At 49.1% G+C, this 265,853-nt stretch overlaps 1 protein-coding gene and 1 long non-coding RNA gene across 4 annotated transcripts; one reads left to right on the plus strand and one right to left on the minus strand.

Annotated features, from left to right (window-relative positions):
- Positions 1-72,026: 72,026 nt before the first annotated feature.
- LOC118150316 (uncharacterized) lies at positions 72,027-210,833 on the minus strand. Its single transcript, XR_013530882.1, has 4 exons — positions 210,742-210,833; positions 82,462-82,931; positions 73,610-73,715; positions 72,027-73,460 (listed from the first exon to the last, which is right to left on the minus strand). It is a non-coding gene; the product is annotated as an uncharacterized LOC118150316 (long non-coding RNA).
- Positions 207,593-242,340, plus strand: VSTM2B (V-set and transmembrane domain containing 2B). 3 transcript variants are annotated; one of them, XM_002761969.7, is made up of 6 exons: positions 207,593-207,737; positions 208,145-208,747; positions 209,285-209,469; positions 210,462-210,491; positions 211,823-212,294; positions 241,637-242,340. In XM_002761969.7, exons 2-6 carry the CDS (start codon positions 208,666-208,668, stop codon positions 241,723-241,725), a joined length of 858 nt encoding a protein of 285 aa, XP_002762015.4. In that variant the 5' UTR covers positions 207,593-207,737; positions 208,145-208,665; the 3' UTR covers positions 241,726-242,340. The 3 variants fall into 3 exon arrangements, with proteins under 3 accessions (XP_002762015.4, XP_054106639.1, XP_017823662.4); XM_054250664.2 differs by lacking the exon at positions 241,637-242,340 and adding an exon at positions 213,555-213,768; XM_017968173.5 differs by lacking the exon at positions 210,462-210,491.
- Positions 242,341-265,853: the final 23,513 nt, after the last annotated feature.

Genomic DNA, 265,853 nt, shown 5'->3' on the forward strand with positions numbered 1-265,853 from the left:
TGGGGAGTCAAACTGCTTAATTATTTGACTAAGTCATACGTTCACTTAGTTAAAATTTATTAGACCAAATTATTATGAAATTATAAAAAGGTATTCACATAACTTTCTTTCCCCTATTCTTTCTACCATTCATCTAAGTCCTCCTCCCCCACAGCAAATAAATGCATAGGTACTAGATTCTGGTGTATTTTTCCAGAGTTTTTTTTTTTTTAATGATTTTCTAATTTTTAATTTTTTTTATTTCAATAGCTTTAGGGGTACAAGTGGTTTCGATCACATGGATGAACTGTATAGCGGTGAAGCCTGAGATTTTAGTGCACCCATCACCTGAGTAGTGTACATTGTACCCAATAGGTAGTTTTTCTCCCTCACCCCCTCCCACCCGACCCCATCTCCATTACGCCATTCCGTATCCCTTTGCGTACCTATGACTTAGCTCCTACTTAGAAGTGAGAACACACAGTATTTGGTTGTCCATTTTTGAGTTACTTCACTCAGACTAATGGCCTCCAGCTCCACGTGAGTTGCTGCAAAAGACATTACTTTGTTATTTTTTATGGCTCAGTAGTATTCCATGGTGTATATGTACCATGGTTTTTTTTTTTTTTGTAATAAAATTTAAAAAAAAAAAAAAAAGCCTACAGCACCCAGTATTCCCAGATGGGAATACTCCCATCCAAGTACTAACCAGGCCAGACCCTGCTTAGTTCCAATGTCGGGCGTGTTCAGGGTGGCATGGCTGTACACACGCTTTGTTTTGTTTTTTATCCATTCATTAGTCTACGGGCACTTAAGTTGCTTTCATACCTTTTTGATGATGAATTGGGTGGCAATAAACATATGTGCATGTGTCATTTTGATTTAATGACTTATTTTGAGGGGGAATAGATACCTGGTAGTGGGATTGCTGGATCAAATGGTAGATCTACTTTCAGTTATTTAAGAAATCTCCATACTGTTTTTCATAGAGGTTGAACTAATTTACATTCCCCCCAGCAGTGTATAAGCATGTCCTTTTACCATATCCACTCCAACACTTACTGCTTTTCAACTTTTTAATAATGACCATTCTTGCAGGAGTAAGGCAGTGTCTCATTGTGGTTTTCATTTGCATTTCCCTGATGATTAGTGATGTTGAGCATTTTTTCGTGTTTGTACAACTTCGTTTGAGAAATGTCTGCTCATGTCATTTGCCCACTTTTTGATGGAATTCTTTGTTTTTTTCTTGCTGATTCATTTGAAATCCTTGTAGATTCTAGGTATTAGCCTCTCGGGGAATTTTTAATACAGATATGTACAAAAGCAAGGTACAGTCTTTGCCGCACCTTTAATTCAAATGGCAGCATGTTCTATTATTTTCATGTTTACTTAAAAGCGATATATTGAAGAACTTCTCATATGCCTACATGGAGGGCTCTCTCGTCGGTTTTCATACAGCCCTAGAAGATTCCATTGCATGGTTGTTCAAGTTTATTCAACCCAATCCCACTGGCAAACTCTTTGGTTGTTTCCAGGTGTTTGCTATTACAAACATTGCTACAGTAAATAACCTTGAACGTGCTGACCAGTCTAGACATCTCGTCAACCAGCAGACCCTCCTGCGTAATCTAAACAAGCACAAACTCCCTGTCCCTGTACAACAAATAGACTCCATCTTCTCTATGGAGCATCTGCTTCTCCCCATTCACAGAAACAACACCACAAAAATCCCTAAATGCTGGAAGTCTAAGCAACATGGAGACCTATTGATTTTTATGCTCTCCAGTGACTGCTGCAGATTCAAGAAAGAAAGATGATTTTCTCTCTATCTCTCCCGATGCAGTGTTATAAAATGTGGGGCTGGGAGAGCATGGCAAATTAGATGATGGGTTTTTTCAATGTTGGTTGTCCTTTGAATTATTAGCAGCATGAATATAGGACAATATGCACATAATTAGCAAGCTTTCCGAATTTATTATATATGCTCATTCTTGTTCCTTTTAATTAGCCAGCAGTCTAGTTGAAGGTAGTGTGGTGATTCCAATGATGGTTAAATGTGTCAGATGGTGACAAAATGCACTAACCTGCCAGAGTGAAGAGAAGCGAAGTCTAGAAATGCCATGAGATGGTTTTCATCCTATTAAGTGCATAAAAGTTTCTTAATGTATTATTCATGTTATAACCATGGCGCAAACAAAACATGATTTATTGAGTATTTTAATACAGCCTGCTAATGTTATGCAATAAAGTATATTTTAATATTTAATATAATCTGTGAATTTCAAACTTGTTTCAGGAAAGATCTTGTGGTTTTAAACTAAACTAAATACAGTAGGTGACAAATTAGGTCCCAAGAGCATCCCTAAAGGCCGATTGGGTCTGTTCAGAGTGACTAGAATTCAGAAGCTGGTTTTGGGCCAGGGGCGGTGGCTCACGCCTGTAATCCCAGCACTGTGGGGCAGGGGGGGCGAGGCAGGTGGATTACCTGAGGTCAGGAGTTTGAGACCAGCCTGACCAACATAACAAAACCCTGTCTCTACTAAAATTACAAAATTAGCCAGGCGTAGTTGACTCATGCCTATAATCCCAACTACTCAGGAGACTGAGGCAGGAAAATTGCTTGAATTTGGGAGGTGGAAGTTGCAGTGAGCCAAGATCATGCTGTTGCACTCCAGCCTGGGTGTCTCAAAAAAGAAAAAAAAAAGCTAGGTCAGAAGCTGGTTTTGGTTTGGTGTTGAGATTGCTATGGAGTAGGGGGTAATGTGGCTGACCATTGCCATGTGAGCAGATGAGCTTTCTTAATCAGCTCACTTCTCAAGCAATGGCCACATCACCCCCATCCACAGCAATCTCAACACCAAAACCCAAACCAGCTTGTGACCTAGCTTTTTTTTTTTTTTTTTTTTAAATAATTGAGACACCTAGGCTGGAGTGCAACGACATGATCTCAGCTCACTGCAACTTCCACCTCCCAAGTCCTGAGTAGCTGGGATTATAGGCATGAGCCACCACGCCTGCCAGGGAAATGAAAGAATACTTGAGCCAAAGGGACCTCAGAGAGGAACTTGCCTAATCCTGGCCTGGAGGATGAAGAAAGGAAGACACTTCCCCAGGGTCACATGATCGTTTACTTGCAGAACCCCTAACTCACACCTAGGTGGACATATCTAAGAGTAAAGTACAAAACAAAGAAGGTACACATCTGAGCACACCTGGGGTGCTAAGACCCAGGCTGGGGGCCACCATGGTCCCCTTCGCTCCACTCTGGCTTGAGCTCATCCTACTTTACCTGCTACTTTCCCCAGGAAAGAACCCACAGGCAGCCAAGAAGCTCAGTCTGAATCTCTCAGGGACGAGCTGCATTTTGTGGAAGCCAATAGGTATAGTTTAGAAAATTGCCAACCATTATCCATCGGCTCTAGGAATGGGAGGTCAAGTTAACTCTCAAGTTAAACCTCCATTTAAGCCAAAGTTTACAACTTAGCCCAAGGCACAAGAAGAATCTTCTCCCCCAGGGACTACAGCTTGTATATCAACCAAAAACATATTTTAGGTTACAGGCTGGAAAACTACTTCACATATATACCTGTGCACACATTTCTACACATCAATCAACAGAAGCAATGCATTCGTCCTGAATAATCACAAATAATTAAAAATATAGATTTTTCTCTGCATCTTCTGAGGCTGGAGCAGTGAGGATCTTCCACAAAGTTAATCACTCATATTAACCCTTATGACTGCTTTTGAATGCATCAATCCCATTTCAGACCCCTCCACAGGAGGGCAAGCTTCACATGGACCCCAACATCTTTTCAGTTTGCCTACAGACTGACACAATTTTGCAAATATTATTTTTATTGTTTGAATTAAGAAAACACTGGGTTTTCTTTAATAAGAAACATAGAGTTGTGTTATAATATGAAATATGCATTTATAAACTTATTCTTCGAGGATTTCTGTGTCACTTAATTTCAGAAAAAAGAGACATTCCCAGATGTGTTTGGCGGTAAACCAGCCTCCAAATGGTGAAGTGAAATACCCTGAAATTAGGAAAGTTAAAAATGTAAAGTTTTAAGTTAAAAACAGTCATAAAGACCCCATTGAGAAAATGAAAAGACAACCCACAGAATGGGAGAAAATATTTGTAAATCATGTATCTGATAGGGGACTCATATACAGAATATGTAAAAAATTCCTACAACTCAATAACATTAATAAAAACACAAGCAATCCAATTTAAAAATGGACAAAATATTTGTATACATATTTCTTCAAAGAAATTTTTAATGATAAACACATAGAAAGGTGCTCTATATAATTCTTCATCAGGGAAATAAAAAACAAAACCACAATAAGAGTCCATTTTGCATCCACTAGGATGGCTAAAATTAAAAAGACACATCATAGCAAGTGTTGGTGAGGATGTGAGGAAGAGAGAACCCTCATACGCTGCCAGTAGAAATGAAAAATGGTATAGCCACTTTGGATAACAGTTAGAAGACCCTCAAAAAGTTAAAAGTTGATTTATCTTTAAATAAATATAGAGTTCCTCAAAAAGGGGATTGATGTGACTTAATTCCACTCCGAGGTACACACTCAAGAGAATTAATAACCTGCATCCACACAAAGACACGTACGCGAATATGCACAGCCCCATCATTTGTAGCCACCAGAAAGTAGAAAGAACTCAAATGCCCTTGAACTGATGAAAGGATGAACACGCTATGGTACATCCATGCAACAGATTCAGCCATAGAAAGGAACACAGCACGAATACGTATTACAACATAAATGAACTTCAAAAGCATTAAGCTAAGTGAAAGAAGGAAGACGCAATAGGCCACACAGTTCACGATGCAATTTGTAGGAAATGTCCAGAATAGGCAAATCCATAGAGACAGAAAGCAGATGAGTCGCGGAGGAGAGAATGATTGCTAATGGAGATGGTGTTTCTTTTGGGGGTGATTACATGTTCTGGAATTAAATAGTGGTCAGAGTGGTGCAATCTTGGGATTATACTAAAAACCACTGAACTGTACACTTTGCAAGAGTGGCTTCTGTGGTATATGAATTATAACTCAACAACAACAAAAAATTACCTCCAAAAAAAGGGGAAGAAGAAAAAAGGAGAATAAGAAAAAAAAAAAAAGAAGAGCGAGGGAGAGGGGAAGGAGGAAAAAGAAGAGAAAAGGAAGCAGAAACAGTGCTCCTGTTAGTTTGAATTTCAGAGGGAGGTGCCGATAACAGCATGTTCCAGCAGGTCTTGCAGAGCTGTAGCCTGAGGCTTCATGCCCACACCCCACAAAAGCCAGCTTCCGCTGTAGAAGGAGGGCCAGGAGCTGCCCACTGGGTCTCTGCATGGTCCTACAATGCTGGGTGACAAGCACTTCTCTGACCACCCGCTCCGGGCAGGACCACTCCACTAGGGGACACCAGATGCCACCAGGACAGTGCTGCAACTCTCCAGCCCCTCTCTACACCCTGCCTGGATCAACGGGTTTTCTGCCAGGGGACTTTGCCCACCTCCTGTCCTTTTGTTTGCCCAAATTGCGCTTCCTCCAGGAAGCCCTATTACCCCCCATCTAACTTATATTCACTTTAAAATTCCATGTTTTCCAAAGTGCACGCCTGTAAGTATTCCTCAGAAAGAGGACCCCATGTCAGACTGCAAGATAAAATGCCCAGGAAAATCTGATTTATTGGAGAGACAACTGTGAGTACAAGTATGTTTATTTTCTGGAGAACTTAGAGACTCTAGATAACCTTGCAGTGTGCACTGAGAATTCCTGGGAAATGCTGTGGCCGGCAGCATTCTCTCGATTTACTAGACCACAAAACTAGAGTTCTTGGATTAGGCAAATAAGAACACGAATACCATTTTGAGTTTCAGATAAACAATATTTTATGTAAGTACACCCCAACTATTGCATGGATATACTTGTACTTCAAGACTGTGGTTTATCTGAAATGGCAATTTCACTGGGTGTCTTGAATTTTAACTGGCAACCCTACTGAGGGGGCTTATCAATCACATCAACCCTGGGCATCATTTTGATAAGTCTGCAGTAGATCAGGAAACTGAATTGGTAAGAAAGGCCTCAAATAGGTGGGTATGATTGGTCTAAGGGTCATGAAATGGAAGAGCAGTGTGGTGTGTGTGTGTGTGTGTGCGTGTGTGTGAGAACTGGGGGTGGGGGCGGCTGTTGTTTGGGGTGAAAGGCTTCCCAGAAATCCGCAGCTTTGATCCGTATCTTCAAGCTACTTTAAAATTATCGAAACCTCAGGTTCCTTTTTCAGTGCTGTATTCCACACAGATTCGTCTGTTAGGAGGCCGTTTGACAGTGCTTAGCTGTGACCCGCATTGTACATGCTCATAACAAAAAGACAAGTCCCTGCCTACCATGCTGTAACTTAGAAATGCGCAAGTTATACAACATCTGGAATCTACCCAAGGGGGGAAAAATGCCATCTACAAATCTAGCATGCTGGAGGCAGAAAGCATGTGCTCAGAATCATTAAAATCACATTTCACTTTACCATAATGCAGTTCCGTCCCTGGCCGATGGCCAGATAAGCTTGCTGGCAGAGATCTGCTTTTGTGGTGCTGAGCACAGGGGCCACACACCTCTCGGTTAATACGTGCCCCAGGTTTAATAGCTAATCACCATCCTCAGATTGCCTCTCAGCACTCATTACCAGCACTCGGCAGTTGATGCCAAGGTGATGGGACTTCAGATCAGGACAAAAGAGCAGTCACTTTTGTTTTCAAGTGTGGGTCTCCTCAGGACATCATCGTTCAGTGAGATTTGGGAGACAGCATTTCCACTTTCTACTGAAGCATCCTGTAGGAACCAGAAAAGCATGACACATTTAAAGATAAACCAAACTGGCCCTATCTGAGCAAGAGGGGCTCAGTCTGCTTGGTCTTTGTTTCACACCCACGATGACTTTAGCTTGTTGTTCATCTCTAGCGCTCAGGCCTGAAACTCGCCCCTTGACATGCACCCTGGAAGCCACAGTGATGCTGAATCTCAGAAGCAATGGGCTCCCTTGGAGAATCCCAGGGGCCATCCTGTGCTCCAGGGTTGTCCCAGGACTCCTTGGATGAATGTCATCCCTTCTGGTCCCCTCTAAAGACCTCTTCATCATGATGATGGTGATGGTGGGGAAACCAGGTGGGAAGGTTTCCCCTGTCTGCCTACCAGATAAGCTGCTTCCCAGAAGGCAGGTAGAAAGGGAAGGAGGGAGGAGAAAGGAAGGAACTACAGAGAAAGGAAAGAAAGGGAGGGCAGGAAGAAGGCAGGAGAGAGAGCTGTCAGGGAAAGCAGGGCAACAGTGAAGACAGGAAGACCGGCTGTACCATATTACGTAAGTGATCATCTAAAGTCATTATCAACTTACTGTGAATTCCAGATGGAGTTTCTGGAAGCTACAGTCTTATTTCCTGTTAGGAATTCATTCATGTAACAAATGTTCTATGGGCCAGGGCACTGTGCTCCGGGATGCAGATACACCCCTGAATGTAGCCATTTGCATTCTAATAAGGCAAAGCAAACAATAGGCAACTCAGAGATAAGACAATTTCAGACAACTGTCATGCTGGAAGGAAATAGTGCGGTCCTGGGGTAGGGAGCCAGGAGCAGGAAGAGATGTTAGACAGCAAGCAACGGACAGACAGGGGATTTGAGGAGGGGCCTCGAGGGGAGAACAGGGTGAGAGGAGGAGCCCCCTGTGTGTGGACTGGGAACTGACTGGCTTGGGGGGGGAGCAACACCACAGAGGATTAATGTGGCTGGAGAGTGCTGAGCAAGGGCAGGAGCTGCAGGGCAGGAGCCTGAGGGTGTGCGGCCTTGCAGGTGCTGATAAGGAGTTTGGATTGCATTAATTCAGGGCCATATGAAACATGCCTCTGCGATCAGACAAATGGTCAACCTCTCTTGACAGAAAAACATTGGCTGTGACTTGGGTTGTACAATGAGGCTTCCAACCCAGGATCTGTTTCTGAATGGCTGTTGTGGAGCGGAGAGCAGAGGCTCTGCATGGCCCCAACACATGTCCCGCCTCCAAGCTTCGACATTAAGAAACGTGCCCTCGTGGACGAGGGAAGGGTGGTCTAAGGTGTGTGCTACAGGAGAGGAAATTCACACCTTCAGTTGCATAGGTGACAGCTTCCAAAGGACATTGGGGGTCTGACTGGCTGCCCGGCAAGGCCTCTGAGATGGGAAAAAGGGAGCCCCTCTCCACTGGAGTCACCATGATTGAACCAAATTCTGGTCCTCAGCTCAAGGGCCCTTGTTCCTGGTGAAATCCTTCAGCTACATGGCACCAGACCCCAAATAAGTGTCTCTCCCAGGGCCAACTCTGGAGGCTGATAAAAACCAGAATACTCACCCAGCACCCCAGCACTTTTGCAGCTTGAGGGAGGAGGATGACTTGAACCCAAAAGTTGGAGACCAGCCTGGACAACATAGTGAGACCCCGTCTCTATGAAAAGTTTTAAAAATTGGCTGGGCATGGTGACATGCAGCTGTAGTCCCAGTTACTTGAGAGGATGAGGCAGAAGGGTCGCTTGCCTCTCCACCCAGGAGGGTGAGGCTGTAGTGAGCTGTTATTACATCACTACACTCCAGCCTGAGTGACAGGGTGAGACCCTATGTCTAAAACAATAACAACAATGACAAAACAAAAAAATAAACCAAAATACCATTGTCTAATGTCCAGGACAGCACCAGTTGCTGCGGGGATAGCTGGGAAGCCATGTGGAACGGTGGGGCTGATGGGCAGGGCCAAAGCGCTGCAGTCTCACACATTCTAGTCAGTCCCAAATGAGCAAGAGCCTGCTCCCAAGGGCAGTTCACGTCTCAGGGGATGTATGCTGTCTCTACCCAGGAGCAGTACTTAACAAATGCCTGCACGTCCGTGTCACCCCCTTCCTCTTCTGTCACTACTGCAAGCACTGTCTCCTCCAAGAAAATATGTTCTGATGGATGAAACACTGAGGTGGAGTCAGTGGCCTGGGACTGCCTGGGAGCGTCACTGAGTACTGGCTGTGTAACCTCAGACAAACCACTCACCTCTTCCTGTGGGATTACACTCCCACAGCTCATTTTCCCCAGCTATACAGTGGGTCTGGCAATGCGCTCCTCTCAGGACTGGATAGAAGGATTAGAGTTGCTGCAGGCCTGATATTTGCTAAGGAACTGTGACGTTCTGATTCAATGTGGTGGTCAGATCTGGAGATCCTGGGACCACCTAGCTGTGGTTGCTCTAGGGTGTGAGAGATGAAACCCAGAGAAAGTAGAGGAAGGTTCCCAGATGTGACGGCTTCAGCAGGGAATCAGATTGCCGTGGGAATCTCCAGAGACTGGACAAAAGGAGTTTCACTGCTTTAAGGCATCAGATGGGAAGATGCACAGCCATTTTTCTGGTAGGATTTATGACTCCAGCAGGCCCCCCGGCTCCAACAGACAGCTCATTCTGGGGGAAATTAGGTGTCAAATGCAGTGTTCTGGAATTCTTAGGGCACCCATTGGCAGAGTTTTACAGCCATTCTGGCTCTAGGCCTTCATCAACTTGTCAAAACACTGCCTGTCCTCTGCAGCTCCTGACTAGGCAAGCACCAGGCAATAGCAATGAGTAATGCAGCTCTTAACACCTCGGCCTGAAAAGATGAGACACCTCAGACCCTGGTTCTTCTGGAGTTTGGGGCCGTAATATGACACTGAAGTCATTTGCTCCTTGTCACACTGGGAGGACTTTATGGCTTTTCAGGCTGGCAAAAGACTTTTCCCGAGTGAGTCGAGCTTTCTGGAGTTGAGATATCTAACATCACATCCCAGATGAGAGAGAAAATATATGAGCAGACCCATCCCACTGGCCACTTGCCCCACAAAAATGGGGGTAAAGAAGGCACGGGATTGTCAGCAAAGCTCTACAGAGAGCCTCTGTACCGACAGGCAGCCGGCAGACCCCAGCCCTGTCCCACGAGTTACCACTGAAAGTATGAAACACACAGCCGCTGGAGCCCTGTCCTAGTTAGGGTGTCTCTCAAAGCAGATCATGAACAAAGACTTTGGTGCAAGTAGTTGATTTGGGAGGTGACCCCAGGGAACAGGAGCAAGGGAGCAGGAGGAAGCCAGTGACAGGGTGCAGCCCTGTGGGAAATGGGGGCCAATCCAGTGTTGTGGAATTCTCCGAGCACTCTCTGGAGAGCTGGGGAGCGTGGAACTCAGAACTGCCCCTCTGAAGGACTGGAGGTTGGGCATTTATCTCCACAGCATCCCCTGTTGGTACAGCGTTTGTCCCTGAGTGTGTTAACCCTTCTGCTGTTCTGAGCTATGCCTGTGCATGGCTGATTACACTCCCACAGCTCAAAGAAAGCAGGGGTGGCAGCTGCCTGCCAGAGACGAGAGGCTACCTACCCCACAGGCGGTGTGCCCAGAGTAGCAGCTCAGAGGGAGTGCTGCACTCACATTCATACCCACTTTTAATGACATGCAAACTAAGGGGTGGGTTATGCAGAAATTTCTAAGAAAAGGGTGGTAATTCCCAAGTGTTGCCATGGCAATGGGAACTGACATGCACACTGGTAGGTGTGTCTTGTGGGAAGCTGCTTCTGCCCTGTGCCTGTTTTACCTAGCCCTCAATTTGGTCTGGTGTCTGAGCCCTGCCTGCAGAGTCAACTCCCGCCTGGCGATGGGCCTGGCATTGCTCACCACAGTGCTGATGTCACGAGGGCCCAGGATGTAGCACAGAGCGCAAGAGCCGCTGCAGCAGCCTGTGCCCAGCAGTGTGCTAAACGACAAATGAGAACAGAGGTCATAGAGAAAACACCGCCCAGCCTCAGTGACTCCTAGGAAACTTTGGAACAGACGGTGACCCTCAGAGCCCCAGCTCAGCAGCCTAAGTTATAATTGAGTTACAAGAAGAAAAGATGCCGTTGTTTAAAACAGAAATTGACTGCAACGGCTGCAGCACTGTCAGGCAGAGGCCAAGTTCTTCTTAGGGGTAGGTGGCCTTTTTGTTTAGAAAAATACTTCAGAGGATCTCTTTGTGTGTGTGAAAATATAGGCCCCAGGGCGCAGTGGGAAGGAGAAAGAGAGAGCACTCTGCTCCGTAGTGATGGGAGTTTTTGTCTTCTTTGTTTGAAGGGGCCTTGTGATGGGAAGAAGAGAATTGATGGAGCTTGGGACACAAAGGTCAACTGGCGGGAGTGGGTTAGACCGTGGAAGGAAGGCAGCCAGGAGATACTCCCTGCAGAGGGATGGTCAGAGGGCCACAGGGCAGGGATCACTCACAAAACAGCCACATCAGGTTGGTGCATTCTGTGATGTGCTGATATTAACTATCTGGTGTCCCTGACCCTTCGGTGTGAAACAGCTCAGCCTCTCATTAGTTATGCTTTGGGGAACAAAGAAAGAGGAACATTGTGGGTGGTTTAAGATAGAGAGAAGACAGCAACCATGGGAAAGAGAGTGGGGGACAAGAACTCAGCAGGGCTGACGCAGGTAGGTAAGCCCCAAAACTGGGGCCTAGCCTGGGAGGGTTCTTGGCTTCACCCAGGAAAGAATTCAAGGATGAGCTGGTGGTATTAGATAAGTTTTATGGAAGCTACAGTGCACAGCAGCAGCAGAGGGGCTGCTCCTCGCAGAGCAGGGCTACCCCACAGGCAGTGTGCCCAGAGTAGCAGCTCAGAGGCAGTGCACATTCAGATTTATACCCACTTATGCAAATTAAGGGGTGGGTTATGCAGAAATTTCTAAGAAAAGGGCAGTAACTCCCAGGTGTTGCCATGGCAATGGTAACTGACATGGCACACTGGTGGATATGTCTAATCGGAAGCTGCTTCTGCCCTGTGCCTGTTTTAGCTAGTCTTCAGTTTGGTCTGGTGTCTGAGCCAAGTCTCCAAAGTCCAGTCCTGCCATCTGTCTCAGGGCTGAGTATCCAGAGATATATGTTCCCTTAGGAATCCTCAGAGAAGGTGGGAAGACACCAGACATCTCACAGCATGAAGAACAGGGGTTAGAGTCTGCATATTTGAAGTTGGAGAAAACTGTGATCCCCATAAGCCTGAAGAACACAGGACTCTGGGCTGTGATTCAGATCCACTTGGCACTCAGTTACCACTACCAAAAATGCAGCTGAGCCAGGCCCCGTACCAGACATGGAAGCTCAGGGATGGTGAATGTGGCCCCTGCCCTTGGATTATGCTGATGTCCTAAGTCCTTCCAGTATTTCAGCAACCAACCTGGCCAAGCAGTGCCTGAGGGGCCAGGAGGGAGGCTCCATAAACTGAGCAGACACATCCTAGAAGATCCCCAAGAGAAGGGGCATCAGAACACCAGTTCAAATGATGAGAAAAATATCAATATGTGGAAAGCAAAAGAAAAGAAACTGTGTGGGCAGAGGAAAGAGAAGATCTTCTGGAGGGAGAGGTCCTTGTGGGGTCTTCCCTAGGCCACCAGTGACACACAGGTGTCACCTTCTGTATCCGTCAGGGCTCTTGGGAAAACTGAAGCACACTCAGAGTCATTGAGGAGAGCTTAGTGAAGGGACTGCTCACAAGGGATGGAGAGGATTAGAGGGATGAGGGAAAGTACTCAAGGCCACAGCTGTGCACATCACTACTGCCTGAGCCCACGTAGGATGGCACTGCTGTGGAAGAGGCCACCAGAAGAAGCTGGGGATTTCAGAGAAGAGCCCAACCCCTGCCACTTTTAGCCTGGCAGGGAGGAAGCAGGGCAGATGAATATCTCAATCTCTTTCTTCCATCCCACCAGTCCCACCCCTATTGACAAACCAAGCTGGAAGCAGAGGTCACGGGAGCCTGGTCAGTGCAGCCCTGCAGACCTAGACCCACCTAGCATGGGTGTAGAGAGGCTTCCGGAGAGCATCCTGTACACTTGCTGACAAATCAGCCACCTGTCCCCTTCAAGCTGTCCAGCGTGAGCTGGCCGCATGTGCTGAAGCTCAGCCCTGCTTTTAGAGAGCTGATCAGCAGAGTCATAGATTCAGGAAAGAATGTGTGGTCTGCAGTATGCCATTGTACCTTCCCTTTGCCTGATACCTGCAGGAGTCTGTGTTACTCACGAGGACTCAGGAATTTGGAGATTGTGCTCTTAGATGGAAAACTGGAACTACGAAGAAAAAGTCAGTTCGATGTACACAGATCTCAGGTGGCCTTGCATTTTATAAGTTAATAGTAATATTTTCAAATCAATTAGATGTGATATTGGAATCCAACACAGCAGCCTCTATAGCTAGGAGGCTGTGCTTGAGGACCTGGCATCGTCAGCAACCTGGGGGGCCACATTACACCCAGAACAAGTGCAAGGCTCACCTTTGGTCAGGGTCTCCCAGAAACTGCCTCTGAGGTGGTGATTCATGGGCAGGTGATTTATCAAGGCAGGAGGACCCAGTAGGGAAAAGATGGCAGGGGAGGGGAAGATGCCCTACACGGTGCTATTTCAGGTAGGTCTCCAGCCTCAGCCAGACCCCGTGGGGAGGTCTGGAACATCAGCTGCATCTCCCAGTCTGCCCAGCCTTGAGTCAGAAGGGGTGGGCATTCACACCCCTGCAGGAAGAAGGGCAAGTCACCAGGCACCCAAGGCTCCTTTGTGCTTGTAGCTCAAGCCTCCAGTGGCTGAAGGGAAGTCCTCAGGAGGCCGTTGGTGCAGGCCACTTAGAGCAAAGCATGTGGCCGCTGGAGGATGGGGGCACAGAACCAGCAAGGGTGACCCACAGGGGCCTGGGCAGGGCCCTAACAGTGTCTGCTGAGACCCTCGCCCTGGGTGGCACTGCAGTCAAAGTCTCGTTTGCTCTATTGTTTGTCTGTGCAATGGTGAGGAAGGTGTCACCCCGCCTCTAGTCCTCCACGTCACTCACAAAGTATGGGATCTTGACAAGGACTGAGCAATGCTGGGCCTCAGCTTTCTCCTCCATCCCATGAAAGCCTGCAATCTCTGCCTTATCTACCTTGTGGGATGATACTGTGGATATCAAGTGTCAGAGGACCTTGAAGGATGGAAAATATGCGTATGTGACTCATCAGGCTGTGCCACTGCAAGGTGATGCTGATATGAGGACATCTTTGTCTGCAGGACACTCCACTGCCATACGAAGCTTGTCCTGGAAAGTCATTGCACCCTATCCCATCACTCCCACCATCACTCAGAAGAGGTCAGCAAGAGCATTTTGTTATGACATAAACTTACTCAAGAAATCACTCAAAGATGCACATAGGAACCACTGAAGCATTTGCTGAATTAAAAAGAATGACTCAGCAGAGCATTCGTCATAGAGTTGCTTCTTGAATTTCTAAAAACTGATAATGTCCACAAAGGCCAAAATATGTGAGGGTTCTACCAAAGCCAGGCCAAAGTTTGCTTCTGTGCTTTGTATTTAAAAAGAATAAGAAAATTTATAGTTTGAAAAATAAAATGCTAAGGCCCCCCAACTGACTGAACAGACCCCCTCTTGGCCTAGGGGACCCCAGAGTTACCTGGATCATTGAGTTCTCGGCCGTGATGGGATGGGGGTCACCAGATGCATCTCATTATTCCCTTTTCTGCTAACCGCCACTAGGCTTTCTTTCCTAAGAGCTAAACACAAATCTGCCCTTCCAACACAGCCCACCACTGTGATTAACCCACTGCCTGACGCTGCTCCTCATTTTTGCCTGACAAGAGACCCACTGACCATGGAGTGGCCCTGCCCAGTCCATGGAAGATGCACAGTGAGGGTTTGGGTGTCCTCTGCTTCACCTTTTGACATCAGAGGGCCAAAGTTCCACTCTTGGGTCATGCTAACACCACCATTTTTGCTGCAGGAGACCCATGAAGAGGGATGCAGCTCACTTGTGCAGGTGCATGAGTCACACTCATGGCTCCTCCTCCAGCTGATTGAATATGTATATTTGGCCATCCAATTCAGCACAAATTCCTGCTCCCTTTGCCCTGCCCTGGAAGTGTCTGTTTCTGGCTTCTGACCAGAGGCTACGCTTCCCAGCCTGTCAGAACGGCCACTGTGCAGGATGCAACTTTTTATGAAAAACAAAGCTCTTTCTGAAGAGAAAAGAAAGAAAGGAAGAAAGAAGAGAAGATGGGGAGGGAAGGGGAGGGGAGAGAAGGGAAAAGAAGGGAAGAAGGAAAAAGGAAAAAGGAAAGGAAAGGAAATTTATAGTTTAACAAAGACAATTAGATGAAGTCAACCCTCTGGAGATCCCCATCCTGCAGGCTTTGGTGCTGATTGATCTCTTGCCGAGGACATGGCCACACGGGGGCTAGTGGGTCAGTGACCTGAGGAGCACTCCTGAGTGACCGCAGAGTTCAAGGCTGCCTCCGAGAACAGCTGGTGCATAAAGACTACTCCCACCAAAGCTGAGCACTCAAAAGTGTGACTAATGAAGGGGATTTGCTGGTTCCGTGGTGAGAACCAGGGGTGTTTGGGCTCCGGCTGCCAACAGCCCACTAATGGCTGAGATCAGAAGGGCAGAAGGCCACCATTTTACTGATGGACCAAGTCAATCCCAGGATCTGGTGCAATCTGGAGTGGACAGTGCAGAGATGGGCAGGAGGTCCCCCTGATGCAACCCTTCTGCGTGTTGAGAATGATATAAAAAGGGACTACCTGTATTTCTATTTTGCTCTTCAGATTAGAGACCTGGTTGTATTAAACTGCAGATTTACTGTGGCCAGTCCTCAGATATTGCCTGTTACTTAAAATGAATTGTTACCAAAATGTTCAGAGAAAACCATAGATTAAGTGTATCGACTATGTTTCTTCTTTAAGTAATAGTTAAGGGCAATAACAACAATGGAGCAGCCGAGTAGATATTTTCCACTCATTATTAATAACAGCCCCTCAGCCGAGGGATGGACGGCCCTCCCGGTGATGGAGAGCCGGCAGCACTCACTCTGTGGCGGAATCTGTTCCTGGGAGGGTCTGCAAGATATTTGATTTGAAAGATGGCTGGCTGCTGATGGATGAGGAGGGCCCAGAAACACAGCGGCGTGAACACTGGGACCATAAAAAGAGAAGAGTGCAATCATCCTGTGTGTTCCCTTCCTTCTGTCACTCCTGGTAGGACCAGAGAAGGGCAAGCCGACAAGTATGGAGGTCATTCCACCTGCAGTCGCTAAAGCCATGGAGGATACAGCAGAGAATCATAGATGCGGGGGGGAAAGAGGGGACTCCCTGTATCTGTCAGCTGCAGGGAAGAAGGCTCTGCTCCACACAGTCACTTGGGATCGAAGCTGATGGAGGCTTCACTGTCTCATAGCTACTTTATCTGGAACCAGCAGCCTCCCCAGCAGAAGGGGGAGGAGGAAGGGCATCCAGGGTGTTTTCACCAGGTCAGCCTGGACCCATATGACTCTGTTCACATTTCACTGGCCAGAATTAGGAATGCAGCCTCCTCTAACTGCAAGGGAACTGGGAAGCAATGTGACCAGAGCCAGTGGTCTGCACACGTTACCCTGCTTCTGTATACCCCATCCAATCTTCAACTGCCCAGTCTAGGCTGCTCCCCAGCACTCACGCCACCTCAGCCTCCCATTCCCAAATCCAGTGGTCACTTTCATGTTTCCCAATCTCTGAGCAACATTAGCTCCAGCTACTGCCCCCAGCCTCGATCTAGCCTGGCCTCAGCCTCTACGATGCCTCATTCTGTGGGGTTTCCTTCCCTCTCTCTCTGCTCTGTGAATTTCTCCTCACCCAACCTCCTGTAAGCATTGGTGTCTTCTCAGGACAGGTCTTGGCCCTATTGCTTTTTCTCTGTATACTCTCTTGCTAAATAATTATATCAGTTTCATAGCTCTAAATGCCATCTATTTGCTACTACATCTTAAACACAGATCACACGGAGAGGTCTTTTCCTAGGAGACTCACACTTTCCTTCTCCACTGCTTGCTTGAGAGTCCACAGGGCATGATGTAAGAGACCTGAGTCTCCCACACTTGAGTCAATCACGGTTCCTTGTCCAAATCCGAAGTCGAGGAGTGGAAAATCCTTGACAGCTCCCTTTTGCTCAGCCCTGAATATAAACCATCCATACATCCTGTAGACTTAACTTCCAAAATACATCAGAGGAGGTGTTGAATCAAGGAGCCTTGCGCTGTCTCCACTGCCACTCGCTAGGTGCCAATCCTGGCCTGGGAGGTACTTGGGCTCCCTGACTGGCTCCTTGTCAAATCTTTCCCCTAGCAGCACCAGGTTTGTCTGCAAAATGCAAACCCGATCATGCCACTCCCTGCTTCAGTCCCTGAGCTGCTTTCTCACTCCTCAGGAATCAGGTCCAAGCTCCCCGCCACGGCCTGCATGGCCACGCACCCTGGGCTCTCCCGGGCCTTGTTCATGCTGCCCTCCCCTTCACGGTGTGTTCCAGCCACATGGGGTGCCTGGTTCTGCTCTGTACCACCAGCCCCCTTTCCACACCGGGGCCTCGTCACACTCAGTACTGTATCATTCACTAAAACGTCACCCCCTTGATGAGCTGGATGCACAAAGGCATTGAAGAGAACTGCATCTGGCACCTCCCCAAAAGAAAAGACATCGCTGTATCAAAAGAGCACCTGCCCTCACATGCTCCTCGCAGCACCATTCACAGCAGCAAAGACTTGAAATCAACCCAGGTGTCCACCAGCCGATGACTGAACAAAGAAAATGTGGGGCATATGCACCATGGAATACTACTCAGCCATAAAAATGAATCAAATCATGTCTTCTGCAGCAACGAGGATGGATCTGGAGGCCATTCTCTTAAGTGAAATAACTCATCATGAAAAGATAAATACTACACCTTCTCCCTTCTCAGTGGAGGTGAATTAATGTGGACACATGGACATAGAGTGTGGAATGACAGACTCTGGAGATGCCCAAGGGTGGGGAGGATGGAAGGGATGAGGCAGAAGAAGTCACTTCATGGGTACCACATATGTTATTCCAGCAATGGCTAAGCTAAAGGCTCAGATGACATTGCTACGCATTATATCCATGTAAAAAAATTATAATTGTGCCCCATATATGTATACAAGGTTGAAAAAGGACAACTGTGGGTGTCTCTACAGGATCTGCAAAGCACATGTTCCCAGAGGCATCTACCTACCTACCCAGAGGGGCTCTCGTCACATGGAGATCCCACAGACATCCTCTAGCACCCAAGGGTGGTGCAGCGGACCGGCAACCCCTCGGTGGCCTTTCTGACATGAAAAGAGGGTCTCAGCTGCCCTCCTGTGACCCATTTGCCAAGTCACACAATGTCCCATGACCCTGATTTATCCTGGGATGTACCTGCCCTATGATAGGTCTTGAACACGTGTCTTTGGTTCTGAGAATTGTTTGTGTCTTGGGACTGCAAGGCCACTTGGCTGGGGAAGGCTGCATTTGATAATCAAGGTTAAAAACAAATTTCACCTTTTGCTTAGCATTCTTCTCATGGTGACCCAAGGAAAACCTCTGTGTTGGTTAAATACTCTGTTTGTCAGTGGTGAAACAACCTTTGACATTTAGGTGTATTTTGAGTGTATAAATAATGTGTTTACACTGAAAGATGCTTGTAGCAGTTCCTAGGACATCCTGGGTTCCTCCCTGCACCCACAGAAGCACAGCAGCAGCCATTATGATCACAGGAATACGCCCACCTCCTGCCAGCCCACCCACATACCCAATGCCAGCTCCCAGTGTCAGAGGAGGGCTTCCCAGAAACTCAGACCTGGACAGGTCAGTAGAAGCTAGAGGGCCACTCCCAGGCCCTCAGATCAGCTGGCATGCCCAGGATTTAGCCCCCAGGGGCAGCTCATCTCCAGAGCTAACAGGGGTACCATCAGCAGGTCACCCCTTCTCAGAGCTGAGCACAGTTGACTCTTCTGTCTTTCCTCCTGCACACAGAGAAGCAGAGAAAGCCAGACCAGCCTGAGCCTGGAGTGCAGGGCACTGGGGGCAGAGCACTGGGGGTCCAGCCTCAGGGGTGTCAGTGCCTGCCAGCATCCCCTCCCACCTGTCCACCCTTGGAAAGAGCGAATGGTTTCCCTTTAGGAAGCTGCCCTACCCCACCCTTGAACCCTGTGGTTTGGGTGCCTTGTCCCCATGCCCCACCCCCACTCCCCTCCCAGGGGCAGATGCATGCCCTGTAACAGAACATCGCAGTAACTCAGCCCACAAAGTAGAGGCTGCTCCTGGGAGGGCACAGGAAGTGGGGGCCCTGGCAGTGGCCACCCAGGAGGGAGCTGTGGGTGCTCCCCATGCGGAGGAAAGGAAAAGCTCTTGGCTCTTTCTCTTCTCTGTTGGCTCCTCACACCAACTGAGAGAAGAAAGCGCCAAGAGCTAGGAAGAGCCAAGTCCGGACACCAGCCTTGGCGTCCCAGGAGCCAGCAGTACCTGGCAGTATGTTTGTGACGTGTGCCAACATCTTCCTCCCTTGTGCTGGCCTCAGGCTGAGGCGAACGGGACGCCGGGAAAATCCAGTGTGAGGCACTGGGCCTGGCCCTAAGGAAATTACCCAGAGAGTGAGGCCCACGGAAGGCAGGCAGGAGCTGGGGCCAGGTCCACAGGTGTGTGTCCAGGGCCTCCACACCCTGGCTGGGGCTGGGGTGTAACAGGCTGCTCAGCCCACCCTATCCTCTGACCTTTAAACCACAGGCACAGACTAGAACAGCAAGTCTTCCAGCCATGAAGCCCCCCAGAGAGTGGCACAGGCAGGGCTGTCCCCCCATCCTCTATCACAGTCTCCCTCCTCTCCCCCCAGCCCCAAAAGCATGTCCTTTCTTCCACCCCTCTCCTCATACTGGACCCTTAGCCTGAAGTGCTCTCCATTCCCTTTCCACCCCTTTCCCAGGATCTACCATCACTCCAGACCTGGTTGGAGTGCCCCCTCCTCCAGGAAACCTTCCCTGACTAGCACAGCTTATGATTTTAGGCACTGGGTTACTGCAAACATCACCTGAAAGTGCACAGTCCATACCAGGTTAGATTCTGCCCTCTTGCCAGAGCCAGTGACCTCAGCTAGCAGCCAGCACCGAAGAGAGGATTTAACGTTTTCAGGAGGAACCACTGTGGCCGTTCAGGGAGAAGCCTTTAAGAAGGCCTAGGACCATTCCCAAGATGTCTCCCATGAGATATATACTAACACAGACAGAATGCCATGTGCTGAAGGCAAGCAGAGTGAGTGACGCAGGGAAGAGAGGAGAGAGCTCAGTCTTCAGAGCCAGGCAGGCCTGAGTTCGAATCCTGGCTCTGCCGCCGGCTGCCTGTGTGGTCTGGTCAAGTTGCTTGACATCTCTGAGCCCAGTTTCTTCTCTGTGGAATGAGGACGATTGTGACTCTATCATAGGCTCAGGGAGCAGTCACGGCTTGAACAGGGTGGGTGCTGCGTAAACATCCCCAGGGACAGTAGAGGGACAGTAGAGCACCGTGGCTGGAAGAATAACCTAAGCATGTGAATCTGCTCCATGCACCCCTCAGTTTTTTACATAGTAATCTCATTTACTCCTCATTGCAACTTTACAAGGTGCAATGCATATGATCTCCAGCGTACAGATAAGGAACATGAGGTTTAGGCTCAGGTGCAGATTCAAACTCCTGAAGATGGCAGAGCTGTTTTCAACCCTGAGCCTGCTCGTCCTCTACTTGGTGGCCCAGCATGGCCACGGGGCCGCCCTGCAATGCTGTGGTGCCCAAGAGCTCAGACTCTGAGGTCAGACTGCTAGGCCTCTAGCTCAGGCATGACATAGCTACTCTAATCCCCATCTCTCTGTGCCTGAGAGGTTTGCATTTTCTATCTGTAAACTGAAGACAATAACACTACGTTTTGTTGAATTCAACATACCATCAGTTGTAAAATGTGATATCATTTTAAATGCCACTAAAACAGAAAAAAAGCACAACGTGACGTATCTAATGGAAGTTCTCCACATAAAGCCAGAACACAAAGCCGAGTCCCCTGTGTATGAGTAAATGAGAAATAAACGCGCCATGCAGACAAAGTGACAAGGACATTGGTATGTCTCGACCTGGGCACCAGGTGAAGGGAGAAAATATTCTGGGAAAGTCTGAACCCCACGCTGCCACTCACACAGGTTTGACGTCTGAGTTCAGACTGCCTGGCATAGTCCAAAGGACCCCAAGTCGAGAATTTCACTTTGACCACCTGTTGGCAGTGGCCCTATACAATTGAAGACATAAACACAAATTTATTCTCTTAAAATTAGATCTCAGTTCCGGCCCACAGCAAATCTAAGGTGCTAAGGACTGTAAAACCCACCCCAGTAATTTCAGAAGTTTGCAGAGGTGGAAAACACATGTTGAATGATCATTGAGATTTGGTAGCATCTAGCTATGAGCTGCTGGAACCAAATACTCCCGAGTCTCAGCAGATTCACACAACAGACATTTATCTGTTTCTCAGGTCAAGTCTGAGAGCCCCTGAATGGTAGATGAGTCAGAGAACCGGGCTCCATCCCTCCTGTGGCCCCACCATCTTCAGCACACAGCTTCCATGGTCTCCAAGGAAGGGGAAAGATGTAGGATCCTGTCTGGGAGGTTTTCACAGGCCAGGCATGGGTGTGACATCTGTGACTTTTACCCACAATGGGTTGGGTAGGATGCAGTGACACGGTCACGCCTAGGGGTGCCGGGAGCTGTGGGCTAGCCCTGTGCCTGGGAGGAAGCAGAAAGAGGCTTGGTGGACAGGCAGACAACCCCTGTCACACCACCCCATGGGACCAGAGTGAAACTCTTAGAAAATAATTGTTAGCAGTGGTAGATTCAAATGGGGCCTGACACCACGCAGTGACTCAGTCAATGAGGGCTCCGGCTATGATTAATAATGAGAACGTCTTTCATTTGTCAAAGCGATGTATTTTTAAAGATGGTGCTTGCTTAACAAAAGCAGCTTCTCCTGGTGTTTCCTAGTGACTTCCATAGTGGATTTCAAAGAGGGATTTGAATATCACAAAAAGGTAATCCATGTGCAGGAGGGCACGGGTAATGGGAGGCTAATATTCGTACTCACAAATATTGCATTCTTTTCAACCAGTCCTCCCATCTGCTTTCCACAGGAAAGCTTAAGCGTGTGAGTTTTAGAATCAGTCGGTCTGGCTTTGAACCCCAGCTCTGCGGTTTACAAGTTCCGTGACCTTGAGCTAAGTCCTTGGCTTCTCACTAAGCTTTGGTTTCTGCAGCCTGAACTAGTAATGAAACAACTGTCTCAGAAGCTGCTGTGACGGTGAACACAGGTAATACAGGTAAAGCGCACAGCACAGAGACGGCGCACCGGGGCTCTCAGCGCATGGGGCTGTTTTTCTTGTAATTTTTATTAATGCCCTGGATGCCATTTTCTCTAAACCTCATGTCGGCAACCGTGGGTTAGAGCCATGTAAAGTCCCATGTGCTCCCCAAAGCCATCTCAGGTTTCAGGAACTCTACCTTCTGTGTGGACTGATCGCTGAACAAATGGTAGAGGCTGGGTACATATGCAGCTCTCATTTGGACAGCCTCACCAACTGGTGGTCTGAACATTTATTTCCATTTTTAACAACCCTATTAATAGTTTTATCCTGTGAAACAACTCAAAGCATTATAGAAACTCTTGTGTAAAACCTCACATCACTCCCAGTTCCCACCGTCGGCTAAGCGGAGGCGTCGGTCACATCCATCCGGTTTCTTTTCTTAATGTCTAGCCAAGACCCAGAGATGAGCAGATGCCTCTGATTTATAAGCACATGTAAAAGGCAGCTCAGTCCTCTCTGCAGTGTAAAACTCACAGCTAATAGTTGGGCAACCACACCTTTCCAATAGCATCAGGAACAACTTCTGAACTCTGAAAATTCAATGTTTAGTTATGACTCCTTAAAACGTTTTGCCCATCGCTCCTGGGACAGGAGCCAGAAACACTGCCCCTGTAGAATCCAGCAGAGAAGAAGAGCTGAGGGCTGGTAGCTGACTCACAGCCAGCTTTCTGATGTGTACGGTCAGGGAGGTGGTGCTAGGGGGTCAGCCTTCTCTCATCCCACACCTCAGCTGAGAACCTCTGAAGAGGCGAGCTGATGTCAAGAACTCAGAGAACAGCAGGCCCTGGCTCCTCTATTCCAGGTGTAAGTCAGCTCAGCCTCTCTGCATACAACAAGCGTTGGCTCTTTCTCTCAACATCCATTCACCCAAAGCTTCCCCAAAAAACACCCTCTTACCCCCAATCTCAGTGCCCTGTTCAGGATGGGGCTGATCCCACCTCTAGTTGTAAATCTAGGCTCAAACTACCATCACCTTCCACCTCTGTGAGGACTGGTTAAGAGATGGACACAGAGTCACATCAGAGATAACCAATGCTAACCCCAGGACCTCGCTGGAGCAGCCAGGAGAGAGGGGACCTTGCTGTGTCCTGCTGGACAGGAGTGGGCTGCATCTGCCGTATCCCCTCAGTTCTCCATCCAGGGCAGCAACTGAGAACAGCTCCAACACAGAGGAAAGGAAATCCCGAGGTAGAAGGAGAGAGAAAAGGAGAGACAAGGGAAGAGAAATAAACCTGATCCAGATCACAATTGAGCTGTTTATCCAGATGAGCCTGAGACCAGATAGACTTTGCAGTACAGGGACTGATAAATTCCCTTGGGGGCATTGGTTGTGTTCTCTATCCTGCAGCTGGGAAGGAGTCTTGTGTGATGCCCCCATAGGCTGTTTGCTGATTGCAATGGCTTTGCACCTTCAGCCATTCTGAACCCAAACCTATCCCAACCCCTATCCGTCTCTATACACACCACCCAAACCAGCTATGCTATGAGCCTGGCATTGTACAAAGAGTGAAGGATGCAGAGCTCCCACCCCTCCACTTTAAGAGACCTCAGTATGGCAGTGCGGTGTTTTGCTGTGCACAGGGGTCCTGGAAGACTTCCTAGAGAAGATGACACCGATTTATATTGAAGGACATATGGGAGTTTGGCAGGTGGGAGTGAGGAGAGGCATAGGACAGAGGCACATAGGTGAACACAGCCCACTGAGAGCCCCTCTCCTCACTCCCATGGCCCTCTTGCCTGGTTTCCTCCCTATTTTCTGAAGTCAACCTGGTCTCCCCAGATAATCTTTTTCAAGTTTCCTAAAGTTAGCTGCAGTCTGGTATATTTCAGAGACAGGAAAGGTGGCCACATGCACAAGTGACATCCAAGCTCCAGCCTCTCCCAAACTCCATGGGCACCAGGTCTGAGAGGTGGGAGTTCAGGCCCCATGTGGGCCTATGCCTCCTCTGCCTGCATCATGGGTCTCTTCCTTTTTGCTAATTTCAGAAACCCAAAACAACATAATGGAGTAAGCAGCCATGGGCCTGGCATCCATGATTAGCAAATGAAAATACGTTAATTGTGCTGAAATTCATTTTCTGTAAAAGAAAAAGAACCTTGCAGATTTCATTGAAGTGCCTCTCCCCCCAATCATTCTTATATTTTCATAAATATTTTAATTTTATTTTGGTGAAGAGACATATCTAGTCCCAATTTTATACAGACAGATAGATAGGTAGATTGAAATGATTGCTGACAAAGATAAATAGATTGATGTAATTACCAATAATATAGATAGAGAATAAACAAACAAAGATAACAGTTAGATTAAAAGATAGATAGAAGATAAAGATAGATGGATGACTGAAAGATAGCTAGCTAGATAGATCAGATAGAAGGGATAACAGAAAGATAGCTAGTTAGATAAAAATAGATAGATACATAGATACAGGCAGAAAGATAGATTAAATAGAGTGATAAGATAATAGATTGATAAACAGAAAGATGATAGATAAGATTAATGGATAGAGATAGATGGTAGGACAGAGGGATACATAGATAAACAGAGAGATTGATTAGTCATGGATACAGATATGCAACAGACACATTGCTTTGTGAGTCGTCATTTACATAAATGCCATCACAGCTTATTTCTCAACTTGCTTCTTCCGTCAGCATTAATTTTTCAGGATAGATCCCTGCTGCCATAACTGCTGCGTGGTAGTCCAGTAACTACTATATGAGAATTTATGAGTCCAGCCTCATGCTCAAGGCCACTCGGTGGTTTCTTATTCTTCACTGCCACTAACAATGCTGCCAGCAACGTCCTGGTGCACATCTCCGAGAAATGCTCTGGGGCACATGATTAAAATCTAGGTCTGGTCCCAGAGCTTGCTGGTCTTTTATTTTATTTTATTTTATTTTTGAGACGGAGTTTCGCTCTTGTTACCCAGGCTGGAGAGCAATGGCGCGATGTCAGCTCACCGCAACCTCCGGCTCCTGGGTTCAGGCAATTCTCCTGCCTCAGCCTTCTGAGTACCTGGGATTACAGGCACGCGCCACCATGCCCAGCTAATTTTTTGTATTTTTAGTAGAGACAGGGTTTGACCATGTTGACCAGGATGGTCTTGATCTCTTGACCTCGTGATCCACCCGCCTCGGCCTCCCAAAGTGCTGGGATTATAGGCGTGAGCCACCGCGCCCGGCAGTCTTTGATTTTTATCTCATGTTGCCATAAAGGGAGCGGTGACTGTGCCCTTTCACTCTTCTGCCAGCTGTGTGTGAGTTTCCAGCTTCACCACTTCCAATACTCAGGATAGACCATCTGACTTTCCAAGTTTTGTCCGTTGGGTGCATGTGAAGCAGTTCAGCACTCTTGACTTTATAAGCATTTTTCATGCATTTTTCTTCATTGATGGTCTCTTCTCTGAAGCTCCTGGTCTTCGTGTTTTCTCCACCTTTCTATTGGCTTATTTGTCCTTTGCCAAGAAAATTCACGTGTAGGACTTCTTGACATGCTCTGGGTACCGCTTCCTCTCCTGCCTTCTTTCACTGTGGCCTTATTTGTTAACTTGGTTTATGATGTCTCTTGCCATGTAGATCGTGTGTGTGCATGTGTGTGGGTAGTAGTCATCACACAACCATCTTTTCCTTTATAAGCTGTGCTTTTGTGCCTTGTCTAAGAAGACTTTCTCTACCCTGACATGATAAAGGCCTGAGCATCAATTACTTTTTTTTAATTCTTTTTCTTTTTTTGAGACGGAGTTTCGCTCTTGTTACCCAGGCTGGAGTGCAGTGGCACAATCTCAGCTCACTGCAACCCTCCTGGGTTCAAGCAATTCTCCTGCCTCAGCCTCCCGAGTAGCTGGGATTACAGGTACGCACCACCATGCCCAGCTAATTTTTTGTATTTTTAGTAGAGACAGGGTTTCACCATGTTGACCAGGATGGTCTCGATCTCTTGACCTCGTGATCCACCTGCCTCAGCCTCCCAAAGTGCTGGGATTACAGGCTTGAGCCACCACGCCCGGCCCTACTTTTTCAAGGTTATAAAGTTCTGCTTTTTAGATTTAGATCTTGTATCCATCTGGAAATTTGTTTCTTTATGGGATAAGGTTAGTATCTGATTTTAATTTTCTTCCCATAGGAAAACTAATATTTGAGTCTCCTAGCGTGTAATACCATCTCCATCAATCACCAAGTTCCCATAAATACGTGGGTCCACGTGTAGGCCAGTACTTAGCAGACTTTTTCATTAAAAGTCAAATAGTAAAATTTTAGGTTTTGGTGGCTACATAGTCTCCATCACAAAGACTCAACTCTGCCCATGTAGGGGCAAGTGGCTCATAAGGGAATGAGAACAGCAGTCTTCGAGGTAACATCAAACTTTTAACACTTATTATAACTTTATAATATGGCTTGAAATACCAACACTTTGCTCTTCTTTTTTTAGAATTGTTATAATTATTCTTGGGCCTTAATTCTTCCATGTAAATTTTAGAGTGATTTTGACAAATTCCAGATTTTTTTTTTTTGACATGTGGTCTCACTCTGTTGACAGGCTAAAGTTCAGTGGCATGATCTCAGCTCACTACAACCTCCACCTCCTGGGATCAAGCGATTCTCGTGCCTCAGCCTCCTGAGTAGCTGCAATTACAGACCCAAACCGCCATACCCAGCTAATCTGGGTATCTTTAGTAGAGGCAGGGTTTCACCATGTTGTCCAGGCTGGTCACAAACTCCTGACCTCAAATAATCAACCCACCTCGGCCTCTGCAATTCCACAAAATTTTGTATTGGGTTTTAAAACTGAAATTGCACTGGATTTGAAGATTAATTGGGAATGGTCAGTGGGGGGCATGTTTACAATATGTGTTCACATAGTCAACACATTTGTTTGCTTCATCCTGAGGACACACACGCAGGGTCCCTCCACCTAGTGTCTAATTCACATGGTGACACCACCTTCCCCATCACCTATGCCAGGAAGCTGCCAGTTTCATCCCCCGCTTCCCTCTTTTTCCTCCTACACAGCCAAGTACAGCATCGCCTTTTTCCTCTTTCCCGTGTCTCCTCTGTCTCTCTCATCATTCCTGGCCTCAGGGGTCTCCCTCCCTCCAATCTTCTTCCTCCCATTTCATCTCCACAGAGCACCAAAGAGCCCCCTCTTGTCGCCCGCATGCCTGTTGGCTGAAGCAGAGCTCAATATCCTCAGCACAGCTTGCTGCGTCTGCCAGCCCTCACCACTTGACCTTGACCCACCACCCCTTCAGGGCACCCAATGCCCTAGCCGCGCAGACATCGGCAGCTCCTCAGATCCCCATCCTTCTTCATGCCTCACTGCTCCCTACCCAGAGCACACACCGCCATTTTTACCCAGCCACTTTTTTTTTTTTTTTGTAAGACGGAGTCTTGCTCTGTGGCCCAGGCTGGAGTGCAGCGGCAAACTTTCAGCTCACTGCAACCTCTGCCTCCCAGGTTCAAGTGATTCTCATGCCTCAGCCTTCTGAGTAGCTGGGACTATAGGAACCCACCACCATAGCTGGCTAATTTTTGTATTTTTTGAGTAGAAACAGGGTTTCACCATGTTGGCCAGGCTGGTCTCGAACTCCTGACCTCAAATGATCCTCCCACCTCAGCCTCCCAAAGTGCTGGGATTACAGGTATGAGCCACCGTGCCCAGCCTACCCAGCCACTTTCTATTCAAGACCCAGCTGGGGCTTCACTGACTCTGGGGGCTCACCCCTGGCTCCCACTGCTCCCGGTGCCACTGACCTCAGGACCCAGCATGTGGTGGACACTAATCAGAATGGGTTTCATAAAGCAGTGAAAGAGCAGATGTTGTACACGGTCAGGAACAGAGTTGGGGCGCAGGGAAGCAGGTGCCCTCATATCAGGCACACGCACTTCTCTCAGGGAGGGGCTGAAGGAGGAGCCAGCCCCACCATCTCTGTGCCTGCTGACCCCCAACGTCCATGCCCTGAATGAGCAGGCTGGTGCTGACAGGGCTAAAGGGGATGTCTGCCTGTGGGAGCAGAAGGCATATGCGTAAAAATGCAAATGCCAGGCCCTTTCCCTCCCCGAGCTCTGCTCGTTTATCCCTCTCAGACAGATAAAAAGGAAACTGTGCCGCTGAGGACAGAGCCCCTCTGGGTAAAAAAGCAATAGCAAAGTGACAAATGTCATGTGGGTTTAAGCAAAGTCCCCCATCGTGACAAACCCGCAGGGAAATAAGCCTGACAAATGCACAGCCCCACTGCCTGCACCCTCTTCCTTTGAAATAACTTGAGCCCTGAAAAGGGAGAAAGAAGGAAATAACTCAAAGATGTTAAAAGCAAAGTTTCTGTCTACAAACCAAATGGGCTGAATTTTTATAGGCTCGTTTGGAAGAGCATGAAAAATCCAGTTGTCAGAGGAGCCTCTCTCTGCCAGAGAGCCTCCGGGAGAGACATGAAGGGACTACCTAAAACCTAAGCTGCTCTGCTCCCCGGCTCCCATCCCAGAGCTCAGCCAGCTTTCCCCAGCCCCTACCCTTTTCCTGAGGGCTGCTGAGCCAGGGAGGGAGGGCTCCTGTGCAGGGCCAAGGTGACCTAGAGCCGCTCTGATCCCAGAGGGCTGCAGCGGAGGATGGTGGAGGAAGGCAGGTTGCTCCTATGCTTTCAATGTCCTAAGCCCACAGGGCTCCCCTCCGCCCAGCCCCCGCTGCTGAGTGCCCGGCCCTGCTCTAAGCCTGTGGCATGTCTTTTCTCCTGCAATCCTCACAGCAACTCCAGGAGGGATGCATTATGCTTATCCCCATTTTCCAGATGTGGACACTGAGGCAGGGAGAGGTTCAGGTGCAAAAATGAAAGTGGAGGATTTGAACAAACGCAGGTTCTAAAGCTCCCTGCCGCAGTCGCTGGCAAGGTCCTGCCTGGTGCTCCTCTTTCCTGGACAGTCCCCACCACCCCATAACTGCTAACATCTCACAGAAGAATTCACCTTATCCAGAGACGCCTGGGAGATCGGGGCCACACTCAGGGGGTTGCAGCCAAGCGCTGACTGACTGGTATACGAAAGCCCTGCTCCTGCACCTCCAGAGGGAGACAATGCTGGTGCCATCCCCTCCAGAGCCCCCATCTTAGCCTGGCCTTCCTCCTCCCAAGAGCATGCCCTCAATAAAACATAAGGCTCTACATCACACTCCCCACTTCTCCAGAACCTGGCTACACACCCACCCACAGACTTAAATAGTCCATGTGTTTGTTCTTTTTCTCTCTCTTTCTTAAGAGACAGGGTTTTGCTCTGTTGTCCGGGCAGAAATGCAGTGGTGCAATCTCAGCTCACCATAGCCTTGAATTCCTGGGCTCAAGCGATCCTCCCACATCAGCCTCCCAAGTGGCTGGGACCACAGGCGTGTCCCACTATGCCTCCAGATTACTTTTTTATTTTTATTTTTTATCAGAGATGGGTCTCACTATGTTGTCCAGGCTGGTCTCAAACTCCCGGCCTCAAGTGATCCTTCTGCCTCAGCCTCCCAACGTGCTGGGAGTACAGGTGTGAGCCACCATGCACAGCCCATACGTTCCCCTCTAAAGTGCTAAATGCTGTGCCTGGCATGCATGGCTGCTCAGAGTCATGGTCACATCAAGGATGAGGGCCGCCTTCATGATCCTCACTCCTTCATTCATCCACAGGCCATGCTGGGGCATCTGTGGCTCCTTATAAAGGAGTTATAAACTTCCACAGGAGCTGAGAATGAAGGGTCATGGGGAAAAGTAACAATCAATAATTCTACTTTTTTTCCTACAAATTCTTCAAAATTAAGAGGTATATTCATGCTTCCTGGAGCCACAAGTGAAATGATTTTCCTCTTGTCTCCCCCAGACGAAGGGCTCCTCCCCAGTGGAGACATTAGCCTCATTACAAGCCCAGACTCCACTTAAGGGTTCGAAGTAGGCAGGGGTTCACCCGCCTTGACAGCGAGGCACTGTGCTGATTGGGGGATGAAAACAGGATGTCAGAGACCTGCCACACTTTCCTTTTTGATCAAGTCAGTGCAGCAGAAATGAGAGAGCATCCGGCATCAGCATCCAGACTCAGCACACTCACCCCACCGCCCTGCAGTGCACCTAATGAATCTCATTTACTGGCAAAGACAATGAAGTCGCCCACATGGCACCTGCTGGTCTCATAATGAATGTCCTCCCCCAGCCGCTGGCAGGGAAGCGTCTGGGAGCCGGGCTCCATAATTGGGCCAGCACTTGCATGAGAACAGCCTCCAGTGGGGAATGTTGTAAGACACTTGTCTCAGAGATGTTGGAAGAGGGCAGGAAGGAGCTGTTTTCAGGAGAAATTAATGGTCCTTGGCAGAAAGATGTGAAGGGATCATCTCCCTGAGCAAAGCCCCGGCACAACTCTGCCTACAGTGAGAAGCTCGGCACTGGCTTCAGACGAAGAGTCCTCGTGGCCTCTTGGGAACAGAGCTGCCCTCCTGGGGAGGCACACGGCCACGTGGCAGAAGGCAGCACATGTCTCCTACCACCATCAGCAGAGGCCTGGAATTCCAATGTGAATTGAGCAAGGGAAACTCGGGATGTGGGGGGGCAACATCTTTGCTTGGCTTAGCGTGGATGTCCCTGGCCTGGGGGTCAGAAGACCTGATGGGATGCTAGCTCAGCTCTTATCTGGGAGGTGGGCTTGGGTGAGCTCTCCCTCCTCCTGGGCTTTTCAGAGTGTGCACCCACAGAGAGAAACACAGCACAGGACATGTCTGCTGTATCGAAAACCAACCTAAAGTAAAGGCGAGTGGGGTAGGGCGTGGGATCCATCGGCAAACAACACGAAAATATCCGGGAGTACATCCAGGCATGGCAGTGGTCTAGGCGCTGTGACAATGCCACAGGGGTCTCATTTGGCTCTGCATCTCAGTTCTGTGCTCCGCTGTTGGACTTCTTCCCTGGTCAGCTCTTTCTCCCGAAGAGACGTGCAGACTCAGGTCTTACCAATGGAAAGGGACGCTCCCCTTCACTTGAGCCCAAGGCTTGCCTAAACCCCACTGGAAATGCATAACGATCCTCCAATCACTCACTGCATCCAGGGGAATTTGGCATCCCGGTATCTAACGAGATATGCCAGCCCCTCCCAGCTGCCTGGATGGAGCATGAAGGTGGTGTGACTCCAGATGAAAAGTCACCAAAAGTGGGAGTGAGTGCGGAGCAGGGGGAGGTGGGAGGCCTTCTGCTGGGCTTGCAGCTGGAGGCTGCTTCAGAGAATGCATGAAGGGGCAGGCTGGAGGCTGAGGGTATCTCAGAGCCTCTCTACCTCCTTTTATTTGGCCGTAGGACAGCCTTTTTCCAAAGTCACTTTGGATCTTTCTGCAATCATCCACCACTGAGCTGCCAAGCCACAAGCTTCCTTATGGTAGAACTGGCTGGCTGAATGTGCTTATCTCAGCTGAAACGTGTGAAAGGAAACCTTCCTCTCCAACCAGCTGGATCTCTCTTGGTTCGACAAACATGGGTACTGGGTACTGTGCCACTATGTTCGAAGCACTGGGCAGAGGAGATAAAGCTCCATGGCTTACAGGAGATGGAGCCACAAAGACATAAAACCAAATGTTTTACCTCAGAGGGCCCAGGACTGGGAGAGGGGCAGTGGAGAACAGGGGTGCTCCTGGCAAGAGGGGGCATAATTTTTTCTAATGAAATTGAGACACAGGCAGGAAGTGGACAGGTGAGATGCGACTCTAGCTGGAAAATTGAGGCATTTTGTAAAAGATTGCCAGCTGCGAGCCTAGAATTGATCCTGTAAGCATAGGGAGCCCTTGAAGTTGTGGAGTGAGAGAAGGGCTTGATCACAACTCTGCTTTAGAAACGTGAGCTTGACAGTGACTCGAAGGATGAAGGGGTGTGTAGGAGAGTGTGTGTGTGTGTTTTGTGGAGTAGGGATGGAGGGCACAGGAGAAAGAACTGAGAAGCAAAAAATGCTGTTTGGAAGTTGTTTCAATACCCAGGAGAAATAAAGTCTGTTTTAGAGCTTTTGGAAGGTGAGAGGAGGGGAAGGAAAACAAACATCTTTAATATGGCCTCAGCATTCCAAAATGCTTTCATATCCATCCTTATTCCCACGGTACAAACGTGCTGGGAGGTAAGCAGAATGAGTACCAGAAATTCCATTTTACAGATGAAAATCGAGACCATAAAGGCAAGAGTCACACCCATCAACAAGGGACAGAATCGAAGCAAAACCAGGGCCACCAACCTCTGAGCCTCTGCGCAAGGGCACCAGAGCCCTGATAGATCACCACTGTTCTCACATCAGGCAGGCGTGGGGAGCCCGCCTCGACACTCCTGAACAGCTCCTGAATAAAGCAATCTGTGCTGCTAATATGAATATAAGGTATCGATTATCTTACTGCAGAAGTCCTGAGATGCTCAGCTCTGGCTGCCGAGGCTGGCAGCAGTAGCTACTAAATTGTGTTTATGGGAAGCTTTTTACCTGAAGGGGTCATAATTCACTCTTGATCAATAACCCATCAATCCACCTGCTTTGCACATTGCAAATCCTCCAGATCCGTCCGCAGAGAGGAAAGAGAGAGGAAGACAATCTGTTTATTGGAAAAAGATGGCAGGATAGCAGGCTAATTCAGCCACTTAGCCTGGTGATTACATAAGCTTTGATTATTTTTTAAATCTAAGTGAAGTATTTTGAGTGATACGCTAAGTTCACTGAAGTTAATGAAAAGAAGGATCTTGGTTGGTCTGAAAGGATCAGGTAAGAAGGATCTGGTATTCATTGAGCACCTACTGTGTACCTTGCTCTGTGCAGAACTCATTTATCCTAACAGCTGGCAAAGGAGGGATTATTCCCACTTCCCAGGGAAAACCTGGGACTCAGCGACGTGAAATCACTAGCTTAAGGTTAGTGGTTGAGCTGAAAATCAGAAACATCATCTCCCAACAGGGAAATAAGCTAAGTCAAGGGCAGCTGAACCTAAGGAGCGGCCTTAGTCCCATTTTGGGGCCGGGAGACGGTGCAGTTAAGGCAGAAACTGCAGAGGGATGGCTGGGAGAAGGAGGGTTCTGGGAGGCTGGCCTCTGCCCCTACTGCCAGCAAACATTCCCCCACTATTTGCTGGGGGAGCTGCAGTCCTCAGACCTGCAGGAGGCATTAGAGAGCCACCCAGGGCCACCAGATTCCCTCCAGCTTCTGCCCTGCTCTCCAGTCCCAGGTGGCCTCCCAGGGCCCAGAGGAGGAGGCCATGAGTACCCGAGTCCCCCAAGCTGCTTCACCAATCTCCGGGAACTTCCCTGCACAAACCCACCTGACCCAGCCCAGCCAGGTCCCTCCCAGCAGCCCTGCCTAGCCTCTAAGCCAGAGCCCTCTGAAAATGCTTTCTCCCTCCTCCTGCCAACAACCAAGGTCCCCATTTACAAGCAACTTTCAGAGTGGCCCATTTTGGGAGTGTCTGCGCTCCAGGTTTCTTCTTCCTCTGAGCCCTAGTCCCTGCTCTCTTGGGTCCGTCCTGGCAGTGGAGTGGGTTGGGGCCACTCCGCTCCAGGCGGACCCGCATCCTGGCCCCCATGGCTCCTGTATACAGGCCCAGCAAGCTCCTGGAGGTCAGCCGCCAAAGATCTAAAGGCACATCGGCCTCTGGTTCATCCTCTCTCAAACTAGTTCATATGTGGGGTTCTCCCCTGATGTGGCTTGTCTCCCACCTCACTGCAGTCACCATGAGCAGAACAGAACTCAAGTCCTCAGAGACAGGATGATGAGATTGAGGACTGAACCCACAATCTTTTAACACAAGGAGTTTCACTCACTGTGATGGGGCCTTGCATCTCAGCTGGTGCCCCACTCTAAAGAACAGCATCTGATAGGCCTTAGATGGAACACCAGCGCCAGGGCTCAGGGACCTCACCGTGGTCAGAATCAGATGACGGAAAGCAGTTTTCCACTGACAACGCATTCTTCCTGATTTTTGCTGATTCATTTCAAGTTATTTTCCCCCTACCATTTCACAGCTAATTTATTTTCCTTGTTGAGGCAACTACCCTGATTTTGGAGACAGCCTTCCTGGAAAATGTCTGTGTTTGGGTCTCTCTGTAATAAGCAATTGCACGTGGCGTTGATCATCAAGAAAGCCCACAGCCTCGGCTCAATTAGGAAACAGTTAAAGGTGGCAGATTGCATTCAGAGAGCCTCCCTCGGAGTGACAGATGTCTGCAGTCAACATAGGGAATCACTCCCAGATATTAACTGAGGCCAGGCCTAACCCCTCCCTGGTGGTCAGAGCAAACCCCAGCAGCCTCAGGACCCCCACTTCTGCACAGGGAGGGGCCAGCTGTTCAGTTCCCGCTCCCCCCACTGGGAGTTCTTTACCTCCCCAGGGAGAGTCTTGGGGACCAGAAGAGCAGGACTATTTGCCCTGAATAGTCCCAGTCCCCTTAGAGGGACCCCTTCTCTGCAGAAGGCAAGGGCTGAGTGTGCCCCAGATGTCAGCCCAGTGGCCTTTGTCTCTGGGCTGTGCCTACCTTCCTGTGACAGCTGTAGAGACAGCTGTAAGGTGACACCGTCTATGCTTTGCTGGTTAATTAACTAAATACAAACCGCCTAGGGCCTCAGTGTGAGTAAGTTTCAGGATGAAAAGTGCCAATTTTCCTACATTTATGTGTCCAAACTACTTTTCCTTAGCGTGCTTACTCCCTCCTTTTCATCCGTTAAGTGGAGTAGATGTGTGGCTCAGCTGAAAGACTCGGAGTGACAGGCACAAGGAACTGCTAATTTAGATCAATGATGGTGCTCCTGCTTCCTGGAGACACACCTCTCAGCCCGTTCCAGGGCCTGAGGAACTCAGAGGGGGCCGGTGGGAGGGTGTTACGGCTGTTTCTTCCGTAGGAATTAATTAAGTGTTTTTACCAGCTACATATTCCCCCTGAGCCTGGCTTGTTTTATTTTAGATGGTATTATGATCTTAACGCTTACGTCTCTCCAAAATTCCCATATTGAAATCTGCTTCCCAGTGTGTTGGTTTTAAGAGATGGGGCCTTTGACAGGTGACTAGGGCATGAGGGCAAAGGGAGCCCATCTGCCCCCCACACCACGTGAGGACACCTAGATGGTACCAGAGGTAGAAATGGGCCCTTGCCAGACACCAGATCTGTCTGTGCCTTGACCTTGGACTTCCCAGCCTCCAGAGTCCTGAGAAATCAGTTCCTGTTCTTTCTAAATCACTCATTCTAAGATAGTTCATTAATTCAGTCCAAACACACTAGGACAGATGTTGAGAGGGACAACAGGAAGAGTCCACGTGGTCTAACGGCATCCTCCAAGGGAAATGTGGGGTCATCTGCTTGCCCCCACCTCTCCTCTGGGTTCTGAGCCTTGCTCCCTGAGGCTGGCCTCCAAGGACTCTGTCCCCAGAGCCCCTGTGCTGGCTGGCCTCAACTTCCCCAGAGGTCTAAAGGCTGAAGGCCCCAGGGGTGGCCAAAAACAGGAAAGCTATGGCCATGAAAGCCACCCATGTGGATGAGGAAGCATATGTCCCAGCTCCCACGGCTCAGATGGGGACACCAGGTCCTGAGAAAGAAAAGGATTCCCAACTGGGTTTGGAAGGAAGATGCCGGTGAGGAGTAAGATGGCCACACCTTGGAAGGAAGATCATCCCCGCCTCTCTCCCTAGTGCCCCTTTAGCAGTTCCTCCCAAAGAAGCCGTGGCCTCCTGGAGAGTCAGCACATTGGAAGGTTTTCTGTTTTAATTTCCCCCACACTCGAACCATGATTTCCTTCATATCTGGAGCAAGGAAGGCCCAAGCCCAGGTTCTCTTGGTTAGCAGATGTGGGAAATGCTGAACAGGAGCTCAGGCAACCTCCTAGGGTCAGAAATCACCACTGAGGGGCCTTGCCCAGCTTGGAAGAAGTAGAAAGTATCAGAAGGAACAGAAACGATAACCTTTTTTAGGTGTAAAAATTAAGTGTATTTATGTGCTATGCATTCCCCAGAGCCTGTTTAACATACAGACACTTAGAAGAGCTACCCAGATTTTGTGTAACTCTCCTTTTAGCTTTGCTGTTTTTTTGTTTTGTTTTGTTTTGAGACTGAATCTCACTCTGTTGCCCAGTGCAGTGGTGCGATCTCAGCTCATGGCAAACCTCCACCTTCCGGGTTAAAGCGATTCACCAGTCTCAGCCTCCCTAGTAGCTGGGATTACAGGCACCCACTAACATGCTAGTATTTTTAGTAGAGACAGGGTTTTACCATGTTGGCCAGGCTGGTCTCGAACTCCTGACCTCAGGTGATCCACCTGCCTCACTTGATCCTCCCAAAGTGCTGGGATTACAGGCGTGAGCCACCACACGCCGTCTAGCTTTGCTGTTAAATGTAAAAACAAATAGACGAACCAGCCCCTCTAAGCTGCTGTATAAAAAGCTCTCTTAAAAACCATCCCATGGCTGGGTGCAGTGGCTCACGCCTATAATCCCAGCACTTTGGGAGGCCGAGGCGGGTGGATCACGAGGTCAACGGATCGAAACCATCCTGGGTCAACATGGTGAAACCCTATCTCTGCTAAAAATACAAAAATTAGCTGGGCATGGTGGTGCGTGCCTGTAATCCCAGCTACTCAGGAGGCTGAGGCAGGAGAACTGCTTGAACCCAGGAGGCGGAGGTTGCGGCGAGCCGAGATCGTGCCATTTCACTCCAGCCTAGGTAACAAGAGCGAAACTCCATCTCAAAAAAAACCATCCCTTGTAGGATCTCTCTAAACACAGACACTGGTACAGATACAGCTTGCAGCTCGCAATCTGTAACAAGTAGAGAGGCTTTTGGGGATGAAGATCAACACTGTATATCCAGCTACAGGTTACGTAAGAAAATCCTGACCACATTGGGCAGGGGTATTGTATTCAAGTTGGGGGCTCCCAGGACATGGCTGTGAGTCAGAAGAGGGCTGACAAACAGAGGTTTGTATGTCATGCATCTGCAGAAAACAGTTAAAGGGACGGGATACTGGGCCTGGTCCAGCAGCCTGCATGGAGGCCCAGGCTGGTCAGCCTTGCGCAGACTCCAGACCCAGTGCCCTGGAAGGTGACCGTGGGCAGCTCAGTGTGCTTCCAAGATTAGGCTGAGAGACACCAGCCCTTCCTCGGAAGGCCAAGTGGGATTGCAGGAATTCCTTTCTTCAGCCAAGGGGAAAGAACTCTTGCTTCAAGAATCCAGACAAGCACATCACAGAAAACCAACTGTGGACTCAGAGGGCCAGATCACCGCATCTAACCTGATATGTGACCGTAAGCAAGCAACAGCCCTACCTAGACCCTCATTCCATCCACCCGTGAGTGCAGAGGAATAACGCACAACCCTCACAGCATCTTGAACCCCATCTGCACCCTGGAATCCCATGCCCTAGCCCTCCCTCCTGTGAGTGTCTCAACCTGCAATTCCTCATTAGTGCATCCGGCCTCCAGCTCTAAAGGACCGTGCATCTGTGTAGAGAGCTCTGAGTTAGGGAACTCCCCCCACCGCCCGATTTCCCAATGCTTCAGCATGGTATCTTCTCTAGAAAATGCCCATCAATAGAAAATGAATGACGGGGCAGCCCAAACAGGGTCCTTTGCCAGAGTTCACAGCATAAATCTGGCTTCCCTCCCTGCCCCTCAGTGCACCCAAGATGATTTGACAGCATGCTCAGCCTCACAGCATGCCACCTCCTGCCACCTTTCAAGCCCTGGAAGGAAGGCAGGATTGTTCTTGGTTTACATGCAAAGAAACGAAAAGATAGAGAAGTTAAATATTTTGCCTCAGGTGCTGCAAAGGAAGAGGAGAAACTGGGAGTCAACCCAGGACCGTGAGACTCCAAGCTACAACACACCCAGCTTCCAGTCACCAGGTGTATATGTTTCTAGAAACAAGATCTCACCGTGTTGCCCAGGCTGGAGTGTAGGGGTGCAGTCATAGCTCACTGTAACCTCGACCTCCTGGCTCAAGTGATCCTCCTGTCTTGGCCTCCCAACGCACTGGGATTACAGGCATGAGTCATTTTACCCAGTCCTATATTTTGAAGACTGACCATATACCGGGCATGCACAGATGAAAGAATGGACAAATGTCAGAAGGAACCCCCATCTCTAAGGAGCTGACAGCCTAGATGAGGGGATAACATGCAAAACCTTACACGAGGCAGGGAGAGCAGCTGGTGGGAGTCCTTGACTTCCCATATGGGCACATGGCATTCCAGAGGTCTCGGCCGTGGTGAAAAGGCCATTGCGCCAGCCACCAGTGATCCAGCCCCTAGCCCTGCATTTCAGATGCATGTTGGTAACAGGACCTCCACTCCCAAGGCTTTCACAGGACAGAAAGCTAGACTCCGGCATGAGCTGGGTATTGTTCCCCAAAACAAACTGCAGTCAACCTAAGGGGCCTGTTTATTGACAATGCACAAAGCCATGACACTTTACACGAGGCCTGAATTTGCTTCATCGTGTGAAGAAAGTGACCCCTATTTCAGCCCATACCAACTCATTTGTCTCTGATGCATTGGAAGGTCTGGCTCTATGGGAAAGTGCTTGGTGAGGGGGCAGAGGTGGGGTGAACAGGCAGCTCTCATCTGAACTTGCTCCCAAGGTCTGCATCACAGCAGCTTGATTCTGGCTCCTTGAAAACCTGTCCACACACAACAAGACAAGGCAGAGAGTGGAATGAAATATAACCCTGGGAAATTTTCAAATAATGAAAACCAAAGGCCAGCAGTAAGAATCTTTTCTACTGGTGTCAAAACTCAGTTCCTCTTCCACCCTCTCCCGACCAATTTCACATAATCAGTCTCTACTATTTTGTCTTTGGGGATTCCAAGGACCGGACGTTACATCATCGACCTCAAATCATGAGCGTTTTTACTTCTACGTAAGTTACAATTCTATTGCCTGGGCTGGTTGTATTGAAATGTAAGCAGACATTTCAGGGGGCTTTCTAGAAATCAGTTACACCCATGTCTCAATGCTGAGAGAGACCAAAAGGGAGGAAATGGCAAAAATGTCTACATGTGATGTCATCAGCACCCCCAATGTGCCATCCCTATCCCACACACATATACACACACAGCTGTAGACTCACAGTTCTCTTTTTATTGTAAAGATGATTTCCCCATAGTATTTTTAAGCTGGAAAGATTTTCTACAAGCTAGTGAAAAATCGCTCACTGCAGGAGATCCAATGCATTGGCAGAAATCCAGCAACCCCATGTATTGGTAACTAGCTTGGTAATGAGTCTCTTCCATGTAAATTGGCTCATTATTATCAATTTTTGTCAGCTCTCGAGTGAGTCTTGATCCGTTCCCCCGTCTCAGCCCAGGTGTCAGCATGAGGCGAACGGGAGTGTCCAGACCCGCTTTCCACGCCTGGCACCTGAGACCTCACATCTCAGGGAGGAGGGAGAGAGTGAGGATGACAGACTCCCTGCCATTACGGCTTTGAATTTAACGTCCAGAACAGAGAGATGTTAAGGAGACTTGCAATGAGGTGTTATAAAAACCGAGTTTGATTGAAAGAGCTGGCAGGCAATGCAGATGAACACTTTGTCCTGTGATTCATTGCTATCAGGAGAACTAAATTTGTACATCCCAGAGGAGAGATGACTAATGGGAGGCATAATAATTGTCGATTTATACCTGCAAAGAATTAATCAAGAGGCCGGGAGGAGAGAGTGCTCGGCGGCCACTCCAGGTGCATGTGCTGGGGGTGGGCAGAGCCAGGAGGAGCCAGAGAAATTAGGCTAAATAGCAGGAATGTCTGTAATAACACTGAGGTCCATTAGGCAGAGACATCACATGGCCTCCACCATGGGATGCTACAGGATTGCCACCAGACAGACCTGCATGAAGGCAACTTGGGGAATGGATCTCTTTGCAATGATTGGTGGATTTGACGATGGATCTGGAAGATTTAAGGGTGAGGTTTCCTCATCCCAGGGCCCTTCTGAGGCAACTGAGAAGCCACCCTCTGCTTTGTTGACAAAACTTCCTTCACTAATTCAATTCAACACATCTTAGAGCACCAACTGCAGAAAAATCCCTGCCCAGTGCAATGTGGGAGGCAGAGGGAACCTGTCATCCTTAGAGTCAGTGAACACTTACTAAACACCTACTGTGTGCCAGGCAATGCAGGGGGCAGCCCCCTAGCTGTGGGGAGCTGGTGTCCCAACCCAGGGAGAGAAGGACAGCAGCAGAAGCAGGCAGGTCCCCAGGAGAGTGATGCTAGCTCAGCCAGGCTTCAGATAACACTCAAAGAGAACCGATCAACAGCTAACATCTCTATGCAGGTTTTTCACAGAGTGGGCCCTGCACAAGTCAGTCTCCTTTCCTATAAAGGACAATTACCCAAAGGCGATTGGAGAATTCTGAAGGCTTAAGTGACCTCTCCCTCCTTTCCAATTTCCTCATGCTCTCAGCTTGATCCCGTCACACTGGTGGCTCATAAGCAAGTGGGTTGAAGCACGCAGTAATGTTGGGATTTTTTGTTTTATGTTGTTTTGTTTTTTAGACATGGGGTCTTGCTCTGTCACCCAGGCTGGAGTGCAGTGGTGTTACCATGGCTAACTGCAGCCTCCTGGGCTCAAAATGTCCTCCCACCTCAGCCTCCCAAGTAGCTGGGACTACAAGCATGCACCACCATGCCCAGCTATCTATCTTTATTTTTTTGTAGAGAGCCCAGATGTGTGGCTACGGTGAGCGCAAGTTGTGGAAATGCAGCCTTTGGTCTGAGTCCCAGGTCAGCCTTCTCACTGTGCCCGAATCACCTGTTCTCTCTCCCTGGACTCCTGGGGGCACTGGTTTACACAGCGCCTGTGCTCCTGGAAAAACTGGAGGTTGACTTCAGGAACTTCCATCTCAAGCTTCCCATAGTCGCACATGCTTCATTTCTGAGCTGCTGCTTCTTCAAAAACATGTTTCTTACTTTGAGGTGTGAGGTCTCTGTAAAGTGTCTTCTGGGAAGTATGAATTCCACGGGTCGGAATAGGTGTTTCTTTAAAATAGTGATTCACATTTGCTATAGTCTGAATGCTTTCATCTCCTCATTCAGATGCTGAAATGTTAACCCCCCAGGTAATGGTATCAGGAGGTGGCTGTTTGGGGAGGTGATTGGGCTATGAGGGTGGAACCTTCATAAAAGGATCAGTACCTTAGGAGAAGAGACATGAAAAAGATTGCTTCCTGTGTCTGCCCTCCACCATGTGAGGAAACAAGAAGGTGCCTGTCTGCAAATCTGGAAGAGGGTCCTCACCGGACACCTTGCACTTGGACTTCTCTACCTCCAGAACCATGAGATATCACTACTTGTTGTTTAAGCCACCTGGTTGACGGTCTCTTGTTACAGCAGCCCAAACTAAGATAGAATTTAGACAGCTTTAAGAAAGGGTGGGTGGAGCAACATCAAGCGGAGTTTCTTTACTACTGGACGTGTCAGAGCCTTCCATACACTAAGATCAGCTGTCTAATTTGTGGGGCCTGGCAACAAGTGAAAACGCAGGCCCCCATGTTCAGAAAGTATTAAGAATTGCAAGAGGAGGACGGCAGAGCGCGACACTGGGTGCAGAGCCCGACACTGGGTGCAGAGCCCGACACTGGGTGCAGAGCCCGACACTGGGTGCAGAGCCCTCCTGAGTCAGAGCCCGAGAGCACGCAGGCATCTCACACCTCAGCCAGCCCTGCAGGACGAGCTGAAGTTGCCATGCACATCTGCATGCACAGCACATGCTGGAGTTGTGTGATCTCCAAGGATGGAAAAGAGGCACCAGACCAAGGTCACGACGTGCTCCTAACATGCAACCACAGATTGACAGCTCTGCAGAACACACTTAAGGAAATCCTGCTTACAACTGAGTTCTCATTTTCCTCTAATTTCCAAGCCCCAATACCCAGACATGCAGGGAAAATTAGTAGTTTCCAAGAACCCCACAGGACAGTCGTCCATAGAAAGGGAAGACCCTTTTTATCTGCTGGATCTTTTTTATTCCAGTAAGTGGGTTTGAATTTTTTATTTGGGGATTTTTCTGGAAAGTGAGGTCCACTGACCATTTCTGCTCCTTCCTTATTTTCTTCCATCCTTCAAAAAAAAAAAAAAAAAAAAGCCCAGCATCTCTGAACTACAAAAACAAACTCCAGGTGACAGTAGCAGGCAATTTACAATGATAGATGAATATAACAAAAAGCATGCTTCAGCTGGGGATGGTGGGCAGTGTTTTTTCTTAGGATGCCAGCTCTTTTAAAGAGCTGTTGAGCTGCTCCACCTTACTCTGCCCATCCAAGAGGCCCTGTGACACCCCTAGGCCACTGGCTTCCCTGATTCTCTTTTCTCGGGTTATTTATGGCTAGGGAGGGAATGGGGGTAGGACATAAGGTACACAAGTCTTAGCACTGAGTCACTTAAAAGTGGGTGGAGTCAGGGCTGTCCCATTAAGTCCCACTTTCCTTAGGGCTCCGTCCACACTGTCTCCAGCTGCTCTGACTCTGAACTGCCATGTCCATGCCACTGTCCTTTATGGCTCCTGCAGGTCTCAGAGTAAGCTTGGGCTCCACCCCTCTCTACCTCCCTCTCTTCCCCACTGTCTTTGTTAGGGTGCTATGGCTGAAAGCAGCTCCCCCCATCTCCTGAAGGAAACCTACTGGTTTGTTTTGCTCTTTAAGACAGAGTATTCCTCTGTCACCCATGTTGGAGTGCAGTGGTGCAATCATAGCTCACTGCAGCCTTCAATTTCTGAGCTCACGTGATCCTCCTGCCCCAGCCTCCCAGCGTGCTGGGATTACAAGCCTGAGCCAGCATACCCAGCCAGGAAATCCACTGTTTACCTGGGAGCAGTCCGCGTGCTGGTCTGGGCTGGCCAGCTCCTTGCATCTGGAGTTCACATCTCTGTTTACCACCAACACGCACTGTGCACCTACTGAATGTACGTGCTGTGCACTTAGTGAGGGCCCCTGCATGCAAGAATCCTGCAGACAGTTTCTCATGAGGCTTGCAGATCCTGCCTTTGAAAAGCCTGACTCTGGTAGGAGACAAGAAGCTAAAACTGAAATGCAGAGTGGCCCACACCCCACCCTGGTTTAGCCCCTTCCAGAGATTTCTGTCATCTGCTATTTACAACTTCAACTCCTCCGGGGGCCCTTTTAAGGCCCCTCAGCATCTCACCTGATCTCGACCTCGCCTATCCCTTCCATTCCTTAGCCCTGAGCTCGCACGTTCCACCCTCCCTGCAGGCACTCAACAGAGCCTCCCACCTCCCCGGGCTCTCCCTGGGTGTTCTTCCCTCACCTTTGCCTAGAGGACCCTTTCCGCTTCCAAAGTGCACTTCAAGCATCCACTTCTCCGGGCAGCTTTTCACATTACCCACCTCCCCACCAGGTAAGGTTAACAGCTCCCCCCACCTCACTGCCTCTGCTGGAGTGGCACAGGTCTCCAACACAGACCCAGCCTGTGCCTCCCTGGCAGAAGTCTGTCTCTCCCGCCAGGCCACGAGCAACGGAAGGCAGGGGGATGGATTTGTGTTTCTTTCCCAAAGCCAGGGCCTGGCATCAGTGATGCTCTGCATTAATAGCACAGATCCAGAGAAGGAAGAGAAGTGAGTCAAAGGGTGTACACACACAGTAAGATAAAAGGTTCAGTGTCACATAGCAGGGTAGGGTGACAATACTTAACCAGGTGATGGACACCCTGAGTACCCCAACTCTATCACCACACACTGTACACATGGAACACATTTCCTCATGGGTTTTGTCAGGCCTCCATGTGCAAGCCTGGACCCAGAAAGTCTGAAGTCCTGCCGGCCCACCCTCTGCCTGCGTTCACCATGATCCCTGATCGCCCAGCGGAGCTTCCCCAACATTAAGCTTCTCTTCCCACCCTGCCATCTTAACTGTTCTTATGATAATGTGATTACTTCTCACCCCACTCTGTCATCTTAACTGTTCTTGCTCTGTGAATATCCCTCCACCCCACCCTACCATCTTAACTACCTTTACCCCACCTGCCATTGTAACTGAACTTATGGTAATGTATTACTTCTTGCCCCCACCCCCACCACTGTAACTGATCTTACTCTGTAACTTTCCACTGCCCACCCCAAACCTATAAAACCAGCTCCTATCCCACCACCCTGCCCTTCGCTGATGCCTTTTTCCGGTCTTAGCCCACTTGTACCCAGGTGAATAAACAGCCATGTTGCTCACACAAAGCCTGTTTGGAAGATCTCTTTATTAAACGTGTTTAATATTCAGTACTATTGGATGAGAATAACAGGTTTCTCATAAATGTGCATTTTTTAAAAAAACAGGAAATAAGCAGTGTATTAATCTGTTCTCACACTGCTACCAGAGACTGGGTAATTTATAAAAAGAGAGGTTCAATGAACTCACAGTTCCACATGGCTGGGGAAACCTCACAATCATGACAGAAGGTAAATGAGGAGCAAAGTCATGTCTTACATGGTGGCAGGCAAGACAGCGTGTGCAGGGAAACTCTCCTTTATAAAACCATCAGATCTCGTGAGACTTATTCACTATCACAGGAACAGAATGGGGGAAACTGCCCCCAGCATTCAGCTGTCTCCACCCGGCCCCAATCTTGACATGTGGGTACTATTATATTTCAAGGTAAGATTTGGGTGGGGACACAGCCAAACCATATCAAGCAGGTATGTGAAAAAAAATTAGTGCAGATCTAAGCAACTTGGTCCCAAACCCTGGTCCCAAGGGGCAGCAGTGAGTTCTCCAAGCTGGACCCCCCCAAGGCAAATGGCAGCTACGACCCTCTCCCTCCTCCCTCTTATGCGCTCCGCACTTTCGACTCTGCCTCTCCCTTCACAGCTCAGCTTTCATGATGAGAATCTCAGAGTCCTCAGCAGTGTGTTAGAAGGCAGACAAGAGAAAAAGAAGCTCACAGTCTTAAGGGTTACAGCCCTGAAATGTTGAGTTAGAAATTGCCTGGGGACTCGACTTCACAGCCATGGCAAAGTAGATGCAAATACATATTCAAATTCAACGCAAATTCACTGGCAAATTTCCTTCCTCATCCTGGGACCAGTGAAGCTGGCCGGGTTTGGACGGGTGGTCTTTGCATGGCAGAGCCTCCCTCCTCCCTCTCAGTACCCTCCACGGTACCCAGAGCTGAGTTCCAGGCAGTAAGAGGCTGCAAAGAACCAGTCCCAGAGGAGAGCTTGTCCTCAGGGACATCCTTCCGGAGCCATTGCCAGTGTGAGGCTTTCTGGGATGGGCCCATGAGGGACAAGCTTCCTGAAGGAAGGAAATGGGCCCTGTGCACATTCTGTATAAGAAGAGAGCAGTCAGGAGTACAGCCAGAAGGAAGCCCTCTGCACCAGCGGGTTGCAGGGGGATGGGCTTGCTTCAGCACCTGGGAGAGCTCCCTACATGGGTTGGTGGCAGTAAAAAGGTGAGAATGTGCTAAATCTAAGATGGCCCCGGGGAAACAGAGCCAAGCTGGAGCATAGAGGGAACTCCCTGATTAAGAGTGCAGACAACGGAGGGGAGAAGCACCCATGCTTAGTCAAGCGTGTCTCTCTCAGCTGAAGCACCACTCAGTTGGGACAGCCTCCATCCAGTGTTCTTAACAATGTATGATACATGTGGTCATGACTTACTGAGCACCAGCTACATGCTAGGCATTGTACATGCATCATCTCTAACCATTGCTATAGTCCTCAACTTGTTTCCATTTTACAAGCAAAGAAACCAAAGCTCAGAGTGGTTAAGAGACCTGCCTGAGGTCACACAGCAAAGATGCCACAGAACTACCCAGAGGTGGTTGTTGGAAAATATGGGGGTCATCCCTGTCCTTCCTCTCACAGTGGTTTATAGATCTGCCCTGAGTGTGATTTTGATATCTTCTTTGGAAATCCATTGGAAAGAAAAGTTTCTCCATGGGGAGAAAAAGTTTACCACAGCTGGGCATGATGACCATGACTTTAAGTGGTTACTGCAGGCACTCACTAAAGGACCACATTCCTATTTATGAAAATATGGAAAGGGAAAAATGGCACCTGGTGAACTTGATGCCTTGTCGAAATGCATCAGTAAGCTCACGGTGACACCCCAGGCCCTCTGCTGACCTCACATCCCCTCGAGGTGCCTGCCCACCATACAGTCCAGCCCTTCCTTGAGGCTAAGAGAAGATGATTGTCATCTGCAGCTGCCCTGCAAATCCAGCTCTTCTGGAAACAGGTTTTCTGATGAAGAATCCCCACCCCATTCCCAGCCCACATGGCTCAAGTCTGACTCCACTGTGGACTCCACAGCAGGCATCTGGCCAGGCACAGTCAATCCAGGGATGATGTCCCCTGTTGAAGGTCACTGGCTCAGGATGGACAGGCAGCCCAAGTGGACAGTCAGAGCCAGTGGGCTTCAGACCTTAGACCACTGTTAGGAAGGGAAGCATGTTTTCCCTGAGGCTCCTGGCTCAGAAGCTCTGAGGGACGCCTGAGATGTAGACAGCATGAAGGAGGGCAGAGCCATTGTGGGATCCTGGTGACACTGTTTGTGTCTGCATCTGGCCATCCCAGGCCACAAATTCTGGACTTTCCCATTCATGTAAACCTAAAAATCTCCTTGCTTGAGCTAGAGGAGACTCTGTTTCTTTCAAATGCAGGCAAAACATTTTGACAAATTACCTTTCCAGGGACTTGCTCCTGGTGTTTTTTTCCACTCTAAATTCAACTTTCTGGGCTACATAAGTCCTGCTACCCCCATGGCACGTCTCCTAACCTCTCCAATCTCTGACCTGTTACCGGGACATCTGGGTCTCCCTCTGTGGGATTTGTTCCCCAGCTTGAGACCTGATGCCTGCCTCCCCATGTTAATCCCAGTGCCCATCATAGCAGCTCTACAAAAGTGGTTTAAACTTGTGCATCCTAAACCTCCACCCCTCACCTCAACATCTAAAGCAGCATATGAAGGTCAAGAAGTGTGCACTCATCTTTGAAGGAATGAGACCCCCTAGCCCCAGCTGGTGTCATCTTCACACTGCCATATGACCTCAGAAAAGGATGTTGGCATCTAAGCATGTTACACAGGACACCCAGCTTGACCTCTCTTTGTCAACAGAATCAGGGTGCATCTCAGAAGACCTGTAGAGGAAGACTCCCTTCAAAAGCCCAGACCATATGGGCTGAAGGTCAGTTATCTTCCATCTTCGATGCCCCACCTTTCCCCAGGGGCTTTGCCATCCACTGGCATTGTCGTGCTCTCTCATTAGGTAAGTCAAGAGCGTTGGGGAAAGGAGAGAGGAGGAAAGAGAGGAGAGGAAATTGGAGAATGTGCATGCCTAAAGATCCATGCACAACACATTTACAGTTGCCAATTTATGACACATCACGTAAATTTCCATTTCAAAAGACAGAAATGTATCCCATTACAATAGAATACAAATGAATTCATTTGTGTATACGTTCAATTTAAAGAAAAATATTAAATAAATAACAGTACAGATGGTGGGCTGATTACGATGAAGAGAGAAGCCGCAAACAACCATCATTCTCTTGTTGAGTGACCTGGGGTGAGTAACTTAACCTCTGTGAACCTCAGTTTCTTTGTCTGTAAAACTAGAATGATGCACCTGCCCCGCCCTTTTCAACTAACAGAATGCCCGAGGCTCTGAGCAGGCAGAGGTGCTATGAGATGATTTCTGAGCCTTGACCTTGAGCCGCTACCAGAAAATCAAGGCTCTGTCACTGCAGTGGGGCTCTTACTAACAAACTTAGTGGCCTATTTTGAAGTCTGTCCCAAAAGACTGAAATTAATTAACCTCATGAGGGTTTATTTTTCCCCTAGATAGCTATAATCTATACCATCAGTCATGAGAGAGCATAAAAATTCAACTGCTTATGTGGCTTAGTGGTCCTATAAGTGATGGAAAAAGGCAGGGTAGAAAGGAAGATGGAAGGGTGAAGACTGGCAAACTGTTGAATCCGTACCCATGCCGCATCCGAGGAGCCAGTGGCCACTGAGCTATACAAGCAGGCTGTCGTGTGAGGCTAACATTCAAGATTGATGGAAATTTGCATCTTTTAGCAGAAACCAGGGGGGTTGATTTTTATATGAAATCTCCTGTGTTTATTATTTTTTTAACTAGACAATTCAATGTTAAAACCTTTGAGGCTGGGTGCAGTGGCTCAAACCTGTAATCCCAGCACTTTGGGAGGCTGAGGCTGGTGGATCACAAGGTCAAGAGATCAAGACCATCCTGGTCAACATGGTGAAACCCCATCTTTACTAAAAATACAAAAAATTAGCTGGGCATGGTGGTGCATGCCTGTAATCCCAGCTACTCAGGAGGCTGAGGCATGAGAATTGCCTGAACCCAGGAGGCGGAGGTTGCGGTGAGCCGAGATGGCGCCATTGCACTCCAGCCTGGGTTACAAGAGCGAAACTCTGTCTCAAAGAAAAAAAAAAAATTTGAAACATTTTGTAGGAGCCAAAACAATGTCTCTGAGAGCTAGACTTCACCCATAGCCCACAAAACTCTGTCTAGCAATATTGCAAACTTCCTGTTTTGATTCCATTTTTCAAGTTTGTAGGTTATGTTGACGTTAAGTCAAAAATAAAAGCAAGTAACCCAAAAAATGCCCCCCAATTTTAACAGGGGTTTCTCCTGTCGCCCTGCACCTGCACACCATGAATCCACATGGAGAAGGCAGTGGCGTTCACAGACTTCTAGCCCAGTCACGGCGGGCGTGCTCTTCCCGCACCTGGCTCTCCCCACCCAACTCTGCTGGACCACCTGGGCCTCTCAGCAGAGATCTCTGGAGATAAAGAGCCCTGGAATATAGTTGACATGTTGTCCCAAGTTAAAACTGAATGTTTCTGTCCATTCTTGTTTCCTGAATTTTATAAGCTCTGCAAATTAAGTGCATTCACACACTGTCACTGACTGCCTTGTTCTGTGACGGGGAAGTCAGACTGCTAGACCCCAGTGTGCCCAGGGGAAGAAAACATATTAATTGCAGCACAAATATACATGCACACATGCATTCAACCAAGGCATGCTGCCAGCACTCTGTCACCACCTTCGACGTCCCTTATTGTGGATTTATCCCTTTAATTTCAAAGGGGTGGCTCTCTTCTCTCTTTTCCCTGGACTCTTTATTGAACTCTGGCCACAAACATTATTTCTTCAGCATCTCTGGAGGGGAGGAAAGCCCCTTTAGAACTTACTTGGGTGAACATTCAGATCCAGGGGCATGCTTATCAATCAGGGCATAGTAAGGGGGTTACATGTTAGATTTCTAGATAAGTTTTACTCCCCCTTTATGTGTCAGCAATCGTCTTTGGAAACAAAAGAAAAACCAAACCCTTGACAAACATCCAAACACCTGGATGTAGAACTACGAAAGCTGACTCTTCGTGAAGTCCACAGCACTAGATGCCCAGTTTCCTGAGGGCAGCATCGCACACCTGCCTTGACAGGGCCAACGTGCTTCATGCCCAGCACGGTCCAGACCCTGCCCACCGAGGACAGCGACTCAGCGCCAGAGAAACGGACGATTCGATGGGATCCCAGGAGGATTTTGAAGACCACCATGCCCAGCTTACCTGTATCCCTACAGATTAACGATGATTTTAGATTTTGTGTTTGAACAGAGGAAGAAAGAATATAACTAAATAAACTTCTGTGAAATTCGATTTTCATTTACTAAAATAAGGTATCAGAGATATGTGAGATTTATGTCTCATATATCTATAAAACATATTTTATATAATATATTATGTATTTATACAAAAAGTAAAATAAGACATACACACACGCACACACATATATATATATGATTTTTTCATCTGCCAGTGAGGCCACAATTAGGGCATCTGCTGAGACCCTGTGTTGTAGAGGGTGGGGGACCCAGGCATTGTCTCTGCAGAGGACAGCAGTCACCAGGATTGCTTACTCATCCTTTGGACATGTGGCAGGATGGCACAGATCCACCCCATGAGAGTCCTTTGACCAATTAAATATGAAGGTGTCACTTCCAAGCAAAAAGGGGGAGATGCAGTCAATGATTCAGCACATTCCCTTTCAGGGTCCCTGTGCTGTGAAGCTCACAATCGCTCTGTGCTGTCCTACTGGGTCTCAGAGGAAGGATGATGCAGAACTGAGTCCCTCCACAGAATCCAAGACAGACTCAAGTGTTAGAAAGAAACAACCCTTTGTTATTTTGAACCAGGAAGATGCTGTGCCGCTTGTGACCCACTGCGTCACTGAGCTTCCTCTGACTGCCAGGAAGATCTGCTTGGCAACATCTACAGGAATTTTAAATGCTAATACCTTAGACTCTGTCATTTCATTTTATGAATTTTACACAATTTCTTTTTTATTTTACTTTAAGTTCTGGGATACACGTGCAGAACGTGCAGGTCTATTACATAGGCATACATGTGCCATGGTGGTTTGCTGCACCTATCAGCCTGTCATCTAGGTTTTAAGCCCTGCATACGTTAGTTATTTGTCCTAAAGTTCCCCCTCCTTTTGTCCTTGAACCCCTGAAAGACCCCAGTGTGTGATGTTTGTAAGGCCGGTTGCCTCGCCAGGAGCTCGGACACACCCATCCATCTCTGCGCCCAGAACCTAGCTCAGGAGCACATGCTCCCTTGGAAGGATCAGGTTAATGTAACCCGAGCCGGATCTTGCGTTAGGGAAATCCCAGCCAACAATCTACCTACCAATAGCAGCTTGCCCCGTCTACGTCCCGCCCCCCCATAACCAATCAGAGCACCCTGCTTCTCCACGCTTACTATAACTATAAAAACCCTACGCCTCAGGAAGTTAGCGCCACTTCTCTGGCCCCTTTCCCCGGGACCATGGAACCTCACCCAGGAGCCGATTAAATTTATTTCAATAACTGGCCTCAGTTGCTTCATTTGAACCCTTACAGTGTTCCTCTCCCTGTGTCCTTGTGTTCTCATTGTTCAACTCCCACTTATGAGTGAGAACATGCAGTGTCTGGTTTTCTGCTCCTGTGTTAGTTTGCTGAGGATGATGGCTTCCAGCTTCATCCATGTCCTCACAGAGGATACAAATTAATTCTTTCTTATGGCTGTGTAGTATTCCATGGTGTATAAGTACCACATTTTCTTTATCCAGTCTAGCATTAGTAGGCATTTGGGTTGGTTCCAAGTCACAGTTTCTTTTACACAACTTTACTTTTACACACATGCAAAGTAGTACGTGGGTGAGAATGCTCATGTTGTGTAGCACACACTGGAAACAGCCAAGAATATATCAATCAGATTCTCCATATGTTTTATGCTTTCATGATTAATAAATCATGAACCATCCAGACTAAGGAAGAGTAGACAGTCCAGAAAGAGAATAGAGCACATTCCTGTAAGCTGAGAGGAAACATTTCTCAAAACGTTGCAAAGCAGAAAAGCAAGATGCAAAATAAGAATGTACCATAATTTATGTGTACCATCTTCAATCTCTTTTATTAATGTTTTATGATTTTTAGCATATAGATTTTTCACCTCATTGGTTAAATTTACTCCTAAGTATTTTTTACGCTATTGTAACTAGATTTTTAAAATTTCTTTTTTTTGGATAGTTTATCGTTAGTGTACAGAAACACTACTTTATTAATTTTGTGGTGAGGGTGGTTATCCTTGTCTTGCTTCTAGTCTTAGAGAAAATGCTTTCAGCTTTCACCATTGAGTATGATGTTCGTGGTGGGCGTGTCACATACGGCCTTTATCGTGTTGACGTACATTGCTTCTAAACCTATTTGAGTTTTTATCATGAAAGAACCTTGAATTTTGTCAAATGCTTTCTCTTCATCTATTAAGATGGTCGTGTGTTTGTGTCCTTCATTCTGTTAGTATAGTGTATTACACTTATTGATTCGTATGTGTGAACCTTCCTCGCATCCAGAGGTAAATCCCACTTGATCATTTGCAATAACATGAGTAAGCCTGGAAGACATTGTGCTAAGTGAAATAAACCAGGCACAGAAAGACAAACACTGCACGAACTCACTTACATGTGGAATCTAAAAAACTCAAACTCGTAGAAGTAGAGAATAGGAACAGTGGCTACCAGACACTCGGGTGGGAAAAATAGTAAAAGGAGAGATGTTGGTCAAAGGACACAAGGTCTCAGAGAGGCAGGAGGAATAAGTGTGATCTACAGCACAGCAAGGTGATGATAGTTAATAAGGTGCTGTGTATTTCAAAATTGCTAAAAGAGTATATTTTAAATCTCACCACAAAAAATAAGTATGTGAGGTGATGTGTATATTAAATGACTTGATTTAATAATTTAATAATGCATACATATATCAAAACATCAGATTGTACTCTATAAATATATACAATTATTACTGGGCAATTAAAAATAAAATATTTTTAAAGGGAAATATTTGGAAAAAAAGAAAGTGCCCTGAAGTACTTCTTGCTCATTGACTGTTTCCAAATTACAGCAGAAGTTAAGCTACTTCATGCATTCATAAATCTATTTGTCCATCCATCCATCCATCTGTCCATCTGTCTGTCTGTTCATCCATCCACCTGTCTGTCCATCTGTCCATCCATCTATCCATACATACATACATACATCTATCCATTTGTCTGTTCATTTATCTGTCCATCCATCTGTTGGTTCACCCATCCACCCATCTGTCCATCTATCCATCCATCCATCCATCCACCCATCCATCCATCCATCCATCCATCCTTCCTTCCCTTCCTCCATTCAACCATGTCTCCATCTCTCCATTCATCCATTAAACATAATGAGATAAGTGTTAGACCACCAAAAAAGTGATCCCCATTTTGTGTTGGTTGTCTTTGAAGGTTGGCTGAGGGAAGTCACCAAGAGACCAAGAGATATATGGAAAAGGAGGCAAAAGTGTACACGCTTAGGGGTCAGCTAGAGCTGTGATACAGCTGTGCTGCCTTCACAAAGAATGTTAGGCCCTTGTTCAAGTTTGTTAACCTCTTTGAGCCTCCAATTCCTCTGTTAAATGTGCTTAGCTAATCAGTGTAGTACAAAGATTCACATAGCCCAGAAGTGAAGTGAGGTTGCTTTTTGAAGAAGTAAAGGCTTTGCTCCCATCTTTCCCAGACATTTCAAGGTCTGGGTTCCACCCAAGAGACAGTCCCTGAGGAGACTGGAGGAAGAAAGGCCACAGCTCTCTCCCTATTGGCCACCACAGCCTGGCTGCTCCCCAGAAGGTCTCAGCTCCTGTTGGTTGCGCTCTCCACACCACTGTCCCTGCCTCTACTCCAGACATGGTGTCAGGGACAATGGAGTGTCTGTTCCTCCTGGATGCAGACTCCTGTCCTATTCCTTGTGAGTCCTCTATACCAGGCTAACAGTCCCTAGTACAATCGCTTCAGGTTACCCTGATATGAGTGTTCCAGGTATGTTCAGCTGAGCCCTGATTGACAGAACTCTTTTATGTCAGTCCTGTGTTGCAACCAGGCGTTACAGAGTTGAGAAATAAACAGACTGCCCCTTCACCCTCTTCAAGGTTCTCCAGCTCACAGAGGAAACATAAATGCAACAGAAAACTGCACACCAAACTCCCAAGTGCCATGACAGAAATATGGATTCAGAGCTGTGGCACCATGGAATAACCAGGCACCTTGCAGGCCTGATTACGGGTGAGACTCATCAGGGAAGGCTTCTCAGAGGAGATGACACTCTATATGAGTCCTGGAGGGTTAATGCAAACTCCCTGGAAGGGCAAAGTGAGAACAGCATCTCCCAGAAAATACACCATCTTCAAACACACGAAAGTACATGAGCTTGCTACAGGAATGGTAGTTTGCTCAGATGCCTGGGACCCATATTGGAGATCAGAGCAGCAGAGAGAGGACTGAAGTGATTTAAGGACTGGTATCAAACTGCTCGCTTTTAAATTTTGTCATTCAAAGGCATGTCTTTTAAGTGGCCTTTTGTTATAACTCACCACTGGGATATGATCATACAACTTAGAATAAAGGAAAGCACTTTATAGCAAATAAATTTAGGGGTGTGTTTATGTCTGCGTGTGTGTATATATAGATGCACACATATGCAGATATACATGTATGTGTATGTATGTGCATATATGCCTATATATACACACACCGATGTCTATATACACACACATATGTGTATACACACACACACTACCTGTTCTTGTTTTCCTTTTCTCATTTTGCAGCAGTCTAGGAACAAGTCCATTGGCTGACATTTGAAAACCACTAATCTCATCTGACCCTCTCATTCTACCCGCAGGGAAGCATGTCTTTTGAAAAAAAATTCATTTTTCAAAACGAGTTCAATTCTCTTAAGTGTTTATTGCTAGCCCTTTGACTGCTCCTCACAAACAGACCCCAGACCAGCCTCAGGCTCTGCCAGGCACTTTGGTTCAGACAACACTTGGCCCTAACACTGCAGGGAAAAGCATTCAAGTTCCCGGATGACCTTTTCTGCGGGTCATTTGATAATACTTTCCACTCCTAATGAACATTATGACAAGCAGTATATTGACAATTGCAGCCATCTACCAATAAACATATTTGCAAGAATAATGACCCCCTCCCCGCACAAAAAAGTTAGATTTAAGTAATACTGCCAGTTGGTGGCCATTTGGACACTCACAGTGGGTTGCATTTGCCTCCAGGGAGAGAAAAATAGCAAAGGAGGATCTGAAGTAGTGAGGGTGTGAGTAAATCAGTCTCTCTCTCTGCCTCTGTCTCTGCCTCTGTCTCTGTCTCTGTCTCTGTCTCACTCATACACACACACACACACACACACACACACGCGTTATTTTAAATGTGTTATGTGTTATGTGCTCTTTCTTGGTCTGGGAACCCATGGGCTGGTTCCTAGGATGCTGCAAAATGAGAAAAATGACGGGTAGTGCATAGACAGGTAGATTAAAAGGGGGGTTCAGGGACCAAGGTCAAGTGTGAACAAAACAACTTCCATGGAGTTCCGTTTTCCATGGCAGGGAGGTGCTAAAGTCATGACAGAAGGTGAAAATTCCTGTCTGAATGACCTTTGGAAGCTTCCAGCAGATGTTGGAATAGATTCTGCTTCTTCACTAAAATGCCAAAATGTTAGTTTGTACAGAAAATCCACTTTGTACAGAAAATGCAAAGATTCTAATATAAGAGTCACACTCACCTAAGCCACGGGCTCACACCGTAAGACAGCCGTGCTGAGTGAGGCTGAAGGAGGGAAGGGGAGGGTCGCCCTTCATCCTGCACTTGCTCTGGGGTGCCCGAGCTCAGTGGAGTCATGGACGGCATTGCTCGCTTTCTTTACGCTGCTTTCGTTCCACCTCTCTCCCTCTGTTTCTCCTCCCACGCCCCCATACCAAAGAAGAGGGAGTCACCTTCTATTTTGACAGCATTTCCTTCAGAGAGGTTTGATTTCATGAGAAAGGCAAAGTTATCTGATAGAGCCAAGAGAAGGAAGAGGAGGGGGAAGGGGAAGTGAGGGAGGAAGAGGAGGAAGAGCTACTGCCTAGTCAGGAGAAGCCTGGCTGCTGGGGCCTCAGGGAAATAGTGGCTGCCTCCTCACCCACCCAGCCCAATCATAGCTGCAGTGCCTGACAGGGAACGTCTAGTCCACATTGTCCTTGAGAACTGAACCTGCAACATGGCTGCATGTTTGAAACTTACCACAAGTCTTGGGATGCTTGTAGCTTTGAGCCACATTATTTTTAATCAGTTCATTTTTGAAGATTTACCTGGCATGGCAAGGAGGGCACATCTTTGAGAGCCAGAGGATTCTAACTTGCATTCTGATCTGCCTTAAGGCCTTGACCAAGACTGCCTTGCCCAGGCCACAGTTTCATGATGCAGTGTGGCCTTAATCAGGGAGCTTTATCTTGCCCTACCCAGCTCCAACCATGGTGATTTCTTCCGGAAGTTTCTTGTTAGTGTTAGTGTAATACCAGGCCCTGAACTTCATGCAGGCTATGGCCAGAACATTGAGAATGTTTGCAATGTCCATGTATGGAGGCAGAAGGACAAACATGACAACCTTTTGGGGAAAACTTTGAGATGCCAGAGACCAGCAAAAGGCCAGAAATTGGATCATAATACAGTTTTTCAGAATTAAGGCTCTGCTAGTCATGGTGATCACACCTGTAATTCCAGTATTCTAGGAGGCCAAGAAGGGCAGATCACATGAGACCAGGAGTTCAAGACCAGCCTAGGCAACATAATGAGATCCCATCTTTACTAAAAACAGAAAAATTAGCTGGGCGTGGTAGTGTGTGCCTATAGTCCCAGATGCTCAGGAGGCTGGCTCATGAGAATCACTTGAACCCAGGAGATGGAGGTTGCAGTGAGCTGAGATCATGCCACTGTACTCAAGTTTGGATGGCGGAGGAAGACTCAGAAGAAGGAGGAGGGGGGCAGGAGGAGGAAGAAGAGGGGGAGGAGGAGTGGAAAAATAAGGCTTAGGCTGGGGGAGTGTTTTAGCTATCTACACTAGAAATTAGACTATCTGGGAAACTGCACATTTCTTTCCTTCTGTAGATGCAACATGGATGAAGTCCATGACTTGAAGAACGAGCCTAGAATTACAGTCTTGTACCCTCCAGGAAGCCTTCCTTCCTTCTTTCAGCCTGCCCCAGGATTCCTGCATAGGTTTCTAGTCCATTTATATCAAAGCTTGCATTGGCTAAATCTTGTGACTGAAATCTCACCTCGCAGTGTCAATATGCTCCACAGGTGCCAGGTCCTGAGCTAAGGAGCAGAAAGACCAAAAATAAGGTGCTTCTTGGTTCATGCTTCACCACCTTTTGGCCTTTCTCAAGTTTTCCTTCTACATAAAAGATTTGAAATCATCCTGAAACTCTCCATCCCTATCCATTTTCCTCACCATTTCCCTTCGTTTTTCTCAAAACCTATCACTAGAGTGATGTCAGCAACAATGGTAGAGTAAGAACCTCTGAAAATTCTCTCCTTCATAAAAGAAATAAGAAAGCTTACAAAAATAGTCAGTGTCCATATTTTTTTCAGAACTCTGCAAATTAACCAAGGGCTTGCAACACCTTGGGAGCATTTATTCAAGAAAAATGGCTGATTCTCAGTAAAAGCAGTGAGGTTTATGGTATGTTAACTTGCCTTATTCCCATTCCCTGGTTTCCAACCCAGTGATAACCTTGAAAAATGACAGCCCACACTCTCGGTGCGGTCTGGCAGTCACAGGAGAAAGACAAAGAGATCTGGAGCTCTTTCAAAGCCTGGTTCCCAAAATTTACCAATGCCTCGCCTGTCTGAAAGTTCACCTGAAGACCCGACTTGCAAGGCTGTTTGTATTTGACTTGACTTGAAGCTTGGCTAGAGTACAAAGTTTTCTCTTCAGTGGACATTTGATGAAAACCATTTAGATGCAAATGTCTTAACTTTACGGCTAGCTGGAGTGCTGACTTCAAAGGTGAATAAGAACTGGTAAACAATAGACTGACCAAAAGTTTTAAAAGGACAAATTGAGAAATGAAGTGTTCACAGGGGCTTTGAAAAGTTCTGACATATTCCTGGCAAACTAGGCCACACAAATGCCCAGGGCTGTGCACATGCCTAGGAAAGAGTTGAAAAGCAGCACCTAATATCTTGCCTCTACTGATTAAGAGGTGCTGAACAGGCAGGAAGTGAAGGAAGGAAGGCAGAGTCGCCAAATCCCTGACTCTGTGTTTGAGACATGCATCACAGAGTTCCTTGCAACAGACTGGAAGGTTTTATTAGTTCCAGACATTTAAGTAAATATCTGTCCAGTAATTAGCTGACCACTAAGCTAAACTGAGTAGAGACTTCAGTGGTCACACAATGGAGAACACAGACTTAACAGAATTTGTTCAGAAAAGTCACTAAACAAACAACAAATTCAACAAGCTGTGTCTCAGTAAAAACAGCAAACTTGAAGACAGTTCAATTGAGATTAGCTAGTCTGAGCATTTTTCTTGAATAAATTCTCCCTAGGTTGTTGCAAGCCCTTGGTTAATTTCCAGAGTTCTGAAGCCACAACAAATCCTGAAGAAAGGGGAAATCTAATTGACAGAGTTATCTTATCCAGTTTTCAACAACAACAACAAAATTAGAAGACATGTGAAGAAGTGAGAATTTTGGCCCATATATCAGGGGAAAAAGCAATCAACAGAAACTGTCTCTGGACATCAGATTGAAGACAAATACTTAAGACAAGGACAAAGTCAGATATTTTAAATATTTAAAATATTTAAAGAACTAAGAAAATCATGTCTAAACAATTAAAAGAAAGTCTGATAATAATGTCTCACCAAATAGAGAATATCAATAGATAGAAATTATTTAAAAATGAACCATATAAAAAGTTAAAAAGAACTATAACTGGAGTTTAAAATTCTAACTAATTTAAAAAAACACAGATGATTTGAACAGGCTGAAGGAATAGTCAGCAAACTTGAAGACAGATCAATTAAGATTACCTAGTCTGAGGAACAGAAAGTACAAACAATTAGGAATGAACATAGCTTTAGAGGCCTGTGCAGCATCCTCAAGAGTACCAACATATGCATAATGACAATCCCAGAAGGAGAGAAGAAAGAGAAAGAAACAGAATAAATATTTAAAGAAATCAGAGCAAACACTTCCTAAATTTGATGAAAATTTTTAATCTACGTATTCAAGAAACTCAACCAACTACAAGTAGAATAAACTCAGATTGACTCACTGCTAAGCACAGCCTCATGAAATTGTCAAAAGATAAAGTAAGAATATTGAAAGCAAGAGAAAAATGACTCATAATGAACAAAGAATTCTCAATAAAATTTACAGCTGATTTCTCATCAGAAACCAAGGAGGCCAGAAGGCAGCCAGATGGCACATTAAAAGTGCTGGAAGAAAAAAACTGTCAAGCAAGCATTCTATATTCAGCAACATTATCCTTCAAAAATGATGGAGATATTTAGACATACCCATAATAAATATATGTTGATAAATTAGAAAATCTGGACAAAATGAACAAATGTTTAGCCATATACAAACTACCAAAATTGACTTGAAAAGAAATAGTAAATCTGAGAGACCTCTAACAAGTAAACAGATTTAATTAATAGGCAAAACCCTTCCAACAGAGAAAATTCTAGGACCAGATGGCTTTACTGGTGAATTCTGCCAAATATTTAAAGAACTAACCAATCACTTACAAACTCTTTCAAAAATAGAAGAGTAGGAAACACTTTCTAACTTTTTCTGTGAGTCTAGTATTACACCCATACCAATACTAGACAAAGACATCACAGGAAAAGTATAGACCAATATCCTTTATGAATAAATATGCAAACTCCTCAAGAAAATACCAGCAAACAAAAATCTAAAAGCATATAAAAAGGATCATACAGGATTCTGATAAGATAGCAGAGTAGGAAGCACCAGAAATATCTCTCCACCTAGACAACAATTGCACTGGCAAAACCATCTAATATACTGATTTTGGACCTCTGGAGTCTATTACAGGCTTTCAACTTCCAGGGGAAGCTAAATGAACTCCAAATAAGATTAACTCAAAGAAATTCATACAAATACCCATTAAAATCAAACTGATGAAAGGTAACCACATCAGAAACTTTGGAGATCAGAAAAAAGTGGGCCGACATATTCAAAGTGATAAAAGGTGAGACTCTTAGCCAAGAATCCTATAACCAGCAAATGGTCCTTCAAAAGTGAAAGAGAATAAAGACGGTCCCAGATAACCAACGCTGATGAAATTTGTTGCCACTTGGCCTGCCCTGCAAGAGATGCTTGAAAGGAGTCCTACAGGTTAAAATAAAAGGACATCAGGCAGTAAGTTAAAGCCATATTAAAAAATAAAGGTCTCAGTAAAAGTAAATGAATGGGCATTTTAAAAACTAGTATTATTGTAATACACAGTACATTATTGCTAAAATAAATTTTTAACATTTCCACCACAAAAAATGACAAATGATGAAGTCATGAGTATGTTAATTAGCTTGATTGAGTCTATAATGTATACGTGGATAAAAACATCACATTGTACTTCCTAAATATACACTATTATTGATCATTAAAAGTGAATAAATACATAAACTAATACTGTAGCAATGGTGTGTAACTTCAATTTTTGTTTTCTATGTGATTTAAGAGACTAATGCATTTTTGAAAGAAGAATTGTTATCCCCCAAATCCAATGTTATTGCAACTTTGGTTTGTAATTTCACATTTTTTCTATGTAATTTAAGAGACTAGTAAATACAAAATTACATTAGTTTATGTTTTAGGATGCACATGTGTAAAGATACATTTTTGTGACATTAATGACTGAAAGAGGTGGAGATGGAGCTGTTAATAGAGTGGTTTTTATATGTCATTTAAGTTAAGCTGGTATAAATTCATATTAGAGTGTTATCACTTAGAATGTTAAATATAATCACCATGGTAACCATAAAAAGTAGTTGAAGAACATACACAAATGAAAATGTGAAAGAAATTTAAACATTCTACTACAAAAGCTTACTAAACACAAAGGAGAACAGTCATGTAATAAATGAGAGACAAAAACTATAAGTTACATGGAAAACAAATAGCAAAATGACAAAATGTAAGGCTGCCCTTATGAGTAATTACTTAAATGAAAATGGATTAAGCTCTCCAATCAAAAAATAGGAATACACAATGGACAAAAATAAAAATGATCCAAGCATATGCTTTTTACGAAAGTCTTACTAGATACAAAGGCAGAAACTGATTGAAAGTTAAGGGATGGAAAAGGATATTTCAGCAAACAGTAACCAAAGAGAGCAGGGATGGCTATCCTAATAAAAAAACAGAATAAACCTTTAAGCAAAAACTTTACAAGAGACTAAGAACAATATTATATACTAATAAAAGATTAAATATACCAAGATATAATAATTGTAAATATTTGTGCACCTAATAACAGACCACCAAAATATGTAAAGTAAAATTTGTCAGAATTGAATGGGGAAATAAAATGTTCTACAATAATATTTGGAGACTTTTATACCTCATCCTTAATCATGGATAGAGCAAACAGGTAGAAGATAAATAATAGAAGACTTAACACAATAAGCCAACTAGATCTATATAGAGCACTTTACCCAGCAGAATACATATTCTTTTTAAGTTTATCTGTAACGATTTCAGGGATAGACCATATGTTAGGGTGTGGATTAAGTCTCGATATATTTTAAAAGACAGAAAATCATATAAATATCTTCTCAAACCACAACAGGACAAATGTAGAAATCAATAACAGAAGAAAAACTGAAAAAAAATCACAAATGTGGAATTTGTGGAAATTAAAAAAACTACTCTTAAATAACTAATGGATCAAAGAAAAAATTGAAAGAGAAATTAGAAAATACATATAGATAAATGAAAATAAAAACAGAACATACTAAAACTTCTGGGGCACCATAAAACAATGTCAAAGGGAAATTTATCATTATAAATGCATGCATTAAAAAAACAAGAAAGATTTCAAATTCATAACCTAATTTTACAACTTAATGAACACAAGAAAATGAACAAACTAAACCCAAAGCTAGCAGAGAGAAGGAAATAATAAAGATTAGAGCAGAGATAAAGGAAATGGTGAATAGAAAAACAATAAAGAAAGTCAGCAAAACTAGAAATTTGTTATTTTAAAAGATCAACAAAATTGACAAACCTTTAGCTAGATGTACTAAGTAAAAAAGAGAGAAGACTCAAATTACTAAAATTATAAATGAAAGTAGGGACATTACCAGTAATCCTGTACAAATCAAAAGGATTAGAAGAGAACATTATGAATAATTGTACCAAATAAACTGGATAACCTAAATGAAATGGACAAATTTCTAGAAACACAAAACTTACCAAGACTGAAAAATGAAGAAATAGAAAATCTGAATAGACCTAGAACTAATGAGGTGATTGGATCAGCAATAAAAAAATCTCCCAACAGAGAAAAGTCCTGAACCTAATGATTTCACCTGTGAGTCCTATCAAACATGTGAAGAACTAACACAATCCCTCTTAAACTCTTTCAGAAAAATTGAAGATGAGAAACACTTCCTAGCTCATTAGATGGGGACAGCACAAACTCACACACACAAAAAACTCTAAGAACTAATAAATTTGGCAAAGTAACAGGGTACAAAGTCATCACATGAAAATTTGTTGCATTTCTCTACACAATGAGCAATTTGAAAGAGAAATTAATAAAATAATTCCATTTACAATAGTCCTACCTAACACTGAATACAAAAATGGACTCATAATGAATTTATGACCTAAATGTAACATTTAAAACTATAAAACTCTTAGAAGAAAACACAGGACAAAAGCTTCTTGACATCAGATTTGGTAATGGTTTCCTAGATATGAAAACAAAGACACAACCAAAAAAAGATAAATTGGATTCCATAAATTTTTTTAATTATTCATCAAAAGATGCTATTAACAAAATAGAAAGGCAAGCCACAAAATGGGAGAAAATATTTACAAATCATGTATCTAATAAGGGATTAACAGCCAGAGTATATAGAGAACTTCTAAAACACAACAGCATAAAAAAAAGGAGGACTTGAACGGATATTTTATCAAAGAAGATATATAAATGGCAAATAATCCCATGAGAAAGTGCTCACCATCAGTAATCATTAGTGAAATGTAAATCTAAGTTACAATGAGATACCACCTCATATCCATTAGGATGGCCACTATCAAAAAATAATCATAATAAGCATTAGTGAGGATGTGGAGAAATCAGGACACTTGTGCACTGTTAGAAGAAATGTAAAATGGCACAGTTACTCTTGAAAAGAGCATAGCAATTCCACAAGAAATTAAAAATAGAATTACCATATGACCCAACAATTCTATTTCTGGGAAATACTCAAAAGAACTGAAAGGAGGATCTCTAAGAGATATTTATACACCCATGTTTATAGCAGCTTTATTCATAAAAGCTAAAGCATGGGAACAACTCAAGTAACCATCAACAGATGAATAAATAAAATGTGGTATACACATACAATGGAATAGCATTCAGCCTTAAGAAGAAAAGAAATTCTGACATATACCACATGGAGGAATCTTGAAGAAATCATCCTAAATGACATAAGCCAGGTACAAAAAGACAAATGCTAGATTATTCTACTTACAGGAAGTAGTCACACTTATGGAGATAGAAAGTAGAATGGTGGTTTCCAGGGAAGGGGCTAAAGAAGATGGAGAATTATTATTTAATGGGTATAGAGTTTTCATTTTGCAATTGAGAACAGTCCCAGAGATGAATGGTGGTGATCGTTCCACAGTGAAACGAATATACTTAATACCACTGAGCCATACACGTAAGAATGGTTAAAACCATCAAGTTTATGTTACAAGTATTTTACTGACAGATTTTTTAAAAGAATCCTACACCATAAATAAGTAGGATTTATCTCAGGAATATAAGGCTAGTTCAACATAGAAAAATCAGTCAACTGTAATCCCAGCACTTTGGGAGGCCGAGGTGGGTGGATCACGAGGTCAAGAGATTGAGACCATCCTGGTCAACATGGTGAAACCCCGTCTCTACTAAAAATACAAAAAATTAGCTGGGCATGGTGGTGAGTGCCTGTAACCCCAGCTACTCGGGAGGCTGAGGCAGGAAAATTGCTTGAACCCAGGAGGCGGAGGTTGCGGTGAGCCGAGATCGCGCCATTGCGCTCCAGCCTGGGTAACAAGAGCGAAACTCCGTCTCAAAAAAAAAAAAAAGAAAGAAAGAAAGAAAGAAAGAAAGAAAGAAAGAAAGAAAGAAAGAAAGAAAGAAAGAAAGAAAGAAAGAAAGAAAGAAAGAAAGAAAGAAAGAAAGAAAGAAAGAAAGAAAGAAAGAAAGAAAGAAAGAAAGAAAGAAAGAAAGAAAGAAAGAAAGAAAGAAAGAAAGAAAGAAAGAAAGAAAGAGAAAAAGAAAACTCAGTCAATATAATAAAACATATTAATAGAATAAAGGGAAAATTTACATGTTTATCTCAACAGACACAGAAAAAGCATTTGACAAAATCCAACACTCTTTAATAATAAAAACACTCAACAAAATAAAACAAAGGCAGCTTCCTCAACCTAATGAAGGGTATCTATAAAAGGTGACTTAAGATTCTACTGGAAGTTCTAGCCAGGGAAAGTAAATTTTCCTTTTTTTTCTTTTCTTTTTTTTTTTATCAGTACTGTTCTTGAAGATCCAAGAAAGTAAATTTTAAAACATAAAGATTGTAAATAAAGGACTAAAACTATATCCATTTATAGGAAGGGTGTGCGTGCGTGTGTGTGTGTATTGGGAACAACTAAGGAATATGTATAGGAAATATATTTAGGAATATATTTAGAACTATATAAGGAATTTAATATATTTAGGAAATAATTTAAATAAATTATATAAACATAAGTTATATATATAACTTTGTGTGTGTTCCTTAGGAACACCATATATATACACACACACATATATATGTACAAACATATATACACATATATATAATTTAAAATATAGACTGGGCATGGTGGCTCACACTTGTAATCCCAGGACTTTGGGAAGCAGTGGCAGGCAGATCACCTGAGGTTGGGAGTTCAAGACCAGCCTGACCAACATTGAGAAACCCCAATTCTACTAAAAAAAAAAAAAATATATATATATATATATATATATTAGCCTGGCATGGTGGTGCATGCCTGTAATCCCAGCTACTCAGGAAGCTGAGGCAGTAAAATCACTTGAACCCGGAAGGCAGAGGCTGTTGTGAGCTGAGATCTTGCTGCTACACTCCAGCCTGGGTAAAAAGAGCAAAACTCTGTCTCAGGAAAAAAAATATTTAAAATATGTAAGGAATTGAACACATATATGTGATAGATAGATAGATAGATATGGAATTCCGAAAGAATGTGCACACACACACAAAACTATTAGCATTAATGCATGAATTCAGCAAGGTTGCAGGGTGATATGGTTTGGCTCTGTGTCCCCACCCAAATCTGGAATTATAATCTTCACCCGTCATGGGAGGGACGTGATGGGAGGTGACTGGATTGTGGCTCGGTTTCCCCCATGCTGTTCTTAGATGGTGAGTGAGTTCTCATGAGATCTGATGGTTTAAAGTGTCTGGCAGTTTTGCCCATCCTCTCTCTCCTGCAGCCTTGTGAAGAAGGTGCTTGCTCCTCCACCACTTTATGCCATGATTTTAAGTTTCTTGAGGCCTCCCCAGCCATGCAAAACCATGAGTTAATTAATCTTCTCTTTATAAATTACTCTGTTTCAGGTAGTTTTTTATAGCAGTGTGATAAATGAGTAATGCATGAGGTATGAGATCAGTATACAAAAATCAGCTGTATTTCTATATGCTAGCAACAATCAAGAAATGAAATTAAGAAAACAATGCAATTTATCTCAGCATCAGAAAGGAAAAAATGCTTAGGAACAAATTTAACAGAAGTGTAAGACTCATACACTAATAACTACAAAACATTGTTGAAAGATTAAAAGATCTAAAAAATTGAAAGACATCCTGTGTTCATGGATTGTGAGAACTTGTATTGTTAAGACACCAAGCTGATCTGCAAATTCAATGTAGTCTCTATGAACACTACAAGTGCTTCTTTAAGAAATTGAATCCTAAAATTCATATAAAAAGGCAAGGAATTCAGAATAGTCAAACACTCTTGAAAAGAAAAACAAAGTTGGAGCACTCACAATTCCCATTTTCGAAACTTAACACAAAGCTATTTTAATCAAGACAGCATGGTATGACATATAGATCAAATGAATAGAATTGGGAGTCCAAAATAAACCCATACATTTGTGGTCACTTGATTTTTAACAAGGATGCCAAGACAATTTAAAGAATTGTCAAAGAATAGTTTTTTTTAACAAATGGTGTTTGGACAACTAGATATCAAAATGAAAAGAATGAGTTTAGACCCCTGCAGTATGCCGTATTAAAATCAACTCAAACTTACAGGTAAGAGCTAAACCTATAAAATTCTTAGAAGGAAACACAGTTGCAAACTTTGTTACCTTTGATTTGGCAATGGTTTCTTAGATATGACATTAAAGTACACTCAAGCAAAGGAAAAAAAAGAATAAATTAGACTTCATCAAAAATTTTAAAAATGGTGTGTCAAAGGATGACATTACCGAGAACATAAAAAGACGACTCATCAAATGGGAGACAATACGAAGCAAATGATATTTATTCCCCTCTACCAAGTGGGCACAATGTCAGAAGACAAAAATTCCCCGAGGCCTGTGGTGTCTACATGAGGGAAAATGAACTAGAGGCATCATCAGCTTCCCTGGCACTTGAATGCTTCCCAGGAAGACCACTCTGGTCTTACCTCACTGGAGGTAGCAGAATGGCTAGACCTCCAAGGCTCAGGTAAAAATAAAGAAAGGAAACAGAGGTCACAGTGACAGTGTGCAGCTATTCATCATAACTCTGTGTTTCTCCTAGCTTTGGTGCCCAGTTGAAGATACCAGTCAACTACACAGCCCACTCAGAAAGCTGAACTGGTCACTTTTGGAAGCATGGTGGAAAGTTCAACTTGGCCTGAGTCCCTAGATGGCTAGACTCTACACCCAGCCTATCTGTTTGGTCTGAGAGTCCAAAGAGTGGCTCAGTTTAGCCAAAAAGCCCATGTCAAGCCCAGGCAGGGAGATGTTCACCTTTGCCCATTTTAGAGAAATGTAGAGACTAGACCTGCTCAGCTCAGGAGATCAAACAGCAGCTCAACGCAATCAAAAGCCTACCCCATTGCTTTGTTTACATCGGTAGGCAATCTTCAATTGTACATTTCTAAAGAGCATAGTATCTGATCCCACCCATCTTGAGCAGCACCCTCACCTAACCTCAGAGCCCAGCTTGCAGACTTGTCCAACTGCAAATTCCAAAGAGCAGAATCACCCAACCAGGGAATATATCTTTCAGCTAGCCTGACCAGAGGCTATCACAGAACTCAGCCAACAGTTCCCACTAACAGCAAAGCCCAGTCAATGATCTCTCCAGATAGGGGAACCCAGATAGAAGCCCCAGGCAACATCAGAGGCAGAGGTTGCAGTGAGCTGAGGTTGCACTTCAGCCTGGGTGACAGAGTGAGACTCGGTCTCAAAAAAGAAAAAAGAAAAGAAATAAATAAAAAGAAATCAGTAGCATTTCTATACACTAACAGTAAACTATCCAAAAAAGAGAAATCCCATTTACAATAACTACACCCACACACACACAGTATTTATACATAATTTTAACTAAAGACATCCAAAATATTTACACTGAAAACAAAACATTTATAAAACAAATTAAAGATACAAATAAATAGAAAGCTATCCAGTGCTTGTGGATTAAAAAAATTAATGCCATGAAAATGTCTATTATACCCAATGTGGTCTACAAAGCAATGCAATCCTATCAAAATTCTAATGCCATTTTTCACAGAATAGAAAAAACAACCCTAAAATTTTTATGAAACAACAGAAAAACCCAAATAGCCAAAGAAATCATCAGCAAATAGAACAAAACTAGAGGCATTACCCTACATGATTTTAAATTATATTACAAAGCTATAGTAACTAAAACATCAGGGTACTGGCATAAAAATAAACATTTTGACCAATGGACCGAAATAGCCCAGAAATAAATCCTTACATGTATAGTTAATTAATTTTTGATAAAATGCCAAGAATATACAACAGTAAAAGGATAGTCTCTTCAGAAAATGGTGCTAAGAAAAATGTAAGTCCACATGCAAAAGAATTAAATTGGACTCTTTTCTGATACCATATACACACATCAACTCAAAATGGACTGAATACTTAAATGTAACACTTAAAATGTAAAACTATAAAAAGAAAACATATGGGGAAAACTGCATGACATTAGGTTTGGCAATAATTTTTTAGAATTGACTCAAAAGCAGAAAATAGACAAATAAATTACACCAAACTTAAAAACTTCTGCATAGTGAAGGAAATAATTAGCAATGTGAAGAGACAGTCTACAGATTGGGAGAAAATATTTGTAATCTGAGGGATCTGTGGGGATCACTCCTGTGTGAGGCCCCTAGGAAATGGGCCTCGCCATACGGTGAGCTTGAGCCTGGACACGGATCCCCGGTTGGGGGAGTCGAGCTGAGGGAAAGCAGGAACCGAGAAAGGGACTATGCTATTCAAAATAATTAACAGATATTACTTTATGGATATGAGGACTTGGGAGGCATTGTGTCCACTTTCGGCTCCTTGTTTTATTGCTTGATTGTGTTCATTTTGGACCCTTGTTACCTTCATTGTAAAATATTAACTTAAGTATTTACACTTGGTAACTTACTTACCATAACTTACTGGGCGTAACTGTAACTTACTTACTGTAACTTACTGGGCATAACTGACGCACTGGGCTTAACTTACTTACTGGGCGTAACTTAGTGGGCATAACTTGCTTACTGTAACTTAAGTATGTTGATCTGGCATAAACAACATTAACTTCAGAAAAGTATATAATGGAACATATTGCAAAAATAAAATTGCTGCTTAGACATAGCCTAAGCCAGCCCTCCAGACTCCACTTTTCTTTTTTCTTTCACTTCCGCACACGCTCTCCCTCAGGTTGAATGAGACATCTACGCTGGTGGTCTCGGGGACTCCCGCAGGTTGGTAGCCCCCCGGCAGATGTGCCAGACCCCAACAGTAATCCATACACCCAATAAGGGGCTAACATTCAAAGCGTATAAGAAACTCAGGCAACCAGTAACGAGAAAACAAATAATTTAATTTAAAAATGAGCAAGGGGCCATGCACAGTGGCTCATCCCTGTAATTCCAGCACTTTGGGATGCTGAGGTAGGTGGATCACGAGATCAAGAGATCGAGACCATCCTGGTCAACAAGGTGAAACCCCATCTCTACTAAAAATACAAAAAAAATTAGCTGGGCATGGTGGCACATGCCTGTAATCCCAGCTACTCAGGAAGCTGAGGCAGGAGAATTGCCTGAACCCAGGAGGCAGAGGTTGCCGTGAGCCGAGATCGCGCCATTGCACTCCAGCCTGGGTAACAAGAGTGAAACTCCGTCTCAAAACAAAACAAAACAAACAAACAAACAAACAAACAAAAAAAAAACTACAATGAGCTATCATCTCACACTTGTCAGAATGGCTATTATCAAAAAAACAAGCTGTTGATGGGAATGTAAATTCGCACAGCCTTTATGGAAAACTGTATGATGTTCCTTTAAAAATTACAAATAAAACTACCATTTGATCCAACAATCCCACTTATGGATATTTACCCAAAAGATTTGAAATCAGTTGATTGAAGAGACATCTACACTCTCACTGCCATTGCAACACTGTTCACAATGCCAAGATATGGAATCAACTCAAGTGTACATCAATGGATGAATGGGTGAAGAAAATGTGGTGCACATACACAATGAAATGCTATTCAGCCAGGAGAAAGAATAAAATTCTGTCATTCGCAGCAACGTGGCAGGACCCGGAGGATGTATGCTAAGGGAAATAAGCCAGGCACAGAAAGACAAATACTGCATGATCTCCCTTACATGTGGAATCTAAAAAAGTTAAACTCGAAGAAGCAGAGAATGGAATGGTGGTTACCAGGGCCTGGGGGAAGGGGTAGGGGGATGGAAAGACATTGGTCAGAGGATTCAAAATTCCAAGCAGACAGGAGGAATACATTCAGGAGATCTATTGTACAGCAAGGTAATTGTACCTTGTACAGTGTACTGTATACTCCATAACTGCTAAGAATTTTAAATTTTCTCACCACAGAAAATAAGTATGGGAAGTAACGAAGATGTTCATTAGCTTGATTTAGTCAATCCATAACGGATACATATCTCTAAACATCGACTGAAAAATAAATGCATAATTAGTAAAATAAAAATAAATCCACACGTGCACACCACATTTCACCTAGCAGTTCCACTTAATCTATTACATAATGTGCATCATCTAATACGTTAAACAATGTGCAGCACCTAATGTGTTATGTAATGTGCTTCTTCATCTTACTGTGGTTTTCCCACCAAAATTTAAGCTTAACAAAGGCAGGGATTTTTATGTTTTTTTCCCTGTTGTGTCTCTAGCAACTCTCGCAGTTGGGCACTAAATAAATATGGAATGAATAGGTAAATGGAGAAGGGAAGGAAGGGAAGAAGGAGGGAGGAAAAGAAGTGGGGGAAGAAGAGAGAAAGAAAGGAGGAAGAAGGAAGGAAAATAAAGTAGGGATAGAGGAAAGAGATGAGAATGTTATGTGTGCCTGAGTGGGAGGAGGATGCCTGTAGGACATCTCTTGTTAGGGTACCAAGTTAGATTTTTAAATCACGTGGTGCACTAGCACACAGTAAATATTCAAAGACCATGTGCTGCTTTAATGAGCAAGCTTCCCTCACTTGTGTCTTCGGCTTCCCTTAGTTACCACAACCTCTTCTTTTTCTCCCAACCAGAGAAGATCTGTAATGGAATTCTTGGGCCTTCAGGGGGCCACGGGACAAATTCTGCAGTGGGAGAATCATTTCCTACCTCTTCTTTTTCCTGGCAGAAAGTGGAGCAAGTGCCCTAAGCCTTCCATGCCCCTGCTCTGATGTACCATGTCAGGGTTAAAGGCATTGCAGGGGCCCAGCGCAGTGGCTCACACCTGTAATCCCAGCACTTAGGGATGGATCACCTGACATCAGGAGTTTGAGACCAGCCTGGCTAAATTGGTGAAACCCCATCTCCACTAAATTTACAAAAACTAGCCGGGCGTGGTGGCGGTTACCTATAATCCCAGTTACTTGGGAGGTTGAGGCAGTGAGACCAGTAAATTTTTTAAAAAATGGCTTTGGTTCTTAGAATGTAGAAAAGCTGCTCAAATCACTCAAGTGGGTGCTCTGTGAAAATAAACTTCCACTGGTTCCAGTTTTATTTCACCTTGCCTGTAAGTGCAAGAATTGTTTACAGAGGCATGCCCAGTGTTCTAGGCCCATAGTAGGACCAAAATGTTGAAGCTGAACATGTGCTTTCCTATGCTTGCGTTAGCTGGGGACTTACAAGTTCAAAGCCACAGGAACCAGTGCTGTGGTGAAGACTAGGCTGTGTTGGGGACTGCGGTAAACTAGACGGGTCATGCTGACACCAGTTCCACTGAGGGTGGCCATGGATGTAGGATTGCCAGAATTGTCACATCGCCACCTCTTTCTGTCTCTCTTTCTTCTTCTCACTCACTTTCTCTCTCATTCTTTCCTCTCATTCTCTCTCTCGGTCTCTCTCATTCTGTCTTTCGTTCTCTCTCTCAATATCTGTCCCATTCTCACTTGTTCCCTTTCTCATTCTCTCATTCCATCTCTCTCATTCTTTCACTCTCTCTTTCTCTCTTGTTCTCTCAGTCTCTGTCTCACTCTCATTTTATTTCTCACTCTCTTATTCTCTTTCTCTCATTCTCCCTTTCTCATTCTCTCTCATTCTTGCATTTTCTCTTTCTCTTTCTCATTCTCTTTCTCTCTCCGTCTGTCTCATTCTCTTTCTCATTCTCTCTCTCTCTATTCTCGCTCTTTCTCTCTCATTCTTTCTCTCTGTCTCATTCTCTCTTTCTCTCTCTTATTACTGCTCTTTCTCTCTCATTCTTTCTCTCGATCTCATTCTCACTCTCATTCTCTCTTCCTCTCTCTCATCCTCTCTTCCTCTCTCTCATCCTCTCTCATTTTTCTCCCCAAGATAAGCTGAATGTCTGAATTTTCTATGAATTGTCATTTTTAAATGCTACAAAATGACCCAATTTGCTTAGATTCTGTTTTGTTCATTTATTAACGTGTACAGTAAGAGTTGTGCAAACGTCACCAGAATCTAATTTTGAGAACATTTACATCAGTCCAGTAAGAAATAGTGCTCCCCTTAGTGGTCATCCCTCATTCTACTCCCATTCCCCCAGCCTAGACAATTACTACTCTACTTTCTGTCTCTATAGATTTGCCTATTCTGGACATTTTGCATAAATGAAATCATACCATACATGGTCTTTTGTGACCGGGTTCTTTCGCTCAGTGTACTGTTTTGGGGGTTATCTTTGCTTTGGCCTATATCAGAACTTTGTATCTTTTTGTTGGTGGTAGTAAATAATATTCTATTGTACGGCAAATGACATTGTCTGTTTATTCATTGGCCATCAAACAAAGCATGTCACAGTCTGGACCCAGCCCTGGGGGACAAATTTTTCATCATGCAACAGCCTCCTGGCTGGTGTCCCCATCTCCTGTTTAACCCCCTGCCCTCTGCTGACAGAGGGTGTGGCTACAACCAGCCAGACAGCCCAGGGTAGAAACGTTGGGACAGTTTTTCTAAACCAAGGCTCTGAGCGTGTCACTCTCCTCCCTCCCCACCTTCATGCTGAAGTTGCCCTCCTCTCTTGGCTCCAGGGTGGACACCCAGATCCTTCGTCCTGCAAACACACTTTTGCAAGACCTGGTCCCACCACCCTCCACACCCTGCCCCGGTAAACCCTGTGCTCCAACCCACCATGTCACCCTCTCCTCTCGAAGCCTGGGCATGTACAGTCCTCTGTCCCCTTGCTCATGCTGTGCCTCTGGTGTACAATTCACGTATCGAGGGTCATTCTCTTCCACTGGGTGGGAAGCTGTTCTGGAAGGAGAATGGGTGTTCCTTCTCCATTGCTGTCTCTGTCCTCAGGACCTGGGACAGAGCAGGTATGTAATAAATGCCTGATGGTGGAATAGATGCAGGCTGTTCCTCCATCTAAAATGCCCTTTCCATGACTTCACGAGATTTCAGTTCCTCGGGGACAAGCTTTTCCCCCTCTGTTAAAAATTTAGTCCACACAATTATTTATCGAGGCTTAATTTGCATGCACTAAGGTGCAACCATGTAAGTGTATATTTTGATGTGTTTCAAGAAATGTTCACCCACGGATTACACTCATGTGGCCACAGCTGCCATCAAAATATAGAACAGCCCCATCACCCCTGAAAGCTCCTCTGTGCCCCTTCCAGGTCAATGCCCTCACGCCCCATCTGAGGTAACCACTGATCCCTCCTGACGCCAGAGCTGGGTGTTGTTGGCTGTGGGGCTCCATCGGCACGGACTGAGTTAGCACACGGCCTTGCGTGTCTGTCTTCATTTGCACAGCACAGCATCTGTGCGATTCAGCCACGCAGTCGGGTCTGTCGTGAATTCATTCTTTTCACCCCATCTCCGGCACAGTGCCTGTCCGTCAAATTGAATAGACTTCAATTGCTGTGAGACGATTCATAGCAAATTGTGTGTTTTTCATGAATAAAGGAAAAAGATGCAGCGTGCTCCGGGAGGTGGAAAAGAGAAAGAAACCCACCCTGACCCTTCACTTCTGTTCTCACCTGACCAAGTCGGGAGTGCAGGAAGAAAAGGTGTGAGAGGTTTTTTCAGGAGACAGATGGGCTGCCAGGGTCCAAATCAGGAGTAGAGTGGTACATCCAGCTCCAACTGAAACAAACAATCCAAGCCAATGGCTTAAATCAGAAATTAATCTCCACTGGTGAAGCAGGAAAAGGCCGGGAAACAAACCTCTCCAACACCAAGCTGGGAAGGAAAGGGGTGATTTATTCGGCCGGGAGCAAGGTGGCATAGCTGGCTAACAGCCAAGCTCGTCTACAAAGGAAATCTTTACCTTTATAAAGGCTTACAACTCTAGATATTACACATGACAGGGCCTTGGGTTTACAGCTTTAGAAATTAGAGGTGAAAGGGTCTTGGGCTTACAACTCTAGAAATTACAGGTGAAAGGGTCTTGGGCCCGTGGAGTAGGCATGGGGTATAGTGATCTAGGTGGGGTTTGGTCTTGTTTAAGTAAAAACAATGCCTTCCTTCCAGAAAGATTCCTTCACACTGTGCCTGCAATATCTGTAGGAGGGTGATTAAGGTGGCCCCCCGGTCTGCCAGCCTTAACTTCTCCTATTGAAATGCAGTGTGGAAGTCAAGAGCGGGGATGGTCTTAGATGCTTAAGGGTAATTCAGGGTCTCCTCCCTCACTGGTAGTTTCTATAAACTCTTTTCTAGGTAAATATCACACGGAAAAGTAAGTGCATGTCATTCTAAGATAACTAGATGACAAGAACTAAATTTACAGTCTATACTTTGCATTACCGCAGAATTGTAGAAATTATGCAACGCAGTGCTTAACAGAATTAAGTGGGAATCTGTATTTTTTCTCAATAAGTCTTTATTGAATAAATGGAGTCACGTTCTGTTTGTGTTTTTCTGTGCTTTTGCAATTTCTCAAATTAAAGATAAATGGTCTCTTCTTGGCCTCTTGACTAAGATCAAATGGAAGATAAGTAAATGGTAGTTGAATGAAAGAAACCAGAAAAAAGTTATTTTTGGAGCGTGTGGGGTGTGCCTCGCCTCCCTGGACTCACCTCGTTTCTCCCAAGTGCAGAGGTAGCTACGCTAACTGAGATACGTCTCCAGCCTCCTCTTTCTGCTTTAACCCATGGTGGGTCCTGCTCTCTTCAATGCTTGCGTGTCAGCTAAGTTTGTGATCACCCTGTTTACTGCTTTAAAATGAAGCCCCCTCTCTTTTGCAGAATCTTCCCGAAGCGTGCATCCAAATGTCACATTTCCAAACATGTTGTGAGCTGAGAAGTCCAAGTCAGAAACTTCAAAGCTATCACTTGTAATGGGAATTTTGACTGACAGTCCCTTAATTACAGTCTTTAAATATGCACAGTCCCTGACTGAGCCAGGCTTTCTGAGGAAAATTCCTGCCTCACTGGTTGAAAATGTGAACAGTGGGATATAATTCCCTGAGCTGCAAGGAGCCGCAGATCAGAGAGAATGCAGGAGGAACTCTAAAGATCCTTCTAGGATGAATTTTGTCCTTTGCAGATGGTATCAAAACCGAAAGAGGGGAGACAGCAGGGGGCAAGGAGAAACAAATATTGCTTGGTCTCAAAGCTGATACACACAGTTTATGCGGCGGTGTTTGGATAAGTTAGAAAGCAAAGATAGCAGAGGAAGAATAGGCGTATCCTGGACAAAGAACATGCATACTGGTGGGTGGGAAGGGACTAAGAACAGTGTGGCTGGGCCAGGCACAGTGGCTCACGCCTATAATCCCAACATTTTGGGAGGCCGAGGAGGGAGGATCACTTGAGGTCAAGAGTTGGAGACCAAGACCATCTCTACTAAAAATACAAAAATTAGCTGAGCGTGGTAGCTTGTGCCTATAATCCCAGCTACTACTCAGGAGGCTGAGGCAGGAGAATCGCTTGAACCTGGTAGGTTGAAGGTTGCAGTGAGCTGACATCACTGCACTCCAGCCTGGGCGACAGAACAAGACTTCATCTCAAAAAGAAAAACAGAGTGGCCCCAAACAAGGCAATTTCACTGATCATGGACTCCAGTGACCTGACACTGACAGGGACCAGGGGAATACGGTGTCCCCTGCATGCCCTGGGCCACATCACAGCCACTCCTTCTTACTGCCCCCAGCCACAGGATGTGCTGTGTCTCAGGCGGTGGCAGCGTGCAGGTGACTTCTCTGTCAGAGCCCCAGAAGGCAGCGCAGTGTCACGTTTGACGGTCCTATGCCACGCTGAGAGCAGAGACCTTGTTGTTTCATTCCCACGATGTGCTCAGCCAACAAGAACGTCAAGCTGGCGTTGCCGCTACCGCAGCCCCAATTTAATGAGAGACAGTAACATCGATATGTAGTTCGATGACCAGTTAGGCAGGAAATTCAGGGCAAAACCACAGAAACGACCAGACCAGCGTGGATTTAAGTCCTGATGCTGCCAATTAACAGCTATGTGGCTTTGCCCATGGGCCAGAGTTACCAGGTAAAACACAAGCATCCGGCTAAATCTGAATTTCAGATACACAACAAATAATTTTGCACATATAGTAGTGCATACTCATACTAAAAACTTATCCATTGTTCATCTAAAATCCAAAGTTAAGTGAGTGCTCTGATTTTAATTCGCTAAATCTGGCCAAGACCTTTCTCTTGCTGAACCTCCTTTTCCTGCCGTATCCAAGTAGGCAGCAGTGCGTGTCTCAAGGGGGTCTGAGACTAGCTGAGATGCCGCTGACCCAGCACAGGGGTCTTACGCTGGTGACCGTCATGGGCTCTGAGTGTGATAAACTGAGCTCTCAATGCCTCTTCTTCCTCGGGATCTTTGTCTGCCTTTTAGCTCTTTCCAAATGTTAAAGTTTCCATAAAGGTGATGTATGTGTCCCCCCGGCAGAACGTTTCTTTTCTCACCATAGAAATCGATTTATTGTATATTTCAAAATAACTGAAAGAATAAAATTGGAGTGTCCCTAACATAAAGAAGTGATTGATGCTTGAGGCGATGGATACCCCAGTTGTTCTAATCTGATCACGACACATCGTATGCTTGTATTGAAATATCACATCACCTGTACCCCCATAAACATGCTATTATGTATCCATAATTCAACATAGAAGTGAATAAAAAGGAAATTTCAAGAAACTCAGGGTTAGAGGCAGGAAAAGAAGGCAGGACTTGAAGGTGACCTTGAGGTCTCCTCAATCCCAAGACTTATCTGATGATACTGCTCTTCCCCACCCCACGGTTCCATTTTTGGCTGTCAAACACATTCTGGGCAGGGCGTGGTGGCTCACAACTGTAATCCCAGCACTTTGGGAGGCCAAAGCAAATGAATTACTTGAGGTCAGGAGTCTGAGACCAGACTGACCAACATGGTAAAACCCCATCTCTGCTAAAAGCACAAAAATTAGCCAGATGTGGTGGCACATGCGTGTAGTCCCAGCTACTCAGGAGGCTGAGGCAAGGGAATCACTTGAACCCAGGGAGCTGGGTTGCAGTGAGCTGAGATGGTGCCACTGCACTCCAGCCTGGGCAACAGAGCGAGACTCCATCTAAAAATAAATTAATTTAATTTAATTTAAAAACAGCATTCTATATCTCTCTTTCAGAACCAGATGTGGCTGGTGTGTCTCTAATCAAAACCCCTGCCTTTCAAAGAGCCAGGAGGGAAATATTGTCAACTTGATATCCACTAGGAAGTGGAAATAATGCACTCAGCTTCTCCTGTCCACTCGCCTCACACACTTTGACCAGGGAGTCCCACTAACCACTGTCGGCAAACACACACTTCACAACAGCTGCGGCCACGTTTTACGCCATTCTGCTGCATCCAACATAACGTGTAACTGCATATGTGCATCAATAATCTTTTATGACATCATAATGCATTTTAGTGTGTGGATGGTTATTATCTTTTAGAGGCCACCATTTAGATTTATGGAGCAAAAGAGGAAAGTTTTTAAAAAATATAATCTAATTAATCTGAGTGCACTTGGATACCTATTAAAATTCACCTGTCCAGGATTTTCCATTTATCACCATTACGAGGGAACAGCCATTCTAAGAAAGGGGCTGCCTCCTCATTTAATACCAAATGATGATTTATTATCCTGAATGCTTTTAGACTTTTACCCTGAATGGTTTAGACTTAATGGATAGGTCTGTGTGACGAATTCTCTAAGCGCTGTACAATTAGACATGTTGTCCTTTCATGTAGAACACACCCCCATGATGGCTGGGAGCATGGCTCACGGAGCGCAGACACGATGGCCCCATAGAGCCAGCAGCAGGGGAAGGGAGACTGTCTCTTAGGTAGCTAGCAGGTGGGCAACCTCTCTCTGATTGCAGAGGGCAAGGCCACTGGCCCCCAGACAGTGCCTGCGTCCCTTCATGAAGCTTGGCGTCACCCGGCATGGGCTGGAGAGTTGCATCCTTGGAGCTATCAATTCCCCGCGATTGGTACCCCCCGCTCCATCACTGAGACAGGAGAGTAGGATCTGGAGACTGCAAGTCTAAAGCCAACCTGATGCTGGCTTCTCGGAATTGAACAAAAAAAAAAAACACCCACCTCTCCATGCCCAAGTGATAAGCGATCAGAGACCCCACCCTCTACAAAACCCCCTTTCCCCTACATCACAAACGGGAAATACCTCTGATTGGTCATGGGCCGTCCTTCATTTGCATAGAGTGTAACCAATTGGAGGCCTCTAAAGGGTATCTAGGGGTGTTACCAAATTATTTTAGCTTCGTAAAAACCCTGAAGAACATTGCAATCAGGGCTTTTGACCGCTTGCTCTAGCCCGCTCCCACTCTGCAGAGTGTAGTTTTGCTTTAATCAATCTGTGCTTTCGTTGCTTCATTCTTTCCTGGCTCTGTTTCCGCTCAGTGCAAAAACTCACAGTCATGACTTCCCAGCCAGTAACAGAATGGGGAGCTTCCTTTCATGAGTATAAGCAGCAGGCACTTGCCCTGGGGCCTCCTTCCCATTTTAGGCCTAGAGGGCAGCTTTCCTATTCAACCACACTCAAGGGCAGCATTGCCCACCTGGCAGTCCACTTCCCCTGTAGACCCTACAATTGGGAGGCAGAACCCTGATGCTAGATTGTGCAAACCTAACAGGATATCACCAGGATGGGGGTTTCCCCGGGGAACTCGAGATGAGAGACCAGACCACACGGTACTCAGTTTCTGTCCAGACCCCACAGAGTGCCGAGCCACCCCTTGCCCTGCGTGCAAACAGGGAGGGCTGACATGTCTAATGGAACTGGCCCAGAGCAGCAAGCCCTGGATCTCCCTGGGTCCTTTGCAAGGTGGAGACGCTTCTTGGGTAAAGCAGTCCCTCACTGCCTTTCTTGGACCAACTCTTCACCCCTGCATGGCACAAGGATCCATCCTCAGTAACCACAGCCCTGAAGCATTTGGGAAATGCCCCCCCCCAACTTCACCCTTACTCAACTTGTGATGGGCTTCCATATGGCCTGGGAATGGCCTTTGTGTGCTTCCCCAGGGCTCACAGAAATCAAAGCATCCCAGAAACAGGCCTTGGACCAGCCAGGAGGGTGTACCCAGAAATCCCCTGGGTACCAACACCTGCACCCCCTGTACTTGCTGAGGTGTAGGGGCAACAGTAAAACCCAAGTGGCTGGAGCTCCCGGTCTGTATGCTGATTGGGGAAGACCCAGGAGAAAGAAGGAGGTGGCCAGAGTGTAGGTAACAATGACCCCTCTCCTGGGGTGGCCTTGCCCTCCTGCAGCCAGGCTATTCTTCAACACTGGTGCCTGAGTTAAGGGATGGGCTGTCTCTCCATCCAGCCTCACTCCTCCCCCCAGACCTTCCGCTCTCTCCATCATTCTGATAAAACTCCCATGACACACCCTCTCTATGCAGTGGCTGCCACATGTCAGGGCTGTCAGGCTATGATGAAAAAGACAAAACTTCTGCCCTCAAGAAGTGTGAAACGTGGCTTCATTCAATTCAGCATCCAGCCCACAGGCATTCTGTGTTTGCTAGGCACGGTTTTGTCTTTATTTTCAATAGAAACAGAGGTATGGTTTGCCCTCCAGATTCATTCCAGGCCCCAGGCTCCCCTGCAATACACTCCTGGCCCACGGGACTTGGTACTTGTTATTTGACTGGACCCTCTGGGCTTTTGAGTGAGAAATCTTTAATCCTAAGTTGCAGACACAGACCCAGTGCCAAAGAACGTACAGTCCTGGGGGTTGGGGTGGTGGGGAGGCCAAGATGTATATAACCAACTCCAGCACCAAACAAACCAAACAGCACCTGCTCTGGGGGCACAAGCCATGCGCCATGAGGAGGCAGAGGGAAGGCCAGTGGAATACACTCAAATGTGCAGGAGGGCTTCCTGGAGACGCAGACTTTGCAAACGAGCCCTGAGGAATGACTTCGTATCTTAGCACTGGCGATCAGGGCACACTGCATAATGTAAGCATGGCATGTTCAGCATTAATGAGGGTTCTTGGCAGGACTCAGTGCCCAATGAATTCACAGGACCAGTGACTTCAGATGGGCTCTGCAGAGAAAGAGACTGATACAAGGGATTCCTAGCAAGATGTGTGTTAGGAGATGATCCCAGGACCCACAGATGATGGGGTGGAGGGTGAGAGAAGGAGGAGCAGAAAGCCTGCAGAGAGTGCATCAGTGAGAAGGTTACTGCTGTGGGCAGCCAGAGCACAACCTTGCCAGGGACCACACCTCACAATGGCTGCACATGAGGGACAGAGGAGCTGGGGCATTTGTTCATACACTCTTGCTGGCATCGGTTGAAGGCTGCTCCTGGAGGTGTTGACTTCAGGACAGCTCCGGCCAGCCTTGCATGCAGGTAGCAAAGCAGGTTCCTGCAGCCAGAGAAAAGGCCTCGGCAGAGTCCTGGCTCCTGCAGCAGGAACCGGGTGTGTGTGTTTGTGTGTGTGCGTGGTGCGGGACAAAAGGGATCTAGGAGGGGGGCATGCGACAGCATTGTCTGCCACAGGGGAGAATTCATGGGCAGATGGACAGGACAGTCAGAAAAGCCCTCCTTTTTTTTTTTTTTTTTTTTTTTTTATTGAGATGGAGTCTTGCTCTCTTGCCCAGGCTGGAGGGCAGTGGCACTTTCTCTGCTCACTGCCACCTCTGCCTCTCAGGTTCAAGCGATTCTCCTGTCTCAGCCTCCCGAGTACCTGGGATTACAGGTGTGTGCTACCACACCCAGCTACATTTTTTATTTTTAGTAGAGACGGGATTTCACCATGTTGGCCAGGCTGGCCTCGAACTCCTGACCTCAAGTGATCTGCCTGCCTCAGCCTCCCAAAGTGCTGGGATTACAGGGGTGAGCCATTGCGCCCAACCCACACAAGCCCTTCTAAGTGAAGTACAGGTGGGATTTAGCTCACTGGGTGCAGTGGGAGGAGAGGAGCATGTTGCTTGTGCCTGCCATGAAAACTCCCACCTAGGGCCATAGGGACTGCTAAGCACCCCCAAAGGCTTCCATAGGCAAATACCTCAAAGTTTCAATACATAGAGGATGGCCATACAATGGTGCAGTGTGAAGCCCTATGACAAGTTGACCCGGGGCACCTGGGTGGTCCTGGGTAGGAAGTGTGCATGGAAGTGGAGGGAGGGTGTCTAGTCTTCTGACAGCGTTACTTGACTTATGTCCATTCCTATTTGGCCTCTCCTAATCCTGGGGTCCTAGAGTTAGAAGGGGAGGTGGGTGGGGAAGCAGAGTGTGGATGTGGAAAGAGTTTCAGGATAAACATAAGCAGATAAGAAGCATGGCGTCCACTGGCCTCAAGTTACAGACAGAGGGAAGATGCAAAGCTTAGGGGGCACCCGTGACAGTGACCCCCACATCCCAACAGGGTGAAGCATTTGGAGAAGGTCCAGGTCAGATTCATCTTAGAAGTCATCAGAAGTTGCTAAAACACCTATCATGGAGCCTAGCACATAGTATGCATTTAATATATATTTATACAACATTTCATTTTTGAAATGCTTAACATTCAGTCAAAACAGCTCTTTGGTCTTTGAAGATCAAATAAGATTTAACCAAATTCAACACTTTGATTTTTTTTCCTGAATTCTGTTTCCCAAAAACAATGCTTTAGCAAAGGACAGATGTGAAGTTGAGAGGAAAAATTTCATAAACAGGAATCAAGATTCTTTATACATAGGACTGTGGAGGCTCATCACTGGTCAGTTAGTTAGACCCCACATCAGCATCTTTGAGAGTTAACTAATCCTGGATCCTGAACACAAAATCCAAACATTCCTGCAGTTATTGACAGGCATAGATAGCCTGAGTCAAGACAACGCATGGCACTAATTATTTTTATTTTTATTTTTTAAGACAGGGTCTGCCGTGTCGCCCAGGCTAGAGTGCAGTTGTGCGATCATAGCTCACTGCAGCCTTCACCTCCTGGGTTTAAGCAATCCTTGTACCCTGGCCTCCTGAGTACAGGTGTGTGCCACCACTCCTGGGTAATTTTTTATTTTTATTTTTTTAGAGACATGGTCTTACCATGTTCCCTGGGCTGGTTGTAAACTCCTGGGCTCAAGGGATCCTCCTGCCTTGGCCTCCCAAAGTGCTGGAATTGTAGGTGTGAGCCACCAGACTGGACCACATCTCATTTACATTCAATGGATTATTCCTAACAGCTGATTCTTAAGTAATTATTCTGACCTGTTAGCATGGAGCTTGGACCCAACAGCAAATATTTGTGACCTAAAATTGAGGTACAGCTCAACCCTCCAAATCCCTTGCTTACCCTCACCAAGGATCCCCCCCCGCACCATCCCTGCATACACCGCTCTGTCAAAGCCCAGGCCCCTCAGGGGCCCAGCTTTCACCCTGAGCTGCTTCTTTACAGAACACAGACCTGGGTTACCAACAGAGCCTCCTCCATCTCCATCCTACCTCCGACCTCAGAGAGATGCCAGCAAGATGGATGCAAACTTTGCCAAGGAAAGGTCTTGAGAAAGTCAAATGCCATCATTATTAATTCCCCGCTGTTTGGCTGGGATGGAAGCCACTGGTGCACCGATGGAAGAGGCTTGACTCCAAATAAATAAACACACGTCCTTTGGGCAGATGTCGGGCCAGCTCCGGCTGTTAACTGATGGCCCTGCACTGTGGCGGCAAGCGCAGCATGGGGAGGCGAAGTGACGCTGGCAGCCTGGAGTCTTCCGCCTCATCGCGACAAGCAGTCTGGAACCTTGGCCACGTTTCCAAATCCATCTCTTTGAACCGACACAGACAGCTTAATGAAGCAATATTTATGGAACCGATAGTGGGGAGATGGCTGCTCCCTCTCTCCGACTCCTATTTTTAATATTTGATCTGGCAAACCTATTATTAAAGGAATATTTCATCTGATTACTGTTCTGTTTGACTGCGCGTGTTACTCATGCATGCTGGGTGCCGGGGGAAATTATACCGACCAGTTTGGGACTTTTATTGTGTCATTCTTCCAAATGGCCCTTTGCTCCCAGTATAATTACCATTTCTGCCCAAGGCTGTGGGTGCTCTGGCTGACCTGGGCCACCTCTTTTTTATCACAATGGCCTCCTCCTTTCCATCCAGTCCCACTTGAGGCCCATTCAGGACACTCTCCTCAGGGGACCAAGAACTTTCTCTCTTGCTGGGGGCAGTGACTCACGCCTATAATCACAGCACTTTGGGAGGCCACGCTTTGCTTTGGGTTCCCCTTATTGTCCTCCAACACTGCATCCTCCTTCTGCAGCGCTGTGAACTCCCCTTTGGAGACCGTTCACCATTGCTTGGATCTCCTTCTGACTCCTCACTGTGGGCAAACCTAGCAAATGTGTCCAAGGTCCCCTGTGTCGTGGTGCATGGAAGAGGGTCAGGGCAAGGCGGAGGCTGATGGAAGTGGGACGTGGGCCACTGTGGGAACCATGATGACCACATTCATCCTGGCCTGGATGTTCTCTATCGCCATCAAGGCAGGGCCTTCATCACACTTGATCCTGAAATGGCCCTGCTCACACCAGCACCATCATCTATAGACGGTAAATAAACCAGGGCAGAAGTGGTCTTCGGGACGTTCAATCCCACATGCCCAGAAAGATGCAAGCCCTCCCCTCCTGCAGTCACGTTTTTCCTCCCCACAATGGGCTTTGCACAGAAGTCTCCAGAAAGTCTGGGTCTCAGTGCACTGCTTCATAGTTAATTGTCAGGTGCCATTGAGAACCGGCACACTGGTCATTCTGGGGTAAATAAATGAAACTGTTTGCAGGGGACCTCAGCCTCACAGAGGTCCTTGTGGTGCTTTTAGGGTGTGAGGGGTAGTTCATTTCTGCAGGCTTTGGTGCTCTGGCATTGGAGCTGAGCGAATGATTGGGAACGCAGGAAAGCTGCATCCACCCTCACCAAGGGAACCTAAACACAGCTAGCTGGCAAATGTGCCGAAGGAGCCAGCCTCCAAGCCTTCCCAAACCCTTTGGAATTAATAGGATTTCCAAGAAGCCCCGTTTTGGTGTATTGTCCATCTTGCATCTAAATGTTGTCTAATGGCAGCTGTGGGGTTGCTCCCATCACCTCCTGCCTTCAGCCCATCACTCGGCCCTGGGAATGGCTCACTGCTGGCAAGGTGCCACTCCTTCCAGTATTCACAGTCCCTGGGCAGTTACCCAACCCTCTGGCCCTCGGTTCTCTTTTCTATATAATGGGGACAACCTGGTGTGGTGCTCCCTGCTGAGGCTCTGCAAGGATTAGCCACGTGAGGCAGGGCTGGCAGCTCAGCCAGGATGGTCACCCATGGTTGGGTCTATATCTCTGCATCCCCTGATCTGTGGACCCCTTGAGGCCACATCTCTGTCACTTGTTCATGACTGTTTCCCTAGTACCTAGCCCAGAGCCTGGCACATGGCGAATACTCAACGTCTATCACAGCAGCTCAGTGCAACACAAACCCCGACTTTCCTGCCTCGCCTGCTCTTCTCCTTGGCTGGTACCTTCTCACCCTGCAAGTCACCTCCCCAGAGAGACCTTCCCAGGACATCCATCTGTAGCTGCCCTCCCCAGCCATGTGTCTCTCTGTCCCGTCACCTTGTTTTATTGTCTTAATAACAGCACTTTCCACTAATGGCTAGTTGTGTGGTTTGCTGGTTCCCAGTGGCATGGAACTCCAGGGAAAAAGTTGACCCCTGGTACTTAAAGCTGCAGAGAAAGTCACCCCTATCATTCCCAGCCACGTGCGGAGCGCCTGCAGCCGCAGTTTGAGGACCGTGGGGTTGCTCCGCAGAAAACGGAGTCAACACACCGAGCCTCACACCGAGCACTCCTCACTGTTGGCTAAGCTCGGATGCTAAGCTCAGAACCAGTCAGATTCCTCAGCTTCCAGCCTGGCTGCTGCGGTAGCTTCCAGGGTCCTTGGCAGGTCCCTCAAAGAAGCAGAGGCATTTACAGAATGGAGGAGAAGGGAGAAGACATAACTCAGCAAAAACTAACTTTTCCTGTGCACGGTCTCACCTCTCCCCCAGGTCCCCATGGAACTGAGACAGGCTGGCAGGCTGGTTTCCTGTTTTAATATGGTTTAGAGAAAAAGACAAAAGCCCTTATTCCTGCTGTAGTTTACCTAACTTCTAGCCAACCAGCAACAAAGACCCAAGACGCAGTGAGCTATGAGCTCCTGCCTTGGGTTAGGGATTTCCTCTACCCACATGTAGGGTCAGACTTAGACTCACCTTACAGTGACCTTTTCTTCCTTTCCATGCTAAAATCACACCCAGGGTGATTAATGTTGCATGTGATGTATGAAGAAGGATATAGAAGCGACGCACAAGTACTAGAGAAACCCCTCCTATTCATGCCCTGACAAAACCCTTCCCTAAAGAAGGAGCCCACACGCTACCCTCTGGAGCAGCCCCCCCTTGCCCTTTTGCAGTGTGGGCTTCCCTTGGGCACAAGCTGGATGAAGCATTCTCTTTCCTTTAGCGCAAGGTCCAGCGATCTGTCATGATTCCTATCCTGGAGATTACAAGAACCCAGGGCGCTGATAACCATCCCTTCACTCGTGGCTTTATTTTCTCCATCAGTCAGTGTAAGCTGGGTCAAACGGCATTGACAAATAGCCCCAGCATCTCCAGGGCTTCGCACAATGAGGGGCATCCCTCTTTTACATGGGTCAGCTGGGAGGACTGTGCTCCTCGTCACCCTCAGGGGCTCAGGCTGGGGAAGCTCTGTCTCCGTGTTTGATTCCATGATGACCAAGGCAGCAGGGGGCTCAGCAGGCACTGTCTGGGAGATGCCACCCAGCGGTAACACACATCACTTCTTCCACGACTCATCTGCCAGGACGCCGTCAACTCATCCCACATGGCCCTACCCAGCCACCCACCCAGAGGGGCTGAGAGTGCAGCCCACCCAGTGCTCAGGGAGCAGGAAGCCGGGCACATTTGGAAACAGCACAAATGATCACCACCCCTCCTGTGTCACTGTCTATGCTAAGGAAATTGGAAAGGAACTAGTCTTATTAACAGCATATGCTGGGCCAGGTGCTGTTGCTCACACCTGTAATCCCAGTACTTTGGGAGGCTGAGGCAGACAGATCACCTGACATCTGGAGTTCGATACCAGCCTAGCCAACAGGGTGAAACCCCATTTCTGCTAAAAATACAAAAATTAGCCTGTGGTGAGTGCCTATAATCCTAGCTACTCAGGAGGCTGAGGCAAAAGAATTGCTTGAACTGGGAAGTGGAGGTTGTGGTGAGCTGAGATCATACCACTGCACTCCAGCTCGGGTGGAACGCAAAACAAAGAGCATGTGCTATGCCAGCGTTCCCTGTGCTGCACACATTTGTATCATCATTATTGTCTCACGCGCCAGTAGAGGAAATCTGTCTGCAGAGGAAGGGCCTCAGCCAGGACCACCAGTGAGCAAGTGGTACAGACAGAACCCAACACTGGGGGCTGGACCGCAGGGCCTTTGCTTTTTAAATTGTATTTTATTGTGTTTTTGAGTTGGAGTCTTATTCTGTCGCCCAGGTTGGAGTGCAGTGATGCAATGATCGTTCATGGCAGCCTCCAACTCCTAGACTCAACCAATCCTTTCTCCTCAGCCTCCTGAGTAGCCAGGACTAGAGGCAAATGCCACCATGCCTGGCTCATGTTTTAATTTTTTTAGAGATGGGGGTTCTTGCTGTGTTGCCCAGGCTGGTATTGAACTCCTGGCCTCAAGCAATCTTTTCACCTCAGCCTCCCAAATTGCTGGGATTACAGCATGAGCCGCTGTCCCCAGCTCACCTTTGCTCTGGGTCACAGGACACCCTCCCCTGGGGGCTGCAAGGCTGAGGCACTATGGCTTTGGTCCTCCCTCTGGCCATGGGGGACTCTGGGTTTGTGCCTGAACCTCTCTGAGCTTCACTTTCCCATTTGTGAGGCTGGGGACTCCATTCTTGCTCTGCTCATGACTTCAGGGTTAAGTATGGGGGTTGTGAGCATCCATAAATCCCTCCCAGCTAGGATGCCTCCAGGGAAGCTGCTTTCGTCACGAAACGCCCGAGGGCTGTCCCATTCCACAGGGGAGAGAAGGAGGCCAGGGCCAGACTGAGTGGGAGCCCAAGGGGAGATCCGAGCAGAACCGGGTCCTGTGAAGAAAGGAACAGGGATGCCAGCACTTCAGAAGGCTACCATGGTGGACACACCCTTGAAAGCGTTTTATTTTGCCAGGTCAACAACCATGTATCGTCACCATCATTTCACAATGGAAAGGGCAGTGTAAGACCAAAGGAGTGGCAAAGGTATCGTCTCAGAACTTAGGAAAAACTCTTTACCTGAATAAGCATAACTACACAAAAAATGAATCAAGTCTGTTTTCCTCATTTCACTTCAAGTCCGGGCAAACATCAGCACGGACCAGCACCTGCCAATGAGAACCAAAAAACAGTCTCATCATTGACTTTTAGAGGCAGGAGTCCTTTTGACCATGGGCCAGGAGCTCCTCGCCAGCAATGAGGCCACCAGTGCCTGGTCACGAGCACGAATGGTCTTAAGTACGACAGTGGGAAGAATCAGGATTTACACACTCCAGTTTTCACTTGGAATCACTTAACATTTACCCCGCCAACCACTGCCCTCACCGCATCACTGCAGCACCCTTCCCGCTCAGTTTCCTTCATACCCTCCCCCCACACGCTCCTCCTCTGCCCCTGTGACAGCCAGGCCCTCGCCCTCTGTGACCTGGCGCTCCCTGCGTCCTGGAATCGACAGCCTCCTCCAGCCACAGTATTTGGTCTTGTTTTGAGACTATCCCTAAGCTCCTTCTCCTTGTTTATCTGCTCTTGATTAAAAGGCCATAAAGAATTGATTTTACAAAGACTTAATAACCAGGCACAGTGGACACGTATGTAATTTAATGACAGTTCCGGATCCATCTTTCATAGCGACTGTGGTCCCAGGGCCGCTGTACCAATGACAAAGCAGAGATGAATGAGCCCTTTTAGCACGATGCTGATTACTGCCAAGTCCAGCGTCAGGGTTTCCTCTCTGGCCGGGTTTGGGCTTGGGCTGGTTTTTCTGACCTTATAGTCAGAAAAATGATCTGCTTACTTTGGCCTCTCAAAATGCTGGGACAGCTACTCGGGAGCCTAAAGCAGGAGAATGGCTTGAACCTGGGAGGCAGAGGTTGCAGTGAGCCTAGACTGTGCCACTGCACTCCAGCCTGGGTGACAGAGTGAGACTCCATCACACACACGAAAATAATAAAATAAATAAAAAGGAGCCAGGAGGGCTCAAAGCGTGTTACTGAGACCCAGGATGGGAGACAGGGCTGGCTTCTTCATTCCACTGTTTCCATTCAATCAAAGCAGGACTCCAGATCCCCCAGTTACTCAGGTGGCAATCACAGAAGCCCAACTCAAACACAGAAGCCATAGGAAAATACTGCCTTCTGCAAATAAAAAGAGGCAGATCCAAGCTTCAGGCAAGCGAGGTCCAGGTGCTGGAAGATGCCACTGGGCACCCACGTCCCTCCACTTACAGCCTGCTCTCAGCTGACTTCACCCTCAGGAAGGCTTGCCCCAGGCTTATATCCTCAGCCAGGCAACCCCAATACCCAGACAGCCCCCACTTTCCACCACCAGCTCCAGAAAAGTGGGCTTGGCTTGGATTGGGTTCCCAGCCTGGTGGACTTAACACTTACTAAGTTCCAGACACCGCGCCAGGTTCTTGAGACAGGAGTATGAATAAAACCTGCCACCTTTACTCAAGGAGCTCAGAGCCTTCCTGGAAAACCTGGGCTGTGAACAGACAACGTCACGGGTAACGTGTGTACAATGCCGTTCCCTGTGAGGGGCCGAGGGCCTTATTATAGGGCACAGCTCTACAACGAAATAAAAATTTTCTTTTAACTATGGCATCCTCCAAGGCTCTAGCCCAAATATCCTTTACCTAGCAGAGTGAGGATGAGTTCAGGGCCCTGCAGTTTGAAAAATCTGCATTTGAATTCTGGCTCTGCCATTCAGGAGTTCCAGGAACCCGGAAAGCAAATTCATTTCTCTGTGCCTCTGTACACTGAGGATGAGAAGAATGTCTACCCAATAAGGCTGTTCTAACGATTCATTGAGCATTGAATTCACTGCCAACACACAACAAGAACTGAAAAAGTGGCATTTGCTATGATTTCTATTCCCTGATGGCTGCTGGACTACAGTGATGGGGCTTTTGATGCAGGACAGGTGAGCCCCAAAGTGGGGCTTCACCTAAGAAAGAATTCAAGGGTAAGCCAGTGGTAGGGTAAAGAAAACAGCTTTATAGAAGCAGCCGTGTTACTGCTCTTGGAGCGATACAGCCCAGTGACGTCCCCTGCAGAGCAGGGCTACTCACACAGGCAGTGTGCTGAGAGCCGCAGCTCAAAGCAGTTCTGCAGACAGATTTATAGCCACTTTTAATCAATTACATGTAGATTAAGGGGAGGTTTATGCAGAATTTCTAGGGTAGAGGTAATAACTTTTAGGTCATTGCCATAGAAAGGAGTGATAACACCCAGCTGTTTCCATGGCAACGGTAAACTGAGATGGCACTCCGGTGGGCATGGCTCATGGGAAGCTGCTTCCTCCCCGTCCCTATTTTAGCTAGTCCTCAGTTTGGTCCAGTGTCTGAGCCTGGCCTGCAGAGTCAAGCTTCGCCTCTGACCTCAGTTGGAAGCCCCTCTCCATGGGGGAAGGCTCTGGAGTGTTTTAATCCAGCACAGACAAAGGCCCACTTTGAAGGCAGGATTCCACCAGACAGATGTCTGGGACAGAAGTTGTCACCCAGGATAAAAGACACTCTGATGTTACTTAGGGATGGAATTTGGAAGTCTCAGTGCTGGGGAGGCACTCCAGGTGAACACAGGGACTGGAGATGAGGCATGGTGCTGAAATGGGCCTCAAAACCAGCTTCCAGGACCAGCACGTGGAGTCCTGAACCAAGGGAGAGAGGGGGTGGCAGAAGGTGGACAGGACATGTTTGGGGTGAGGGTGTCCATTGGGGGAAAGAGTTCACAGGATGAGGGTCGGCCTCCTGAGGGGATGCCAAGAACACCTGCATACCACCAGGTGCTGCCACTTCACGGCACATCTCCAATCCCTGGGAGAGAGAAACGGGCCAGGAGCAGCAGCAGGCACCTCCAGGGACTCCACAAATGCCCTAAGTACATACACCCCGGGGACACCGCTCACAGTTAGAACATGGAATCAGAGCTTTGAGGGAGCCTGGTGGAGCTCCAGTCTTGCATGGGTTATCCACCCTCCTAAAATTGTGTTTTCAACGTACCTGTTTTCTGCCAACAGAATGGAATCCAACTTTCTTAGCCTGGCATGCGAGGCCCTCCCTCTCAGGCTGCAACCTACCAACAGAACGCATAGCAGCTTCCTCGGCCACCCCAGCAGTGGCTCTCACACATATCACTGATGGGAAGGGGGAAAATGCTCCCAGACTTCCCTTCTTCCAAGATCAGCAGAGGCTTCTTTGCTGTTGTTGTTTTCTCTTCTTTTTCTTTTTTAGAGCCAGGGTCTGGCTCTGTGGTCCAAGCTGGAGTGCAGTGACGCAATCATAGCTCACTGCAGCCTTGACCTCCCAGGCTCAAGTGATCCTCCCACCTCAGCCTCCTGAGTAGCTGGGATTACAGGCATGCACCACTCTGCCTGGCTTTTTTTTTTTTTTTTTTTTTGAAAAGATGGGGATCTTGTTATGTTGTCTCTCAAACTCCTAGGCTCAAGTGATCCTCCAGCCTAGGACTTCCCAAAAATTCAAGTCTATTTTAATGTTCTTTAAGTAGACTTGAATTGAGGGAAAACCAACTCCTGGGAAAAACAGGGGCTGAAAGCCCTGTCCTCAGCAGGAGAGCCTCAGAGTTCTTACAGACCAGATCCTTAAACATGTGGCTTCAAGAGTGTCTCCCTCTCCTGTCCAGCAATGATCTCCTCAATGCACCTTTCAGCACTCCAGAAACAGAAAGCATGGGATAGGAAAGCTGCCTTGGTTCAGCTGGGGAACAAATGCCTTCGAGAGTTTTATCAACGACAAGTACCAGAGACAGCCCCTTTATAAGAAGTATGTGGAACAGGCACCCATTGTCTGAGAACAGTGCACATGCAGAGATGAGACCTGAAAAGCTGGAGGTACAAGCATCTCCGCTGGGCACAGCTAGCTGGAACAGTCGAGGTCACGTGACCTGGGGGAACCAGGGAAACTACTCATTGTCTGTGCTGGGCTGAGCCAATCACATCCTCCCATTTGAGAACTTGGGTCTGGAATCAACCCCTAGTTAGTCTTTCTTGTGCTTGATCTGGGAGGAATGAAGGGCTGAGACAGCCATTTCTGCCTTGGAGAGGGAGCAGAGAAGGCCAGACTGCAGCGAGAGAAGAGAGGCGCCAGAGAAGGGAGGAGGGAGACAGCGGCTGCTCTGTGGAGTCCCACCTGGGGAGGCTGGCTGGCATCCAGCTCACAGGGTCCCCGAACTGCCCCTATGTCCTTTTCCCAATTAAACTGGCCTGAACAGGTTTCGTCCTCCGCCCCCAATTATCCCAAAAACAAATCCCAGCCACTTCCACAGCCCTCAGCAGATCCCTGGGAATACTCAGCAAGACGGAAACTGAGCTTCTACCCCTTCAGCAATTCTGCAATCTTTTCTTCATTGACTGCCTCCCCAAAGACCCCAAGTTTGGCGCCTCTTGGGCTGGACAAAGCTCAAGGCCAAGGATACCTAACCCAGCCCTCTGCCAGCGCAGAATGTGGGACACTCAGGAAAATGTTTACACCGTGAGTGCTGCTGGCTCCTCGATGAGTGCTGGACTGAGCTATCAGCACATTTCACTGCCATTTACAGAGCACAGCTGTGTGTGCCTTAGTCTAATAAACAGCCACGGTTTGTTTCTTGGGCCAATATTTCTTTTGTATTTACTGGGTTTTGTTTTTGTATCTTGGTTGTTAAAAATTGGCTCATTGGTCTGCCTTGTGTCCGTCACCTTAGTTTTTTTGACTTCCGTCCCTGGGCCGCCCCTTCTCCTTTGTGAGTATTCTTCGTGCATCCCCTTACTGGGAGGAGAAGCCATTCTGACACCCCAGCCCCACTGTGATTTTCTCCTCTGCCTCTACCTGGTTTCTGTATCTGCCAGGGGTTGCTTCTGCGGAGCACCCTATTGGAAAGATAGCATTGCAGAATGAAAAACTCTAGGCACCCCCATGCCCTGTGGCTCACTATGGGACCGTCACCTGTGGCTCATCGTGTGGTCCTGAGCGTGTCACTTCCTCCCCTGGGCCCTGGTTTCCTGGTATGCTTGCGGAAGGCACTGGCCCAGAGCACCTCCGGCCTCCTGCAGGTCTGACTAGCCACGTGGCTGACTCACTTGTATAGTGTCCACACTTGCTGCTGAGGGTCTCCCAAGTATCTCTGTCACTTTTCTGCATTAGGTGGCTTTCCCCCTGAGCCTCAAATGGATCTTCCATCCTCAGGTGAGGCTTCAGGTGACTGCAATCTCACAAGAAAGCATGGGCCAGAACCCCGTGGCCAAGCCACCAAATCCATGACCTGTACACTCTTGACTCAGAAAGGCCAATGATCAATGTTCATTGTTCAACCCAGGTGCCCATCACAATGAACTGGATGAGGAAAATGTGGCACATATATACCACGGAATACTACACAGCCATCAAAAAGAATGAAATCATGTCCTTTGCAGCAACATGGACGCAGCTGGAGGCCATTATCTTAAGAGAACTAACGCAGGATCAGAAAGCCAAATACTGCATGTTCTCACTTATAAGTGGGAGCTAAATCATGGGTACCTGTGGACATAATGATGGGAACCATAGACACTGAGACTACTGGAGGGGGGAAGGCGGAGGGAGAGGATGGGCTGAAAAAATGCCTGCTGGGTACTATACTCACTACCTGGGTGACGGGATCATTTGTACACTAAACCCTAGGTGCACGCAATTTATTCATGTAACAAACCTGCATATGTACACCCTGAAGCTAAAATAAAAGTCAGAAAGAGAAAAAAAAGTCAAAAAGAAAAATAGAGAGTAAGAAATAGTGATTGTTGTTTTAAATCATTAACTTTGGGTGACGCATGATACAGCAACGGATGACTGATACCAACCAAGTGCCCCCGGAAGCTAAGTCTGCGTTACGCGTTTCTCTCTGTGCACGGAGGAAGCAGGAGGGTCCTTCTGTGATTGCTGAGTTGCCTTTAGTAAGATACTGAGCAGGTGAGGTTTCTCTGCATTGCTGTCCAGCAACCTCACGTTTTGCCAGTACAATGACCCAGCTCTTGTGTATGTGACTTAGGTGCATCCATGCATCTACAGCCTTTAGCTGAACGAGGTCTCATAGGGTCTGAATAGCCACCACTGTCCAGGGCTGGTCCAGGAACCACTCACTTTAAGAGGAGCATGGCTGAGCCCAGAGAAGCTCCTGTAACAAGGTCCACAGATGCCAACATGGAGCCAGCCTCAAGCATCATGTTGCAAAAAAAATTTCCCTGTGGCACAGGACCAGAACCCCAGCTCCAACCTATGCTCTGAGAATCACAGCAGGAGCATGCTGCTGGCAGTCAGGGACCGTTACTAATGCAGCCCTCTGGCTTCCCCAATGGATATCTGGATCAAGGTATATGAGGTTGCATCTTTCCCTCCTGACACAGGCTCTGGATGCCAAGAACATGGGGAGAGTGAGAGGGATCACGTTTGTGCTAAGCCAGGCCTCCAGCCAAGAGTGCTGGAGGCAGCCCAGCCTCTCGTCCTCGTGGGCAATGACAGATCCATCATCTAAGCTCTAAGCATGGAGCCCAGTGCTGCCAAGGATGCCTGCCAGCTCTCGATGTGCCCTTATGGGCCTCACATTATAAAGGGACAGACATTCAAGTTAATCCAGTTTAGCAAACATTATCTGACCGTCGACCGGCTGTGGGGCACAGGAGTAGTGGCTACAGGGAAGAGGAAGTCAGTGCAGCTCCTGCCTCCAAAAGCTGCCTCCACTAGCAGGTGCAGAAATGCAGGATCACTAAGGCAAAATGTGGACAAGGCTGGAGCTGAAGCATTAGCTGCCTCTGCCACTTTTGAGAGCCTAAGAATTGTGAACATTAAGAGAAGTTTGGTCAAAGAATCTACCTTTGGCGTGGGCTCTGAAGAAGTCACGAAGAAAGGCTTTGGCCAGGTGCAGTGGCTCATGTCTGTAATCCCAGCACATTGGGAGGCTGAGGTAGAAGGATTGTTTGAGGCTAGTAATGGACCCAGTAATGTAGGAAAATTTGAGACCAGCCTGGGCAACATAGTAAGACCCCCTCTCTACAAAAAAATTAAAAATTAGCCAGGCTCAGTGGTGCATGCCTGTAGTCCCAGCTACTTAAGAGGCTGAGGCAGGAGGATCACTTAAGCCAGAGTTTGAGGCTGCAGTGAGCTAGGATTGTACCACTGTACTCCAGCCTGAGCAACAGAGCAAGACCCTGCCTCTCAAGAAGAGAGAGAACAAAAGAAAGAGAAAGAAAGAAAGAGAGGAAGAAAGAAGGAAGGAAGAAAGGAGAAAGAAAGAGAAAGAAAGAAAGAAAGAAAGAAAGAAGAAAGAAAGAAAGAAAGAAAGAAAGAAAGAAAGAAAGAAAGAAAGAAAGAAAAAGAAAGAAAGGAAGAAAGAAAGAGAGAGAGAAAGGGAGAGAGGAAGGGAAGAAGGGAGGGAGGGAGGAAGGAAGGAAGGACAGAAGGAAGGAAGGAAGGCATATATATACCACGGAATACTACACAGCCATCAAAAAGAATGAAATCATGTCCTTTGCAGCAACATGGACGCAGCTGGAGGCCATTATCTTAAGAGAACTAACACAGGATCAGAAAGCCAAATACTGCATGTTCTCACTTATAAGTGGGAGCTAAATCATGGGTACCTGTGGACATAATGATGGGAACCATAGACACTGAGACTACTGGAGGGGGGAAGGCGGAGGGAGAGGATGGGCTGAAAAAATGCCTGCTGGGTACTATACTCACTACCTGGGTGACGGGATCATTTGTACACTAAACCCTAGGTACAAGCAATTTATTCATGTAACAAACCTGCATATGTACACCCTGAAGCTAAAATAAAAGTCAGAAAGAGAAAAAAAAGTCAAAAAGAAAAATAGAGAGTAAGAAATAGTGATTGTTGTTTTAAATCATTAACTTTGGGTGACGCATGATACAGCAACGGATGACTGATACCAACCAAGTGCCCCCGGAAGCTAAGTCTGCGTTACGCGTTTCTCTCTGTGCATGGAGGAAGCAGGAGGGTCCTTCTGTGATTGCTGAGTTGCCTTTAGTAAGATACTGAGCAGGTGAGGTTTCTCTGCATTGCTGTCCAGCAATGGAAGGAAGGAAGGAAGGAAGGAAGGAAGGAAGGAAGGAAGGAAGGAAGGAAGGAAGGAAGGAAGGAAGGAAGGAAGGAAGGAAGGAAGGGCAGGCTTTTAATGTTTTAATGAGGGGCAACAGTATAACAGAAAACATCATCATGGAGGTGACATCAGGAAGGTGCAGGAGAACAGGGTGTACTCAGAGACAGTGGCCACGACTCTATCGTGCCAGTAGGTTATACAGGTCAGCTAGTGCCATGATAATGTTGCATAACAAACAACTCCTAAGGGTAGCAGCCTACAACAATGAGCATTCGTTTCTTTGCTCACAGGTCGTCTGGTTGCTAAGACATCTCTATGACTGCTGGTCAAGGTCAGGTCTGCTGGCATATCTTTCATTCCAGGACTCAGGTGGAGAGGCAGTATTTACTTGAAGCACATTCTTCTCCAGGTGCAAGGCAAAGAGGGCAAGAGTCCAGATTCAACCACACTGAAAGCTTCTGGCTGGATGTGACATATTTATCGGCACACATTCCATTGGTTACAGCAAGTCACGTAGCTCAGACTAAAGTCAGACCTCTGACTCTCTTACCTCTCTAGGTCTTAGGGCAGGGAGGTACACTCTGCTTACGGTGAGCCAGGAAAAGGGTAGGGAGAAGGAAAAACCGTGAACAAATAATATAATACAACACAACAGATGATGACCAAGAAGTCATAGGATATGAGACTGAAAACACACACTAGGCCTCCTGTGAAGAGACTAGATGGTTGTTCACCAGAGGATTTCTCTTTTCCTCTGGGCACAAACCCAGATATTTTCCAGTCTCCTTTGTCATTACTGTCTGAATTCTGGACAGTGGAGTATAGGGGAAGTGATGGACCCAACTTCCCACGTGACACTCCACTCTTCTCATCTGCTGGGTAGATATACAAAACCCAGCAGAGGAATCTGTGGCCCAAGGCAAAGGCAGAGCCACAATGTGGAAGGAGCCTGGGTCCCTGAGTCACCACCTGGACAGCAGCCACCCAGAAGGTCTACTTGACCCACATTAGTCTGTTTCAGGAGTTGTAAATAAACTTGTATTGTGCTAAGCTACAGGGATTTGGGGTTCTTTATTACAGCAGTTAATCTACCTTACTATGACCCCATGTCACAGAGGCCCTCAGTGTGGGGCTACGTGGAACACACTGAGAATCGAAGTCAGGCAGGCTTGGATTGAAATATCAGAGCCAGCACTGTTTAGCAGGATGACCTTGGACAAATTGCTTTACCTCTCTAGGTCTTAGTTTCTCATCTTTAAATGGGATTCATAGTTCCTACCCTTTAAAAAAAAAATCTATCAGTGACAAACCGTTACTGAAACAGGTGGGGTATCTTGCTGAGACCTGGGAGGGCAGCACTGTTGATACAGGAGCTTACAAGAGGCTTTTGAGAGGCAGCAGCATGGTGTATCAGGGCTTCAGTCTTCCCGGGGCTCACTGTGCTGGGGGCAGGGGAGCAGGTGGGGAGCAGGGTGGCCCTCCGTGGGGTGGGCCTGGGGAGACTCCAGCTGCAAGGTAGGCAGGACCCTCTGCTTTGCCAGGGCTTTCTCCACACATCTGCTAGAAGCTTGCAGGAGAGGGGGCTGGCGATTCTCCCCTCTTAGCCTGCCACCTGCCCCTGTCGGACTCCTTAGACCCCGACACCAAGCCTGCAAATGCCCTCCAAACCCCCGATGCTGAGGCTTAAACCTAGCCAGGTAGACAGAGGATCTCCCAGAGTAAGACGAGCAGAGAGGGCTGGGAGGGCCCTGGAGGCCCCAGGACAAACGCCAAAGCAACGGCCTGCAGCAGCCTTGAGTCTAGGTGGCCAGGCGTTATTTAGATTATATTATTTTAGCGGGATTTTGCTGCTGCTGTTGCTGCTGTTGTTACTGTTTGTAGAGATAGGGATCTTGCTATGTTGCCCAGGCTGGTCCCGAACTCCTGGCCTCAAGGGACCCTCCTGCCTCAGCCTCCCAAAGTGCTGGACTTAACAGGCATGAGCTGCCATGCCTGGTCTAGTTTTGTTCTGTTCTGTTTTTTTTTCCTGAAAGACACAGAGGAAGCGAGCGTGGACTTGGGAGATTTTAAACTCCTAGCTCTGCCGCTTGCTTGCTGTGGGACTTTCAGCAAGCTGCTTACATTTCTGTGCCTCAGTTTCCTCAACTGCAGAATTAAGCCAATTGCAGTTCTCCCTTGTGGGGTTTGTGTGTGTGAGAATGACATGAGTTAATATTTGTAAAGTACATGCAGCTATGCCCGGGCCACACGAAGCGCTGAGCCAGTGTTTGCTCAATGAATAAAGCAGACAAGAGAGTGAGGCAGAGGGAGAGACAGGCCACGAGAGGGGAAGGCCGGGAGACTCAAGACGGAAAACGAGAGAGAGCAGTCAGATGGCACCGATAGGGAGGCCACCAGGTGCACAGACAGACAGGAACAGACAGGCAGGAAAGAGGGACCAAAAGCAAAAGCCTTTAAAAATTAGAGAAAGAGACCCAGTGAAAAAGAAAACAGGAGACCAAATCACAAAAAATCCAATTAGAATGGAACACAGCAATCTTATTGAATTGCAAACTGCCAGCTCACCAGGTGGCCTTCTGAAGGCATCTCAGGTCAAAAGCAAGCACCATCCCTGATAAAGCCATTTACCTTCACCCCCTGAACAGAGGGGACAGTGGCCAGTCTCCAAAAATGGCCCAGCTGTGAAAGCCCAGAAGCCTTTCATTTTTTTATTTTATTTATTTATTTTGAGACGGAGTCTCGCTCTGTCACCCAGGCTGGAGTGTAGCGGAGCGACCTTGGACCACTGCAGCCTTCACCTCCTGGGTTCATGCAGTTCTCTGCCTCAGCCTCCAGAGTAGCTGGGATTACAGGCACCTGCCACCACACACAGCAAATTTTTGTATTTTTAGTAGAGACAAGATTTCACAATCGTGGCCAGGCTGGTCTTGAACTCCTGACCTGGTGGCCCACCCGCCTCAGCCTCCCAAAGTGTTGGGATTACAGGCGTGAGCCACCACGCCCAGTTGAAAACCCAGAAGCTCTAAGCCACTTTTGCAGCAAGCATGCACAGGAAAACGGACAGGTCCCACACATTCCCCAGCTCTGAGGTCACCTCCTGGGGTATCCTGGTTCTACCCATGGCCCACCCCCTCATTCCATCAAAAGCCGGGCTTGAGACAAATTAAGAATTTTATTCCAATCTTTATTTCCCAATGCAGCCAAGCTGGCAACCTCTCTCTCAAGTTTCAACCTGATGTGATTTCAGATGGCAGCCTTATACATCTCTGAAAAACGGTGTTTGTAATCAAAGCACCAGCAGCTCCTTAACTCTAGGGGCACTCCTGGGCTCAGCAGTAATGACATTAGCGTCTTTAGCGCTGTCTGAAGCAATGTCGCTAATCTGCATCTAGGACAGAAGAGGCAGTGATGAATGAATGGCATCTTCCGCTATAAGCGGCGTCCCTGGTCCGCGAGTCGCCTGCCTGGCAAACAGCTATGACTCAGTCCCTGCTGAGCAGAACAGTGACCCTCTCCCTGAGGTCTGGGTCTGCCTGGTGGGTTGGACAATCAGTACCCAGGCAGAGAACGAGTGAACCAGAGTTTGGCACCGTGGCCACGTGGGAAACACTGCAGCACTTGGTGAGAATTCAAGAAAGTGGCCTGCCTCTAGTCCTAGGAACATGTGAGCCCAAGCCCCAAGCTGACTACCAACCCCTGCTTTCCCATGCCACACACTGGCTTTTTTTTTTTTTTTTTTTTTTTTGATACAGAGTCTCACTCTGTCAGCCAGGCTGGAGTGCAGTGGCACAATCTGGGCTCACTGCAATCTCTGCCTCCTGGGCTCAAGCGATTCTCCTGTCTCAGCCTCCTGAGTAGCTGGGACTACAGGCACCCACCACCACACCTGGCTAGTTTTTGTAGTTTTAGTAGAAACGGGGTTTCACCATATTGGTCAGGCTGGTCTTGAACTCCTGACCTCAGGTGATTCAACCACCTCAGCCTTTCAAAGTGCAGGGATTACAGGCATGAGCCACCACGCCCGGACACACACGCACTCTTCATCTTATAAATGATGGAACATGTGGGCAGACAGACAGCTCCATTGTCCAGCATGTGAAACAAGGGCATGACAACCCAGTTTGTGGGAGTGTCACAGGGATTTTGGGGAATGACGGATTACAGTGACACAGAAGGCTCAGAGGGTGGCACAGCAAGCCCTCAGGATGTGTGACCTGCTGTCCTCCTGGCTGCTATCATTCCTCATCACTTTTATTAGCTTCTGTTAATATCAGAAATAAAATTAAGCAGCATGGCATGTTCTCCCATGTGGATTGAATTCCCCAGGGCCTGAGTCCATTCCCACATTTGTCTCTGATCCCAATGCAGCTAGAAATGCACTCAAAATGTACATCTCCCCAACACATCAGCCAGAACAAACATCAGCGTGATGTCCCTGAAGGACCAAAACAAACATCCCCAGAGCCTCCACCCTGTGCCTCGCCTGCAGCTGGGGCTGAACAGCCACCATCACAATTAACCAGCACAGAACTTCCATTAGGGAACCATCAGCATCCCCATTTCACAGAGGAGAAACCAAAGGATCAGCAAGATTCAGCAGGAGGAGAGGCGGGAGGCTGGCCTGCGTCTGGAAGTCAGGAAGCCTGGTGCTTCGCACTTCACTCCCACGTCTGGCCTTCCACGCCCTTTTTATAACTCACAAGATGCTTTTGCACCCAACACCAGCCTCCCTTGGAGACAGAAGGGCCACCACAGGGCACGCATTCCTGTGTCGGATGCAGTTGGTGGGGAAAAGATACATTAGCAAGGGTAGGGGAAGAAAAGCAACTTCCTGAGGAGAGAGCAGCAGTGCTGTTTTTTGGGATCACGCACATGCAGACTCAGAGAAACACACACAGCGCAAGCACACACATAGCATGCGCACACACAGACACACAGCATGAGCACACACAGACACACAGCATGAGCGCACACAGACAGCATGAGCACACACACAGACAGCATGAGCACACACACAGACAGCATGAGCACACACAGACACACAGCATGAGCACACACACAGACAGCATGAGCACACACAGACACACAGCATGCGCACACACAGACACACAGCATGAGCACACACAGACACACAGCATGAGCGCACACAGACAGCATGAGCACACACACAGACAGCATGAGCACACACACAGACAGCATGAGCACACACAGACACACAGCATGAGCACACACACAGACAGCATGAGCACACACAGACACACAGCATGAGCACACACAGACACACAGCATGAGCGCACACAGACAGCATGAGCGCACACAGACAGCATGAGCACACACACAGACAGCATGAGCACACACACAGACAGCATGAGCACACACAGACACACAGCATGAGCACACACACAGACAGCATGAGCGCACACAGACAGCATGAGCACACACACAGACAGCATGAACACACACAGACACACAGCATGAGCACACACACAGACAGCATGAGCACACACAGACACACAGCATGAGCACACACACAGACAGCATGAGCACACACAGACACAGCATGAGCACACACACCGCATGAGCACACACAGACACACAGCATGAGCACACACAGACACACAGCATCAGCACACAGCATGAGCACACACAGACACAGCATGAACATATGCAAGGACACACAGCATGAGCACACACACACAGCATGAGCACACACAGACACACAGCATGAGCACACACACACAGCATGAGCACACGCAGACACACAGCATGAACACACACACACAGCATGAGCACACACACACAGCATGAGCACACACAGACACACAGCATGAGCACACAGACACACACACCATGAGCACACATAAGGACACACAGCATGAGCACACACAGACACACACACCATGAGCACACACAAGGACACACACCATGAATACACACACAGCATGAGCACATACAGAATACACACGAAAACCCCCATAGGTACAAGCATGTGCACACACACACACACACACACAGACATACCTGTCAGCTCCTGGCACACAGCTAACACCGACTCACACAGAATCACAGACACACATACACACAAGCACACCACACACACCCACAAGCTCCAGTCATCCTGAAGCCCAGCATAGACACGTTAGACCCTTGGGCACAGCCTTCCTAGAGGAACCAGCAGAACGTGCCCAGAGCTCACTTACACAACTCCTCCCTCCTTCCCTCCCTCCCCACCCCGTGCCCCTGCTTCAGACCTGAGCAGGCCCTACTTTCTCTGCAGGTTCCAGAGTCTCCTTAGTTCCAGCAGCTGCTGTTCCCCAGTCTCCAGGGTGGCGCCCAGGGAGCAGTCATCTACCCCAACTAAAGAGGGTGAGAATCTACTCAAGGACCAGCCCGGCTCCTGGAACAGCCCCGGGTGCAGGTACTCCCTGAAGCCCATGGGACGCTGTCTCCCTGGCTTCTCTCCCTGCCTCTCCCTTGGCCTTTCTGCAGAATTTCACAGACAAACCCAAAGAGGCTCAGGTCCATGAGTCTGGAGCATGCTCCTCCCGCCTCCCCAGGGACAGGGGAGCAGTCTGGGGCAGGCCCCTGCGTTGGAGGCCGGGTAAATGAGCCATGGATGGTGCCCCTTTGACCCTCTGATCCGTCTTCCTGTGCCTCACAGTCTGACACCTACACTATGGTCACATAGTTCACGCAGGTTCTCGTGAATTCATTCCTTCACTCTTGAATCCAAACACATCAGCTGTTACTTTCATGCTGCTGAAAAGCCCACCCTCCCTGGCTGTTTCTGCTCCGGGTCTGCACAGAGGAGTGCCCTGCCTGGGGGGAAACCAGGCATTGCCCTGAGCCAGATTATCTCCTGGAAATGAGGAAGGGATGGAAATAGTCTAAAACCCCTGGAAACGCTGAACAGTACACCACATGTACACAGAAGCATTTGTGTGTTCGAAACACTTTCTCTCCCCTTCGGAGGGGCCAGGACTGAAACCTGGGCTGTTTCAGACAAAGGAGCTTGATGACAGCAGGGAGTCCACTATCAGCAGCCTCCTCTCTCCTCGACCCCAGGATCTCAGAGTCTCACCTGCCCAGAATGTGCCAATCACTCATTCATTCAACAAACATCCTGGATCAGCCAGGCCTTGGACACCCTGGTGTTGAGATGAAAGGCCAGCCTCCACCATGGGGACGCACTCTGGAGGGAGAGATAAGACTCCGACAGCCATGCTGCACATGCCTGGAAGATCTGTATTTTAAGAAAAATGTGAACTAGAACTTACTTAACCCCAAGGGTTGAATTTCAAACATGGAATTGGAGGCTTCGGTGAATAAGATACGCACGCACACGGCATCATGCTGTCTGCTTTCTAAGCACAAGACCAAGGGGAAAAGGTGGCTCCTGCCACACTCTGGGCCCCCACTGGCTGACTCCTGCCTGATATGGCCAGCTGGGGGCCGGCCACAGCCCTCAGGACGTCAGGGTCCTCTGCCTTCCCCCGGCAGAGTGATCTGGCCTGCCTCATGCTTCCTGCAGAGCTGGATGCTGATGACTCCAGACCCAACAGCCTCAACCATTCTCCCAGCTCCTCCCCATCTGGAGGCTGTGGGTAGCCCTGCAAGGGTTGGGCTTGGGGGCCAGCTAGGCTCGGGTTCAAATCCTGCCTCGGCCCCTCTGTTCTCTGAGCGGGAATCCTCACCGGCAGCGGAGCAGCTGGTAACCTTCCCGCAGGGCTGCTGGGAGGGAGCACAGGTGCAGGTACAAGCCTTCCTCAACACCTGTCGGGAGTCCACTCCAATCTGCAGAGCTCCCAGAGGAGGGCATGGGCCCAACAGGACCAGGCTGGGGATCCAGGGAAAGCGGGGCTGGGGAGGCCCCAGGAGCCTCCTCTAAGCAGGAGGCTCCGCCCTGAGACTGCTTCCTCCTGCCAAGCCCCGGCAATGACTCAAGCACAACAGGCGCTCATGGTAATGAAGTTGGATGCCTCTGAGTCCATTTAATGATATTTAATTATGCGCTGCTCTCAGCTGACAGGCTGAGGGAGATCTACACCTAGCTGCTGACCCTGGACGGGCTGCACCCATATATAGATCTCATGCAGACCTTAGGGCTGTTTGTCAGAGACTGTGCTTTTTGCCTGGGGAAAAATGACTCAGAACAAAGGGAGTTGGAGAGCGTTCAGGCACCTTCCAGAGGAGCCTGGGATGGGTCTATAGGCTTGGCGTCCTCATTCAACAATATCTCCTGGGCAGCTACCACAAGCCAGACACTGCACCAAGCTCTGGGAATAAAGCCATACACGGTAAGGTTGTGCACTAAAGCCTCCACCCATGGGGTTTCCAGCAGTGCCCAGATGGGCAGACATGGGCACGGGAGAAGGGAGGGCTTTGAAGTGGAGAAGAAACGGGGGCAGGCTCCAAAGGCCTCTGTGTGTTGAGGCCTCTGTTAGGGAGAGCCCCCTTCTCCCCAAGCCCTGTGTACCTCCCACCCCCGCTCACCTGGATGCTGCCTGTCCCGGCCCCTGGGCACTGGACAATGGAAACTTAGCTTGTTCTCCAAGTTGACTTCTCAAGGTTTGCATCCAGGAACTACTAGAGGTATAAAGGTTGGCGCTATCATAGTGCACAGATCTGCACATGCTCTGCCAAGCTGTTAGTGAAATAAAGCGCTGAAGACCCCACAGTACCCTCCAGGAGGAAGACCCCAATCCCACTGTCCAGACAGAACTTCATCATGCCACGCCAGAGTTCCAGTCTTCCTGAGATTTATTGTTATAATCCATTTTCCATTGTTCTTCAAGAGAAAGGAAAGGAAGAAGGTGGGAAAGAAAGAAGAAAGGAAGGAAAGGAAGAAGAAAGAAGGGAGGGGTGGCGAGAGGGAAGTGGGGAGCTGAGATGGAGACAGATGCTGCGGGCCTTGTTCATCAGCCTTGCCCAGGCTTCTGCTCTTCCTGGAGGATGACAGCAATGCTCTCTGCATTTAGGAAACTGTGAGTTTGGCCTCCTCCAGTTCCTCGGGACTTGCAGCTGTTTTCCAAGCCGGTATTAAGGGGCTGAGGACAGGGGGTGCCCTCCACGGATGGGACTTGCTGGACGACATCGAAACAAACAATTCCCCTCTGCACAGGCTGAGGTCCCGGCATCCGCTAAATCAGTCTCATTGAAAATGCGTCTGCGATTCCTGTTTGGTTTGGTTTGGTTTTTAAGGATTGCCTTCCCTCGCCTACTGATCTCCAGGCCTGAGGTAGCCTTCTGTAATGGTACCCGAACCCATCGGCCAGAATGATGAAATGCTGGAACGTCACCTGCCAACAGTGATACTACTCAACCCCCAGCATTCTCCCCAGTGGAGGCAGCCCAGCCAGGCCCACCGTTGTCCATGATTCCTTGGGGAAGATGGTTTCTAAAACAAGATAACTGAGTTCTCTCTAAAAGACACCAGGTTTCTAGAGCGCCTGCCTGGACAGAACAGAGGACAAAGCCAACCCCCACGGTTGCTGGGGACGACCCAGAAGGCTGCTGTGCATCTGTGCTCAGACACCAGCATGTGCCCCAGCTAGAGGGGACTCCGAAGCCTGGAGAGGACTCCGTGCACCGGAGAAGGGCCATCCTCCATCAGCGCCAGAAAGCAGGGGCTTCTTTAAGTTGCCTGTAAACCAGAAAGCATCTAAGACAGGTCTCGGTCCACTTAGAGAATTCCACCGATGTTGAGGACACACCCAGAAGAAAGAGACACAAGTAGGATCTGTGGCCTGTGCTTTTTCCAGAGAGTTTGGAGGACTGCAATCGTTACAGGGGAAAGAGCGGCAGGAAGGGAAGGAGGAAATTAAGAAGACCCGGTAGGTAGGGAGGGTAGTGGTCACGTGCTTCCGAGGCTTTGATTAGCGCTCACTGAGTCCACGTGTGGCAGTGGCAGGGGGGTAGAGGGACAGTCAGTTATGCATTCGTTTTGTGCTCAGTAAATCTGCACTCTACATAAAGTAAAACAAGGTAAAGCATGGAGCAGAAGAAGCCAGACGCATCTGTCTAAGGGGAAGTGGAGGAATGGCTCGGCCCTCTTTGTCCCACACCTGTGAAAGTGACAGTGCCAGGGTGAGATTCCACAGAACTCATTTTAGGGCTAGTTTAGAGGGGCCATGTGGATTCTGGAAGATCTGGAGGCCACAAGGAACTAATTCCCTTGGGAGTAATCTATGAGGGAAGCCTCCTGTGCAGACGTGTGGTGGGAAGCCTCCTGTGCAGACATGTGGCGGGAAGCCTCCTGTGGAGACGTGTGGCGGGAAGCCTCCTGTGCAGACGTGTGGCGGGAAGCCACCTGTGGAGACGTGTGGCGGGAAGCCTCCTGTGGAGACGTGTGGCCTTCCATCACTGCAGCTTTCTCTTTAGGGAAAGAAGGAAGGACTAAGTCCCAAGCTTCCCTTTTCCCTTAGCAGAGTGAGTCTGGAGCCCTGGGATTGGATTCTCCTGCAACATGCCTGTCCCTTGAGCCCCACACTCATCCCCCAGTGTTCTGCAAACTTCCCCAGGCCAGACCCTGCGGTAAGGACTTGGATAAAAGCAGGCAGTATAGATGGTGATCCTGGGAAACAGCCACACAGGAGGAAAGGGACGGCAGCCAGGACTACTATGACAATGAGCAGGCTGCTGCTGAGGGCATATTCCCCACTGGGGAGGTGGCCAGGGCACGCCTTAGGCTGTCACCCAGGGGTAGGCGGGCTGGGGGACGCGTGGACCACTCTGGTCCATCCTTGGCTCCTGAGAGCACAGAGTCACCAAAACTCCTGAGCTGCCCCATGTGAACCAAGCCCACTCTTGTTCCAAAGGAGGTCCTTGAGAGGGAGAACCACAGTGGGTCTGGGAATGACAGATGCCAAGCAGATGTGGCCACGGTGGGGACAGGGTCTGCTGTGTGCGGAGTGCTTGGCCCTGGGGTTACATTGTCACATTGTCTCAGCCCTCAAGGAGCTCCCAAGGGCACAAGGGAAGGAAGGACAGGAGACACAGCCCCTGAGAGCCTCTCATGGCCTCCCACAGCAGCATCGGGACCCATACAGCCTGGAAGTCCGCCTGGCCCCTGAGCATGGGAGATGGGCAGAATTCCATGCTGTTGGCCTGGAATCCTGTCACCAGCAGAAGACATAACAGCAAAACCACACCACAAACTGAGTCCACAGGCCTGTGCCTCCCACACACCAAACCCTGTCTCTGGGGATGACAGAAAGTAGGAGGAAAAACGTGTTTCTCACATTGGGAGGTGGAAACAGGAGGCAGGGCACTGCTCTTTCGTCTCTCCGGTGAAGCACGTTCATCACACACGGAGCCCAAAGGAGTGGGAGCAGTTTCCAGTCTCTCTAAGCTGGGAGCTTGCCTCTGGCTTCTGTCTCAGCAAGCTGTGTGACCTTGCATGGGTCACCTAACCTCTCTGGGTTCCAGATTCTGAATGGGGAAGCCTCATGCTCATTAAGCTTCCAAACAGCCCAGAGTGGGAGGCAGCAGAGTGGAGAGGAGGAGGTGGTGGCCAGCCCATGCTCTCTGCATGGCCACCGGTCACCCAAGCCATACCTGCCTCTCTGCCCCTCCCTCTCCACAGGGGCCTCCAGCCTGGTCACTGTGTGTCCAGAACATGGAACTCACAGGGGCCTCCAGAGCCTGCGGCCAGGCCTGGTGTTGGCAGACTCTCCTCCCAGGACCCCCACATGCCATGTGACAAAATAGATGACATCCAGAATCCCAAGCAGGAGTGCCTAATGGGTGTGGGGCCAGAGCACAAGTGCCCACTGGCTGAATGCCTGCTCCCAGAGCTGACTCAGCTCTTTGAATTTCGGAAGACACTTTGCTCCAGATCAGCCAGCTTGTCACCCCACCCTCCTCCCACTCCTCCTGGCAGAGAGATCTCCAAATGTCTCACCCCCACCCGAGAGCCTGGCCAGCTTCTGCAGGGTGGGGCCACAGCCAGGGCCAAATAGGAGCTGGTCCTCCTCAAATTCCCTCCAGCCCCAGCTGAGGCAGAGGAGCTTCCAGGGAGCTGCCCAGCCTCTGAGGTCGTCTCACCTCCCCCATCGGGGAGGATCTGGTATTGAAAGGGATGCTGGGTGTTGGGGGGTACACCTTGTCATTTTGGCCTTCCTCCCACCATGACCACCCTTACCCTCAAAGAGCTCTGGATGGAACCTTTCTCAGAGGGCCATCCCATTGGGACGTCCCCTATGTAGCTAACCTCCATCCATCATGCTGTAAGGCAGCCTGTTTCCTCTTCTTCTGCTGATGGTTGAGATGGGCCAGAGCTGAGCTCAAGTCCAAACGAGAGCTGCTGTGGGCCTGGTCGTCGCTCCCTCACTGCCCAGCAGGACCCTTTAGTGAGAATATCAATGACAGGAATGGCAGTTGTTGGCTGAGTGCTTCCTGTGGGCCAGGCGCGGCTAAGTGAAGGATCTCACTTATGATGTGATTATCAGCCTCTCATAGATCAGGAGGAGGCTAAGGTAGTTAAACAACTTGGCCGAGATCCAGCCACGGGGGAGGAAAAAGCCAGGGTGCAGAGCAGCCCCCGCCCCATGTCTGCAGGACACCCGCCCCTCCCGGGAGGCCTCAGCATTGCGTGTGAGGAGGGACGCACCGAGTTCCCCAAGAGCCCCTCAGCTCTGCTCTCCTCCCCCTCCATTTAGGCACCCACCCCTCCAGCAGACCCCTCAGAAGCCCGGTGACATTGAGGGAGCACTGATTGGCAGTGACAGATTGAGCAGCTGGAACCCTGTCCACCCATCCTCAGAACTGCCCTGCACTCCCAAGCACTCCACAGCCAAATCACAGAAAAAAGAGGCTGCCCTCCAGCGCAGCCATCGAGGGACCCCCCTGGTCCCTCCTGGATAAACTGCTCTGCACACAGAGGGAGAGGCAGGTGCCACTGGGCGGGTGCTGCAGGGTGGCAGGTCCCACTGCGTGGGTGCACAGGCCCCTCCTGAGAGCTGACGTGCTGGCCCTGCCACAAGGATGTCAGAAAGGAAGAGGCAGGGGCACAGAGACGCGTGGCTGTGGACAGGCAGAGAGGGGTGGGAGGGCGTTCTAGGCAAGCAAAGGCTGAAAGCAAAAATGTGCCCGTTGTGAGAGACCCATGGACACATGGGGGAGGAGGGCTGGGTGGAAAGGGCTTGGACTCCAGGCTGGGAGGTAGAGGAAGGAGAAAAATAGGCCTTGATTGACCTGAAGCTAGAGAGACTGTGAGAGGCAGAAAAAAGGCAGCAGCGATGGGGGCAGAGAGTGATGGAAATGGAGGCAGAAGAGAGACCCCGAGAGGAGAAGCAGGAAAGGGCAGCCCAGGAACAGGCGGAGAAGGAAATGGGGGTCCAGGGCAGGGAGGACGGAGGGTGAGGGAGAGGAGGCCACTTGCAGGTCTGCTGAGGAGTGCCCACTCTCCTCCTTGGCACACTCGCGCCTCCTGGGAACCTCCTATGTCCCAGCCATGGCTCCAGATGTCCCATGAGCCCAGGACCAACAGACTGCGCCAAAGCCTTCCCTCTCTAGGGCTGCCAAGCTGACATGCCTTCTCCCTGTCCTGGGTAGTGGCTGGGGGTCCCTGGGAGACAGGTCCTGCCTAGAGAGGGGGAGGTGCTGGGATGCTGCGGTCTGTGCCACAGAAGTCACCAAGAAGCTCCCTGCTTGTGACGATGGCCCCAGATTATTGTAGTACAGTGGTGCAGGCCCTCCCAGCCTGACTTTCTGGGAGACCCCAGGGCATGCCGGAGGCCTGGATGGTCTCCCTGTCCTGGAAGTCCAGGGCCAGCCTCGGGACTAGGAGGTCGGCACAGCGAGGCACCGTACCGCCTGAGCCCAGCGGCTTGGGGACCCTGCTCTCCCCCGTGCGCTGGGAGGGACGGGCCAGGCGTAAGGATGTGACCATCTGCTTGTTTTGCCCTTTCCACCCTCTGGCTCCTCCTCTGTAAACGACCTCCACAACATGCCAGACCGCACGCCAAATCGGAAAACTCTGGACTCACAACTGCGGGCTTAAATGCCTAATTAAGCTCATTCTTTGAACCAAGCCATATTTGAATGCATCTGTCAGCCCTCCTCCAGCTCGCCGCCCAGTGGGGTGGGACGGCACTCACAGGAGGGGGAGAGGCAGCCCAGCCTGGCAGACAGGCCCCTGCGTCATCCCCAGCCTTTCCGGGTCCCGATCTGCCCAGAGGTTGGAGGCTGCAATGAGATTCATCTGTAGCCTTTGCTCCTGGGTCTGCAGCAACCTCTTCTCCCCCCCCCCGAACCCCCCTTCCCCCCCACCCCATCCCTGGAGGGCCTGCCTCGGCTCCAGGTTCCTTTGGTGCCGCACCTGCCAAGCCCAGACCCTGCCTCACTACAGAAGCTCCAATGTAGCTAAGGCCTGCATCAGTTTCCTCTATCCAGGACCAGAGGTGAATGCTCCCCGCTTCTCAGCACCCTCCATTCAAGCCACTTGTGGCAGCCGGGCCACACCAGAGGGTGCAGCTCGCAGGCCAGTGCTCTGAGGAGGAGGCCACAGGAAGCCAGGAGACCACAGGAGTGGGCTCTGAGCCTGCCTCTGCTGCTGCCTCCCGGGTTCCAGCATCAATTCCCTACCCCCTCGCCTCCCTGAGTCTGCAACGAGACAATTTGGATGAAGTGTTCCATCGTGTGTATATTAATACCACATTTTATCTATCCACTCACCTCTTCATGGTCATTCTCAGCAGCATGGATGTTTAGAGAATGCTATGCTAAATGAAATAAGCCAGGAACGAGAAAGACAAATAGTGCATGATCTCACTTGTGGGAGCTGAAAAAGTTGATCTCATACAAGTAGGGAGGGGGGCTAGGTGGCTCACACCTGTGAGGTTGAGGTTAGAAAATCCCTTGAGCCCAGGAGTTCAAGACCCGCCTGGGAAACATAGCAGGACCCTGTCTCTACAAAAAGTTGGTTTTTTTTTTAATTCGCTGGTAGTGGTGGGACGCATGCCTGTATCGTCAATTACTGGGAAGGCTGAGATGGAAGGATCTCTACAGCCCAGGAATTGGAGGCTGCAATGAGTCATGATCACGCCACTGCACTCCAGCCTGGGTGACAAAGCAAGACTCTGTCTCTAACAAGAAAGAAGCAGGAGAGGAAGAAGAAGAAAAAGAAGGAGGAGAAGAAGGGGGAGGGGGAGAAGAAAGTAGAATCGTGATGACTAGAAGCAGGGAAGGGTGAGAATAGCCAGAGATGGCTTAATGGATATAGAACGACAGCTAGACAGGAGGAAGAGGTTCTGGGGCTCTACAACACTGTAGGATGACTGTCATTCACCACGATGTACTGTATATTTTCAAATAGCTGCAAGAGCGAATTTTGAATGTTCCCAACCCAAAGAAATAATAAGTGTTTGAGGTGATGGATATGCTAATTACCCTGATTTGATTAGTACACATTTCTACATGTATTAAAATATCACTGTACCTAACGAATGTGTAGAATTATTATGTGTCAACTAAAAGTAATAATAAAGCAAAAAATAGGATTTAAGGTGTGATTCAGTTAGAGGCTCTCTCTGGGGGTGCACCTCCTCCGTGGGCCTGACCGCATACATCAGGGAAAGGCACAGAGCTGGGACTGAAGCCCGGAGGTGTCCTGTCACCCCCCTCCCTGCCACTGCACGCTGTCAGTCCCTCCTTGCCACTCACAGCACCCAGACAGTGCAGCCCACCCGCCACAGGTGATGGGACCGCCGCCCACCCCTCCAGCCCCCCATCCCTCCGGCCCCCACCCTGCGCCCCCCTCCCCAGCACCCCTCTTGTCCTGATTCAATAGGCCTTCTACAGACCTGGTGGCCACACTGCTCCCACCCTGGCCCTCACACTCTCCACCTTCTCTTCCAGAAATACTTGCTTCTTCCTCCTCAACGCCTGACTCCCCCCATTCCTCAGGCCTCCCCCAACCCTCAACTGCCCCCCCAAGCCCCTGTGTGGCCCCTTCCATTCCTGGCACTTGTCTCCCTTGCTGGCCTGAGAGCTCTGCAATGGCAAGGACCTCAGCTGTCCCCCTTATCCTTGAGTTCCCAGCACCCAGGGCCGGGCCAGGCTTGAGCTGAATGTTCTGTTGTCACCTGTGGAGTGAATGAGTGGGTGGACTTTATAACCACCGCCCACCAGCCTTGACCTTTCATGCAGCTTGACGGGCCTCCTGCTGCCCCAGGCAACCCCATGGCCCCAAGGGCAAGGGTGCCCCTGCAACAGGTCCCCGGGGCAGAGCCAGCCCCCACCCCACCCCCAAAACCACCACCACTCTCTTCCCTGCCCTTCCCTGCTGCCAGCATATTCGAATGTTTAAATTCTGTTTGGAGAACAATTAGCCTAACATATGGTCTAATCACGTTGTGTCTTCTGATGGAAAAATCCATGGGAAACTTGGAAAATGATGACTGGTGAGACTTTCGTGTGTTTCTTCTTCTTTTTTTTTTGATGGTCACAAGCAAGTCACAGATGAAAAGCTTCTTAGCGATGGTCTGGTCCAACCCTCTAATGTGACCCAGGGGGTAACGCAGGCCCAGTAAGAAGAAAGTACCAGCTCAAGATCTCCCAGATGCAAAGTCCAGACCCCTTGGCCCTTGCCTCTCCTCTTCAATCGTCTTCAGAGAGTTGGATTTCATCTTTGCCACGGGGGTGAGGTTTACGACCAGCATGCTAGGGCTCTGTCCTGGAGACTGTGTGGCTGAAAAGCTTCATACCCCGGGACCATAAGAAGATGCAGGATGGGGAGGAGCCCCCCTGTCTAGAGACCCCTCTTTGGTATCCCCATCAGGCGTGGCCAACCATGCCCCCCCGCTCAGGACTGCCCAGTGACATCCAGACCTTGCTGCCATCCACCCTGCAGCCCCTAAGGGTCCAGACAGCTTCTGCCAAGGAGATATGGCAAGCCTGTCTGGAATCAGAACCCACTCCTGAGACTCCCAGAGAGCCCACTTCCCTGTGTCTTGCTCCCATGTGACCTCATGCTTCCTGGGGGTGGGGGTAAAATGCCCAGCCACTGTTCTGGCCCCCAGAGGCCCAATGCACACATAGACTGGCTGGATTACATGTGCCTGGGCTCACTCGTGGAGCATCTGTCCCCTCCGTCACTAAATATCAAATGCCACAAGAGAAGTGGGAGGGAGGAAGTTTGTCTCCACCTGGGTGTGGTGGCTGGCACATCCTCGCTGCTGCATGTCGTGGGTCCCCGGCCACTTGCCTCTGTGAGGACAGTGCTGAGTGCTGACAAAGCTTTTCACAAGCACCAGGCAGGCGTGATGAGTATCATGCCGACTTTGTAAATGAGACAACTAGACTCGGAAAGTGAAGATGACACATTCAGTAAGGGGCAGGGCCAGGATGTCCCCTGTGACATACACGCTAGGGAACCCTGGGCACTCCTAGAGGGGAGACGTGGGGCACCTCCCTGGGCTTAAGCTGAATGAGGATAATTCCCCTCCCTTTGTTCTGGAAGGAGCAGAGTCCCTGGAGCTAGGCCCAGTACCATGGTTCAGAAAGGGCAGACCTGTAGCCAAAAAACATTCCCTAAGCACCGTCATGTGCCCGAGGTCCTGAGGGTGCTGCGGAGGGGATGCCCTCTTCTAGGAGCCTCCTGGGGCCGTGATCTAAGCCCAGGGTGTGGCTGAGGGTGAGACCCCAGTGAAAGCCAGCTGTTCCTGAGGACCTAGCTTATGAAGGGGCACAGGAACTCATAAGAAGCCCTGCTGGCTGCCAGCTGGGAGGGGGCTCAAAATGGCGAGCAGCTGCCTGAGGGCAAGGGGACCTGGGGGCTTCTCTCTCTTCTCTTTTATTCACACCTTCTGCATTATGAAGACTTTTAGTATAGCCAGGTGCGGTGGCTCACACCTGCAATCCCAGCACTTTGGGAGGCCAAGGTGGGTGGATCACGAGATCAGGAGCTTGAGACCAGCCTGGTCAACACAGTGAAACTCTGTCCCCACTAAAAGTACAATAATTAGTCAGGCATGGTGGCTACCACTTGTAATCCCAGCTACTTGGGAGGCTGAGATGGGAGAATCACTTGAACCCGGGACACGAAGGTTGCAGTGAGCCAAGATCACATCACTGCACTCCAGCCTAGGTGACAGAGCAAGACTTCATCTTAGAAAAAAAAAAAGACCTTTTGTAATGGTAAAATATTTTTTCAGAAAGTCTTACAATGCCATATAAGTAATAAGCGTCTTAGCAAAGCTCTGATCTTGAAGAACTGGGGTCTGGAGCTTGTCAACACCAGAAATCAGCTGGGAAAGTGTTCCTGGCCATTGACCAACTTTGGAGGTCCTGGGAAGTGCTGGGTGCCCTCTGGGGCTGACATTTTTAGAAGGTCATGATGCTGAAAAGCCCCCAGCTGACCTTCTTTGTGTTCTGTCCGCTCCTGTTGGTCCCCAGTCCAGAAAATAGCAGAGAGCAAATGCAGGCCATGGGTCACCATGGGCCAGACCCTGGGCTATCTTTGTGCAAATTGTGGCCTTTCCTGTCCAAGGAAGGCATCACATGGCTCCATCTTAAAGGTAGGGTTCACCCATGTGGCACCTTTCCTGTGTGTAAATCTGCCACCTGCTGAGAGAAGCCAGCTCACCAAACCACATGCACATCAGACTTTGTCTCCAGGCTCCCTGTGAAATCCATCAAGCATGGTCCACCCAGACGGGCAGTGTGGCACCGGAGGAGACACGCGTGAGGAAGACAGGGGAGGGGCCCTGTGTCACCTGGGACTGGCTGTCAAACGATTCTGCAGCATTGGCTCTCAGGGACAGAGAGCAGGCTGGGACAGCCTCTGGGACAGGAACAGGATGGTTAGAGTGTGGAAAGATGGAGAGGGCAGAAGACACACCACACAGATGGGCGGTGCAGGCAAAGGCATTGAGAGAGGCCCTCCCAGGGCAGGAGGGGCAGAAATGGTCGAGACAGAAAGACGGCCTGGAGGGAGCCAGACACACTGATGGTGGATATCATCCATGGAAGGTTCAGGAACAGGAAATGACAATAAAAGAACAACAACAAAAAAGGCGTTAACCTTAATCTAGCCATGGTACAGTCAGAAAACTACTAAGCACTCCAGGAAAAGGTTGGAGAGAGAAAGATTTCTAAATTCCATTTTTAGACTCTAAAACGAAACTGACTTTCTGGCCTCTGGGAGCTCTGAGAAGCTCTGGAAGTTGTAGGACCTGTGCAGTTCCATCTTCCAGCTTTCCAGTCAGGTCATCTCTCCCCAAGTCCCAAATCGTGTGACTGTAGCCACAGTGGTCTCAATGTGAAATGCTTTCCATGACATAAAGTGTAGGCTCAGAGGTATGCACCAACTTGTACATGCATGAACACATATGCACACACACGTGCACATGCACGCACTCTCACACAATGCACGCACGTGCACACATGCACTCTCACACTCGTGTACACATGCACACACATGTGCACAAGCATGCACTCGCATGCACATGCACTCGTATGCACACACACATGCACACACACGTACACACATGCACAACATACACACACATACACTCATGCACACACACACATGCAGAAGCTCAGTGGTGGTGCAATTTTCAATGGAGAAAACAGAGACATTGTGAAATGCAGCCAGCAGATGGAAGCCCACTGAAATGTCAGCCAGAAGAAATAGCCCATGTCAGAAATATTAAATTCCAGTTGAGCAAAATCCTTCCCTCCTCACCACTCCTCAGAGACAAAGTCCCGTGGAGGCCCCTGGAACTTTGGCAATCCAAGAAGAGTTATTTATTCTGGACTACCACACTACTGTGCATGTTAAGTACAAAAAGGAAAAATGCTTTTGGATTTGGAAATGGGGCTGCAGTCGCAGATGGCGCCTGAACATGCATAAATTCGGTGGCTGTGTGAACAGATGGAAACTTGAAGGGGAAAAAAAAAATTTAAAAAAAAAACAACCTAGCATTTATCTGCCAGACCACTGCAGAGCTGGAGAAGGGGAATTTGTCACTTGACTGGGAGGGTCTCAATCTTCCAATCTGTGGGATGGGGGTAAGGAACTACAGTCCTCAATGATCACTCCCAGCTGAGTTTCAGTCCTGTCTCTGCCACTGAGGAGCTGGGGGACCTGGCCCCTTCTGTAACCTGCTTCTTCACGTGAGCCCAGCAATAGTGCAGATGACCTGGCAGAGTTGCTGTGAGAATTGCCTGAAGTCACCCACGCAGCGGACCCATCTGTACCTAGCCAGCATGACAGCCCCATGAGTGGAGCGTCTCTTGGTGGGTGTAGTGGGGTCTCACTTTCCAGATAAAAGCCTGGGGTAGCCCAAAGAGGAAGCTGGAGCACCCTGAAAACTCCCCCAGTCAATCCCACAGGGGAGGGGCTGGGGAGAGAGAGAGGAAATGGAAATGGCCTTCTCCCAGCCTCCCTTTTCCAGAAAGTTCCTGGGCTCTGGGGAAGACCCACACAGGCATACTTTTCAGGAGAAGCTGACAACAGGCCAGGGTGCACGGGCTGTACTAGGAAAGGGTCTGCAGGCAGGTTCAGTGGGATTGTAGGAAGGGTGAAGACAACTTAGAGGGAAGGCCCTTTCTCTATTTGTTTTTGAGACAGGGGCTCGCTCTGTCAGCCAGGCTAGAGTGCTGCTGTGCAGTCACGGCTCACTACAGCCTCGGCCTCCTGAGCTCAAGAGATCCTCCCAAATCCATGCAACACCATACCTGGTGACATGGTTAGGCTTTGTGTCCCCACCAAATCTCATCTTGAATTGTAATCCCCAGGTGTTGAGGGAGAGACCTGGTGGGAGGTGATCAGATCATGGGGGCAGTTCCCCCATGCCATTTCATGAGTTCTCATGAGATCTGATGGTTTTATAAGGGGCTCTTACCCTTTCACTTCCTACACACACTCTCTCGCCTGCCGCCATGTAAGACGTGCCTGCTTCCCCTTCCCCCATGATCATAAATTTCCTGAGGCCTCCCCAGCCATGATGAACTGTGAGTCAATTAAACCTCTTTCTTATAAATTACCCAGTCACAAGCAGTTCTTTATAGCCATGTGAAAACAAAATAATACACTTGAATAATTTAAAAAAATTTTTTTGTAGAGACAAAGTCTCATTACATTGCCCAGGCTGGTCTCAAACTCCTGGCCTCAAGCAATCCTCCCACCTCAGCCTTCGGAAGTGCTGGGATCTCTGGCGTGAGCCACCATGCCCAGCACCAAAGGAAGGGTTCTATCCAGGGTGCCCAGACATTCTCAGCAAGTCAGTCCTCAGATTCTGCTCCACAGTGGAGTCCACATGGTACAGTGGATTGACTGCAAAGATGGCCACAGTTCTCCACCCCTCCCTCCCTCCAAGCCCCCAAGGAGATTTTGCAGCTACTCTCTGAGGAGGTGGCATCTACTTCTCCAGCCTGGCATGGTGACCCGCTGTGGATGACAGAACACAGTGGCAGCGAGTGTGTGCTAATGCAAGGCTGAGCTGCCACTCTCTTTGTCACCTCTGCCTCCACCAGGAGCACAGGCCCAGAATGGCCTGCTGGAGGGGGAGATGCATTGAGCAGAGCCACGTTAGCCCCAGGGGCCCAGCCAAAGGCCCTATGTGGAAGAAGATCTCACAGCCACCTTTCCAATCCACAGGCAACCACAGACCCATGAGTAAGCCCTGCCAGGACTGGATCGCATCCACAGAGCCACCAATGATCACTGGTACACTGGCAAAAACACATGTTTACAACTGCATGCCACCACTAGGGCTTGGTGGTTTTTATGCAGCGATTTTGTGACAACCTGACACTGACCTACCTTCTTTCACCATGTTCCCACTCCAGAGCAATCTCCTGGCTCTGGAGAGAATGAGGGTTCAGGGAGGTCTCAGCACAAACCCAGAACTGCAGGTCAAAACTCAGAAACCGCGATTCGGAGGCAAAGGGCTCCCTCCCCGCAGACCATGGCCTCAGCTCTGCCACTAAGGGCCAAGTCACCAGGTCGTCCAAGAGTCCCTCTGCTGGCACTGCTGGTTTCCCTGATGAAGGGTGGAAACGCCAGCCATCTCTGACTGAGGCCATCTCTGCATAGGGAGCTTCTGGACCTCAGCTGCGGGGCTGGCACTGCAGAGAGGCTTCTCCAACCCTGCAGGTGCCCACACAGGTGAAGGGGAGCCTGAGCAGCTGCCTCCAGCACAGGCTAGAAACCTTGGATCTAGTCAGGAAGGTAACCCTAGCAGAACTCTCCTCCTGGCCCCTGGCTGATGCCTCCAGGGAAACCCTCCCACCACCAGCACCACACAGCCTCACAGAGGCACAGATTCTAGATTGTTCTAGCTCCAGGGGGCCCAGTAGGGCTCTGCCGAATACTTCCCTGAGTAGTCATGACCAGTCAAGGTGATGGGGCATGTGCCCATCAGGGTGACCACAGAAGGCAGGCACAGTGGTTTCTGTGACTCAGAGTCAGGGATCTGAGCTCCACCTGCCTCTAGTCTTGGGACACCCCTGGACCAGCCTCCAAGTCCATCCAAGGCCTGAGTGCTGCAGGGGAGGGTCCCAGGGCAGAGAGTCCCAGCAAGAAAGAAGGAGGCTAACCAGGCATGGTGGCTCATCTCTGTAATCCTGGTACTTTGGGAGGCCGAAGCAAGTGGATCACCTGAGGCCAGGAGTTCAAGACCAGCCTGGCCAACATGGTGAAACCCAGTCTCTACAAAAAAATTTTTAGAAAATTAACCAGGAATGGTAGCACACGCCTATAATCTCAGCTACTCAGGAAGCTGAGGCATGAGAATCTCTTGAACCTGGGAGGCGGAGGTTGCAGTGAGCCGAGATGGCACCACTGCACTCCAGCCTGGAAAAAAAAGAAAAGAAGAAGGAGTTGCCTTTTCCTCTCTCCCCTCTCTGCTTCTAAAACTGCCAAAAGCTTGTCTCGTTTGAAAACCCTTTCTGGAAAATTGTCCCTCTTTTTTCATTAATTATGAATGTAACTTTTTCCTCTTACTAAATTCAACTTTCATTTTCCAGTTTCTGTAAAGTCTCATTCCTCAGAGCCATCCAGCGTGCCCTCCCAGGTGCAGACACCTCTGTCTGGAATGCCTTTCCCTACTTCTGTATGCAGCAAACTCCTGCAAATCCTTCAAAATCTACCCCCTTTCCATGAAGTCTTCCATGATTTCCCTGAACAGAGTTAACGGCACCCTCTCTGGGCTTTCTGAAACCCAGGCTGTGTATGAATACCTCCGTGGGTTCTCACCACAGATCAGCAAACTGTGGCTCAAAGGCCAAATCCAACTTGCCTCTCATTTGGTAAATAAAGTTCAATCAAAACAGAGCCAGGCCTATTCATTTACTGATTGACTATGGCCACCATCAGGCTACAATACTGAGAGAGACGATATGGCCCACAAAGCCAAAAATATGTGCTATCTAGCCCTCTACGAAAGCATTTTATGTGCACTGAGTCCTGTCCTGGACTGTGCCCCTCTCTAGGGCTAAGACAAGGAAGAGGGCCACTTGCCCTCTGGAAGAAAGCTTGCTGAATCAATGATTGGATGAATAAATGAGTGATAGAGATGTTACAGATGCCACAAAGAAAGCCCATGTTTTTAATTCCATGCACAATTCCCTGGGCCAGTGTTTCCAGAGGGACTTGAACTCTACACAGACCCCCGCCATGTGTCGGGATTTCAGTGTATGCAGTCACCCCTCCATACCCACGCATTCTGCATCTGCAGATTCAAAAATATCAAAACTATTTGGGAAAAAATAACACAAAAATTAAAAATTATGCAATTTTTTAAAATACCACATAACACTTTGTATGTAGCATTTGCATTGCATTAGGTGTCATAAGTAATGTAGAGATGATTTAAAGCATTTGACAAGATGCATGTAGGCTATGCACAAATACAAGCCATTTTACATCACGGACCTGAGCATCTTCAGATGTGGGTATCCAAGGCAGGTCCTGGAACCTGTGCCCCGTGATGCCCAGCCATGACCAAGAGAAGGTGTTGCAGGCTTCGAGGCATGTGGGCAACCTGATGTGCTGGACAGCGCCCTGCACCACATCTCCGCTCATGCTTTAGCTCCTGCTGGTTGCAGGAGCAACCAGCAGGAGGTGCCGGCCGTGCATGCCTCTGTGGCCATCCACGTGGCTTTCTCTGCTTCTGCCTCTGGGATACCTGGGATACCCAGGAAGCCGCTTGGCCTTCTGGTGCACATCCACCCTAGGAAGTGCAGGGGAGTTAAAACCCATAGCCACTCAGGTGGGTGATTCTGATGCATGTTCTACTCACTGCCTCAGAGGGTCCCCAGTCGCCCACCGTGGTCTCCCTCCTCCCCTCTTCACCTTCCCTGAGGGTTCACTCTCGTTCCCCGGGACCACATCCCCCAAATCAACCATCTACACACACGCCATGGTCTCAGGCTCTGCTTTGGCTCAGCGGATGGGATATCAGTCCCTGGCACCTGGGTTACACAGTCTAACCCTCACGGCAGGACTTGTAAGCATGTTCTGTATATTTAATACTCTGTCAATCTCCAGTGAGGACATCTGGTAAATCTGTTTCCTGGGGCTGCAGCAACAAAGTGCCACACGCCAGGTGGCTTTAAACAACAGTAATTCATCCTCCCACAGTTCTGGAGCCCAGAAGTTCAAGATCAAGGCATCCACAAGTCCGGCTCCCTCTGAAGGCTCTAAGGAAGGAGGGTCCTCCCCTTCAACACATGTCAATCTCCCTCTCCTTCCTCTTATGACACCACTAACTGGATTTCTGCCCCCTCCCCCCACCAACCCAATCCAGAATGATCCCATCTGCAGATCATTTGATTGTATCTCCAAAAACCTTATTTCTAAGAAATGTCCCATTCATAAATACCAGGAGTTAGGACTTAAGAATCCTTTTGGAGAAACACAAGTCCACATAGGACATTCAGTGAGCGGCTTTTCTTACACTTCTTTGATTGCAAAACTTTTTTATCCACCAGAGTACCTCTCAGGGCTGGTGTTCTTCAAAAATATGTGTGTTCTCCAATGTTCCCCAAGAGGATGAAGGCCACCTCTATCCTCTCCAATGCTGCAGCCCAGAACCTGGGGTGGCACCTGTCATAGACATGGTGCCAGCAAACAGGGTGGGAGCAAGCTGCCCAGACAGGAAGAAGCCAGGAGAGAAATCCCAGCACAGGAGCAAGAGCGACGCCAGGGAGGCTCATCCAAGGTCCCTTGAGGGCTCCTGGGCTGCCTCCCCGGAGCTCCGGAGACCAGACTGGCCAGAGAGCTGAGCCAGCCCGGGGCTGGCCTCCCCACTTCCCCCAGGTCAGAGCCTCCTCCAGCCACAGGCTGCCTGCAGGCACCAGCGCCTTCCTGCCTCAGGGAATGCCTGGTTAGCCCTGACCAGGAATTCCAGGGGGGCTGCACCGAGCCCTCCACTCCATTTCCTGAACACTCAGAGAGGCATCTGATAGGGATGAACCAGGTGTTCTGAGGCACCCTTGGCAAAGAGGCATGAGGGATTAGAAACCTCCCCAAAGACACCTGGCCAGACACACCTCTCTCTGGGGCCAGACTGCCTGAAGCAGCCCTCTAAGGGCACTTGCAGAAGGAGTGAGGCGCTGCCCATACTTCTCCCAGCCTGAGGAGCTCCCGACCCTTGCCTTCTGGGTAGGTATCAGCATGATCCCTAAAGACTTCAGCCTGTGGAAGGCCCCAGCTCTCTATTAACCCACTAGGGGGGGTTTAGGACCACCTTCCAAAGGAGGAGCCAGTGCCCCTGGTATTTGGCTTGTGTTTCTCTTGAGGTTCTTAATCTATCAGCTGGGAATGAAGCTGTCCACAGATTTTTTAAATTGCTGCTGGGCAGTGAGCTTCCAGGCTGCAGATGCTGGGCCTTCTAGAGCTCTGAAATCTCTGCATCAGGAGCCAAGCCCTTCAGCCAATTGCTTCTGCAGCAGCCACTTACATCTGCACGCGGCCAGCTTCCTCCGGAGCACTTCCTGCAGAGGGCCACTCCAGAATCCCGTCTCCTCGTCTGACCCTCAGGACCCCGGGCTTCCATTGCAGCCTCCCCTGATTTCTGTGGCCTCCAAAGCAAGACCCTCCAAAGAGAGGTGCCCCCACTCTAACAATACACTGAGTTGGAGAAGGCAGCGCAGGTGAGCCGAGACCCTCCCCAGGGAGTGCGGCCCCTGGAGTGAAGCGTCTCATTATGTGTTAATGCTGACCCCGGGGGAGGGTCTCACCCTCCCCTCCCGTCTCCTCTTCCAGCCTCCCCTCCCCTCCCCTCTTCCAGCCGCTGACCAGCACAGGGCCCCACGTAGGAGCTTAGAGTGGGTTTGCTGACTCATTGGAAGGCAGCCAGCAGGTAGGTTCTCCAGGCTCTGCCTCACGAAGCAGGCTGAGACGGACCTGCCAGCCATCTTCACGGGTGGAGCAGCCAGGGCAGAGGAAGCAGGCATTTGTGTTTGATGGGGTTTTTATTCCTGGCTAGGCTGCAAACAATAAACATTTCATTGCTTGTCTCACAATTACATTAAAAGGTAGGTAAATCCCTTCTAGCTTACATTTGGTATTTCAGTTTCTAATCCAACAAATCGCCCTTTATCCCCTCTTTGGTAAGCACGTGCACACACTCCGGGCATCGGTGGCTGGCAGGGAGCTCCCCCCTCCCACCTCCAGCAGAGCAGCCCCGCTCTGGGCTACAGAGCCATGCACAGCAGGGCCCCCACTCTGGCCAGCCTCTGACTTGCAGGACTTCTCAGGATCTTTGTACCCTACAGCAGCTTTTTCGAAATGCCCTGGATTGTAAACGGCGCAGCACATGAGTCTGTAAAGGAGGAGACAAGTAAGGCCCCGTCTGCCGCAGCCAGGGCTGGTGACACCCATGGTGTCATGTCTGTCCTGCCCTGGTGAGCAGCAGAGCCGAGCACAGCCTGGGGTCTTGTCGCCATGATCCCGGTCCTCCGCAGGGAGGGCGGGGCCTGGGGAAAGCTCTGAGCCACTGTGGAGGGGAGGAGCACAGGCTGGAAACAGAACATCCACTTAAGCCTGCAGCGCTGTGTGAGCTCAGCCCAGCTCTCACTGCCTCTGGGCCTTCTCTTGAATCTCTGGGGACACAAGCACAGCGAGGATCACATCTGGGGCCACATCCAGCCACTTCCCTGTCACCAAAGGCTGATTCCTTGGGAAACAACCCCACAGTCCTTCAGACACACTCCCTGCTCCCAGAAGCTGCACATGGTGAGCCACTGTAGTCTGCTAGTGGCAGCCCACTGGCCCTGACCCGTGCCAGGCTGCTCAGGCCGGCTCAGGGCTCCATTCTTCCCGCCCTACAGCTCCCAAACCCAGGCCTCGATTCTCTCCCCCTAAAGGCAAGGACCTCTCCTCCCAGTGCCTCTCCCAGGCTTTCCCTCCACCTTTCCTGTGTCTGGTTTTCCCCAGAATACCAGTTCAAAGCAAGAAAAATCTAGGCTCCTCAAAGCACCCAAGGCGACGTATGCCCAGCTTTGGGGGGCCTGTGTGCTCTAGGAACATGCAGTCATCGTCCATCTGCCCCACATTCCTCCCTTAATCTGGAGGTAACTTCCCTCTCCAAGTAAGGGGTGCCTTTAGGGACCATCATCCCCAAAAGCCCTGTGACCTGAGCCAGACCAGGTCAGGTCCTTCTCCGAAACTCCTTCTCTGAAACTTTTCCCACCAGAACTGGGGAAAAGATGCCATCCACCCCTCCTGAGAGTGGAGCCAGGAGCTCTCAGAGGCAGCATGCAGTAGGAAGACAGAGAGAGAAAGAGAGACGGGAGCAGGGTGGGGAACTGATCCCTGAGATAGCCCGATGCCTGGTTCCTCTTCCCTGGGGCTTGTGCACCAGAACTTGCTTCAGTGGGTTTGGCTGCTGCTGGGGAGCCCCAGTTGCTCCTGTGATGCGCCATCCTGCATCTGGGTGCCACTCCACCAGGAAACCCAGGTCGCAGCTTGCCATTCTCAGGCACAGTTTCCCATCTGTGGCATGATCGTATTGCCTTGGGTGGTCTCAGTGGTCTACCAAACTCAGAGGGCAGCAGGGTGTGGCGGCTCCTGGCTCAGGGGCTGAGCCTGCTCCGCTATGCAGCCACAAGGAAGTAGCTTGACCTCTCTGAAGCTGTTTCCTCACCTGGGAACTTTGAATAATAACATCCCTCCCCTCACTGAGTCAGTAGGACACAATGAGCTGGAGTTTTCCACAGTGCCTGGTGCATGGCGAGAGCTGGCTGTGGGAAGCCATCCCCAGGAGCAGGCAATGCCCACTGACTGGGGCCCCTTCCTTCCCCAGCAAAGAACTATACCCTTAACTGGAGCTTCTGCCTCGTAAGTGAAATAGCCATATGTGATCATCTGTGCCTGCACCCACTTGAGAGGGCATGTGTGTATATGTGTGCCTGTGCATGACCCCATCAATAATGCATGAGCATCACACACACACACACACACACACACATTCATATGCCTGTGCATGGTCTCACACACAGGCTCACATATGCACACTCACACACAAGTTCACATACACACTCACAGATGCAAATTCCCATACATCCACATGCACACACACACAAGGGCACGATTTACACATCTGTACGTGGTCTCCCTATGCTCTCCTACATTGACACATGCCTATATGCTCACACAGATGCAACTCACACACATGCACAATGCTGCCAAACTCACACTGATGCGCACACACACACACACATGCACGGGCACACATATGCACACGTGCCTTCTCAAGTGGGTGCAGGTGCAGATGATCATACATGTACAGTCACACACACATGCACATCCCGACACAGAGTCCACGCCCACACTCACACATACATTCAAACACACCCCCGCCTCCTCTCCACTCACTCTCACACATACACTCACACACACCTCCCCCACCTCTCCACTCACACTCATACACTCACACACACCTCCCCACCTCCTCTCCACTCACACTCACACATACACTCGCACACACCTCCCCCACCTGTCCACTCACACTCACACATACACTCACACACACCTCTACCTCCTCTCCACTCACACTCACACATACACTCACACACACCTCCACCTCCTCTCCACTCACACTCACACATACACTCACACACACCTCCCCCACCGCTCCACTCACATTCATACACTCACACACACCTCCCCACCTCCTCTCCACTCACACTCATACACTCACACACAGCTCCCCACCTCCTCTCCACTCACACTCACACATACACTCACACACACCTCCACCTCCTCTCCACTCACACTCACACATACACTCACACACACCTCTACCTCCTCTCCACTCACACTCACACATACACTCACACACACCTCCACCTCCTCTCCACTCACACTCACACATACACTCACACACACCTCCCCCACCGCTCCACTCACATTCATACACTCACACACACCTCCCCACCTCCTCTCCACTCACACTCATACACTCACACACAGCTCCCCACCTCCTCTCCACTCACACTCACACATACACTCACACACACCTCCACCTCCTCTCCACTCACACTCACACATACACTCACACACACCTCCCCCACCTCTCCACTCACACTCACACATACACTCACACACACCTCCCCCACCGCTCCACTCACACTCATACACTCACACACACCTCCACCTCCTCTCCACTCACACTCACACATACACTCACACACACCTCCACCTCCTCTCCACTCACACTCACACATACACTCACACACACCTCCACCTCCTCTCCACTCACACTCACACATACACTCACACACACCTCCACCTCCTCTCCACTCACACTCACACATACACTCACACACACCTCCCCCACCTCTCCACTCACACTCACACATACACTCACACACACCTCCACCTCCTCTCCACTCACACTCACACATACACTCACACACACCTCCCCACCTCCTCTCCACTCACACTCACACATACACTCACACACACCTCCCCACCTCCTCTCCACTCACACTCACACATACACTCACACACACCTCCACCTCCTCTCCACTCACACTCACACATACACTCACACACCTCCCCCACCTCCTCTCCACTCACACTCATACACTCACACACACCTCCCCACCTCCTCTCCACTCGGAACATATTAGCTGTCTTTTCAGCTCAATGGATCCACTTATTAAGTCCCCAGCTGGAAGAGGATGGCCATGATCAGATTGAGACCTTACATGCCAAGTCCCAGTCCCAGAGCCAGTTTTTATGGCCCGGTTCTAAACCTCTGATAATGAAGGTTTATGGTGCCAGTGCAGCCATGGCCTGCCCAGGGAGGGGCGAGCAGGGCTGGAGTGGAGATAGGCGGTGTGCAGGGAGGAAGGGAGCGAGCGTGTCAATCCCCGCCAGTCCATGACTCACAGGACATGCAGCGTTAGGGGAATTACCAACGTCGGCCCTGATGATTTCCTGGACCTCATGTAAAAACCACCATATATTTTCCTAATATCTGGTCTCAATTTCCTCCCCAATTAATGGGATTTCCAACCCATAATACATAGATGTGGCTTTCCGCTTGTGCTGTCTGAAAGCACAAAATGGCCCAAGACTCCAACTTTCTTCATCCCGCCCCCGCCCTGCCTTTCTGTAAATCACCACTTTAGAAATCATCCATTTCTGATTCTTCCAGCTACCTGCGGAACTGCTAGATGCACTAAGAAGGTGGGAGCAGGAAGGCTCAGTGTCCCTTCTGAGGGGAGGGCAGGACTCCCTAATCCCCAGATCACAGATTCGGTGCCCCGGAGCAGCCCCCTGGAGCAAGGACGGGCGCTAAAGTGAGGTTGTGGCTAAGAAGAGTCTTCCCAGGTTTGTGTACTCCGAAGAGCCGGGCTGTCATGGTTCCTTTCCGATGCAGGTACCGGAGGAAGCTGTCTAACACTGAGGACAGAGCACCTTAGGATCAGCGGGAGACATAAGAAGAAGGCCTGTTGGGAGGCCGAGGCGGGCGGATCACGAGGTCAAGAGATCAAGACCATCCTGGCCAACGTGGTGAAACCCAATCTCTACTAAAAATATGCAAAAATTAGCTGGGCATGGTGGCACGCGTCTGTAGTCCCAGCTACTCGGGAGGCTGAGGCAGGAGAATTGCTTGAACCTGGGAGGTGGAAGTTGCAGTGAGCCGAGATTGCACCACTGCACTCCAGCCTGGTGCCTGGTGACACAGCGAGACTCTGTCTCAAAAAAAAAAAAAAAAAAGAAGAAGAAGGCCTGCCCTTCGCTGCTGCAGAGTTACCCTGTGGGGCTAAGCATTGCCCTACTGTTTCTGCTTTTTAAAGTTCCAGAGAAGACCCAGCTGACTGTTCTGGCACCTGGCTGAGGCTGAGTGCAGGTTGAGTGCTTTGCTCACCCCGGGGTGAGTAGGTCCCTGGGCAGTGGGAGGACAGGACACCATGAATAATGAGACTGCCTGCTCAGACAGCATCTGCCACTCACAGAGACTCAACCTCCTGGCCCAGGGGTGTTGGATCCAGTTTGTCACTAGAGAGATGGAGAAACTGAGGCCTGCAGGCCCAGGGTCAGGACCAGAGCTGGCCACCACGGGGAGTGATCTGGCTGCCCCAGGCCCTCCCAGCTGCCTTCTTCAGGGGCTCACCCAATCCTCAGAGCTGCAGGCCAGGAGAAACCTCTTCCAAGGAAGCCCTCCAAACCACCCTTTTAGTGGACCCTGCTGCCCTGGCCAGGCCTGGCCATGTCCTTCTAGACCACGGGTCACAGAAAAACCAAAGCAAGCCAGGTCCAGTCCAGGGAGGCGTGGTCTTTGTCCTGTGTTTTATTTTTAATTTTTGGAATTCATTTTTAGAATTAGATTTTCAGACACACGCTAGATTTTCACCTTCTCTTGAACCACTGGAAGCCCATGTTCCCGCAGGAAGTAGGGAGACATCTGAGTGGAATAAGGTGGCAGCTGTGACCCTGACCCTCCCAATCCCCACCACACACACACACACACACACACACACACATACTCACTCACTCACTCACAGCTCCTGGAAAGTGACTTTATGATGTGGAAATCCCAGCATAACCCTGTGCATGATTCTGAGCAGACATCAGTATTGCAAGCCCGTCCTGCCCTGCCAGTCCTTGATATGGGGCCCCCCAGCACTCAGTGGTGACCAGTCTTTGACCCCTGGCTCCAGGAGGAGACAACTGGCCTGGTGCTTGCACTACTGCCAGGCTATTCTGAAGATGACACAGTGCCCAGCTTCCCATAGACCCATCCCTGGGGACAAACTGGAAATTCCTCAGACCTCTGCTCTCCAAGCCCAGGAGCCCAGGGCCCAGAAAAGGAATGAAGGCCCTTAGGCTGTGGGGACATCCCTGCCCCATCTCCTTCCCTCCCTCCCTGAGACTCCGTCCACCGTGCTCCGGCTTTGCCTCATGAATGCCTGTGTACAAACTGGACAGGACACGGGCACAGGCTGCCAGTCCAGGAGGTGGCATGACATTTCTCATGTGCCCAGGGAGAAATATGAACTGGGGAGAATGGGTCACAGATGTCCACCCAGAAAGTCAGAGGCACCACTGTACCTGGAAGCCCAGTCCCCCTCACTCCAAGCCCAGACCTATGGCTCTTTGCAGGGACTACTCACCACCTGAGAAATGTTTTGACAGGAGGGATGCCAGATATGAAAACATATACATGTATGCATGTGTGTGTGTGCAAACGTGTATGCATGGGTGTGTGCAAACACGTGTGCATGCAAACACATGTGCGTGTGTGTGTGCGTGTGCTTTTTTTAGAAGAGGGATAATTTATTGAAAAGTATATGTTCAAAATAAAGTTATAAATATATTAGCCAGTCAAAAATCCTGGGAGAAAGCATTTTCTTCCTTTCTTATGTATGGATCATTTAGGTTTGGAGAGATCTCAAACTCCAGCACCCTCAAGAGGTTGGTCAAGTGGCAAAAATGACAGGAGCAGGCAGATGCAGGGCAAGAGGGAGGAGTGAGGTCTGTGTACTCATGAGACTGTACTCATCAAGATGTGATTCCATGATGACACCCAGCCAGCTTAGCAGTGTCCTGGGGGAAGGGGAGTCAGGGTGATGGTGACAGGCTGTACATGTGGCATATGTTACCAGCACCCCCTGACAGGGTTTAACTGTGTCCCCACCCAACTCTCATTTTGAATTGTAAGTCAACAACTCCCAGGTGTCGTGGGAGGAACCCCGTGGGAGGTGACTGAATTATGGTGGCAGGTCTTTGCGGCACTATTCCCCTGAGAGTGAATGAGTCTCATGAGATCTGATGATTTTAAAAAGGAGAGTTCTTCTGCACAAGCACTCTTCTCTTGTCGGCTGCCATGTAAGATGTGCCTTTCACCTTCCACCATGATTGTGAAGTCTCCCCAGACATGTGGAACTGCAAATCCAATAAACCTCTTTCTTTTGTAAATTGCCCAGGTATGTCTTTAGCAGCAGCACAAAAATGGACTAATACTCCCCCTTACTTCATGAGAAATGTACCTACTCTGGAGGGTATAAACCCAGCATGTTCCTAGGAGAATGATTTGTGAGGATAATGTCTTGTGGTGATTAAACAACTGGACCACACAGCCTAGGGAAGCTGCCCAAACACTGAAGGGCCAATGCAGCTCCAGAGCCACCTGTCTGGGAGCCCTGGAATGGGCTTGATGTCCTGCTCCACATTGCTCCAGCGACTTTGGCTAGACTCAAGTCACCCAATTCTGGTGTTGCTGAACTCCATCCCCAGCCCCAATCATGCAAGGCAGTGGGTACTAGGGGGAAGTCAGAGTAGGCCAGGTTGGAAGAGGGCTATGCCAGACCTAACAGAGGATAGGGGACATGGCATGCAGTAACTGTCATCCTTTCTCAGGGCAGTGACTAAGAAGGGTCCTAAATGTGGCCTCCCAGAAAGTGGACTCACTTGTCAGGGAGCTGGGTGATGGCAGAGACTCAGCCATGGTTTAAAGCCAGAAGCCAGAGCAAGGGTGGAGGTAGGGCAAGACCTCCACTGTCTCTTCCTTCTTGGTGCTCACACCTGAGAAGCCAACGATCAAAAAGAGTGTAGAGCTTAGGGCAGGCCCTGCCCTCCTTGCCTGGCCAGTGCCTCCTCCTGGTCTCCCTGTGCCCCTAACCACCCTCTATATGGCCCATGGCCATCTGTCTAAATCTATTCAGGCTATTATAAAAAAATCCCATAGACTGGGTAGCTTAAACAACAAACACTTTTTTCCCCCACAATTCTGGAGGTTGGCAAGTCCAAGACCAAGACAGAATGGGTGTCTTGAGAGGGCCCTCTTGCTGATTTATAAATGACCATCATCTCACTGTGTCCTTACATGATGAAAGAGATGAGGGAGCTCTCTAAGATCTCTTTTATAAGGCCTCTAATCCCATTCATGAGAACTCCACACTCATGACCTGATCAAATGCCCCATCTCCTAAAACAAATGCCCACCTCCTAAATGCCCCACCTCCTAAAACCAAATGTCTCACCTCCTAAAGCCATCACCTTAGGGGTTAGGATTTCAGCACATGAATTTAGGGGGTGGGACAGAAGAATGCAGTCCACAGCATCATTTAAGAGGGAGAAATAATGAGTCACTGCTCTGCCTAGAACCCTCCAATGTGCTCTTGAATCCTGGCATTTGCAGCACTCCAGGTAGCCCCTGCCCACATCAGATGCCCAGTGCAGCCTGGCTCTCCAAGACACCACTGGGTCCCTCCACCCATTCTCTGAAGCATCTGGTGACCAAGGATGAGCCCTCCCAAGTCAGCCAAGAAGATGGCCCATGCTCCTGCCTGCCTTTCCCTATCATCCCAGCCTGCCCCCTAAGGGAATGCTTTGAAGCTCTCTGCCTTTAAAAAGAGCTTTGAGGCCTGAGCTGCCACTGGAAGTTGCTGGCTTGAGCCTCAAGGCATTTGGGAAGCTGTACCCCTCACTGTGCCTACCTCACTCTCAGCTCCAGCCACACCAGCCACCTTGGAGCCCGTCTGAAAGGCCAGAATCCCTCCTGCCCAGAATCGGCACAACCTGTTCTCCACAGCCCCAGATCCTCCTGCTTATGCATGATTGTCAGTCAGAGGACACTGGGTGGTGTCTGGAGGCATCCTTGTTGTCATGCCCGGGGAAATACTATTGGCACCTAGAGTGTGGAGGCCGGGGATGCTGCAAACACCCTACAATGCAAGGGCAGCGCCCACAACAAAGAATGATTCAGCCCCAAAGGCCAGGAGTGCTGTGGTCAAGTAACCCTGTCCCAGGCCCACATTCTTCAAGGCTGCCTTCCAGTTCCCAGCAACCTGCCTGTCTGCCCCCACTTTACTTCGCAGCCCCATAACCAGCCACCCCATCACACCCAGCTCCCGGCACAGTGGATGGACACAGAGGACTGAAGACACAGACAAAGCTTCACAAGGGAAGCTCCAGCAGCTTCCCTGGGAAGGTCTGAAGTGGGACATAGTGGGAGCCAGTGACAGAGGACTGGAAGCAGGATTAGGCACCTCTGGACACCTAGACAGGGTTCCTGGTGAGGGTGAGGAGAATCTGAGGAACCTGTCAAAGGCTCAGACACCCACACAGCCCTCCCCCCACATGCAGGAGTGACAGCTGTCAGGGAAGAGAAGATGATCAGAGAGAAGATGCTCAGTGAGGGAACAGGACACAGGCTTGGGCTCCCCCAAGATGCAGACCTGTTGCCTGCCTCTGCCCTCCACCTGTTCTTTAACCCTCCCAGCAAACGCTGGGCTCCCCAGGGAGCCTTCTGGCATAAAGAAATACATGCTGGGAGGGAAGGAATTTTAAAAAAGGAAGGAAAGAAGGAGGAAAGGAGGGACCAAGAATGTTACAACCTCTGACCTACCATTCTCTACATGCTTTTGTGTTTCTGCTTAATTCGGTGAGTGTTTATGGAGCATCTACTATATGTAATTCACTTTGCTAGGTGTTTTGAAGGATGATGACCACCAGAAGAGGAAAAATGAAGTCAGCTTCATGATCAGAGACCTTTCCTAAAGGAGATACTATGTCGTTGTTGTTTAGATCAGAGTTCACCAACCCCTGGGCCATGGACTGGTACCAGTCTGTGACCACCCATGGCCTGTTGGGAACCGGGCCACACAGGGAGTGAGCAAAGCATCATCCATATTTACAGCCATTCTCCACTGCTGGCATTACGGCCTCAGCTCTGCCTCCTGGCAGATCAGCCATAGCATTAGATGCTCAGAAAACCATGGACCCTATTGTGAACCACACATGTGAGGGATCTAGGTTGCCAGCTCTTTATGAAAATCTAATGCTTGATGATCTGTCACTGTCTCCCATCACACCAAGATAGGACTGTCTAGTTAAAGGAAAACAAGCTCCCACTGAGTTACGTGATGGTGAGCTGTGTAATTATTTCATTATATGTGGCAATGTAATAATAATAGAAATAAAGTGCACAATAAATGTAAGGCTCTCATCCCAAAGCCATCCCCTCCCCTGGTCTGTGGAAAAATTGTCTTCCAGGAAACCTGTCCCTGGTGCTAAAAATGTTGGGGATCACTGGTGTAGATTATCTCTGTGTTTTACACTGTTCTAGGTGCACCACATTTGTTAACTCATTCTAACCTTTCAACAACCCCGACCGTGGGTGCTCCTATTCTTCTCATTTTACAGATAAGAAAACAGAGGCACAGAGAAGGTAGATGGCTTTCCCAAGGTCACATCGCTGTTGAGTGGTGGAACCTGGATTTGGACTGAGGCGCTCTGTCTGGCTCCAGAGCCCAGGCTCCTCCCACCATGCCCTGCTGACCCTTAGAATCTCACATGTGAGCTTTGGCTTGAAGGATGTTTAGGACTGTGACAGACAGAGCCCAGTTTCCAGAGAGAGAGGCAGAGAGAGAATGCAGAGGGCAGAGCCAGAGAAGGTAAGGGTTTCCAGATGGGAAAGTGAACTGTGGCTACACCAGAGGCAGAGGCAGAGGTCTGGGCTCTCTGGGAGAGTAGCGAGGACCTGTCCTGCGTGGGCTGTCGGCAGTGAGGCTCTCTGGGCTCAGGGCTGCTTACACACTCTACACACAGGACCTCATTCTCCCATCCCTGCTTTACCAGTGGTTCCTGCCATCAGTAACCATCACAGCAGTGGCACATTACATGCAAGTGCTCTGTCCAGTTCCTCCCCTGAATCCTCACAACAGCTCAGCCATGTGGGTGCTATACAAGCAAGGAAACTGAGGCTCAGGAAGGAAGAAACATGTCCTAATCACACAGCTCGTGCAAGGCTTGGTCAGAGCACCTGCCTTGTGCTCCCAGTCTTCAGAGTCTGGTGCTCCCAAGGGTGCTCCTGAACCTCCCTCTGTCCTCCCCACCACCAAGGTCTCCCCTCTCCTTACTCCTTCCCCCAACCTCCCCCTTCTGTGCCCACCACACCCCACACAGCACACGCAGCCTGGTGACAGCTCACACAGCCTCTCGCAGCCCCAATAGCTCCAGCCTGTAGAAATGGAACAAACTGATGGCTGTGTGCATCACTTTTACGCGCTTATAAGAGTCATAATTAATTTCCCAAATGCACACAGGACTCGGGGGATAGACGGGGTGCTATTCACAGATTGCACGATCGTTTGACAGTTTCAGGCAAATGAGGAGCGAGTATTATTTGCTTCTCTAACGACTGCCTGGTGCATTTTGGTCTTGATGATGGCATTTCCAAAGCAATTTCAGAAACAGATTAGAGAAGTAACATTTTTAATCTTTAGCAAAAACCTAAGATGTGAGGGAGATTGTAATGTCTGTTTTTTCAGCGCTATGTTTTGTAGCATTAGGCAAAATGTGGCACAAAATGAAACACCAGTATCACTTACTGTGTAAACAGTTACATTATCTCCAATTACTCTTCAGCTATGCACTACCCCTCCCCCTCTCAAAAGGACAAAAAAAGGAAGCCCCCTATTGCCCCGTTCCAGGGGCCAGCATCATCACTGCAGCTGCCGTGAAGACCACCACCCACCAGGGGCAGGGAGAGCCCCTCCCACTCTCACTGTCTGAATTCCACTGTTAGAATGCACTTCTCCTGCAATGCAAATACCCCAGGAACAGTGGTCACTTTCTGGCAAAAAATACCAGAACTCAACTCAATGGAGAAGGAGGAAGAATCCAGAATACAGCCTGAAAGTGCAGAAAGGGGACATGGTATTAGCCTCATGGGAGGGAAGGACAGGTAAGGTGACGCAGGGGCAGCAGGCGCCGGAATGACAGGTATCAGGTTGAGGGTGGGCAAAGCAGTAGAAGAGGGGAAGGTGGGAGGTCCGTGAGCACCCCTGATGCTGCTGGGCTGCACCCACTCCCTCCCTTGGCATTCCCCATCCAGCCAACACCAGCACCTGCGTCTCCACCAAACGGCAGTCTCTGATCACAGGGACACACTAGGTCAATGCCCCAAGCACAACACAGAAACGGGGCATTGGAGTTCACATCTCCAGGAACAGCCCTTAGCCCATGATGAGAGAAGCTGGAGGACAACACGCAGCTTCATGGCCCTGCAGGTGGAAACGCCCCCCGGCATGTGCTACTGCATCTCCTGGGCTGCCCAGGGGCTGAGCCTCAGTGGCCTCGGTGGCCTCAATGGCCCATGGCAATAACCTGCTATCAGCTTCTTTCCCTTCTCTGTCTCACTTCTCTCGCCTCCCTGTGCCTCCTGGGATCAGCTCCCAAGCCAACTTCCTGCACCAGGAGTTTCATCCTGGGGTGGAGGGCAGCTTCTGGAGGAGCTCAGCAGAAGACAGGCCCTCTCACTTGCTCATCTCAGGTCACATGCCATCCCCAGGCCAATTGCTGTATCCAGGGAGGTAGAGCATGGATTGGCCAGACCTGGGCCCCATGACCGCCCTGGACCAGGGGTTGAGCTCAGACACACCTGCAACACACAGCTGAGTGGAGGAGGGGAGTTCCCCAGGGGAAGGTCAGGGCCTGTTCCCAGAGAGAATTCAATGGCCAGCAGCCTGAGCAGATGTCGATGGTGGTCTACCATGACGCGGTCCACACGGGTCAGCTAAACACAGCCCTGAGGGCATTCGGGTGGAATTCTAGCAGAGGCTGCACTGAGTCAGTGGTTCGGGGCACCAGGAGCGAGTGAGGAGGGAGTGAATGCCCACTGACCTGCGGGCTACTTGGTGCTGGGGCTGGGGAGGAAAGCCACGGGAAGTCCGCCCCACTATCCTGAAGCACAGCTGGCCCTGCCCCAGGAGGCTGGATGGCTTCCTTGCCTCACCCAAGCTTCCATCCAGGTTCAGAAATCCATGGTGGGGGTTTGCTACACCCCAACTTTTGGCTCAGGGTTTCCGTATCCCTGGGTGGAATGAGGGAGCCCATATAATAAACAGAGAGTGAGCTCCCTGAGGGGTGGTGGGGGCATCTTTTCCCAAGGGCCCCACATTATCTGGTACAAAACAGGACCTGCAGCATCTTGGAGATGCCTTTGTTTATATCACTTGACCCTCCCAGATGCCAGGATCCCTGGGGAAGCCTTTCCCAAAAATGTACGCCTTGGAGCTCCTAGTTTGACAAAATGTTCCTGATATGGTGGGAGTGTGTCCCCTCCAAATCTCATGTTAAAATGAGGCCTCCAGTGTTGGAGGAGCTTGGGTCATGGGGTGGATCTCTTATGAATGGCTTAAGCCAAACTCTTGGTGATGAGTGAGCTCTCGCTCTGAGTTCACATGAAATCTGGTTATTTAAAGCATGTGGCATCTCCCCTTGCTCTCTCTGGCTTCCTCTCTCACCATGAGAGACGCCTGCTCCCCCTCCACCTCCCAACATGAGTAAAAGCTTCCTGAGGCCTCACCAGAAGTCAGATGCTGGCACCATACTTCTTGTCCAGCGTGCAGTACTGTGAGGCAAATAACCCTCTTTTTTTAAAATAAATTGCCCAGTCTCAGGTGTTCCTTCATAGCAACACAAGAATGGCTGAATACAGTTCCCATACGGGCCTGGGATGGGCAGAAATGGATGATGTGATTCTGCCATTAGGAAAAAGTTGGAAAGGGGCCAGGCACAGTCGCTCATGCCTGTAATCCCAGCACTTTGGGAGGCCAAGGTGGGAGGATCACAAGGTCAAGAGATCGAGACCATCCTGGCTAACATGGTGAAATCCTGTCTCTACTAAAAATACAAAAATTTGCTGAGTGTGGTGGTGCGCGCCTATAGTCCCAGCTACTCAGGAGGCTGAGGCAGGAGAATTGCTTGAGCCCAGGAGGCAGAGGGTGCAGTGAGCCGAGATCGTGCCACTGCACTCCAGCCTGGTGACTCTGACTCAAAAAAAAGAAAAAGTGGGAAAGGGTGGATTGGATCAAGTTGAACAGACGCCTATGGCAAGGCCTCTCAGAGCCTGCACTGCATGACACCGCTATGACTCGCCCGAAAGAGCCATTATGTGCTGCGTTTCCCAGACTTTGCTCAGAAAGTCTCAGACGCCGAGGTCAAGGAAAATGCTAGACCAGCAAGGCCAGCTCCCATTCCCCAGAAGCAGCCAGACCTCAGGACCCATTTCCAGACACTCTACCAAACAGCCCCACCTGGCTTGCTCACACGCAACTGTCACCGCCCACCCCCAAATCTAACATGAAGTACAACCAAGCTAAGTCCAATGCAGCTTGTCACCCACTCCGAGCTAGACACAGCCGTCTCGTGTTGTCCCTGTGCTGAACAGGTCTTCAGCTTTCCAGAATACAGTGTGACAGTAACGAAGAGACTTCAGTGGCTAAGCGTGGGGTCCTCGGAGCCCTGGATGCATATCCACGTCAATGATGGTCAGTAGTAAACATCTCCTGCCATTAGCTGGATGTTACAAAAATTGCAGCTGAATCTTTATTGTTTTCTTTCTATTCCACTGTTACAAAATTCATTTGAAGAGATGTTTGTCTTTCTTTTTACTTCCTGATGTGCAGCACAGTTGTCTAACAGTTTGTCTCATCTCCTATAAGATGTTATCCTCACATAATCATTCTTCCAAGATCCTGCTGGTTTTACGTCCTCTTACAGTAGGTACCTTTCACGCAAATTAAGTGCTGGTGATATATGTCTACTTGTCTGGCGGTGTCACCATAAACAGCCTGTAACCGTTGCCCCAACACTCCCCAGGGACACTGCTACACTGACCGTATGTCATCACAGCTTTTTGTCTTGATGAGTACACATTTTAAAAGTTCATCTCCTAGCAAGAAGAGGGCTACACATGGGAATTTTCCCCTCAAGGCAGCATCCTCTGTGAAAATCTGTCTGGCAATGTTTGAATATCGCACTCAGGCTCCCACATTTGCAGTTCAGGGCTGCAGGCGGCTTTGCCTCTTGGGAATCAGACGAAAGAGCCTGAGTTTGGTCCCTTGGGAACCCAGGCGAAGATATTCACTCAGCCTTGCAAATAAGCCAAGAATTTACCAGCCCACAGCCATGTTCACCAGCCTGCTTCCGTCACACATGCTTACAAGATACTTTGTTGTTTGCACAACTCTTTTGTGTCTAGTATTTAATTTTATCCTCATCATGGGTCTGTGGTATAGCGAAGACCCAAGTTCAGGGATGGGTAGGTTTTGCTCGAGGACTCAGAGTGTCAGCAGCAGCAAGAGAGACAGAGCTCTCGGGTGGGCTCTCCTCACATGCCCTTGCTAAAAAAAAAAAAAACAAGCTGGGCTCTGGGACAGGTGAGACAGCGTTGGGCCTGAGGGAGGACTTTCCAGCAGTGGGTGAGGCCTGGGGGCTCGGAGGCAGCCACATCAAGATCTGCAGCCAGGCAGGGGCGCCCCCTCTCTCCCCTCGCACCTCTCTCCCTCTCTGTCTCCTTCTGTCCCTCTGTCTTCTTGTGTGTATCTCTGTCTCCTAAATTGCTAAATTGTCTTTCTCTGCTTTTCCAAATTTCCCATCTGATTATCCATCTTACCTGCTCCCAACCTCTCCCTTAGAGCCAAATGAAAGTGACAATAAGCCCAGGCCTAGCCTGAAGGCCACTGTTAAGGTGGATTCCAACCAGCTCCAGCCCAGAAACCGCAAGGAAGACTCTACCTGCCCAGCCAAGCCAAGGCCACTGGCCACCCCACCCAGGCCAGCCCAGTGCCCCCTCCAAAAAGCTCCCAGGATGCCCTCTCTGGGGCAGCGGCACCTCCTCCAAGCCCTCTCTGCCTCTGTTTGCCATCCACCTCCCCACCTCCCCCTCTAACCTGGGCGCTCAATGGGACATCTTGCACGTCAGTCCCCTCTCGAAGAGCTGGGCACAGAGAAGCACATGATGGGCACCTTTGCTGAGTGACAATAGGCTGCACTGTGCAGCCTTGCCCACCTCACCTGAATCCCCAGCCCTGAAGCATGGACAGCCTTACCACCAGGCACAGGACCTCCCAGCTCCCAGCCAGGCACCATCCCTGTCCCAGAGTCCACTGAGGACAGCTCCCTTCCCATGCCCCTCTTATCATTCTAGGACATGAAGAGGCACGGGTGACTCTGAGCCCTGCTCCCTGCTGTGTACCGCTTATCAGTCGACTTAGGAGGCTCATCATGCCCCCATCATTCTCTCCAGAGAGAAAAGAAACCTCTCTGCCCTGGGGGCAGCCAGATACCCCTACAAGATGCAGACAAGGGGAGCTGAGGGCAGGCTCAAACACCTGAAGGCACAAACCTCCCACCGCACAGCAGGAGGGCCTTAAGCTCCTCCTGTGCCAATCCATAGCCACTGATCTTGACCCCTGGCCAAGCCTCAGCCTCTTGTTTTAATCCACTCAGTGCATGGCCCGTACTCCGTGGTGCAAACCTAAGTCTCTAAATTCTTCCATGGGCCAGAAGCTCAGAGTCCAGCACATCAGGAGCTGCACACCATCTGCCCACCCCAGGCGCTCTCCATTGGCGCATGATTCAGACTCAGAGCTGGTGGCACATGTGCCCCCTGACCCATCTGCCAGGGTGGCTCCATATCCTGCAGACCATTCAGCCATAGCCCAGTCAGTTTCTCAAAGTCATTCTGGGCATAGCAGGGACTCAGCATTCTACAGGGCGCAGACGCACCCAGAGCCCCGTCCTTCCTAAACCCAGGCTGATGGCTCTCTCCACCACCTCAATTGCACGGCTCTGGCATGCTTGCTCTTTGGCCTGCAGAATTCCCAGTTCTGGCAGCAGAGGCTCCCTCTGCCTCTCCCCAGGTTGGGTGACCCCAGAGTGAGGAAGGTCTTCTTACAGTCTGGCCTAGGCCACTGGCGATCACGTTGTTAAGGGTGTGAAGGATCCCGGTTGGCTTTGAAGTCAGGCAAACCTGAGTGTGAATTCTCCCTTTCGGCTGCAAGACCTTGGGCAGGACCCCTCCCTCTGAATCTCAGTCACCCCATCTGTAAAATGGTCAGAGTGTCTACTTCCTGACCTCGATAGAAAGTGAGACACCATCGGCAAGTGCCAGGCCCATAGGAGGGGCTCACAAGGGCCAGCTTCCTGTCCAGCCTCCTCAAAGAAGCCTCCTTCTCCAGGATGGGGGCCAGGGCCCTAAGTGTCATTCTGCTCTTGTCCTTGCAGCCCTTGTGCCATCCCACCCCAAGCCAGGCTCAGTGCTGGGTGGTGTCATTGTCCTGGAAGAGGGGCACCAATCCAGACACACGCTCACCCCCATCTGAGCCGCATTAGAAGCTCTGCCCATGCGGGTCCTTAAGGATGCGACCTAGAGTCTCAAATTAGCACCAACCTCCCTGTTGGAAATGGGTTTAAAAGTCAGGGAAAATCCACACTGAGACAGTGGATCACTCAGCAAGGCTAGTTTACTTCCTGCAGGGAGGGTGCAACTCGCCAGCAGTCTTGCCAGGAGAGCTCACCTGAACAAGGAGACAGGAGCATTTACATAACCTGACTCTATCGCCCTACTGCTGTGTCCGGTTTCCACTGAACGGGACCTCACATTCTATGCTTGACCCAATTGGCTAAAAACTTGGAAATTTCCCGAATAGATAAGGGGAAACAAGAGGAGGAAGAAGACAAGGAAGGAGAGGAAGCTAGTCAGGAGAAGACCAGGAGGGTTTCCAAATAAGGCCTGCCATGCACCAGGGTTTGGAGCTTGCCCGGTTCTGTTCAGACAGCCAGAGTGAGTCAAGGTCGCTGAGTAAAAACATAGCTGATTTAGAGAATATGTATCCACATGGGTATATGTTTATGCTAATAGCAGATAATGGCCATAGAGCAAGCGACTATAACACCTTCTCCTTACGATGTAGTCTAAGATATAAACTGAAGAACTTTCCCATCTCTCGCACTCCCACTTTCGCCCTACTCAGCCTCCAGCACCACACCAGCCCGCATTATTGTAGTAGTGTGAGAGGAGACCTTTGAATGTCTTTGGTCCAGGCCTGTTCTCTAGCTGCCTTTCTGCCCTCATCGCCAGCCCAGCCCTTGCCCCAAGCCCATCTGCCGCCATACCAGGCTCCCTGCCACGTGCTGTGCCACTCCTCACTCACCTTCACACCTGCGATCATGCTGAGCCCTGTGTATAGAACGCCCTTCCTTCCCTTCTCTCTCCCTCAGTGAGTCCTCGTCACTCCTCATCATCCTGTCCAATAAGGAGCCACAAGCCACATGTGATGAGTGAGTGGTTGAAAGATGGCCAATACAAATTAGGACATGCTGTTTATGTAGAGCGCCCATCAGACAATCAAAGACCGAGCTCAGAACAAAGAGTGTGAACTATCTCATTCATAAATGTTTTCCAAGCCAGGCATGCTGGCTTACATCTGTAATCCCAACACTTTGGGAGGCTGAGGTGGGCAGATGACCTGAGGTTAGGAGTTCATGACCAGCCTGGCCAACATGGTGAAATCCCATCTCTATTGAATATGCAAAACTTAGCCAGGCGTGGTGGTGCACGCCTGTAATCCCAGCAACTCAGGAGGCTGATGCAGTAAAATTGCTTGAACCTGGGACGTGAAAGTTGCAGTGAGCCAAGATTGTGCCACTTCACTCCAGCCTGGGTGACTGTACAAGACTCCACCTCAAAATAATAATTAATTAATTAATGGCTTTTCATTCAGGCACAGTGGTTGATGACTGCAGTCCCAGCACTTGGGAAGCCAAGGCAGGGGTATCTCTTGAGGCCAGGAGTCTGCCCAGCCTGGGCAACATAGCAAAACTCCACTTCTGAAAAAAAAGTGTAAAACTGACCCAGGCATGATGGGACACACCTATAGTCCCAGCCACTTGGGAGGCTGAAGTGGGAGGATCCCTTGAGCCCAGGAGTTCGAGGCTAGAGTGAGCCATGATTGTGCCACAGCACTCCAGTCTGGGCAATAGAGCAGGATCCTGTCTTTTAAAATAATAGGAAGAATTGTGTCTTGATTATACAGTGAAATAACATTTTTTGCTGTGTTGAGTTAAGGAAAATTTCACCTGTTTCTTTCTAACACAGCTACTAGAAAAGGTAAAATCCCACATGTCATCAGCTGTATATTTCTACTGATTAGTGCTGCCCTGGAAGGCCCCACTCTAATATGGTAAGAAATGGCTCTAGAGCCCTCAGCAAAGCTGGGCCACGGGTACCTGTGGGTCCCACTAGGAATTTGGTCTTCATCCAGCTGTAAACCACTGGAGGGTGTCTGGGGCACAGAGGCTCTCACAGCTCCTGGAGTACAACAGTCACGAAAGGGATGAGGCTCCTCCCTGCCACAGCTAACATTCTAGTGGGGAAATCAGAAAACTAAATAAGCAAATGAGGGAAGCAGTGTCAGCCCCCAGTTAAAGGTCATGAAGAATGAACCTGGGTGATGTGGGACGGAGTGACTGGGGAACCCCTTCACTGGGGTACTCAGGGAGGTCCTCCCGGAGGAAGCAGCATTTAAGCTGAGACTGAATGAAGACCTGGAGTCAACTAAGCAAAAAACTGTGCAGAGAAGCAGCAAAAAACTGCCTGGCAGGGAGCTAGGAGTAAGAAGTGGGCATGTTAGGACTCGGGAGTGTTTTGGAGCCAGAGCTGACAGACTGGCTGAGAACAAGAGGAAGCGCCCTTGACCTTGGTGTGGGCGAGGGGAGATCCTGTCTCAGGAGGAGCAGCCATCCAGGGATGCTGGGGACGTTCTTGTTATCTGACCATCAGGGTGCCTGGGCTCCTGTCCTCCTCCGTCCACTCACTTGTGGTGACTGGAGGAACCTTTCTGCCCTCTGAGATCTCATCTATCAAATGGGTTAAGAACCTTGCTGGGCTCCCTTGCAGCAGGGTCCTGAGAACTGAATAAAGCAATGGCTGTGGGTGCTCCATTCATTCTATGCCCTGGCAGGCCCCAGTAGGGCTGGGATGGTGGAAATGAGCACTGGATTGAAACGCCAGTCTGTGGGTCAGAATGGAAACCGTGCACAACACACAACATGGGCTAAGAGAAGAGCTTGAATGACAGTACTGGGTGGGGGCATCCTGAAGACGGGGCTTTTCACCCAGGCCGAGATGCCCACTCATCGTCAAGCAGAAACCAGAAGAAGATAGCACAACCAGAGGCAGTCACGACACATGCAAACTCATGGAGATGGATGCAGCAAACGCGGATGCCTCAAACTGGCCTCAGTGAAACACCACGGGGAAATCTATCAAACCAACCTATGTGTTCGCCAGGAAATCACAGATGCATCCTGGGAACAGCCTCCTTCATTGCCCAAGATGGCCCAGACTGGCCCCCAGCACTCTCCAAGATGGCGCCAACAGCTTGTCTGTAAGGGCAGACAGCACCGAACATGTAGACGAAAAATGTAAAATGAATAAACATTATTTAAAGGGGCTGTGTAATGCCATGAATTTTTCAGTGGCAAAAACAGCTGAGAAGTTATTAAAAAATGCACGACTTTCATATTTGATTATAAGTCAAGAGCAGCCAAAAAGAGAGAGGGAGAGAGTGCAGGGGGCGGGGGAGGGGGGAATGGCAAAAGACACCAGCAGCCCGGCAGACTGGAATTAATGAGGTTGTTCCTAACAGGGAAGGAGTGACATGGTGATTAGTTAATTACTATTCAGCCGCCTGTAATTAATGCACAACTGAAATTGGTGTACAATGAATTAAACCACCACATAAAGCTGCTACCCAAATTGAGCCGAGGACCTTGATTACTGATTGAGGAGGCTATTACCGCGGCTTCACCATTGTGATTTCCATAGTGTCTCCCTCCAACAGCACGTGACGCAACTAGTGGGAAAGGGGCTGAAGAGATGGACAGCCTGGGGCAGCGCGTGATCCTGATGGTCACACCCAGGGCAGGTCGCCCACTGCCTTGGACTCATGTAGGGTCTGTGCCCCAGCAACCTGCCCAGGGCCTGGTCCAGCGAAGGTTCTCAATGAGTATGAAGAGATGGAGTGGGGATGACCGGGGAGGCATGGCAGATGGATGGGACGGGAGATGGGAAGGAGACCGGACCACTGCTAAGAAGGAAGACAAGAATTGGTTCTCTTCCCTCTGTGGGCACTGCTGTTATCTCAGGCTCCACATCACTCTTGTCCTCCACCCCAGGACCATTGAAACCAGGACAGTCTACTGCACCAGGCCAGGCATCAGGCACCCCTTCCAACACATCCTGCACACGGCAGCCAGGGGGATCTTTCATGAAGGCACATCAAACCATGTCACTCCCCTGCTTAAAACCCACCTGGATCTCTACAGTAATGAGAAGACCATTTACTCTCCCTGCCATGTGCCTGCAACCTGGTGCAACCTACACCTCCCCGCCTCACCTCTTCCTCATCCCTCCAATCAGATGACCCAGCCATGTTGGCCTTTCCGTGCCACAAAATCTCCAAGCTCGATTCTACCCCAGCACCTTTGCATGTGCTGTTCTGTCTGATTGAAACTCTCTCTCCAGCTTTTCCAAGTGATGAGGACCCAGCTCAAATGTCACCTTCTGAGAAAGGCCAGCCCTGGCCTCCCTGTCTAAAGGAGTTCCTCCCCCATCACCATTATTCTCCCGCATGTGACCCTGAATGTGTCCTTCCTGGTCTACCTGAAGACAGGGGTTGTTACCTCCAGGTAGGCTGGACCTTGCTCAGGCTCCGTTTCCCGTCACATCACAGGCTCTATATGGGAGAAAGGCATCTGTTCTCTCCATGGGTACCCAGGGACCCATGACTAGTTTGAATGAGAAGAGACAGGCAGGGAGGACCCCTTGAAAGCCCATTTGTGGGTGATGGGGTCTGTGGCTCAGGAAATCACCAGAGACCTGCTGGAGAAGTTCTGGGACTACCTGTTGTCATATGCTGTCAGCCACCCAACAAATGGACCCCAAGAAGAAGTAGGCTGAGAGTATGGCAGGACGGCTCTGGTTAAATAAGTGATTGTGGCGGTCGGAGACCAGCGAACGCTCAGACTGAATCTGTTTACAGTCAGGTGGCCTCAGTCTGCCCGGGCTGGGACGGAGGTCTCCTCGCACCAGAGACACTGCTTCCCTTGGGCCTTCCTCCCATCCTCCGGGTGCTGGGAGACTAAAGTCCACGTGTCTCATCCCATCTCAGATGGTACTGAACCGCCCTCCAGATGGTGGCCCTCTGGGGACAGGAGCTGCCTCTTCCTCTTCCCCACTCAGATTGGCCTGGCACGGACCAGGCTCTCCACTGGCACCCTGAGCACACTTGTTGTGCCAATCAGCATCCCTGTTATCAGTCAAGACCTAACTCAAACTGGCTTCAACAAAAAAGGGTTATAGGCTGGACAGGGTGGCTCACGCCCATAATCACAACACTTTCGGAGGTTGAGGCAGGAAGAGCACTTGGGCCCTGGAGTTCAAGACCAGCATAGACAACACAGTGGGGCCCTATCTGTACCAAAAAGCATGTTTTAGTTAGCCAGATAAAGTGACATGCACCTGCAATCCCAGCTACTGGGGAGGCTGAAGCAGGGCGATCGCTTGAACCCAGAAGCCTGAGTCTACAGTGAGCCTGGGTGAAAGAGGGGGAGCCTGTCTCTGGGAACAAAAAATTTAAAAGGGGGAAGCATTTATTGGCTCACTGCCTGAGAAGTCCAGAGGTGGCTTCAGGCTTGGCTGCATCCCGGCTCAGCGATGCCATCAACACAGCCTTCCTGCAGACCCTCAGCTCTGCTACTCCTGCTGGGTGTCTATGCCAGTCTGATAAAGCCTAGGGGTCCCTCCTCTGAATAATGTTTCTTAAATGTTTTAGAGTCATTATATAAATAACAAAATATATAAACACATAAAATTGAAATGTAAAATACATGTTATGTACCAAAATAAAATCTATATTCAGAAAACCTATTACATGGAAACATGGTTCCATTCCCAAAGCCAGGTCAAGAACCCTCACCCTAATCCCCTCTTCCCCAATCCCACCACATCCACAAGGCCCAGGGCCTGCCCTACAATCCCTGGATGGCCAGAAGGATGGATACCCTGATGGGCTGGGCCAGGGGACATGCCCACAGGGAGATGGAAGGGTCCAGGCCCCTCCAAACCACAGCAGCTAAGAGAGAGGGAGGGAGGGAGAGAGAGGGAGAGAGGGAGGAAGAGGGAAACAGAGAGGGGGAGAGAGGGGGAAGGAAGGAGAGGGGGGAAGTAGAGAGGGAGGGAGGGGGGAGAGGAGAGAAAAGGGGGAGAGGGAGAGAGAAAGGAAAGAAAGAGAGGGAGGGGAGAAAGGGAAAGAAAGAGAGGGAGGTAGAGAAAAAGGGAAGGGAGAGAGGGAAACAGAGGGAGGAAGAGAGAGGGAGGGGAAGGGAGAGAGAGAGAGGAAGAAAGAGGGAGGGAGAGGTGGGGGAAGAGAAAGGGAAGGAGAGAAAGAGAGGGAGAAGGAGGGAAGGAGAAAGAGAGAGAGGGAGAGGGAGGGAAAAGAGAGAGGGAGGGAGGGACAGGAGAAGAGGGATAGGTAGAGAGGGAGGGAGGGAGGAAGAGAGAAGGAGGGAGAGACAGGAAAGAAGGTAGGAGAGGGAAAGAGGGAGGAAGAAGGGGAGGGAGGGGAGGGGAAGAGAGGGGGTGATGGGAGGGCAAGGGGAGAGGGAGATGAAAGTCAGAGAGGGCTGAGGGGAGGGAGGTGGTGAGGGAGACAGGGAGGCGAGGGAAGGAATAAAGAGGAGAGAGGGAGAGGGGGTGAGGGAAGGGAAAGAGGGAGGAAGGGGATGGCACTACAGGAGAAATGGACAGAAACAACAGATCCCACTGCCTTGGTGGCAACTGACCCAGAATTATCACAGAACAGCTTAACTTCAGAATGCAGAATTGAATTTCCCTTTCTCATTAGTTTAACCTTGAAGCAAACTGCAGAAGCCTTTTCCCTTAACCTCAAAATAGACCAGGTGGGTCCCCTTCCCACTGTAGACCCAAATCGCATGTGTGGAGCTGCCTGCTAGTATCCAGTTCCATGCTTACTTAGGAGTTCCTCAGGCTCATCTTGAGACAGACCACACCCGTAGACCCAGCTGTGACATCCCAGCAGTCAGCGCAAGGTGACGAGTCAACCACCAGCCACTGTTGAGATGGCGCCAGCCCATGCTCCAGGTACACGGAGACCCAGGACAGTCACCAAAACAAGACACACAGACCTGGTGCCCAGCCCAGCCCCTGCCTGCCTCCCCTCTCAACATTCCCTTTACAAACCCTTGCCTTCTCTCCAGAAATCTGAAGTGGTGGCTTTGGATGGGAATCCAGTCACTTCCCCTTTGCTGGTTTTGTTTAAGAAAAGTCACTTTCTTTCTATCAGACCCTGCTCTTGTCACGTGGACTCTGCAAGCCAGAGTGGCCCGACCTGCGTTCCGTTAACAGAATTGTTTGCTGGGAGTGAGGGAAGGACAGAGTTCCTGAGGGACAGGTCCCCTGCAGAGACCGGGACAAGTGCTGTGTCCTTGATAAGGAACGGAAGACTTGGCTTTGAGTCCCAGCCTCCCCACTCACCCACGATGACTGCAGCAAGTCACTCAGCCTCTGTGCCCACTGGGCTGGCACTGTGGGCTCAACTCAGACCAGGCATCACCTTGGGTGCCCTCAGGCCAACAGGGTCGCCTTTCTCCATCAGCAGGCAGGGCCACTCAGAGCCTCCCCTCAACCCACGTGCAGAGAAGAAGGAAGGACCAGCTCCATTTTCCAACAGAATGCCGCACACGTAAGTCTGCAGACGTCCTTCCTGACAGTGCTTAGCCCCGTCTCAGAACTGCAGGAGGCAGGCAAGACCCAGGACCCGTGGGGCAGCGGGTAAATAAGCAGGACTGCCAGGCCTCCCCGCCTCTACTCTGGCATTAGAAAGAAGCCATAGCTCCCTCCCTATCAGCCTTAAAAGGAAATAACTGCTAACCCTAAGCAGAAACCTCATGGGGTGGGTGGTGAGGGCTCTGGAGCGGTCTGTGGTCCTCTCCAGGCTTCTGTGAAAAGTGGGCAAGAATTCCAATCTCCTGAGGTTATCCTGAAATCACATTTACTTATGGTGAGGTTACGCATCCCACCAAGTGCCCCAGTAACTCATGGCTAAGAGGGAACCAGCCGAGGAGGGAGGAGGCTCGGGCCCTGGTGTGGGGTACCCGCTGGGAAGGCACAGCACCCCCTGGCCTTGTTTCTGTCGGTGGCTGCCAGGGAGCTGCAGTGGCTGCCAGCTCTAGCTCCCTGGGAAAAAGCCAGAGCCCGTTTCAGGCCAGAATGGTAAGATTTCCCAAGAAGGAGAAAATTAGATTTTTCTCTGGGTCTGCCTCCTCCACCCTCTCCTTTCCAAAGCTCCCTGGTGGGCTCTGTTGCTCGGCGGGGAAGCTGATCCAGTCTCGCAGACAGCTGTCACTGAGCCACAGCTCAGGCCTGCAGCACATCCCTGCATGAGGACCACATGAGGCAATCAGCTGCTAGAGGCCTCCTACCTTCCCTCCCGCCCTGGAGGGGACCTAGAGGCCACACTCCTGGAGGAGACAGGGTTCCTCAGCTGACAGATCAAGGAGGGTGCTTGACTAGGACTGAGGACCAAGCCTTCATCCCATCTCTGCTGCTGAGCTGCTGTGCAAACTTGAACACAGCTGTTCACCTTTCTGGGTGACACAGATGAGCCCTGGCTCCTGAGCCAGCAGCCCCCTGCTGCCTGGAAGTGAATGCCCCACAGACCTCAAAGTCTCTGAGATCTGGCCGAGTGCTATCATCATAGTCTCTTCCCAGCAGGAGGGGATAGATGGTGACCCCCAAGGGACGTGCAGTGGCCCAAGGGCCTGGACGCACGTGGTCAGAAGGAGAGGAGGAGTCGATGCCACAGCGAGGACCCGGGAGCCTCACCTAGCCTGAGAGTGGCCTCTGTGCAGGAAGCTTCCAGATTTTTGGAGCACCTAGGCCCGTGGTTTAGGACAGAGTCCTCTCATCCCTCGAGGACTGGGTGCCGTGGGTCACACTGCCAGACCCACACCTGAATCAGAGGCTGCAGTGAGGGACTCCCAAGGGTCCCTCCCGGGGAGTGGGGAATGGGCTCTCAAAAGAGGGCTCTGGGGGCTTAGAGTGTGGAGCCATGGGGGACACCCCTAGGGGTGCAGTGGGGAGAGGCCACAGGATCACGTCTGTGAATCCGTCCTATAGTTGCTAGTAGGGGTCAGTGGGGTGTGAACTGGCAGAGTGTTTCACCTGCCCAGCAGATGCCTCTTCTGTTCTCCACAGCCCCATGAACTAAGAGTCCACAGCCATGATGAGAAGTTTCTCTGTTTTTCCGGTCTACACAACCTGCTTTGGTTTCACTGAACACATTTTTGGAATCCCTACTCCAGACAACTAAAAATAATAGCCTAGTGCATCCCTGAGTGCAAGGCTCCATCCCTGTGATGGCACCTGCTGCTTCAGGCTTGTAAGAACGGACCTGTCTCTAGAGCAGCTAGCCTTGGAAAGGAAGAGCCATGAGAACCCAGGCTTGGCCCAGGAGGGAAGACAAGCAGAGCCCCCTGCCCCAGTCCGTCACTGTGCACAGGGACCCAGAGACAGGCTTCCTGAGAAGCATTTTCCCCACTGCTCCTGGGATCTCACTCACATGCTCTCTCTCCCTCTCCTTTTAACCCTCTGCTGCCTCTCCAGTCTCAGGTTAAGCAGTGACTGAGTGTTACTCTCAGAGCGAGTGAATGCTCCGCAGCCGGCATGCTCTGTTCTGTTGGATTCCATCGTCCCTCAGCTGGTGTTTCAGAATCTCCCAATGTTAGAAGGCCAAAGATGGGATATAGCCAGATCCTGTCCCAGGATTCAGAAGGTTCCGTCAGGGACAATGCCGGTGTTGATCACCTCCTGGAATACTGCAGTATTCTCTCAGTGCAACGGCCAAATGAAGACAGCTTTAGTACCAAGCCTTCTGTACTAATTGTGATGTCACTGGGAAGTGGGCTTCTCCCATGGACACTGAACTGCTATTGAACCTGAGTTTCCAAGGTTCTGGCCAACCTGGGCAGCTAAGGATGGATTCCACAGTGCTCCCCAGGAGGCGTGGCCTGCTCCCTCAGCAGGCACAGCTGACCCCTTCTTCCCTCTCCTCTCAATATCCAGGCTCTCCAAACAGAAGCCTGTTAATGCTGTGGCAGTGCCCAGGCAGAGCAAGACAGAGACATCCCATCACCTCTTGGTCCAGCGATATAACGTATCTTATGGCAGAAGCCCCCCCAGTTCTGTAAGCTCCCTGACACAGCAAAACATGGCTGCAGGACACAAGAATGCTACGGCCCAATCCTGGACATGTGGTCATTACCAAAATCCCAGTCAGCTTCTTGAAGGAGCCTTAGTAAAGGAAACCAGAGGTGACCTAGAATCTCCCACTTGATCAAGGAATGGCTCATTATCTGACTTAGCACCAGGGATTCCTGCTAAGATGTCTCATCTCTTGATATCAGAGTCAAGACCCAGGTAAGCTGGCCCATGAGGTATGGTTCCCATCCCCAGCAGGCAACAGCCACAGAGCACTGTCCGGCTGCTGGCAATCTCTTCAGTTGCCCTGGCCAAAAGGGGCAACTTCCAAAGCCCTATGGTTGTCAGGTTTACCTACCTATGACCCTTATGTCAATTTGCTTGACCCAAGAACCCTTAACTCATATCACGTTTCCTGTGTGGTTGGTTATTGACACCGTTTGGATAAAATGCCTTGGTCATTGATATAGTTTGGATATTGTCCTCTCCAAATCGCATGGTGAAATAAATATGACCTCCAGTGTCAGACACAGGGCCTGGTGGGAGGTGTTTGTGTTATGGGGGCGGGTCCCTTATGAATGGCTTGGTGCCCTCCTCCTGGTCATGAGTGACTTCTCACTCTATTAGTTCAGGAGTTTAAAGGAGCCAGGCACCTCCTCTTTCCTCTCTCATCACGTGATATGCCTGCTCCCCCCTCCCCCTTTCGCCATGATTGAAAGCTTCCTGAGGACTCCCCAGAAGATGCTGGTGCCTGCAGAACCATAAGCCAAATAAACCTCTTTTTAAAAATAAATTACCCAGCCTCAGGGATTCCTCTATAAAAGTGCAAAATGGACTAAGGCAGTCACTACTACACACATCCACAGGCAGAAGGCATCGCAGGGCATGAGAACAGAGCCGCTGGTTAAAGATTTGCCAACACTTCCCAGCACACACTTCCTTTAAGCATCTTGTATTGCCAACTAATGAGAAAAAATGGTATCAACAAATAATGCCAGCAGTCTGCACACCTGAGGAGTAAGTGCTTACTCAGAGAGCTTTGCTCCATGACAGCGGGAGGAAAACGCCACAGCAACAGGGACGCCCCCAGGTACAGTGTAAAGAGCAAGTCTCTCCCCAGATGTCCTCAGCAAGAAGATGGCAGGATCCCTAAAGAGACATCACTCTACCTGCCCAAAGGGAAAGGCTCCATTAAACTGAAGAATCTACTTTTCTCTCTTCACTTGATATAAAGAACATACTTCTGTTAACTTCAATATCTACCTCAACCCCACACTCTATTTAAAAGTCAAACATGGTGCCAGGCGTGGTGGCTCATGCCTGTAATCCCAGCACTTTGGGGGGCCAAGCCATGAGGATCACTTGAGACCAGGAGGCCAAGACAAGCCTGAGCAACACAGCAAGACCCCATCTCTACAAAAAATTTTTTTAAATTAGCCAGACTTGGTGGCACATGCCTGTAATTCTAGCTACAGGGGAGGCTGAGGTGGGAAGGCTCACTCAAGCCCAGGAGTTCGAGCCTGCAGTGAGCTCTCATTGCACCACCGCACTCTAGCCTGGGCAACAAGAGCAAGTCCCTATCTCTAAAAACTAAAAACCAAAGATGAAACTGTATTTTTAGTTCTCCTCCAAGGCCATCCAGCCCACACGCTAGAGCCCCACAGCCTTCCTCCCATCCTCTCTCCCAACACAGGACTGTTGGTTCTGGATTTCTAGTTGTGGCACCAGCATTACTCTGGCCCACCCTAAAATAAGGCCTAGCACTGCCTTCCCTCCATGAACACAGGCTGGGTCCTCCAGCTGAGCATCTACCATAATCAATCTGTCTGCACAGGAACAGCAGGAGAGCCACCAAGAGATCAGCGGTATGGAAGCAAGGACTTAACTGTGGGATCCAGCTCTGTAACTTTGAGGAAAGCTCACAATACTGCAGACCCTGGGTTTATTCTGTAAAATGGGGGTGCTTCCAGCCTGCCCCCAACCCCCAGACAATGAGTAAGAGTGCTTGGCAAGTGTTCACTTTGCAGAAAATGATATCCCCTCCTGTAAGGGAGAAGTCCCATCACTGTACCAGACACTCCATCAGCAGCAATTCCAGGTAAACCTTCATGAGTCTCATTTGAAAAATTATATATACAAATCCCATTATTAGTGACATAGTCCCCACTAATTTAGCTCTCAGAGCTCTCTGTGGGACCTCAGTCAATATTTGCTGAAAATCAAATACATACATTATTAGGATTCCACGCAAACACCACACTGAATGCCACCAAGGCACGCTCCAGGCTTGAGAGAGAACATTACGTTAACTTGCACAGCTGTCCGTGGAACAAAACGTATCTTCTGACTCTGCCAATTACCAGGATGCAGGCTCCACCTGGGCATTCTCATAAATTCAAGGACTCCACTATCGGGGCAATAAATCAGCACCAACACACTTAAAAAAAAAAAAAAGCAGGCATAGATAGAGGCTGAGAACTGACATGACTGACTTGCCTGAGAGCCAACGCCCAATATTCAAGTGAACAAGTAAGAGAATGAGTAAATGAATACAGAGACAGTTCAATGGAGTAAGAGATGCTGGGTGTGGTGGCTCACACCTGCAATCTCAGCACCTCGGGAGGCCAAGATGGGTGGATCATGAGGTCAGGAGTTGGAGACCAGCCTGGCCAACATGGTGAAACCTTGTCTCAAAATACAAACTACAAAAATACAAAATATTAGCCAGGGGTGGTGGCATGCACCTGTAATCCCAGCTACTCAGGAGGGTGAGGCAGGAGAATCGCATGAATCCAGGAGGTGGAGGTTGCGGTCAGTGGAGATTGTGCCATTGCAAGACTCTTTCTCAAAAACAATCAAACAAACAAACAAAAAAAAAACAGAAATGGAGTCACAAAGTCTGAGGTCTAATTTTGCTCTTCCTTTCACTGTCTGTAATGTTCTAGCTTACCTTCTGAGCCTCTGTTTTTTTATCTATAAAATAAAGTGAAGATTATATATAGTAAAGATTAAATGAAATGATCCTTGTAAAGTGCTTACCACAGTGACTGGCACGTAGCCTCTCAAAAAATTATAATAAACAACCACTCAATAATAAGGACAAAGCCACAGACCAAAAAGCACAATTAAGACTCAGGTACCTTAGAAGCATTGACTACTTTTACATGTAGACATGGAAAAGACTGACCCACTCAGGATTGGGTCGTATGTCTCCGTTTCGAGGCATCCCTGTTTCAAACACATGCCGCTGTGAAAAGCAAAATGTAATTCAAGAAGTTGTTCAAGAGATAGCTATCTCCAGAAACAAACATTGCAAGAACAAGATGGGATTTGAAAACAAAGAGTGGCAGAACTCAGCGCTGAATCCCTGAAGTTTCTGTCGTGAGGCATGGTGGGACTGAGAGCATCCTACGGGAGCCAAGGACATAACTGAAAGCCACTGTGTGGGCCCACAGGCTGCCGCTGTGCCCCGGATGTGTGAAAGGCAGCTGGGAAAAAGTGCGACTGACAGTGATTGGCTGAAAGGGGATGCACTCGATGATTGACACATCTAGGATCTGAGCGATATGAAAGAAGTAGAAAGTCTAATATCATAGTATACCTAGAAGACCCCATCACCTCAGCCCAAAAACTCCTGAAACTGATAAGCAACTTCAGCAAAGTCTCAGGATATAAAATCAATGTGCAAAAATCACAAGCATTCGTCTACACCAATAACAGACTTAAAGAAAGCCAAATCAAGAACGAACCGCCATTCACAATTGCTACAAAAAGAATAAAATACCTTGGAATACAACTTACAAGGAACGTAAGGGACCCCTTCAAGGAAAACTACAAACCACTGCTCAACGAAATCAGAGAGGACACAAACAGATGGAGAAACATTCCATGTTCATGGTTGGGAAGAATTAATATCGTGAAAATGGCTATACTGCCCAAAGTAATTTACAGAATCAACGCTATCCCCATCAAGCTACCATTGACTTTCTTCACAGAACTGGAAAAAACCACCATGAACTTCATATGGAACCAAAAGAGAGCCCGCATAGCCAAGTCAATTCTAAGCAAAAAGAACACAGCGGGGGGCATCACACTACCAGATTTCAAACTATACTACAAGGCTACCGTAATCAAAACAGCATGGTACTGGTACCAAAACAGAGATATAGACCAATGGAACAAAACAGAGACACCGGAGGCAACACAACATATCTACAACTATACAATCTTTGATAAACCTGACAAAAACAAGCAAGGGGGAAAGGATTCCCTGTTTAACAAATGGTGTTGGGAAAACTGGCTAGCCATGTGCAGAAAGCAGAAACTGGACCCCTTCCTGACACCTTACACTAAAATTAACTCCAGATGGATTAAAGACTTAAACATAAGACCTGGCACCATAAAAACCCTAGAAGGAAATCTAGGCAAAACTATCCAGGACATAGGAGTAGGCAAGGACTTTATGAACAAAACACCAAAAGCATTGGCAACAAAAGCCAAAATAGACAAATGGGACCTAATGAAACTCCACAGCTTCTGCACGGCAAAAGAAACAGTCACTAGAGTGGATCGGCAACCAACAGAATGGGAAAAAATTTTTGCAGTTTACCCATCTGACAAAGGGCTGATATCCAGAATTTACAAAGAACTCAAACGGATTTACAGGAAAAAAACAAACAAGCCCATTCAAAAGTGGGCAAAGGATATGATCAGACACTTTACGAAAGAAGACATATATGAGGCCAACAATCATATGAAAAAATGCTCATCGTCACTGGTCATCAGAGAGATGCAAATCAAAACCACATTGAGATACCATCTCACACCAGTTAGAATGGCGATCATTAAAAGATCTGGAGACAACAGATGCTGGAGAGGATGTGGAGAAAAAGGAACACTTTTACACTGTTGGTGGGAGTGTAAATTAGTTCAACCATTGTGGAAGACAGTGTGGCGATTCCTCAAGGCCTTAGAAATAGAAATTCCATTTGACCCAGCAATCCCATTACTGGGTATATATCCAAAAGACTATAAATCGTTCTACTATAAGGACACATGTACACGAATGTTCATTGCAGCACTGTTTACAATAGCAAAGACCTGGAATCAACCCAAATGCCCATTGATAATAGACTGGATTGGAAAAATGTGGCACATATACACCATGGAATATTATGCAGCAATCAGAAATGATGAGTTTGTGTCGTTTGTAGGGACATGGATGAATCTGGAGAACGTCATCCTCAGCAAACTGACACAAGAACAGAAAATGAAACACCGCATATTCTCACTCATAGGTGGGTGATGAAAAATGAGAACACGTGGACACAGAAAGGGGAGTACTAAACACTGGGGTCTATTGGGGGGAAAAGGGGAGGGCCAGTGGGAGGGAGAGGTGGGGAGGGATAGCCTAGGGAGAAATGCCAAATGTGGGTGAAGGGGAGAAGGAAAGAAAAGCACAATGCCATGTGTGTTCCTACGCAACTGTCTTACATGCTCTGCTCATGTACCCCAAAACCTAAAATCCAATAAAAAATTAAAAAAAAAAAGAAAGTCTAATATCTGTGGGATTGGTTGGGTGCTGCTGAATGCTGTTGATGCACTGAAGATTAAAATGATAGACGCAAGTCAGTCAATTAACAACTTAAGGCATGGTGATAGGCAAAAGGTCTCCATGACAATGCTTAAATAAATCATCCCTCCCATGGTCAGATAGCAGACCATCCTGAAGATGAAACCTAGAATCTGACTGAAAGAGAGCAACACTTCAGAGAGAACTGGGGGCCCGTATGCCAAAGTTAAGGTTTTGATAGGAAAGCACTGGGACCCTGAGTTGGGATAGAGACATCTGGATGGAGAGTTGAAAACACTAAACCTCCAGATTTCCTGGAACTCTCTCTACCTGAAGAAGTAGTCTGCTATTCCTTCGTAGGAGACAGCAGATGCCCTTGCTTGAAATTTATTCAGAGGCCTCAGCAGTTACAATCTCTTGTAAGACTGTGCTTCCTCCTCAAGATCTGCTTTCACCACACTCGACCCTCACCCCCACTGGCCACAAGAACAGTAACCAGGATCCAGTCTCAGCAGGGGTTTAACTGGAAAATACTGGCCCTCCTAACGTAAAAGAAGAGTGATGAACCAAAACGCCTAGCCAGTAATCAAAAATCAAAAAATAATAGATGTTGGCATGGTTGTGAGAAAGAGGGAACACTTCTGCGCTGCAGGTGGGAATGTAAACTAGTACAACCACTATGAAAAACGGTATGGAGATTCCTTAAAAAAGTAGAACTACCATTTTATCCAGCAATTCCACTACTGGATATCTACCCAGAGGAAAAGAAGGTATTATATGAAAAAACGACTTGCACATGCATGTTTATAGCAGTATAATTTGCAATTGCAAAACTGTGGAACCAGCCCAAATGCCCATCAATCAATGAGTGGATAAAGAAACTATGAGATAGATATAGAAATAGATAGATATCTCACAGTACATATATATATACATATATATACACACACATATATATACACGTATGTATATTATGTGATATATATACATGCATATATATATAATGGAATACTACTCAGCCATAAGAAGAAATGAATGAATGGCATTCACAGCAACCTGGATGAGATTGGAGACTATTATTCTAAATGAAGTCACTCAGGAATGGAAAACCAACATCGTATGTTCTCACTCATAAGTGGGAGCTAAGCTATGAGGACACAAAGGCATAAGAATGACACAGTGGACTTTTGGACTCGTGGGGAAAGGGTGGGAAGGGGTTGAGGGATAGAAGACTACAAATTGGGTGCAGTGTATACTGCCCTGGTGATGGAGTCATTCAAAATCTCACAAATCACCACTGAAGAACTTACTCATGTAACCAAACACCACCTGTTTACCAATAATCTACGGAAATTTAAAATATTAAATTAAAAAAAATTTAAATGCCTGGCCGATATGAACCCCTAGGAATCAAGAGAGCTTGCCTGGAAGCAGGTCTTAAGGATGCTGAACCAAGAGTGTGTGCAGAAAGGGCACAGATTTAAGACTGAATGAGAAATTCAACACTTTGTCAAGGTCTGGAGAGTTCATCCTAGCAACTTCTGAATGGCCCCCAGGCTCTCGGAAAAAAATAACTTATAGTAAATAAAATGTGGAGGGGATGTGAAAATAGCCTTGTTAGGGTGTCAGGGAAGAAGTTCCATTCTTGTGATCTCACAGAAGTGGCCAAGTTACCATGGATCTATTGTATAAGATCTGAGTTCTCATCATGTATTACATTTCCTGAGAGAATTCTGAGGAATCTGCCCCCACTAAGGAGGTGGAAGGAACTGGGAAGGAAGAAAGATGGTGAGAGGGGAGATTGAGGAGGCATCTTAAGCTCAGTGGAGCTCCACATAAATGGTAGTCTGACAAAGCCTGCATACCACCTGGAGCACTCTTACTCTGCCTTTTCCATCCTTTCAAGCAGTGAATAGAAAGAAACTATGCAACCATCACACTGTAGCTAAGAGGGAAGACCAGGAGGTCTCAGGTACAATGATCAAAATAAAGAGGATGCCTGGACAGAGTTGCCACTCGTGAACAAGATGAAATGTCTCAGTGTGGAAGCCATGTGAGCACAAAAGAGAAAGAAGAGAGATGGGAACACAGCAGTCAAGGAGTCCAAGCTAGACAAAAACATTAGTCTGGGAACAGAAGAAAATTACCCACAATTGATTAAAATTAGAAAGAAATTAAATAGAAACGTGAATTCAATAAAATTAAAATTCAAAGATGAGATGATAAAGCTATAGAACAATATGGAAAAAGGGATTAGAAACTTGGGAAACAAAATGAAATCCCAAATAGCATTATTATAGAGAAACAGAATAGGCGTGACTGATAATCTAATTACTGACACAGAGAAAATGATTTAATATGTAACTGACATAACAAAAATGAATGCATGTAAAAAAGGAATTAAAGCCATTTGAGAACCACTGACTGTAAAAAAAAGACAGTTTATCTTTAGAATAACTGGTGTTCCCTAAGAAGAAAATTCAACAAATAGAACAAAATATGTATTCAAAGATATAATACAAGGAATTTTCCCTGTATTGAAAAAATAAATGAACATGCTAAAAACAAAATAAACAAAACAGCACAATGTGTTTTAGCAACACTTGATACAGAAATCCCAACACAAAGACACAGCCCATCCAATTAAGTTATTAAACTTCAAAGTTAAAAGAGAAATTTTTACATATCTAAGCAGAAAGAGAAAAATCACACACAATGGGAAAATCAGGCAAGACTGACTTCTATACAGCAACACTCAGAGCCAACAAAAAGGTATTAATGTCTCAGTGTTTGGAGGGAAAGAAAAAGCAAGCAAAGAATATTACACCCAGTCAAAGTTATTCATGTGTAAAGGCAAGAAGCATCCATTCTGAAATGTTAAATGCTTCAGGAAATGTAGAACACATAAGCCTTTTTCAAGAAAATAAAATGAACTATTCATAATTAAATCCAAGCAATTAACAGATTAGAAATAAGTAAAAATAAACACAGGAATTGAGACATTGGGATAGAAGAGTGAGGAATGAGCAGGAAATTCATTTAACTATAGACAAACATTAAGTAACTTGGGGAATTATGAGGACAGAACAAAGTGTGAAATTAATTAAGCTGAACAAAGTAAAAAAGCTAACAACTCTTTACCACTCCATCTCTTGGGAGATAGGATGGTAAAATGGCCAGGAGGTGAGTAAACCAACATCTCATCTTTCAAGGAAAGGAGCTTGAAACTTGAAACTTTTAAGCAAACTTGAAACAAATACTTTAACAAAAAATGACTATAAACTCCTGATATGTTTCACAATCTCTCCTTTTTGTTTTTAAAGGGTTTTCTGTTCTATGTAAAATAATTTTTACATAAAAAAATATATATATTTGAATTTCACAATTCCTTCAGTTTCACTTCAGTTACACTTTCTATTAAGTTAAAATTAAATGTAATACTTTATATTTTGAAATAACATCTAGAGATGGCCTTTTTTAATAAAGGTGAGTATTTGTCCAGGTATTCATGTTACTCTTTATGAGCATTCATAAGCGTCTGGAATTATGTTTGCCTAAGTTCCTTCATTGTACATTCTTGCCTTCTTTGAATTCTTTATAATATGCATGATTCATTTTTATAAAAGCAATAGAATGATTTCCTTAAAACAATTATGCCAAGATATTAATTATAATGATTAATTTCTGGTAGTAAGAATACTGATGGTTTGTTTGGTTTGGTTTTGTTTTTTGTAATGCAACCTAAACTTCAAAAATATAGTTAAGAAAAGTAAGAATAAATGATCATTTAAAAACAGAAATAAAATCTGTAATTTCCAATCGGGAGAGGAAAGGGATGCAAGCTTTACTCATCAAATGCAAAGGAGGAAATGAGTTGAAGAGAAGAAAATAAAATGGTAAAGAGAACATGTGTCAGACCCCACTGCAAACACAAAATAAAAAGAAAGCATAAAATACGCAGTAAAAATAAGTTCAAATAGGTCATGCCAACACTTGTAATAAATACAGACATATTTAAGTAATAAATGAAAGGACAGTGTCTAACAGATTGGATTTTTCTCAATCTAGTGATATTTTGCTTATAAGAGACACAGGAAAATACATGACCCAGGAAGGTCAAAAATAGAGGAATGGAAAGAATATTGCTGGCACAACAACAGCAAAGCAGGGTAGCGATGTTAGTAGCAGATAAAATCAAACTTAAGGCAAAAAGCATTTATGGAGATAAAGAACTCCATGTAATTATAAAAGGAAAGGACTCACCAAGGAGATATAAACAGCCATGAATTTTATGTACCTCACAGCAACACAGCCTCAAAAATATATAAGGCAAAACTGACAGAATTATAAGAAGAAACTGATAAATCTAATCAGAGTGGGAGACTCGGACTTACTATATTGGAAACTGCTCCAGCAGACAAAAATTACTTATAATATAGAAAACTTGTGCAACATTGTAGCAAGCTTGGTCTAATAGATACACAAAGAATCAGTCAACAAATAGAAAGTGTGAATTATTTTCAAGAAAATAAGGAATATTTACAAATAACCAATCTTGCAACAGAAGTCACAACAAATTTTAGAAAATCAAATATCAACAAATATTCTCAGACCCCAATGCAATTAACTTGGAAATTGACAAAAGACAAAAAAATGTAGAATATTTTTCATAACAATCCTAAATTACTCGTGTTAAAAATGCAAATTACCAAAATATTAAAATATTGGGGGCTAAAGAAAAACAAGAGTTCTACAAAGCATAAGTTGTGGGATAAATTGAATACAGTTCTTGATAAATTCATTTACAGAAAAATAAGAGTGAAAATAAATTTTATACAACTCAAGAAGATTAAACTCAAAAAAGGAAAAGAAAGAAAATGATCACAGTTAAGAATTAGAATGTAAGTAGTTTATTAAGGAAGTACTCCCAGAAGAAAGCAGTAAGGAAGTGGAAAAACACAATAGGGGCAGAGAAGATTTATTCTGTCACGTGGCAAGAGTTGAGATATACTATATCTAGCCAATTACCGGCTACAGGATGTCTGAGGTGGGAAGGATGTAAGCCTCAGGCACCTTTAGCTCTCCACACCAACAGGTGGCTCCAATGCCCAGCAGCAGTCCTTTGAAGACTGCAAGTGCAAACCTTTAAGAGCGAAGTGCGGGGGTGGGGGGGGCGGGAAGAGCAAAATGCGGGCTGAGCGCGGTGGCTCACGCCTGTAATCCCAGCACTTTGGAAGGCCGAGGCGGATGGATTACGAGGTCAAGAGATCGAGGCCATCCTTGTCAACTTGGTGAAACCCCTGTCTCTATTAAAAATACAAAAAAAATTAACTGGGCATGGTGGTACATGCCTGTAATCCCAGCTACTCAGGAGGCTGAGGCAGGGGAATCGTCTGAACCCAGGAGGTGGAGGTTGCAGTGAGCCGAGATCGTGCCATTGCACTCCAGCCTGAGAAACAAGAGTGAAACTCCGTCTCAAAAAAAAAAAAGAGCAAAGTGCATAGAAGTTTTGGGAGATGGGTGTACTGAACTGGTAAATAGAATGCACAGGCATCTAATAAGGGGATCCAGGGAGCCTGCTGCAGAATTTTAGAGAGGAGGAAAACAAGTACCACTACCAAGGGAAATGTTCAATACGACCAAGAGTCACTTATTTTAAAAGAACAAAGTAGTTAGATCTCTAGAAAAACAGACGAAGAACAGAAAAACTGCCTAGTACAAAATATCTCTCCCACCCACTACAACTAAGAATTCTAGACAAAATACAAAAAGCAACTAGCTGGGAATTTTGAAAAGTTAACAATTCCAGAGCAACCACTAAAAAAAAAAGCCAAAAAGGCAAGAGAGAAAAAAGTAGAGAGGACAACAAAAAACCATAAAACTTAGACCTAAATCCAATCATATCAATTATTGCATTAAATGTAAATGACTTAAACATACCAAGTAAAAGACAGAGATTATCAATTTGGATTTTCTGAAGGCCCAATTATTTGCTATAAAATACTTAAGGAAGAAACAATAACAACTCTATTCAATTTATTTCAGAACATAGAAAAGGAATGAATATTTCCCAATTCATTTTGTAAGAGTCATATTACCTTGATTTCAAAATCTAACAAAGACATTACAAGGATTTTTAAAAGTTAAAAAGTGCACATCACTATTTCTCATGACTGTTGATGCAAAATTCTCACCAAAATATTAACAAATTCTAATAATATTATAAAGATAATACATCACAATCACATGAGATTTACTCTGAGAATGCAAGGTTGCAGTCAACGTATCTCATTAACAGATTAAAGAAGAAAACCCACATGAATATCTTAACAGATGCAGAAAAAGCATTTTACAAAAGTTTACCACCATGATTTCTTTAATACTCAGCAACCTAGGAATTTAAGAGAACTTTCTAAACCAGATTAGGGCCATCCACAAAAGAAACCTACAGCTAACATTAAATTTAATAGCGAAAGATGGAATGTTTCTCCCCTAAAATCAGAAGCAAGGGGAAAATACCTACCTTATCTCTCTTATGCAGCATCATACTAGAAGTCCCAGCTAGTATGATAAGGCAAGAAAGGGAAATAAAAAGCATACGGGCTGCAAAGGAAGAAATGAATCTCTCTTTATTTTCAGATAACATGGTGTTAAATACATTAAATACAAAATCGATATACAAAAAATCAATTGTATCTCTATATACTAGCAATGAAAAACATTTAAATATGTTTATACCATTTACTAAAATATGAAACACATGGATATAAATCTAACAAAATGTATACAAGACCTGTAGGCTGAAAACGACAAAACACTCATAAAAGAAAACATTCTTTTCTTTTCTAAATAAATAAAGTGACAAATGTGTGTCCAGGGATTGGAAATTCGGTATTGCTCTAAATTTTCCCTAAAATGGTCTACAAATTCAATGCAATCTCAATCAAATCTTAGCAGGAATTTTTGCTAATATTGACAGGATGTGTCTAAAATTTATTGGGAAAGGCAAAAGAAATAGAATAACCAAAAACTTTTTGAAAAATAAAAGTAAAATTGAGGGAATCCCACTACCTGATTTTAATACTTATCATAAAGCTACAGTAACCAAGAGAGTGTGATACTCATGTTAAGATAGACATATAGATCTATGGAAAATAAAGAGACTCCAGGAATAGACACAGACAAAGGTAGTCAACTGATTTTTAACGTAAGTGCAAAGGCAATTCAACTGAGAAAAATATATGTTTTCAACAAATCTTGATTAAGCGCTTTGGAAGAAAAAAGCAAAACTCTACTAACCCTTCCACATCTCACACCTTATTAAAATATTAAAACATAGTATAGGAAGGCCGGGCGCGGTGGCTCAAACCTGTAATCCCAGCACTTTGGGAGGCCGAGGTGGGTGGATCATGAGGTCAAGAGATCGAAACCATCCTGGTCAACATGGTGAAACCCCCTTTCTACTAAGAATACAAAAAATTAGCTGGGCATGGTGGTGCGTGCCTGTAATCCCAGCTACTCAGGAGGCTGAGGCAGGAGAATTGCCTGAACCCAGGAGACGAAGGTTGTGGTGAGCCGAGATCGCGCCATTGCACTCCAGCCTGGTTAACAAGAGCGAAACTCCGACTCAAAAAAAAAAAAACAAAAAAACATAGTATAGGAAAAAATGTGAAATTATAACACTTCCAGAAAAAAAGGAAATCTTTGTGCCTTTGGGTTAGAAAAAAAAATTCTTAGATACCTCACAAAAATATGATCAACAATAGAAAAAAGGCAAACTGAATTTGATCAAAATCAAAAAGTGCTCTGTGAAAGACACTGCTAATACAATGAAATGAGAAGCCTCAGTCTGGAAGAAAATACTTGCAAATCATTTATCCGACAGGAGAAGCTTCTTTTTTTTTGAAACAGAGTCTCACTCTGTCACCAGGGTGGAGTGCAGTTGGGTGATCTCCACCCTCTGCAACCTCCTCTTCCTGGGTTCAAGAGATTCTCCTGCCTCAGCCACATGAGTAGCTGGGACTACAGGCACCTGTCACCACACCCAGCTAATTTTTGTATATTTTTTAGCAGAGAAGAGGTTTCACCATCTTGCCAGGATGGTCTCAATCTCTTGAACTCCTGATCCACCTGCCTCGGCCTCCCAAGAAAAACTTCTTTTCAGAATATCATACCTTTAAGTCTAAAAAGTCAACAACGGGAAAACAAACAACTCAATACAAAGTGGGCAAAATATTTCAAAAGGCCCTTTGACAAAGATGATATACACATAGCAAATAAAGATGTTCTACATCATTAATCATGAGAGAAGCACAAATTAAAACCACAGTGACCTACTAAACAGACTAAACTATGCCTATTAAAGCAACTAGTACAACATAGACCAAAAAGGATAAGTTTAATTTATATACATAAATTAAAAATAAATAAAAACAATTTGAAAAAATATTGGGAATTAAGGAGAAACATTACAGATTCAGAAGAGATATTTTTCAACCATAACAAAGAACATGAATCACTTTATGTCAGCAGGTTTGAAAATATAGTTGATGTAGACAATTTTTGATAAAAAAAATATAAATTTCTAATAGTGTGACTTAAAAATAAATGAGAAATTTGAATGAACAAAGAACCATTAAATACATTATATATGTTGCCAGCTGAAAATCTGTTTCCTAGACAGCAAGCCCAATAACTTTATAGGCAAATCTTCCCTAGATTCTAAACATACTATCCCATCATATTAAAAATATTTTTTAAAACACGATTTCAGTGGACAGAAAAGGAAAACTGTCCAATTCATGTTAGGGGGCTTCTATAACCTCATTACAAAAACCAGATAAAGACTACTAAAAAACAAGAATAGACTTGTTTACATACATGTATGTGTGTGTGTTATATATACTATAAATATATAGAAAAATAAAATTCATCAAGAATCCTGGAATCCCGATCAGCACATGAAATCAGTAACTCCTTTAGAAACCAACAATGAACTATTTAAAAATCTTGTTTTTGAAAGAGCCATTCATATCAGCTGTAAAAACTAGCAATAAATACAATGAAGCTATTTAATGTGCTTATGAAAATATTAGAGACTATAAAAATACCAACATGAATACGAATATGTACTATGTCCATGGATGGGAGACATTATCACAAACATGTCAAAGTTTATTATATTAAACTATAAAACCAAAACAATTTCCCTTAAAATAGTAACACTTTTTGTTACGAAGCTTAGCAGTCTGATCCTAAAATCCATGTTGAGTAACAGGAAGGACAGACAAGACAATTTTTATAAGAAAGTATAAGCAATGTACAGAGAATGTACCCAGAAATAAGACTCGTTATAGACCTGGCATCATTGAAACAATGTGACATTATACAGGAAGAGACAAACAGATTAGCAGAACAAGGAGAAAGCACTGAAACAGACTCAGGTAAATATAAAAACTTGACAGACAACAGAAAAGAAATTAAAAATTAGTAAAGAAAAATGGGCCAGGAGCAGTGGCTCATGCCTGTAATTCCAGCACTTTGGGAGGCCGAGACAGGCAGATCACCTGAGGTCAGGAGTTTGAAATCAGCCTGACCAAGATGGTGAAACTCTGTCCCTACTAAAAATACAAAAAATTAGCCTGGCATGGTGGCACATGCCTGTAACCCCAGCTACTAGGGAGGCTGAGGCAGGAGAATCACTTGAACCTGAGAGGCATAGGATGCAGTGAGCCAAGATTGCACCATTTCACTCCAGCCTGGGCAACAAGAGCAAAACTACTTCTCTTAATAAAAAAAAAAAAAAAGAAAGAAAGAAAGAAAAAAAAATGAACTGCTTAATAAATGGTGCTGGAACAATGATACATCTATCTATACATACATATATGTACATGTATAAGTATATACATGTTAAATATAGATATATATATCCATGCATGTAGCTATAAAAATATTTAATATTTATATAGAATATATTGATTTATATACATGTAGTCTTACATTTCACTATTTACAAAAAAAAAGCATTCTAGGAATTTGAAAATTTAAAATGTGAAAAAGTAAAATAAACTAGAGAATTCCTGCTTTTCCTCTGTATTTAGTACGGTGTAACTGACAAATAAATTGTACACATTTAATGTGTACAACATGATGTCTCGACTATATTTATATATTTTGTGCGATGATTATTACGATCAATTTAGTTAACACATCCATCCCCCCACATAGTTACCTTTGCTGTGGTGAGAATGTTCAAGATCTACTCTCTGAGCAAATTTCAAGTATATGATACAGTATTGTCGCTGTTCATCAGATGCCTAGAACTTATCCCTCTTATAACTGAAAGTTTGTACCCTTTGACCAACATCTCCATCTTTCCCTCCCTTGGCCTCTGCAACCCCGCTTGACTCTTTATGTCCATGAACTTGTCTTTTTTAGATTCCATCTATAAGTGCGATGAGATAGTATTTACCTTTTTCTGACTTATTTCACTTAGCAAAATTCCGTCAAGTTTTATCCATGTTGTCACAAATAACAGGATTTGCTTCTTTTTATGGGTGAATAATATTTCATTGTGTATATACACCACACCTTTCAGCACATAATTTACCTATTCATCCTTCAACATTTACGTGGATTTCATAGCTTGGCTATTGTGTATAATTACTACAGAGAACATGGGAGTGCAGGTATGTTGTCAACATACTGATGTCATTTCCTTTGAATACATACCCAGAGGTGGGGTCGCTGGATCACACGGCAGTTCTATTTTTAATTTTTTGAGGAAACTCCCTACTGCTTTCCTTAATGGCTGTACCATTTATGTTCACGCCCACAGTGCTCAAGGGTTCTCTTTTCTCCACATCTCACAAAGATTCGTTATCACTTGTCTTTTTGATAATAGACAAGGTGTGAGGTGGTTTTAGTTTGTGGTTTTAATTTGCATTTCTTCTTTGATTAGTGATGGTGAGCGCCTTTCCATATACTTGTTGATCATTTGTATATCTTCTTTGAGAAAGTCTACGAGCCCATTTTTAAAATCAGGCTCTCTGTGTTTTTGCTATTGAGTTGTATGAGTTCCTTATATATTTTGGATATCGGCCTCTTATCAGATAGATGGTTGGCAAATATTTTTCCCGTTCTGTAGGTTGTCTTTTCACTTCACCGATTACTTCCTTTGCTGTGCAGAAATTTTTAGTTTGATGTATTTTCACTGGTTTAGTTTTGCTTCTGTTGGTTGTGATTTTGATGTCATATCATAGCTTCTTAAACACAACGTCAGAAACATACAGCATCAAAGAGAATAAAATGATAAGTGTAATTATATTAAGATTTTAAAAGTTCTGTGTGTTAAAAGATACAAAGTCAAAAGATAAGTTATAACCTAGGCCTGTGTTTCAACACATGTAACCATTGTGGTGTTCATAGCAGAACTATCTGAAGGACTCCTACAAAGCAATTACAAATACTTTAATGATCAGATTTACAAAAGATGAAGCCCTAGCGGACCGAATGCATGTAAAATGCTGCTTCATTTCACTAATATTCAGAAAAATGCAAATCAAAACAATGAGATGAAATACCACATCAGAACACGTCACCAGATTGGCTAAAATTTTTGAATCTGGCAATATCAAGTGGTAGTTACAGTTGAAGGGAAGCTAAAACATTCGAAGTTGTTGGTGGGAATTAACATGTATATAACCGCTTTCAAAAACAATTTGGCCAGCTGATATAAAGGTGAAAGTCCCCACATCTGATGGCTTGGAATTCCACTTCCAGGTATATAGGGATGAGGAATATGGTGTGCAAGTCAAGAAGGCCTGCTCAAAGATGTTCACTGTTCCAATGTCAAGTTCGTCAATGGAAGAATGTGTACATGATTCTGGCATATCCATACAATAAAATATAGCTGCACCAGTAAAGCTGAAGGTATACATCTCAATGGGGATAAATATCTCAAAAATAAAATGTTGCATAAAAATATATTCAAGGCCAGGTGTCACGGTACACACCAGTAATCCCAACACTTCGGAGGGCCCAGGAAGGTGGCTCCCTTCAGGCCAGGAGTTCAAGACCAACCTGGGCAACATAGTGAGACCCCATGTTTACAAAAAATAAGAACATTAGCCAGGCATGGTAGCATGTGCCTGTGGTCCCAGCTACTCTAGAGGCTGAGCTGAGAGATCACTGGAGCCCAGGAGTTGGAGGCTTCAGTGAGCTATGATCATGCCACTGCAGTCCAGCCTGGGCAACACAATGACACTCTGTCTCAATAACAATAATAAAAGTGGCAGATATGTATGAAACCTTTTCTTAAAATATGGATCACATGTAACAATTATGTATACTGTTCATGGATACATACACATGAGGCAAAAATATCAAAGCCTGATAAGGAAGTATATACCCTATTTCAAGGACTGACCCTGTATGGGGGTGAGGGGTGTGAAAAAAAAAGAAGACTCTAGCTCTATCTGTAATCATTTGCCTTAAGGAAGAAGGACAGGAGAGAAGGAGAGAGAATAGAGAGGGAAGGAAGGAGATTAAAAGATAGATGGATAATGGAAACATGGATTATTGCTACATTTTCCCCATATTTCGTTGTTTGTTTGTTTCTTTTGCTTGAACTATTTTTATAACAAAAAGAAGGAAAAGATTAAACAGAAATTCACCAAACTGTTTAGAGCAACTATCACAGGATGGGGCATAGTGAAGAATTTTATTATTTTATTTACTTTTTTTTCATATTTCCTGCATTATCCCCAGTAAACATGTATCACTTTTATAAGCCGCACAAAAACAATAAATGTTGTCTGTAAAAGCGCCTTGCTAAGCCGCTGTGATTTAAACGCCTGGATTGTGGCAGATACGTTGATATTCTGGACAACCGGGCCAGCTCCGGGAGCGACTTTCCAAGACAGGTTTCTGGGGGAACTGATAAGCGAACAACAAAATTTAAATTCCAGTATCGGTACCGGCACCCCAGGCCTCAGGAGGTGAGGGTTCCAGGAGTCTCCATGCTCTGCCAGCCTCTCAGGGGACAAGGCTGTCACAAGAGATAAAAGCCAGCTTTGTGGTTCTCTCCAAAAATCTTTGAAAATGGTTCTTTGAAGATCGAGGTGACTAAACCTTATAGCCATGTCATCACAGGCCCCCTCTATGCTGTTGAAGACATGGAAGGGCGTCCCTAAAATACGCAGCCCGTGGGCATAATGCTACGTGCTTCATGTGGGCACCCTGCTCAACCACTGACCATGTTCATCCCGTGTCTTTTACATATATTGCTTAAAACGTCTCTGGGAAGTCTTATTAATCTTGTATTTTACAGAGAAAAGAATGGAACTCAGAGAACTTAATTGACTCGGACAGGGCCACCAGCTAATAAGCAGTATGCAGTCAACACCCAAAAAGGCCATTCTGTGATCCAGCAGAGTCCCAGGAGGCACCCCATGCCCCATGCCCCATGCCCAGTGGTAGAATGCTGGGCACCAATAACAGGCTAAGGAGGGAAATAATATTGGATACATGTGCAGCATTCCCAAAAGTCCTAGACCCGCCAGGACAGCAGCCCCAAACATAGGGGCAAGGTAGGGCCTGTTTCAAGGTCAGATTGTACATGCCCTTCCCCTAACTCCAGTCCTCCAATCCCCCTTGGCCCACAACGGTCCTTGTAAGCGAGAGAAGCTGCCACATTCACCACGCCCGCCCTGTCCTCCCACCTCCCACTTCCCATGCTCCACTCTCAGACTCTTAATGTGAATAGATGGGAAGTTTAAGTACCTTGGAAAGAGCTAAATGAATAGGAATGGGAAAATCCCAGTGTTTTTCTCCCATCAGTCTTTCTGATTGCTCTTAACTCTAATTCCTGGACAGGATCTGTGGCAGTCAAGCTCCCGGCCAGTCATTTTTTATCACCGTCGGGAAAAACACACAGTACTTAGACCAGCAGGAGCCCTCTTAAGATCTAGGCAGGAGGTAACCCACGGGGCAGCTGTTCCCCAAAATTGGAAATGGCTCTGGGAGGCCCAGCAGGTTTCTGCACACCAGCCAAACCCCTGAGCTCCCAGGAGGGAGAAGAAGACTGGAGCCTCTTCCCAGCCTCCTAGCCTCCTGATTTTCTTCCTAGGGCCCCTGGCCCCACTACCCCAAGCCTCAGCCCAGCTCCCAAGCTAGGTAATGTCATCTCCTACCCCATGGGGCAAGTTCCAAAAAATCTAGAACTCTCCATTTTTATAAGAAAGTGCCTCAATTTGTTATCAGAGGCAACCAATTTTAAAAAGCTCTAAACATTCTCTGGACTGAATGAAACAAGTCTGCAGGCTGGATCTGACCTCTGGACTACTGTTTAGTCTATGGACTGGCTAAGAACAGGTCTAAGACAAACAGCAAAAGCACCACAACAATGATAGAAGACGCCTCACACTTACCATTCCCTGGCTGCACGCCCGACAGTGCATGCCGCAGCTACTGTGTGGCAGTGAAGGGAGGCCTGGAGTGACCATCTCCGTTTTGTTCCTAACCTACCCACAATGTGATATCTTCTAGGTTAACTGCCATTGCTGATCTCTGCATGTAGGCCAAGCTCACTATAGGAAGAATTTTGTTTATACGTTAAAGTAATGATGATCATGGTCTCTTCCCAGCACTCACCCGCAAGGAGGTAAGGAGGGTGCCCCACGAGCAACCCCTGTCACCCTCAGCCATAAGCAGCCCAGCAATGCACTGTTTCAGAGGAATCCAAGTTAAGATAGGTAGTTTGCAGATTAGGACCCTGAAGTTCAGAGAGGTTAAGTAATTTCCCCAGGGCCTCTCAGCTGATGGAGGACACTCAGGGGATGGAATAAGGATGAGCTGGCTCTCATGTCCTGCTCCTGACCACTGCATTCTTAGAGAAAACGAGTCAGACCCTCCAGGCCTGCGGCCAGTTCTTGCCCTCTGCCTTTGAACCTGTCAGTGAGGCAAGGGGAAGGCTTGCCAGGACTGCAGCCAAAAAGCAAGAGTCCCATACGTGCCCGAGAGGGTCCTGGAGAGAACGCAGTGGCCAGGACACCCCCTCCCCGATGTGGGCCTAGGATGCTGCCCAGATGCCTGGGTCTTACCTGCCCTTCTCCTTAGGGAGGGATGGATCTGAGCTGGAGGGGCTTCGAGCTCCCTCTAGGGGCCGGCGAGACCTGTGCCAGCCCCAGAGCTGCAGGAGGCCCCGAGGGCAGGTGCTGAAGCCTTTGCTCTGCCCTGGGAAGTCAGAGGGAGCCACCCTTCCCCAGACTCACCAGCCGGGGATGAACAGAAGGTTCAAAAGGAAGATGAGCCCTTTCAAAGGCTTGCCCTTCCTGGGACCCAATGAATCCCCCACTGCCTCAACACAGGGTGGAGCTGATCTGCTCAGGATATCTGCAGGGAACCGGGCTCATGGGCAGGCGAGGTGCTGGGTGTGAAACATGCCTCCCCGCAGACCATCACGCTGGGGGGTCTCACTCCCCTTCCTCTTTGCCCATTTCCGGGAAAGTGGACACAGACTAGGACCCCAGACCTGGCTGCAGCACTGCCTTCATCACCCTCTGTGGGATCCTGGACCTGCAGGCAGTTTTCACCACAATAACAATACTGATTGAGCTCTCCCTCCACGCCAGGCCTTTTCTGCATGGCAACAGCCCTATGGCTCTGAGGGAACTCAGATGCAGAGAGGTTGAGTAACTTGCCCGAGGTCACACAGCCAGTCCACAGCCTTTCGAGGCTTTCTGACACCAGAGGCCACGTGGAGTTGCAAATGTTACCCTTCATCTACACTCTTTCTTTCTGGAAAATGTTATTTTAGAGACAGCCGTGAGCCCAATACTTCCAGGATCCGTAATCTGCAAGGATGTAGAAGAAGAAAAAGCCTAAAGGAGCCCTGAGTTTTGAGAGGCTACACGGATAAATTCACCATGCCCGAGCAAAATGGAAGGAGCGAGGCGGGAAGAGCAAGGACACAGTGGGACAGTAAGGGGCTGCCCAGGGTCCCGGGACTCACGGGATAGAGAGGTCAGTGGGTCTGGGAACTGATTATGCCAGATTCCTGGGTGTGCCTGAAACCCCTCACCAAGCCACTCTCTGAAACACTCCCAGGGAAAGACTCATCATGGCCTGAGCTGCAGCCATGAAAATTTAGGGATCACGTGCGAGAGAAAGGTTGGAACCAAGTGGCCTCACTCCACAGGGGAGGTGCCACCCTGCCTCTCCTCATGATAACCCAGCTCTGCAGCCTTGGTAAAGTCCTGGGAGAGTGAACAGAGACCTCCAAGGTCAGCAGCAAGGAGTTGTGAGGAGGACTGGGTTCAAATAATTCTCCCACCTGAGCCTCCAGAGTAGCCAGGATTACAGAGGCATGGCCACAACCAAGGAGAGATGCTGTGGTGCACACCTGCATGGCCATTCCCCATGGGGTGGAGATGCACGAGGGCTCCTCTAGCCTCTTTCACAGCCTCCCCTGCAGCCACTGTCACATGGCCAGCGAGGCCCACTGCCCTCAGAGCCCAAAATGCAGCCACTGACCTCTGTCAGGGGAGAAGCCCACCAGCCCTTGCTCTCTGCCTACATCCCCACCCCTACCGTAATTCCTGGGGCCTTTTAATCCCTTCATAAACCAACCTTCTAGAGCAGAGTATCAGCACTTCTCAGCAGTGCCCAGACCCTCCTCCAGAGGACCAGAGCAGGAGGAAAAGGAGGAGAGACCGAGCCCCTCATAGTGACCAGCACCCCTTCCTTAACACTTGGGCTAAACTCCCAGTTCTTTCCCTCTGGGCCTGAAGCTCTGTTATAAACTATACCTGTCCCTCATGACCTCAGCTTCAGCAGGGGAGTCCAGCACCCAGAATCTAAGAAGAGGCAAGGAGCATGGGAAAGCATCTGCTCACATAAGGAATTACATCCATCATGATGCAGGCCCCAGGAGGGGTCAGGGCTGCTGTGCTGTTCCCATGGTCCCAGCAAGAAACCTGAGCCTCACTCATACAGGGCCACCGAGCAAGGCCAGACCAGAAGCTTGGGCTCCTGATGCCACACTTTTCCACATGTCCATCCCTCATGCTCCCAGTCAGCGCCTTGCTGTCCACACACCCATCCCATAAACACCTGTAGAGCACTGAGGCTGGATCCTGAGGAAGCTGCCTGAGGCATCTGAAACCAGCCAGCTTCCCCATAGAACTGATGTTTATGGGTTTATTTTAATAAACATAGAAATTGACCCTCCCAGTCTTAAAGCATGAAACTTATATTTGTCTTATCTGAGTTCCTTTCCCAGGAAACCAACTTTCAGGCCTTCTGGATAGTATCAAGAAACCGAAATTCCTCTTCTTTACCCCTCCTGAATCCTATCCCTTCCTTGCTACATAAACTCCCAATTTAGTCGATTGGGAGGATGGATTTGAGACTGATCTACTGTATCCTCAGCTGCAGCACCCAAAAGAGCCTTCTTCCCTGGCAACACTCATTGTCTCAGTCACTGGCTTTCTGTGTGGCAAGCAGCAGTACTTAAACCAAACCTGGTGTTTTGTTAACACATCTGTAGAGTTTAGGCAGGACTCTGGACCAAGTGTTCCTTGGGGTCAGGAAGGACTCACTTCCTGGGTCCCCCTTGTGCCCAGAAATGCATATCCAGTGGCCTCAGGTCTGGAATTCTCTCCTACAGAACCCAGGAGAAGGCTGGGCCACAGATCCAGGGAGGTGTATGAAAATGCACCTGTGTAGCCCACATGACTAAATAACAAGGACCACATGCAGGACCACACACATATTGTACATGTGGTCAAATTTTTAGTTTTGACACATGCTACAGCTATGTAACAGTGGAACACCAAAAGAACTAACAGCACTCACTCCGTTTTTGTTTAAGGGGCCTTTACCCGTTCTTGCAGGTCAGCTAGAATAATTTTAAAGCACTGAGATAAATGCAAAATTAGCATGCATGTAGTTTTTGAAACTGCATTAGTCCATTTTGATATTGCTTTAAAGAAATACCTAAGACCAGATAATTTATAAAGAAAAGAGGTTTAATTGGCTCACTGTTTCACCATGGCTGGGGACACCTCAGGAAACATAATCATAGCAGAAGGTGGAGGAGAAGCCAGTACCATCTTCACAAGGCAGCAGGAGAGAGAGTGAAGGAGGAAGTGCCACTTTCAAATCATCATGAGGGAAACCAGTTACCTCCCACCAGGTCCCTCCCTAACAGGTGGGAATTACAATTGGACATGAGATTTGTTGGTGGGGGGACACAGACAAACCATATCATTCTGCCCTGGCCCCTCCCAAATCCTATGTCCTTTTCACATTTCAAAACCAGTCATCCTTCTCAACAGTCCCCCAAAGTCTTAACTTTTTCCAGCATTAACTTAAAAGTGGGATTGTTCCTGGGGAGCACAGTGTGAAAGGGATGGGCTGCTGGGAATGATGTTAGCCTATTTTTAACTAGGGAATCAAAAGTCTCATCTGAGACGAGGCAAGTCACTTCCACTTATGAAAACAAGTTAGTTACTTCCAAGGTACTATAATGGTACTGACATTGAGTAAATGCTCTTATTCCAAATTGGCCAAAACCAAGCAGCCACAGGCCCCATATAAGTTCAAAACCCAGCAGGGCACTCATTAAATCTTAAATCTCCAAAACAATCTCCTTTGAATCCATGTTTCACATCCAGGGCACGCTAGATGCAAGGGGTGAGCTCTCAAGGATTTGGACAGAAACTAACTCTGGGATTGAAAGGGAAGTGTATAAACAATTGTGTTTTGTTCAAGATTTACAGAAGCATTGTGACCTGACCAATGACACAGAAGTTCCCAATCTCCTGGGACTGTCACTGGCACCCAGATATCTGCAGTTGGTCACACATCTTGATCTCAACTCCCTTCTCTTCCTCCTCCCCTCCACATAAAAAGAGCCTGAAATGTGTACTGACTTGAGATAGCCTTGGTGATGCTAACTCACTGTCTTTTCAGGTTGTCGGCTCTTGAATAAACATGATTTTCCTTCCACCAAGTCCTGTCTCTCAAATTTGGCTTTCAAGTGGGGAGCAGCTGAACCTGGACTCAGTTCCAGTTTCATAAGATGTAACCGTGGAGAAAAGCAAGTGGAGGGTGCTCTGGTTTTCTATCTGTGTGGATCTCTCTTACCACTGTCTTTGCAACTTCCTGTCAATCTATAATGCTGTCAAAATAAAAAGTGATTCTAAAGTCCCCACATGGAGGCAAGAGTATGTAGATGTTTCTGTGGGATGACAGTGTCTTCCAGGAAACTGACCAGCTGACCCGGTGAGTCTGCCTAGAAGGTGCCAAGCTGTACAGATGCTCTCCCGGGTGGTGTCTTCCTGCCCCAGATTCCAGTTCAGGGCACGCCTTCCTGTTCTCTTCTCGTCTGCTGTTGCTGGTTTGCAAAGACAACCCCCTAGGAGAACATGAGCTCCTCCATGTGAACAGGAGAGACCTTGATTTATTTCTTGGTGGGGAAAAGATCTGGGAGGGGCTGCAGGGACTTAGAAGAAGACAGTGGGGAAATGATTAAATGTCAGGGTGTTTCAGTGTCTGGGGCCTTCGCAACCCAATTTACTGTTCCTGGGAGGATCAGAACAAGGGCCATGATAAACCAGGGACTGGAGATGAGCAGGGGTGGATGTGGAGAGGGGCTACTGTCAGAAGAGATTTGTGCAAATGGCTCACAAAACAGAAAATCCCAGTTAAAAATAGGCTAGCATCATTCCCAGCAGCCCATTCCTTTCCCACTGTGCTCCCCAAGAACAATCCCACCCATCGTGATAAAATCTGTGGAAAGAGAAAGTCTGGAGGGCCCCCTGCCCCTCGGTGCAGTGTGCCAGGGCCCGCCCACTGCCTGGGGAGGCGATGCCAGCAATCATCTCACAGCAGAGCATTTCCCTGTACCTGTGCCATCCAGAGCACTCCTTGCACACTGTCATTTCTCACCCACATCAATCTTGGAGGGCCCATTTTCCGGGTAAGGAAACCGAGGCCTAGAGAGCTTAAGGAACTCGTTGGAGGTCAGATGGCTAGGTCTATCTGACCTCAGCTGATTCTTTGAAATGCTGTGTCAGGCTGCCCCCAGCAGTGACAAAGGTGGCCTAGGAGGGGGACACATTCCTTTAAAACAGCTCCAGGGGTCAGGATGGGTGCATGAGTGACGGGTGCAGACAGCCGGGCCCAGAAACGCTGAGGTACTTTCTCGGTCATTACTCAGAGCCCCTCGATGTCCCTCCAGCCCTTTCCAAAGTCCTTCAGCCACCATTGCATTTGATCCTGAGGAAGAAGAGGTTTGTCCAGCCCCACTTTGCAGATGATGAAGCTGAGGTCTGTGTCTCACAGCAGAGCAGACACCACACCAGGCCATGGAAAGGCTGGCTCTGGGCCATGGAAAGGCTCTGCAGAGAGAGGGTATGGGGAGGACTCATGTGAGGCCTGGTAGTGGATGGGGTCCCCTCTGGCAATCCCAAGCTTCAGGCAGCAGAGGCAGAGAGAGGCTGGTGTGAGCCCGGCAGGGCTCCTGGGGCTCCTGGCATCTTCCTTGACCTTCACCTCTGCCTCTGCAGCATGCCCGTGTCATCTTCACTTCTGACCTCACCAGGGGCTGCTGGCTGACTCTGATTTACCTGGAGCTTCCTGCATCAGGGACAGTGAGGAGCCAGCTGGCCTCTCCCAGGCCTGTGCCCAGTGAACTCCCATTCCTACCCTCCCTGGGGCCTGGGAGCTCAGGAAGGGCAGTGGGCTGGGACAGCAGGATGGCGGGAACTCATGGACTATGGCACTGGGGACTCAGTTCCTGCCTCCCCCATACAACTAGATGATTGAGTAACAGTGAAACAGCAAGAGAACTAACATCCCTCACTCCATTCTTGACTGAGGGGCCTTGACCCATTGCTGCCCACAGGCTAGGATAATTTCAGAGCTCTGAGATATTGCACAAAAACAGGGATCATGTCTTCTTTTGTTTTTCTGGTTTTTTTGAGATGGAGTTTCACTCTTGTTGCCCAGGCCAGAACACAGTGGTGCAATCTTGGCTCACTGCACCCTCCGCCTCCCGGGTTCAAGCAATTCTCCTGCCTCAGCCTCCCCAGTAGCTGGGATTACAGGCATGTCACCATGCTCGGCTAATCTTTTTTTTTTTTTTTTTTTTGTATTTTTAGTAGAGATGGGGTTTCTTCATGTTGGTCAGGCTGGTCTCGAAATCCCAACCTCAAGTGATCCACCTGCCTCGGCCTCCCAAAGTGCTGGAATTACAGGCATGAGTCGCTGCACCCAGCCTCGTTTTTTAAGCTAACACAGAGACTAAAGGGAAGTCTGTCAAAAAACAACTATGTTTTGTTAAAGAATACAGGAGCATTGTCACCTGACTGAGGACAAAGGTGTTCCCACCCTCCTCGGAACCTCGCTGGCGCCCAAATGTCTGCAGTCCTCTACCACCTCCTAATCCCAGCCACCCTCTCCTTTTCCCTGCCTTTAACATAAAAGGAGCCTGAAATTTGTCCTAACTAAAGAGGGTACTTTAGGACATTAGTCCGCCATCTTCGTGGTTTGCTGGCTGTCTGAATGAACCTCCTTTTCCTCCCACCAACTCTCATCCCTTGTGTTGGGTATTTAAGCAGCAAACGGCCGAACCTGGGTCCGGTTCCAACAGCAGCTGCTTCCCACATCCACAGGCTCCCCACTGGTGCAGTACTGGCCACCCGGAAGTCCTGCAGGGACTCCTAACCGTGAGGCACACTTCCGGGGAGCAGACATGAAGGTCTTGGCCTGGTCAGACTGTCCTAAGTCACAGGCCAATAGAAAGCCTCCAGCCTGGTAGGATTTGAAAGGGGATCCCAGAAAATTCCCCCAGACCTCCCAACTGTGCCTGCACACTCAGAGGTCTGCAGCAGCCCCCAGCCCACCTGAGGAGGAGGCCTGCATTATTCCACCTGCAGGGCTGCAGGGAACCTTTCAGGGAGGCATGGGAGGGGGTGGATTAGGGGCCACTGGGATGAGAGTGCAGCTGCGAGGGAAGGGGACAGACTTCCCTATCCTTGTCCTACCTCATTCTCCCTACATCCCTGACAAGTTCATGCTCCCATTCCCATTTCACAGACGGCCATCATCGTGGTGAGGGGCAGCCGGAGCCAGGGTTCAAATCCACATCACCTAACTCCTGAGCTCTCTACCCCATGCAGGACTGCAACAAAGAGAGGATGGACAGGTCCACATTGTCAACGGTCCACCACCATAGCCCCCGGAACCCAGAGCTCCCCCACTCAGCCTACCTCATCTGCCATGGACAGAATAAGTTAGCAAAAAGCAAGATGAACAAAAAACATAGAAACTCTGACTGTAAGTTAATAAATTTGATTTCCTACATAAAATGCATCTACTTTTTCAGCACTCCTGATAGGTTTACCAAAATACTTTTGACCACAAAAAAATACCCTCCATAAGTTCCAAAATTATATAAAATGGTATGAGCCACATTCTTTCATCACAATATACAAAACTGGAAGAGAAAAATTAATGTTTAATGTTTTATTTTAAAAACATAATCATTTGGGATTTGGAGGGTTTTTTGAGACAGAGTTTTGATGTTACTGCCCAGCTGGAGTGCAATGGCGAAATCTCGGCTCACTGCAACCTCTGCCTGCCGGGTTCAAGTGATTCTCCTGCCTCAGCCTTTGAGTAGCTGGGATTACAGGTGCCTGCCACCATGCCTGGCTAATTTTTTATATTTTTAGTAGAGAGGGGGTTTTACCATTTTGGCCAGACTGGTCTCGAACTCCTGACCTCAGGTGATCCACCCATCTCAGCCTCTCAAAGTCCTGGGAGTACAGGTATAAGCCACTCATTTAGGTTATTTTAACTTTAAAAATCTAAAAGTCTCCTACTAAACTCTTGGGTTAAGTCAAATTTATACACTATTTAGAAAAGAATGACAATCATAGCATTACATCAAAACTTACAGGATTCAACTAAAAGTAGACTCAGAGGAAAATGAATAGCCTTGTTTGATCTCATGACTAAATGTGAATAAAAATAAATGAACTGAAGAGTCTATTCAATCATTAGAAAAAGGAGATACAATGTAGCATAAGAAAATAGGAGAAAGAAACCCGCCTTGATTTCCTGGAATAGGGGGTGAAATGAAAAAAAGAAGCAAAAAGAAATAGGCTTTGATAAACAGCCTTCTGTCTCCATCTGAGTGAGATAATCGCTCAGGTTCTCACTTCATTTACCCACAGACGGTTTGCACACTATAAAGCAATACAGATGCTTGAGACTCTGCTGTACATCATTTTACTCAGGGAATCTGTTTAAATAAACGTGATAGGATATTTCCTGACATAAACTATGTAAAACTGATTTCTATGTAAAACGTTAAATGAATGTAGCACGACTTCAATGTCAGAGCCGGACCGAAACTCAGGAATGAGCACCTTGACCCCACCCACTCAGAGCATAACCAGTCAGATGGAAAAATCTCTGATGGAGCACTTACATGCTCTCCCTCTCTCTCTCTCTCTCTTTTTCTTTCTCTCTCTCTCTCCCCCGCCCCCAACCCCAGATGTCAGATTCAAAATCTAAAGAAATCAGCACCATACATATAAGGTTTGTTATAACCAACACAGATTATTTGAAAAGGTGAACTGATGAGGGTGATAATTAGGTGAATTCATACTAACAATAATGATTAAATATTAAAATCTCATTTATTTTACAAAAATGCCCACGCACTGAAAAGATCATGATGAGAAGAAGCCTGAATCAAGTTCTACAGAAAGTCTAAAATGAGCGATGTTGAGGAACACAGCCTGCATGAGTTTAGCAAAGGACCCTGCTCACTCCAGAGCCACAGCTGGCTGAGCAGGCCCCTGACATGCCAGGCCGTCCTTGGGAGTGCAGGGCGGCTGACTGCCTGGCACCCGTGACCTCAGGGCACATGACTGAAGAACGAGAGCCTCCTGTGCTTCTGATGGTACCTCCTCTGCCAGCAGCCAATGAACAACTCCCATGGGACAGAGGCCAGAACATGGGGCCCTCCAGGAAGCCTGCTCTTGGGTGGGGCCTAAACTGAGTGTACATCAAAGAATAATCTCTATAAAACTTTAGCCTGATTGGAAAGATCCTACTCTTATCAAGAAGCAAAACCAAAATAATAAGATGCTGAGAAAGTTGGGGAGGAGGAAGGGGGGAAATAAACAACAGGGAAAAAGAAGAAGGGGAAAAAAAACAGAAGGAAGAAAAGAGGGAAGGAAGGAAAAACGGGAGAGAAACAACACATTACCCGCAAATGCCTGGCAGCTTTCCATTTAAACACATCTGCTCATCAATTTTTAGAATCCTTCAGTGTCCAGCTCAGGACCTTCCAGATCATTCTCATCTCATATGATCTGCCCTTGGCCTGCAGCAGTGACTGCCTGTGTGACACACACACACACACACCTATGTTGATTATAATTAACTTAGTAACCACTTGATTTTTAACAAATGTATTGAGGCAGTATGGTATATAAATGTACATAGCATAAAATTCACTCAAAACTATTTTTAGAGAATGCATCATGAACAATGAAAAAACCATGTCCGCTAAGTTCTTTGGGGACCTGCAATTAAAGCATGCACTAAACTGCACCTGCCCTGAGAAGTGGCTGCCACGCACTGGACCCTTTGATCCCCTCTTTAAGAAAGAGCCAAGGGCATGTGGATTCCAGGAGGCAGGTGCGACCACATGTGCTCAGAATCCTGGACGTTCTTGTGGTACAAAGAGCGGTCCCATTTCACTGCACACATTATTTCTCTGAATGCTGCTAGAAAGGATTGTGGGCTATAATTAGAATGATGCCCCACAGGATTACATTCACAAATGTGATTACATAATCATTTAGAGCTGACTGGCACGGGAAACGACATTGCTTCCTGAGTGTGGAGTGAGGGGAGGTGCCAGGCACCTCTAGTGGAGCTGGGCATTCTGAGACTCCTTTCTTATGCCAGCTGAGCCCAGAAATGGTTGGAGATGAGCCCGAAGATCCTTAATTCCTCACTGGGTTTGTCTTGGGCATCAGTCTGTATCCCAGGGTCCTGGGTTTGGGATGACACACTGTGCAAAACTACCCACTAGTGGCTGGGCTCAGTGGCTCATGCCTATAATCCCAGCACTTTGGGAGGCTGAGGCAGGAGGACCACCTGAGGTAGGGAGTTCGAGACCAGACTGGCCAACGTGGTGAAATCCCATCTCTACTAAAAATAGAAAAATTAGCTGGGTACGGTAGCACACACCTGTAATCCCAGCTACTCAGGAGGCTGAGGCAGGAGAATCGCTTGAACCCAGAAGGAATAGGTTTCAGTGAGGTGAGATCACGCTACTGCACTCCAGCTTGGGTGACAGAGTGAGACGTGGTCCCAAAAAGAAAAAAAAAATTACCCACTAGCAACGGTTGCAGCTTGAGTTCTTGTTTCAAAAAGTTCCCCAAAAAGCTCAGCTCTGGTAAAACGAAAACTGGTTGAATCCAGAGATGCCTGACTTAGAGTGGAACTCTGGGGAGCTTTCCTAGCTACCATACTAGAATCCATGCCCAGGGAGGAGCCTGTTTTCTATCCATGTGATGTATGTGGAAGCATGATCTGCGGCCGCCTTGACTCCACCTCTGCATTCAATGACTCAGCTCCCCAGGCCAACGCAAGCCCTGCTTTCTCCAGTGTTTGGAAAAGTACTGCTCTGGGAACTATCCTCGGTATTGTGAGTAATAAAAGGCAACATGGCTGTGCTCATCACGCTGCCAGCCACCAAGCCACGAAACCCACCCTTGGTGTGGGTAACAAGTCTGCCACAGAACTCTGTGGATGATGTGGAGACTGCCCAAGATGACCCAAGCTGGGCTTCTCCACTGGCTCCTGTTAAATGCACCATGAAGGAGATGATGGGCTTGGCATCCATCTGCTCCTTCTTGTTTGTTTGATAGAAATCCTGTCTGTGGCACATATGTGATTGCAAGCACGGAGTGCCAGCCGCACTGGAAAAGGGCATAGAATCTGTTGTCTTACTCTCCTGAAGCCTGGGTGGCAGTCAGAACTTTGGAGTTCCTCAAGCATTGTCTAGCTGCAGATCTGAGTCGATCCTATTTCACATGGAGATCAAGGTGGCGACACACGCCTGGGCTTCCCGACACGTCCTGATCTTGCATCACTTCATCCTCTTTGACACCAGGGATTTTGTTCAGTGTGCCCCACTTTCCATAATTTTCTAAGATCTTCCATAATTTGCATCCACAACTGAGAAAAAAATATCTTTTATTGGTCCAAGTGTCCTACATTTGGGTCCAAAAAAAACCATGGTAGCTGTATAAGTAGACCACGTCTTTTGAAAACCATGACGATAAATCACATTAATTTGGACCTTATTAATCTGGAGTATGTACTAATCCCATAGGCCTAGGAGGAAGCTTAGCTTAGAAGAAAGGGTTTGCTTTCTAAGCAAAGGATGCAGACAAACCTCAATAAGTCTAACCTACTTAGAAGCAGATGGTGTCCTTAAAGGAAAAGGTGTGCAACAAGCGACACTGCCTGGGAGTCCTAAGCCCCAGCTCGTCCTCCACCTTAGACGTCAACCAGCCTACCTACAGTGTCGTATGAAACTTGGGTCCCTCACTCATTCCAAGCAACTACAGCACTTCCTCCAAAACGGGCATCAGAAGTGGAAATGCTCCTGGAGGCCCCCTGGTCCTGCAGCCTCCTTGGGGAAACTGAAGCCCAGAGAGAGGATGGAGCCAGCTCAGAGTCACACAGACACCAGGTCAACCTGGTGATTAGAGCTCAAGCTTTGTCTCCCCGAGATGAATTTCTAATCTCAGCCCGGCCTCTTACTTGGAGACTTTGGACAAGCTCCTTGACCCCATCGAGTCTCCACGTGCTCATGCATGCATCGCAGAGCAAGGCAGGAGCCTCCCTTCCCACTGAGGTCTGGGTAAGACTGGCCTGAGCTCCAACTCTGTGCTCTGTGTAAGTTCAAGGCCCTATCCAAGATTGCTGCAAATCCTTGTGCTCATTCCGATCCTGGAATCCGGCTTCCTTGACACTGTCTCTGTTCCTCACCGTGTTGACTCAAATGGGAACACCCAGCCCCATCCTCAGCATGCGTACACAGCTTTCTGTTTGTTTTTTTGGAGATGGAGTCTCACCCTGTTGCCTGGACTGGATTACAGTGATGTGATCTCAGCTCACTGCAGCCTCCACCTCCTGGGTTCAGGTGATTCTTCTGTCTCAGCCTCCTGAGTAGCTGGGATTATAAGCACCCACCATCATGCCCAGCTAATTTTTGTATTTTTTGGTAGAGATGGGGTTTCACCATGTCGGCCAGGCTGGTCTCGAACTTCTGACCTCAGGTGATCTGCCCACCTTGGCCCTGCAAACTGCTGTGCTGGGATTACAGTAGGCATGAGCCACTGCAACCGGCCACACGCAAAACTTTCTAAGTGTTACAGGCTTTGCTGAAGGGAGTAGCCTTGGGTTGGGTCCTTAGCAGCATGGAAAGAGGGTCAGGCTTTTGTACTCCCTGTCACTCAGCTGTGATCTATGGGGAGCAGGGGGTAAAAATGAGGCCAAGGTGATTCCCCAGAACATGGGGTGTGTTCATCTATTTTGTGTTGCTATAAAGGAATACCCAAGGCTGGGGAACTTTAAAAAAAAAAAAAAAAAAGGTTTCTTTGCCCATGATGCTGCAGGCTGTACAAGAAGCTGATGCCAGCATCTGCTTATGGTGAGGCTTCAGGAAGCTTCCACTCACAGGGGAGGAGAGCAGAGGGAGCAGATGTGTCCCATGGTGAGACAGGGAGCAAGAGAGAAAGGAGGAGGTGCCATGCTCTTTTTCTAACCATCAGATATCCTGGTAACTAACAGAGTGAAAATTCACTCATCACCAAGGGGACAGCACCAAGCCATTCATGAGAGAGCCACTCCCATGCCCCAAACACCTCCCCTCATGCCCCACCTCCATCACTGGGGACCACAGTTCAAAATGAGACTTGGAGGGGACAGACATCCAAACTATATGAGGGCCAACAGCCAACACACAGCAGGCAGGGTGGGGAGCAGCAGCCAGGAACTGGGGCTAATCTGGGCACCACCAGTACCTGCCACAGGGGAGGGGGTGGAGAGGGGGCTCTCAAGCTCTCATCCCAAAAACACACTTAGCATCAGGCACCACTGTTCCTGAAACAGCCTTGACCCGCACCTTAGGGTACTCTCACCCACATCCACGCCACCCTCACACTTGCCTACTCCTTTCCTCAATCTTCTGCCCTTTTTTCTCTTGTCTTTCTCCCTCTACAGAACAACAACAACAACAATCTTATTTTCCTCTGCAGAACCGTTTAATCATTATTTAATTCCTCTGTTGCTGAGCTGCTGCTAACACCCTCTACGTGGCGACCTCCATCCCAGGTTGCCAGTTTTAGCACTGAAAGTCCCCCATCCCAGGAAAAGTCTCAGTCCCAAGCACACTCCAACAACTGGTCACCCTCCAAACTGCTCTTCCAGCAGCGACATGGCTCTCCAGGCTCCCCCCCAAATGGACAGTAAGGAGGAACTGGCTAAGACAGCTAATCATCTTTTCTTTTTAATCATGAATGGGTGTTAAATTGCATCAAATGGTGCTTCAGCCTCTATTTAGAGAGTCACGTGGTGTAATCTACCAATGGAGTAAATTACATTAGTAGATTTCCTAATGCCGCTCCTTTGTTGCTGGAAGAAGCCACACTGGAACACGCTGTATTTTTCTTCTGATCACATTCTTGATTTGATAGACTAATATTTTATCAGTAATGTTTGTTCCCAAATTGAGTTTCATTCACAGTTGTCCCTGGCCACTTTGCTCTGATGTTGGTACCTGAACGGACAGTTTTAAAATGAGTGTAAGATCCCTTCCACTTTCTTCACACCTATTTCCTTCCTGCCTGGCCTGGGGATATGAGTGAAAAAAATGAAAGAAGAAAGGCATCAAAAGACACAATATAAGGAATTTGTTTCAAGGTGAAGGACTTTATATCCAAACGGCACATGTTCAACAAAAATTTATTGGAAATGATGGGCATGGGGAAATACAATGGTTAAAGAAAGAAAACAATTCTTCCTGCACTCAGATGAAAGAGAAGCATTTTGGGGGGAAGGGAGAACTCGTAAAATCATGCTGGATTCAGATTCTTCCTCGGCAAGTTTCATCCAGAGACCTCGGTGAAAATAGGAACCCGTAATGTTGTGATCCTTTGATTTGTCTTTTGAGCCAAAAAGCCACAGGCAAACATTCTCAAAGAGCCTGGAAGAACTCAGGGAATACCACAGCCATGAACAAGTCTTCAAAATCTCTATAACAGGTAAATCCAGGCAACATGTATTGCAAGAAACAGAAAACTGGATATGGGGGTGGGGGGGAATACGGGGGGGGGAAGAAAGGCAGGGGGTGGGAGTCCTCACACTAGTGCAAAACCCGTGGGAAGGCAGCTTTAAAGGGAAAACCGAATATGCTTCAAGTTGTCCTTAAAATATAAAAATCAAGAGACAGGCATTCTCTAACATGAAGGACGCAGGCAACACAGCACCCGTGATGCTCGAAAAGAAAGAAAACCTATTTCACAATAAAATAGAGCCTCAACATAGAGGGAAAAGCCTTGGAATGGAAAAGTCATAAAAAAGAAATGATGAGAACTGAATACAACACAATGTGGAATTAAAAGAAACCCTGCAGAAGAGAATCCAAACGCTGTGAATGTAGGCAAGGTAAAAAGACTAGTGAACAAAAATTGGTAGGGGACATTCAGGAAAAAAAAAAACATGGCAACACCTCAGCTCATCCTCTGAGTGTGCCAGCACCCCCATGAGTGGGGTCAGAGGGAAAAGCCGGAAGTTGATGTGCCCTTCAAGTCACTGGGCACTGCCCGGTTCCAGGCACCCTGCCATGCCCATACAGCGGCAGTCAGACCTCCTGACTCCACCAGATGACCCCCATCCTCTCAGCCTCTCCAGCCCCCTACCCCTCTGTAAGCTCAAATCCTTACACAAATGGAGGAGAAAGTGAGATCGGGAAGAAAGGATACGGGAGGTGGTGGCAAGCAGGTCACTGCTGTGGGCAACGGGGGCGTCAGCCTGCAAGACGCCCCTGGTGACTGCGCAGAACACATCTCAGAGCTGGCCCACATAAGACGGGAGGAAGCTGGGGCATTGATCCAGCCACCCCATTCATCCGTCACTGGCTGGAACCACTCCTAGGGTGCTGATGCCCACAGGCCTTCGTGGTTATGGAGAGCCCGCAGGCTGAGTAGCAGGAACCGAGGAGGGTAAGGTGGCTGGTGTGCAGGGTGGCTGTGCATGACCAGGAGGAACTGTGTCTCCAGGCAGGCACTTCCTCAGGGCTGAGACAAGCCTCAGTGACAGGGAGGGGGCAGGCATCCCAGCAGGGCTCAGTCCCCAGAGAAGTTCAGGCCTCATTCAAAAATGACCAAAAGTCAGCAAGGGTATTGGGGTGCTGCCTTTCCTGCTGGCTACCATGAGCCTGGGAAGCCGCATGCCCAACTGGCCTGCCCAGGAGGCACACTCGCCCCAGAATGGAACTCTCCTCCCCTCCCCGCTTCACCCTACTCTCCCCCGCCACCACCACTGATGTCCGAGCACACAGCAGGACCGGGACAGACACAATCCACCCCATTAAATCAAGTTGGATAATTCTCTTGTCTGCATGCATCATGATTAACTAACTTTACTTTCTTCAAAGGAACACATTAAGGCAAAAATGTTGGGGATCTTTTAAAACAAAGCCATTTTCCTCACTAGGATTATTTTTAATGAGCTAAGTGGTGTTAGTTCTTAAATTGCAATTGAGAGAGAAAGCACGCATCCGCAGCGTCATGGACAATTTTCCTTTCCAGCAATTGCGGTTCTGAATCCTGCTACAGCGCTACTAACAGTTTCCACTGTGGTTTATCCTCATTTGCCTAAAAGCCAGACCCCAGGCTTCGATCTTGAAGAATCAAAAGGCGATTCGGGCCAATTAGTGCACGTCTTGTACATCCCACCACCCCTTCTCTGGAAAGAAAGTATTCTTAGCAGTACCCATTTAACAGAGTCATGGGGTGTTGTGGGGCCCCTAACAGAAAATGGAGTGATTTGGAGGAAGAGGTTCACTATGACCTGCTGGATCACGACCTGAGTGAAGTATCGGAGGACCTATTCATTGACTGTCCACCCTCAAGAATACAAAATGCTCCGACAGGGAACGTTCCAGTGGACAGCAGCAACCGGCATGCTATGGGCTCCTTTAAAAATAAGCCCCATTGTTCCCCAACCGCCTATTAATAGCTTGAAAAGACATCTGTTCCTAATTTGGTCTTCTCAAATCAAGAAATCTTCCCTTCACTTTCCTCCAGGGCCAGGATGAAATCAATCAAGCTACAAAATTTATTAAGCACCAGGCACTTTCTGGCCCAGAGCTTGGAGCCAGCCCTGTAAAGTGACCTGAGCGCTCCAAGGCCCCGGTCTGCACAGAGCATGCATCCTTCCTCCAGCTCTGACATCCCTCCACACTCAGGCAGCACAGATGGCACCAAAGAGCCCCCAGGGTAAACCAGTCCCGCCCCATTCAGCACCCCAGCCCTCTCTGCTCTGTCCCGTGGGGTCAGCTATTCCAACAGTTTCTGACTTGAGGCATAGCTCCCTTAGATTCTGCCAGTGATGGGCAGCTCGCTGCCTTCTCACTCTCAAATATCTGCGGCTGCTAAACACTCCCAAACTCACATCCCACAATCAGTCCAATCTCTCTGGGGCCACACACCAGGTTGACTATGGCGAGCCTTCAGCTACTTGAGTGGATGTCTGCCGATCCCCGCAAACCCTCTCCAGCTTTGGGACCTGGGTAGCAGGGGGCTGTTGCGGACCCAATGTCCAGAAAGGGCAAGTGAGTCCATGGACGTAAAGCCACATGGACGCCTATTCCTGGCAGCAGCCCTCAGCAATCGTGTGCCCTCCATGCCCCCTGCACCCACCCCTGCAGTCCCAGACCCACAACTCGCCATTTTCAGGGTGCACTGTGCTCACTGCACCCCAGGGCCTTTGCATGGCTTTCCTGCTGCCTGGCATGCTTTTCTCTGCTTTCTACAAAGCTGCTCCTCCACCTTCTCAGCCAGTCCCCAGGACTGGTTCCTGATCTTGCTGCTAAAGTGCACCCCCAGTCACGCCCAAAGCACAGCCCTCTTTTAATTGTTTACTGTCTGATTTCCTTTTCTCTTTATGCGCGTTTATCATCTGTCTGCCCTCTAGAAAGTAAGACCATGAGTAAGCACAGGGAAGGAACTCAATAATTGGTTGTCGTTGATAAAACAATTTTCCAGGCAGAAGAAACGGCAACTGGAGCGGCCATGGAGCGCACTGGTCCTGAGTGCACACCTGGGGCGGCCATGGAGCGCACTGGTCCTGAGTGCACACTTCAACATGGAAAGGATCTGTGGCCGGCTGTGGCCCCAGGCAAGCTGCGTGGTCTTCCTGAGTCTCCCTCCGTATCTGCACCGTCAGGACCCGCACAGCGCTGGCCTCCTGATGCTGTGTGTGGTGGTATTTGCAGAGCACGGTTCACACCAAACCTTTCATCTACAGGCCCAGGAGGAAATCCGGCTCCGTGCACAGGCCAGCCCAAGGAAAGAGATGAGGCGGGGCTGGCCAGTGGGGAAGCAGTGGACTTGAAAGGAACATTGAGGCTTCTGCTCTGGAGACAGCGCAGTGGGAGGAGCTGTCCAGCCTTGTGGGCTGAAGCCAGAAGAGCCAGAAATAAACACCACCCTTGAGGCCCAGATGGGGACCTGCCCCTGACTCTACTGTCTCCCTCTGTTCTTCCCCAGTACACCCCATGGAAGTGCCTCGGACCCCCTAGGGGACTCAAGCTCAGGGAGGGGGACTTTGTCGGGGGCAAATCTGCAGCTGCTTCTCTCTGGGGCTCACATCCCTGAGGAGTGAGAAGGGAGCAGCCCAGCAATCCGGCCTCAGCCTCAGCCTCAGCATCCCTCCCCTCGGCTGGTACCAGCTCCCGGGTGTGAGAGAAAGCAGAGGCCTGAAGAAATGGGCTCCCGGAGGGCCCCGCCTCAGCCCCACTGGCCCAAGGCCCCCCGCAGGTCCTGGGCCCTAGCCAAGGCGCTTCCATCAGCGCCAGGACCCCCAGGACACAGCCAGGATTGTGTGGCTGCAGCAGGCTCCCAGCCACAGCTGAGGGGACAAGGCCCAGCTGTTCCTGCAGACAAGTGGGCAGCTTTCTTCCCACATGAAAAGGAAATCTGTGTCCCTGGGGAGGGACGGGAGGAGGGAAGAGGGCCGGGAGGCCCAGGCAGGCCTGCTCGGGGTCCCCTGTGCCCTGGGGTGGGCAGGTGGGGCCAGGAAGAGGGAGGCAGTCCTGGACCTAAGCAACTCTCCCAGCCACCAGCTCAGGCCATTCCCCATCTCTGACCCCTGTGTGACCCTGGGCCAGCCCCTTCCCTAATCTGGCCTCAGGTTTCTTCACTGAAAAAAAAAGGAGGTGGAGAATTTCCCCTTTGTCTTAGCAGAGGGTCAACCTCAAGGAAGATGCAGGCCATCTCCCTGAAAGGCTGGACTCCCAGCGGGTCGTAGTGGCTCACGCCTGTAATCCCAGCACTTTGAAAGTCTAAGGCGGGTGAATCATCTGAGGTCAAGAGTTGGAGACCAACCTGGCCAACATAGCGAAACCCCATCTCTACTAAAAATACAAAAATTAGCCAGGCATGGTGGCAGGCACCTGTAATCCCAACTACCCGGGAGGCTGAGGCAGGAGAATCACTTGAACCCAGGATGCAGAGGTTGCGGTGAGTCAAGATCGTGTCATTACACTGCAGCCTGGGAGACAAAGTGAGACTCTGTCTCAAAAAAATAAGTAAATAAATAAATACAAGAAAGTCTGGACTCCCGAAGTGAGGAGGGTAGCAGGACATGGTGGAACAAGGCTAGACAGAGCCGTCAAAACTCTCTGGTTGGAAAGTAGATCCACACCTCAGCACGCCCTGCCCGGCCTAGGAAATAGTGTGGACAGCCACCCACACTGCAGGTCCCAAGGCCCCAGGAAGACATCCCAGGGGAGGCACTGGAGGTGGAGCTAGGATCAGCTAGAGGAGGCGGAGCTAGGATCAGCTCTACCCCACTGAAGCCCAAATGTGCCATCCCAGGACCCCCGGAGCCCTCCTCTGAAAACTGACGGGATTGAAACTATCTGGGGAGCCTCTCCTTTGAATGACTCCTCTTCCATGGACCTTATCATTAATCATACACCTTTCTTTGGAGATGAGAAATCCAGGCTGGGCACAGTGGCTCACACCTGTAATCTCAGCAATTTGGTAAGCCAAGGCAAGAGGATAGCTTGAGCCCAGGAGTTTGAGACCAGCCTGGGCAACACAGTGAGATTCCTGTCTCTGCAAAAAAATTTATAACTTAGCCTGATGTGGTGGTATGCACCTTAGTCCCAGACACTCAAGAGGCTGAGGCAGGAGGATCACTTGAGCCCAGCAAATGGAGGCTGTAGTGAGCTGTGATTATGCCACTGTACCTCCAGCCTGGGCAACAGAGCAAGACCTCAACTCTCAAAAATAAAAAATAAATAAAAATAAAAAATTCGGCCAAGTGTGGTGGCTCACCTCTGTAATCCCTGCACTTTGGGAGGCTGAGACAGGTGGATAACCTGAGATCAAGAGTTTGAAATCAGCCTGACCAACATGATGAAAATCTGTCTCTAGAAAGAAATCCAAAAAATTAGCTAGGCATGGTGGTGTGTACCTGTAATCCCAGCTACTCAGGAGGCCGAGACAGGAGAATTGGTCAAACCCGGGAAGCAGAGGTTTCAGTGAGCAGAGATCATGCCGCTACACTCCGGCCTGGGCAACAAGAGCAAAACTCCATCTCAAAAAAAAAAAAAAAAAAAAAAAAATCCACCTTTGTCTGCACCAATCTCTACCATATGCCAAAGCAGCCCAGGGCAGGCCCTCTCCCCACTGGCTTCACCCCAGGTTCTGTAGAAGCTCCCTGCTCACCAGGCCCTCCAGAGCTCAGCTGCAGAGCATGTGGGACCCATCATCCCAGGGAGGTAAAGTCTGGGTCCTCCAGGAATGGGCAGACAGCATGCCAACAGGTTGGTAGGTGAGGCTGCTTGCAGATCAGCGAGTCCTTCTAGGAAGGACAGGGACTCGTGTAAGCTGGGCCTTATTAAATGTAGCAGTAGCTGCTATTTAATGGGTGATTTTTAATGGGAGACAAAGACCTGGACAGACACTGCCAGGACTCTTTCTGTTTCAGAAAACTGAGCTCCAGTTGGAGTGTGAAATGCAAAAGAAAGGTAGTAAGGTCCACGAATTGAGGTGAGCAGGGCGCAACTCCCTGCCAGCAAGGCCACAGAGCCGGCCTGGCCATCCTCACAGCCTGTCTTGCTGGGGACAAAGTAGTGCCACTTTCCTGGTGATGCTGGCTGAGTTCACCATCATGATGCCTGCAGGTCCAGCTAGGACCCCGTGCACCCCCGAGCCTATTACTACGGAGGTTGCAGTGAGCTGAGTCAGAGGCCAGAGTGTCCTGACTGGGGAGGCCTGGCTTGTGGTTCCCCACCTGAGGTTGTGGAATAGGCCCAATGAGATGGGTGAACAGGGGCTTACCTCCCTCCACACAGAAAGCCCACGACCTCCCTAGAGCGGCACACCAGTGGGTTGCTCCCCCTACCCCCCACCCTGTTCCACTCTAGGGAAAATGAGAGCTCAGAAAATTGTCACTGGGCCTTCCTTCCTGGGAGACTGCCTTTTGTCCTGATGATGAAGAGGCGTTTGCAAGGCCCGTTCACGTTGCTAGAGAGACACCTTTAGGACAGGTGGTGTCCGTGCAGCCTCGGGGAACGTTCCCACTCCAAGGTCACCCCACAGGACTGCTGATGGACCCACTGTCCTCCAGTGTGATAGAGAGCCTCTGAAAAGCAGAGCAGGCCAAGCCTCGGACATCTTTTAACAGTACGTGGAAGTCGTTAGCTTCCATTTTAATTTAAGAAGCCCAATTTTATAAATAAAAGTGAATTTTCCCAGGCTATTATTTCTAATTATGCATTTACATCAATTCACATTATGCGGTTGATGAAATGTAATCCCAAAGGCAATTTTCTGCTGACGGGGGGCACAGTGAGGCATTTCTTCACATTACAAGTCAATATTTTGGGGAATAATTATCCACTTGCTCAGCAGAGACTGCATGGACTCACCTAATGGCTGTGTCTACACAGTTCCCAGCTTGAGGTGCTAACAGGGGAAATGCCCCACTGGGGAGAGAAGTTGGAGGAGACCAAGATCACCCTGAGGGGGGACCCTGGACAGCTCTGATGCAGCCTCTCCTGGCGGGTGGGACAGGCTCAGTCTCAACTCCACAGTGGACCAGCGTCACGTCTTTTGATTATGTTACAAAATGGCTCCAGAACTTAGATTTTCATCTGCGAGGTGAGAATGGTAATAGTAACTTTCTCACAGGGTAAGATAATATATGCATGCCTTCATTCATTTATTAATGGAAGAAACACTCCATGGCACACCTCCTCTCTGTCAGGGACATAACAGGTACTCAGTAAATGATCATGCATGGAATACTATGCAGCCATAAAGAAAGAATGAAATTGTGTCCTTTGCAGCAATGTGGGTGCAGCTGGAGGCTATTTCCTAAGGGAATTAACACCAAAACAGAAAACCAAATACCACCTGTTCTCACTTATAAGGGGGCAGTAAACACCAGGTACACACAGACACAGTGATGGGATCAGCACATACTGGGGTCTACGAGAGGGTGGGGAGTGTGCGCTGAAAAGCTACCTATGAGGTACGGTGCTCGCTGTTTGGGTGGTGGTGTCGTTAGAAGCCCAAACCTCAGCATCACGCAATATACCGGTGTGGCAAACCCGCGCATGTCCCCCGAATCTGAAATAAATTTTAAAAGAATAAAATAAATGGCGTGATGATTCTGAGGAAGAGGAGCCACAGACATCCTGGCAGGGCAAGCCCGTGGGCACCTCCTGAGTCTGAGTGGCATCTCAGAGTTGAATAGCACCACGGCAACAGAGGCAGAGAAATCAGAGACATCTGTCTGCAGATACAGCCCAGGCCCTGAAGGCAATAGCCAGACGGATGTGTCCTTCAGCGTAGGAGGCCCCTCCAACTGTTCACAGAGCCTCTTCTACGGGGAGGCATAGCCCTGGGTGCCGGGGCAATGGGAGAGGCAATGGGGGCCGGGACGAGGCTGGGGGCTGAGGCAGTGAAGAGAAATAGACAGATCTGAGAGTATCCCAACGGTAACAGCCCTGGTCTCAGCAATGGGTCATGGAGAGGAGGGAGGGATAAGGCACCAGGGATCCCTCCTGCTGGGCTACGTAGGTGTCAGGCCAATTACTGAAACCAAAAAAAAAACTACCAGGTTCCTCATAGATGAGGCATTGCTGAGAGCCTGGCTTTTGAAGGAAAATCACCAGCTTCATGTGAACACGGTGAGGTTCCCTTGTGACCTCTCCATGGAAGCCCATAAAGACAGAGGACCCCCTCCAACTAGCACTAGAGAAGAGGGCGTGGCACTGAGCTGCGGGGAACCCCTACACTCTGGTGTTTGGCAAAGGTGGCCACCAGCACAAGCATGCAAGGAGATGGAGATGTGTGGCCAGAGCTGCTGGAGGAAAGCCAAGAGTTCTGGCCACAGAAACCCAGCTCTTCAGCAAACAGAGCTCAGCCAAATGTGCTAGAAAGTCAAGATGAGGACGAACACGTGCACCTCAAGTGTGAGAACATGCCAGCGTGGAGGGATCTCAGCGGGAGCCACTTCCAGGACAGGGTGGCCTGGAAGTCCATGCACAGAGGACACACTTGTCTGGGAGGCAGGGAGCCTTGCTGTGCAGGGAAGGAAGATGGGGGTGGCCCCTGTTGGCCTCTGCATGAAGACCCAGAAATGGGGCAAGCCCTCTGTCCTCCCCAGCCCAGGACCCTCAAGCCCAGGAATGAGGAGCTAAGCAGGCAGTGGCAGGGACCTCAGGGATGGGGCTCCAGTTACTTCTTCCCGAGTTGAACTCAGTTTCTTGTCTATAAAAAGGAGAGGAATTCTGGGCACGGGGTTGCCACGAGGGTGAAAGGAAAGCACAGAACCTGACCTGCAGAGGTGCACAGTCCCCCCAGGCAGAGCAATGCACAGATGTATTTTTCATATTTCTCTGCAGCCAGCACCACCTGCTAGACGATTCCCTGCGACCAGCACCATCCGTGATTATTCCTGGGCTCAAACGCTCCAGCGCCAGACACAGGTGAGAGGGTAACTTGGACACAGGACTGAAAAGGGGATCAAGTTCAGGGGTAACATCCTCACCCAAACTTGAAATAGATTAAAAATCAGGTGAGTTTGCGAATTCATGGGGGACATAGCTCACAGGCACCTCAAGTCTCACAAGCGTCCCCACAGCTGGCACGAGGCCCAATCCTCCCCAGTCCTCTGTCACTGTCCCCACAGGTATTTGTTTGAGACAGGGTCTCACTGTCACCCAGGCTCGAAGGCAGTGGTGCGGCCACAGCTCACTACAGCCTCAACCTCCCAGGCTCAGGTGATCCTCCTGCCTCATTTTCCTGAGTAGGTGGGACTACAGCCACGAACCACCATACCCAGTGAATTTTCTGTATTTTTTGGTAGAGACAGGGTCTTGACATGTTGCCCAGACTGGTCTCTACCCACTGGGCTCAAGCAATCTGCCCACCTTAACCTCCCAAAGTTTTGGGATTACAGGCATCAGCCACCACACTCTGCCTGTCACCTCAGATTTTAATAAGGCTGGAAGGAGGGCAGGTAAGGACCGAGCCCAGGCCCTCTGGTTGAATGCCACACCCTGAGTATCCTGCCCAGGGAGCCACAGCTGGGCTGGACAGAGGAGGCCGGGAGCCCCACACAGGCTGAACAGAGGTGGGAAGCTGGGCCCTCACACCAGCCTTCAGACCCAGCAGGGTTTATTTTGGCAACAGAACCAACATATAACAATTAGATTTTGCATAAACATCTGGGTTTCCAGCTTCATCTGAAACACTGGGACAGCTGGACCCAGGCCTTGCTCTCTGCAAGGCAGCACAAGGCAGAACTCCAGCAGCACCCACCCCAGCAGGGCGTAAGGCCCATGTGGCCCCAGGCACACCACTCCTCAGTATCTCAGGCCCAGCCCCCGGCCCCAAACCATGTCTGCCTGTCCCCTGCAGGCCTCTCCACTCATTTCCCTGCCTGTCCTGCCCCTTACGCCTGCAAATCCACATGCTGGGCCCCAGGCCTCTGAGAGCTCCAGGAGACCGCCTTCCAGGCAGCAGGAGAGGGAAGGAAGCCCTGGGGCTGCACAGGCAGGGGGCCCCCTCTTCTGCATCAGGGCAAGTCCTGGGGAGCATGTCCTTCTGGCCACCCCCAGCCTACCTGGCATGGAGAAGAAAGGTCACCATCCACTCCACCCCCAAGAGCAGCCCAGCAGGGAAAGGCAGACTGCTCTGAGATATGAGGCAGAAAGGGAAGTCAGGCCCAGAATTGTGGTCCCAGGAGGGAAAGTGTGCCCTTAGAAGAAAACAGGATGGGGCAGAGCGCAATGGCTCCTGCCTGTCATCCCAGCACTTTGGAAGGCAGAGGTGGCCGAATCACCTGAGGTCAGGAGTTCGAGACCAGACTGGCCAACATGGTGAAATCCTGTCGCTACTAAAAATATAAAAATTAGGCATGGTGGTGCATGCCTGTAATCCCGGCTACTCAGGAGGCTGTCAGGAGAATTGCTTGAACTCAGGAGGTGGAGGTTGCAGTGGGCCAAGAATGCACCACTGCACTCCAGCCTGGGCGACAGAGCAAGACTTTGTCTAAAAAAAAAAAAAAAATTGCGTGTAGTGGCTCACGCCTGTAATCCCAGCACTTTGGGAGGCTGAGGCAGGCGGATCACAAGGTCAAGAGATCGAGCCCATCCTGGCCAACATGGTAAAACCCCATCTCTACTAAAAATACAAAAATTAGCTGGGCATGGTGATGCATACCTGTAGTCCCAGCTACTCCAGAGGCTGAGGCAGGAGAATCGCCTGAACCCAGGAGTTGGAAGTTGCAGTGAGCTGAGACCGCACCACTGCACTCCAGTCTAGGTGACAGAATGAGACTCTGTCTCAAAAAAAAAAAAGAAAGAAAAAGAAGAAAGCAGAAGGAGGTGAGAGGAAGGATGGGAGGGGGAGGAGAGGGAAGATGAAGTGGAGGGAGAAAGGGGATGAGGAGGGAGGAGAGGAGGGATGAGAAGGAAGGAGGGGGGATGAGGAGGAAGGGGGAGGATGAGGAGGAAGGAGAGGGGGCATGAGGAGGAAGGAGAGGGTCTCTTCCAAGAGCAAGGTCTCTGACTTCCTGTTGCCCCTCACGGACTGCCGGCCACCAGGCTGGAACACACCTTGCTGCCTTTTACCTGTGCACACATATTCTGTGTGCACACACACCGCCTGCACACACTCTGGGCATGTCATTATACGCACCTGTGTCGTCTGCTCACATCAGCTGTTGCCAGCACATTTGTAAGCTCATGTACACACACACACACACACACACACACACACACACAGACACACACAGGGGATACCCCATCTACACACATGCTCTCTGCGCACAAGAGGCACACACCATCCACACACAGGTATACTGTCCACATACATGTGTATGCACACACAAACACATCCTCTCTGCCTATATGCTGTCTGTGTCCTGAGGTCACACCACTGGGACCCTAGCTCCTGGAATAAAAGGATAGGGGACATACAATCATGGGAAAGGCCAATGCTTGAGGCTGAGACCCAGAGGTGGCCAACCTCTGGGTCTTTCCCCAGGCCCAAAGAAAGGGAAGCAGGTGTGCAGGGACTAGAACAACTGCCAACTCTCCAGGTGCACTCCAGGTGTGGGGGAACTAGAATCCCTACCAACTCTCCAGGTGCACTCCAGGTGTGGGGGAACTGTAACCCCTGCCGACCCTCCAGGTGCACTCCAGGTGTGGGGGAACTGTAACCCCTGCCGACCCTCCAGGTGCACTCCAGGTGTGGGGGAACTGTAACCCCTGCTGACCCTCCAGGTGCACTCCAGGTGTGGGGGAACTAGAATCCCTACCAACTCTCCAGGTGCACTCCAGGTGTGGGGGAACTGTAACCCCTGCCGACCCTCCAGGTGCACTCCAGGTGTGGGGGAACTAGAATCCCTACCAACTCTCCAGGTGCACTCCAGGTGTGGGGGAACTGTAACCCCTGCCGACCCTCCAGGTGCACTCCAGGTGTGGGGGAACTGTAACCCCTGCCGACCCTCCAGGTGCACTCCAGGTGTGGGGGAACTGTAACCCCTGCTGACCCTCCAGGTGCACTCCAGGTGTGGGGGAACTAGAATCCCTACCAACTCTCCAGGTGCACTCCAGGTGTGGGGGAACTGTAACCCCTGCCGACCCTCCAGGTGCACTCCAGGTGTGGGGGAACTAGAATCCCTACCAACTCTCCAGGTGCACTCCAGGTGTGGGGGAACTGTAACCCCTGCCGACCCTCCAGGTGCACTCCAGGTGTGGGGGAACTAGAATCCCTACCGACTCTCCAGGTGCACTCCAGGTGTGGGGGAACTGTAACCCCTGCCGACCCTCCAGGTGCACTCCAGGTGTGGGGGAACTGTAACTCCTGCCGACCCTCCAGGTGCACTCCAGGTGTGGGGGAACTAGAATCCCTACCAACTCTCCAGGTGCACTCCAGGTGTGGGGGAACTGTAACCCCTGCCGACCCTCCAGGTGCACTCCAGGTGTGGGGGAACTGTAACCCCTGCCGACCCTCCAGGTGAACTCCAGGTGTGGGGGAATTGTAACCCCTGCCGACCCTCCAGGTGCACTCCAGGTGTGGGGGAACCGTAACCCCTGCCGACCCTCCAGGTGCACTCCAGGTGTGGGGGAACTGTAACCCCTGCCGACCCTCCAGGTGCACTCCAGGTGTGGGGGAACTGTAACCCCTGCCGACCCTCCAGGTGCACTCCAGGTGTGGGGGAACTAGAATCCCTACCGACTCTCCAGGTGCACTCCAGGTGTGGGGGAACTAGAATCCCTACCGACTCTCCAGGTGCACTCCAGGTGTGGGGGAACTGTAACCCCTGCCGACCCTCCAGGTGCACTCCAGGTGTGGGGGAACTGTAACCCCTGCCGACCCTCCAGGTGCACTCCAGGTGTGGGGGAACTAGAATCCCTACCGACCCTCCAGGTGCACTCCAGGTGTGGGGGAACTGTAACCCCTGCCGACCCTCCAGGTGCACTCCAGGTGTGGGGGAACTGTAACCCCTGCCGACCCTCCAGGTGAACTCCAGGTGTGGGGGAATTGTAACCCCTGCCGACCCTCCAGGTGCACTCCAGGTGTGGGGGAACCGTAACCCCTGCCGACCCTCCAGGTGCACTCCAGGTGTGGGGGAACTGTAACCCCTGCCGACCCTCCAGGTGCACTCCAGGTGTGGGGGAACTGTAACCCCTGCCAACCCTCCAGGTGCACTCCAGGTGTGGGGGAACTGTAACCCCTGCCGACCCTCCAGGTGCACTCCAGGTGTGGGGGAACTAGAACTGCTTCTGACCCTCCAGGCGCACTCCAGGTGTGGGGGAACTAGAACCGCTTCTGACCCTCCAGGCGCACTCCAGGTGTGGGGGAACTAGAACCGCTTCTGACCCTCCAGGTGCACTCCAGGTGTGGGGGAACTAGAACCGCTTCTGACCCTCCAGGTGCACTCCAGGTGTGGGGGAACTGTAACCCCTGCCGACCCTCCAGGTGCACTCCAGGTGTGGAGGAACTAGAACTACTTCTGACCCTCCAGGTGCACTCCAGGTGTGGGGGAACTAGAACGGCTTCTGACTCTCCAGGTGCACTCCAGGTGTGGGGGAACTAGAACCACTTCTGACCCTCCAGGCGCACTCCAGGTGTGGGGGAACTGTAACCCCTGCCGACCCGCCAGGTGCACTCTAGGTGCCGGGAAACTGTAACTGCTGCCAACCCTCCAGGCGCACTCCAGGTGTGGAGGAACTAGAACTACTTCTGACCCTCCAGGCGCACTCCAGGTGTGGAGGAACTAGAACTACTTCTGACCCTCCAGGCGCACTCCAGGTGTGGAGGAACTAGAACTACTTCTGACCCTCCAGGCGCACTCCAGGTGTGGAGGAACTAGAACTACTTCTGACCCTCCAGGTGCACTCCAGGTGCAGGGGACCTGTAGCTGCTACTGACCCTCCTGGTGCACTTGCTGCTCCCTTTCTCACCAGGCCTCCCCCAGCTCTGTCACCCAATCCCTGCCCCTCTGTCCCCTCAGCCTGGCCACCCTAGTGTCCCTCTGCCCATTCCCCAGCCAAACAGACTCTGGAAGTCACAGCATAGATCAATTACACTGTTGCAATTACATAGGACCAACCCTTCCACAGCAAGGAAGACAGAGCTCTGAGCCCAGCAGGGCCTAGTCCTCCATCCAAGCATGTCCCCCACAACCCACCTCCAAGCCAGCACCAGGCCATTCACACCACAGATGCTCCCTAGAGACTCACCAAGCTGGGTAAAACCTCTATATACCACCTGTCTAAAGTGTCATGGGATCAGCTGAAACTTGACAAAGAATCTTGCACCCACGCTCCCCCCTCGCCATTCCCCTGGTCCTGGAAAGAGCTGGGCAGTGAGTGGCACTCGATGGTGAATACAGAGAGCCCAGCCGGATAGAGGAAGATGTGGGCACAGCAGCCCAGTGTGGCTCGGCGCCGGGGTTCTCCCTAGACAGAGAATCTCACTCAGTAGTGCTTTTTATTTTTTTTTGAAATGGAAAAATGACATTTTACAACATTATTGTGAAAAATTAGGTTAGATCTGAAGCGTCAAAAATGTTTGGCAAATAAAACCAGGGCTTTCTGTGGCTGGTGATTGCTGATGCCCCCCAGCCAGCAGGCCCCAGGGGAGCAGCCTGTGTCCACCTGACCTGTGCCTCAGAGAAGCGTGGCCTGCCTCCAGAGCCTGGGGGACAGCAGCCACATGTACGCAAGGCGCGGCAGCCCCGGCTCCCCAGGCACAGTGACCTTTTGTCAACTTCGGACAGGAACACAAATCTACCGTCACTCTATGTCGGCCTTGATTGGATGAAAATCCCATCGGAAAATGGGGGGAAAGGCAATAAAACCTCCAGAATTGATATTAAACCACTGACATTTCACAAACCTTGAGGTGCTGGCAGCTGCCAGTCTATCAGCAGGAGGGATTCGAAGGGGACAAGTCAGGCGTGAAGGTCACGGCAGTGCCATTGAGCTCCTCCCAGGCCCCCAGTCAGCACCGAAGGGAGCAGAAGCCTGGATGGCCGCAGCCCCCGCAGGCCCACCCCATCCTTCTGGACCCGGTCTGGGCATTTTCATGTGTGCTCTCCGAAGTGGGGAATAAACTGACCTCTGAAGCCAAAGATGATGTCAAGTCCAGAGCTCATGACTTTCCTACAGCTCATGTCTATACCTGCGCTGCCCCACAGTGTGGAGAGGCCACCACCCTGCATGAGACCAGGACAGACCAAGGCTCCTCTGGAATAACAGCCTAGGGCTGAGGACCCACCAGGAGCTGTGCACTGGCCTCAGCTTCCCACAGCCCAGCACCCACTGACCCCCGTCATATGCCAGGCAAGGTGACCAGGCAGGTACGAGGATTACCAGAGCACAGCTCCTGCCCCGGAAGGGCTCAGAGCAGGCATCTTTTTCTCCAGGTAATCCCACCTGGGCAGAATCTGGGAGTGGGCTGAAATGAGACCCTGCCAGGACCCAGCCCCCTCCATAATCACGCCGCCTCTCACAAGGACAGCAGGCCTCCCAGAGCCTGCCAACTCTGGCACAGACCTTTGCATACATAGAGCCAGCCCTGTGTTGGCCTTCAGGGGACAGCGCAAGGAGGCATTAGCTCCCTCCAGTACTCAGGGAGACCCAGAAAACCACTCTAGAGGTGGGAAATCCTGCCACCTCCCTCAGTCCCAAGCCCGTGGCAGACATCGCAACCCAGCACACTCTCCTGCTAAGCCCAGGTGCAGCCTCAAACTCTGAGAGCTGGTCTGAGATGAAAGCAGGTCTGGGCCTTCCTGAAATAAGAGCTTAACACCACATGTGGGCAGTTCTTGGTGTAGGGATGAAAAACAAGGGCAGTCCATCACGTTGGGAGGAAGTGAGGAAGAGGAAGGCTTCCTGGTGGAGGAGAGACCAGCTGGCCAGAGTCCGCCAGGAGAGCTGTGTGCACAGGCAGCAGGTTCAGGCCCGAGCTGGGCTGGCAACCACAGGGGGTGTGAAGTAGGATGGAGTCCACTTCCTGTGCCCCACTGTGGAGCCCGAGGTGGAGCTCTAGACCTTCAGGGGCCACTCAGCCCAGGACAGTGTTGGGGGGATGGAGAGCTCTTCTGCTTCCCCCATGCTTCAGAGTGCTCACCCCTAAGGCACGGAGGTGAGCCACCAAGGGCCAGGAAACTCCTGTGGCCACAGTGTCACCAGTTGGCCCCAGGCCCCATTCTCAAGGGATGCTGTGGTCAGAAGCCTCTAGGTGGTACCCAGGATGATGAAGAGATGCCAGAACCTTGGGGCTCCGGATCAGAAGCTACGCTTCACTGTGACTGGCCTTTCCAGAGCCACCTGGGATCCAGAAATTCAGGAGACATGGGACCATGAACATTGACCTCAGTGCACTCCATGACAATTTGCAAAGCTACTCCTAGGTCGGGTGCGGTGGCTCATGCCTGTACTCTCAGCACTTTGGGAGGCCAAGGGGGGTGGATCACGAAGTCAGGAGTTCAAGACCATCCTGACAAACATGATGAAACCCCATCTCTACTAAAAATACAAAAATTAGCTGGGTGTGGATGTGCGCACCTATAATCCCAGCTACTCAGGAGGCTGAGGCAGGAGAATCGCTTGAACCCAGGAGACGGAGGTTGCAGTGAGCGCCATTGCACTCCAGCCTGGGCGACAGAGCCAGACTCAGTCTCAAAAAAAAAAAAAAAAGATACTTCCTGGGCATCAGCTTGTGGCCCTCACAGCAACCCTGGGAGCAGGGAAGGAACCCAGCGCCCTCTGCACAGAGGGGCCGAGGCTCAGTGTGGTGGAGAGACAGCCCAGATCTGACGGCAGCAGCATTCACATCCAGACTTCAACCTCCCCACCGCTGCTTCCATTGCACTGTGCCCCGGCCCTGTGCTCACACTGGTTCCCTGATGATATCAGGCCAAACCTGTGGAAGTCTGTTCAGTCCCAGAGGACCAAGGCTGGTAGGACCGGGCACTGGGAGGCTGCCACAGATGCCCCCAGGACCCAGAGCATCTCTACTGGAACCGTTAAACAGCATCCTGCCACAGGGGAGCCTGCTCCGTGGGTCTGGAGAGCACAGGGGAGCCAGGGCCTGACCCTCCAGCCGACCCCTGGTCATGAAGCGCTGGCTCCATGATTTCTAATCACCAGCCCTGCCATTAAGGTGAAGGAAGCGCAGGGGGAAATAACAGAGTTTATCTCCAACAGATCGATCTGCTGAGATCTGTCTGGCCCCAGCCTCTTAATTCTCCATAATGTCAAAGCAATTTTTGGTTAAGTACACAGTCTGTCCTCTACTAAATTAAACTAATAGATCTAGTGGGAAATAAAACCCCAAGTGTATTGAGAATATTAAAAATTAAAAAAAAACTCTCCATGGGTCTTTAAGATTTATCTTGGCAAATGATTAAATCACACACACACACACACACACACACACACACACACAGAGGCTGTAATAAAATCCATTTGGGGGTGCTCAGCTCCACCCGTCACCTCCAAGTTCTGGCCATTCCTCTCCCCTTAGTAACGCCACCCCTCCCAAGCCCCTGGGTTCAAGCGTGGCCAGGCAATGTCCTCAAATACCCCATGCTACGTCCTCACAACACCAAAGCTGGCAAAGCGTTTGCTTCAACATTCGAACCGATGCTGTTAGGGCCACACCCCAAGTGCTGAGTGACAAGCTCTCAAAGCCAATCCTCCCATTCACCCACTGCAGGCAGCAACGCCAGCATGCCCATTTTACAGATGAGAAAACTGAGGCTCTGAAAGGACAAGCCAAGGTCCATCAGACTCCAGAACCCTGGACTCCACTCTGCTCCATTCTGCTTTGTTTTGCTTTTGGCTGAATTGTCCAGTTGACGATACCTGGCCCAGACCACAAGGCAGGATCTTGCTTTGAGGACACTCATCAGAGACAGCATCTGGGCTTTCCCTATGGAACACAGCGGCTGGCACCCCAGGGAGGACAGAGGAACCAGGGAGAGTGGGGCGAGGTGGGCTGGCCCCTTGGACTCCAGCATCCAGGCTCACCCTGAAACCCTCACACCTTCACTGTGCCAGATGCACTGCTGTTTGCTGGGGCCAGATCTGTAGGCAAAAGGAGTGGCCAGCAGAGGAAGGTGGGAGGTGAGGACTCATTGAATGCCCCCTCCTCAGAGCCAACAATAAGGAGGCGTCCGCGACAACCACCTGGCTTCTGCACTCAGCTCCCAAACCCCACCCCTGTAGGGGATAGTGGTTTCCCAGACCCCACCACCCTGTTGTGCTGCCATCAGGGTCAGAACTGCTCCTTGTCACCAAGGCCAAAGTCTTCCCATCCTGTCTCCCAATGCCACTGCTGCTGATCCTGTTACCTTGGAGTTTTCTCTTTGTCCCAGCGAAGTCCCCAGATCTCTTGTCTCCACCCCCTTGCATAGGCTACTTGTCTGGGATGCTGATGCACCCTAACCCCATCCCACCCATCTCGGCCAGATTTCTACTCTGCACTTAGGTGGAGCTCAGGAAGCCTCCCCAGGCAGGACCCACAGCTCACGTTCTCTTGGGGATGGGGCTTTGCCAGGGCTGGGACCATTCTGTGCTTAGCTTGAATCCCCATGAGACTCTGAGCCTCATGGCCAGGGCCACGTCTTGTTCAGCTCTGAACCCTGCTCTTCTGGGCACAGGAATCCTTGCTGTGGCTGCAAAGCCCCAGCGCCCCTCACCCTGCCTCTTATCCCACCAAACCCCACCTCACTCACACACCACACTCTACCCCCACATGTCTTCCCACGGGCTTGGCGCTTGTGTGTCTTCTGCCTAAAGTACTCTTCCTTCCCCAGGTCTCCCTGGCTGACATCCCCAGATCTTCCCCCAGCACCAGAATTCCCGCTATGTGCGGGTGTGTGCTGTGTGTTACCCAGCATGGGTGAAATATCAGACCTAGTTTTCGTTTCTTCTCTGGGGGTCTGTCTCCACCCCCTCCTGACTACAAATGTGGATTCTCTGCAGGCAGGAGGCCCATCTGTCCTGCTCATGGCAGCATCCCCTGCACTGGCATATCACAGAGCAGACACCCACAAGCATGTGCTGGATAAGTGACCAGGTCCTCAGGATATATTGGCTGAAAAGATGTCTGGGGTGAAATAGGCCCTGCCTGAGTTTCTCCTGACGTGTCCCCCTTCTCCTGACTACCCCTAAACCCAATTGATCCTGCCTGTGACAAGGGAGCAAACAGCCCAAGGCTCTGAGCATGCAGTGTGACGGCACTGATGCAGCGATGTCAGGCCAGACCCTGGGGCCTGGCAGCTGTGCGTCCTCTGGCTGCTTCAGGCCAACCCCTGGCTGACCATGAGGAGGCCTGCTTTGCCCAGTGAGAGCTCACATGGGAAAGGGCAGGCTGCCTCCCTGATGGCCCTGGTGACAGTGGGGGACCCTCTCTTGTGTCCATGCAATGCATGGGGTGGCTTCTGCTACCCTCTTCCTGGAACTCAGCACTGCAAGAGGACATGGGGCAGACGAGGTCCACGGGAACCCAAAATGTGAGCCATTTCACTTGCCACTCCTTCCGTCTTAGGGGCATCCATCACTGCTTCCCTCTCCATCAGTCCCCAGCAGTCCCCACCAGAGTACAGGCAGGGCCAGGCCTCCACCCCTAGACGACCTGTGTGTCCTTGGAGGGGCATCTTCCTGGGACTGAACTTCAGGCCTTTATCCCTGATACTGGTGGTGTGTGAATGACGAAATTGGCCAAAAATAAAAGCCCCCATAAATCTGCTGTTTTCCTATAAGCTGTTGGGTACACAGAGTGTGCTGGGATTATTGATAGAAAAGTTTATGGATGGGCTGCATCTTAAAATCAAAATACATTACCCAAAATCAATGTTGCCGTACACGGTGCAGGACGGGAAAGGTCAGCCAAGACAAGAACACTGAAACCCCAACTCCAAGAGGACCTGAGCGTTCAAATAAATAAATTTTGAAAGTGAGTTCCAGGAAAAACACTCACTTAGGGCTGTAATTTAAGGGTGCTTTCACAAAAGGCTGGGCAGCCGTTTTAAACAGAGCTTTTTAAAGTGCCTCTGAGAGTCCAGTGAATCCATCCACAAAATGGTATTGACAAGCACCACACACCCCAGCTCACAGCCCAATAATAACAGCTGGTAACAGGTAATGAGTGAGAGCCCCGAGGCTGGGCACACAGTAGCCAGGCCCAGGCAGAAGCGAGCACCCCCCGGGCACAGCCAACTGGGCAAGGCAGCCAACTCGTGGCTCCATCGACCACATTACAAAAGGATCCGCCTCCAGGTCCCGGTGCACCGCAACCCCACAGGCATTTCATAGCTGTGGATGAAGGCAGGGAAAACCGTGTTAGTTCCCAGTGATGACTAATCAGGACGAGAAACAAAGCGATTGTGAAACACTCTCAAATTCATTGCTTCACATAACCATGATTCACTGCAAACAGGTCAGTCATCTTTGCAGGAGCCCGAGACACCACAGTAGGTAGAGCTGAATGGCTGTGTCCCAGAGCTTAGTGTCCCTTTGGGAGAAGTGACACGCATGCTCCACCCCAGCCACCTTTTTAGAGCCTCCGACTGAGAGATCACATCTCACCAGGACATGGTGAGAAGGAAGCGGGAAGCCAGGCTGGGCAGAGACTTGCAGGAGCTTCAGTCTGTTCTTAGCTCAGGAATCCTCCAACCAGCCAAAGGGTTAAGTCGAAGAGACAGAAGTCCCTGCCCTGCCCACGGAAACCCACAGCAAAGGGGAGCAAAGTGCCTCTTCCCCAATGCTCCTAGCAGGGTCCCCAGTCTGAACATTTACTAGGCACTAACTATGGCTCAGGCCCAGCTGGGAGTTAAAGACACAGAGAAAGCCAGTATGGTGGCTCAGGCCTGTAATCCCAGTGCTCTGGGAGGCAGAGGCAGGAGGATTGTTTGAGGTCAAGAGTTTGAGACCAGCCTGGGCAACAGCAATACCCCATCTCTACAAAAAACAAATAAATTAGCAAGGCATGGTGGGCTAAGCCTCCTTGGGTCAGTATGATTACTCTGGAGGCTGAGGTACAGTGAGATAAGATCGTGCCACTGCACTCCAGCCTGGATAAGAGAACAAGACCCTGTCTAAAACAAAACAAAACAAATGAACAAACCACATAGTAAAGGTGGTTCAGCTGTCATCACAGTCTACCAGGCAGGGCAGAAAACGAACAGGCCAAACTGAACAGGCAGGGGAAAGATTCCGAGTCTAGTTCAGGCTATTCCTGGCTCCCATCAGTCAAGGGCAGGGCCTTCCTCTCCACACCAACTCGAGGCGCCAGGACCAGAGTCTCACCTGCAGTAGGAAAGAACTGAGTGTTTTGGTTAAGATCTAAGACCCCAGAGTAAGACAGATAATGATGATGCGTCATTGAGTCGATGCATCATCATTCAGCCACTTACTAGCTACGTGACTTTGGGCAAGTTCCGTAAGTTTCTGAGCTTCATCCATAAAATGGGGTGAAATCACAATGTCTACCCCCAGAGTTGTGATAGAGATAAAATGAGCTCATTCATTCATTCCACAAGTATTTACTGAGCTCCCACTCTGTGCCAGACCCTGTACTAGGGGCTGGAGATATATCAGTGAACAAGGCAGGCAGAGACTTAGAGACTTTCAATAAGACACTCTAAATAAGGGCCTAAGTCCCGTGTGTTGGAAGATGGTTGGTGAAATGAAAAAAAATTTAAAAAGCAGAGAGAGGGCCTGGGAGTGCTGGGTGGCGGGAGGAGAGGCAGTGTAGACTGCAGTGTTAAATATGATGGTCCAGGAGGGCCTCATAGAGAAGGTGACTGCTTGACAAAAACCGGAACACAACAGAGTTAGGCAAACAGGTACCTGCAGGAGAAGCATGTCAGCCAGATGGTGCAGCTGGTGCAAGGGCCCTGGGGTAGAGCCTGCCCAGTGAGCTGCATTGTAGGAAGGGCCATGTGGCTAGGAACGTGTGAGCTATGGAGAGGACAGAAAAGATGAGGAGATGAAGGAAGGGGGTGAGCAGGAAGAAGGAAAGCAGATGGTTTTGACCTTGGCAGCCGCTGCAAGGCCACTGGCGTTTATGCCAAGTGAAATGGGAGCCACTGCGGGGTTTCAGCCGTGGAAGAGAGATCTGATTTCCCTGTGAGAAGGATCTCTGTCACGTTGAGAACTGATGCCTGAAAGTGCGCAACCAGTGTCTAGTACATGAAAAGCATGTGAAAACATGTATCTGTCCCTCTTAGAGCAATATCAGCTCATGCAGTAGACAAGAAACACCTAATGCCAAAAGGCGGTACAGGGATAAAGGATCTGCAAACCTTCCAGGTAATTCCCTCCAGCTACAGGGATTCTCCCACAGGCATTGCTGATCTTTAGCATTAGCCTCTGCTTGGATCTGGCACCAGGAAAGGAGACCCATGCCTCTCCAGGTGGGTGGCTGCTCAGTGGGCTAGCTCTTCCTTCAGACCCCTGCTTGGAATGAGTCCCCAAATGAGCCTGCTTTCCTGGAACCCCACCGTGAACCTGAATCTGCATAGTGCGGTGCAAGCCTGCCCTCTCCCTTCAGAAGCTGAGGACAGCAATGGGGCCCGGCAGGGTCTTATATTTGGAGGTCCAGAGTGGTTTCTAAGGGCACATGGGATTTCCAAGGAAAAGCTCCTGCCATGACAGAAGGAGCTGGCAACTGCCTCTGTGGAGCCCCTAGAGAGGAACTTGACTGAAAGAGGGAAGTCCTACAGGACTTCCCCCTGCCCGCAGCAGGAGATCTTAGCAAAGAGGGGCTTGATAGATGAGCCACAGTGAGCCAGGGGTTGGGAGTGACTCCTGGGCCATAAACGAGGAAACTAAAAGGCTGGCAGAGGGAGGCACGAAGAGCTGGTACGGGCACCCCGCTGGCGAGGACAGCCTTGGAGTGGGCCTATGGCTCCTCCCCTCTGAGCTGTGCTGTGCTGCGCTGGCCGCCTGGACCAGGGTGGCTGCTGGAAATTGTCTTCCCTCTGGGTTTCCTTCTCCTTGGCTCCCGGGGAAGCCTCTGGCGTTGCCTCCGGGAGGCTGGGGCTGGTAGCTGGGGAAGCAGACACGTGAATCCACCGGGCTGCCCCATCCCAACCTCAGGTCAGAGCTGAGGCGTGGGGGCCGGGGTAGGCGCAGAGGTGCTGAAATGTGCTGGCTGGGGACTCCCACGGAAGAGAGAGGAGAGACCCGAGGCAAGCCTTGGGACTCGCCCCTATTACTATGACTACGCGTCGCTTCAGAACCACTTGTCCACCTCACGTTTCCCTTGGGGACCAGACTGGGCTCCCTCACATGGCTGGGGAGGGGGCAGACTCCGGGTGAAGGCTGAGGGAGGCGCCAGGATGCCCGGTATGCCAGAGCAGGTGGGGGATAGGTTCCGGCCTCCTGCCGCCTCGGGATCTCGCTTTGCACGGGGTAAAGAAGGGCCCACCACCGGCGAAGAGCTCGTGGGGATGCAGGAACCCGCGATCCAGGGGCAGGAACCCCGCCCCCGCCCGGAAACCTCCCGGGCCCTCAGTCGTGCCCGGCGCTCCCCACCCCACCCCCGCTGCCCCTGCTGTCACTCACGGCCGCTGCCGGCTGGCTCGCGGGTGCGCTCTCCGCGCCACAGGCACCTGCTCACTGGGAGCTGTGCGCTCACTTCTCCCTCGCGCACTGCAGACTCCCGGCGCAGCCGCCGCCACCCAGCCTCGTCCCCGGCTGGGCACAGCGTTCAGCCCTTCTCGCAGCCCCGGGCGCCCACCCACCCGCCATGGCCCGGGCCTGGGCCAAACAGCGGGGCAGCTGGTTGTCCAAACTGGGGTAAGGAGTTGAGGGCTGGGAGCTGCGGAGAGGACCGCGGGACACACCGGGAGCAGGGATGAGCGGCCGTCTGGAGCAGTGAAGACTAGGAAGAAGCCAGGGAGAGTTTGGGTGGGAGGACTCCCAACCCAAGCGGGAGCGGGGCGGGGCTGTGCTCCAACCAGAAAGACGGTGGTCCCTCCGAGCGACCCCCGCGGAGAGAGAGGGCGCGCTCCGGGGCGGGGGCTGGGCGGGCTGTGGCAGGAGAGGGGAGGGCGGGGGCGATGCAGCCGTGGAGGCGGCTTGGAGCCCAGCCACTGACCGCCCCCTCCCTTCCCCTCCCCTCCCCCTCTCCCCACCTCTCTCTCCGGCTCCGGGTCCGCCACGCCGGACCCGCTCTCCCCGCGCTGTGCTGGGTCGGACTCCAGCTCTGCGCGCCGCGGCTGAGCGCCCACTCGCCCTGCGGAAAGAGCCGTGGAGGAACCGGCGGGGGCGGCGGCGGGAGCCGAAGGAGGTGCCAGTCGGGAGCAGAACCAGAAGGAGACAGGGAGACAGAAGCTCGCGGCTCCGAGGCGCGCACTCCCTCGGCCAGGGATGGGTCCCGGCGCGGCCCAGCCCCTGCCCGGCCCTCTGGGCAAAGACTGAACGGCGGATCCCCACCGTCCTGTGGACGACGGAACAGAGAGAGGCACTGACCGATCTCCAGCACCCTCCCGGCGGGACCTCGGCTCTCGCACACCCCGCGCAGCGCCCCCCGCCGGAGCCGCGCCGGGCAGGCCGGCGAGGGAGCTGGGCTGATTGGCGGCCGCCGGCGGCCAGGGGAGGGGGCGCCGCGCGGGGCCATGGCAGGCTCGGAGGCGTCCTAGCCGGAGCCGGAGCCGATCCGAGCCCACGCGGCCGCCACCTCTCCGCTCCCGGGCCCCCGCCGCCGCCGCGCCCCCCGCGGGAGATGGAACAGCGGAACCGGCTCGGTGCCTTCGGATACCTGCCGCCTCTGCTGCTGCATGCCCTGCTGCTCTTCCTGGCCGACGGTGAGCGCGGGAACTTTGCTGCCGCGGTGGGCTCAAGGGGTGGGGGTGGGGGGGTTCTTTGCTGGGGCAGCTACCGAGAACTGGGAAGCTACGCGGTCTCCAGCAATCCCGCTGTGCAGCCCGGGGCCCGCGGGGGTAGAGGGAGGCGAGCCGTGAAGGGTCACAGCAGCTGCAGCGCCGCGCCCGAGTCGTTCCCAGTCCGGCCGGGCCCGGCTGCGGAAAGGAGGCCTGCGGGGAGCGGGAGTTGGCGAGCCCCAGCCAGACTCTGACCAAGCGGCCCGGCGCGGGAGAGAAGCACTAGCTACCCCTACCGCCCCGAGCGATCCAGAGGGAAGCAGCCGGCAGCCGGTGGCCAGTCCCTGTCGCGGCCCTGCTGCCGCTTCCCCGAACTTTGCTAGCACCTCCGGCCGTGCGCCACGGAGCAGCTGCGGGGTGGGGAGCACAAGGCCAGAGAGCCAGAGACCGACCGCCTCCCTTTGGGTTGCCCCAGGCCCCCGCCCTACAGCTGGTCACGCCTCTCTTTCCCCCAACCCCCAGCTACATTCACAGAAGTCCCCAAAGATGTGACAGTACGGGAGGGAGACGACATCGAAATGCCCTGCGCTTTCCGGGCCAGCGGAGCCACGTCGTATTCACTGGAGATTCAGTGGTGGTACCTCAAGGAGCCGCCCCGGGAGCTGCTGCACGAGCTGGCGCTCAGCGTGCCCGGCGCCCGGAGCAAGGTAACCCGCCGCCCACACGGTGCCGGCGCGCGCCTGGCTCGGGCCCGGGGCGGCGAGGGCCACCCGGGGAGGGAAGCAGCCGGCTTCACCCGCGCAGGGCGCCGCCCCGTGGCACGGCCCATCTTCCACCCTCGCAAGCATCTTCAAACTCAGCAGTTGTTACCCCTAAACCGGTCAATTGTTCCGACAGCATCCCTGTTCCCGCCACCTCTGGGAACTCTATTCACGCCCAGCCCCTAAAGAGCCACACCTTAGCCAGGTCGCTGGCCCGTGCTTGCTGGCTGCGGCCCCAGCGTCTGATGGGTGCTGAGTAGTGAAGGAAGCCCCCTTGGTCCCATCAGGCTGTCCCTGCCCTCTGCCACTTTGAGGACCCCAGGGCTTCCCTGGGCTGCGTTCCGGAGGCCAGCAGAAAACCGAGTACCAGGAAGCCGGCAGGACTTCCAGCCCTCAGGGGAACAGAGGGGCAACCTCCCCGTGGCTGAAAACAGGACCACGCTGCCTGTCTACCTCAAAACCCACACTCTCTTACACACTCTAGGGTGCACGCATGCACATACACACCTACATTCTCCCAGGGTCCCACCCAGAGTTACTGCCACTGAGCCTCCCGCAGGGTCCCTCCCTCCAGTTCTTCACGGCTCCCAGTGAGCTGGGGGAGGATTTTGAGCCACCTGGCAGGGCCTAAGGATGCCAGGCGAGGAGAGGGGCCTTCCTTCCCACCCTGGTGGCCATCCAGTCTCCCTAGTTCAGCCGGCAGGTGTGCACCAGGGCAGCCACCCCTTGGCCAGGCATCATGCTAGCTCTAAACCCAGCTTTCTCCCGGGGAAACTCCTGGAAATCCGGACGTCCTTTGTGCCCTCAATCCCCACCCTCCGGGCCGTTTCGGTCCTAGCCCGCCCGCGGAGGGTGCCCTTGCCTAAAGGCGGATCTGAGTTCCCCCAGCCAGAAGGCCTCGAGCCTCATGTCTCTCTCTCTCCCTCTTTGCATTTTAGGTAACAAATAAGGATGCAACTAAAATCAGCGTAAGTGTGGAGCCCAGCGCGGGCCGCGGGAGACCCCTTCTGGCCGCCTCGCGCCCCGCAGCTCCCTCCCCTTAGCACGCCACGGCAGCCGCGCAAGGGGGGCTGCGCGTGCAGGGCCGCGATCGCAGCCTCGTATTGGCAGCTGCTTGGCGTGTCCGGGCGCCATCTGTCGCCGGTTGCAGGGTCGGGTTCTCTTTTGTGTAAATCAAGGGTCCAAGGCCTGAGTCCCCTGATGCGGCTTGGCGCTCACCTGTAAAACTCCCCTTGGTCCAGACCGCGCGCTCAGGCCTCCTCGCGTCTGATCGCCTCGGTTCTGCAGGCATTCCTCCCAGCACCGGGAGCGCGCGGCTGCTCGCCCTCGCCGCGACCGTGGCTCCAGCTTCCCGCCCCCTCCGCCCCGCCCTGAGCATCCGCTCCGGGCCCTCCGCTGCAACCCTCTCTCCTTCGCCTGGACTGTGGGTCTGGGTGCGGGGTGTTGCAGGCTTGCGGGGGATTGGGTAGGGGGTGGTCGTGCCACGCTGCGCGGGTCCTGGGTCTTGGGGTTGGTAACTGAGAGGAGATGCGCCCAAGCTTCCCAGCTGGAGCGTAGAAGGGCCTGGCGATGACGAAGCCTCCTCGTGGGCTCGGTTAGAGGTGAGGGTTCCCTGGATGTTTGGTGAGAACCACAGAGAGGTTCCGTCCCGAAGTCCCCACCGGGGCGCTGGGGAGGAGCACTTCCCTGAGGGCTTCTGGAGATCCTGCGCAAAGGCGGGGTGTCCAGGGAGCCCGGCAGCAGCCTCAGCTTAGCCTGCCTCCTTGAGAGGGTGGACTGTTAGCTGTGAAGGCGGGGTCCGGGGACAGGGTGGCTCTCCTTAGGACGAGATTCAGGCAGGCCCTCCGTGCGTGCGCGAGGAGGTGTGGAGGGCCGGCTGGGGCGGCGCTGTAGGATGGAGCGAGTCTCGGCGGGAAAGACTTGGGGCAGTTAGCGAACAGGGACCCCAGCCTGGGGTTTCCCAAAGGTGACGGAGGGAGGAAGGAGAGGTGGGCTCTGCCTATATGAAGGACCAGCTACAGGAAGACGAGCAGTGTTGGTTTGTATGGACAGGGCAGATGCAAGGTGGGAGTTTGGTTAAGATGGTGGGGACACAAGAGCAGGCGGCCCGGCGTCCACGCAGAGTTGTAAGCCCGATGCCACGGCGGAGACGGGGTTGAAAGGGAAGCCGGATCGTTATGGTGGGCAAACCAGGGTCCGGAAAGTGGGGTGCACGGACTAGGGGGCGCGACGGCCAAGGCGGCCAGAAGAGCAGGTTTGGGAGCTGCCCAGCCCGGCCTCTAACCCTGCTCTCTTGCAGACCGTGCGCGTCCAGGGCAACGACATCTCACACAGGCTTCGGCTGTCTGCCGTGCGACTGCAGGACGAGGGCGTGTACGAGTGCCGCGTGTCGGACTACAGCGACGACGACACGCAGGAGCACAAGGCCCAGGCGCTGCTGCGCGTGCTCTCGCGCTTCGCGCCGCCTAACATGCAGGCCGCCGAGGCCGTGTCCCACATCCAGAGCAGCGGCCCGCGTCGCCACGGCCCAGCCAGCGCCGCCAACGCCAACAACTCGGGCGCCGCGAGCCGTACCACCTCCGAACCCGGCCGCGGAGACAAGACCCCGCCGCCCGGGAGCCCTCCTGCCGCCGCCAATCCCTCAGTCCCCGAGGCCGCGGCAGCCTCCGCGGCCCACACGGCCACCACCACCGTCGCGGCAGCTGCTGCTGCTTCGTCAGCGTCGCCGCCATCGGGACAGGCGGTTCTGCTGCGCCAGAGACACGGCTCAGGTAAGGGCGCGCGGAGAAGGGGCGCACGCACCGGGAGGGCGCGAGACCAGGGTTGCGCGGAACGCCCTGGGGGACTCCGGAGCCAGGACCATCCCTCTCTGCTCATTTGCATATGCTACTCGTTCCTAGTTAGGTCGGGAGTGCCCTCCCCTAGGAACCGTCTTTCCGTCGTTTCTCTGTCTTTCCTCCTGGCCTCTGGAAGCATTTATGATATGCATTTATGAATGGGGGAGGGGGCTGCCCTGCCAGAGACCTCCGGGTTCGCTGGAGGTTGTAGTGTGGGGAGGCGACCTCTTTTGGGTTTGGAGAACTGGACCCTGAGGGCTGAGCTCTGATGGTAGCAAGGGGCCAGCACTCTGCCAGCCCTGATAGTGGAAAGGAGCTATCCCCAGGTGTGGGCAATGGCACGTTGTGGAGAGCGGGAGGGGTTAAAACGCGGGTTGTGTTGGTTTCTATGCTGCTTGCTCATGCTGCGTTGAACAGACTTTGTCCAAGGGTGTGGAGGGACCTGGCTGGGGAACCTCTGCTCTCTTTGGCTAAATGCAGGCTGGCCCTAGGCATCAGCTTTGTATATACTGTGCTATAAATCGCAGCTCCCCACCCTTTGTCTTTGGGGCGGGGGCAGTAAGGACTGAGACCCAAGTCACTGTTAAGAACTTGACACCCAGAGGGGAAGGCTTGCTTTCTTAGGGAGCTGAGAGGCTGGAGTGCGAGGGGAAGGATGTGGGAAGGCAAAAGGAGGAGAGAAAATGATGGCCTGACTACTCCCAGCAGGCAGCTCTGGAGCTGTAGGAGCTGTGGGCAGAGGTGGAGGAGGGGGGGAGGTTATGGAGGGTAGAAAGGCCTGCCCAGTGTGCCCCTTCTTCCAAGGCATCCCCACTCTCTCCCCCTGCTCCAAGCTGGGCCCACCCCCATGCCTGACTGTAAGCAGGTGACTCCCTCTCTCAGCCCCTCCCCTCAGCCTTGTTTGATGCAGAGTCCCACAGGGAAATCTCTCCTGGCCACACAGCCCTGGAAAGCTGGCTTTGGTACAAGTACATGTGAAACCTCCTAGATGTGGCAGAGCACACTGTCGCGCCCCTACAGTGGTAGTTCTCAAAGGGTGGTCTGCCCGTGGGCTCCTGGACTACCTGCAGAACCCGAAGGGGCAGGTCTTTCTCGCCATGATCTCATCCTGCCTCCCTCACTAACTCTCAAGCCCTCTGACAGTTGAGCCTGCAGTCTGTCTGGCATATCAGTCCAGTTCTGTTTCTCATTCAGCTCAACCCACAGTGGCCACCTCCTCAGTGCGTCTCAGGCTACTGGCTTGATCCCAAGGCCTCAACCCTCTTGGATGCCACACAGGGCCTTACAAGACTGTCCCCTCAGGCTATTGGGGAAGGTAGGGACCTGTAGAGGGCCTGGGAACTTTCCACCCTCTGCAATAAGATATCACTAGGCGCTGTGACAAATAAACGTCAGTGGCTTGACACAATTCAAATGTAATATTTTTTTTTCACATCAAGTCCTGCGCTGGAGCGCCTCAGGGCATGTGGTGGCTCTGTTCCATGCAGTCATTCAGGGACCCAGGCTGAGAATACCAGCCTCAGCAAGAGGCTTCCAAAGTCACTCTGGGCATGACATAGATCAGGGAGGAGAGACAGAAGCAGCCCTTGTCACCTCACTGCCCTGAGAGAATGAAGCTGTAATGCTCTCAGGCGTGCATTGTGTATAATCAATCAACTTGTTTCATATGCATTTAGGACAGCCCTAAGTATCTATCATTTGTGGGAAACTAAGAAAATAGCCACTCAAATCATTCTGGCAACACTTAACTCTCTCAGAGAAAGGCTGGTTTAAAAAAATGGCAAGGTGGTTTTTAAGCACCAGGTCTAGAAGTGGTAAATATCACTTCTACCCTCTTCCATCAGCCAGAACTCAGTCACATAGCCCAACACAGATGTAGGGGACACTGGGAAATGTAGTCCTTGGAGTGGCAGCTGCTTTCGGGCCTCATCTTCACAGTGCAAGGGGAGCATGACTCTTCGAGGAGTTAGCCATCTCTGTTCAGCATACAGGCCCTGCACAGGGAGAATGCCTATTGACTTACAGAGCCATTAGTGTAACTGATGCTGATTGGTGAAAAGAACATCCTTCTTCCCCATCCCTTTGGGCCCCAGCAAGGAAATGTGCATTACAGGCTGGGACATACCTCTAGGATATTCCTGAAGGATTTGAAAGACCGAAGTCCAGTTGTGGGTTGTGCCCTTACTGGCTGTGTGATTTTAGGCCAGTGTCTTAGCATCTCTGAGCCGTCTGTAACATGAACAGGATAATCTCTCTGACCTCAGAAGTAGCTTAGTATGGAAATTGCTACACATAGATGTTCATTATTATCACCCTGGTTATTAACTGCTCTAGCTGGAGGGGGAGGATGGGCAGATAGAGCTAAGGGGCATTTGGACGCCAGGCTATGGAGGACCTTGAATGCCAAGTGGAGCCGGCAGTTGGTTAAAGACTTTGGTCAAGACCATGTGAAAGAGATCTTTCAGCGTGAACTTGGTTGTGCCCACAAAATGGTAATGAGACCAAGGTCAGAGCACTCCTGCTTGAATCCCTCTTCCCCTGACCTTCAGCCTGAGTCCCAGGCTCAGCCACAGCTGACCTGACTGCCTGCCATAGCCAGTCTCTCTGCTGGCTGTGGAGGCTGAATGAGAGAGTGAAGATGTCCAGGATATCTCATCTGGGGAAGGTGGGCTAGACAGTGCCCTTCTTCCCAGAAGATATGGAGGTCCTCAGGTCAGCTCAATGCTGATGGCACAGTAACCAGGGCCATCCCGGCAGATAGGGCCTTCAGCACCCACCAGCCACAGGGTCATATGTTAATGCCCATGTGGGTCACTCTGCCTTCCAAGGAGGGGCTGGTGTCCACTGCAATCCAGAAAGCACAGCTTGCTGGGCTCCCAGTGGGGCTGACAGCAGTGCCCTGGGATAGAAGTACAGTGGCCTCTGAGGTCCCTGTCACCCCCTAACCCTTGCCAGCTCCTGAACAGGCCAAGAACTGTGTAGGCACATCTCAGAAAGAACCTCCAGTCTCTCTCCAAGCCTCCTTTGGGGTGCCTGGAGGTGGGCCTTCAGCTGGGAGGTCAGAAAACCTGTGTCCCCCACTCTCCAGGTGAAGCTCTCATGAGAGTCACTCTGCTGCGGCCACTCCGTGTCCCACTCTGGGCATGGAAAAGTGTATGACAAGACCTGTCATTCACAAACACACCCAAATAGGCTTGATGCCAAAGAGGGAGCCATGCTCTGTCTTGTGTCCCACCTCGCCCAGGTCACCCAAGGCCACCTAGGCTGTGGGCTGTCAACGTGAAGCTGGCAGATTGTGTTTTGGAGGTTGGGCATCAGTTACCTTTCTGTAGGGCTGCATCACCAGCCAGTGCCCTGAGCTCGGCTGCTGGCACTGGGTCCTGCTGAGCACCCTGGGAGGCAAGAAGCCAGCTGCTTCACTGGGAACCAAAGCAGCCTGAGCTACAGAGGGAGCTCAGGGCAGATGACCTTGGGCCTGGCCTCCCATCCTGGCTATTCTCAGCAGCTTGATGGGGAGAGGTCCAGAAAGGACCACTGCCTCTTAGTTAACAGGCATGAGTGTTTGCAGAGGGTATCAGCCAGGGTGCTGGCAGAGGCACATGGCACATTCAAACAGGGTCACTGGGGGAAATGGAAAGAGAGTATGTATCAAGGTGTGGACGGGGTTAGGGCAGCCAACAAAGGATGGGGCTGGCAGGTCTCGGGGCTGGCAGCAGTGGCAGCCATCAGCACCCCTGGCCTAACGGAGCCAGCACCGGAACAGCTAGTAGCACCCAGAGAGTAGGATGGGAGGCACATGGCCAACCCAGTCACTCAGCAAGGACTTTGCTCTCCTCCCACCCTCAATTCCCTGTCAGGGCCTCCCATTGGTCAAACCCTCCTGGAATCTGAGGGCAGGGGCACCCAGGTGATGCAAGCTGCAGAAGTCAGCCCTTAGGAGCTCATAGCAGAGGAGAGAAGGGCGGGCTGAGGACCTAGGGGCACTGAAGAGGCTCACAGCCAGGTGCAGTGATCACGTGCCAGGTGCGGTGACTCACGCCTATAATCTCAGCACTTTGGGAGGATTACCTGAGGACAGGAGTTTGAGACCAGCCTGGCCAACATGATGAAATGCCGTCACTCCTAAAACACAAAAACTTAGCTGGGCATGGTGGCAAGCACCTGTAATCCCAAATACCTGGGAGGCTGAGGCAGGAGAATCTCTTGAACCCAGAAGGTGGAGGTTGCAGTGAGCCAAGAACACGCCAATGCACTCCAGCCTGGGCAACAAGAGTGAAATTCCGTCTCAAAAAAAAAAAAACAGAAAAGAAAGAGACTCAGGATGCTGGCCATTTCAGATTGGCGACTGCAAGGGTGGTCCCAGGACATGTCCCCAAATAGTCCCCCATTAAGTGATTATTCCCGGAAGGAAGTCAGAAGAAAAGCCCCCATTTTTTTAGTGAGTTACTTTGGTAATGCCAGGAAGGACAGAGGCTGACTTTCTCCAGCCCTCATCCGTTAGCTACTGCACGGCCAGGCAAGAAAGACCTTCCCGTGCCACATGTGTACTCGATACAGCCAAATACATATTTGTACTAAAAGTTGATGTGCAAAAACTCATTCATTTCACGTCTCATTTGTCAAGAGACATTTTGGTATTTGTGCTTAAAAATAAACATGGACTGGATTAGCAGAACAGAGCAGGCACGGGAGGCCGGGCCCCGTCTTAGCTATGTTCATAAATCTGGCTCCTAATTAATTTGAACGCTGACCCATTTTTCGTGAACACTTTGTTGCTAGCTGCCATTTCTAGAAAAGAGAGAGAGAGACCAAACAGAGTATCTTCCAGACAAACACTTCTCAATGGAAAAGGCACTGCAGTAAAGTCTAGCACGGCCTCAAAAGAATCCAGTTTGCGACTGAATGGCTGGCCAGAGGTTCCCCTCTGCAGGGACCTCAGGATCAGAGCGGTGGCATGTGAACCTCTAATTAGCCTCAGGGCTCTGGCTCCAAGGGAAGGCACCACAGCCCCCACAGAGAGCCGGCTGGATGTGGCAAGCTGCTGCTGGGTGCCCACACGGAGAACTGGCTCTCAATATTTCAATTAATAATGAGAGAAAGATAGCCAAGGCCATGGGTGTGACAGCCGTAGAGAGGCTGTGGCTTCTGGGAGCTACAAAGGGGAAACATCCTTGGATGTCGCCATGGCAACCATAAACCGTGACCAAAGGGGGTGGTGGGCCAGGTAGAGACGGTCACTACATCTCAACCCATGCCCCGGTGATGATATGAAGGAATGGCACCCACGTGACCCAGGAGAATCGCGATGCAGCAGAGTCAGCAGAAGAACCCCGACCTGTGTTCCCTGAGCAGGCCATGGAGGCGGCTGCCTGGTCTTCCCATCTCCCCAGACCCACGAGGACCCAAAGGCCCTCACCTTAAATGAATAATCCATTCTTCCTCCAAGCTCTGATGTGGCAATGAGAATTATAATTAAGAAGAAAATAAATCTGGAAAGAGATGTCCCAGAGAAGAGAGGGTGAGGCTTTTTGAGCATCCTGAAAGAGAAAATTAAAGGATTTCATAAAGGAAATAGCTAAGCCTCACAGCTGGCAAGCGATGCCTGCATCATCCCTGACAGCAACAATCTGACACCATTATCCCAACATGGCATCCTCTCCCCCAGCAGCCAGTCACTGGGAGCCTGCTGGGCCCAGCCCCACACTTGCCATGAGGGGGAACCAAGGGTGGCAGCATGGACCCAACCTTAGAGAGCCAGGGCACCCAGACAATCCCAGGACAAAGCAGTCTGTGCTGTGCCAGCACTAATCCAGCTGGGGCAATCAGGAGAGGCTACCTGTAGGTGGTGTGTGACTTCCGGCTTGGAAAAAGTACCTAGGGCTGCAGTCCTCCCGCCTTAGGTCAGACCTGGGAAAGCTTTCCAATGCCCTTTCTCTCCTCCCAAGGATGGAGAAAGTCACACCAAATGGAATGGCCTTTGTATATCAGTCAGCTCACTGTGCAACCGTCCTCTCAGCATCAGCAAGACCCTAAATTCAGGATAAAACAGCTGTTCTTATAATGATAAATAATAACATTTGCATTTTACTGTGTTCCAAGCTCACCTCTCACCAGCTTTCCTCCTTCCTGCCGTTCTCCCTAATGCCTCCTGCCTCAGTCCATCCCCCAGAAGATACAGCCTCTCTTTTCTCATGGCCAAAGCCCAGACTCTCTCCCCAGCTGGAGTGGCAGAAAAGAGCTGGGAGCCAGCCTTGCTAAATGTCACTGGGAGCCAAACCCCCAACAAGGAACTGCTCATTAAACACGCCAGGTGCATATCTTTAAAGCTCTGAATATTAAGGATTCCCCAAGCATCCGTGGGGATAAACGAGGTCAAGTGCTTTTGTAATATGATATTGATTAGTTCTGCTCTGTGTAGACAGAGCAAGGCCTTGGCTGTGGTCTAAACCCCTGAGCTTTCTGGGAGACGCCAGCATGGTTTTAAGACATTGTTGCAGCATAGGAGAAAAATAAAAGCATTATCTTTTTTATTCCCCTGTGCTTTGCTGACTATCACCAGGCATCTCTTGGAAACGTGTATCCAGAGCAGTGAGAAGTTTCACTTTGCCTTACATAAGGGCTGCAGGGAAGTTTGAGACAGGAAGACAACAGGCTCAGCCCTGTAACTCCTGATTCCTGCCTATGCCTGATGAAGGATGACACACCTCCTTCCCCAGAGTGGTGCTTCTGGGGAAATTAGCCTGCTTGTCAGTGGCTTTGGTGCTCACAGGGAAGATGTGCTCTAAATACCAAGATGCAGGATCCAGTCTGGCCTCCTGGGGGTTAGGGTGTAGCTGCTGTTGAGTAGCCAGCGGTGGAGGTGGCTGGGGGGCTGCTTGCAGATAGCAGCACCCTCAGTGGCTGCAAAGTGTGAGCATAGCCCAGCCCCTTCTGCCTGCATCCTTCACAGGACGCCCCTTGAGAGACAGACCTGGTGCGAAGCCTGTCCCTGCCAGCAGTCCTGTTTCTGGAAGTCACTGGTTGTTCTGTTCTGTCGTTACTGCTCTCCAGGCTGAAATATCAAAGCTACTTTGGAATAGCCTCTGTTGGCTCTGGCTTTTTCAGTTCGAGAGGAATGTTGAGGGGGCCTGGGGTTGGCATGACGTCAGGAGTCAAAGGGGACATTTAGGAAGCTTTACCCCCCCCACCCTGTTCGGTCCAGCTCAGAAGTAACCAGCTTCCCAGAAGGGCTGCTGAGAGGGACAGGGCACCCCTAAGAGTCCCAGCTGAGCATCCGATGCTCATTAGAGACTGAGACCAGGAAAAGGACATAGGCAGGTCAGCCCTCCCCAGAGCTGCCAATGCTGGTGGGAGAACCGAAGCATCACCCAAGGGAGGCTGAGCGTGGTTCTGGAGGAGGTTACCCTCACCACCACTTCCAACCATTGCATTCTCTCCCAACGTTTCAAATGTTCCTCACTGTTCAGCTGGCTGGCTCACAGGTAAACCAGGGTTTGAAGACCAACACCCTGCAGAAGTCACAGTGTGGGCTTCTCCCTCTCACCCTTCATACCCTAAATATTATACTTCCATTTTCCGGGTATATCCAACCACTTGACTGGAATCCTGAGACCATCACTTCCCACTCCCCATGTGCGAGTTCTGTCATCCGTTACCGTCGACACGACACCAATTCCCATGCCAGAGAGCGGTTGGCAGGATCGGGGGATAATTTATGGAAAGATGCTAGCTTAGCACAGGGCCTGGCACCTAGAATACACTCAATGGAGGCTGGCTTTGGTAACCAGCGTTATTCATGGGAATGGCATTAACCATCCAGAATGCTTACTAAGCCGGACGGATGCTCTGATCGTGAGACCGCCCTCCCTCCTGCGCTTGCCGTGAGCATGACGGAGCTAATGGCAATTGTATTCATCCATTCTGTATTGCCATCAGGGAATACCTGAGGCTGGTAATTTACAGAGAAAAGAGGTTTATTTGGCTCCCAGTTCTGCAGGCTGTACAAGCAAGGCACTGGCATCTACTTGGCTTCTGGTGAGGCTTTGGGAGCTTTTACTCAAGGCAGGGGAGTAGGTGTGTCACATGGTGGGAGAGGAGGCAAGAGAGAGAGGGAGAAAGTGCCAGGCTCTTTAAACAGTCGGCTCTCATGGGAGCTAATGAAGTAGAAACTTGCCCATTACCTCCTTACCAGGTCATCTGTGGGGGATCCATGCCCATGACCCAGTTACTTCCCACCAGGCCCCACCTCCAACACTGGGGATCACCTTTTAACACAAGATTGGAGGGGACAAACATGCACACCGTCTCAGTGATGGGGCTGATGGAGCTCAGGAACAGAAAGGGCCATGGGACTGCAAATGGCTCGAAGAGTTGGTATTTTTGCACATTCTCTCGCTGTGCCATTTGGAGGGGGGAAGGTAGAAAAATGGGGATGGTGCCATGTCCTCATCCTAGCATGGCTGGGACTGTTTGCCATGAGTCAGGAGCTCCTTGGTGAACAAGGACAGCTTCATCTTGGTTTCGCATGGCCTGGCTATGCCAACTGGGCTCCTGAGGAAAGCTGTATTGTGTCATGCCTGGTCTTGCTTCTTTGTCATATAGGCCTCTGCCAGTGAGGGGGGCATTGTGATGGGAAGGGGTAGGGCCTTTTGGCTGGCAAGGAAGAGCTAAGAGGAGAGCCTGGTGTTTGGAGCACTGGACAGCTGTGTCTCCATGGGAGAAGCCGGGAGAAGGTACAAAGCTGTCTCACCATGTCATATAGCCAGAGAGACTCCTGGGGTATGTCTAGGCTGAGAGGAAGTACCCAGAGTTCCTGTCACTGGGGCCTTTACAGAGATAGAGTGAGATAGAGAGGGAGCACTGACTGTGTCAGGGAGTGCTCCACAGGGATGGGCCTGTGGGGTGACGGGGCTCAGGCCACTGTTACAGGCTCAGGACATGTGCTGCTTCTACGTGTGTTCCTGCATTTTGCTTTTCATGTTCACATCCACCCATCTTCCCTTGCTGTGGTTCACTGTGCCCCATGATTGCCAATAAAGGTGCCACTTGGCACCCAGGCTAGTGAGAAGAATGCAGGACAGAGATGCTACCTCCAGGATGTGCTGGGAGTGCGAGCAGGCTGCAGGCCAGGCCAGAAAGCCAGGACCACTCCTGCCCAGCTCCACCCCTCACGCACATGTGAGCCTGCCTCCCACCCAGCACAGATAGCCCACTGCAGACTCCTCCTGCTGGAGGCCCACCCACCTGTAATTGGGTAGCTCTAGAGATGAAGAGCCCTCCCTCTGCTGACCCTGGCCTGCTGCCCATCAGCTGCCCTCAGGGAGGAATGCATGGTTTTCTTTAAGCCAGGAAAGCCCAGCTGCAATGTCAGTCCCCTTACAGTGACTTTTATTATAATTGATTCTCATACAAATGCTGCTTGGCCCAGGGAAGGATCTTTAATAAACCCATGGAAGGGGGAGCTAACATCACATCAGGCTTGGTCTGAGTGAGGGTAGGGGTTCCTGGTCTGAGTGGGGGTGGGGGTTCCTGGTCTGGCCCAGCCAAGAGGCAAGGGGCTACCCAGAGCATCAGGCAGATGTAGTCCCTACCCCAGGGAGGAGCTCGTGGTCGAGTTATGCTGATCATGCAGGAGGATGAACTCAAGGCTCAGCTGAGGCACAAGAGGGGCTCAGAAGTAATGGGTTGCCAGCACGGACTAGTAGTTGGGAAGAACTCAGAAAGGTGAAGCCCGGGTGCACTGGAAGTTGGGTGAAGGCTTCCTGACCCTACAGACAAAGGAGTTTCTTTCATTCTGAGCACCCAAATATGTCTTGCTGCTGCCTCGGGGCTTCCAGCAGTTTCTTCCCTGTCCTGCAGTCAACACCTGGCTGAGTGCCCCATCCAGACTGATGCCCCGGAGAGCAGGCCTGGTTCATTCTCACTGCTGTCTCCCTACTCTCCTATATTCATTGGACCTGGTACTAGACATTCATTCATTCAGCCACTCATCCAGAAAATGTCCATGGAGCATTTTTTTATGTGCAGGAACTTTTCCAGTCACTGAGGGCACAATGTGATTAAGACTAATGAGGTCCTGAGAAAGTGACAGAGGGAGAGACAGACATTGACCAAACAGTCACATAGCAAGTGGAAATTAGCAGCCATGGCTGGTACCCTAAAGGAGAGGCCCATGGGCTATGGGAGCTAGAATAGAGAGATTTGACCCAGTCAGGGAAGGATCCCCCAGAAAGTGACATTGGAGCCACAGCTGGGAAGACAGTTAAGAGTTGGCCAGGTAAAGAGAGAGGGTAGAGCTTTCCAGGAAGAGGGAATCACATGTGCAGACATCCTGTGGCAAGAGGAATCTGGGGAAATGCAAAGGCCTGGCAAAAGCTTCCTGTGGTAGGTGCAGAGAAAGCAAGAAGGGGAAGCAAAGGGAAAATTAAGTCAAGGGGAGTTTACTGGTCAAACAGGGGCAAACTGTAAGTCCTTTTGAATAGATCAGGAAGCTTTAGCTTTATCCTAAGGGCAGTGGGACGGGGAGCAACTTGGGATTTGAGTGGCTAGGGCATGATGCTTTCAGATATGGTCATTCTAGTTACCATGTGGAGACTGGAGAGGTGGGATGAACTCAGTGGATGGGGGAGACCACTTTGGAGGCAGTGATCCAGTCAAGAGATGATGGGGCTTGGACTCATTGGATGGATGGGTTGATAGATGTCTGGATGGGTGCTGGAGTGAATGGGTGGAAAAAAAAGTAGCTGGTGGGTGAGTGGAGGGAAGGATGTATGAATGGATGGAGGATGGGTGGGAAGAAGGATAAAAAGATGGGTAGATGATGGAAGAATAAATGGATGGGCAGAAGAAAGAATGAGAGGATGAGTAGATGAATGGGAGAATTAATAGATGAATTGAAGGAAGGATGAATGGATGGGATAATAAATGGATGGGTAGAAGGAGAATGAGTGGATAGGTAGATGGGTAGATAGAAGGGAGAATAAGTGGGTGGGTAGAAGAATGATAAGTTGATGGGCAGATGGGTAGATGAATGGGAGAATGAATGGGTGGGTAGAAGGATGATGAGTGGATGTGTAGATGGGTGGATGGATGGGAGAATGAATGGCTGGGTAAAAGGATGATGAGCGGATGGCTAGATGGGTGGATGAATGGGAGAATGAATGGGTGGGTAAAAGGATGATGAGTGAACAGGTAGATGGGTGGATAGCAGGGAGAATGAATGGGTGGATAGAAGGGAGAATGAATGGGCAGATAAAGGGATGACGAGTGGATGGGTAGATGGGTGGGTGGATGGGAGAATGAGTGGGTGGGTAGATGGATGATGAGTGGACGGGTAGATGGGTGGGTGGATGGGAGAACGAATGGGTGGGTAGAGGGATGATGAGTGGACGGGTAGATGGGTGGGTGGATGGGAGAATGAATGGCTGGGTAGAAGGATGATGAATGGACGGGTAGATGGGTGGGTGGATGGGAGAACGAATGGGTGGGTAGACGGATGATGAGTGGATGGGTAGATGGGTGGGTGGATGGGAGAACAAATGGGTGGGTAGAGGGATGATGAGTGGACTGGTAGATGGGTGGGTGGATGGGAGAATGAGTGGGTGGGTAGAAGGACGATGAGTTGACGGGTAGATGGGTGGCTGGATGGGAGAATGAATGGACAGATGGATGGATAGATAGATGAGTGGATTGAGAATGGGTGGAAAAATAAATAGCTGGGCAGAAAGAAAGAAGGAGATGTGAGTGGGTGGCAGGGTGACTGGAGAGTAGAAAGAAGGAGAAATGGATAAGTAGGCAAAACGTGGATGAAAGATGGGTAGATCTGGGATACAAGTTGAGCCTTGCAGGATGGGTGGGATTGGGGTTGCAGGTATACCTAAGGTTGGAGTTTCCAGCAACTGAACACTGCACACTCAAGCCGTGTCTTCCAGGAAGGAGGCCGTAGGAAAAAAGGCTCCAGGTGGTGGTAGGGCCCAGAATTCCATGCCATTCCATGCTTCTGCCTGCAGTCTCCAGGCCACTGAACATAGACAGAAGGGATGGTCAGAGCGAGTGGACACAGCCAACTCCAACCTGCTTCCAGCTCCCCTAACCCTTCAGCCTCCAGGGACGGGAGCAGCAGACCTCCTCCCTCTGCTGGGCACTGGGTACTCTGGTGAATGCAGCCTGGCCCAGATTTGCTGATTCTTGTCCATGTACAAATTAATGTTTTTTTCAGGCATTTAAAAAACCCCATCTCCAGGTGGGCAGATGAATAACTGTATTCACAGTAAAGACTAATGTAACGAAAATACACAAGGCAATAATTCATAATACATTCTATTCTACAGAGTCGTATTTTAATGCGTGACATATCCCGGGCAGCTCCTCTGTGCTAATTTCATTTAATGAGCACATGTTATAGAATTTTCAGAGCACTATCCCTGGGCAATTAAAATGTGTTAACCTTTGCAGTTAAATTGTGTTTGTAAAGAAAAGTCCTCACTGTGAAACAGAAAGAACTATCCAGTGTCACTGAGGGGGCACCCAAAGGCAGGCTGTAATGGGAAAGAACTGATGTTAGGTCCTGTGTGTGCTGGCGGGAGGGACCTGCAGCCTCCTCCCCGACCTCGGGCCATGCTCCACCATCCCTGCCTTTGCATGGCCAGACCCAGTTCCAGTGCACAAGACAAGGAGCTGAAGCCTGAACTCACACAGTGAGCAGCCTTCCTGAGCAGGCATTAATTGACTACCCACTATTTGCCTGACCCAGGAGATCCAAGACACACCCTGCCTCCAAGGACGGGAAGACAGTAGTGGGGAGGTGAGATACTCCCAGACAACTGGGGTTTAAATGGGGCTAGTAGAGGGGACTTCAAGGAGGGGCAGGCTCCCCTCATTCAAAATATGGTCAGGTCCCCCAGCTCTGCCATCTGCGTAATGGACACACCAGTGCTCCAGCATTCACAGGACCCAGAGCTTTAGCTCTGGAAGGGGCTCTTAGAGAGCCTAGGGTGAGTGATTCCCAAACTGTGCCCAAGAGCACTCTGGGCTGGTGGTGGTGGCTCAGGCCTGCAATCCCAGTACTTTGGGAGGCCAGGGCAGGTTGATCACCTGAGGGCAGGAGTTCAATACCAGCCTGGCCAACATGGAGAAACCCCATCTCTACTAAAAGTACAAAAATTAGATGGGCATGGTGGCACATGCCTGTAATCCCAGCTACTTGGGAGGCTGAAGCAGGAGAATTGCTTGAACCCGAGAGTGCTCTTTTCAAATGCAGATCACAAATTCCTCTTGCTCCTCCAGTTCCCAGGAGTCCCTGTCTCAGGTTGAAAACCTAACTCTTCTCACCTGGCTACCCCCTCTCCCAGCACCCTAGTCTGCCCCACAGTGCCATCATGCATCCACCCTGCCGACCCTGGGGACCTCCCATTCACTCATCTTCATCCTCCTGAGACCATGGGTCTCAGACATCCCGCCCTCCCTGACCCCGTCTTGAGGTTCCCTTCGTCCTACAGACTCCAAGGCAAGCTCCATTTTTTCAGGGCTGTATGTGTATGGCCAGAGCATGTTACCATCTGACTCCTGTCCCCTGCTATAGGGTGTGCCCTAGAGAGAGGACATCATGGCTGACTCAACTGCATATGTCCTCATCAGCCAGCACGCTGCCCATACCCTGAGAAGCTCACAAAACGTTTGTTGAATGAATGAATGAAAAGTCTTTCTTAGACATCCCAGGAATAGACTAAGCAAAGGCCTGGAGGCAGGAGAGCCTGGGAGCAGGCAGCCCCCAGTGCAGGAGCCTCGTTTACCTGGAGTTCAAGGCACTCAAAAGAGTGTGAAGACAGGCAAGGCAGCACTGGCCACTGGGTTAAAAAGCTTCCAGCTGGCTGGCTAAGGAACCTAGACTCATTTATAGGTACTAGGGAGTCACGGGAGGCTATTTTCTACCACCTACCTACTGTGTGACCTTAGGCAAGTCACTCAACCTCTCTGGACCTCACCTATGAAGGCGGAAAGTGGCTTCTACCTCCTAAGGCCACTGAGGGATAAAGGGGAAAATTGTCTTGCAGGGCGGAGCGCAGCTGCTGGCACTGAGAACTGCATGCCGGTTAACAGCCCACAGCCTCGAAGGTTAGCAATCCAGATGGGGCAAGGGGTCCCCCAAGTGAGTAATGGGTCCTCCACTGAGGGAGGCAGTCTCGCCATCCCCACCTGGAGAGCCCCCCGGTGCCCACTGTGGTGAGGTCCACCTGTGGCGCCCTCTGACAGCAGCTGCCGGACCTCAGAGAAAAGGCCAGTTTGCCATTCACATTAAGTGACACCATTAAAGGGCCTTCGGGGCAAGATGTTATTTCAAAAGAGAGATGAAACTGGAGAGGAGGTGAGGACAAAGTTGGCCACATTGAAAAGCTGCCATGAATATTAACAGCCAAGGAAAATCTCATCCCCATTCTCCTTCCCTTGCAAGTAGCCAGGGGCCGGGGCCGGCTGAGGCACTTGGGGAAAGGAGAGTTCCAGCTCTTTAGGCCGAAAGCTGCTGGGTTCTCTCCGCTTGACTGGCCTGGTCCCTGCCATCCACATCTCGCTGGAGGTGTGAGTCCCCGCCCCGCTGTTTATCTCAGTGTGGCCTTGGTTGTGTTGCCAGATTCAGCAAATAAAAATATAGGACCCCATTAAATTTGAATTGTAGATAAACCATCTTAATATAAGTATGTTCCACGCAATATTTAGGACATACTTGGACCAAAAAGTATCCATTGTTTTTCTGAAATTCAAATTCAATGGGGTGTTTTGTTTCTTATGGCAACCCCAGGCCTTGGGCAAATCACTTCATCTCCCTGGACCTCAGTTTCCCCAACTATAAAATAGGGGTGAAAGTAACTCCTGCCGTCACAAGGATTGAATTTAACATAGATCCATAGTTAGTCCTGATTGCCGGCAACCTTTGCCGCATTCCCCTGAAGGTGCTGAGTCCTGTCTGCCTGACTGGTCTGCTCCCTGCTGGAGGTCCTCAGTTGCAACACCAGGCGATTGCCACATCCTGCTGCCTGTGGGGCTGCCTGCTGGGGCCTGAGGAGAGAGGGAGGCCCTAGGCCAGCTCTCTGGTGCACGGGCTTCCTCCATGACCAGAGAGGTAGGACATGTGATGAAGGCACTTATGGGGCAGTGGAAGAGAAGGCAGAGGCAAGGGGTGCCTGAACAAACAGCATGGACATCTGTGCCAAGCCCTCTGTGTCTGGGTGCTCAGGGAGGGCTGCCTGGAGGAGGCGGCATCTAGACAAAGGAAAAGTCAGGGGTAGTTATTCTGTGGGGTCAGCCTCAGGATGCTTGCAGGGAACCAGAGCATGGCTGCAGCAGGGGGATGGCCAGAGTGAAGTGCAGGGATAGGGGATTATGAAGAAACCCCAGAGGGCAGTCATCAAAGGTTCTGTACCTCAGGAAGAGTGTCCAGGTGCGTCTGAAGGATGGAGTGGGGCACAAATGGTGATGAAGGCAGGAGAATACTTTAGGGGCCACTGCTGTCACTGGGCATGGTGGAGGCCTGAACTCAGGCTGTGGCAGTAGAGAGAGGGCACAGCAGGGAATGGCTAAAACGGGCGGGGGATGGGCAGTCTGGCCCCATTCACCCAGGAGTGCTCAGGCTCCTTCCACGGCCTGGACACAGAGGCTGCCATCTGGGCATCATCCCCAGGGGATCTGACGTCATCCCCCAGGAGGACAGCTTGTCTGCAAACCCAGGAGCTGATCGTCCAGGGCCTGGGAGCGAGGGACAGGGCAGGAGGATGGGCGCGTCTGCTCTGGCAGGTCCGCACCCCACACTTGAGTTTTCTTCAGAATATCTCGATTTCCTTTAAAGCCCAGCTGCGTCGCTAGCCCCTCGCTTCTGCCCAGTTACAGAACACACTCATTTCATGCAGAAACTACTTCTACCCACACTCCGTTAATGCTTACTTATTCCTTGCTGACTCCCTTGGAATCAATATCCGTGAAGAGTCTTTCATTAAAACGTCAAGGGAGGCAGCCTCCTTGCAAGGTGGCAGGTTCTCAGCCTGCGAGGGCTGGGCCAGTGGTGCGACCAGGGTAGAGCCGGGAGCCAGGCTCGCAGCAGGACCTGGGAGATCCTTTCAGATGCTCACAGGGCGGGGAAGCTCAGGGGCCCTATCGGAAGCTGGGAATGTGGGAGCTAGGAGAGCTAGCCCTGCTCCACATGAAGGAATGGGTGTGCCTGGCCACACAACTGGGTAAAGACAGAGATAGGACGCGAGCCAGGCCTCCTGGGTCCTTCACCAGGGCGGGCACCTGGAATTTAGGCACCCACAAAGGACCAGTTTGGCTGAGCAAAAGGGGCCCAAGCACGCAGGTGGCAGGAGCAAGACTGGCAGCTCACCCTGGGCCCAGGCTGGGGGATAACAGGGAGGGATGAGGGGAACTGCTGGGAAGAGCAGCCAGCCTGTGCCCACTCCAGCCTCCTGTAGCTCGGTGGAAAAGCAGGCCTGGGGTTACTGGTTCTGGGGCCTTTCTAGGAAATAACTGAGTCTCTGCTTTTACGTAGAAGTCTCCCAACTTTTACATGCTGGCTTATAATTTACAATTTGTAAGACTGTGCACGCCAAACTAGACCCTTCTGCAAAGCAGACACAGCCCTCAGGTGGCCACTTTGTTCCTTTACCTTGTCCCTGGGCTCTGTAGAAGACAGTGTTTTGTAACCAGGAAATCAGGCAGTGGGGCAGGTAGGGAAATAGAGTAGAAGAGTGAAAAACCATTCGCTAGGGGAGCCCCTGACGCTGGCCCCAATCCTGCCCCATGAGACCCCCCCAACGCTGCCCCAATGCTGCCTGGGAGACTCCCAGTGCTGCCCCAATGCTGCCCAGGAGACCCCCAACGCTGCCCCAGTACTGCCCAGGAGAACCCCAGTGCTGCCCCAATGCTGCCCAGGAGACCCCCAACGCTGCCCCAGTACTGCCCAGGAGAACCCCAGTGCTGCCCCAATGCTGGCCAGAGACCTCTGACGCTGCCCCAGTGCTGCCCAGGAGACCCCTGATGCTGCTCCAATGCTGCTCAGGAGACCCCTGGTGCTGCCCTAATGCTGCCCAGGAGAGCCCCGGTGCTGCCCCAATGCTGGCCAAGGAGACCCCCGATGCTGCCCCAATGCTGCCCAGGAGACCCCCGATGCTGCCCCAATGCTGCCCAGGAGACCCCCGGTGCTGCCCCAATGCTGCCCAGGAGACCCCCGGTGCTGCCCCAACGCTGCCCAGGAGACCCCTGGTGCTGCCCCAGTGCCTCCCAGGAGACCCCTAGTGCTGCCCCAATGCCGCCCAGGAGACCCCCGGTGCTGCCCCAATACCGCCCAGGAAACCCCGGTGCTGCCCCAATGCTGGCCCTGACCCTGGCTTTGGTATCTGGACCATGTATGTCTCCCCACAGGGAAAAGGATGGGGTTTGACTGGTAGCCAGAACTGCTGCTAGAGCCCATTCCTGCTGTCACTCCACAAGCCCCTGCAAACCCAGAAGACACTTGTTGTACCCTGGCCCCAGAAAGCTCGGAAACAGCACCTCCTCCTTCAGCTGGGGCATGGCCTTCTGCTGCACTCCTGAGCGGGTCCCAGGGCAGGTGATGGGGAATAGGGAAGAGCAGGTCTGCTCCTAGCTGCCCAGGCAGATAGGCCAGTGTCCCCATGGCTAAATGGATGCTCAAGTCCAGCCCATCAAGGCCATTGTTGCCCCTGAGGGCAGCTGTCTTGTTTCATTCTCAGACAACAGCAAAAGAGACTAGAAATAGACTTGAACATCAGAGCTGAGGGGCCCCCATCCAGGACCCTAGGCTTGGTTCTCTAACCTTTCCAGCCAAGAAGCCCTTGCTCTGACTTAAGATCTGTTATAAGCCAGGTGTGGTGGTTCTCACCTGTAATCCCAACACTTCAGGAGGCCAAGGCGGGAGGATCACTTGAGTTTAAGAGCAGTCAGGGCAACATAGCAAGATTCCATTACTACCAAAAAAATTTAAATTATCCTGACATGGGGGCCTCTGCCTGTAGTCCCAGCTACTCTGGACACTGAGGCAGGAGGATCACTTGAGCCTGGGAGTTGGAGGCTGCAGTGAGCTATGATTGCACCACTGTATACTCCAGCCTGAGTGACAGAATGAGACCCTGTCAATCAATCCACATGCTATGACAGCACAAAATGCAGAACAGACTCCAGTGGCCTTGATCTGCTTGACACAGAGGAGGGGCCTGTCCTTGAAACCTCCATGGTTGACCTTGTGATAGAACATCCAAGCTTACTGTTGGAATGGCTTTGTCTGAAGATGTCAATGTCTCCCCTTGAACGAGCTCTTCTCTAGTGGCTGCCTGTACTCAACGTGGGACTATTCTATGCAGTACTGGAGAGAGCACATGAAAGACAGGAGAAGCATTACAGCGTCAGCCTACAGAAGGAGCCTCCACTTAGCCAGGCTGCAAGAGCCAGACCAGCCTGTTTTCTCCTTTTTTTTTTTTTTGAGACGCCCAACCTGGAGTGCAGTGGCACAATCTCGGCTCACTGCAGCCTCCCAGGTTCAAGCAATTCTTCTGCCTCAGCCTCCCAAGTAGCTGGGACTACACGCATGCACCACCATCCTTGGCTAAATTTTCGCATTTTTAGCAGAGACTAGGTTTCACTATGTTGGTCGAGCTGGTCTCAAAATCCTGACCTCAAATGATCTGCCCACTTCGGCCTTCCAAAGTGCTGGGATTACAGGCATGAGCCATCACGCCCTGCCTGTTGTTCATTTTTGTGTGTAGATCCAGGCCTCAAATGTGTCTTCATTTTACTTACTCTTCGCAACCCTCAAAACAAAACAAAACGAACGAACAAACAAAAAACAGCACTGTTTGCAAACCCCTGACGAGAGCTGCAGCTCCCAGGCCACCAGAAGGTTTGCAGGGGCCAGGGAGCTGGCCAGGCCCAGAGGCTCCTCAGCCCTGGTGAAGAGAGCTGCAATTCTCTTCTAAGCCACAGCCACACAACAAGTACCACAGACCACAGCAGGGGCCTGTATTTCCCCAAAGGCAGACCGGGAAGCCACCCATAATTCTAGAAACATGGGCAGTGGAGAGAAGGCAGTGACTGCCATGGAGAGCCGTGCAGGCTGGTACGCTGGGAGGCCCCCACTGTGGTCCCAACGCCACAGGGTAGCAGCGGCCCCTTTTCCACTTCACTCCATAGCACAGACCAGATATTCCATGCCTATGGAAGTCCCAGCCAATCTGGGGGTGACCAGCCCTTCTCCCTACTCTCCAGGAAGCTAACTCACAGGCTTGGGCAGAGCTTGGGTCACAGAGGATAGCCTGGAGGAACCTTGGCCTTTACTTTTATCACAAGACATGAAATGGCCTGAGAGCTGCCATATTGCTTTCTGGCAGGGATTTAGAATTCTGCTTTTGTTTGATAAATGGAAATGAGGCGTTTCCTAGACAGAAGCTGCTGGGCTGGGCACCTTTAGTGTGCTTGTGGTGGGGGGCGGGGGGCAGGGGAAGTGGAAATGCCTGTTGTGTTCTTAGAGGGTGTCTTTCAAATGGCTCCAGCATATCTTACGCTGCTCACTATCTGAATGATTAAAAATTAATATCTTAATTGATATCTTAATCTTGAGCCAAAGAAGCTTCGATTCCTTTAAGAAGAATGATCAGCAAAATGATGATACTTGCTTAATAGAAGGAATGAATCAGCTACTGTTCCATGGGAGGGCTTCCCTCACCTCTCAAGCAGCCTGATTCTACAGCTTAATCATGACAGATAAACTTCCACATGCTCCAAAGCTATTTCTGGTACTCCTTAGGAAAGGAGAGAATAGATAAAGAAACGATTAGCATCCAGTCAATGCGTCGGCCTGCATGCCAGCCAGCCTGCTCAGCACACAGCCCTCAGGAACGGTGTGGAATGTCTCCACACCATGTTTAAAAAAAAAAAAAAAAAAAAGGCTACAGGGTTAGGAAAGAGATCCTACCTCAGCTGAGCCAAATGCACCTTCTGGGCCCTGCCTTGTAGGGTCAATGTGGGCTAGGACCTGTCATTCTGGACAGCAATGGACAGCAGAGGCCAAGTGCTAGACAGTAGGAAAGACAGTGTGACCCTGGGCAACCTCCTTTACCTCTGTGGATCTTGTGTCACGTTTGGATAAGGAGGCGATACCTGGGGAGGGGGTGGACACAGGGCTGCAGGACTCCTGAGCTCTGAATCATTGCTGATGTACACACCCCACTGACTCAGGGCCAGCCTGGAAGCTAGTCTTCCTTGGTCTGCCCCGATTCATTTGGGAAATCTAGAGTGTTTATATGTCTGATGAATCAGGTAGTAAAAGGTTACAAATCCTAGGTCCTTCTTTAGCCAAGGGATGTCTCAGAAAAAGTGGTTGAGGAATCCTGCACCGGCAACTGAGGTATTCAGGAATGTACACGTTCCACACCACAGAGAGCTAGGAAAAGCAGGGTGGTGCTGTGGCCCACCTGGGAGCCATGTGGGGCAAGGGGAGCTCCCACCACCAGCCAAGGGAGGCGGTGAGGGATCATACTACCTGGTCTAGGAAACCATGCTGTTTCCACAGATATGCACCACCCATGGATCAGGAGATCCCCCCATTGTGAGCCCATGCCACCAGGGCCTTGGGTCCCAAGCACACCATTCAACTAGATACCGCCTAAGACTATTGAGTTCCAGGGGGAGGGACGGCTGTCATCACTGAGGCTGCCTGCTGCCTAAGATGACTGAGCTCCCTAGGGTAAGGGCAGCAGCCATCCCTGCAGCTTCAGTCTGCTGTTTTTCCCCTTGGCCAATGCTGGGGAGACCCAGGAGGAATTCCCCGAAGTGCAGCACAGTGGTTGTGGCAGATGGTGGTCAGGCTGCCTTTTTAGGCTGGATGCTGACCCATCCCTCCTCACCAGGTGAGGCCTCCTTGCAGGAATTTCAGCAATTACACCCAGGGGTATAGGGACAGAAGTCTGATCTCCCTGGAACTGAGCCGCTGTGGGGAGGGGCAGCGGCGGTCTCCACAGATCAGCAGACTTAGTCTTTCCCCTTGCTAGCTCTAAGAAATCTGGGGAGTCTGGACAATTGGGATCCCCCTGAGCATAGTGCACTCCCTCTGCCCAGGGGCAGCCAGAGTGCTTCATGAAGCACCTCTGTGGATCTTGTGTCATGTTTGGATAAAGAGGCGATACCTGGGGAGGGGGTGGACACAGGGCTGCAGGACTCCTGAGCTCTGAATCATTGCTGATGTACACACCCCACTGACTCAGGGCCAGCCTGAAAGCTAGTCTTCAGCTAGTCTGGTACTGAAGCAGTACCAGATGCCATGTCTGCTGACTGAGACCCCCCCAGCAACAGGGGTCACCAGACACCTCATACAGGAGTGCTCTTGCTGGCATCTGGTTGGTGCCCCTCTGGAATAGAGATCCCAGAGGAAGGAGCAGGCAGCCATTTTTGCTATTCTGCAGCCTCCATTGGTGACACCTCCAGGTGTGGGACGGACCCAGGTTAATAGGGTCTGGAGTGCACCCCCAGGAAACCACAGCAGCCCCACAGAAGTGGGGCCTGACAATTAAAAGAAAGACAAACAGAAAAAACAACCCCACAAAAACGTCCCCACCAAAAAAAAGATCGAAACTAGATAAACTCACAAAGATGAGAATCAATGAAAACACACTGAAAACTCAGAAAGCCAGAGTGCCTCTTCTCCAAATGATCGCAATTCATCTCCAACAAGAGCACAGAATTGTGCAGAGGCCAAGGTGCATGAATTGACAGAAGGAGACTTCAGAAGGTGGGAAATAACAAACTTGGCTATGGTAAAGCAGCATGTTCTAACCCAAGGCAAAGAAACTAAGAAACATGATGAAACATTATAGGAGCTGTTAACCAGAATAACCAGTTTAGAGAGGAACATAAATAACCTGATGGAGCTGAAAAACACAACACAAGAACTTCACGATACAATCACAAGTACCGATAGCCAAATTGACCAAGCAGAGGAAAGAATTTCAGAGCTTGAAGACTATCTCACTGACATAAGACAGGCAGACTAAAGAAAAAAGGAATAAAAAGGAATGATCAAAACCTCCAAGGACTATGAGATTATGTAGAAAGACCAAACCTACAACTGATTGGAGTACCTGAAAGAGATGGGGAGAACAGAAGCAAGATGGAAAACATAATTCGTGATGTCACTCAGAACATCCCCAACCTAGCAAGACAGGCCAACATTCAAATTCAAGAAACCCAGAAAGATACTCCATGAGATGATCAACCCTAAGACACATAATGATCAGATTCTCCAAGGTTGAAATGAGGGAAAAAATGTTAAAGGCAGCCAGAGAGATAGGCCAGATCACCTACAAAGGGAAGCCCACCATACTAATGGCAGACCTCTCAGCAGAAACCCTACAAGCCAGAAGAGATTGGGGGCCAATATTCAACATTCTTAAAATAATTTCCATCACAGAATATCATACCCTGCTAAACTAAACTTCATAAGTGAAGAAGAAATAAAATCCTTTTTAGACAAGCAAATGCTGAAGGAATTTGTCACCACCAGGCCTGCCTTGCAAGAGCTCCTGAAGGAAGCGCTAAATATGAAAAGGAAAAACTGTTACCAGCCACTGCAAAAACACACTGAAATACAAAGGCCAGTGACACTCTGAAGCAACTACAGCAACAAGTCTGCAAAATAACCAACTAGCATCATGATGACAGGATCAAATGCATACATAACAATATTAACCTTAAATGTAAATGGTCTAAATGCCCCAATTAAAAGACACAGAATGGCAAGCTGATAAAGAGTCAAGACAGATTGGTGTGCTGTATTCAAGAGACCCATCTCACATGTAAAGACACACATAGGCTCAAAATAAAGGGATGGAGGAAAATTTACCAAGCAAATGGAAAGCAGAAAAAAGCAGGGGTTGCAATCCTAGTGTTTTACAAAACATACTTTAAACCAACAAAGATTAAAAAAGACAAAGAAGGGCATTACATAACGATAAAGGAATCAATTAAACAAGAAGAGTTAACTATCCTAAATTTATATGCACCCAAGAGAGGAGAATCCAGACTCATAAAACAAGTTCTTAGAGACCTACAAAGAGACTTAGACTCCCACACAGTAACAGTGGCAGACTTTAACACCCCACTGTCAATATTAGACAGATCACCAAGACATAAAAATAACAAGGATATTTAGGACTTGAACTCAGCTCTGGATCAAGCGAAACTGATGCATAGCTACAGAAGTTGCCATCCAAAAACAAGGGAATATATATTCTTCTTGGTGACACATGGCACTTACTCTAAAATTTATCACATAATTGGAAGTAAAACACTCCTCAGCAAATGCGAAAGAACTGAAATCAAAACAGTCTCTCAGATCACAGTGCAATCAAATTGGAACTCAAAATTAAGAAACTCACTCAAAACCGCACAATTACATGGAAATTGAACAACTTGCTCCTGAATGACTCTTGGGTAAATAATGAAGTTAAGGCAGAAATCAAGACGTTCCTTGAAACCAATGAGAACAGGGACAGTGTACCAGAATTTCTGGGGTGCAACTGAAGAAGTGTTAAGAGGGAAACTTATAGCGCTAAATGCCCACATCAAAAAGCTAGAAAGATCTCAAATTGACACCATAGCATCACAACTAAAAGAACTAGAGAACTGAAAGCAAACAAACCCAAAAGCTAGCAAAAGACAAGAAATGGTTAACCAAGATCAGAAGGGAGCTAGAGGAGATAGAGACATGAAAAATCCTTCAAAAAATCAATGCGTCCAGGAGCTAGTTTTTTGAAAAAATTAATAAAATAGATAGACTGCTAGCTGATCAATAAAGAAGAAAATAGACACAATAAAAAATGATACAGGGGATATCACTACTGACCCCACAGAAACGCAAACAACCATCAGAGAATACTATAAACACCTCTATGCAAACAAACTAGAAAATCTAGAAGAAATGGATACATTCCTGGTTACATATACCCTCCCAAGACTGAACCAGGAAGACACTGACTCCCTGAATACACTAATAAGGCAGTAAACATAAACAGAACCAAAGACAAAAGACACATGATTATCTCAGTAGAGGTAGAAAAGGCGTTCAATAAAATTCAACATCCCTTCATGTTAAAGACTCTCAATAAACAAAGTATTGATAGAACATACCTCAAAATAATAAAAAACCGTTTATGAGAAACCTACAGCTAATATCTACAGAATGGGCAAAAGCTGAAAGGATTCCCCTTGAAAACCGGCACAAAAAAAAAGATACCCTCTCTCACCACACCACTCCTATTCAACCTAGTATTGGAAGTTCTCGCCAGGACAATAAGGCAAGAGAAATCAGAGGGGACACAAACAAGCGGAAAAACATTTCATGACCATGGATAGGAAGAATCAATATTGTGAAAATAGCCATACTGGCCAAAGTAATGTATAGATTCGATGCTATTCCCATTAAACTACCATTGATGTGCTTCACAGAATTATAAAAAAATAAAAACTATTTTAAAATTCATGTGGAACCCAGAAAGAGTCCATATAGCCAAGACAATCCTAAGCAAAGAGAACAAAGCTGGAGGCATCGTGCTACGTAACTTCAAACTACACTACAAGGCTACAGCAACCAAACATCATGGTACAAAAACAGCCACATACACCAATGGAAATGAATAGAGAACTCGGAAATAAATAAGACTGCACATCTGCAACCACCTGATCTTTGACAAACCTGACAAAAACAAGTAATAGGGAAGAGACTCCCTGTGTCATAAATGGTGCTGGGAAAACTGGCTAGCCATATGGAGAAAATTGAAACTGGATCCCTTCCTTACACCTTATACAAAAATTAACTCAGGATGGATTACAGATTTAAATGTAGGCTGGGCATAGTGGCTCACGCCTGTAATCCCAGCACTTTGGGAGGCCAAGGTGGATGGATCACCTGAGGTCAGGAGTTCGAGACCAGCCTGGCCAACAAAATGAAACCCCATCTCTAATAAAAATACAAAAATTAGCCAGCTGTGGTGGCACACACCTGTAGTCCGAGCTGCTCAGGAGGCTGAGCAGGAGAATCGCTTGAACCTGGGAGGTGGAGGTTGCAGTGAGCTGAGATCGTGTCATTGCACTCCAGACTAGGCAATAGAGTGAAACTCCATCTCAAAAAACAAAAGGATTTAAATGTAAAACTCAAAACTATAAAAACCCTAGAAGAAAATCTAGGCAATACCATTTGGGGCATAGGCACAGGCAAAGATTTCATGACTAAAGTGTCATTACAATCGCAACAAAAGCAAAAATTGACAAATGGGATCTAATTAAACTAAAGAGCTTCTGTACGTCGAAAGAAACTATCATCAGAGTGGACAGACAACCTATAAAATGGGGGGAAATTTTTGCAATCTATCCATCTGACAAAGGTCTGATATCCAGAAACTACAAGAAACGGAAACAAATTTACAAGAAAAACACAACCCCATTAAACAGTGGGCAAAGGACATGAACAGACACTTCTCAAAAGAAAACATTTATTCGGCCAACAAACATTTTTTTAAAAAGCTCAACATCACTGATCCTTAGAGAATGCAAATCAAAACCACAATGAGATACCATCTCACTCCAGTCAGAATGGTGATTATTAAAATGTCCAGAAACAATAGATGCTGGCAAGGCTATGGGGAATAGGAACGCTTTTACAGTGTCAGTGGTAATGGAAATGAGTTCAACCATTGTGGAAGACAGTGTGGTGATGCCTCAAAGTCCTAGAACCAGAAATATCATTTGACCCAGCAATCCCATTACTGGGTATTTACCCAAAGGAATATAAACCATTCTATTACAAATATACATGCACACATGAGTTCACTGCAGCACTATTCACAATAGCAAAGACACGGAGCCAACCCAAATGCCCATCAATTATAGACTGGATAACGAAAATGTGGTGCATATACACCATGGAATATGATGCAGCCATAAAAAGGAACAAGATCATGTCCTTTGCCAAACCCTGGCTACCTGTGCAGACATGCACCAACAGAGACACAGCAGACCCTGGCTGAACCCTTCCCAGGCGTCAGCCTCCAGGAGCCAACACTGCAGCCTGCTGCCACTGCAGCCTCCACCCTGGCCCAGCACAGAGTGGCAGGCTGGTTATTTCAATCAATGGTGTTTTGAAAACCTTTCCATTTTAAACCTTTTAAACGTGAGTAGGTGAGAGTGTGAAAGCGCCAGTGACTAGCTGGGAGTACTTACAGGCAATATTAAATGTCTCCTGAAATCCAAGCCAACAGTCCCACGGGGCACCAGGCAAGGTTTACTTTGCCAGACTCACCTTCCAGTTGGCCATTTCCCCTGCCGCTGAGTATCCTGAGGCTCTGGCGTTCCATGCACAGGCGTGTCCACCTTTAATCACCTCATGCAGATTGTTTCTGGCTCACCTGCACCAGCCTTCACGTCAGAATTTGCAGAAGCATAAAGATCAGAGCTGGGGACCGGGCCCGGTGGCTTACACCTGTAATCTTAGCACTTTGGGAGGTCTAGGTGGGCAGATCACTTGAGGTCAGGAGTTTAAGACCAGCCTGGACAACATGGGGAAATCCTGTCTCTACTAAAAATACAAAAATTAGCCGGGGGTGATGGCAGGCACCTGTAGTCCTATCTACGCAGGAGGCTGAGGCAGAAGAATCACTTGAACCTGGGAGGTGGAAGTTGCAGTAAGCCGAGATCATGCCACTGCACTCCAGCCTGGATGACAGAGTGAGACTCTGTCTCAAAAAAAATAAAAATAAAAGGCTGGATGTGGTAGCTCACACCTATAATCCCAGCACTTTGGGAGGCTGAGGCAGGTGGACCACCTGAGGTCAGGAGTTCGAGACCAGTCTGGCCAACATGGTAAAACCCCATCTCTACTAAAAATACAAAAAAAATAGCCAGCCGTGGTGGCGGATGCCTGTAATCCCAGCTACTCAGGAGGCTGAGGTTGCAGTGAGCTGAGATTGCACCCTTGCCCTCCAGCCTGGGCAACAAGAGCAAAATTCCATATCAAAAAAAATAATAAATAAAAATAAATCAGAGCCAGGAGATCTGTGAGGCCCATGGGCCCAATCTGGCTGTGAGCAAGGTACCCAGGAGGCAGCGCCCTGCTCTTCTGGCTGGATCCCCACTTTCCACACACCTGAACCTCTCGGTGAGTTCTACCCAGGTACCTGAGCATCCATCAATTCCTCCATCACAGCATCCAACCCTCATCCTTCCCGGTGATCCATGACACATGAGCAAGGAACGAGAGCAGACTGGAGTGTTTGCAGTGACCACCGCTGGATGATTCTTCCCACTGACGGGGCCCAGAGGCAGAGCACCAGCCTGAGCTGTGCTGCAGGAGGGCCAGGAGGGATGACTGACCGAAGCATGAAGATCCAGAGAGGAAATGTCTGCACACCTGGAATTGTGGTGTCCTAAGGCTTCTCAGCCGGGCCGAGAACTGTGTGCAGAAGCAATGGTCTGTGGACAATTCACCTGCCCCTCAGACAGCACCACCCACTTGGCATGCAGTTGTTTGAACACAGCCTGTGTTTCCCACAGTGGTCAGATGGAATCCCAGAGTTTCAGGCTAGATGATTTGTGCAACCTCCTCCTTCTGCAAAAAGAGGATGATGGGGGCCAGGACCTGAACTCCATGACAGAGACAACTATGGCCAGAGCAGGGAGGATCAGGGATCGAGGAATGCCTTGGATAGGAAGGACTAAGGGTGCCCCCACCTGGAGAGGGGAGAGCTGTGCATTCAGACCCAGCCTTGTCAGGAAAGCCTCAAGTCTCCGTTTATTAAGGCTGGAGGGAACCAGCCGTCTTGGCTGCAGTGGCAGAGTGAAAGCAGCCTTCTGCACTGCTGAAAATTGACACAGGGCGGGGTTTCCCACACCCCTCCTCAAAGGCATGGGGCTGCAGCCCAGCTAATGGGGTCAAGAGACGCGAGAAGAGAGGCTTCCGGATGGTGCTGATGAGCAGGACCGGGCTGGAAACTGCAACCACTCAAGCTGATGACTAAGCAAGTAGCAGTGACGTCCCCCAGCGGGTTGGGGGGGGGCTGGCAGCACCAAGGAGCGTGCAGGGCACTTCCACACTTTCTCTTCTCATAACCCTGGAGGGAGCATCCCACTTTCCAGGTGAGAAGCCCAGGGTTCATGAGTGGGTTTTCCCCAGTTGCACTGAAGGCTTTACAACAGATGAAGACCCTAAGGACGGGGGAGCCAAGCAGACGGCCCAGGTGAAACAGGGTGAGGCACAGGGGTTACCGACGCTATGGCAGGTCAGGGGCTAGGTTATGATCACATTGGAGAGACAGATGGGAGTGACCCAGACAGCGCTGGGGTCATTCCTCAAAGACCCCAGCCCACTCACCTCCACCAACCTGCAATTTCTCAGCTCCGCACTGTAGCCCAACGAGTGCACAGACAAGGCTGCTGTGGAAAAAAGACTCACCCAGCAGCATCAGGATGACGGAGATGGGGCGCGTGGGAGTGCAAAGCTGCGCAGTTTCGGTGGTGGTGTGGAGAGGATGCGAGGATGCCAGAGGAACGGACTTGTGTGCAATCGTGTAGCCTTCATGGAGGAGGAGGGCAAGCAGGGCCGGAAATGATGAGGATTTTGCAGCATGGTATCTGGGGTGAAGGAAGCATATTGTCTTTTATTTTTTCTGTTTTTAAGACAGAGTCTCATTCTGTCTCCCAGGCTAGAGTGCAGTGACACAATCATAGCTCTCTGTAGCCTCCAACTTGGGCTCAAGCAATCCAGCCTTCTGAGTAGCTGGTCCTACAGGTGAATGCCACCACACCCAGCTAAGTTTTTATTTTTTCTTGTGATGGGGTCTCACTATGCTGCCCAGGCCGGTCTCGAGCTCCTGGACTCGAGTGATCCTCCAGCCTCAGCCTCCCAAAGTGTAAGGTGGCTCACAGGCGAAAGCCACCCTGCCCAGCCCATATCATCTTCTATTAAAATAAGGTAATGGCTTGGACACACCCCACTTCAGGCCAGGCACTTGTGTCTGATCCCACTAGGATCTTAAAGCGTGTGGTCTGTAAATTACAAACCACAGCAACAAAATGTTTTGTCAATAACCAAGGCAGCCACCAGGCACCAGCCTCCAGCTGGGTGCTGAGCTCGAGCAGCCCTGGGCTGGGGAAGTCTCACTGTCCCCAGTCTGCTGTGAGTTGCTTGGTTCTTGTGACTTAGGCGTTAACCCTGCCTGTTTTCTCATCCCCTGCAGGCACCGGCCGTAGCTACACCACAGACCCGCTCTTGTCCCTGCTTCTGTTAGCTCTGCATAAGCTCCTGCGCCTGCTGGAGGGACACTGACAGACATGGCCAACCCGAGCATCTCAGAGGCCACACACAACCTGCCCGGGGGCCCTCGGTGAGGACCCAGTCGCTGAATGGACACAGAGAGACTGAGAGACGCATGAAAATGTCCACGTGGAAGATAAATAAATCATATTTTTGGGGAAGTTACACAAACGTAGAACACCTAAAATAATGCATCTAGTTTCCAAATAATTTGGAGTTTGGCCCATGCTTCATGGGAATCAATGATTTCTCTACTTCAATGTAGTTTTCTTTTCTACGCTTTTCCTCCAAGTCTTCATTTTGCACGAACTGTTGAGCAGTTACCTTTAGGATAATACGTACAAATGCTGGGGTCAAAGCCTTTCTGACAAAGCGAAATATTTTTAGTAGATTATTGTGTTTAGGATTTTTTTTAATTTCCTTTTTTTCTTTAGGGGCTTTTCTTTTTTATTAAATTATTTCTTTTGAGGCATTTTGATTAAAAAAAAGACACATCTTATCTTAATTAAAATTCACTGTCAATAATATTTATTTTTAAATAAAGATTGGAAACAAGTTCAGACACTTGTTTATAAACTGTATTGTATATTGCTGAAGAACAGTTGAATAAAAACAACTTTGAAATAATCTTTCTACAGCCATGTATGAATGTCAAGGCTTGGTGCCCACTGCAGCCTGGCTGCTGTCCCCTCCTGTGTTCTGATGCCAGCTGCACTTTTGGCAGGGTGTCACCCAGCATGGAGGCCAGCCCGGGGCACCTGGCTCAGACCACACTGAGCAGATGGGAGCACCTGCCCAGCCTCCCTTAGGGACAGGGCACCACATGAAGGCCGTAATGAGGGGAGGCCCCAACCTGGGTCCTGAAGGAAAAGAAGAGGCGGGAAATAAGTCAAGAACCATTCCTCACCCATTTGGTTTCAATCAATCATGCAATGCATTCACCCACTTGGAGATTGTATATCAGGGTGCATTTACTGTGGTTGACTTCGCTGCTCGTTTGAAGAGAGAATTTGGGGAGGAGGTAGGGCTTGCCACACTCCCTCCCGTGCATCTGAAGATTGCTTTGAGCCTCTGAAACTCATGGGTTTGGGGCAGGTTACACATGTCCTAAGGAAGCTGGCATGCCCTGGGTGGGGCTCATGTATACCTCTTCTATGACAGCATCTCATTAGATAGCTGGAGCCCATGGATTTGTTTAAAATCCAGCCAGATTTCAACACCTGAAGTTTAAATAAGTGTGGTTGTCACTGATGCTGTTCACCAAATACCTCCGTTCTCTGCTGGACAGGCACGCAGCAGGATGGCACTTCCTGGCCTCCTGTGGTGGGTGGGGCTGCAGCTCTAGTGAATGAGCTGGGAACAGAAGGGACCCGCATTGCTTCCCGTCCAAGGCACAGGACTGCTGCTTCAAGGCCCTCCAGAAGACAAGAGGACTTGTCTTCTAATGTGATGACTCGCAGCGTTCACATCAGCAAGTGTTCTGCCAGCCAAGGTCCCTGAGTGACTGTGATGAACACAGCCTTCCCTGCAGCCAGCGCTGGGACTTGCAGCCCCATGAGGAGTCTGCCATTGCCGCTTCCCCCACTGACCTTTGGGAACCCAGCCTGTCCTGATTGGCTCAGTGTGTAGCTGACAGACTGTATTTAGTTTGGGGGAGGAGACATTGTACATTTGGACAGTCCCACGTGTATGGAGGCCCCCAGGGAGGAGCTGATGTCCAGGGAGTCCTGTGTGGACAGAACCTGGGGACAGCTGTTTCTGATGGGCACATTAAGTTGTTTCACATTTCCTTTATATCGATCAGCACCAATCCAGCTGTAAATTTAATCACTCTGTCTGGTGGATAGTGATTCTGTCCAGAAGGATCATCTCCTTTTATAGTTAACTCAATACTGCAGCAGCTAATGTCATGTTAAATACCCGCCCGGTGTGCTGGAAAGCAGCCCACACTTCCCAATACTAGTGGAACCGGTATAAAGTGTCAGTAAGGCTGACATTGTGCCAGATTGTTCCAGGGGATGGAGGGCTGGGGAGCCACTCCCTATTACCAAAACCAGATGCCCCTGTACAAACACAGGTGGTCAGGTCCCAACCTGGAAGCTCCCACCATTTAGCATGATATGCACAGGAGAGGGGCAGGTGTGATGGGCACAGGGGTGGGGCAGGTGTGATGGGCACAGGGGTGGGGCAGGTGTGATGGGCACAGGGGAGGGGCAGGTATGATGGGCACAGGGGTGGGGCAGGTGTGATGGGCACAGGGGTGGGGCAGGTGTGATGGGCACAGGGGTGGGGCAGGTGTGATGGGCACAGGGGTGGAGCAGATGTGATGGGCACAGGGGTGGGGCAGGTGTGATGGGCACAGGGGAGGGGCAGGTGTGATGGGCACAGGGGAGGGGCAGGTATGATGGGCACAGGAGAGGGTCAGGTGGGATGGGCACAGGGGAGGGGCAGGTGTGATGGGCACAGGGGTGGGGCAGGTGTGATGGGCACAGGGGAGGGGCAGGTATGATGGGCACAGGAGAGGGTCAGGTGGGATGGGCACAGGGGAGGGGCAGGTGTGATGGGCACAGGCGTGGGGCAGGTGTGATGGGCACAGGGGAGGGGCAGGTGTGATGGGCACAGGGGTGGGGCAGGTGTGATGGGCACAGATGTGGGGCAGGTGTGATGGGCACTGGGGAGGGGCAGGTGTGATGGATACAGGGGAGGGGCAGGTGTGATGTGCACTGGGGAGGGGCAGGTGTGATGGATACAGGGGAGGGACAAGTGTGCTGTGTATAGGGAAAATCAATATAAAAGCACAAATAGGCCAGGCACGGTGGCTCATACAAGCGAGGCAGGTGGATTACCTGAGACCAGCCTGGCCAACATGGTGAAACTCCATCTCTACTAAAAATACAAAATTAGCCAGGCATGGTGGCATGCGCCTACAATTCCAGCTACTCGGAGGCTGAGGCAGGAGAATCGCTTGAACCCCGGAGACAGAGGTTGCAGTGAGCCGAGATTGTGCCACTGCACTCCAACCTAGGCAATAGAGCAAGACTCCATCTCAGAAAGAAAACAGAAATGCAACAGAAAGATGGACAAAGGACATGAGCACCATATCATGGAACAGAAAATACGGCCAGAAAAAATAAAAAAGGCTTTCAGCCTGAGTAGTTACAAGAGAAATGCAAATCAAGGCCACAATGATTATGCCCACTTAATTACCAAAAATGTAAGTCTGACAAAGGCCAGGTGCACTGGTTCATGCCTGTAATCTGGGCACTGTGGACGATCAAAGCAGGAGGATCACTTGAGGCCAGGCGTTCCAGACCCTGTCCGGGCCTAATAGCAAGACCCCATCTGTGTTAGTCCATCGTTAATTGCATTGCTGTAAAGAAATACCTGAGACTGGGTAATTTATCAAGCAAGAATGAATAAATGGCCAGGTGCAGCGGTGACAATTGGTGGGTGCCAAGTAACAGCTGGCCCATGATACCCCAGGAGGTCTTTTCCTTGGCTCCACCCTGGCTTCACCCTCTACAGCCCTGCCAGCTGTGGTCACCGTACTGGCCTCACAGGGTCAGAGAACACTGCAGCCATTCAGAATAGTTCTCAAAGAGAACTGAAGCAAAAGTAGTTTTAGGGTTAACCAGAATCCCATTCCTGAAGCAGGTAATTGATGTTTTCCAATAACATGCATCCAGTTTTCGATTTAAGAACACAGCAAAGAAGTTAAATTAGATTGCAGATAACCTGCGTTTTCTTTTCTGTGCTTTTTTTATTTTGGTAAATTATAGTATACAAAATGTTCTGGTTTTGCTTTGGAACAAGGTCTCCGGTGTGTCTAAAACACAATCTACTAACATACGCTTATCTGCATAACCGATTAATTCCCTGTTTTCAACCAGACATCTTCCTGCTCCCTAAATACCAAAAGACGTGGCCATTACTGTTTAAGCTTCCTTCACAGACTCATTTCTAAGCCCTTCAAAAGCAAAATGTTCCTCCCTCCACCTCCACCTGCCATGGTTTCTCCAAACTGTGCCCTAATGAATTGGTGCTTTTAACTAAGACGGACCATGGTCACTGTTCAAAACGTTAATTCCCATAAAATGGGATGTCAGTTTTACAAGGAAGGCTCTCCTTTATCAGCAAAAACTGATTCCATTTGACTGATTAATTGCCCTTAGAACTGTCAAAGGCAAGGGATGACAACTTGGGAGAAGGCAGCCATGTAGCCTTGCGGTGTGGGGCACTCCTGGGCTGGTGAAACCAGATTACAAATGCACAAATAATTCAAATCAATACGGCGAGGGGTTCAGGCCGAGAGACATTCAATTATGTTGCTCAAAGAGAAGATGCTGATCTTCAGCTAGTCCACTCCATGCTGCAAATAATAGAGCATTTTTAATTTGTGCAGCAGGGATGTTAATCTTTTGCCGTGTAATCCAGTCTTTGGGGAATGCCATAAATATGTGGCGCTGTGCATGTGAGTTTCCCCGCGGAGGACCCTCAATCAACCCAGCCCTGGCTTGCCTGCCTGTCTGTATGTCAATCTCTCAACACTCAATTAGGAAATATATGATAGGCTAATAGATGATAGATGATAGATGGATGGATGGATGGATGGATGGATGGATGGATGGATGGATGGATGGATAGAAGGCTATAGAGGCAGACAAATGTTCAAAGCTTATCAGACATCCCTTACCCCCAACTATAAACAGTTTATGACTTCTGGATTTTGCCGGAGCCAACACCACAAATAAATCCCCAAAGAATTAGTCACATTTCAAAAAGGATTCACTTCAGAATGCCTTTAAATAGCAAGCTCCTATAGCATGTTTAAAGTACGATCTGAATTTCAACTTTATTATACAGAGAAAGAGAAGCACACATACACACATGAATAAAGATTTAGAAGGTTAGACACCAAGGTGTTAGAAGTTTATGTTTCCATGTAAGTGGGATCGTATGTACTTTAGTGCTTGACTGAGGTCTGGCTTCTCTGTAATGAACATTTATTACTTCTGTAATAAGATAAAAGCATTAAAACATGTTTAATTTAACAAAAGACAATTTCACCCCCCAAAAATGTAAGATTCAATTTATGAAGATGTAACTCTCCACGTGTTTTCGGAAGAACATTTGCTCTGTGAAAAGAGGCTCTGGCCAGGCGCGGTGGCTCACGCCTGTAATCCCAGCACTTTGGGAGGCCAAGGCAGGTGAATCATGAGGTCACAAGATCGAGACCATCCTGGCCAACATGGTGAAACCCCGTCTCTACTAAAAACATAAAAAAATTAGCTGGGCACACATTAGGTGGCGTGTGCCTGTAGTCCCAGCTACCAGGGAGGCTGAGGCAGGAGAATTGCTTGAACCCAGGAGGCAGAGGTTGCAGCGAGCCGAGATCACACCACTGTACTCCAGCCTGGCCTCTGGTGACAGAGCGAGACTCTGTCTCAAAAAAAAAGGCTCTGCAGGAATGTGCTATTTAGTCCTCTTTCTTTCAGAGAAGGAGGCTCTGAGCTCAGCTCTTGGGTAGGGAGCTTGAGGCACCTCTGGGTAGGTGATCTCCTACCACACCCACCACCCCAAGAGATGGCCTCCTAAGAATTCTCCTCGTGACAACCAGGACTCAGGGGAAAGAGAGGCTGGGAATGTGGGGCGCCCCAGGGACCATGGCCCCACAAAGCTCTGCAGCGCCTGGACATTAACTATGTGTATTCATTCAATAAACACACTCCATAAACAGCCCTGTGCAGAAGAAAGAGATGACTATGGAAGGATCACCCCCATCCCCCGGTAAGGGAGCTGGTGGTCTCGTAAGAGGAATCAATACCTCCACAGCTAAGTGGAGTTCAAGCTGGACTGGAACACCCACAGTAGGGCGCTTAGAAAGGGACTCAGGAAGGGAAACAATTCATCCTGATGGGGTGGTGGGGAGACAGCAGGGACTTATCAAACGTTTGTGGATATGAGCTCAAGTCCCATTTGAGCTGTGTCTTAAGAGGCCTCCTTGTCGCTCCCTGATGCTCGGAGAGTCTTATTAGACACACACAGCTGGATCTCCCCTACAAACAGAGCCACTGTCGTTTGGGTAAAAGTCAATCCTTTCTCACCAGTGGCTGTCACCAGAAGTGGCAGCCTCATTGCATCCCTCTCTGGCACGTGTTGAGCTGTGGAAACAAGAGCCAGTGAGTCTCGGGGTATCTGAGCCACAGTCAGCCCGTGTGGGAGTCTCGGAACCCACTCCAGAGCATGGATACATCTCGGAGCCCACCCAAGAGCGGGACAGGACCATGACAGGTGGCATATGTGGAACGTTGAGTCAGCCCCAGAGAGTGGCCATCCTGAGCAGCTGCAGCAGGCAGTGCCTGGGAGAGACGGGCTGCACCGCATGAATCAGAGGGCACCTGTCATGATGGAGACAGATGTGTGGGGTAAGCCAGGCACACCACAAATCAAAAATAACAAGGAAAACTCCGGGCAAATGAAACTAGAGAAACGTCAGCTATTAGCCTTGCCAAAGCCAGGCTGCTCCGTGCACCAAGACTCAGCCGAGCCGAGACAACAGAAATAGGTCTGGTGGACATTTCTCAAATGAATAGTCGGAGAGAGCCACGGGATGCATTTGTTGACTGTGTCAAAAACTAAAATCAGTCAAATAAATGAGAAATTTGCCATTTCCCCCTAAATTTTATTAGGCGGGGACTAAGAAAATGATCCATCAAGCAGGAAATATTTCAGCAATTGGTTGTTATTTATTAAAGAGGTGTGCAGAGTTTGGCATGCTACGGTGTACATTTTCTACAAAATAGAAATCCATAAAAACCAGAGAGACAGTCGAGATTTCATCCCTGCTTGTGGCTCTTAAGTTCTTCGGTTCCCAGTGTAGGTCACTGGTAAAGATGAAAGGGGGGATTTTCGCTATAAGATCATAGGCAATTGGGAGGCCGAGGCAGGTGATTCACGAGGTCAAGAGATCGAGACCATCCTGGTCAACATGGTAAAACCCCGTCTCTACTAAAAATACAAAAAATTAGCCAAGCATGGTGGCACACTCCTGTAGTGCCAGCTACTCAGGAGACTGAGGCAGAAGAATCACTTGAAGCTGGGAGGTGGAGGTTGCAGTGGGCTGAGATTGTGCCACTGTACTCCAGCCTGGGCTACAGTGTGGGACTCCATTCCAAAAAAAAAATCATATGCAAATGACCCTTGAGACAATGATTCGGCCACTCCAAGGTGAGGTATCTCCTATCTTCCCCCAGCCTGGCTTACTCAGGCACTCAGGAATAGAGATGTGGCCTTTAGCTGTATCATGAATATAGCAGAATCCTTTTGTGCAGTGAATGACATTCCCCCAGCCCTGTCCGACTTCGGCCCCAGCTGGGGTGGAAGCTTGCAGGACAGACCCAGGCTCCTGTGGAGGAGAAGCAGTTACTCAAGGGTGAACCCCACACCTCTCTGACTTTCCCTCCGGGGCTTCCTCTAAGCCTTATACCCAGTTCGGCTCAATCAAAGACTCCCCAGAAGTACATTGCAGTTGGTGGCTCCCAGAGGGTTCCACTGGTGAATGGCTGCATCTCCCTGTCCACAGGTTCACCCTTCTGCTCAGCGTACAGTCACACCCCTGTGGTCCAAGCAGCAAACTCCATAGCACAACCTTTCGTGGCTTTTTCTTCTTCCAGACTCTCTTGCTCCTCCCGCTTTCGAGACTGACCCCCAAATAAATGACTTCCCCCTCTGTCTTTGCCCTAGGCTCTGATGAGAACACAGACCATGCTGCTATGTGATAGCCAGCATCCATTTTCCTTCATCAGGGCACAGACTGGGTGTTTTCTGTTTTTGTTTTGTTCTGTTTTGTTTTTTGAGATGGAGTCTCAGTCTGTCACCCAGGCTGGAGTGCAGTGGCAAGGTCTCACTGGAACCTCCGCCTCCCGAGTTCAAGCGATTCTCCTGCCTCAGCCTCCAATTAGCTGGGACTACAGGTGCCCGCCACCACGCCCAGCTAATTTTTGTATTTTTTTAGTAGAGATGGGGATGCACCATGTTGGCCAGGCTGGTCTCGAACTCCTGACCTCATGATCCCCCCGACCTCAGCTTCCCAAAGTGCTGGGATTACAGGCGTGAGCCACTGCACCCAGCCTGACCGGGTGTTTTCTTGGGGAATTACAATGCTCTTGGTGTGTGCACAGATTTGGGGGAGGCAGATCCAGAAGAGAACCAAAGTGGCCAGATGCTCCCTTCCCCATCCCCGAGGCCACCTCGGGGACAAGCACTGACTCATGCCTGAGCCATCGGGTTCCCCTGGAAGAAGGCAAGGGTGAGGGGAGCAGCTCGCTGCCGGTCCCCAGGGGCAGGGTCTTGGTTTGCTGAACTGTCCCTGCTGTATGGCCCTGGCCGTGGCTTCTCTTGCCTGGCCCACCCAGCTCCCTTGGTGCCACCTACCTCCCTGAGCTCCTGACACCCCTCCCCACCACCACCACCACCAAGAGATTCTATTCTCCCCAGCGGAAGAGAGCAGGGCAGGTTCTGTGGGTGCCACCCAGATCCCCAGCTGACATGGTTAGCTGCAGTGACAGAGCCAGCTCAAGCCAGCCTAGGCTAGCCAGGGGTGTGTATCGGGATGTGGGGGAGGCTCATGGAACCCAAGTGTGGAATTTCACCCTCGCATCAGGGTGGGGTTATGAGCTGAATGTTTATGTCCTCCCAATATTCATATGTTGAAATCCTAACCCTCAGCCAGGCAAAGGTGGCTCCGGCCTGTAATCTCAGCACTTTGGGAGGACGAGGCGGGCAGATCACGAGGTCAGGAGATCGAGACCATCCTGGCCAACATGATGAAATCCCATCTCTCTAAAAATACAAAAATTAGCTAGGCGAGGTGGCATGTGCCTGTAGCCTACAGGAGGCAGAGGTTGCGGTGAGCCGAGAGTGCCATTGTACTCCAGCCTGCGGGACAAGAGCAAAACTCTGCCTCAAAAAAAAATGGATCTTCACCTTAGCAGTGCTTTTCCATGATCTCCATGCATACAAATCACAGGAAGACCTTATTAAAACACAGGTCTTACTTCACTGACCTGGGGTAAGGCCTGAGGGTTGGCATTTCTAGCAAAATCTCGGGGGCTGCTGATAGTAGGAGCCATACATTGAGTAGCAGGGGGCGTCCTGGATTGGGTAAGGGGGACATACTCACCCCCTCTTCATCTCACCAAGGAAGCCACCCACCCCTTCTTCCTTCCAGTGAGAGAAACCTGACTGTTTAACTGAAAAGATAGAAAGGAAGCCTTCTTGCTTGTTGAGATATGATAAGGGGTGAGTTGTCACTGACATTTTGATGAGGCTTTTTTTACACAGGGACATTTAACACAGCCTACAAACCAAACCATTAAATGTTCAGCCAAGCAATTACTTTCACCAAGTAGTGAGCGAATCAGATCCAATCAGACCCCAGCCCTAAGCCTCACCCCATCATCTGCCAGGGATGGTGATGGGAACATCACTGATAAATTATAAATGGCAATTCTACATCAGGACACAGCACTTTTGCCTCAACCACATCAACTGGCCATGTCAAAGTGGTCTGTCATCTGTCTGCTTGCCCAGTCCCCAGAGTCCTCGGCTGTTCATCCTGGGCCCCCAGCCTCCTATCAATCTCAGCCCCTGTGTTGTGGTGTCTCCTGCCTTCCCTCAAGATGGGTCCTGGTCTGCAGAGACACATACTGTGCCTTCCCCTCCCTGGTCTCAACCTGCTCCTATCCTGTCATGTTTGTGACCTCGATTGCTACAGGTACCAGCCTCTCCTATTCCAACTGCTCTTCGTGGCTGTAGCCAGTGTGGCCCTTCACAGACCGTCCCTTCTTGCCGTCAGTCAGCAGGTGGCCAAGGTCTCTGCACAAGGCACCCCAGGCATGGGCCAAGGCCTATTTAGGGCAGAAGCACCATCTCATCAGTGACCCTACAAACTGAATGCTGCGGTGCCTATTGTGAGGCTGCCAGATGGCAGAGGTCCACATGTCCCTTTTCTCAGAGCCTCAGAAACAGGGATCTGGGGACCCTGGGGGGTGCCACATGGCACTGTGTTCCGAGGACTGCCTTCCAAGGGGAATCTGGCTGGTGCAGAAGAACACAGCCATGTGTCAGGTACTCAGCACTTCACACGGCCACCGTTCCCTATGCTTTGATCCACCCTCTGCACAGCTGCCTTCTGGAAAAGCAAGTTTCTCAACACTATCCAGAGCCAGAATTGGGTCCCAGAATGTACCTGTGGCCTTCACGGAAGTTAGTCTTGGATGCAGGCCTGGCCCCAGAGCCAAGAGTCTTCTTCTGGGCATCCACGCTCGCAAAGTGGCTTGCAATCCTCATTAGGGAAGCAACTTCTGAGAAGGGAATTCTGCATCCCCACCCCCCACCCAGAGAACCCCCGCTCCTCAATTCAGCAGCATGGTCAGGACTGGTTCCACGGCAAGCAACAGAAAAACAGCTTATGTGACTGCAAAATGCAGGCATGGCTGGACCTAGGGTACGAACATTATCAGGACCAATTCTCCCTCATTCTGCTTTCCTCGGGCTGACCTGGCTGCGAGGCTGGCTCCTCTCCATGTTTTGGCTCCCAGCCTTCCTGCCTCACATCTTCCTAGTTTAGCAACCAGTGGAAAGGGCCCATGGGTCTGGCTTGAGTTGTGTGCCATGCGGAGCCATTCACAGTGGCAGGGAGACGTGGCGCTTTTATTGGCCAGGCATGAGTCATCAGTCTGACACTAGAGCTAACGACTGAGGGTGGGAGGTGGGGCTCCCCAGAGAGAAGTTGAGGAGCTGCTAATAAAAGGAAGCTAGCAAATCACAATTTGGCTAAAATAACTAAATTATTGGGAACAACGCATAGCTCTTTTACTTGCAATTACTACACATAATATTTCATGAAGCAGTTAGCCAACAGACTCAAGGAATAGCGTGTCCTGGATAATCCCATAATTCTATTTTATGTAATTGAGCCCCACACACCATACTCTCAGATGGTTGAAATTCTTAATTTGGGTTGACCCAGATGAAGATCCTGAGATTAGGATTTGAGCAAAAGTAGTCTCTTAGGGAGGTCATGAAATGTCTGCAGGGTAGGTGAGACGGGGAAGGGAAGATACCCTATAAAGGGTGTGCTATCAGGCACTATGGGAGATTAGAACTAATCCAACAGGGGAACTAATCCCATTGAGGAACTGTATTAGCCTGTTCCCATGCTGCTAATAAAGACATACCAGAGACTGAGTAATTTATAAAGAAATAGAGGTTTAGTAAATTCACAGTTCCACATGTCTGGGGAGGCCTCACAATCATGGCAGAAGGCAAGGAGAAGAAAAGGCATGCCTTACATGGCAGCAGGCAAGAGAGCATGTGCAAGAGAACGCCTATTCATGTAACCATCAGATATCACGAGACTTACTCACTACCAGAGAACAGTATGGGGGATCACCCCCATGATTTGATTATCTCCACCTGGCCTGCCTTTGACATGTGGGAATTATTACAACTTAAGGTGAGATTTGAGTGGGAACACAGCCAAACCATATTAGGAACACTGGGGAGATTGGAAGTAATCCTAATGGGGAATCCCACTGGAGAACTCCAGTCCCAGGGGAGATTGCAAAACACACATCAGAGTTCTCCCACCCAACAGATGACGATGGTGGGCTAGTGATACTCCCACTGCTGTCTGTCACTGTCGGAAGCTGTTCCTGGGGCTGCTGAATTCCTGGCACTTCTGGCTTGCTGTGCTTATTGACAAAGGAGCTCCAGGCAAAGAGATGCAGGTTCTGGCCACTGGAAGTGGGATTGACACAGACGAAAGTGGGAAGGGTGAGAGGATACAGACAGGGAGCCAACCATATCCACTACACCAATTTACAAAGAATAACTATGTTGAACTACACTGCCATGGAGATCCAAAAGTCACTGGAGAATCACATAATCCCTCTAGGTCTAGCACAGGAATATCATTGTCTGCTGTGTCAAGCCCCTTACAAAAATATAGTTAATAGAGATTTTTGATAGACAGACCATTGAGTGAAGTCTCTTTATAGGGTTTAAATGTTAGAAATGTCTGCTTGGAGAATGATACTTTATTCCAGTTCGGTATTATTCTCACCAAGAATTTCAAAACATTTTATAAATAACATGGTCTCTAAGCCATCCTGAGAAAAGAAAACTGAATAATATCAAGTGTTTTTCTTAAGCCAATTTCTTTTTGTAAAATATCCCAACCAGTTGCATAACCTTCTGGAGACAAGTCACTGACAGATTGATTTGTACACGTTTCACTCAATTGTTCTGACTTTTGACTAGATGCTGCCGTGGCAAACGGAAACACCAGCCTCTGGCAGGTTACTACGGCCAGTCCCCAGAGTCTGTCCCCACTTGTTTTCATCTCAAAGAAATAAAAACAGGGGGTTAAAGTAGGAACATTTTGCTTTCGGAGAACCCAAGCTGGGGATTTCATCATTACACACAAGAGTCATCCCAACTGCAGGCCATTAACCCCACATTCACAGGGCACTTCACCGTTTAAGAGGCAATTCAATGTGCATCATTTCATGTGACCCTGCAAGACGAGAAGGACATGGGTTATGAGTTCCACTCCACAGAGGAGGGACAGGCCTCACCAGGTGGGGAGTTCCCGAGTAGCTGGAAGAGGTGAAAGCCAAACAAATCTCTAAATTCACCGTGTTCTAGCATAAAGGTCCTTCCACTACACAGTTTGGTCCCAAATGTTAGGTTTCTCATGAATTAGTATAAATATTAGATTGAACCATCTCTAATTGCCATTTGTATGGGTCACAATGATGAAAAAAGCAAATTTGCCATTTTATGGGTCAAAAACAGTCAAATGTTAACAATTTCACATATTTGACCTAATATGAGACAATCGGAAAGCTGGTTTTGGTGAGCAAGAACAGTGAGAAAAACTTCATTATTAATGCCATTTCAGACAGGAAGGACATATTAACCAAAAATATAGCAAGGTCACATCTCAGCGCACAAGACCTTGCTGTGCTGTCCATGTTGTGGTCATTGGACCAGATTTGGGAGCCAGGGAGCCATGTCACTCTGGAGTCTCCTGGGCTGACTTTCTCCCTCATGACAAGGAAATGCCAGGGGAGCCCCTCTTGGGGCCACTGTCATGGAACCCTGTGATCCAGGGATAGGGCTCTGAATCCGGCCCCCTCCTTTACCCCACTGACCCGTCAGCCAGTCCCACTGGCCCCAAGAAAGGGAAGAGGGTGGCAGGTAGGCGGCAGCTGTCATCTGGTCCTCAAGGAAGGCATGGCAAAGCACAGAGGGGCTGCAAAAGTGGCAAGCGATGTCATGTGCCTGCAGAACTGCCCCCACCAAACAGTGAAGATTAGATACACAAGGGAGCAACTCCTCTGATGCATCTCATCTCACAGCAGAAAGCTGCAGGCTGAGCAGCAGTGATGACTCATAATGCACAACTGTTTTAAGACAATGTCTTTTTATGTTTAAAAAAAAAGAAATATGTGTGTTTAATCTTTCCCTGCACCAAGCTCAATATTCAAGTCAAGCATTTTCAGGAATGGGTCCCACAGAACATCATCTTCGCTGCATTATTTCTAATTGCATTATAACTGCAGAGCAATAGAGTGTGTAATTTGAGAGCTGTGATGCCTGGGGGGCCAGGGATGATTGAACTTTCCATGCAAAGCCCAGAGCTGGGGGAATCTGGCCTGAAGACAGCAGCAGGGGTACGGCCTCCCTTTCCAGCTGCTTTATTGAATATCTCACCTCTCTTCACATCTGAGAGGCAGCAGAGAGCAAAGATCCCTTGCTTGGATCACACCTCATGCCACCCTTGCCGCGGAACAGCCTCATGAGGAGACCTGAAGTTCAGGAATGATGTGTCCAGCAGTTATTCTACGCCTGCCACTGGGCCTCATGAACAGCAGGGATGCAAAGAAAAATAGAGCTTAATTCCTGGCACCTGGAGAGCCAGAGTCTAGCAAAGGGGAAACAGAGATGTCAACAGAGCCACTTGATGATGGAGACAAGCTGAGGAGGCTTTCTTGAGAAGGGGAGCCTAGACCTAGTCTGTGTAAATTAATTCAACCATTGCAGAAGACAGTGTGGCAATTCCTCAAGGATCTAGAAATAGAAATACCATTTGACCCAACAACCCCACTGCTGGGCATATACCCAAAGGATTAGAAATCATTCTATTATAAAGACACATGCACATGTATGTTTATTGCAGCACTGTTCACAATAGCAAAGACTTGGAACCAACCCAAATGCCCATCAGTGATAGACTGGATAAAGAAAATGTAGCACATATACACCATGGAATACTATGCAACCATAAAAAAGGATGCGTTCATGTCCTTTGCAGGGATGTGGATGAAACTAGAAATCACCCTTCTCAGGAAACTGACACAAGAACAGAAAGCCAAACACATGTTCTCACTCATAGGTGGGTGTTGAACAATGAGAACACATGGATACAGGGAGGGGAACATCACACACAGGGGCCTGGAGGGTGGGGGGCTAGGGGAGGAATAGCAGGGGTGGGGAGGTTGGGGAGGGATAGCATTAGGAGAAATACCTAATGTAGATGACGGGGCGATAGATGCAGCAAACCACACCATGGCATGTGTATACCTGTGTAACAAACCTGCATGTTCTGCCCATGTACCACAGAACTTAAAGTATTAAAAATTAAAAAAAAAGAATAAAGAGTTACTAGGAAAAAGAGAGAGAGAGAGAAAGGAAGAAAGTGAGGTAAATAAGGGGCTGTGAGACTAGGTGCTGACCAGACCTGCTTCTCTTGGAGGCCGCTGATTGGTTGAGAGCTGCCAGAAGGAGTCAGTAAGTGGGGCGAGGGGCAGATATAGAGAAGAGAAGAAGGAAAACAAGGGTGTGATTTTGGATGAAGTTCCAGACCCAGCGTAACCCCATGGGAACCTCTGGAGTATAAAATTGCACCTCAGACTTTGACCTGCACCAAGGAAATGATGCTGGTGTATGTTTTTGTTGGTGATGGTGTTTTTTTGTTTGTTTGTTTTTTCTGAGACAGAGTTTCACTCTTGTCACCCAGGCTGGAGTGCGATGTCGTGATCTTGGCTCACTGCAACCTCCGCCTCCCAGGTTCAAGCAATTCTCCTGCCTCTGTCTCCTGAGTAGCTAGGATTACAGGCACCCACCACCACACCCAGCTTGTTTTTGTATTATTAGTAGAGACGGGGTTTCACCATGTTGGCCAGGCTGGTCTCAAATGATGCTGGGCTTTTCTTTTTCCAACCAGTCATTGGCTTTGGGCTGCTCTGAGATGCACAGGTACTTCTCTACATGTGTGGGAGGAGGCTCTAGTGCCCAAGAGCAGCCCAAAGGAGGTTGCAGGATGCAGGTGTGGTCTGTTAGCAGAAAGCACACAGATGCTTGGGGATAGCTGCATGGGGTTGATAAAAGTGATCCAAGAGGATCTGGGTAGGTACAGCCCCCAATCTGTAAATGCCACGTGACTTGACCCTGACGTGGGATGTAGATGGAAGGAGATTTGCCAAATTCAGATCTATACATATGGATTAGCCACACCTGCTCTCTTTCCAGTTAGTATAAGTCCTCCAACTTAGTTCCATCTCAAAATCATTTTAGCTATTCTAGATTGTTTTACTTTCACATAAATTTTTAAATTAGCTATTCTCAATTCTTTTAGTTCCACATACATTTTTAAACTAGCATGTCAGTTCCTACCAAAAAAAAAAAAACTTTTGAATTTTGATTGGGATCATGTAGAATTTGTAGATCAAGTTGGAGAGAATTGACATCTTAATAAAACTGAGTCTTCTGATCCATGAACATGGTATATTTCTCCCCATTTTTTTAGATCTCTTTAATTTCTCTCAACAACGTTTTGTAGGTTTCAGTCTACAAGTCAGTTACATCTTTTGCCAAATTTATCTCTGGGTATTTCAAATCTCTGATGCTATTGTATTATTCTAAATTTAACTTTTTTATTGTTGATCATATATAGAAAGACAATGTACTTGTGCATATTGATCTTTTTCTTGCAACATCACTGAACTTATTTATAAGTTCTGTAGACTTTTTAGATTGATTCCTTAGGATTTTTTCCATAGGTGAAGATGCTTTCAGCAAACAAAGATGATTTTGCTTCTTCCTTTTTTAACTGTGTGCTTGTGTTTTTTTCTTTTCATGCCTTATTGTACTAACTAGAAACTCTAGAATAATGTTGAACAGATGTGCTAAGAGTGGAAATCCTTGTCTTGTTACTGGTCTTATGGGAAAACCATTTTGGTTTTTGCTGTTAAGTATGATGTAAGTAGAAGACTTTTTATAGAAAATTTTTATCAGGCTAAGAAAATTTCTCTATATTCCTAGTTTACTTTGGATTTTTATCATGATCGGATATTGAATTTTGTCAAGTGATTTTTCTGTATCTATTGAGATTAGCATGTGATTTTCCTTTTTAGCCTGGTAAAAGTGAATCATACTGATTTGTCATCAAGTCTCCACTTGGTCATGATTTTTTAAGTTATGTTGGAGCCTACTTGCTAAAATTTTGCTAAGAATTTTTCCATCTGTGTTTATGAGGAATATTTGTAGTTTTCCTTTCTTATAATGCCTTTTTCTTGTTTTGAGATTAGTGGTAATGCTGACCTCATAGAATGAATTAGGAAGTATTACCACATCTTCAATGTTCTGGAAGCATTTGGGTAGAATTGGCATTATTTCTTTCTCACATGACTCAAGCCACCTGGACGTGGAATTTTCTTTGGAGGAAGATTTCTAACTCTAAATTTAATGTCATTAATAGCTATAGGGCTATTTAGATTATCTAAAATTTTTTGATAAGCTTTAGCTATTTGTGTCTTTCAAAAACTTTGCCCACTTCATCTAAATCATAGGGTGCTGAGCATTTTTCCTGATTACCTGGGTCTTACAAAGTCTCTCCATTCCAGCTATTGGGAATATGACCTAGCCCAGGCCTTGTAAGTTCCAGAAATTGTTCTACCGTTTCCTTTCCAGTGTTTTTTTCAGTGGCCTCAAGCAGCTTCCTCATACGCATACACTGATGTGTACTCAGCAGAAGACTGGGTGGGACCAGCAGATATCTGAGCACTCTCCACCCCATACAGTCTCTCCAACTCAAGGAAACCACTGGGCTCTGTCTGGACACCCAGGCACACCCCCATCCCTTTCCTAGAAACTCGCTCCAGGTGGTGAGCTCAGGCAATCCAGGCTTCATCCCACTTGTTTCCTTTCCCTCATGAGTTACTGCCTTGTGCTACCATTTGTTCAATGTCTAAAAACAGTTGTTTCAAATATTTTGTCTGCTTTTTTAGTTGTTTATGATGGGCAGGTAAATCCAGTCCCTATTACTTGATCGCAGCCAGAAGCAGAAGCCTACTCTGGAAATTTTGAATTTGAGGATCCTGCAGAATACCAAACTGCAGATATCTAGCAAACAGTTGTAAGTAATGAGAGAGGTTGCAACCAGAGATACATTTTGGAAGCAAATGCATAAAGCTGTTAACTAAAACATAGCTGGGGGGAGCTTCTAGTAGAGGAATTATGGTGTCTTAAAGACAAAACTCACTGGAATAGGGTGGACACAAAGGAGGCCACAAAGTAGACAAGCAAAAGAAAATGAGACATACATGAAAAGGCATCGAAGAAGGAGGTCATGGAAACCAGGGCTGGCAGAGTTTCAAGAAGCTGAAGGTATCCACGGTGCCTAATGCCCCAGAGTCTGTGGGCATGATGTCGGGAGGGCAGGCTCCAGGCACGATTCCATTACGCTGTGAGGGCACCTGTGCTGTTGTTTCTCATGTGCTGGCTCTGCTTGTTTTGCTAATATGACAAACTGGTCCCTTTGCCAGAGAAGATGGAGGTGGTGTGAGTGAATGAGATGGGAAGAGTGGCACAGACCACACTTTCACAAAGCTTGTCTGAGACGGAAAGGAGAGTAGTAGCTAGAGTGGAAGTCAAGACCAGGCCAGGCAGTGACAGCATTTCGTAGTTTCAAATCTTAAACCTGTGAACAGTCTAAGAAAGCAAAGGGAATCAGCAGATAGAGCCTGGGACAGGGAAGGAGGAGAGCTGACAGGGCAAGATCCCATGAGATGGGAAGGGGGAAGACTTTTGCCCTGGGCAGGAGAAAAGAAAATGAGTGCCGAAGTAGAGAAGGTTTCAGATGAAAGAACAAGGCTGTGATCCAACTGCCACTCTCCATATTTACCAACAGAGTTTGCCAACACGAAGGCAGGTCATACGCTAGCCTGAGGGCAGCCTGGCCACAGCCTCAGATTGGTTTCCACTAGCCCAAGCCTGCAATGCTGAGACCTGTCCCCACAGCTGGTGGCAGGAAGTCCCATAAATGCACTGAGGTCACGGGCATCTGTGCACGGTGCTCAAGTCTACAGTTTAGGGCTGCCTTGAGTCACCCAAGTGCTGTGACTCACACGAGACACTAAAGAAGTCCAAGTCCATAGCATCTGTACCTGAAGCAATAGGATCCACATAGCAGAGGGGGAACATCTGATTTCTTTTTCTCTTTTTTTAACTTTCATTTTAGATTCAGGGGATACAGGTGCAGGTTTGGTACATGGGTATATTGTGTGATGCTGATGTTCGGGGTATGATTGATCCTGTCACCCAGGTAATAAGCATAATACTCAATAGGTGTTTTTTCAGCACTTGCCCCCGTCCCTCCCCACTCTAGGAGTCCCCAGTGTCTATGGTTGCCATCATTATGTCCACCAGTGCCCAATATTTAGCTCCCACTCATCAGTGAGAACTTGCAGCATTTTATTTCCTCTTTCTAAGATAATTCACTTAGGATAATGGCCTCCAGCTGCATCCAGCTGGAGAGGACCTGATTTTGTTCTTTTTCATAGCTGCATAGTATTCCATGGTGTATATGTACCATCTTTTCTTTATCCAATACACTGTTAGTGAGTGCCTGGACTGATTCCATGTCTTTGCTATTGTGAATAGTGCTGCAGTACCCATACGAAAGCATGTGTCTTTTTGGTAGAATGATTTCTATTCCTTCAGGTAGATTCCCAGTAATAGAATTGCTGGGTTGAATGGCAGTTCTGTTTTAAGTTCTTTGAGAAATCTCCAAACTGATTTCCACAGTGCCTGAACTAATTTACATTCCCACCAACAGTATATAAGCATTCAGTTTTCTCTACAGCCTCATCAATATCTGGTTTTTTATTTTTTTATTTTTAGTAGTAGCCATTCTGACTGGTGTGAAATGGTATCTCGTTGTGAGAACCACCTGATTTCTACAAAGATATCTACTAGATCTCTCACGGTTGACAGAATTTGGCAATCCAAACTGCTTTAAGCCAAAGGGGAATTTATAGGGCTGGATTCAGCTGCAGCTGGATCTGGAACTCAGAAGTGTCGAGTCCTGGCCTCTCCCTCCATCTTTCAGGTCTGCCTGGCACACAGGTGCCTACATATGGTGGCACATCCCCGAGCTTTGCAAGTTTTAGAGTTGACCAGGCATGGTGGCTCACATCTGTAATCCTAGCACTTTGGGAGGCCAAGATGGGAGGATTGCTTAAGGCCAGGAGTTCAAGACCAGCATGGGCAACATAGCAAGACCACATCTCTACTAAAAATAAAGAGATTAGCCAGGTGTGGTGGAGCCCACCTGTAGCCCTAGCTACTTGAGAGTCGGATGTGGGAGGATCACTTTAGCCCAGGAGGTTAAGGCTGCAGTGAGCCATGATTGTACCACCACACTCCAACCTGGGTGATAGAGCAAGACCCATCTCTAGAAAAAGAAAGTCCCAGAGTTGAGAGATCCTGGTTCTGACTGCCCTGCCTGGATCATCCTGAACCAATCACCCAGGTGAGAGAGACTGAATGTGCTGACTTGGTGAGCCCGGGATGGAATCAACCTCACTGGATGCATCTGGGCGGAGAGTGGGGTGGGCAGATCCTCCCGTAAAAATCAGGCAAGCTATTATTGAAGAGGAAGAGGAGGCCAGGAGGCCAAACTGATGTCCTCTGCAAGAAATCTGCAGGGTCCCGCCCCCAAGGCAACATCAGTGGGAGGACTGCCCCAGGATTGGGGCACACAGACCCAAGGAAATATGGCCTAAATGTGCTTTTGTCATGAAATTTCATCTTCACAGGGTATGTGTGTGAAGGAGAGAGACAGCAAGCCTCAAGCTTGGAAGATGAACTTATCATTCTGGAAATACTGTTGCATCGTTATATTAGTCCATTCTCACACTGTTATAAAGAATTGCCTGCCTGAGACTAGGTAATTTATAAAGGAAAGAGGTTTAATTGACTCACAGTTCCACATGACTGGGGAAGCCTCATGAAACTTACAATCATGGTAGAAGGGGAAGCAAACATGTCCTTCTTCATCTGGCAGCAGGAGAGAGATGGATGAGAGCTGAGCAAAGGGGGAAACCCCTTACAAAACCATCAGACCTCATGAGAACTCACTCACCATCACAAGAATAGCATGGGAGAAACCAGCCCCTTGGTTAAACTGCCTCCCGCTGGGTTCCTCCCTCAACATGTGGGGACTGTGGGAACTACAACTCAAGATGAGATTTGGGTGGGGACACAGCCAAACCACAGCAATCATGGATGCTGACAAAAAGCATTTTCATTAGTTTCCCCTCAACCTTCCATGTTGCTTCAAATGAGCCCACAGTTCCACCTCGAGAATTCAACTGGAACTATTCCCTTTGTTAAATAAACTTCATTTATGGGCTGACTGCCTTTGGCCCTGGGAGAAAATGCATCTTTGCTTTTGCTGAGACCAATCTAGGTCAGCAAAGCAAAAGCTTTGCATTTTTTTAGAGACATGAACCACAGCTTAGATGAAGGGCAGGGGAAGCGCCCACTCTGAAGGTGCAAAGTGGAGAACGCAAGTAGTCACAGCGGGAGCAGGCTCTGGAGGCCCCCCGCTGCTTCCCCTGCCCCTCTGCCTGGAGAGCCCTTTGAAACACAGCGTCCTGCATTTGCAAGCAGGCACCAGCAACATCTCCAGGGCAGTCTCAGAGCACTCCCTGCCGCCTGGGGCCTGAAGCAGCACTTTCCAAGGTAGTTTTTTCAGAGGCTGCTGATTTGTTCAGGAGGGAGAACAGACAAGGGGGAATTGAGTCTCTGTTCTCCACTCTTGTATCCTTTTACTAGGAGGAGACAGCCTTGCGGTAGCCACCTCCAAAATGGTCCGCAGTGACCTCTGCCTCCTGGTATTGTGGTCCTCTCCGACACCAAGCAGGACTGACCCATGCAACAACAGAACATTGGAGATTAATGGTGTCTGTGGAGAGTCGTTCATTAAAAACACTGCAGCTCCTGCCTTGCTAGCTCTTGGATCATCCACTCTGGAAAAGCCAGCTGAAGATATACTCAAAACCGTGCTGAAACCAAGGCAAGGAACTGAGGATCCCCACCCACATCCCAGTGTGGGAGCCATCCTGGGAATGGACGCTGCACGCACAGTCACGCCTTTAGGTGAACAAAGCTCTGGCTGACATACGGACTGCAAGATGGAAAACCCTGAGGACTACTCAGTTAAGCCACTGCCAAGTTTCTGACCTGCAGAAACTGCGATAGGAAATGTCCTTTTAAGCCACTACACTTTGGGGTAGTTGGTAATAAATAGTAACGCTCCACTTCCAGATGCAGGCGAACAAGTCTGGTTTCCTGGTGTTTGCAAGACTTGCTCTCATTCAGTGCTCTGATCCCACCCTGCTGCGCAGAAGCTTCCTGAGGGCAGGGACCAGGTTGTAATTTATCTATCTATGGCCATGTCCCTAATGTTCCCACACACTGGAAATGTTGCATGAATACTTACCAGATTCGCTTGAATTTCTGAATTTCTGTATGAGAGAAATCCTGGGAGCACAGCTGTGTTTCCTCCTCCCAGAAATTTCCTTCCTCAACTCAAGATGCGAAATACAGCTTTTTAATTAACAGAAACCATCTCAACCCAGATCTCAAGTCGTCTGATGTGATTCGGGGACTGCTTCTTGCAGAGACAACAGTTACTTGCAAAAAAAGCCCACAAGTCAATGCAATCGATTTCAGGAAATTGGGTCCAGCGAGCAGCCTCCACATCCAGGAGGGACCTCACTGCAGCAGCAATGGGCAGCACGTGTCTGCTTGGCCAGCTCACTGTCCCTGCTGAGCCACAGTCTTTCAGCTGCCTGCTCATCAGCAAGGACTTCACATGTGTCCACTACCTGCTTTCTACTTTGCTGAGGTGTCCAACACAGAACGCTGGTCCCCAAGGGGCTTTCATTCAGCTAATGGAAATGTTCATGCAGAAAGATCAGCTACACTCAAATCGGAATTCACCCAGGATTGGTTAGCGTGTCATTGACTCTAAATGTTCTTGGAGAGCTGAGGAAGGGAAAATGTGCCACAACCTCCCCTCAGGGCACAGGGACCTCAAGGAGTTCATGGTCAAATGGGGAAAGCTTTCCACAGAGGGAATTTCAAAGTGTGCACCGGGAGTGGCTGGGAAGGAAGAAAGGATAATCCAAGCTGTTGAGTCTTCAGGAACAAACAGCCCAGAGAGACAGAGTGGACAAGGTGTTTGTCCTGATCTAGCTTGAAGTGTGAGACGGAGTGACAAGAGATAAGGTTAGGGGCACAGGCCATGGAGATGCTGGTAGATAATTCATGAATGTCTCACATTTCTGCACATCTTGTGAGCTGAGGCACTGTTGGCCCTTGTGGTAGACTATCTTCTCAAGGCTATTTATACAGTGGACAGCTTAGGAAGATAGAGACAGATTTGCAAAGGGCAGGCACGCTGACAGCCCACTATTTAAAAAGTAAGGGGCCCTAAGAGTTCCTTGCCTGGAACAAAACCCATTGCGTGTGCAGATTCCCTCAGCCCTCTGCATTGCCCTGGGGAATTGGAACTCAGAGAATCAGTACACAAAAATGCTGATACTCTACTGCTTTTGCTGTGAGAATAAAGTCCTTTGTCTCTGACCCAGGAGTCTTCTGTCTTCCATCAGCATCCATGAAACTGTGGCGGATTCACCTATCAGCTTGCAAGAAGGGCACAATTGCAGACCCATCTCAGTTCCTGATAGGAGAACCCTGAATTCCAGGTTTTATCCTGAAGGTCCTTGAGCAGAGAAATTACATTTGCCTTTAGTCACGGAAGAGTGTCATTGGTGCCTGTAATCCCTGAACTTCAGGAGGCTGAGGCAGGAGGCTCACTTGAGGTCAGGAGTTCAGGTGAAATCCCATCTCTACTAAAAATACAAAAATTGGCAGGGCATGGTGGCTTACGCCTGTAATCCCAGCACTGTGGGAGGCCAAGGTAAGTGGATCACCTGAGGTCAGGAGTTCGAGACCAGCCTGGCCAATATGGCGAAACCCCATCTCTACTAAAAAATACAAAAATTAGCTGGGCGCAGTGGCAGGTGCCTGTAATCCCAGCTACTTAGGAGGCAGAGACAGGAGACTCGCTGGTACCCTGGAGGCGAAGATTGCAGTGAGCCGAGATTGTGAGAGTGTGCCATTGCGCTCCAGCCACAGAGCAAGACTCCATCTCAAAAAAAATACAAAAATACAAAAATTTTCCAGGCGTGGTAGCAGGCACCTGTAATCCCAGCTACTCAGGAGGCTGAGGCAGGAGAATTGCTTCAACCCAGGAGGAAGAGTTTACAGTGAGCCAAGGTCATGCTATTGCACTCCAGCCTGAATAACAGAGTGAGATTCCACTGGGGAGACATTTGTTGATTTTTTTTTTTTTTTTTGAGATGTGAAGAAATCTGTTAAGGATAAAGTTAAATGTCTCTGACCTTTTTTTTCTGAGCAGGAAAAAAAAAGTCAGGAGTCTAGAGCTTAGAAAGAGGAGAAACCAGTGTGCCTAAGGGAAACTAGGAATAGAGAGTCCTCGACTTAGGGCCCAGGACCACTGCCCGGAGGGCTTGGCCAAACCTGCCCCTCAGCTACAGCTGACAGCCTCCTGACCTAGATCATCACCTTCCTCGGCAGACATGAGGCTCTGAAACTCCCCGGAAAGTGTCAGGCAGCCACAATAAAATACCAGAGACACGGGGCTGCTTAAGCAGAAGTTTGCTTTCTCACAGTCCTAGTGGTTGGAAGTTCAAGAT

The sequence above is a fragment of the Callithrix jacchus genome, chromosome 22 (genome assembly GCF_049354715.1).
Source record: "Callithrix jacchus isolate 240 chromosome 22, calJac240_pri, whole genome shotgun sequence".
In the NCBI taxonomy this organism is placed as follows: domain Eukaryota; kingdom Metazoa; phylum Chordata; class Mammalia; order Primates; family Cebidae; genus Callithrix; species Callithrix jacchus.

Excerpts from the sequence above, each read along its gene's own strand:
- VSTM2B (XM_002761969.7), top strand. The coding sequence starts at position 208,666 with ATGGAACAGCGGAACCGGCTCGGTGCCTTCGGATACCTGCCGCCTCTG. Across the intron at positions 208,748-209,284 it reads GCTGCTCTTCCTGGCCGACG|CTACATTCACAGAAGTCCCC; the intron begins GTGAGCGCGGGA and ends CCCAACCCCCAG. Across the intron at positions 209,470-210,461 it reads TGCCCGGCGCCCGGAGCAAG|GTAACAAATAAGGATGCAAC; the intron begins GTAACCCGCCGC and ends TTTGCATTTTAG.